Source organism: Streptopelia decaocto (assembly GCF_964273445.1).
Source record: "Streptopelia decaocto genome assembly, chromosome: 15".
NCBI classification, from domain to species: Eukaryota; Metazoa; Chordata; class Aves; order Columbiformes; family Columbidae; genus Streptopelia; species Streptopelia decaocto.
In genome coordinates, this window is record NC_138670.1 from 10679685 (window position 1) to 10957666 (window position 277982).

Sequence of the window (277982 nt, forward strand, 5' to 3'; positions counted from 1 at the left end):
CTTGAACACTGTCAAGCTTGGGGTGGTGACACCTCCCTGGGGAGCCTGTTCCAGTGTCCAGCACCCTCTGGGTGAAGAACCTTTTCCTAATGTGCAACCTAAACCTCCCCTGACACATCTTCCTGACATTCCCTCAGGTCATAGCACTGGTTGCCAGAGAGAAACGATGCAGAGGCCTGGCAGCCAGATTTAACCCAGCTCGCAGAACTGCCTCTCTCCAGGGACCTTCGGGACCTTGAGTCACACTGTCCCCCCAGGCCTGGCCAGCATTAATGCTCATGGGAAAACCTGCGGCAGCTCTGGGCCGTAAGAGGGGACCAGGGACATTCAGGCATCAAGGGATGGCAGCATCAGAACACAGTTCTGGCTTAGTAATGAGTTTTGCATTGTGCTGCATTAAATTATCTTTTACGCTGCTACACTTCAGCTAATAGAAAATAAAACCGACAAGCAGCAGCAGATAATTTCTTTCTTTTGGTACCTGTCAAGGGAAAACAGACTCTTATTTCAGCCCCTCTGCTACTAACGTGAGGGCAGGTTTGCAGGTATGCCAGGTGCCCTGGGAAGAAAGCTCAGCTGCGTTTGTCTGTCAGCAGCACCAGGACATCTGTCCTGGCTGGGTGGGAAGAAACAGCCCCTGCTCCTAATGCAGCTCCTAGCTGGTTAAGGAAAGATAATTCTATTTAAAGAGTCACAGCCTTTCTAACCTACCTGCCTTTGAAAGAAAAAAGCACCCACCTAAATATATCTTACCAGAATTAGAGCTTTTAACCTGTTTGCCTCCTGCAGCCCATTGTCCGGCACGCCAAGAGCTGTTTCTTTGGAAATGGTACGTTAGCTAATTGCTGTTTGAAGTCTTTCCCCCTATGGAGCAGCGCAGCAGCCCAGGAACAAGCGCTCTGCAAACAGGCTTCCCAAGGCATCGGCAGGCACAGGGCTGGATCCTGCTCTCTGCAGCAAAACACAAGGCAGAAGGGAGAGTAGCTGAACTTGCCCTGTCTCTCCCTTTCACTGGAAGGATTCCCTCAGGAGCAGGAGGAGATGCCCAGGGAGGAAGGGATCCATCCACCCCCAGACACAAGTGTCCACCCCAGCGCGGGGCGGCAGAGGAGGCAGCTCCACCGCCAGAGCGACCCCATCCCTCTGTGCTCCAGGGCTGGGGATCCCCTGCCTGAAAACACACGCATCCACGTGTGACAATGTCCTTGCAATTGGACTGAAACCTCTGGATGGGCAATGCTAATTCAGATTTGTTCTGTCCTAGTCTTCAGCTGCAGTCTGGCCAGGCTTTCCAAGGGGGAAAGCCACCCGCCTTCCAGCTACACTTGGATGGAGACTATTTTTGGGCTCTTTGCTGGCACACAACACCGCTGTAAGCAATCACCTCCGAGGTTAATTACACTACATTCTTCAGCGAGGTCTCTGGAGGAGCAGGATTTCCTTTTCTCCACATTAAGCCCTTTTATTAACACTCCGATAGATCTCAACATCACGGTGCCCCCGCAACGCGACCCATCATTCTGCCGGCAATAACAGCGGGTCTATTGCAGGAGATTAGGGGTGAGCTACAGAGAATTGCAAACAGTCAAGAAAGCAATAAGAGCAGAACAAGTTTAGAAATTGTCAGCTATAGCGGCAACCCCAGAAGTCACGGCCGTGCTTGTGCCCACAGCAATCAGCCCAGTGCTGCAAGAGTATCACACGACATTAGAGTCACCCCCGCTCGCAGCATCTCTCTGCCTCATTCAGATGTCTCGGAGGTCTAAGAGGCACCACGAAAAAAAAAGGACAGTGTTCTCAGTTTAATGCAACATGACTATTTGCTTGCAAAAATGACTTGGCTTCTCTGTCCCTGAACCTTGCAGGTGTTTGTTTAACAGCCTGCATAAATTGAGGCTAATCACAGCTCCGCCAGCTGCCGAGGAGTCCGAGAGCCAGGAGGACATGGCCTCGCTTATCTCGAGTGCAAGCTGAGAGAGCTGCTCCCGGGGGCCAGAGCTAATCTATTCAGCCCCAACACAAACAGCCGGTCTCTCGCGCCTGCAGCCTCACTGGGGAGGAGTGGAGGACAGGGTCTGAATGGGATTAGAGCGGAGGAGAGCGGCTGCTGCCAGGGATGCGCCTGGGGAAGGGTCTGCCTGCTCCCCCTGGGTCTGGTGGGGGAGCAAACACGTCTCCAGCCTCTCGTCCTGCCTGATCTCCCAGCACAATGCAGACGGAGATGGGCACCAGACAGCAAAGCCAACATGCTCCCCCCACCTTGATTCCATCTTGCGGTGACGTGCCACAGGAGGGAAGGGACAGGGCACGGCACGAGGGAACCGAGCGCCACTGATGAATAAACCATTCAGCTCTGGCTTTATGGACCCCAACACGCATAAGGACATGAATTATATATTTAACAAGCCAACAAAAGCAATTTATCTATTAAAGCATGTTTCCATCACGAACACAGGCTTCTCCAGTGCGGGAGGCAGTTTCCAGATAGCACCGTTCCCTGAAAGCACAGGAGGTTTCCTGGCTCTACAGCAGCCTCACCGGCCTCCTTCATCCACAGCTCCGTGTCACCAGGCACAAGGAGGGGCCAGGACTCGGCAGCAGCAGGTACCGCTGGACACGGGTGGTTGTGTCTCACCTGGGAGCCCTGGCAGAACAGGACAGAGCAGCAGCCCCGGGGCAGCTCAGATCCCAACCAGCCAGAGCAATGGAGAACGGAGCTATCCATGCACCTTTCCCAGCAGACGGGGGAGAGGGCCTCCTTCATTTCCACCTCCTGTCAAACACGACGCAGAGGTCACCAGGTACCCTCCTTCCAGCCAACAGTGCGTCAGGACACAGCGCTGCACCTGAGGGCAAAGATGCAGCTCCAGCGCCCACCACCTACTACTGCTCCCTGGGACAAAGTGGAGGGGTTGGGGGACTCTGACATCTCCTGAAACCATCCCTGGGTTCCCATCACAGGCTGACAGCAGCCATAGCATCGTTTGTTCTCTCTGTCTCCTGTTAGCCAGCACCTGTGGCTCCTCTGCACTGACCTGTGTCACCCTTGCTTCCCACAAACATCCATCCAGCAGCGACTGCTCATTTGCACACCACGAAGCATGGCCATTAGCCAGCACAATACAGCCTGCACACCTCAGTGAGCTCCGTAGGGACCATCCCTATACATGAAACCTGCTCCCCATGTACCCATATGTCCAAAAGCAGGCCAACAAAAGCCATGGGCTCACCCTCTTGGCATGGCAAGCACTAACAATTTCTGGGCAGTGGTGATAACTTCTGATCACGCTGACATTCACAATGACTAACCCCATAATAAGACCGTGGGCAGGCGGCTGTAAAACACTAATCACCCACTCAACCATTGCTTGTTAGCTGAGCCCAAACCTCCTGCCAGCCCAGTCCCCTGGGACGGGGTCTCACTGTGATGTGGGGGACGGCTCAGCACCGTTGGGAACCAGCCCCCTTGCTCCTCTCATTCATTCCGACCTTGTGCTTTCTTGTTACCGTAAGAGCCCAACTCCATTTCAGGTGATTATTACACACACAGCTTAAGCTGCTGAAGAACACAGTGGTTAGAGGTTTTAAAAGCAACCCTAACAGTGCAGGCACTTATTCCTGCAAAGTCCAAGTCTTCAGAGGAGCTTTTTCTTTAACTACCCATATTTAAAGCTCCTTTCCTTACCACCGTGTTAAGAAGCAGCAAAACTGTGGCCAGCAATGAGCCCTTTGACATGAAAAACTGCCCTTGTTGGAACTGGTAGCAGGACTCTCAGTTCCAGTTGGGAAACCAGGTCCTGCCTGGGGTTACAGCACTTTATGGGTGATTTCAGAGGGTCCTACAGCCCCAGAGCAGCTCTCAGGACTGGCAGATGTGACAGGGACCGTGAACAGGACATGACTGGGCTGAAAGCTGCAGGATCAGGGGCGGCTGGGACTGTGCAGAACAGGGATGGGCAGGAAGGGAGTGCTGAGTTGGTCCCTACCCCAGAAAGGATAAAAACCTCACCCAGCCATCTCTGCAAACTACCTTGCAGCTTGGGAGCGCCCTGCTCTCTGTTCATCTGCTAGACCCTGACATCCAACCCCATCTCCCCACCAACCCATCTGCATCCACAGCTCTTGCTCTTCAGCCGTACACATGGTCCAGGAGGCAGAACAAAAACCAGCACCCTTGGCTCCAGGTCCTCAGCCCCTGCTTCCAAGTGGCTGGGTGACCCTTCCTCACTGCACCTCACCTGCTGAAGGGCCTGGCGGGGTTATCGAGCTGTACTACTCAGCTCCAGAAGGCTTGGGCTGCTCCCTCCTGCATTTTCGCTTTATGGAAATGCATAATAATATCTCAGTGCAAGCCAAGGAAATTGCATGCCTTTATCTTGCCAGTGCATTCCCCAGGCTAACCGGGGAGAAGAACACAAGCAACAGCCAGAACACAATTCTCCTGCAGGCAGCAGAGTTCAGCAGCAAAGAAGTCAGCAGCCCCCTCGCCCCTCAGCTTTCCATTTCATTTGCATTTCATTTTCTGGAGCTGCCCGGCTCAGCGCCTGAACATAAGCCCTGCAAAGGGCAGGAGATGCTCCAGGGCCAGATTCTTGCTCCACAGGTCAACTATGGTGAGAGACAGCATGTTCCCTGCAGCTCCTGCTCACCGCATCACAGGGCATCGCCAAATGCATGAGGAAGAGGTCAGGCTTAAGAAACAAAACCAGAAGCCCCTCCAACAGCATCCTGGCATGCTCAGCCTAGGAAGAAGCAGGTCACACTTCTCCATGGATACCTGGACCAGAGCAATAAATCTCTCCTCTCTCATTCAATAGGAACATCACAGCAGGCAGGCAGTGGTCCAAACTCCCTGTTTTTAGAAGCAGGCAGTGGTCCAAACTCCCTGTTTTTAGGCACCTGAGAAGCCAGAACTCCCCACCACGAGCTCCCAGAAATTAGCTTTACTCTCCAAACAGCACGGAGCTCACTGCAGCATCAGAAGTTCTTCCTGCAAGATCCTCAATAACAAACGGCCCAGCAGCATGCCAGATGGCTAATAAATCCCGACTTCACACACCACCCGCTCCTGGGAGCGCTGAACACTTCCCATGCCTGCAAACAGGCATTATAGATCAAGCTCAGCTGGAGATGATGGCTGATGGCTAAATCCATTGTGTAGAACAATTGCTTCATTAGCCCGCTGAGCTGGCTACACCGTCAGGGAGACAGGGCCTGCCAGAAGATAAGACAGGGCTATTTTGCAATAATTTGTCTAAGTCTGCATGAAACGTCAGGGTTACAGCAGCTTCTCTAGAGCCAAACCAAGCCAAGGAGCTCACCACAGCTCCTGCATTCCCAGCCCTTTGCTGGGGGAAGGGCAGCAGCTCTATTTTGCCCTTTTCAAGCGATCCTTGGGACGCATGACAAGACAAAGCCAGCAGTTTGACTCTGGATGAGGTACTTCGATCAATCTCCAGCTTCTTTCCCCAGAGAACCATGTGGGAGATTGCCCTAAAGATGGTGCCGCTCTAGATGGCTAGAAGCAATCCAGTAGTGCTGTAGCCAGAAAACAGGAGAGCTTCCCCAACCCCAAAACAGAGGTGGCTGCTCCCTCCCACTGCACAACCCAGCCCTGGCAGCCCCAGGTTCTCAGAAACACAGATAAGATGGAATGTGGGACTGAGGCTGTTGAAATGGCCCCGTCTCTGCCTGGACAGTCTCTGAGCACAGGGCTGGAGGGCAGCTCTGCCCCACAGCTCTGCCCCACAGCTCTGCCCCACAGCCCACCTCATCCAGGAGAAGCTGATGTCTCACAGGTAAACAGCACAGCGTGCTCCAAAGGAATTCATCACAGGGCTTCACATCTCAGCAAAGCTTCAATACAGCATCTCCGAGCAATAGCCTATGCCAGAAAGAGAACAAAAAAATAGCCTGGAGCCATCACGCTGCAAAGATGCCACCTCTGGTGCTGGAAGCTTGAAGGACAGGCAGGTGGTACCTCGTTTTCTCACGGCACCATTGATTTCCTGCAGATCTGCCTCCAGATCCACACAGCAGCAGCTCATCCAGCCTTGCAGCAGCACCGGTGCAGGATGGGGACACCTGTGTCACCCTGGGGGCAAACAAACAAAGAGAAGAGCAGAGACAGCAAAAGGCATCGCAGGACGGTTGGGTTAATGCAGCCCTGGGGAGGGGACAGGCATTCCTGCTCCGTGGTCCAGGACAAGGATGGCTTTGAGCAAAAACTAACGTGTCTGGGTCAGTCAGCTCCTCCATGGGCTCCTCGTATCCCCCGAGCCAGCCCTGCCTGCCTGGCAGCCACGTTCACCAGCTTCGAGTCTCTCAAATCCTGGGCTGGGAAGCAAACTACAGCAATTATCAGCACTTGCTGCTGTGAATGGGAACACTCTGTAAATAAATTACATCTCAGAAATTAATAAGTGTTGCCTAATTGAGGTTTATCATGCTAAATTCCTAAAAATTCTCACAAATGAACAGAAAAAGAAGGAGGAAAGACATTTTTTTGGCTGAAGAGCCCTAATCCAGGCCTAGCAGTAGGCAGGACACCTGAGGAGATACCTCTGCCTGTTACCAGGTTGTCCTGCTCCAACACCAGGATTTGCATATCCCGGGGCCAGACTAATTTCTCCTGCCAGCAGAGCAGCAGTATTGCAAATGGCTTTTAAATAACGAGCTTGCGCTTGAGTGCTTCTAAGCCAATGCACAACATGCATCAGGGATGGGAAATAAAATAAAATAGAATCAGATAGCATTAGTCAAGCCTGGGCCTTAGCACATGAGCCAGAGAAAACTTTGGCATTCAGCACTTGCAGAGGATGAAGCTCAGTGTCCCTGTCACCCTCCAGCATTTTGGTGTGTCCCACCATGGGAGACAAGCAGGGATGGAGGTGCTTTGGTCACCTGGGAGCTATTGGAGCCTGTGCTGTGTGGGGAAATCATTTTGCAGCCAAACTCCCACGGCATCCCAGATTCCCAGCAGGCGCCTCCCCGGCCGCCGCGCTGGCAGCTCCTCCTGCCAAGTCTGGGCTCCATCCAGCCCCCGAGCAATCTGTCCCCATTGAGGGACAAACGTATTGTTCCTTGCCTGGAACAAGCGTAGAGTCCTCCCCAATGAGAAGCAAGTCTGAACGCATACTTCCATGTGATGTTTTTATCTCCTTCAGATTACTCCCTTCTGCCTCCCAGACACCCCAGGGCTTCCAAGGGACTCCATCGCCCAGCCTGTTACTGGGAGATCAGGAGACAGGTAACTGGGACAAAAGCATTTTCCACATCTCCAGCTTGCTGGGGCTGTTGTCCCCTGTCCTCACCTGGTGTCGCTGGGTGCAGGCTGGGGGACAGGTGTCCCAGTTTGCTGTTGGTGGCATTGCTGTGGAGTTGGTGTCCTCCTCCTTGCTCCCCACACAAGTACCTTGAAGGTTAAAGCAGTAATTCCCTCTGCCCACACTGTTAGCACATCCAGGTGAGCAGGCAGACGCAGCCCCTGACACAGAGCACTCGTTTGACTCTCCACTAACTCCTGGGGGGCTGATGTGTAGAAACCTCTAATGAATTTGACATAACTCTTCATACAGAGCAGCTCTACTATTTGATGCGAAGTTTAATTTGATTTCTCACTTGAATAGCTGAGACATCCTCGATACACTTCCTTCAGCTCCTTCCAGACAAATCTGCTGCATGTAATCAGCACCAGGACTCACCCACGTCTCCCCTTCGCTCTGCTCTAACACCCACCTGCACCTCCCAGGGCTGCAAAGCAACCCCGGCTTCAATCTTTGGAAAAGGCTTTCAGGTCATTCACCCTCCTAAAGGCGGAGGAAAGCTGAGATTAAACAGCGGCAGCGATCGCCCCATGGTGATGAAGGAAGCAGAGGCCAAGGCAAGAGCTGCAGCCAACGCTCCCAGCTCAGGTCAGCAGCAGCAATCTCTGCAGGAGAGCAGCAGCAATCCGTTCTGCCTCAAGCTGCTCTATTCCTCCACAGAAGCAGCTGCGTTTCAGCCTACATCAGCGATACAGCACCTGAAGAACAGCAGAGTACAATGCTTTGAAAACAGGGAGTGAACATTGCGATTGCTAGGAAAAGATGGGAAGCACAGGTGGGAACGCGATGTGGAAGGTGTTCATGTTTTTCTGACATCTGTGGCCAGGACATACTGCAACTTCAGGAAAAACAAACGAAAAACAAGTCCACAAAGCCTGGGGACCACAGAGCAGCTGAGCCAGGTTCACTGTCGAGGCAGGAGGAAGACCCAGAGCTTCCCCCACAGCCCCTGTAGCACAGCCAGACACAGGCAAAGGTCTCGCCTGGGACCTGGGAGCCCCCATGGGCTCTGCCTGTTTCAAAACCCACCCGTGAGACACACGAACAACATTGGCTTGACTGAATCTGTTCCCTTCCCAAAGCTCTGAAGCACAAGAGCTGATTTAAAAGTCTGAAAGCAAACGGTCGGGGAGCGAGAGATGGATTTTCAGGCATTAAAGTCCCAGACCAAGGAGCAAACAGACACCTTTGATTGAGAAATCAATGCCTGGGTTTTACAGTGTTTCACACCAAGCAGCAGCAGAGCCCTGTGTGCGCCTTGTCCCTGCAGGGCAAGGAAGGAGAAACCGGCAAAAAAGCAGAGAAACGAGACACTCTGACGCTTCCCATATCTTAGCAAAGCCAGAAATGGCTTTGGGGACCTGGAGTCCATAGGGCACGATGTTTTCAAACAAAATCCCTCAGATAATAGGCAGGAAAAGGGTGCACCCCATGGGGTACCACACCACATCAGAAGGGGCTGCCAGGGATGCGCATCCCTTCCCATCAGCTGCAGTGAGGGTGGGCACCCGCTGGCAGGTGAAAAAAGCTTAGCCTAGAAAGGGAGAAAAACAAAACACAACCAAACATAATTCAAAGGCTGGGACTAATGAAGAAGGAAGGAGCAAATCACTTAGGGAAGAGGAGGAAAAGCCCTGCACCAGACACGGGTGTTCCAAGCAAGAGACACGCTGACAAATTAAAACAGACCACGAGGACCCCTGATATTTTGTAAAGCCCTTGCTTTTTCTCAGCTTTCTTCTTCTCCTTTGTATGTTGAAAATTCATCTTCAAAAGCAATCACAATGCTCCCAGAGGGAAAAATACCCAAGCACAAGGCAGCCTTCCCTTTAGGCAATGTGAATCTGTATTACCCAAGTAAAAAAAGGCTTTCATCTCAAAAATAATTCATTTCCAGAGCACTTGACCCAAAAGGAAACCTCCTTTATGTCTATAAAAGTCACTTTCTCTACCAAAACTCCGTGGCCTCAGAAGGGAGATGTCAGGAGCTTTCTGTGCTCACTGATGCATGGGGCGCTGCTGTAAAGCGGGTACAACAGCGTTTTGTCTGCTGCAGACCTGCCATCCCTGGTCCTTCTACAGCAGCACCAGGTGAGATGCTCAGAGGCGATTTCTGAGTCTTCCCAGGGGGTTGCAGGCTGTGTCAGGCTGGGCTGATTTCTGTGTGCCTTTGGCAGCATTTTGTGTGGTTTGAAGCTCTCCATTTCCTTCAGCTGACAATCCCCACATTCCCCCCTTTCTGTACACCCCAAGGCCTTGAAAAATCTTTCAGGAAAATAACTTCCAAAGCTCTGGGAGATGAAAAGGTCCTACTAGACTAAATTTTAGGAGAGCGTGGGATGTACGGAGAAGAAAGCTTAAGCTAGACAAACTGTAGTGGAAAAATGGATCTATTAAAGCAGTGGGTGCTATCGGGGAAGCGAGCAATTCCCTGCAAGCCATCATAGCCAGATGCATTTCTGCTAGAGCAGATCTGTCTTGACTTCTCTGCAGCTTTCGCCGCTACCTGCCTGGCTCTGGCAGCCCGACAGCTCTGATTATGCCATTCACTTTATTGACCTATTAGCTGCCACCTGCTTGGGACGCAGCCACCGCAGATTTGCCATTGTTTAAGCAGCGGCAGCAAACGTAAAACCCTAAATAAATTTTCAGAGGCTGCAGAGCAGTATAATTAATCACAGGGTCTTTCACGAGGCTGTGGCAGGAGCGGGGAGGCAGGTGGGGACATCAGGGGGGACACAGGAGCGGAGTATTCAGAGGCTGGAGATGCAGTCGAGGTTGAACTCCATCTCGCTGACCTGAAACACAACGGTGCTTTGTTTGGGCACGTCCTTGGTCAGCAAACAAGCAGCACTCACAGCCAGTGTTTGCAGAGGTGTAAGCAGACCAGAGTGCTCCTGGTCTGCTCCCCGCAATGCTGAACTGGCATCTTCCTCTTTCCCACATTTCAACCAAACCTGGCCCAGAGCCACGAACCCAGAGCGAGAGCAGAAAAGAGACGTCAAAGGAAGAGACAGAAGGAAAAAAAAAAGCTTTAAACGCCTTGAACTGGTTCCTTCCAGCTCCTCTCTTGGCAAATCCATCCGGGAGAAAGAAGCAGCTCTGCGGATGTCCATCATCTCAGTGCACCCGCTCGGGATGCTGGTTCCTGCTGCCACCCAGCAGCTGAATTCCTGCACAAAGGCACGCCAAGGAGCCTGCTGACTGCTTAGGATAAAAACAGGCCCCATATTGTACTGAGTTTAGGACACAGCACATGTCTATGCCAGCGTGCTTGTTGCCTGCAGCAAGGCTCTCCTCCCTGACAGCCTGGCCCCAGGTTCTTCAGCAGAAGCAAAAGGAATAGCTCAGATCTGGGAGAAACCTCATACCATGACCACTTCAGAGAGTCATTGGGGGACTCTTGGGGACAAGTTGGGCTTACCAGGATACCAGGAACGGCAAGTTAGGAGCCAGCAGGACTTCTCCAGAGGAAGCTGACTGGTGTCTTGGCTGAGCCCTCTGCTCCTCCTGTCATGTCCTCCCTGACATGGGGACAGCCGTCGATGTGAAGGTGACCTCCTGCTTCAGAGAGACACTGCCCTCACCTGCAGAGACAAGAACTAAGTTCATGTTTCCTGCCCTTGAACAGGAGCCAAGCGAGACTAAAACACAAGTCCCAAAGGCTGCGGCGGAGCTGAAGTGCCAGCTCACCCGAGACGTGCCTCTTCTTCCTCCCTGCTCTCCCCCATCACCAGCATCCCTCCTGCTCCGACCGGCTGCTGCCTCTGAGCAACACTGAAGCACTGCAGAGCAGAAGCTCTACTCAGAAAATAAAATAAGAATATATTTTAGTCTTTGAGACATGCTTTTAATATTTCATCTTTCTTTTCCTGACAGAAGAAAGTAAATTCCTCCTGCCAACTGGGCTGCAATCCAAGCACCACATCTCCAGCTTAGCCAGCCCCTGGGGCTGATGGCAACTGCAAGGCCCATGTCCCCTCTGCACAGCCCTTCTGCTCCTTATCCCTCAGCAGTGGCCTCAGAACGAGCAGCAGGTGGGGACAAGGCACCGAGGGGCTGGGCGGGCTGCTGAGGAACACCCACATTCAAAACAGACCCACCACACTGCAGAGGAGCCCTGCACTGGGTCCACCTCGATGGACCCACTCTTGGGGAAGAACTTCTCTGGGGAGGTGACAGGTCAGCAGCCACCACGTCACACTGAGCAGCATCTGTCAATCTCTGCCATCGAGCTCTGTCTCAAAGCCAGCCGCCAACCCACTCGTACACAAACTATCCATCAAGCATCGTCTCTGTCAAGCCAGTTTTTATTTTAAATTTAATGCCTCTAAAGTATTTTGGCTTTAAATTATTCCACAGACTCGCTGGGTTCAGCAGCGCTTCCCCGTCTAGACAGAACAATCTTGTTGTCAGCGAAACAGATTCGCCCTGACATCCCCGTGGCGCACAGTGATGCGGTTGCTATTTTGGAGAAAGGAAAAAGAGCTAAAAAGCTCTTTCTCTTGCAGTTTTGAAACGTGATTCCTGTCCATTCAACTTCAAACAAACACCGCATAAATAATCCTGTTGTGTTTGATTCCATCGCACTCTCTGTTAGGAAGCTGTTTGGATGGAGAAGGGGGAATAGCTCAGCATCCATGGGACCCCAGTGCCGGCTGCTCTCCTGGAAGGGAGGGATTCCCTCCTCTCCTGCTCTGGCTTTTAAACTCACCTGGCTTTTAAACCCGCTGGCAGACCAAGGACTGGAGCATGGTGACCTCCTGGTGCCCCTCGGTGACATCGAGGTCCCTGTGCCCAAGCACAGACCTGACTGATCCTCCGTGGCCACGGGATGAGCCTTGGATGAGTGGCAGGGAGATGCAGGAGAGACATCAGTATCTTGAGAGAGACATCAAACCAAGGCAAAATACATCTGGCATAGCAGCTTTGCCCTCAGGTCTCTGCCAGCGTGCAAGAGACTACAAACAGCTCCTTTATAATTAAACAAGCGCTTCTCCTCTGAAAAACCTGCACAAAGGTAAAGCAGAGAGAGCGCTTGGCAGCGCTTCGTGTCTCCTCAGCCCTGCGGTACTCAGAGAGGGAAACCAGCCTGATCAAACAAAAAAACATCGTTCCCCTTTTGCTCTGTCAGTGACAGATCCTTGATGTCTGCAGTCAGAAGTGACAAATACCAGTTGGGGAGCTTTTCATCTCCTCTCCCGATAACGCGGCCACCTGCCTGTCCAACCTGCAGCACGGCAGCAGGGAGGTGATGTCTGCTCGTGTGCGGCATCCCCAGCACAGGCATCGCCCCGAGGAACGCACGGCCCCCCAAAACCAAACCCGCACGCTGTCGCACAGGAACAGCGGGGCCAGCACAGCACACTGAAGGTCAAGAGCTCAGCCCTGAGGGTGCCTGTGGGAGCTGGGGATGGAGAGGAGTCTGAGTGCCCCAACAGGCACATCCACCTTCTTTACTCAATAGTTTTATTTTACCAGCTCATTAATTCAGCGAGAAGGTTTTGCCCCAGGTCTGGGGGACCAGCAATCGCTCCTTTGATCAAACCTGTACCTTGAGCATCTGCTCTCCTTTGATGGAGAACTGAGACAGGTTTCTGGGAAGGCACCTTCTCTCCTCAACCTCTCAACCTGCACAAGCACAAGCCCTGTTGATGCCCAATAAATGAATTTAAAAAATGAAAGGAAATAATTATATAAATAGAAGCTGCACAGTAAATGGAGTTACAGCACCAGCAGTGGTTACTGTCCTCCTGGGATGGAGAGCGCTAATGCACGGGCTGAAGTGGGGATGGGGGAGCCAAATGCTGAAAAATGATGCTGCAACGCCTCATTATCACATCCTTAATAGCCCTGAAACTGCCAGGAGGGGCTCTGTCGCTCCTCCTCCCCCTGGGTCGCAGGGAGCCCTTCCCGTCTGTCTCACCAGAGCTCCTGGCCAGCCAAGCAGACAGGGCACCTCCACAGTGGAGCCAGCGTCCCTGCGAGGGACCGCAGAGGAGCCACCGCGCTGGCCCGGCTCATCTGCTCCACATCAAGTGACTCCAGGAGGGGACATTGGCATGAGGAATCCAGATTTCACTCCTACACCCTGCTACCGGCTCCCCCAATGAGAGGCAGGCTGTGCCTCAGTTTCCCCACCTATATGAAAGAGGCGTAATGTCTCCCACCCACCTCAGTAAAGATCTTTTACTTTTCATTTGTGCACTCACAGAGCTTCCCTTGTGCATTTCGGGGACTTTTCAGTCAGTTCAGAGGTGCTGACAGCAACCCGGGCTCAACAGCGCAGCTCTGCTCAGGTGTATTGCCAAACAATAAGTCAGTGCACCATCCTGGATGTCCCGATGATCTCTGCAGTGGGAGAGGGGACTGGACACCCCCCCCGGCCAGGTCTCCTCCAACAGACACACAACAGCTCAGTTCTCCATAGATGAAGATACTCAAGGTACAGGTTCAATCAAAGGAGCAGTAGCTGGTTCCCCAGACCTGGGGCAAAACCTTCTCACTGAATTAATGAGCAGGTAAAATACTATTATTGAGTAGTGAAGGAGGCACGGGGACATTTAGCTACCAGGGAGCTGGTGCTTCCACTTTTCATGACGCCTGCACTGAAATGACTTGATGACTCCCATGAAACTCCAAACCAAGAAGCTTTCCAGAACTACCGAGCTGCCTTTTTAAGAGGCAGGGGACGTGCGCACCTAATCCAGTCTTAAAACTAATGATTTAATTTACCTTAGGAGAAGCAAGCCAGCATAAATTAACATCTCCCAGTAGTATAACAGGAGCATGTTTTATCTGGAGATTATGTTGATTAAATCATCAAGTCTCTTTCTACCTCAGTATGATGGGGAAAGAAAAACAACAACAAAACCCAACAAATTCTAAAAATATAGATACAGACTTCTAAACCACAGGAGGGAATGGGACATTCACCTCTGCTCCAGCTGGTGTGCTGCTAAGAGGAAAAATGAAGCCACATGTTCAGAATGGAAGAGATGCCAGGAGACGGAGGCTGGAGGAGCTCAGCACAGGAGTCACACTTACGGGGTTTCACTCTGCAAATGGAACTGAAGAAATTAGATCTGACTTCTCAAGGCTATAAATTTGCTTGCAGGATACGAGCCACCGAGGCCATTAGTCACACCAGCTGCAAATTCAAAGTGGTTTAGATCCACCATGCAGTGAGACGATGCCTTTGCAGAGGGGGAAACACACAAGCCCATTTAAAACACCTCATTTCTCCTTGTTCCTACCTCTTCTGCCCTACACTGAAAGGAAGGAATAAACCACCCACCCTGATGAATCAACAAGACCTACCTTGACTTTTCCCAGCAGAGTTCTCACCTGCCGAGGGTGGTTTTTCAGACAGAGCCTGTTCCTGCGAGTCTCAGCTGCACAGGCTCTCCTGCAGCTTTCTGCCAGGTAATCATCACGCTCGGGCACTCCACATTTAATGGCTTTGTCTGCTGGGATTGCTGTGGAGAGCCCCGGAGCCCTTGGGCAGGGCACTTCACAACATGCCACCTTGTATTGAACACCAATTCAAAACCACAGCGGTTCAAAAGCTTCCCTGGAGAATGACAAAGGATCTTTGTTAAGTTTGTGGCAGAAGAGGTCCAAGGAAAAAAAAAAAATATATATCTATATATCCCTGCAACAACACAAAGCTCCCTCTGAAAAAGCAAACTCTGAAGACTGTACTGACCCTGACACCAACAACAGGTCTCCAGCAAAGCAATCTGTATTTACAAGGCCAAACCTCAAGCCGAGCAACATCGACTCACCCTCCTATCCTGCTGTTACACAACTTGGCGTCGGTGTTTATGAAATAACCACCTTCCTTCACAAAATCCACTTAACAGAGGTAGTTTTTAGTTGCTTATTGGAAAGTCAGGGTGAACAGCAAACTTCTGCCGGCAGTGCTGAGCGGGGGCTGCAGCAAACACCGGCCCTGCCTCAGTTTCCCCATAAATGGAATCATTACTCTATCATGGTAAAAGTCTGGGAGCCTTCAGAAGAGAAACAGCATTATCTGGAAAATTATTTTAATACCAAAATGAAGTTATCAAGAGGAACTCCATGCCCATGCCCTTTCTGCTCACGCAGAAAACACATCTGCGTTCAAATACGCTGCACCTGCAAGGAAAATAAGGTACATGTGGTGTACAGGAACCAGTTTGGGGCTCTGCAAGGAGGCATTTTCCCAGCGAGAGTTTTTCTCAGAGAAGAGGGACAGTGTGTGCTGACCAGCAGCCTTAACAACAATAATTTCCGCGGTCCTGTAACCCTGCGGGATGATTCACAAAGCAGAGGACACTTGTGCTTCTTCCCTTGAACACCTTTCAAATTAAAACTCAGACCCGAGTCCATTCTCACCTAGGAGCAAGCCACCTAGACTTACCACATAAAACTGACTTCCCTAAAATGATTCAGGCGGAAGAATGTGATTTTGGAATGATTTTTCACAGCCTTCTGATGTCATTTCACAGTAGGAATAACCTGTTCTGACCCTCTCCCTCTGCAAGTGTCTCTGCCTTCCCAGCTGTGAGCAGCATCTCCCTTCTGGGCTTTGTAGCTCTTCGGATCCATTAACAGGGCCCCCAAATGCTGAGGACTTCATTACTTCTAAACGAAACATCCTCACACGCTAATGCCACTTATCTTCTGAGAGACCCTTGTTCCAGACAAGCCTGACATTTTGACAGCACCTTCACATTCATTTTCCCCAAGCAAATACACCATTACACCAAGTTTTATTTTTAGGATGGCTAGAAAAACCTTTCCCTCTAGGTAAAAACTAGACAAACGTCTATACGCTGCGTGGAATTGCATGTCAAGCCACTGAATAAGACCAACTTATCTGCCAGGAACAAGCCTGACAAATCCTTGGTACAGATGCCTTTTCTCCCCTCACTTTAAATTGTACACAGACTCCTCAAACTCTAGAGGAAGGGAGAGGTTTCCACCCATCGATCGTCCCCATCCTGCCAGCATCACGTCTGCTCAGGCTCTGCCCTCCCTGCTGCCTTTGGAAAGGAGGATTTTGAGAATGTGTAGAGAGAAAAGCCTTACAAAAAGACACAGGGGTTGCTTTACTTCTACCCTCAGAGCCAGGGAGCGAGTTCCACCTTGGAAGGACAGATGCTCCTTTTCCAGGGGGCTCAGGTCCTCTTTGAGCATCCTTACAGACACCATCCTTCCATACTCAACCTCCCGTATGAGCAAATGATTAATTATCCCCAGTGAGTCACCATCTGTCAGCTGATCACGGACAGATCTGATTAACAGCCCAGTTCTCCACCTACTGCAAAGGAAACCACGCTCCCTTCCAATGGTTTATGCTCACACATTTGTACTGCAGGTTTGCAACCAGCTTCTCACAGTCAACTACCAAACATAGCTGATTAGCAGCTACTCGTTACCCCGAAATCAGAGCCAGCCCCCTGCTCTGGGCTGAGCCTCAGCCTGTCCAGCGGGATGGAGACACAAGGGGAACACGGGAGGAGAGATCGTGTGCTGAGAGGTGCGGAGAAAGTCCTGACATCGCTGAAACCCTAGAGGAAAACTTCAAGGAAGGTTCAGTTGCCTTAAAATCCGGAGTATAAGCTAAGTTAACGAAGGAGAAAGGCATTTCTAGCTGAATGACGGACACAGCTCTCAGTTTTTGGCAGATCATTGCCCTCCTGTGCCTCAGCTTCCCCAGCTGAGTAATCAAGTACATTCTCATTTACTCCTCTCTGTAGAAACCTTCGAGATTTGCATATCAAAACCAGTACAGGGGTAAAATCTCCACCAGGACAGGCAGCAGCAGGCACTGAATGCCCTTCACAGCGCTGGCCATGCGGGGAAGCAGGATGCTCTCACACTGCTGCCAGCATCTCCCCCTCGCTCTGCTCAGCATCAGGCAAGATTGCCACAGCAACAGGAGACAGAGGAGAAAAACATTTCTCTGGAACATTATTGGGCTGCTCTTCGGTGGATTGACATAAGAGAGCTCGTTTGTAAATATGTCAAGGGCATGTCGGTGTGAAATTGGAAGCGAGCGGAAGGCAGCGCTGCGAGCGAAGTCCCTGGGGTGAGGAGATGAAACGCGGGGTTCACGCAGCCAGGGCAGAGCCACAGACCTGCCGGAGAACACCAAACCCCAGCGCTCATCGCCTGCATCACCCGGCAATGGAAACCCTTGGCACCAATGCAAACAGCTCTGCGGTGACTCACTTGCACGCTGTCACGGGCTCCCCAAAACCCCAGCGCAGCGTGCTGGCACCACTGGGCTGAGCTGCAGCCTCCTGGCCCCTCGGGACGGGACAGTTTGTGGTGTTGGTGTCACAGGGGATGCTCTGCTCCCAGCACCACCGGCAGCCCGGTCACCGCACCAGACAGCAAGTGGGGCAAAAACGTCATCCAGGAGGCCGAGGTCTTCCCCACAACAACTGAAGAGGCTCATTAACGCAGTTAACAGCGCAGGAGCAGCACCTGACTGTTTCTTTTGTAACAAGGTCCCAAAAGATTTGAGCATTTAGCTCAAGAGGCACCCCAAGAGCCCAACCAAGTGAGCCCAGTCAGGAGCTGGAGAGGGCAGCTCCTCCCAAAAAAACGGTGACAACGTCGCTCTTGGAAGAGGAGCGAGGTTTTCCCCAAGCTCTACTGATGCCAGCGGGGTTGAGCACCCAGCGAGCGGGCAGGTGTGCACAACCTCACCATCCTCCACAGCACCCTACAAACCTGCTCCATAAAGAACTCGCGGTAAGCAGGACAAGAGCTAAACAAGCACTTTCAGGTAACAATAACTGCATTTTTGTGATTCTCTCGGCAGCCCCTTAGCGCACCCAGCTCACTGGAGCCAATGCTGCAGCAAGGCAGGAGCGACAGACGGGACACGGGACCAGGACACATCCCTGGTCACCAGAGGCATCACCATGTTCTTCATCTGAGACACTGTGCCAATTCAACAAGGTATTTGGCAATATAAAGGTGCAGAAGCAGTGAAAATGCTCACTAAATTAGGGGAAAAAAAGAAAGGGAATGTAGCAATTCCTTGGGATTTAGGAAAATACACAACAACAATATTGAAATATGGTGGTGTAGCAAAGCACAGCCGGCTGAAAGAGCGAGAAGACAACTGACTGCTTCTTCTGGGCTTGTGTCTCTGCTGGGGTGACCGGCCGTACCCATTAATGAGATCCCCATTACACAGGTAGGAAACACACCCAGCAGAAGCACCTCACTGCTCTGTCATTCAGCCCAGGAACACGACAGATCCGACGAGCTGCCAGGAGAGGCTCAGAGGCTCTGCAGGTCAACACCGTTAGTTACACCAGAGGGAACGGGGCCAGCACGCCGGGGAAGGCTGCAGCCGGGGTTCACGGCTGTTCTCACCTGTTACAAGGCGAGTTCACCGACGTGTTCCCAAGGTCTGTAGCGGACGACAGCCCCACACAGATGACACTGTGACAAGCCAGTCCCCAACACGTGCTGCTGCATCCTTCACGCTCCCTACGGACCTCAAGTACTTCAGAGGAACCCGAGCGAGGTGCCAAGCCTTGCTGAACACCCCAGAGCTCCTCAGTACGCCAGCGTCGCTCATTCCCTAAATAACTGTTCAACAACCCGTATTCCCGCAAGCTCCATCTCCCTTGCACAAACACGCCACGGCAGCAAACATAAAGCCCTAAATAAAGCAGAAACAAATCAATAATTAAGTTTTTAGGGAAGAACGAGACCACCAGGCTGGGCCGGTAACTCTCCTGCCAGCTTCACCATGTTATGTCTCTTCCCTGAACTGCTGAACTTTACACCTGGTACAAAATGAGCCCTAAATCGATACTTTAGTGCTGAAATTCTCTTAGCAGGCACAGATCCCAGGTTCCCAAGCATGAAGCTCTTCTGCCATATCTCATGGTCTTCAGGACAGTCTTAAACCAGAGTTCAGCAATTCCTGAATGGATATCTTTTTACTACCACAGAAATCCTTTCCATCAGAACATTTGCCTTCTGCATTTATACTAATTTTGTGCAAGTATATGACATGATTTAGTATCATTAGTATTCAGATTTTTTTTCCCCATAGCCAATGCCTTATGATGCCCGAGGTCTGGAAAACTGCTTCATAACCACACCAGAAAAAGAAAATATTCATGGAACTATTACATACTGTTACTAAAATTCAGTTAATGGGCAAAAGGGTGTTTCTTTCCCAGAATGAATAATTACTCAGTATTGACATGATCAGCTACTACCTTCAATTATTTGTTTCAACAGCTATTAATTGTATAGGAGATGTCCATAACTTCTCTGAGAGAAGAAAAACAACAACAAAAAAGATAAAGGGGAAAAAAACCCACAACCACCACAACAACAGAAAACCCACCAAACCCAAAACTCCACCTACCTGTTTGTTTAATGACACGAGCAGCCTGTTCACTCCGACACCTTCAGTCACCGATTCCAAACAGGATTTGAACCATTGAACACAAACCTCGACTTATGACACTGATTTTAACCTTGATTTGCATTTGTATTTATTTCCTTTAAAGACAATTAGCTGGGATAGCCATTGAATAGCAGAGATCCGCAGGCAATCGTCACTGTCAAAAGAATCCTAACTCAATAAGGAACATCAATGAAGTGAAATGAAAACTGTACATTTCATCACTGTTCATTCTTTTCCCCTCTCAAGATTGGGGGCAGAATATATGGATGCAAATTAGAATTAAATGACAAACGACAAAGCTACCTTACCCATACAGGACCACTGATAGGTTTCAAATTTAAGATTAAATAAATCAGGAGCTGTTTCCAGTGAGTTCGATCTCATGATTGCAAGGCCCTATAAAATGACCCGCTTTGCTCAAAGTGTTGCTACTTCAGATCCAAAGGCTTCAGGAACTCGCCTGTATTGCAGTTCAGCGTCTTGTTTGTATGGAGTTTAGACACCCATCCTGGTTATAGATAAAGCATTGAAAACATTTTGCACTTGTGTCTTTTTTTCACTTAAAAGGATATAAGGCTGCTGAGCTACTCTCCCCCTCCACCTGTTTCTGAACCCCTCAATAAAAAACCCCAAACACAAAAGCAAAACCCAAACAAAACAACAACAAAACCACCCCAGAAAAACTTGCGTGGTTCTGTTTGGGCTTTTTTTGCTCTTGGTGAAGTAATACAAACCTAAACAGCTCTTTATGCGTATTTATTAACTGAAATCACTAAAACCTTACAGAAAAGCATTCTCACATAAAAAGGAGGAATTTAAGTACCAGCATTCACTCCATTGTAAAGATACATATTTAAAGTATTGGAGATATTTTGGCATCCCAAAAGTTTGAGCTGATGTTAAAGGTGTTTCCCAAATTCAGCATCAACATTAAAATAGTGGAATTCTGTAGCTGTATGAAATGTGACAAAGGGTTTTCAATAAATCAGAGAAAAATGGAAACACTTATTCTTTTGTTTTCTAAATACTTCAAATTATAGTAAATTTTTAGTGTTAGAATTGGACAGACTAGAACTGCTGACAGCAAACCTTCGACACCCATTCACATTTTTGTAATTGTTTCACATTTGCTATTTGCTTCTGTGGAAAAAGGACCCAAAAGGTGTTTTAATTTTCCTTTTTCTGAAAGAAGAAGAACCTCAGTTATTCACAAGGGTCACAGCAATTTTTTGCTCTTACAGGCTTTATTTTTGTAAGTTCCCCAGAAACGCACAAAAAATTGCCAACAATCAAGACTGGTGTCGTTAAATCACTTTGTCTCTTCACAAAACTCCAGACAAAGCACGAGCTAAAAAAGATAATTTCCTTTATTAGCATTTGCCCCAGGAAAAAGCCTCTTCTGAAACCTTCTGGGGAGTCTGATGTTAAATCCCACCCATCTGCACAGGCAATGGCTGCTGGGGGAATCTTAGTTTGCACTTGATCAACATCACAGTTCATTTCTCAGGGAAATAAAAAACCTGCTTAATGTGAGTCAACAGCCAACTACAATTTAACCCCCAATAAGTCTGGGTTTGGCAGAAGGTTCAACCTTCTTTAAAATTACTATAACCGGGAGTTAAAACCATTTCTTCAATTTACTTTAAATGCTGTCCACAAGGAGGATTAAATCTTTTCCTAAGTGTAGCAAAGCCATTTCTGTTCACTGAGGGTCTGAGTTCTTCAAAAGACTGATGTTAGCCAGGCAAACAGCAGACAGAAAAGCCAATTTTCTCTCAGAATTTAAGCACGACCTTGTTCATCTCCTTGAGTAACTTGTCTCTCTTTTTCCAACCAGCAGCAGGAAATCTTCATTTCCACAGCTGATGTCTATACTGTTGATCTCCACACGCCTCATTCTCCCCACAACACATTCTGAGCATCCTTCTAGGATTTAAAAATGTCCTGCAGATCTACTTCTTATGGTGATCAGCTAAGGCAAGACACTTTCATTTCATTAAAAATAAGATGAACTAGCCTTAAAATAAAATACCTTTGGTGTAGCAGTTCAATGGCTACACAACCGCACTTTGGACTGTCAAAAGCAGAAATTATGGTTAAAATGTTGATTCGGAGGCACTGGGGAAACTGGGAACAGGCCAGGAACTGAGAGAACAGAGTTGTACAAACCTCACACATCCTTCCAGGAGATCTGAGATCAGCGTGAAAGAGTTTGGGATGAAGCTTTGACACCTTCCGCGCTGAAGCGCTGCCCTCAATCAGGACCAGTTTACAGAACCCATCTCCCCAGTGAATCCCACAGCACCCTGACTGCTCACTGTCCTCCTTCCTCCTTAACTTGTTTTCTCCCCAAATTCTCTTCAAATTCTGATTAAGGTGTGAACTAGAAACGTGTGTCCTGTCCCACAGCCCTCCAACACCTGCCATCTAAGACCAGGCTTGAGAGCAGCTATTCTGTCCCGCCAAGGAACAGGGATGGTGAGCAGATGTTCTTCATTCAGATGAAGATGTGGTGATGAAGCTACAGAATTAAGCTTACACAACATGCACCTTCCACACTTCTAATACCTTTCAAGTTACCCTAAACCAGACAATATCTGAACAGGTTGACAAGATATCTCCCCAAAACTGAACCAAAGTTCCCAGCTATTTCCACAAACATATATATCGATAAAATGATATAGGTAGGAAATAAATCCTGCTGTTTACTTAGCACTTTTTATTGTAAGAACTATGATGTCCGTTTTAAGGCTCAGTGACAAATCCTGCTCGGTACATCATCACCTTATTAAAAACCTGTCACACGTACAGAGAACGCTAAATTATATTAAGTATGCTGTTAACTTGACAAAATACAGCTCTGCTTTCCACCTGGCTAACGCTGCAGCAAGCACAGCACATTTTCAAGGGGTGGGAAACAGGCACCCTCTGCTTTCCTCACCAAAGCTCCAGACTCAGTTGGAAGTCAAAAGACAGTAAAAACAGGTAAGGATGTCTCAGCCACAAAGGCAACACATCAGAAATTCAGCCATAATGCCCCACTCCAGATCCACGTACAGCCACCAGCGACTGAGATGTGACTGCCACCCAACTGCAGGAAGTAAAAGAAACAGAACCAGTCGTTTAAAACACGCCATTTATCCAGATATGAAAGGAAGGCTTGACTGATGCTGAACAAGAAAACAGCTCAAAAGCAAAACCAAAAGATGCCTCAAAGTGACAGATATTGATAAAGGCAGAAATCACAACGTTTTGTCCAGTAATCAAAAGGAGCACAACGTTCTTTTGCACAGAAAGCCAAGATGTGACAGCATTGCCAGCGCAATGTGCACTTCGGTCGTACACGGTACTGGTGGTTTCAGCCACCAGCAAAGGACTGGGAATGATAAAGGAATTGCAAAGTCAGATCTTTAAACATCCTGGAAGGGAGCACATAATATTGTTACTTGAGCATTTTCACTTGTGTAGAAATCCAATGTTCTCTCCAGTAATTAAAACACTCTTCAAAGGGAAACCTTGGTGTGACGTTTTAGGGAACGAAGGTTTCAGCGTACACTAAGAGCGTATCAGCGCCGCTTCCTGCTCTGTACGCAGCTTCTTTGAAAGATACAACAGATCCAGGACCTTCTGTTGGCAGGATTCCAGCATGTTCTGTTCCTCTAACATTGGTAAAGAATGTGAAATTTGCCTTTCACCTCTCTATGTGAGTTGTTATACTCATTATCTTTCCCATAGTCTTGCTGTCTCCAAAGTCCAGTTAATTAATCCTTTGGTTTATACTCATCCACCTATTTCAGGAAATCCACTTCAGCAGCTAGATGTACTCTTTGCTTGTTCATCAAAAGGTTTTTTAATGTGAAGAGAAACAAGCTTCTGATTAACCACATGTGACTGCTTAGCTACACTAAAATCAACTGGATTTTCAGTCTCTAAGCTGTCTACACTTTCCTAAAAAAAGCTTCAGTGCTCAAGTCTTTAAACAGTTTGTCCAGTAAAGCCAATGTTGTGTACCAGGTGCTACAGATGTATGTCCCAGCTGCAGTCGAAAGCTGACAAGGTTAAACTCCTTTTGCCAAACATCCCGAGTCTTGCAGAAAAACAAGAACAAATAACCCCAGGTCTTCACAAGCAAAGCTTCTTCCATTGGTCTGATCCAAAACATAAATGTTACGTCGTTTTCAACATACGAGTCCCATTTATGCACCATGAAACAACGATGAAAAAAGTATGATGCAAAGTAGTCTTAAATAGTCACCCAAAATATAAAGAAAGCGTTACAGAAGCTTGATGCAAAATCCAGAAATAGTCCAGGGCAGTGTTTGGGTATCACTAGAGATTTAAGGACTACCGGGGATTATGTGGCCAGCCACAAACTGTCTCGGAAGAGGTCACGACAGTGTTCTCTGCTGCTAAGATGAGTGAACAGTCTGCCATTCCCCGCTAGAGGTTTGTCTGTCAGTCAAAGAAGAAAAAGAGACCAAGGAAGAACACAAAGTCACGCAGCCGATCGCCGCCGGATCACAAACACACCTCGCTGCAGCTGCCCCAGGTAGATTCTCATCTTTGTGCTGTCACTGGTTTTCCTCACCCAGATCTGCAGGAAAGAAAAGAAGAAAAGGCCAGGTCATGTATTGGGGAAGAAAAGGAAAAACCTACAGTACACAAAACACAAACAAGTCCAAGTGTTCTTACCGTCAGACCTGAACATCTCTGTTACTCAGGGTGCAGAGATGATTCCGCTTAATCCCTCCTCCCTCCCCATATTAGGTATTTGCAGCCTGAATAGGAAAGGAACTAAGGTTTCTACCTTTACCACCTTAACTCCCCGCTCAAAACACTCACCATGAAAAATTACTTGTTCCGAGCATCATCAGGAAAGCAACTTTCCTTCTGATACTGTTCACAATGGAACTCTGGCATTAAGCTTTGCCTAATCAAGAATAAGTCTCTCTAGATCCACAGATCATAAAATTATCTAACCTGGGATTTACCCAGACAAGTTAACTATTAGTCAAATAAAAAGCTGCTTCAGATTTTGTTCAGTGAGGCATTTCTCACAATGTGTTACATGAATTGTATCTGAAGATAAAAAAGCATCTTTCTTTTAAACACCTGCATGGAAGAATTCACATAACTTGCTGACAGTCAGTACGTTCTAAAGGACAAATGGCTTCCATGGAGGCAGCCACTGAGAATTTTTGAAAAATAAAAATCACTTTCAAGAAGTTTGGACCCAAATACTGGAGTATTTTAGGACACAAGTCCAATATTGCCTATTGCAAATGACTAGCGAGTTAGTGTTAGCATGCAATTTATTCAAAGCTTTTCATTTTTAGATACCATGTCAGCTATAGGCCTGGCACAGTAGATTCATTTAACTCAATTAGAGACCTCAAATCCAGGTCCTGCCTTCTCACTTCGCAGTTCAGGCAGGAACCAGCAAAATCATGCTTTGGCAACCACATTTTTAGGTGTGTGACGGAATCTGAGATGTGTACATTGCAATCCTAAGAGAGAACCACCTCATTTCACTATTTGCTCAGTATTTGTCTCCATTGTCTCTAATAAACCATAATGGGATAAACCACTGCTGCGCCTCCTCCCCAGCCTCTCAAAAACCCCCACTAAACCAAAAAAATAAAAGCTATTGTCTCACTTTAAAGCTGAATTCATATAACTATAATTAATGGATTGAATTTCCTCCAGGTTTCAGGTAACATGTTCCCAAAAGACTGAGTTTTAATGTTAGAAATTAACAGTAATAACTTTAATCAAACAGCAGGACTATACTTTTAAGGCATCCGTTAGCACACTACTACTTCTTTATCTAAATAACCAACTGTTGAGCACAACGACTGTTATTGCAAAGAGAACAGTTGTGATACAAAGCATATCCCATATGCAACTCATTTTGTTGAAAATAAAATATTTTCCATTAGCTGCCAAAACAAATCAAAGTGACTTTATTGGCTGACTGAAGAGAAGTGCGTTCAAGTCTGTCATTTCTTTCCTCGGAGTGTCTGGAATCTGCAAGCAAAGAACAAACCGCTCCTATTGCCCAAGTGATGCTCAAGCATCGAGTTTATTTTGCAGCGAGAGTCACTATTTTAGGCACACACCTCTCTTCACCTGCTTCTCCAAGCTTGAATCATCAGCCACAAAGAAATGGTCTCAGACAAGTGACTACAGAAGAGCCAAACGCTGCCAGGTTACTTCATAACACCCAGATCCAGGTGAGCAGGAAGAATTTTCCCCCCTTATAACAACTAAATCTGGTGACAAAAAAATTTCCTCATGCTCTTCTGGATTCCCAATGAGATATATATTTTTTAAAAATAATGCATTAATAATAAGTGTATGTACATGCTTGAAATAATGGAAATGTGCCAATGATGTGTCAGTTCTCATTTTTCCTGCCTGCCAAACTACTACTTAGAAAATGCAGGATCATTCTTTAGAAGCACAGCCAGTCCCTTCCCACCCCAGCTCTGTATCACGAAGAGATCTCTCAACTCGGTCTCATCTTGGATTGAGCTTCTTTAGACACCAACTACATTCTTTCTGAAAGCAATATTAATTTTCTTCTCTGAGTCCTTACATATACCTGCCTACACTGACCCACGGATTTCCCCGCTCCCATGACAAACAAAGCAGCCCCGCTACCTCGTTGGCGCCCACAGAACTGATCACACAGCTGATCTTAGTGTTCTCTTTAGACTCCAGGTAGATAGCTTGGCTCTTGTGGTACCTGCAAAAATAATAACAATAAAAAAATTAAGAAAACACTTTAAACTATTAGCTGTCCAAAGACAGAAACAGAACTAAGACTGATAAAGCTCAGGTTCTACAAGCATTTGGATAGAGTAAATATGAAGTCAGTCTGTCTTTCCACACCACTTTCCCCCTTGTCACCAACATAGCGGGTGGTCTGATCCCACACACTCCCACTTTGCATCTCAATGATGCTCCAGGATGCACAAAGCTCTCAATTCACATTTAATTCTATACGCAGATTACGGAAACAGCTCTCACATGTGAAAGGAGGAAGGGCAGAGCACCAAGGCACGACATCAGAGAACACTGGCTGACAATAAGCCCCTGTCTCCAGAGTTAATCAAAGTGGCCCTTCACATTGCAGACACAGGATGGATTTAGAGGCAACTCCATATTATGCCTGATAAAATGTGACAGAGCAAACCAGATACCGAAGTTAGTTACATTCCTCAACGCAAAGTTACTAGTGTGCCACCGCAGTAAACCACATTTCATCAGTGAAACCCATGTATTGTTAAACAGAGACCTCAAATTTCTAATACTGTGTTATTTAGGGAAAATAACCCCAATGGGAAGTGCTGTGTTACCGACTCTGCATGTACCTGCCACAAGGAAGCTGTACCTAAGCACATCCATTTTTCTCCCCTTTTAGATCATATTTTAGTCATGCTATGTATTTCTCTTAGTGCCTTTTGTATTAAACAAAGTAAAACTTGGAAATTCATAACTCTGAATTGCCTGATTTCAAGGTCTTGCCTTCTTTGCAGACCACGTTTCTGGTACGTGCTGCAAAGTGTGCTAGACAAAACTCACCAGTTTCTGTTCATTCTGAAGGTGGAACTAATTATACCAGCACAGATTATTGGTAAGTAATAATCTTGATCACCAAAATGCTTTATAGTTATAAAAGCATAACTAGACTTCCACCATTATCCTAATCATGATGTGCTTTGTATTTACCTGGGCAACCCAAGCTGCAGAATCCCTGCACAGAGATTCCCTCAGTAGCTACTCAGTATGCAACTCCCTGCAGTCCAATTGCCTGACAGCCATTTGTCCAAATGCAGGGATCTGCATAATCTTTAGCTATTTCTACACTAACCATACTGTAAATACCAAGTCTTCCAATAGTTTATTCCATAATCTCTTCCTACAGGTTCATGTACTCAGAATTTCGACACTGCTTGCCAGTGACAAGAATGATAGTGTTGGCTTGCAGCCTTCCAAACGTACTAATTACCAAAGGGCTGGGGGAGGCACTAAAAAAACAACAAAAAAGCCACCCTCAAATTCTACAACCTTTAGACATCTATGCCCAACCACCATTCTTTCTCCCCCATTTTAAAAGAAAGGATGTCAGTGGGTTCCAGGGCAATGTAATAGCAGCAATTTACTGAGCCAAAAATCTTAGTTGACTCAGCTCAGATGACCATTAATTGAAATATAAGCTACTACAAACCAGACCTCACTAAGACATAAAGGAAATTTAAGTTAGCTTTCAAGAAGAAGAAAGTGCCAAACTACCCTTGCTTTTGCAGTAAGTAAAATACACCACAATACTGACAAGTGACACCAGCAGAAATCATTCCACTCTCTGCTACAAACCATTTTGCTGAAAGGCCAAGACATTTGACTGCATCTCCATCAGAAGATTGAAAGAAATCACTCTGCATTATTGTATGCAGACAAAGCTAAAAGAGGGTTGTTTTACAGTGAACTGTATTTTAGGATCTTACAGGGAAGAAAGGAACAAATTGAACAAGGATAAAAACCTGAAGTCTAATTCCATATCCACCTGAAAGGCCCTACACAGTCTCCACTTTGGAGATATATTTGTGAAATGTCCCCGCAAGACCTTAAGGAGTCCATTAGTAGCCTGAAACATTCACTGTTTTGAGATAATGGTTCTTCACAGCCGCTGTCAGGAAACAGAAAGTAGCGACTCCTGAGCTGTGAGTTTTATGATTTCTGGTGCATGTCAGCAGTTACAGCCTTAATAAACCTTAGAAAAAATTACCCTCCCACTATCAAAAGTTACTTGATTATTTTAAAATACCAGCTACTTTGCACAAGTACTATTGCTATCAATCAAAAAAATCCAAGCACGATTATTACAGCCAAAAAAATGTAAAACACTTATCTTAAAACAGCATAAGAACAAGGAAGACAGGAAAGACAACAGCTGGAATTCTTGACCATGAGACCCCCACGACAATGAATTCAGCAAGATGAAAATATCTGTTAGGGTTCTATGTCCCAACTAGATACCTTTCAGAGGGAGCTTGTGCTTCTGAGAGATTCATCTGGGCTCATAGAAGCTCTCCTAGGTTTAAATGTGGTGGGAGCTTGAGAGCTTTACTGACAGATTACTCCAGATTCCACCTTTTTTCTTTTAACTTATGCAACACTTTACAGTACTCCACATGCTTAAAAATTCTGAAGAACAGTTTATTCATCCAAATATATCCTAGAGGATCATCACTTTACACAAAAAAAAAAATTATGAAAGCAAAAAAAAAAAGAACTTCATGAATCTGTGAAATGACAAGTAACTGGTTCAGATCACGTCTGCTTTACACTTCACACGTCTCAGCTCCAGGCAGCAGCTTTTATCAGTTGCACCCACTGAACCTTCCACGACACTTCGCTGTCAGGAGACTCACAGAAGGAAAAACTGACCAACTGTACAAGGCAGCTGTTGTGTAGCATACAAGCTTCACGCCTATCATTTTCCGTGATAAAATTACAACCTCATCACTTGTTATTTTGAGCCACCAGCACACCAAAGCAGGCTACAAATAAGCATACAACTTGCAAATTGCTTTCTGCTCAAGGAGTACTAGATTGCCATCTCGATTATCCAGTTCTGCATGTCTCACGGATTAAGTTTAAGACCTAAGATTTCTCTGCAGAATTTAATATTTTCTTTGTGTTTTGTGAGGCTTGCACGGCTACATGCCCATAAAACTTAACAGAGCTAAATCCAATCAGCAATTCTGTAGTCGCATCTCCCGTGTGGGTTTGATCTTTAAAGGTTATTGGGATTTGTTATTAGAAACATTTTTCATTCTGCTCATCCCGCTGCACAACGTTCCTTCTGCCACCTCGTGGAACCACGGGCTAGCGCTCTACAAAACACAACAGCAGGGGCGCAAACGCTGCCGACACCAGCGGACCTGCAGCCACGGAGCATCCACATCCTGGCTGAGCAGCTTCACAGCCACATCGCTCTGCAGCTGCTGGCGGTTCTCTCACCTCACATTTGGTTTGACAAAAATGTTTCCCAAGTGGAAAGGATTTCAAGTCTCCTTTTATTTGAGCCACTCCTCAAAGTCTATGAGGTCCAAACACTCCATTATCACTTCTGATGTACCAAAGTTGCAATGCTTAGCCCTTAGGACGTGGCTACTCTCTGCCCAAAACCATTTTGTCCTCAAGTTCTTATATCGAAGCAATTTCTCTCTGCAGCCTTTGTCCCCTCACTACACAACGCTCAGACTCATTCAAACAGAAATTTATCAGGACTTACCATCTCTTGTCATAGTAGAGTTTTCCATCTTCTATCCGGGCTTCAAACCGCTGTGCTGGAGACTCCGCGGGTGTAGCTGGGAGGTGTTCAGGAGAGGAGGGAGATGCTGCAAATAGCAGAGACTGTGCTTAAAGACTAGTGCGTGTTCAGCACACAATAGCACATCTGACTGCAGAACTGCAATTAATAAGGTCACATTATGCAGAAATAATAAGCACAGAAAGCTACAAAGTCAAATTTGCATCAGAAAAATGCTCTATTGGGATGAATAATTCAGCCTCTCCTTGAGTACATAAATGCTAATATTAACCTGAAAAAAATGTTATAGGTAGGTGATGGACAGTATGTCCTTGATTTTGTTTGAATTCTAATTATTATAAAGTAGATAATAGGGCCAGGATTACATAGGCAATTTAGTAGCACCCTGTCTTGAAATAAAGCGTTAAGACACATCTGAAAGCTGAGCACATAAAATTAAGCTCTCAATCCCTCCATCAACCTGACAGGCAAGCAAACTAACCCGATGCATCTGAATATCATGGAAAAACCCCTTTACACAGCTAGATCTACCCGTACTCAAATGTTTCAGCCACCAAAGATGCATCCATCTCCCTTCCCATCCCTGACAAACTTCAGGACAGATGAGGAGACTCCACAAAGTGAAGAACAGCCATTACATAGTCAAAACAATTTATACAGTCAAATTACACAGCAATTATATAGTCAAAAAGTCTACAATATAATTGTCTGTTCAAAATAGTGTGAATGTGAACAAGTTCCAGTGCCACTGTTAACTCACCTGGTCTCTTGGGTGATTTAAGCTGCATGGAAAGAGAGCAAAGAAGGATTAGAGATCTGACATAAGCCACACAGGTCTGCAGTAATCATCTCAGATCGTCTTACTTTCCACACTCTAAATGGTTCTTTTTTATTATTTTCAAATGTACTACTAACTGGCATAAGACATAACCAGAACAGCATGCTATAAACAACCAAAGGTGCAGATAATCAGTATCACCATACGAAAGGTCTACAAACTGAACTTCCACTAAAGCAAGGCAAACTCAAACCCATCTAACACACTGTTTTTTACCATGACCCAACATACCTCAGGGTACATAAAATACAGGAGATAAATCATTAGAAACACCCCAACAGCTGGTACAAAATCATGCTCCACCACCACCCTCAAAGGCTTTAATGAACAGCCTCTATTATAAGAAGTTAGGTAAGTGTTTAGCAAGAAAGCAACAGTGTAATAAAATCTAGACAAGCTATAAACACACACATTGTACCCTATGAGGTTTGCTGAAGTACAGTGACAGTGGGGAGAAAACAAAACCCCAAACAGACCAAAAAAAACCCAACCAAACAACCAAAAAGAACAAAAAAACCCCAAACTAAACCACCCACTGTAAAATGACCAGCCCACACTACGGTTTAAACCAGACGTGTTAACATCTGTTCAACCATGCAGAGGAAGAAAGCAACTCCTTCAGACAGCTCATCACTTGGTACAGACAAAAGGTACCATTTTTAGATGACAGTCATTTTAATGAGGTTAATTAAACCTATAAAAATAAAAGGGACGAGATACCATCTTGCTAAGTCTTTTATTGCGTTATTTCACACTAGGATGAAATAGTCACACATCTCAAAAAGGAACATAAACCAGAGCGCTGTGTTCTCTGCAGGGGAAAGCATTAGCTTCTCTCTACAACAAACACACACAAATCAAGCACTAATCCCTACCTTATTCAGTGTTCTCAGGTCCTCCATTATTTGCTCATCAGTCAACAAATAATTTAGCTGAGGTATCCAGAATTAAGGCTCCCAAAAAATCTAAATAAGAAAGCCTGAAAATTAAAGGTCAATGACATTTCACATGTCTAAACATAAGGCAAAAGGCTTCTGTAAGCTGCACAAGATTTTAAAGTGTCACACTTAAGCGTTTTTGTCATATGAATTAATTTAAGTCCATCTCCACAGAGCCTCATATTTAGCAGCAAATAGCGTGCGAAATCATTTTAACTGATTCAGACATAACCATCAATGGAAAAATCTTTAGTGCACTGACATTTACTTCATGGAGGCATCAAGCATTTGTGTTTTCAGTGTTCTTCATCTTGCATTTCTATAGAGAACAATCTGGGAGCTGAAACACACTCACTTCAGCGTTTGCACAACGAAGCTGCATCCCACCCAAAACTATGAGAAGCAAGTCAGCATTTTGCAAGTTAGTAAGCAGGAATTGAGAGATAGGGACAAGAGAGGGAAAAACAAAACCAAAAACAAAAGCAAGCAAACAAAAAACCCACACCACAACAAAACAACCCCACAAATGCACAGAGAAAGTCAAGAAAAGAACCAGAAAAATCAAGCCAGAGGCAAAAAACACATCCTCATGTAGATGAGGATAAAGAAAAGCCTACTGTTCACCTGAAAGCAAAATCTCAGAACACACAAGTTAGTGTGTCAGAGCCTCATTACAGCTCTGCTGTCATTTGGTGTAGTTTCACGATCCCATCCTCCTACTTCCCTTTCTTACTGCTCCTCTGCCACTTTCCCCGTCTAAATACACAGATGGAAAACAATATCCAGACAAAGCAGTGGACCCGCTCTTGACACTTAATCTCCAGTCTTTCCTCAAAACAGCTGTTAAGTCAAAAGTGCTCAAAGTATTAAACTAAAGTTAACAATTGTTAGGCTGTATTTTAAGGACTTTGGTGCTGATGAACCTCAATCCTCTCCCCAGTGAGGCAAAGCAGTTTCATACTGTGGCTGCCATGTCACGCTCAATTAGTAGGACATGTTCGCTAGGAAACTAATTTACTTTGGATGATATAGGGGCACTAATGAATAGATTTTTTTTTTTTTTTTTTTCCTGAAAGAGTGAATAGGATCTCTAACCAGAAAGACATTAATTAAAACTGGAGATGTTTGTGCCCATCCTGTGTGAACTCTAGTTCGAGGTCTGATATTGCCTGTGTAGACAACTTGAGTTACTTGAAAGTCATAAATAAGTATTTTTAATCTGATCTAAGCCATACAAGTTTGGAATCTAATAATAAGCCTCTGTAAGGAAACATCATTGCCTTCTTTTCTGGGTGAATTTAATATACAAATAGAAAAAGTGCCTATCACCACAGAGGAGCTAAAAGCATATTTCCAGAAGCCAAGGAACATTTTAATTATAAGAAACATGCAACAAAGCAGAAGAGAAAGATTATATACACGTTTTTCTCTCTCTCGTGATATATAAAAACCAGTTAGATTTTCCATCCTTTTCAATTCAAAGAACAACTCTAGCACTCCTCGCTTTTGCTATGCTTCTCTATTGCATTCAGATTAGAGATCTGAAGCCTTTATCAGAAATGGGAAAACTAGTTTGATATGGCAAATATGATCTTTCTGGCAAACGTTTTGTCACATCTTGAAATGAGAAAAGCTTTGCCTCATGTAAAAAAGCCATTTACTATCTATAGAATCAATTACCTCAGCATTTATATATAATGTTCTTTTGAAGTTTTTCCTTTGTGAAAAAAAACTACCTGAAGAATTCAAACTATTCTCACTGACAAAAAAAGACAGTTCTCTCACAACACTGTGAAGTTCAAGTTAGGATACTGAGGTATCTCCAAAGACTGGTTGTGTTATATTAGTTTATTATACGTGATGAATTGTGCTCCAGTATTTCCAAGATTAAAATCTGATTCTAGCACCTCATTTCATCCTCCTTCCCGTACAAAAGCACAGATGCAGGTAGCACACTGGCTGCAAATACACCATCCCGCAATGACTCTGAAAGGATATCAGGGGCAGGTTTCCTCCTCTTGTCTGGGATAGGAACTGGATCGTTCGGTCGCCGCCGCAGTTTCCTTGTCATAATAGGCTTCACTTCCATCGAATCTGTAGAATAATGAGGTTGGAGAGCTGATAAGACCAGAGGCAATGGGGGAAGAAGCAGCAGCTGTCTGCACAAGGCACAAGGAACATAATCTTTCCTCTTTCATACAGAAAATTGGATTTTTTTGTGATGGTTTCCAGCATCCAACCTGCAACTGCTGACAGTGAATACAAGTTCTCTTTCATACTCACTGTTCAGTGACAGTGTTGCAAAGCCACAGTTACAGCTTCCAGGGGCTGGAAGTGACACACTTTGGGGGCATTTTACAGCTCCTTGAGGTACAGATAACGAGCACAACAATGCTACAAGGATTCAGGGCAAATTTCTTTAATGCTAACATGATTTGCTTTTGAAGAGATCATTTAAAAGGCAAAGTTCAGAGTTCTCTGCTAACAAAACTTGGATAGTTAACAGCACATAAAACATCAGCTATAAAGGAATTGCTGCTTTTTCTTGTCTACAAGCTGGAAAAATATCTTTGTCAAAGGAATACAGATAATTACTGCATTCAAGACTGATACAAGTTTGCTGGAATAATTTTAAACACAAATGGTATTTAGACTCATTATCTAAAACTGTTTCAAATTATGATTAATGAAATGAACCTAATTAATAACATGCAGAGCAGCACTTGACAGGAACTAAATTATAGCATATGCACTAGGGAAAAAGAAAAATAATCTGTTTAAAATTGAAACCCAAGTCTCATCACCAAGTAACTACCTGAAATTACAGTTTGTACAAATGTCTATGGACAGTCTTCACTGAACTACTTTACTCAAACTCTCACAAGTCATTCCTTAATTATGAAGATATCTTGAACTGCCAAGCAAAAGGCCACATCTTAAATGCTAAACACATCGTCTCACCTCTTCTGTGTGCTGAGATTTATTTGCTCAGCTTTAAGTGCACCTGAATCACATCCTGGATAGCCCTTAAATCTGTGAAGCCTCTTTGGCTCCCTCTAGATGCTAAAACCTTGAGCAGCTCTGGATGTTCAAAATACATCAAGTTATTTTCCTCCATATCTCAAGGGTGAACAAGGACGACCCCGCTGCACATTAATGGAACAAATAATACGAGAAAAGCTTAAAACGAGAAAGTGCCACCCAGAGAGTGTATGCCAAAGGAAACCTTATCTCTAGGATTCAAAGCTGAACTTGAAAAACACTGAACATTAATAGCCCTGGAGGCCTAAAAACATAAGTTACATTGTTGAATGTGAGCCATTCTTCTCATTTGTTAAGACTGATTTACAAGAGCCTCAGAAGCGGGGTTTGAAGCACCTACTCAAGGTTTACAACCTGGGACCACTGGTTAGGTCAGTGTTGTGGCGTATCTCAACAGTTTTACTGCAGGAACTAATGCAGCCCCTTTCCCTGCCCACAGGAAACCTGACCCACGCTGCAGCACCACTGGCACTGCTTTGATTCACCTGTCAGTAACTCACATCAATAGATTTTATTATTATGAACAGCCTTCTCCAGTAAAACACCACCAATCCATGTTCTACATCTGTTGGCATTTGGAAAGCTTTAAAGCCTTCACACCAGTTGTCTGTATGAACAAGCATTTCTACCTTTATTTCTTTCTTTCTAAGCAGTAGCAGAGTCGTTAGGACAAACGACAGACATCTATCTTGTTTTTACCTCCTGTTAATTCCATGGTCAGCTTTTCATTCTCGATCATCTTCTTTTTCTCTTCCAACTCCGCAATCAAATTCTCCTTAAGCTCAATTTTCTTATCTTCAAACTCCTTTGCTGCTGCCTTCTTTTCCTTGACGTAATTTTTTTCCACCTGATCTGTCTAATGCAAACAACAAAAAGGTGAACTAAGGACCTCAGTGTTACCACAACAGCTTCTTTCAACTGCTGCACTGATTAGCTTTTCAGTTCAGAACTGTAGCCAGTTCTAAAGATTATCAATATTCATAATCGATAGAAACCACCTAAAATTACTAAATAAGCAGTAATATATTGGCAAAAGAATTAATTCTTTTTAAAAACCCCACAACATTTTAATGCTGCATACTGTACCATGTCTCTAGCAGAGGGCTTTTGAGAGTTACAAACAGTATTACTATTTACACACTTAAACGTGCTTTTTAAACATGACAAATGCACAGCCAGCATACAGCAGGCCAAGAGCAAACATTTTTATCATTAAAATAGAATCTTAAAAGTCAGGAAGTTACTCAAAGTAATACCAGCAGTAGGCTGTACTACATCTCAAGTGTAATAATGCTCACTAGATGAAGGAAAATTCTTTAAGTCTTCTGGGAAAACAAGGACAAGTACCAGTCAATGAAACAGAAGGTTTATTACCTCTTCCATCTAGTCAATATATATTTGATAAATTAAGAGTACTTACTTCCAGCTGGAGGAACAGTTCTGAAAGAGAAGACAGACTTAATTTATTACCTTCAAAGATGCACAAAATGACTTCCCTAACATTTTTAGTCATTGAGTTCTGCAGCCAAGAGAGGCAGTGAACTGAACCGTGCATGTACCCATCCGGCCTCTAATCTCACTGCACAGTTTTACACTGAAAATAAAGTAACTGAAAAAAATCCACAAAAATATATTGTTAATGGAAGTCTTCTACAGACTGTCAAGAAGAACTGCAAAGCAGCATTCCATACTATTCAGTGGTCTATCTTCCAGTTTAGTTAAACCAGTTAATACTAGATACAAACTTCACAGAGTGAAGCTTGGACTATATAGCTAAACATGTGCCCGGCAAAAGTTCACAGTTTAAGCCTTCTTCATGAATTTCAGCAATGACTGGTTCAGAAATAATTCCGCAGCTGTTAGAAGACTCATCTACTCAACTTGTGTCCGATCTGAGGCTGTTTATGCCTGAGAAGACAAGGAAATCGTTACGTATCACTGAAGGCTGAGTTCTAACACGTGGCAAGGATTAGTTCCAGTCACACCTAAACATGAGGTGAATGGATTTCTGGGTGTGAAACAGTCCCCTTGCTGTTTGTGCAATTCCTAACAAATTGAAATTAAGTAGGACGGGACTTTTCTTGTGCTTCCTGAAGGACTTAACGCCAAAAATAAAGTTTTAACTCAAGGCAGTGGCAAGAAAAGCCAACTAAGGCACCTGAGCAGTCCTCAGTTCACCATATTTCACCAGCATATTAAGCTTTGGCAATACTCAAAATAGTAAAAACTTCTGTAGAGATCACAGACTCCAAATATGTTTCAGAGAAGACTGTAGTAGCAACACTCAACTACTATGCCTTTAAAAAAAAAAATTAAACCCCCAATAAAATAGAAACCAAAGATGATAACAGCCCAATTAAAATAAGAACAAAACCCTTTTGTTTGCAAAGGACTCTACCAATTGAGCATGGAAGCAGTATTATGGAGGTAATCACATACAGGTGAATCTAAACAGTTGCTTTAGTACCTGTGAATTCTCAAAAAACAACCAAAATGCCACACACACACACCAAAAACCACCAAAAAAAAATCAAAAAAAAAACCCAACCCAAAATCTCAATGTGGGAAGGATAAATGTAAAAGACCGTTCCTCCTGTGGTACTAGGCAGATGAATTTTCTTATATAAAATTGAAAGTTATCACCTTCTGCCCTCCTGTGGAAGAAACATGTTGCTGCAGCATTGGTCGTTGCCAGCCAGAAATACAAGTTCACAGTCTTAATTTTACCAAAACCCTGTATTACAATAACACAGCTCTAACATACACGAAATTCATCTGAGAAGACGGATTCCATTTAACAAGAAGTAGTTTAATTCACTTAAATTCCTCAAGCAAATCCTTTCCTGCCCCAAGCACTTTCAGAAAGACACAATTTACACCACTCCAGGGCTGGAGCACGTTGGCCATCACACAATTGCCACGGCTGCTCTGTCATATTTCCCAGAGTAACAGCCCAGGGGTTAAAGGATTCATCCAGCTTTTTCAAATGAAGAACAGCTACATTTCCAAATGTAGCTCCTATAAAAGGCCCTGGTCCAAGAGAAGAACCTACTGGAAAGAGGGGGGGGAAAAAAAAGAAGAGGGCAAACAATCTGATTCTAAGCAGTTTCTCTGCAGTACCACAATAAAGGCTGCGCAGAAGAGCTGAGGGCTGGGCACTTAAAGTTAATTTGGGCCTTCGCTCCTGAAACGGAGCGCCAGAACGCAACGCACGGGCAGCTCATCCAATGCCACAGCTACACAGAACAGCAGTTTCAGCTGCAATCCGTCTGTATTCACTGTTCCAGGGCACGAAACCAGATCTCTGGGAAAGATGCTTAGTCCTACCTGTCCGTCCCTGCAACAGAAAGGAACCGCGTGCCTGAAGGTTTCAGGCCAGTTGCACAAAGAACAAGGCAAAGGGGAAGACTGTGCCAGTGAGAAATGAAACCATTTTTCACTTGTGCTGTTTCAGACTAAACCCATCTATTAGTGTTTAGTGAAAAAATAAGAAATAAATAAAAATCAAGATAGATCCCATCATGCTTCGTACACTCCCAAAACAACTACACCACACCCTCAGAAGCAGAGGAACCCTTTGCTCCAGCAGGTTCTTTTTCTTTAAAGGACAGAATTATCATTCTTTTTCTTCAGGTGCTATAAAAACCATTAATTTAAGTTGTACGCAGCGTCTTGGAAAAAAGTTCAGCTTACCTGCATTTCGTATCCTTTCTTTGTACTGCTGGTCCAACTTTTTCATTCTTTTCTGATATTCCTGAAGAGTACCTACGAGAAATAAATTGTGGACTCCTGCTCGAACTTTCTTTTTTTCCAAGAATTAAATTTTCTCAAGGAGCCAGACACCATTTGAAACACAAATAATAATAACTGAAATCAGAAAACTACAGCTCTACTTTGCTTATTTTGATAAGCACGTTCCCAGTTTTTTCAGAAAGTCGACTACTCCACTACTCCTTTTAAGAAACACTTTAGTACACAGAGGCTTAACTACGAGTGTTCCGAGGGAAAAAGGATGGAACGTGGCTGATATTTTTCACTCAGCAGCATGACCGAGAGCTGCCATTCAGTGAAGGGTCTTGTTTACATCTTTCAAAATCCTCATCCTTCTATGACCTTTGAAAAGTGCTGAAAATGGTTCAGGAAATAAAAAAGCTACCCTCTTCAACGCTTACCTTCCTGCAATTGCTGTAATTGTCTCTTCAGAGATGCCAGTTTGTCCTGATACATCCTGTAAAGACAGACAGCAGGCAATTTTACTTCGAAAAACAAATGTACATCACTTATTTCACCATCTGTTGAGGTAGGCTACAGAGCATTCACACGGAATTAAAAACTTTTCAGAGGAATTTCAGGAAACAAACAAACAACAACTCAAATATTATTCAAATGAAAGGTTATTGTTCTGTCTAAAAGCTCTGCCACCCCATTGATTTTACAACCCACCCAAGGTTAGAGAGATTTGGGGTTGTTCAGTCTGGAGAAGGTGCCAGGGAGACCTTATTGTAGTCTTTCCATACTTTAAGGGGTTCGATAAGAAAGATGGGGACAGACTTTTTAGCAGAAGATGTCCCTGTTCATGGCAGGGGTTGGACTAGACGAGCTTTGAAGGTCCCTTCCAACCCAAACTATTCTATGATTATTAAAAAACCCCTGAAGTCTATTCCTGGTGCTGTTGCAAACTTGCATTTTTCTCACATATACGTGGTTTAACACAGGCCTTCCTGACACATATAAAAACTGCAAATACACCTAAACATCAAGGGAAACTAATTCAAGTCTCCAAAAAGCCCATCCTGTTGGACAGGACAAGCATTCTGTTGTTTAAAGGATTTTAAGAGGCATCCTGCTTTTTGCTTGGCTTATATAGAGTAGATCTTTCATTTTAAGGATCTGACTGCAGCAGGATTCATTTGCAGAAAAACTCTGCTCCTCCCAGAAATCTGTACCCATTTCTTTGGTCAAAACAGCAGCAGTGCTTAGTTTCCTGAATACATATAGAACAGAGAAAGTAACTGAACAGAGAATACATGACTCATTAGCAATTACATTGGGCTAGGCACTTAAAAACCCCAGTCTTGGCCCAAAATATTGCAAAGTTTTATGTAAAAAAAAAACAAAAAACAAATAAACAGAACTTTATCTTACTTTTGATTAGAATGAATTACTTACTGTTCTTTCATTTCCACAAAGTCCTCTTCCTCATGTTTCGCCAGGTCTGTTTCACTGGCATCCTCAGTGTCTACACGAGGTAAAGAATAACTTGTTACAACTAAAGAAGTATTAGAAAAAACCCCAACAAAGTAGTAAATTATTTAAAAGCAAACAAATCCCCAAACCTCAGGCAATTTCACCTCAAATACACAACCAGACAGGCCTCTAGAGAGGTGAATTCAGAAGTGAAACAAACCGTCTTATCTCTTTCCTGCAACCATGAATTCACCAGTTCACCTGTGTAAATCCTCTGGCAGTTTAACAATGACATTTACATCAAATCTAAACAGCTTCAGTTTAAGATAGCCTGGTAATTTCTTCCCAGTTTAAGACAACAGGTTGTACATTAACACTCACAAAGACGTAAACAGTCTAAAGATTTTGAAAAATATTCCAGACTCATTCCTGTGGTTCCACTCATGACATAACATACTGTATGGAGAACAATGACTGAACCAGCTGTAACTGATTCTGCATCTTGACCTGAAACAGCCCAAAACGAAAATACCACAACTAGATGCAGTTCAGGTTGACCACAGAGGTCTCACTGCAGGAAACAAAGTTTGTCACTGGGATCTGAACTTGGCTTCCCAGCTCCACATCGCACTGAGGTATTTCAAAATCTATGAAGGACTCTGGCTGACAGAGCAACAACTGTTGAAGGGTCATTCTTCACCTGCCTTATTTGTTATTTTATGCATCATACACCCCAGAATACTTTAGGTTTTACTTCCATTTTCTCTTCTCCACTGCTTTCCCAGTCCTTCTACAAAACCCCTCTGTCCTCAACACAGTCTTGCACCCCTTACTTCTTTCCACACTTACTTCTACATTAAACACTCTCTTCCCCCTTGTCCCTTTACCCCACAGAGACATAACCAAGCTTCATACACCGCATTTCTCCACTGTTTTCACCCCGTTGTCTCATACACTCCATCCCAGCTCCCGAGGCTCTTCCCACCTCTTCTTCACCTGCAAAACCACTTCAAGCCCACCTCTCCATCGCTTCGCTTTTCTCCTGTCACACAGGGAACCGCAGCCAGCTAACAGGCCTCGTTTTCCTCCCATTTCCCCGCTGTCCCAGACCCTTCCTCCACCAAACCCCACCTCCTCACCCCCACCTCGCTGAGAGCCTCCCACCACCCCCCATGGGCCGCAGACGCCTCCGCTTCTCCCCCCTGCGCCAGTCCCCGCTCTCCCGGAGCACCAAAGCCCGTCCCGGTCCCGTCCGCCGCGTTACCGACCCTCATCGGAGTCGCGGGCCCGAGCGCTCCTGTCGCCGTCCTCCTCCTCGGCGCTCTCCAGCTCCTCCTCCTCGTAGTACTCGGGCCCGGGGGGCATGGCGGTGGCGGGCGCCCCGGGCGGCGCGGGGGCGGGCGGCGTGGCGGACACCAGCCCGGCCGCGCTCATAGCGACGGGACGGAGCTGCCGCCCCGGGCCCGCGCCTCCGCCCGGTAACGGCGCCAGGACCCGCGCCGCCACTTCCGCTTCCGGCCGCCCGCCCACTGCCGGAGCGCCGCCGCCCGGCGAACGCGGAGGGCACCTAAAGGAGGTCCTTGGGGGGCGGACACTGGCGGCGGGTTGAGGGTTCGAGTCTCCGCTCCTCCAGCAACTTAGACGGAGGTTGCGTCTGCTAGGCTTTACTCTTCACGGAGTTCATGGGGAGAAAGAGGGCTTTGCCTGTACCTCCGGAGACCTGTATTCTTCCTTTTTGCCACCAGGATGAGCCCATCTGCCGTGAAATGCCTGTGCTGCAGGACACGGGTATGCCACGGTGCTGCTGCTTGCCAGGGAGAGCAGGACCTCACACGCTGGAACTGGACTTACTTTGTTTTTAGAAATTAGCAGGTGGGTTGGACTAGATGATCTCCAGAGGTCCCTTTCAAACCCAACCACCCCAACCATTCTGTATTCCATACTCCCAGCAAGGCACCACCATGGTACTGTGATCTTGCCTTTACCTGGGTGGAACAGCTGCATGCCAGTAAACACCAGTTTCCATGGAAAAGGCGCCTAAAGCCATTATGAATACCTCATGTCTGCCAGACATAGGTCGTCCTCTTGATTAGCCCCTGCTACAAAATTAAGGACCAAAATCTAGATCCTGCAGCAAGATTCACATGCAGGAACCACTAAATACAAGATCCCACTCCATATGAAAATGCCTCTCATCAATATTTCAGGCTAAATATCTCATTTAGCCCTTTTCTGCAACTCTAAGTCACCTGTGAGGGATTAATTAGTCTCATTGGTTCCAGCAGAGCCGTACTAAATGCCTACCTTAACCCTTGTGAGGTGTGTTCCTCAAACGTACAACTTAGTGACTCAGTGGGATACTATAAACAACTTATCATGGGAAAGGAAATAAAATAGGTTTTATCTACTCAAACCCACGGCAGCGCTTTTTCAAACTCACTGAACCAGACATTCAGCAGCCGAGAGCAGCACCAGGTCACACTCTTTGTGCTGAAAAGAACTGCAATAACGCAGTGTGCGCACTTTGCCTTCCTGTAGCTCACCCCAAAGATCTGACTGACTGACTGACAATTTTTAACTGGGAACACCCACACGAAGTACACCCGATACCTTTTCACGTAAGTAAATATTACCCTTTACAGGAGATGAGGCTGAGACGCAGCTAAAAATCAACACTAAACGCTAGCAAGAGCAGTTCCCAGAGCTCCATATCCATTTGAGGGCATTTGACTGTGTACATAGGAGACAGAATGGCAGAGCTGTTTGTCACTCCTCCATTGCTGAGTAAAGCCAGGTGCAAGGGGTTATCAGCATTTTGGAAGGCAAACCTTTCCCTTCCTCCCCGCTCGGGCAGCGGTAGCTGGCAGGGCTGCCAGTGGCCACAGGGCAAACAGGAAAGGGTGTGGTGGCAGCTGCCACATCGCGTGAGCCGCCCGGGTGCCCACGCTGCACCCAGCGCCCTCAGGTTTGTCCTTTCCCTACAGACTCACGCCTGGCTTAAATTGTTCAGATAACTTTCCCGAAGTCATACAGTTAAAAATAGAGCTGGGACTGCCCAAAGCCCTTTCCCAGAACTAACCGGCGCCCTCTTAAAGCTTTATAAACACCATTTTCCTCTTTTCTTCCCCATTTCCTATCTGCACCTCTTCTATCTGTCCATTCATCCAGCTCCCCTGCATGCTCGGTTTGTCCTGCTGCGGGCAGCAAAACAGTTGCAAGCATGTCTGCACCGCAGCTGCCCTCCCAAGGTTAATTTATCCCACGTTACGCTGCCTTAGCACTTTCTGCTCATCCTAAGCAGATTTACGCCCAGGAGCAGCCGGTCTCACACATCACAGAGAAGGCAGGTGCGTTTACTAACACTAGGGCACACAGGAACCCTTTGAACAGCAGGAGCTGCAAGCAGCAAATGAGTAAGAAACTGTGCACAGCTGCTGATGCGAAGTTTTTTAGCTCGTTCTGTGGTCAAAACTGGAATCTCGCTGTTGCTCCCTTCACACTAATTCCTCATGTTTAATATTAGCCTCCTGGAGACACCCTCTGCTGTCATCTCTCAGGCATTCAGTGGGAACCCAAGGGAGGAGGTTCAGCTTCCAGGAATGCCATGTTTCCCTGACAAATGTAGAAACTTAACTGTCTCTGCCCCAAAGAGCTATCATGGAAAGTTTAAATTTCTCTCTCAAGCTATTTTTCTTGGCTCATGTTTTCATCAAAGGTGTTTTTCTCATCACAACTCAGTTATTGTTTCATATACATTTGCTCTGTTTGAAGAAAGATTTCTGCCTCTTGCTTCATCAGCTTTTCACAGAGTAGCTGACAAAGAAATCACACTCACTGTCTTTTTCTTTTCATTTGTAAGAAACACAGACAAAAAGGTTACAAAGCCCAACTTACAAACAGAGATCATGGTGGTTCATTTATTGTATGAATTAGATGACTGCAGCAAGAAAACCTGTAATACAGAACTTTGGCCTTTGAAGAACAGAACAAACACCAACACCCTGAGCCTGGAACACATTACTTTCGAGTCTCTGTACCTTTAGTTTCAAAGGGCCACATGCTGATGGTCCTAGAAGAAAGTCCAGGAGGAAAACAACCGTCAGAAATTAGCAGAACGAGGCTGCAGGAGGCAGAAGATAAATCTCTGCTCCTTCAGCTCCGTTTGGCAAAACAGTTCTCAAAAACTCTCAAAGGATAAGCCACTGTGGGGCTCTACAATTATAAAGGAAGGAGTATTTGTCTCTAAATTCAGGGGCTGTAGGGAACCACAAAGCATTACAAGAACAGCATTATATCACCTTACCCTTTCTGCTCTGAGCTCTTCTTAATGCACACCTCCCAACCACCGCTAAAACTCCTTTTTCTCCTTCGAGGCCTCTCCTCATTCAGGCACACCCCTGTTAAGCTGGAATTTTATTTATTTTTGTAACTAGCAATCTCTTAACTCCTGGCACAGGCCACACAGCCGCTGTCAAGGCTCCCCCAGCGCTGACGGCGGGTATTTGAAGATTCAGAGCTGCCTTTTGACCAGACGCCGACCCGGCCCCTCACACCCCTGAACCCCCTCTGGGCCCCGGCCCGGCCCTCACACCCCTGAGCCCGCTCTGGGCCCCGACATCCCTTCCTCACACCCCTGAGGCCGCTCTGGGCCCCGACCCGGCCCTCACACCCCTGAGCCCGCTCCGGGCCCACCCCCAGCGCTGAGGGCCCCACACGGGGTTCGGGAGGGGTCCCGCCCCCCCCAGTACCGGCACCACCGCCCCGGAACCTCCGCTCCCGGCGGCGCCGCCGCGCAGGCGGCCCAATCGAGCGCCGATGCTTCAGGGGAGCGCGATCGATGAGGCGATCCCCCTCCGCCTGGGTAGCCGAGCGCCGATGCTTGTTCCCTTCCTCCTTCCCCTCCCTCCCGCCCCGCGGCGGACAGGCCGTGGAGCCGATCGCCGAGCGGCCGCGCGATTGGCCGCGCCTGGCGGGGGCAGCCGCACCTCGGGCGGCGGCGGGGCCGTGGCAGGAAGCGGCGGGGACGGGGACGGCCCGGCGGACACTCTCCCTCCGTCTCTCCCTCCCGGGCGCCGCGGCCGTGTCCCGCTGCCGCCGGCCGGCACCAGGTGAGCGGCGGGAGCCGCGGCGCTGAGGGGACGCGCGGGGAGGCGGCTGAGGGGGCGCGCGCGGCGGCTTCGCCCCTGACAGGCGCGTCCCGCCAGGGTCGGCAGCGCGTTTGGGGCTAAAAAAAGCACTTTCTGGCTGCCCCGGCGGCGCGGGGTGCTCGGTGCCGGGCCGGGGGGTGCCGGGCGAATGCGGGGCCCCTCACGGTGAAGCTTCCCCAGGGCTGAGTCCGCGGCGGGGCCCGCCCGGAGCTGCCTTGGGGCTGTGTGTCCCGGGGGTGTGCGAGCCCCCGGCCGCTGCCCCCGTCCTGCGGCGGCTCTGGGGGTGTAGGAGGTGGGGGGTAGAGGGGAGACACGAGCAGCTCCCCAGCAGCTCATGGTGTTTTTTTCTGAGCCCCCCGGGATGCAGCTCCCGTGTGTGGGGGCTGTGCCGAGTTTGCTGAGGGAAGTTGGAGCGCCAGGACTGCAGCCCCGCGGCTGCCAGAGGGGAGAAGCCTCGGCGGGCTGGGGGTGTGAGGAGAGGAGGGGAAGCACCGCGTTTCCTTCACCTGCAGGCAAGGGACACCGTCCCAGCTGGATAAATGGCGTTTGTCCATAAAGATCACCCCTCAGACTGGTTTGTGAGCGAGTCATTTGGAAGCATTAGTGCTGGCCTAGTGAAATTCGAGGGAACAGGGGAGCTTGGTTGCTGTCAGCTTTCTTTAAAGTGAATTGGAAGTAATTGCGTAGGTCTGGTTTGAGCAGATGTATCTGTCCTTTTAATGACATCAAGAAATGATTTACTGTAGGTGCTGAATGTCATCTAGCAGTGCTGATATTTGCGTGGGAAGGAGAAAAAAGGAGGACAGTAGGCAAGTACTAAGCCCTTAGAATTTTGTTTTATATGCATCTCTTCATGTTTTTTTTTTTTATGTTGGTTTGTGGTGTGGTTGTGGGGTGGTTTTTGTGTGTGTGTTGTGTGTTGTTTTTTGAATTAATTCTATAACTACGATACCTCTAGAATTCAGTAGCCCCTGAGTTGCCCTGGTAGCATCCAGGTTTTCCCTGATCACTTATGCAGCCTGGGCAGAACTGAGCGGCTCAGTGCTGGATTTGCTGTCCACATACAGGGTGTTCTCCTCAGAGTTCTGCTCCAGCAGCTGAACGCTGATCTCGTAGGTGTGTGGAGCACTTGGGCTCAGCGCACAGTCAAGTGGCAGCTACTGTGTTTGTTTAAAAAGAGCAAAACAGGTGGTGCTGGTGTGGCCTCCCTGCTGTGCAGGACTTAGCCAGGCTGCAGAGGATCTGCGCTCAGTTCTACTTTGTCCAAGAGGATTTCAAATCACGTTGCCCACCTTAGCGGGCCACTGATGTAAATAAGAAGATGAAAACACTTCAGGATTGTGGATTGGTGGGGGATGTTCCCCATCTCTGTGGCAGCTGTTCCGGGGGACACAATGTGATTAAAAGTTAACACGGTAAGTACCCAGGAGGGGTGTTATGCTGTTGAGCACAGTTTATGTTGCTCATGTTTGGGTGAGGATGAGTGGGCTCCAATCTGTTCTCCAAGGTCTGCTTACATATTTCTAACAAATGTTTAGAATGCTACAATGCTATTTTGCTAGTGGTCAGTACGTGTGTTGGCATTTGTACACAGATAGTGGACTGTTTGTGGAGAGAAATAACACCCCATGCTGTTCCTCTCAGTTTTTATCTTTAAAACTGTATTACTTCTGCTAGCTAGCTAATTCTTGAGTTCTCAGGGGGCAATGTAACAATATAGGGAGTGTTGTAAATACGTGTTCACAAACTATTTTAACATAAAAATTAATACAAATATCTGACAACTTAATTATTTTACATGTTGACAGCGAGGCTGCAAACTGTTTATATCTGCATTAATGTATTTTTCTTTCAGGTTTTGTCAAATCAAGATTTTGTATTTATCTAATAACTCATAACTTCCTGTAGAATCTGATTTGAGGAAGACTAGAACTCGCTTATTTCTGTCTTCCCTTTCCAATATAGGGTTTTTCAGATTGCAAACTAATTCCTCTGTATATGTATTGCTTAGAGTGATTCTCTGTATGTACTTCTACTTCGTTCCATTCATTATCACTTAAGAAGGATCCTTGCAAGTCAAAACTTTTAAAGATGAGATATTTCTACTTATGCGCACTCTAAATATGAATCCTGTATCACCTGGCTTTTGCTGCTAAATTTATTTTACATGTTGTGTTGCAGGATGTAGAGGCTTTTCAAGAGAACTGGGCACTGTCCCTTCTGACTTACCAGCTGTCTTGCCTGTAAGAGCAAACCCAGTTTGTACATATCTGGTCTGGAGTTTGCTGGGCTGAGACACGCTGTTCTAGACCCCCGGTACCTGGGCAGCAGAGGGGTAGTATTGCTGGTGAAATTCGTTCCCTGGGCAGCAGAGGGGTAGTAGTGTCAGAGAAGTTTGCTGCACAAAGGGTGGGGTGGGTGAGTTTGGACCAGAAACACAGAGTAGTTGTTTTCTCTGTTTACAGATTTATTTATTTTTGTTCCAGGTTGTTCTGCAGCCTGGTGAAATGCTGCAAGAGTCAGGTTATGGGAAGTGGCAGGGGAGGAGGTGTTCATGAAATGCTTTAAATTTTATGTATTTGTTGATTTTACTGGGCGGGGGTGGAGGGAAACAAAACACAACAAACCAAAAACTTAGTGTCTAAGCTTAATGTTTTTCAATAGAAAGCAGCTCATTTTAAGACAGTTCAGATTCTTTTAACAGAACCTTCGTATGGTTTAGTCACAGCATTTACAGCAAGCTAAGTTTGAATAAGAGTGCAACATTTGTGTCAAAGATATTCAAGAAGTAGAGTTTTATAAAATCATATTTCAGCACATGCTCAGCTTTTTTTAATAGATGTGCTTTTACACAACAGGACAAAAAATCAAAGTAGTAAACCCAAAATAGTGTTTTATGCATATTATTTTTCAAACTACTTCCTTATTTGGAGGCCATTGATTAAACCAGAATGATTTGATTGCCTTTGGCTTAGTGCTGTGTAATAAACATTATGCAATTGCATTGCGTCTGCTTGTTCATTAGTTCTTCCAAGGGTAGCTCATTGAGTTTACCTGGCACTGTCTTGTTATCAGTCTCTGATATCTATATGGTAGGTTTGTTTTACTTCATTGAGTGAAACGTATTTTAGAAGGTATTAATCTGATAAATCCAGGGTTCCTTGGCTATTTTGGGTAAAAAGAAGGAAATCTCTTTTCTATTCTTATACAGGTAGCACATGTTCTGACTTCTCATTGTGATCTGCTGGCTGTATGACAGCACACAAAGCGTGATCATGTAGTACGCTCCACTTAAAATCATCATCGGTATTGCACGCCAGGAACTGTAATGTATGTGAACCTCAGTTCCTAATTAATGAGGAGGAAAGTTGAAATAGAAATTAAAGTAAATTAATGGGGTGGGGTCATCCATCTCCTGAGCTACTGAAGGATGTCGGAAATGCGAGTGCCCTACTAGTTATTTATGATACTGTGGCAGCTTCTGTTGAATCTTTATGAAGCGCCACTTCACAGCATTAAGGAGCAATGCTTCTAATGTGACACGTTTTCCTTATTCTGTAGAATTATACCATGGGTATAATTGGAAATGTGAAATGTTGGAAATGTGAAAAATGTTTCTAAAGGTGAATAGATTTTGCTCTCAGATTGAAGAAACCTGGAGTACTGCTTGTATTATATATATTTTTAAGAAGTTCAAGTGAATTCAAAGAAATTCTTGAAATCAGGTTTTCTAGGTGGCTCAAGTAAGCTTGTTCTTATTGAGGGATGGCAAAGAATGTGTTTGACTTGAGCATTTTGGAAGTGTTCTTGTTTATATACTCGTGTGTGTGTTGTCTTACTGGACTTTCCTTTTGTGTAATAAATTGTTAGTTTAGTTTGTAAGGGCAGGGAAATTTCAAATTTAATATAGGGAGCTTACAAAACAAGTTTGTCTGAGTTGTTAATGAAGTAAGCACTTATGCCCTTGAACAGGTAATAGCTTGATGTTGATGTAATTACTATTTTTTCCCCACCCTAAATATTAAGTCAAAATGGACTCTAGTTTATTTCGAATTTAATGAAACCGATAGTTATATGGGAACGTGCAGTTGCATGCCTTCCTACTTAGCTACAAAAAACTTTCAAATAAGGACATTCTCACAGTTTATTTGGCTTATTAATGTCAGTTTTTCTGAATATTAGTATAATTAGGCATGGTTGGATCATGGGGGTTAATTGGGCAAAGAGAACGTAGCTCCTTCAGGTGACCTAATCTCCATCAGGTTGCCTTGGAAGTTTTGGACTAGTGAATTTCCCCCCATTTGCACCCCTTTTTGTTGTCACTGTTAATGACGATGCCATGTTATCTGAGAGACAAAGTAATTCCTCAAAAGAAGGGCACATGGTGGTGATCTTGGTGTGTCTTGTTTTCGGGCCTTCATGACTTTGCTTTAATAGAAGCATTTGTGCTGCAGGTTGCCCTGTCTTTGGGAAGAGAAGGAAACTGTTTGTACTTCATGAAAGAAATTGTCACTTGAAGTGTGGAGATGTTAACCCCGAATTGCTGGATAAACTTGTGTCTAGGGAGCTATACACTGAATTTCCCTGTAGCCCAAAATGCAAACGTGGCTTTGTTTTGGTTATTTTCTCACAAACTACTCTGCAGAATTGCTGTGATGCAGAATGTGGCAGGTGCCATGTTCCGGAGTAACTGCTTTTCAGCACTGGGAGGAATTAATCTTGTATGTCATCTACGTATTTTCACGCATGTTAAGCAGCTTAGGATGAAAGGTGTTATGACTACCAGATATTATCATCGTTTTATGAGCAGGATGTCTTTATTAGATTGGAATTGATGAATGTGTGCCAAATTTTGTGCATAATGAGTCTGCTTCTGGAGAGATGCAAATAGTGTGCTCACTTACTACATTAAAACTCTTTTTTTCCTTAATTTTTAATAAATGAACTGCTGTTCTAGTGCACAGAATCTGGCATAAAACTGAGCAGATTTATTTAGGGTTGCCCTTGAACGTTGTGAGTGTTTAAGCCAGACTTACAAGAATATAGTCACTGATGATTCATGTTGAGATGATGTTTTTCTTCCTTGTAATGGAACATATGGGAGTACGTAGCATATGGTACCACTGAAAATTGTTAAATGCAGAGTTGTGATTTATTACACAGCAAAAAGAGTTTGGAATTTTAGTCTAACACTGAACAGAAAGCTTTGTAAACAGCTTTGGCTGCTGGTTTGCATTGGATGCAATACTGTGGTATAGTGGTAAATTGTCATATAATTCTTTTAAATGGAAACAGCACTTTTCCAAAAGTTGTATATGTGAATAGATGAACTCACTGGGATGTTTCATTAAAGGAGAGGGGATTGTTAGTGGGTTGTGTATTGTTTTTTTAAAAACTGTCTGAAACAGCTTTTAATGTATTGCCTTACCAGCTCTGCCTCTCAGCTATCCAGAAGGATGCTTATTTTGTTACGGTTCAGTCTCACTCTGTGGGATGACAGCTTAAAAACTAAAATCCTTTCTGTCTTATATGGGAAGTAGAGGTATTAAGAACGTGTAAATATGCAGTTTTATTTCAGTCTTACTAGCCAAAACATCTTTCTTCTGTGTTTTGTTTTGGTTTTTTTTGTCTTCACATGACTTCTGGAAGGGTTTTTTTTGATGAGGCGGGTGGAAGAAGAAAATGTACACCTTCGTCCTTCCAGCGCACAAAGGAAAGCGAGCTAAAGTGCAGTTACAGAGAACATAAATTCCAGCCGTCTCTTTCCTTGTGCTCTCCTGCCTTTCTTATCTCTTCGTGTTTTAGATGATCATAATCTCCTCAGAGCAGGCATCGCTTCTGCTGTGGCTTTGTGGGTCTTACTGCAGTGTCACTGAAGCTCACAGGTGCTGGAATAATATAGATAATAAATATTTGGTCATAAGAATACGTTGACTAAGCTTTTTCAAAAATGTTTTAAGCAATAAGAAGGAACCTTCATTTAAGCCTTAGAATGGTGTTTACATTTGTTGCTCATGAAAAATTTGACTCTAATTTATTTCTAAATGTTAAAGTACTGGTTTAAAAATACTTTATGCCAAATTTGGTACTGCTTTTCTTAGGGCAAAGATACCCAATATCTGTAAGAGGGACTATATGTACTCTCTCAAATTTGTAGGTTTTTTACACAAAAATCAGATGAGTCTTATTTACTTGTTGGTTTTTGACAATCTGCCTTTCAGTTCTGGGTTTCTTGTGTGTTTCTTTCTGCTTCTTTTCACTGGTTCAGGTAAAGTTTAAGTCTGCTGTATCCTTAGGGGAAAAAAAAAAAGATTTGACATCGTTAAAAACTGATGTTATTTAATACAGGAAGTCGTATCTATCGTTGAGGGAATTAACTAATGACCTCTTGTTACCATCGCCTTCAGGATCTTAGATCCTCCCTTCACTTGCCTCATTCTTAGTCATAGATTGGAAAAGGAAAACAGGCTTTTTTCCCCCCCTCCCTACTCTTAAGCAGTTTCTCAACTTCAGATGAACTGATCGTTGACCTAAACCACGTGAATAAACTGAAGGCAAGAAAATACTCCCTTTCCACTTGCAGATTGTACAACTGTTGTTAAAAATTACATGTCAATTAACTCTAGTTCTAAAGATTTAACCTGTACGTAGAATATTTTAGAAAAATAATTAGCCTCAAATTAATTTCAATTTATGACTTTTTAAATCTTAATATTGGTTGTGGTTTCAGTTTTAACTTCGAGCTTCTTTCAAAAGAGGGGGGGGAAATGTTTCTTATCTGGAAAATATGCGAGTGGCAGAGCAGATAAGATAATTGAGACCTAAATGTGAGCTGGGATGGAAACAGTCTATGTTAAGAGTCAGGTCTCATCCGCTTTGCCACAGTCAGGCGGTGCTTTAATGCATACTAATGCACCGAGTTTTGTGGTCCTGGGGAGAATACAGGGAGAATACAGGGCTTTTTGACTCTGCTGCTGCTTTTGCATCGAGAAATGTGAGTCTTTAGCTGAACTGGTAGAGGCTCCTGTTTTCATAGAGTTTTGTGTTCGTTTGGGAAGCAGACAGCCAAAACCAGGCGGATTTTGTGGCTTTCCTACCTGTGACCACATTTTGCTCCTGAACTGAGGAACAGAAATAAAAAATGCTCTGGCTTCTTGTACCACTCAGGCAGTTGTTTTTCAAAATTGCTTGTGTACGTTTCTGCGTGGCGTTTTTTCTCTGTGGAGAATCCCCACAGAAGATAACAACCTTTCCATTTTCAGCTCTTCCCGTAGAGGAAAAGCTTCTGCTACAGTTGTAAAGCTTGTGTTCAGCACTTGGTGCTGGCCCAGGTGGGCAGGAGGTGGTCATGCACGTATCTAAAACCAGAATAAATGAGTAATTACCAGAATTATTTTTTTGCTACACAGAGTCTTATTTTTACTTTAACTCTGCTTTTGCAATTTTTGACTTTGTATTTTAAGGTCTTACCAGAAAGTAGGTAATTTCAAATGAAATTAGACTCTTCGAGAAGCAGCCATTAGAGGCTTTTTTTGTTACAAAATCAGTTTGGGGCTTAGTGTTTTGCTGCAGGAAATGTAGTCCAGGATTTAGACCGGCTGCAGGTGTTGGAAGCTGTAAAGTGGAAAAGGACCTTGTTCTTTGTATGTTCACCATATGAACATGATATAAATCAAAATATACCTAACTTAAGCATTTGAGAGCTGCAGAAATTGTAGTTAAATTTGTTGTACGCAATAGAAGCATTTCAAACCCTACAGGCTGACCAAATAGTCACTTAAACAAGTGCTCCATATTCGGGTGGGTTGGGGATTTTCTTTATTTTCTTTTTGAGCAATCTTCCCATTTCTTGATATTCTGAGCCCGAAGTAGCCAGAGGTGGGCACAGGAGGTTGTGATGTGATCTGTGACATGGTTTGTGTTGGATCCAGGCTCCGTGGACACCTAGAGAGGCAGGGGGACAAGCACTGGGCTCTGATGACATGCAAGCTGTGACTGGAGCCCCAGGCTACCAGTGCAGCCCTGCTGGTGTTTAAGGTCAACTCCTTGCAAATATTTTAGGAAAGCTTATATTCAAATGCTATTTATAAGACCAGACTAATTTCTTTCTTCATAATGATGGCCTTTTGGCTGATGGCAGGTCTGGAATCTGGAAGGGCTGGATTCTGTATGCTACTAGTCAGTGGTGGATCCACAGGGAAGTAGTTTGAGCTTTCTGCCTTGGCTTTTTTATCTGTATTTAAATGATAGAAAAAAAGAAAGGTTGACTAACACCTGCCTCAGAAGGTGATGAGAGCACAGTTAGTAGCCCCATGCTGTGAGATCTTTGGAAAACACTACAGGAATGTTCCAAAGGCTTATTATGGTTAAGGGCCTCGCACTGAGAGAACTGGTTAAGCCTGGGTTATTGTTAGACCATTCATTAAGGAGTCTTAATAACTGCAGCTGTGGTAGAAGCCGTCTCTGGTTTCCCCACCAGTTACCCTGGGCAGATACCGACTGGTACAACACCAGGGAGCTGCAGTGGGCTGGAGCAGAACTGGAGCGTACGCGTTAATGTTCAAGTCCGCCTTGAGCGCTTCGTTTCTGTTTCACGGCTGGTTTTGCATGCAGGTCATGCTGTAGCCTAAGTGGATTTTGGCAGTTTAGCATGGCGATGACTACTTATGCTGCCACTAAGGAGCCCTTAGCACCTCCTTGCCGAAAGAAATAATATATATTCAGCTGAATTTTGCATGTGTATCTGCCTAACTTTTATACATTTTTACTTTGTAAATTGAAAAAAAATCTTAAAACCTCTCATGATCTCCAAGCTCAGGTTGTCTTTTGACAACCTGTGAATCTTCTGTGTGAATTCTCATGTTGTAGCTTTAAAAAAAAATTTCGATAGTATGTTTTTATCCCTTCTGGTTAGCTTTATCGTAAGCAACTATGCAAGAAAAGGAGACAACCTGTTCTGGGAATGACTAGCTATTGGATTTTTTTCCAAAACTAAATCTTGTCAGTCATTAGCAATGGTGTCTTATTAAGCTTTAATAACTTGGTTAAAATTCAGCAGTGCCACACACTCAGGTACTTGAAAATCAAGATACAGCTTTGACAGCTGAGGTCTAAATACAGACAGCTTCATCTCTTCATTATTACATACCTAAGCTGTTTCCTATGTCTTGACAGATTTGAAATGTATTGACTGAAAGAAAAAAAACCACAACAACAACAAGCTCAGATTCCTGTTGAAGCATCAGGCTGGAGGAGGTGGGGATCAGAGGTTTGGGCCCATGAAATTGATGGTGAATTTTAAATCGTGAGTCTGTAAATCAACATGAATGTTAAGCTGATGTTACTGTTAAATTAAAACCAGCTCTTGCTCTAACCTCTCCTTTCTCCCACTGAGTTATGTTGGCACAAACCTTTGTGCTACCAGGACACTGATCCAGCTGCAGAATAACCATGTGCAGCAAAGTCAGTGTTCTGGGGGTAGGAACAGGCAATGGGCAATGAGGATGGGGCTGAAAAACTCCCCCCTACGGTGGTATGGGCAGTGCTGCTAAATTATACTGTGAGTTATTAAAAAAAAAAAAAAAATACACCGAACAAAAAAAACCAACCCACACTACTGTTGAGTTTAAGGTAATGAGTAAATAATCAAGTTTCACTTTCTGTTTCCTGTGCACTGACTGGGTTTGGAGGCATTTGCCTTGTCTTCGGCTGCAAGCTGCAGAGGAAGCCTTGAATCAGAATTAACACGCCCTCCTTTTTATTTTACCTTTTTTTCTTAAGCGCTTTTTTAGGAAACCCACATTCAGTGCTTTATATTACCTGCACCTGCTTTATTTTTTTTGTTGTTTTTTTGTTTGCATATCTAATATGAACAAGGAAGGTCTTTTCAGAAAGGTCGACATATTTGGTGTGTTAGTCATTCAGTGTTTTATAGCCTACATAGAAAACTATCCCCACTTTAAGCAACAGGGGAGAACCCCCAGCAGAATGCTTTTCTGGTAGGCACTGAGAATATTGCCTAGAAGGTGATGACACATAAGCAAGTAGGTACTACCAAATGCAAAGTTTTACTTCCTACGTCAGGTATACAATGACTTTTTAAAATGTCAGGTCCTGGCACCTTACAACAGGAATCATGTGAAGGTGAACAGTTATTTCTGAAGACCTATGTGTTCTTGAAGTCTGCTAAGTACTTCCAGTGCATAACCAGGAGCCTAAAATTAGAAAAGGAAGCACCTATACATATTAATTTTCTTGAGAGAGACTGTTTCATTGAAACAAAAACAAGGAAAGTTTGTTTGCTTTTTGCTTTAGGAAGGTGTTTAGTTTAGGTAAGCAGTGCAGCACAACAGAAATCTTTCCGAGCATTGCTGAGGACACGTGGCTTCCAAAGCTGCCCAGGGAATTCATAGTGAATGTGTAAAGACCCAAACATCTCAGCTGCAGAACATTTGGCTCTGGTGATGGGGCCAAGGAGCAGCTGCTGTCAGTGGAGTTGTGGGTAAGAGTCTCAAGGGTACACAGAGAGGAAGTCAAAAAACTTTTGTATCTGTGATCTCTGTCTTCCCACTTGCCTTAAACAGAAAGGACAGCTTGATCCGTGTCACCATTCATAAATCAAGAACTCTTGCGAAGTTCAGCCGAACGCCAAGTGTCTGGATGAAACTCCCTGTGTGTCCTGTGCTGTTATATTCCTGTTGGCTCAAGAGCTGGGTGGGAGATGAAGTTGTGTGTGTGAGGAGTCATTGCTTTCATCTTGGGTGTCTGGCAGAAGGAACTTCCTAGTGCTGACTGCTAGCGTTGCAGAACCACAAAGGTTTGCTACTACTGTTAGTAGAAGGGGGATGTAGGCTAGAATCTGATTTAAGAATACTGTAGCAAAGCTCAGACTGAGTGAAACGGATGGCTGTCCTTCCAGGTACTGCAGGTCTGTCCTGGTTGGGGCAAGCAACTAGGAGTTGTGGTTGGTTTGTTTTGTTTTTTAAAAATCAGGGCATTTAAAACCAAATATTTGCACTCGGGTGGGTAACTGGTGGCCAGGGAGCTGCATTGATGTGCAATAGGGAATATTTTTGGTTACTGTTTGGGTGTGTGGCACAGCCCGCAGTGCACAACAGGTTCTATTCACTCTGAGGTGGGTTAGGAAGAGGTGTATGACCTGGAGCCATCTCCTGCTCTGAGTGGGGTTTTAATTGGCCTTTTTAGTGTCAAAGTATCAGTAAAGCACAACATATTTTGAATAACTGGCATGTGATTTATTCTGTCTTCTCATGGGCAGAACTGAATACAATGTAGAGTGGCTTGTGTGTTTGTGAATTTGTGTGTGCTGCCTCTTTGGAGAGGGCAGCTCAGCAGAGAACGTGTTGCCTTTTTACTGGAAGTGTGCAAAGATTTTTGGAGGGGTTTTGCTGCTTTAGTATATTACTTTGATGTCTAGCACCACCTTTGGAATGGGACAGCTGCACAACTGACTTTTATATTATCCTACGTTTCTTTTGTTTTTTCTCCCTCACTCCCTATTGCTATCCTCCCTTATATATAAGAAATGAAGATAAAATACACCTAAAATGTTAAGTTCTCCTTAAAAGGCTGCATGTTCAGAGGGGCTTGATCACTGTATTGACATAGCAGCAAGATAAACGAACATGCTCTACAGTGAGATTTAAAAAAAAGACATCTGGGTGGAGTGAGCAAACCTCAGAAATGAAAATTGTTTTTCTATTTTATAGCCAGTTGAAACGTTTTGGAATTAAGATCAAAATTGAAGTCAACCAAATTTATTTATTTATTTATTTAACCATTTGTGCTAAGAGCTTATTTTATGTAATTAGTGGGGCGTGACTTTAAATCCTGGGCAGGACTTTGTGGCTTTTAAGCGTCAAGTTCAGCTTGTGATGTTGCAATGAAGAAGGAAGTGAGCCTGTGTGTGCTTGGGGAGGAGGGGAAGAAAGCACTTCTGCCTGGCCGCAGAAGGTGGGAATTGCAGCTGGCCGGTTATTTTTAGCTTCTAACTATCTCATTGTGAATATGCATTTATTTTTTTTTTAAATCAGAATGTTTGGTAAATTAAGCTGTCAGGTTTTGTTTTGAAGATTTTTTTTCATACCAAAGCACACCAAACATAGATTACTTCTTCACCCCAATTTTATTCTTTACACCTTTAAGTGTTTTTAAACCTCCAGAGCTGCAGGACTGGGTGTGATGCATTTCACAATTATCTCTGGCTGCTGTTGATTTTGCAATTGTGCATCCTTAGCTAAGAAAATAAGTATATTAGGGGTTGGAAGTAAAGATGAGACCTTATAGATCAGCTTCTGTAGCTGGTGAAGCACAAAAGCTTAATTAAAGGAAAAAAGTAGAAATAGTGGATCTGATTTTGCAAAAACATGCAACAATGTGATCAGAAGGACTTTTCATGGGTAGGAGGGAGAAGCAGAAGATGCCATCAGTTTCCATCAGTGTGTTTTCCAGTCATTTGCTCTAGTAGTGACTCATTTTTGTTCAGTTGTTCATCCTCGTCTGAAGAGGGACATATAGAATGTTTCCATTTTAAGCTCTTCAGCATCATGGATGAATAAACTTACCCTCCTATGTTGATTTTTGCCCCAGTGGGTGAGTTTTCCTTCCTGGGATCAGTTGGTTTTGCTGCATGGGCCTAAAATATCCACCCTCTGAAAGCTCTTGATGCGCTATCAGAACATGTTCTAACCATTTTGCTTCAGGGTTGCTGATCTTAAAATGCACGGTTAAAAATAACAAGTTTTCTGAATGCATACAGCTATGTTTTCCTAGCTTTCTGCCTCATCCCCCCATACTAGATGCCATTAAAGGCCACCAAAACTCAGCAATAAGTCAGGCACGTAGCCATGTGCATTTGCTGCAGCATTAATAGTGTTTATTCCAGGATTTCTTAAAGAAAATTAAGGAAGATTTTTTTCGGAACAGCCAGGAAACAGCATTTGGAGTTTAAGTGTTGTCCATACCCACTGACCTGTCACAACAGCTCTTAAAACCAGCAATGATCAGAAGAGCTGAAAAGCTTTTGCTTTTTCCCCACTATAGTTTCGGGAATGAAAGAGCAGAGATGAGTATCACTCATGGTAACCTTTAATAAACAGCGTGGCACTGACATGACAGTGAAGTGCTGCTGTGTTGGGGTACCAGGACATCTGGTTTCTGTCCTCATTTACTCTCATACAGTGTGTTTTGAAATGATTCTCATACTGCTTTAAACTGTCTCATGCTGACTCAGTTGGGCTGTGAAAATCGGAAAACTTCTAATCTAGAGCAAGGTTTCCTCTGTCAGCAGAATGGGTGTATCCTAGATATAATTTTTTCTTCTATTACCACAACATCCCTTTTCATGTTATCTTGAAGGATCTGCTGCTCTCGCTGACTTTCACACAGAATCACAGCCTGGCTGGGGTTGAAGGGACCTCTGGAGATCCCCCAGTCCAACCCCTGCTCACGCAGGGTCACAGAGCAGATCACACAGGTGGGTCCAGGCGGGTTTGAATGTCTCAGAGAAGGAGACTCCACACCCGCTCTGGGCAGCCTGGGCCAGGCTCTGGCACCTCAAAGGAAAGAAGTTTCTCCTCATATTCAGATGGAAGCTCCTGTGTTTCAGTCCCATGTTTTTTCTTTCCCCAAAGACCAGTTTATTCACCAAGCTCGTGTTAGGCTCATTCTACCTTTGCAAATATGCTTGTGATAGCTCTTTCACATTTCCAGCTTAAGAAGCCGCATTGGAATCTTCTGTGTCTGATATTAAGTAAGAAAAACTTGATGGCAAATGCTTTCAATTACTGGTTGCATAAACCAACTCTGGAAGGAAGTACAGGGCCAAGAGGCAGAAGTATATGTAACAGTAGCTAAATTCCTTGTAGCTCTTCCAGAATCTTTATATAGTAATCTGGGCATATTCCACTGTTTTCAGAAGCAGCTTTAAAATTTTATCCTCCCTGCTAAATTACATGCCAAGTGATGCATTTACTGAATTGAATCAAGAAACCTCTGGTGGTTCAAATGAAAATCTTGAACCCGTATGTAAGGCTGCCAAATTTATCTGTTGAAGCGTGTGACTTAGGGCAGGTAGTTAAGAAGCTTTGCTGTCTGTGTTGGGACTAACTTAAACCCGTATCCCAAACTCCAAAAACTTCCAAGGACAAATGCACACCAGAAAACAAACAAAAATTTGCTGTGGAATATGTTTGAATAGCTTATGAGCATTAGAACATTTGCTGACCTGTAATTAATTTTAATTATTATGTATTTTGATTGGCTGTCAAAAATGAGCTTCAGATGAATTCAACACACTTCTCTCTTTGTGCTGATCATCTTGTTCCTTGTCCTTAAAGTGCTTGTGCTCTGTCCGTCCCTGTTTTGGAAGACAGTAGAGCCTTTTGAAGGACACTTTGGTTTCTGTGTAGCCTTTAAAATCTACCAGGCTTGTTTAGCATTTGTTTTGGGTTACCCTTTGAGATTTCCAGGGTGTTTTGTGTTTGTTTTGACTGTTAATTTATCTCACTTTCTCAGTAAGTCCAGTCTCTTCTGGCGGTGGGTGATAGAATGGGAGGATTCAGATGTTCTCGGAGCCTGCCTTTGGGCTGCTGCACTTCAGCATGCACACCTGGATTCTTTTTCTCTTGGATGCAATGATAGAAACGAAATAAATGGTTAAATGTCTTAATCATTCAGACCTGAAATGGCCTTGCTGCTTGTACTTCCCTTAGTGCTTCCAGGGTATTGGCCCATCTTTGGTGACAAAATACCTCCATAGGTCTGCTCTTGCGTAGTGGTGGAGCTTCCTCTGCTTAGCTTGTGTATTAAATTTTAAGCTTGATACTGACATTTCAGTAACAGGTTTGGAAACTATTTTACATTCTGTTGATATAAGTGTCACTGATTGTATTTACAGTGTAGTGGTCATTTAATAAATATGCACATGGCAAGTTGTGGGATGATTGTCTGCTGTGTGATTCTTAACATGCCATGGAAATGGTTCTGTCTTGGTGAGTAACACTCAGATAGCAGTAACGCACGTGAAATATTTTTTAAAACGCTATTTTAAAATGTCAGTACTCTAATTCAGCTGTGGATGGTGCAGTGCTGAAGGTTGCTGGCCTTTATATTGAAGGATTCACGCTGGTGTACTTTCAGGGTGGTATGTGTTGCTTTTTTTAAAGCAGCATTTGGAAGCTGTACGTGTTCTGCATGTAGGGTAGCTGAATCATACTCTGTGGAAAAGGCCTGTCTAAATGTACTTATTGATTCAATGCCAGCATAGGTAAAATCTTGGGATCCTCCCTTCATCCAGACTGATGAATACAGAGCTGCAGCATAAGATTCATGATGGCTGTTAGTGTAATTTAGCCTAGACTTAGGGGTGCACAATGCTGGCTTGAAAATTGTAGTGCTGAGCTCTTTCTGCATCCTGCAAGGGCCCCATGTGGATGCTGTGCTTTGTGAGCACTCCGCTGAAAATTAAATTGGGGCAACCAGATCACTGCATGGATTCTGCAGATGTTCTCCAGGTGGAAGTTCTGGCAATGACTGACATCGTGTCCCCAGCGGTCCTTATGGTTTGGAGACACTCCCGAGTTGTAAACCTCCTGAATTCTGGAAAATCCGTTTGTGAGTGCGGGCAGCAGCCATGGTGTACTGTTCTTCATCAAACGGTTGTTACTTAGAAGCCACAGTTTTATTCTTTATAGAGAGGGAAATAAGGCTGTGTGTTGTAAGTATACCTCTTATAATATACATGGGTGTGCTTACATTATACACACTTCTTGCACTGATACAAACTCTTATGCATAGGGTTGTCACTTTACTAGCACAGTGAAACATGACAAATGTGTGATGGACATTTTGCTGAGCAGGTTTCCTGGAACCTGTGAGCTTTTCTTCAGACTCCCAGAGATCTCTTTGACAAATCTGGTTTGTTTTGTTTTCGGTTTCAATAGTGCTTCCTCTAGCCTAGCATAACTTAGAATGCATCAGGGCAGATTTTTGCCATTGTATGCATAGGCCTCCCCATCTAATGCATTTTCCTGTTGCTGCAGGGAATTTGGATTTGTGTTTTTTTGGACAGCAGAAAGGACTGGGATTTGAATGGATTTACTTATGTAGAAGTTTTGTTTATAATGTTCAGATTTTGTATCTTCATCTCATCTATGTAGCACTGATTGCAGCTTGAAACAAGATACTGGATATATTAATGGGACTGTATTGACATCTTTTGATTCTGCTCTGGGATTGAGTGAATGCTGCTTGGCAATTAAAAGCCACATGACAGCTGAAAAGAGAAGAAATGCTGGTATGATTAATATTCTCCTTTGGAACTAAAACCAGCTATGGATTGCTGCATTCCAGGTCTGTGCCTTATTTTGTTGCTACCAACTATAGTGATCTGATCTTTGTCCTTTCTGACACAGTACTACTATCTTATTACAATAGCATTAATGACTATTCAGATATAGTGCCACATTTAGCTAGGCTGTGTAGAAATATATACTTAAGTTAATGCTTGGATAAATTAATATTTAGTATAAATATTACAGATAATTGAGGTAAGAGTTCCCATTTTACGGGAATGTTTTAAAGAGTTAATGACTGGTCTATGGTTGTACAGAGAACCTGTACGAGTCTGAGAACTAATTTTCAGTACGACCAAACTCCCTCTTATAGACTATTACTGGCATAGCGAATAGTTCTTTGTACTTGAATACTAGGGCTTGTAACTTTCTTTGCAGTCACTATCATGGTGAAAAATAGTGAATCTTATTCTGTGTCAGTGGCCTTATGTACGCAAGTGTCCTTCCAAGCGGTTCAACCTAATGGGAGATAGGATGTTGCTGGTTTGTGGTGGATTTAAGTTCACTCAATTGATAGATGAGGACGTAACTTTCAGGTATTCAAAAGTGAGGTGGAATTTCTCTTTTGTCCTACTGGATTTTTATCAAGAGTCCCGGTAATTCAAGAAGGCCTTCTTGTACTCTCTGAAGGTGAGACTACTGCTGTTCAGTAATTCTAGGAGCCTGAGGGCTTATCTGGAAGTGTTATTAGTTTGCTACTTGCACACAAATGTTTGAGCTCCCGTTATCAGATTAGAAACCAAAACCAAAAATGTATCATAACTTGAAGGACACAACCAATGCTCCAAGACTGTATGAATCTTCACAGAAATCCTGTATCCTCCCAGTTTCCTTGCAGCTGTATTGACCATGGAGTGAAAATGTTGAAATGGGTCAAAAGTGTATAAAATAACTTTGTAAAAGTTTGGCTTGTGTCTTGAATTTGTGCCTAGCAAAAGAGTTGTCTCCTCAATACCTGCTAAAGTAAAAATCAATTCTGTGTTGTCAATGGAGTTGCGTTCCTTCATTAGAAGGCCATCTAGTAATTTGACCCGACTTCTAAAATCCATATGGTTCCTACTGACCAAGCTCAAACCTAGAACCCAGGTAAATTTTCCTCCTTCAAAATGTCCTCAAATTCATTCAGTTTAAATTAGTTTCTCTTTCTGCCAGTCTCTTCTGTCCTTAATGTATCTTGACAAAATTGATATTGCATTCAAATTAAATGGGGGAATGTTTTCCTCAAATAATTTTTCTAATTGTAATCTGATATTTGAAATCTGCAGTCGGTATGTCAAATATAATGTGCATTTATTGATAGCAGTTGTATCTTCTCATTCGTGTGGGTGCACACATAGCCAGATCACTGCTTCAGTCACTGGCTGCCTTACTGGTTCCTAGAAAATATAGGGGAATTTCCTACCGTGACTCATCTTAGAAGTAGCAGATGCTACATGCTCTCAAACTGTTTATGGTAGTTTCTAGAATCTCAAGAAATATAATTCAGCATTCCGGACTCAAAAATATATTGGATGACCCTAATGATTGCACGCTGCTACTATTTCTCTCTTTTTAATGAGGACGCTTAAGTGAAATCTCTATAAAGGGTGCTTTCTTCCATTTCTGATCTTTAACAGTACTGTGAAAATGTGTTTCCACTTTGAAATTTCATTTTCATCCTGCTGTCACCAGGGAATGGGTCTAGTTTTAGTACTTAGTAGACTTTCCACTTTTTTTTTAACACTCCACGGGTTAAAGTGACTCCTGAGCCATATGCCACTCACAAGCAGTTCAAGTACAAGTCCCTTATCAGAAGTGGATCGTGTCCCTGGCAATGGGTCTGTGCTGCTGTGGAGTTTCTGTGCAGCTGCAGGACTCGGATCCAGGAGAAGCAAATCCACAGGTGCCTGCGGACTCACGGCTGCAGCATCGCTGAAGGACACGTTATGGTGTAGCTTCACGTTCAGTGCAGCCTCATTAGCAGCACAAGGAGGATGGGGTTAAGGATGTCATGGACCTGTGCCCAGCTGGGATGTCCACCTGTCACTGACATTTCTCTAACACCTGGGAATAGAAGAGTTGAGGAGCTGCTGGGGCTGGAGATGATGGGGATGCCTGCCCTGGAATGCAGCTTCCCCCGTTTTGCCATCTGAATAGGGAGAGTGGAGGGTGGAGGAGGAGAAGACAGAGACCGTTTGAAAGAATATTTGAAGGGAGTGGCTCTCCTGCCAGCTGAATGTGCAAGATACAGAGCTTTGGCTTGCAGAGTCTAAGAGTCGGTTCTTGTTCCAGCATTGTCCAAATAAAACCAACCTGCTGCTTCAGAAGCTGATGTGCCTGTTTCATCCATTGCGGAGTTCTGGATTCCAATGCAGGTAGATATGGGAGCACAAAGTGCTCCAGAAAAGCCCCAGAGTGTTAGTGGAGTGCTGTCCTGTCCAGCCCCAATTTAAAATCCAGGACAGCCGTAAGGCTTGCCCTGTTCTGTGGTTAAGTGAGGGTTGGCTTGCTGAGAGTAAAATGTAAAGTTTTGGGAAGTAAATGTAAAGCTTCGGGAAGCAGCTGGGCTGTCAGGGTGCAGGGCTCTGGTGATGCCCTTGCCCAGCTCCTTTGTGTAGCAGGAGCTGTAAGACCTGGAGACACGTGGCCAGCTTACGCTTGGGGAATATTCCCTAAATTTTCTCCCTTGGTTGTCTGGGATGTGTGTTATTTGTCTTCCTGCTGTGTCTTATGAATGTAGGTTAATGTGGAGCTTGTTGGGTTAGGAAGGTTGCCCAGCCTTGTGCTGGTAGCTAGTATGGAGATGAACAGAATTCTGGCTGGGCTTTCGCAGTCACTGAGTCAGTGCAGTGTTGTTAGGAGGGCAGTTCTTTTACCCAGAAACACCAAGTGAGCAGCGTGTGCCTTATCTTCTTGGGCACACAGTGAAATATCTAAGGAAGGATGGAATTACATTATTGCTTGAGGTTTTCATGGGGAAAGAGCAAGTCCTTTAAGTGCTTTTCCTACTACCAATCATACCGACTGGTGCCTCCTCTGAATTGCAGAAATGGGCTTTTCCTGTAGTTAGGGCAGAGTTAGGAAGCACCAGCTCTCAGCGGAAAACTGCAATGTCGCATTTGTAACCAGAAGCTAATTTTGCAGAGGTAGACACAAGTGGCGGTTCCTGGGCCATTATTGTGGTGGTAAGTGGAGCGGGGACAGGGCTCGGTCCCTGCGGTGCCGCGGAAAAGGGGAAGCCTGGAGTGAACCTCGCTGCTGCTTGTGCTTCCTGGGCAGGGCAGGACGAGGAGAAGGCAGTTCCTCTGCTCAGCTTCATGCATGTTTAATAGAGAGTTTGAGCACAGGGTAGGTTTGCTTTGTAACCTCGTCAGGTTGTCTCTTATCCTCTCTGAAAGTTGGTTTCTGACCAAGGGAAAACATAGTTGCATTTTTTTCAGCAGTTGTCTACATGCAGCATAATTTCAGATGGTTTGAAGCTTATGTGTTTGTGTTTGCAAGATAAATTCTGTGGGTGTCCGTGGGGTTTTGGCTTTTGTTGTTTTTTTGTTTGTTTTCAAGTGTCAGGATGCTGAAATTTAGCTAGCTTAGGAATGTTCAGCTTTGTATGTTGTTTGTATGCAAACAGTTGGTGGTTTTTCTCCTATACTTTCACTTCCAAAAGTGTTGATTTTCAGTATTGTGAAGAGAAAATCACAAAACTGAATGGTTATTTGATACAAACGGGCTGATCAGAAGAGTTCGGTGCAGCTTCTCCTGAAGGGTTTCCCTCCTTGGAGGCAACTGCTTTAAAATTGTAAGATATGTGTGTAAAATTCATGCTAGCTCTGGTAATCCTTATAAGGCCTTTGTTCTTGTCGTATTAGATTTAGTTACACATTTGCACTACATATAGATTAGTTAAGGAGACCCAGAAAGGAGTTTTTCCCCAGTCTTCGTGCCTAGAGTAGCCTCTTCTAATGGGAGGAGTGACTGGATGTTCCTGTACAGTTGTGACCCTGGTACCATTGACTTTCTGAAGTCCCCTGTGTAACTTTAGGAGTTTGAGCTGATGTGATCATATAGTAAAATACTGAACTGTCATGAATTCATTAGTTGGCGCTGGAATTTGTCATTCTCTCAGTTAGTGGTAATATAACCCCAGTCTGCAGGAAAACCGACTTCATTCATAGTGTCTCTGAAAGCCATGCTTAAAATTAACCAGAACAAAATAATGGGTCTTGCAAGCTAATCCTCAGTTGAGAAGCTGTCCTCGATTAAAACCATTCCTTGCTTAGACACTGTAGTGTGTAAAAGATATATTGCTAAATATATAAGTAAAAATAATAATTTTAAAATACAATCTTCTGGCAAAGGTACAGGATTGTATTCTTTCATAGTTTTGCCACTGGTATCCCCTTCGGTTCATTATATGCCTTAGATGCCGAATCCATAAAATAGGGCTGTTAACATGTACACGAGGCACCAAGAGCTAAAATAGTCCCGGAGACTTTCAAAAACTGATAATTCCTTGATTTATTCATAAAGCAGGGAGCATAACTCTTAAAAATTTGATCAGATGCCAGTTCCTTCAGTAGCGACTCGATTCCGAAACCTTTTTATAGCTGCGCTAACGTCTCTGAAGACTGTTGGGCTTAATTAATGTTTAGGGCTCTTGAACAGAATGTGTCATGAAAAGGGAAGCTCTGCTAAGGGAGCGCAGGGAGTCGGGCAGCAGCATTGCTGCAGGGAATGGGAAGGGAAAGGAAGTACCAGCATTTGAGTTGAGTAAGCTTGTGTCTATCCTCTCACTTAAAAAATACCCTGATTGTGGTTTTTTAGAGATTTACTGTTAGTTGGTGTGTTGAATTGACAGGCACGTGTGTAGAGTCCTTCACACGGACTTTCTTTTAAATATCTAAAGGCAATTCTAGTATTAAAAAATAGAATGGCCTTGTTAGAAGTATGTACCCCTCACAAAAATGTAGTTTATTTTCTGTGTTGTGAGTATGGCTAAGCCTGATAAAATGGTCATTAAAACATTCACGGTCAGGCAAAACATTTAAATTTCTCCCATCTGCAAAACAAAATAATGTTTGTATTTTCTCAAGAGTCAAGTGTGGGGACCATTTTTCTGGGAAAATGAGTGTCTTGTGCATAGACCTGTTTGGATCCTAAAATAAGTATTTTCTCATGAACACTGACATTTTCCTGCACAGATGCCTTCGGTGCGATGCAGAACATTATCAAGCAGCAGGAAACATTTATCCCGTGGGCATGTTCAGTAAGGTCGCGTGATATTCTTTTCCAGTAGAAGATTATTTTCATGTATTCAAAATCTCCTTAACAAATGTATCCCAATAATACCTCAAACATCATTTTCTTGCTTGTCCTCCTCAACACATACTTCCCCAAATTTTGAATTATTAATGCAAAAATATTAAGTGGAAAATAAACTAATCACAAGATAGAAATGGTTGTATAGATGATTGTATAAATTTGCCTGGGCAAAAATGATTGGATTACTTTTGAAGAATTTATCTCAATATTGTGAAGGGTTTGTTTTTATGGGTGTCTCAGATAGCTGTATGTTGCACAGATAGGTTTCTTAGAGGAAATTAAACTGAGTATCCATACTCAAACAGGCGAAGATCTGACTTTGTGAACAGAGAGGACAATGAAATGTGGGAAAACAAGTGTTTTACCCATCAGTCACGAAGGGAAAAATACTCTGGTCTGTCTGAATAGAAAGCAGCACTGGAATAGACTGACACAGATGATGGACTTTTTCTCATTGAAGCCCAAAGTTGCCCACAGGGGAAAATACTCTTGGCAAAGACCTTAGGAGTGAGGAACGCTTGACTGTGGCGGTTAAGCTTAGTTGTTTTTAGATGAAAAGCTCATTATTATTTAATCTCCATTCAGGCTCTTCTCTTTTTTTTTTGGCCTGGTTAAAAAGGGAACAAGTAGGGCATCAAGATCATATCAGTGAATGAACTTGAAATGTTTTATTCAGCAAAAAGACCATTTTGATTTCTGTTAGGAAAGTTTAATGGCTTAATTGCATGAGGTTTAAGATTATTTTATGATACTGAAATTCTACTACAATCTTTGAAGACTGCTTTGGTGCCTGTTGCTGCCAAGGCAAGGTTTGCAGAAAAATGTAGCAGAGGATTTTTTGAACAGAAGATGGGGAGTTCCTGTGAAAAATCAAGCTCTGTAGTGTAGACTTAATTTTAAGGATGCCCGCCTATATCTGGTGGTCTTGCCTTTTTTTCCACCCCCCCCTCAAAGACAGCCTTGCTACAGCAGAGAACATGAACAAGCAATTGTATAACTAAGGCTGCGCAAAGTAATGTTAACTTGTAGCTATTCCAAATAAGCAAAGCTTTAAGTGATCAAGTGATGCCCAAACATCTGTCTGTTGAAATCCCTGGGCCTCAGGCGGCTGTTTTAATCCAGAACAAGGGTCGAGCTGGATCTGTTTGGTTTGTAAACATGGGGAACCTTGCAGTGTGTCCATTCTTAGTGCTGGAATAGAGAATGAGGGTGTAACCATTTGCCAGTTGGGACCAGTAAATAAGGACTGGTCTTGAGCTGCAGCCTTGTAGGTGACGGGATCCCTGGAATGCTGGCTCGTGCATTACGCTTTTGCTTGGTATTTTGATTAGTGTATTATCCATAGCAACCGAGCTTCAAATAATGACTCTTATTCCCAGAACATCCTTGGAATAAGTTTGAGAGCTCTAAGGAGCTTTAGAAAGTGTAACTGGAACTTGTCTGTTAGAAGAAAATAAATCAACAAAAGGAAAAAGTGACTTTTCCTTGAATACGTAAAAGTTGTTGCCCCAGGAATTTGCCACAAAAATAATGAAGACTCTTGATCTATTTGCTATCTTCAGCTCTTATTCCATGTGAACATTATTAAACACAGTGAAGTAACATATCAAATAGAACTATCATATTTGGCAAGGATAATTTCTTATTAGGGACAACAAATGTGGCTTAAACCAGTTTTCATTGCTAGTCAGGTTAACAGGAAGTTTGAAGTCAGTACAAGCAGGTGTATTTTTTTGAGGAAAGAAAAGGATGAACTGAGGAGATGCTATAAGGAGTAAACATGTTGGATTGCAGTGGGAGCCTGGCAGGGATTTATTGTCAGACTCTGGGTCAAGAAAAGATAACTCTGAAGTAAATCTATAGGGAAATGGTTCTGGGTACTATAGGAGCCGGGGGACTGAGTGGGGTGTGATGGACTTGGATCTTATTGTCTTGAACTTGGATCTTCTCAGAGATGGGAACCAAAGGCCATTGAATGGGGAAAAATTAAGTGACCTACTGCAATTGTCTGGGCTTTGAGTTCTGAGCCTTGCATTTAGTATTACAAGTTAGTGAATTCATAATTGAGAAGGTTTTGTTTCTATATTCAATACAGAAACACATGATATTTTTAGATCAGTTTATCTGAATTATCTGAATTAGCTGTTTGTAATTTTAAGCTGAAACTTGTTACCTTTTGGCTGTGTTCCTTGTGCTACCTCTTCGCAGAGGGCAGAAGAAAGGACAGCCCTGGCATGTGCTCTTTATCCCATTTTGTTTAATGCACCGTTACCCCTTCTATTTGTCCCTTGTGTAAGCTGGCTTTATTTTCAGTTTGCCTTCATGTTGACGCCTTCCCCTACATCTAATGCTTTTATTTCTTCTGCATTTTTCATATATCTGATGAGAGTTATCATGTTTGAGTAATGTGGTATCTTTGATCCTGTAATTTCTATAGTGACACTAGTACTTTTCGCATGGCGTTCTCTCATCGTATTTCTGCACCTCAACACTCCATTTGCCTTTTTGCCTGTCTCTGCGCACTGAACAGATGTTTTCAGAGAGCTCTCTACAGCAACCCTCGGGTCTTTTTCCTGTGTGGTTACAATTAATTTAAAATTCAGCAGTGTGTGCAAATAGCAGAAAGTATTATTACTACTGTATGCTACCCTACTTTTGTAACAAATGCATTTCACCAGCCACTAATCTGCTTCTGACTTCACTCAAGGTGGATGTGGCTGTGCTTGTTTTTAACATAATGATTTCATCACCTCTGCTCTGAATGAATGTTATCTATGAGATAAGTGACTGAAACCTATTTGGTGGTGTTCAATTTAATATTTACAAATCTATGCCATTACTTGAGATGCCTTCTCAAAAATAGCAAACAACTAAAGGGCTGTCTTGGTGATGATTCAAAATAGTAAATTATCGATAGAGCAAAAATAAAACTCAATCATGTTTAACAACGGTCTCTTCCTATGCAGTATTTGCCACTAAGCCTGGATTTTGTTGCTTCTCAGTGATCGAACACACACATTCCAACATCAGCTGCCAGTTCCTTGGCTGCTGCTCATAGAGAAATAGTTATTTCTAAATTATTCTTTAGGCTATGGTGGTTTTGCATTTTCTGCGATATCCTTTTTGTTATATTTTCTTGTTTTAGTGATATTTCTGATCTGAATTTCTCTTGTCCCCTGCTGCCCCCCAAATGCCAGTGGCAGTGTCCACCTCTGCCACCCACAGAAGACACCTGGACTGAGAGCCCCTTTGTCCCTGCAGCCACCCTCCCAAATTCTGTCACCTTGTCTATTTTTACACATATGCAATAATCTGGTGTGATTTAGGTACTTTGCACAGAAGCTGGGCAAGTAGCTAATAAGTTTGACCCTCCCCTCATATTAGCTTTCTTTCATTGATTGTAAGTCTTTAAATGTTTTGATCAGGTAGCCCAGTGACCAGAGTCTTTAATTGAAGCTTTGCTAAGAATTTTTGTTACCAATATCCACAGTGTATTTTGCAGCATCAGTTTGTCTTTATTGGAAATTACAGCAGACAGAAGTGCACTCCATGTTTTTGCTAAAAGCTTTTCTATTTGGTTGGAAGAGGACTGCTTCTTGCCTTATCTATTATGTTCACAGCACAGCATATTGCACGACTAAAGTATCTCATAAAATACTCTGTTGCCATGGTGATCTACCTTCCCCTTTTCCTAAAAGGACCCACTAGGTCCTGGGAGACCAAATCTACTTTCTTTGCCTGTGAGAAGACTAGTCCCACCCTGTATTTTACCCTTGTTTCTCTCTTGTTTTCTTGAGGACATCAAGTAGGTTTTGTTTACTGATAATTTTTTTCTCTCCGGGTTTAACATTCTGAAATATTAAATTTTAGTACTTTAAAACTCATCTGAGGATATGCCTGTACATAAGGACACGGCGCTGGAACTTGCATTTTGAATTTCAAGTGGAAAAATGAAATTTAAGCCTAAATTATTTAAAATGAAATTTAATGTCATTTAAAACTGTATGGTGATCCTTCATGGCTGCAGTTCTAATTCAAAAAGAAAAAAAAAAAATAAGAAAAAACCCAAATCACTGTGGGTTTTCTTTGTCTTGACATCCTGCTCGGTGAGTTGGGGAATGCAGGATTTCTGACTTCAGTATTATCTTTGAGACAATTTTAAAATGGAATGTATGTTTTTCCTGTGTTGAACTACATTCAGAAAAGAGCTGATGGAGGTGCCAGGAGAGATATGAAAATGAATTTGTGACCCTAATATAAATGTCCCTCCAAGTGTGTTAGTAATACTTGTGCCCCAGCTCTCTATAATTGCCCAAACCAAGGTGTAAGATAACTGCAGTATCTGCACTTTTCCTTAAGTGAACTTGTGAGAAGATGGAAGAAACAAGTGCCTGGATATTTGTTCCTAAAATAGAAAAAGCTACGAAAAAGCCCCTGGAGAGCTGAACAGCCACGGAACAAACTTAGCAGAGGAAAACCCGTCCAGCAGTAGCGCAGAGAGGTACCCGGGGTTTAGCTGGTAGTGCTGGTTCAGCCCGCGGTGCCGCAGGAGGACGCAGGCATGGCGCAGGAAGAGGAGTCAACACCCGATAAAATACTTTATTTTTCAGTTTCTATAACCAAGCGTTATTACTTTTATTGCTTAGTGATTAGTTTGTAACCCTGTGTGGTAGGAGAGGACTTAGGTAAGCAGTAAAGCTTTTTATTTTGTGCGCAGTCCTTTCCCAAGAGGTCAGTGCAGTGCAAACCCCATTAGAGAGTATCTGAGAGAGCGTTTGCAGGATGAAGTAGTTTCTTGAGCAGTTTCTTGAGTAGTTTCTGACTTGGAGAGTACTCAGCGATGGGGAAATCACCGCTGCTTGTAGTGTTGAGGAACTAATACCTTGGAAAGGCTGCATATATTTATAAATTTCGTACACTTACTTGCTTTTATTCAGATCTTTAGAAGATCTTGGATTATTTATTTTATGAATGTTCAGTTGGCCAGAAAACCAACTTCCTTTGTCAATGCATGTGATAGGTAAATCAGCAAAAAGATTATTTTAAAATGCAGCAGGTGACTATTCAGTGAGGTTGCCACCCCAGCTCTTTCTAATTTGGAAACCTCTGTTTTAGTCATAGTTGCTGTATTCTTTGGGTGACCTTGAACAGGTTTTGTTTCTCAGTTTATCAGCTTCTGTATTTCGTAAAGTGTGGACAGTGCTGGCCTGAAGACCTCTGAGGGACAAAGTACACAGACACTCTGAGAGGGCTCCGGGTAACGACAGAAAAAAGAAAACACCCTTTCCATGTGGTTTTCCCTGATGTCTCCTGTCCTGTGGGTCCTTATCCCTGCCTCGGGATCGGAGTAACCGCTGCCTTCAGTGCCGCTGCCTGGGAAATTATTGTGTAAAACGCCTGTGGTTGTAAAACAGGCTGTTGGACCATGTTATCAGTGCACTGTGCAGGGCTGCATGCTCTCGTGCTGCGTGGTGGTGTTTATGGGTGGTTTGCTGTATTGTGCCACATTAAAATATGTTTGGTACTTCCATGATTCTGTGATAGCTGCTACGTGTAAATAATTCCTCTGATTGTCATAAGGATGTTAAAATGATCCTGAAGAAGAGATTTCCACAAGAGGGCCGTCTCAGAAGCACATATGATGGCTGATAGAGCAAACCTTCAGTTCTTTCTGGGTGTTGAATAAAAGCAGCACACTATCTTCTTTTCTTTCCAGATTTTCAGCGAGCCCATGCTCTTTTTATAGAGGATAAACACTCTTTTCTTGCTCAGGATAATTAGATTATAATAATGGAGTTTTGAGCATTAGACATCCATTAGACTTCCGAGTGTGTCTTATTGCTAGTGATAAAAAAAAAAAATCCATATGCCAGAAAATAATAAACTTAGAAAGCCAGTGGGTAAATTGTGTGATATTAGTGACTGATTCTGTCTTGGCTGGTGCATGCTAGGTTGTCTTCTATTAGTAATAGTATCCCAAACTAAATTGAATTTTTGTGGATTTTTCAAAATAAGCTTTTTCATGTTTAATCCTGAATCAGATTTTGAGCATCTAAATGAAACAGATGTAGCTATTTTTAATGATATGAGCATGGAAAATATTCCTGTGCTATATGTTAATGGTTGCAGTCATGCCTGTAAATAGGTCAGGAAGAGAGCTGGATGTGTTGGGTCAGAGTCACTGGGGGCGGACCGAGCCCGAATGATAAGCCCGAGGGGTCAAAGGGCTGTTTCCTAAAGTGTTATCTGTGCCTGGCACAGGGGAGGCAGGAAGGAAGGAAGGGGATCTATAAAAGGAGAAGCGTGTGGTGGGGAGAGGTTCATGGGGCAGAGAAAGGGGGTGCAACGGGGACGTGTGACCCAGGCAGGATGGGACATCTTGGGGGAAATACCTTGGGATGCTGTGGTTTTCTCTGTGTTTTTTTTTGTTCTGAACCAGCGGCAGCACCAGGTCAGGATTCAGAAACCTTTCTCTCTAAATCTTATCACTGGAGGGGACAACTACTTATGCTGCTCTCTCCAGAAATTCAGAGGTTGGGGGGTATTATTACTGATAAGCTTGTAATGAAGATCTGGATTTTTCTTGGAATAATGAAGAACTTCACACATACTTCACACTTGTCTCATCAAACAGAAGAGGAAAAAAAAATCACAGTTTGTTTTGTTGTGGAAGGTACTGTGGCCCTCTATGACCAGAGAATGTCTTTCTTTTCCCAACCCAAGAGTGCGGTCTGCATCTGTTTTCTTACTTTTTGTACTTTTTGTTGTACTGCATTGCTCTTTTTGGCCAGTTTTACTGTGGTATAGCTTCCAGAAAATAAGTATCTGAGTTACACTTTCTCACAAAAGGAGAATAAACAGTTTTTAAAATAGAAACGTGCTTTTTCAAAGTCAGCTAGTGTTATGACAAAAGCTACGTAGCTCCACTAGCACACTATTGCATTCAAGGATCTCGTTGTCTTTTTGCCCCAGATATCACAGGCTTTAAATATGTAAATACATACACATCCCTTCAATAAAACACACCTTTTCCTTGGGTAGCACCAAGTTACTGTTCAGTGGCATAATTATACAGTTAAATCTAACTGTCCTCTGCAGTTTGTAGCTCACTCTAAGGGGCAAATCAAAGCCATGCCTCTAAGCTAACAAAATGAAAACTGATTTTAAAACTCATAGAGATTTTAGTGATCAGAGTTAATATAACAGTTGCTTCTTACATTTCTGAAAAGCTGAGCTTGAAATGTAGATGGGGATATGTTTGCAGCCTCGTTGTATATTTACTGTTGAAATGATGTGGTGACAGGGAGGTGTGTCTGGTGTCCATGATTCAGGGCCAGTGGTGTCAGTGCTGCAGTTTGGAATTGAAATGCGGGTGAGTAGGAGCAGGTCAGCTCTGCAGGGCTGTGGGAATAGGTTTATCTGCTTGCTGGGATTTTTTTGTTTGATTAGGTGATGGTCAAAATACAAACTCTTCAAAAAGATCTAAAAATAGCTTTAAACCACAAAATGGATCCAGCTCTTTGGAAGCCATTACGTTAATAGGTAGGAAACTCTGAGTGTGCTGGTGTCTCTTCAGGCTTTCAGAAACAAATTCGATGACTTACTTTTGCCTCTGACTAGCACACAACAGAATGCTCATGAATTTATAATTGTCTAGAGTTCACTGTCTTTTAAGCAACATCATTAATGAGGAGCCTGATAAAAATGCTACAGAAAAAATGCGATGAAAATAGGGAGGCAATTTCCTCACTTTCATGACCCATATGTGATGTTTTAGATATGTTTTGATGAGAAGATCTGATGAAATTTATATTTCTCTGTAGGATGCTATTTGAGCTTATATACATTTAGCTTTTAAAATGATTCATGTGTCTTCCCTCCCTTCCAGATGTACTGTTGAATTATTTCAAGGGTGCCGTGGTGAAATACCGTGAAATGCTCAGAGCAAGAAGACTTTTATAATTCACTCTAGATTTTATGATAAAATACAGGTTCTTGTTGAAGAAATGTAATAGTGTTAATGACCCTTAAAATGAAGGCATAAATATTTTCATTGCATCTTTCTAAATTTAACTGGAAAATTATTGGGCAGCATCACCCTGTGTCTCTTGCTGTGAAGTTTTGCTTTTTCATTGCACACCTATGGTGAAGAAGGATGCTGTTGGACCTTTTAAATAAAGCCCAAACTTTTCTTTTGGTTATAGGGGTTTTTTCCTTTATTTTTAATTTGTCATAGATTTTAAAGGTTTGGTTTTTGTTTTGTTTTTCAAATATTCTACCTCATGATCTTAGGTAACCACAATTAAACATATTTAGCAAAACAGACTGTAAAGAACTTGCCTCTTGCCTGAGAGAGACAATTGTCCAGGTACTAAGAAACTCTATTGTACCTTTTATTCCAGTTAATTCTTAAAATGCCACTTGAGACAAGACCTGGGAGATACCAGCTCTGTTTGCTCTGTTTGATGACTCTCCCAGTTGGGCTGATCACCTGAGTTTAACTCATTCACAGTTTCCTCGCAATTATGTCATTAAAATGTCATGTGATTTTTTTTTGACAGCTGCAAAATTTTGAAAACACTGAAACATGTGCACCGTATGTCTTTTAAAGTAAGGTGCTGAATTTTGAGCTGTGTGGGGAAAGGCTGCCTGATATTAACTTCGTTGTTACAGATGTTCCTAAGTCTCTCAAAGAGACATTGGGATTATCCCAGAGTATCTTCACAGCACAAAGCGGAGTAATGTTATGCTAATCCTCTATATTTCTTAAAAGTAATTTTTACCTTGTATATCATGCTTTTCCTGAAGATGTTAATAAACAAGAATATAAATCAAACCTTTTTTTGGTGGATTATAGTTCCTATCTGGCCTTGGGTCAGCATAGATCGGTGCAGTAGGTGCCACTCGGTCCTCCCTTCAGTGCCTCATCATCATTCTGCAATGACTGAAACTTCATACGTCAGCCATAAGATCTTGGAAAGCGAGGAGAAAGACAACGTATAAATATTTCTTGATGCATTTGCATTCCGTCATGTCTTATAATATCCCCAAACCAGTAGCTGGTGTGTCTTTGCCAGGGGCATTTCCAGTGAACGTGGCTGGCGCTGTGTCCTCTGGAAAGCTGCGTGTCGCTTGGCTTCATACTTGGTGAAATGTTCCCTACAACTAAAACTAATTGCTTGTTTCTTGACCTTAAGCCCATCGGTTTATGTTTTAATGTTTTGAAAACAAGTTTGTCTTATCTGTGGCATATAAATACTAGAGGAGTTGCAAATGGAACAATGTTTCCTTAAAACTACTGCTCTTAATCGGGGAAAAGAAGTTGCTTTGATGAAAGCAATGAGACCTGAAAGTTATTGGTTTAATTTCATATCCCAGGGGCACTGTGCGGTGATCAGCTTAGGAAAGTTCTGATTCAGAGGGGTTTGTTAGTGTGAGTAATCTCGTTAACTCGATGTCCCAACGCCCGGGTGAGCGCTGGAGGATGCTGAGTCAAGGCGTGTGTGTTGGGATGACGTCTGGAGTGGATCACGGAGCAGAATCCTTGGCAAAGAAAACTTCTTGCAGTTCTTTTTAGAAGCTGTAGGTAGTGAAGAGCTGTGAGTGCATCCAAATATTCACAAATGTTAATAGAAATGGTGTGTGTGATTGTGTGAATGTTCTGGGAAGTTATTTCTTTGAAAAGCAGAGCAAAAAAAGTGGTGTTTGAGGAACTGGTATGTGAGTCCCAGCTACTGACTATCACTGAGCACCTTTTGTGCTTATGTTCTGGTTACACTGTCAGCAAACTAGCTGGTAGCTTGAATTGATACACCAGATATGTGTGTCAGACTGTTTTAAGCATTAAAATAAACTAAGTGCTAATACGCTAGGAAAAAACACACATGTTGCCTGCAGTTACATAGTGTTAGCTGGAAAAGTAATTCTTAACAATCAAAGAAATGACAGTGAAAAACTTCAGCTATGGAGGTTCAGGAGTCTTTCTCAAAAAGTCAAAGTACCTGCTGCTGCAAAGTAATGGGCTGTTTGTCCTGGATCGTGGTCTGCATGGGAGGGAATCTGCTGCAAAGGCACTGAAGTGTTTGTGTATGGCTTGCTAGCTAAACACATGGAGCCATTAAAGGGAAGGAAAAAAGCTCCTACATCTTCAAACCAAACCAAAACCAAACAAAAATCAAACAAAACAATATAAGTTTATGTACGAGGACTGCAGTGGAAGGTGCGCATGTCCCCGCTTGGAGCTCAAAAGGCTTCTTACTGAAGATGGTTTTTATCAGCTGAATTTATCTGATAATTTCCTTTTAAATCTTGTCTTCCAGATTTTTTTGAGATTTTGTAGAGACTGAAGTGAAGAAAGGCGACTCTTGGAAAAAGAATTCTGGTATAAAATGATTCCCCCCAAAATATTAATCTAAAAATGAACATATGAGCCATGTCCCGTAGCTCCTCCTCTGAGTGGAATCTGCTGCTGTTCCACCCTGTTTCCTGTAGTTTGTTTTTCTGCTTGGAGTGGAAAACTTTGTCTGTCTTTTGGGAAGTACCGCGGTGTAGTTAAGAACTAAAATTAATTTTATATATTCCTGTACACATTTGAAAGGGACTGTAGTGTTGTGAGACACAGTTCAGACTGTGTTTTACAAGCTGCATGCTTGCACTTTATTGGAGTGTTGAAATTTTGATGCTTGTAGGGTGTGGAAACGGTGCGTCGGGTGTGGAATGTGCTGTGAGCCAGGGATGCTGGGCCGCTTGTTTAGAGAACTCCACGAAGAAACAAGTCAATATCTTAATTCTTCAATACCATGCTCTCTGAAGACACCCTGTGACCAGCTACAGAATTGGAGTTCTCACGTATAACTGTCTTCTTATACATGGATGTAGTTTTAACTCAGTAAATATTTGGAAATGTGGGTAGTTTAGCTTTTCTTCAAGTCACTTCCAGTCATATTTTGTTGTTTCCTTTATATTCATGTCAAGGTCTTCTCTGTTGTTATTAATATAGCACCTGGAGGTCAGAGTTGGTAGCAAGAGAATTTTTGTGCGAACATATATAGCAAAAGCAGCAATGTAAGCTTTTCAAATGTGAGGGTTGCTTGTAATTGAGGAAACTTGCTTTTCTTTAAACTATTGGGAGGAAAAACCCCACTTGTTTGCTATAGCAGTGAGACTTGTTAGAGCATTATCCAGGGTCTGCTCTCTGCACAGGCTGCAGGATGTGTCACTAGTTTATCGTTCCTCCTGCTCCCATATTCTCTATAGCACCATTTTCTGATGAAACTCCACGCTGAGACCTGTTGTCATCTCACCCCAGCCACTAAAAGCACCAGGTTATTGTGCTGTTTAGTGTAAGTGAGAAGCAGAGAATCCTTGAAACACTATGGCAGTGGGCAGAACTACAGCAGTAACTACTCACTATATCGAGAGGGGCTCACGTTGGGGGGTTTGTGTTCCTGAGTTGTGGAGTTTTAAGGGTGGGAGAGGCAGGGAGTAGCACAGCAAACTGCTCTTCAGCAAATTGTGTGATTGGTTTGAGCTCAGGATCATCCTGCACTTGTAGTTTTCAGGGCAGTTCTTCAGCATTTCACTCGCTTTGGGCACTTCAGTGCTTGGCAGGTCACAGGCTGCCAGGCGCGTTCCCCATAAAGAACTGCATTTTAAAATAACTACTGGGTTTGCTTTCTTCTGCTTGTGACATTACTGGGAAGCAGACATTGCCATATAGATACGTCCAGCGTAGCACTCGTTTCCCACTTGTACGTGGAATAGTTGTAGGCCTTTAAAAATCACCAATTTTCTTTCTGGTTTTCATACTATGTTCTGTAATTTTCATTAGAGAATTTTTTTCTTAGAGAATCCCTCAAATATTTTTCTTAGTAGTATTTCTGATGCTGAATTTACTCTCAAGAATTCGCTGTATCTTTCTAGCACTTTACAGAATTTCAGAAACGGGGCACAAGCAGTTTGTCCTCCAAGAAAGGGATTTTCATTGGTAACTGTTGATTGAGAGTTTTAATTTCCACGTGGACAGTTTTGAAGGATCTCCAAGTGGCCTTTTCAGAACAAAATGCTGGTCTCACAGACTCTGAAAATCTTGAGTCACTTGTCATTTCTCTAAGTCACCACCAGTGTGATTAATGCTGGTTTCATTTGAGGTCTTCAGAACACGCGGAGTCTCAAATGCTGCTCTAGCTGTGCTTTTTGAAGGATGAGGAGTAGAAATCGGGCTGCTAGTAGAAATTGTTTCTTCATGTGTTAATGGAGTGGTTTGGTAACTGCAGTAACTTGCTTAAATTGGGATTGTATGGAACAATCGGTGATCATGTTCAGATCAACAGGACTGAAATTACTCTGGATACGCTTTCCATCCTAAGGTTTTCTGATAATGATTACTGGAAAGTAATAGTCCCCGTGAAAAGATTTACTTATTATACAGTCTCACTACGCATCTGACTTAATTGGGGAATGACATTATTACTTAGAGCTTAACTTTTAAGTATTGACATTTAGTTTCCCATTTTAAATACTAATTTATCCTTGCATATTGGAGTTGCACAGACTTTGTTTATGGCAGAGAAGTTCATTTGACTAGAGATGGATAAATTGTTTTCTTCATTGGTTTGTTTTTATTGTTCTAAAGCCAAATGGATTTTTCACTTGGCTGAAGAATGCCAGACCTGAAATACTGCATTCTTTGCCCCTGTCTGCAGGCATGTAGTAAATATAGCACCTCTGGGCGAGGCCAATCAGCTGAGAATGAATAATCATTTCATTCATCTGGCTTTGTCATTTATTTATACTTGATTTTTTTTTTAACTAAACATTGCAGAACCTTTTTCTGGAGCTCTTCAAGTAGCTTGTTAACGACTCAATAGTATTGCGATGTGTTGAAAACAGACAAAAATACAATTTTTTTTGTAATGTTAGCTACTAGCAGGAAGATTTCTGCTCATATATTTTTTTCCTAATAAATGAGAAGGTGAGTTATCTTCTTTCTCATTAAGCCAGGTGTATATTAAATCAGATTTGGGCAATAAAACTACCTAGTGTGCTTTACTTGGAAGCGTTTCTACTGTGGATGCAGTTCTGCGATAACCTCTTCCATGAGGACAAGCTAATGCTGAGCTCTGGGGGTATGTGACCCCACGGAGGGGACAGCTCTGGTTGTTTGGGGTGTGTGTCCCCATGGAGGGGATGGCTCTGGCTGTTGGGGGTGTGTGTCCCCACAGAGGGGATGGCTCTGGCTGTTTGGGGAGTGTGTCCCCACGGAGGGGACAGCTCTGGCTGTTTGGGGTGTGTGTCCCCACGGAGGGGACAGCTCTGGCTGTTTGGGGAGTGTGTCCCCACGGAGGGGACAGCTCTGGCTGTTTGGGGTGTGTGTCCCCACGGAGGGGACAGCTCTGGCTGTTTGGGGTGTGTGTCCCCACGGAGGGGACGGCTCTGGCTGTTTGGGGTGTGTGTCCCCACGGAGGGGATGGCTCTGGCTGTTCGGGGTGTGTGACCCCACGGAGGGGACGGCTCTGGCTGTTCAGGGTATTGATGCAGGCAGCTGCATCCCTGGCTCTGAGCAATCTACACCTGATTTCAGCTGATGGGGCTGAGTGCTTGCCCTCCTTTTTCATCCTTCCATTGCTCATTCTCTCCCCTGTGGAATCCAGCAGTGTTTGACTTATTCATACCTAGGACTTTCAAGTCTTGTGTGGCATCAGGTACAACAGACGGAGCTAAATAATAGACTCAGCATTGGGAGCTTTGTCCTTTTCATAGGCAATCTGAAAAAGGTAGTCTGAGTGCAAGCTTCCATGTTTTTCCTATCCCGGCAAGCTTAAGAGTCTTTATAAAAGTCAAAGAATTTGGCATTTAAGCTGTTTTCCTGGTTTCCTATCTTAGAATGATAGGATCTCTTTAGCTTGGAGAAGAGGAGACCGAGGGGTGACCTCATTAATGTCTATAAATTTGTAAAGGGCGAGTGTCAGGAGGAGGGAGCCAGGCTCTTCTCGGTGACAACCACTGATAGGACAAGGGGCAATGGGTACAAACTGGAACACAAGAGGTTCCACTTAAATTTGAGAAGAAACTTGTTCCCGGTGAGGGTGGCAGAGCCTGGCCCAGGCTGCCCAGGGGGGTTGTGGAGTCTCCTTCTGTGCAGACATTCCAACCCGCCTGGACACCTTCCTGTGTAACCTCATCTGGGTGTTCCTGCTCCATGGGGGGATTGCACTGGATGAGCTTTCCAGGTCCCTTCCAACCCCTGACATTCTGGGATTCTGTGATAACAAGACCAAGGGCTGTAGGACAAAGGAAGGGGAATATCTTCATATAAAGAGACACCATTAGCACTTACAGCCAGCTCACCTTTTAACTGCATTTTCAAGTGATGCCTTGATAAGTCCGTGGTCTTTTCTAAATGTAGTGTTTTTGTTTTAGAATAAGGTATAAAACTTAGAATACTTTTTCTAAATACTCTTATTTCTTTTCCTTTGCAGAATAAGAGAGTGCATAGAGTCTGGGAGGACAAGAGCACAGGACGATGCTGCTGAAAGGAATCTGAGCCACAGAGCATGCTTTGTGCCACAGCTACCCAGGTACATTTTGTGCATCTCTGACGAACCACAGTTTGTACATTTTGCTCCATGACGTGCCATGCTGAGCCAAGGGTGCTGTCTCAGCACCAGACCAAAGTTGTGCTCTGCTTTCATCTTTCCATCTGGATTGCTCTCGTAGTCTGAAACCTTCTGAAGCCTTTTATGTGTGGGTTGTTTTTTTTTTTTTTACCCAATTGTGAAATTTCAGCTGGTCTCTCTTTAAATGTTACACTGGTTTATGTCCTGAGGTAGGCTGGACATTTTAGTGTATGTTTTCAGACATCTTTTTCTTTCATGCATAGAGAAGATGTGGTCTCAATAAATGAGGTGCTGAACTATGTATCTGGAAGTAGTTTTGAGCATTGCTCCAGACTGTTGTTGAAAACTGCTCCAGTTGAGTCACCTGCAGATCGTCTGCTGGGTTTCAGAAATCAAAAGCAGTGGGGTTGAGGCATCTGTCATTGCTTTGCACACCAGTGGCTAAGGAACCACTGCAGATTTTTCAGGATGTTTTGATAGGAAATGTGAAACTTTCAAATGTTTCTCTCACCTTTTTTTTTTTTTAAATAAATACAGTTTTGGAGATGAATACTGGAAATCTTCATTTAAATACAGCTAATTTTTGTGCTGACTAGTTATATGCCTATGCTAAAGATGTAAGGAGATAAAGACCTGTCTTACACGATGGAGTCTTAGGAGCTTTCCAAAGCAATTCTGTGACCTGGGAGCCATCACAATCCAGTAGCACTATCTGTCTTGCAGCATTGACTCAATAAATAAATAAAAATCATATGACAGTGAAGTGTTTTTGTGGAATAAAAGCTAACTTTGCTACCAGCTGGCAAGTGGGAGTAGAGAAACAAAGCAAACAAACAGCAGAGAAAAGTAGGAGGAACAATGGTGATGGTCTCAAAAGTGACACATTAGGAGACCGGCATGAAGAATAACAAACTTGTATCACAGGATGTTTTGCATAGCAACAGGACTCATGTCTTCAAGTGGACTTTAGTGTAACTGCAGCACTGGCTTCCTGTATGAGATAAAGAGCTGTTGTACTCTGAATGCATTTTAATCTCTATATCTAAATTGGACTAATAATTAAAAAGAATTAGCTGAAGGAAACGATATTACAGTCTATTGCTCCTGAGAGCGTTTCCTCTTATTTTGTTGTCAGAGAAGCGAGAACAGAAACGTGTGTAATGGAAACAGATTAAAGATGAACCTTTTCACCAGGTGCTGAATGCTGTCTACAAACTACTTTGTCGATGAAGGAAGAAATTGATTGGAAATTGAAAGCACGAACTGGTTCATAATAGTGTTCAACATGCGCAAAGGGGTGCCAAAGGACCCAGAAATAGCTGACCTGTTCTACAAAGATGATCCTGAAGAAATATTTGTGGGTTTGCATGAAATTGGACATGGAAGCTTTGGAGCAGTTTACTTCGTAAGTAGAATTCCTTACCTCCTTTTTGGAAAACGGAACCATTTTACCTTACATTTTGAAGATTTTCACTGTTTGTAAAAGCGAGTGTTCTTCAAGCCCTCAGTGCTTTGTGTGCTTTCTCGTAATGCATCTCAAAAATAAGTGTTTCCAGAGCTCTTTACTGTTAAATCTTTATTTATAGGAGCAGTTGGCTATAGTCTCAATGGTGCCCCCAACCATTCAGGTTAAGTACATGGTATCTTCTTCTGTGTGATGCCAAAAGTTGAATTTAAGCGGTTGGAAATTAATTTGCCAAACAGGAATTTCAAGATACTCTGCTTGGTGCTCATATGCTTGTAAATCATTGCAAATTAATAGATCTAGTGACTTAATGATTCAAAATGCATTTGGAGTTAAAAGCTACTTTGTTAATGAACTGCTATTGTGGCTGCTTGGGTAAAAATGCTGTGGAAGTTGCATCAGATTATATTCAGGCTTTTGAGTGATTTCTCTGCTGCTCTGATAATTTAGGAGTTAAGAGGTATCTTTAAAATATCAGTTTGTTTTGCCATCACCCTTGTCACCATGTGGGGGTTGGAATAGATGACCTTTAAAGGTCCCTTCCAACCTAAACTATTCTATGATTCTATGTTCATCTCGTAACATACTATATTCAGTACCAAATACTTACATGGCAAAAGCAAAGAGAAAGTCTGGAGAGGAATGAGAATTGAAGCTGGAAGGGTGTATTGCATTAATACCGTCAAGATAATTTGATCTGGAAAGTGAGAATAATAGTGCTTTTACATTTAGTATCAAACAAAGCCAAATCCAAAATACTGGATTTGGAAATAATTATAATCCAGTTGCTATCATTGAAACTAAAATAGAATTCAGTATGACAAAAAAAAGACGGATTAAAGCTGCTTGGTAGCGTGGCCTGCCGCTCCAGAAGATCAAGGTCACTAGAACTGAGATTTCCGAACATTGGACATGAAAGTATTTAGATAAGTACCCTTACACCTGTAGCTCTGGATGCTGGCAGCAGCTAAAATTATTTGCAAGCACTTCAATTCACTGTTTAAAGTTGTGTAAAGTGATGGGGGTGTTTGTGGGATTGTTGTTAGGACAGGAGAGGTACCTGTTATTTTGTGTCAGATAAGCAGTGCGTGTCTGTTTTGAGGGATAACGACATAATTCCTCAGTGTATGTTATGGTAGTAATGCAATAGGGAGGTTTCTGCCATGGGGATTGTCGGCAGTGGCACAGGCACTTAGAGATGGTGGAGCAACAGGTCAATGAGGGTATAATGTTAAGCGTACTACACGTGTAAGAGGATGAGACTGTACAACTCAGGATACGTGTTGATCCACTCCAGAAAAGGAGCAAGCGGTTTTTTTGGGTGGGAGTAGCGAGATCCTACCCAGTGGTTTTCAAGACCGAAGGGAAAGGATGCATGGTGTGCTTTAGGGTAAAGTTGAAGTGGTGAAGGTGCCACCTTTATCACTCAGCTCTGGTGCTCAGAATTTCCTCACGCTTCAGGGGAAGAGCATGAGGAGTGTCAGAGGTCTCACCCACTGTGCAGGCTTACAGCTTAAATGTCACCAGGCTTCGGTAAAAGACTCCTGATCCCTCGATGCTTCTCTTCCTCCTTTCCCTGAATGCCTTATTTAACTGGTCTGTGCTTTAAAGACACTGCAGAGTTTAGCCAGCCTGCAGCTTCTTGCAATCTCCGAGGAGCAGCCACATCCTCCAAGCTGGATGGTGATTGCAGTCATGCCTGTAATAATACTGTGGTAGGAACATAGTAATTAGATGCATCACCACTTTTCTGTGATCCATCCATGCTCCTTTGCCACTGTTTGAAACTCAGGCTTTCCTTCCTGGCACATGAAGCACTCGGCATCCAGTAAATTGTTCTTAGGAGTCTTTGCCTTGTGACAAGCAAGTCAGTCACAAGCAGAAACTCACCTGTTTCCAGTTTTCAGTGCCCAGTAGCCTGGGCTCACCTGAGGAACCCCTCCAGCTGTGCCCCCCTCGGATGGGTCATGCTGGAGCTGTTCCCTGCCATGCAGGGGATGCTGTGCATCTTTGTTTTGTTTGGCCTCCTTTTTAAAAGCTTGTGTAGCCTGTCTTATATCTCAATTCTTACACATCTTGGAGTAAGGCAAGGACCAAGAATAAGATCTTGGATCATCATGGCAAGATTTCCAGGGATCCTGACATGCTTGTTATCAAAAAAGAATGCATCACTTCTCTCAAGGTTTTAAAGTTGATGCTAACTTGACTTGAAATGAGTTGATTTTGCAGTTGACTTCAGAATAGTTTTCATCAAAAGCAACCTACTTCTCTCCATATTGGAAATATGGAAAGAAGATAAAGCAGATGAAGGCAATGGAAATGAGGTTTTGCAAGCTAAATGTGCTTGTTTTCTGCCAGGCTTTTCCCTACAGATCTACAAGTATGGCCAGAGCCACTTCAGCAAGTGGATATTTCTGTCAAGTGTGCTCATACAGCCCTTTAAGAACTTCACCCATGACCGAGAGCACGGCCGCGTGCCATTCCGCAAAAAATACAGCTGAAATGAGAGAGAACCACATTCGCATGAAGATACTTGGAATTCACTGAGCAAACACTTGAAGATTTGCTTAGCACACCAGCATTAGCTCATCTATTTGAGTAACATACTCTTGATCTTTTCTGTGCTGAATCAGACTGATGAGTGGTTAGGAAGGGGGTTTGCCTTACCCAAAAGTTACTTGTTTTCAGTTTTCTGTAGCTCATTTGAGGAGAAGCCTGTGCTGAGGGGTCTGGGTGTGTCACCTTCCTTCTGTAATTCCTGCACTCTTGGGGTTTACCTGACAACATTTTCCTTTGAAGTCACTATTTGCATCATGAAATGTCTTTCATTAATATGTTACTTGAAAGTTCAGTGCTCATCCACTCAAGTAGTTGAAAGGAGGATTTACCTCGTTTAGCTTCTATTGTATTCTAAGCTTTTAACTGTCAGTAAATTTTGTCATGAGAATGGTAAACAGTTGGAGGTACTGGGATTTCAACAACTCTTTTTATGACTTAAAACCTTCAAGTTGTTTGTCCTTAACGTGCAGAAATGAGGGCAGTGCCAATCCAGGCAAGTAGAACTTTTTCTAAAACTGAGTTTTCAGCCTTCGGTCTCCATCTGTTGTATCATACAGGCTGTGGAGAAGGAGAATTTTGCTGACTGAGTAATATTCGTTGTACAACTGAGATCTGGCACAGTGAAAGGAAGATTGCTTTTTGAATAGAGAGAAACTCCAGAATGAAGCGTCTTCTTGAAACTGAAAATTGAAATGGCTGTTAGAGAATATCAGCGTTTTATGAGTTTTTTTTATGAAATTAAAGAAATTTTTGTATACCTTTTGATTTATTTCTTTAGAAAACATTTTCCCAGAAGTTTATCTAAGACTGTTTTTACTGCATTTCCAATACAGCTGTATTTTGCGTGTTCTCAGAGAGGGCAATATCAGGCCTTGGTTTGTGTATCAGAGGTAACAAGCACAGTAAGGGCTGAGGGACGGACTGTGACAGATACACTCAGGGAAGAGGTTCATAATATTTGTCTGGTAAATGTTATAATGAGGAAGATCTCTCAAGTGTAGGAGCTCGCATGGATGCAGTATCAGAGGAAAAAGCCCACGTTTGCCAAGGCCCAGCTCACTCCATGGGGAGAAAAAAAGAACCAACACTTTTTTCAATCTGTTTCTTTTTCCCTACTCCAGGCTACAAATTCCCACACTAATGAGGTGGTGGCAGTCAAGAAAATGTCCTATAGTGGAAAGCAAACGAATGAGGTAAGGTGAATAAAGCCAATTCTGCATGCAGAAGCTGTTGCAACTATAATGTAAATCTGAACAGCAAAATTAGCTGCATATTTCATTTGACCCCAGCAGACCAGCTTTTTATTGCGTTAGCTGTTACTCTCTTCCATGGAGCTTTGTGGAGAGGGAAAATGAGTTTATGCAAATTTTGACAAATAGTTCAGTTTAAGGAAGTGAGTGGGAATTCAGAATGCTGGTATGGTGGTTATTTCAGTAATAATTTCATTAATAAGTGAATAAGAGGACACTGGAGCCATAACCACAACTCTTGGAAGTGTCGACTGAAATGTATAGCTGACTTGAAACACTTTTCAGGATCTATAATCTAAAATTGCATAGACCTTGTATTTAGAATATCAGTCTCACTTCAGCTGTTGTTTGTTAGTTGCTTCTCTTATTTTTGTGCTGCGGTGCGTTGATCTTGGCTTGACTCTGTTTGGATTGGGGTGTTGACATGCAGAGGAGAATATGTTTGTGAAGAGCAAACAGGGATGTTTTAAACTTATTTTTCCTTGCTTACCTGTTGCTCTCCCACATGTGCTGAGGTCTTCTAAATGTCTGTGGCTTTGTGCTTCACAAGGAAGTAAACAGCAAACTGCTTCTATCTCTAAAGCATATTATGGGTAGTGGTGTCTCTTGGGACAGGTGGGTTTGTTACTAGGCTTGAGACCACTGGACAGTTCAATATTAAAAAGAGTAGCGATGCTTTAAGTAAAATTCGTTGCAGTTAAAACAAGGAAAAAGTATTTTTGCAATCCTCAAGCTGTTTGAATGTGTCTTGGAGGCGTCTCAGTGCAACAGGGATCCAGATGACTGTATAGTTGTGCTTTTGCACCTTATGATTCTTACTGTCTTCACATTGTAAAATAGTTTTACAGTTGCTTCAGTCTGTACTACAGTGTGTGGTGTATGAGAGTATGTAGGGGATTAAGCAGAGAAATGCGTTTATACCTTTTTGCTTCTTTTTTTTTTTACTTAGAAATGGCAGGATATCATCAAAGAAGTCAAGTTTCTACAACAGCTGAAGCACCCCAACACCATCGAGTATAAGGGCTGTTACTTGAAAGAGCATACGGCCTGGGTGAGTGAGTGGTGTGGCATTTAGAGGTCTTCACGAGCAGAAAATGTGTGGTACAGCAGTCAAATATTCAGTACACGCAGTGTCTTACGTGCAGCAGTATTCATCCCATGCTGCCTGCAGTCCCTTTCATCTGAAGAAGTTCCAGGTAATTTAAAGGGAACAGATATTAAGGATATTGGAACAAACCCCTGCTGCTCTGTGTCAGGCCTCTGCCTTCATGCAGATTAAACAATTATTATGGAACACCCTTTACAATATCTCCCCAAAATTTCTCAGTGCTTAAAGCTTCTTTACAACAACGAAGATGTCTTGGCATTGTTGGAATGTCTGGAGCATTTTGTTTTGTTCATCGTTTTTTGAATTTCTTGCAACTAAAGGTTTTATTTGCTTCTACTGTTTCACAGCCATTCACGTAGTAGCTGTTTGTTGGCGAGTGTTTACCCTATTATTTAAAAGCATGCTTTTTTTTCTTGCAGTTGGTTATGGAGTACTGTTTAGGATCAGCTTCTGATTTGCTAGAGGGTAAGTTTTATGTAGTCTTTTATTTGCTTTTTGCTAGTGCCCCTTCCGAGTGCAGTGGGAGGCTGTTTTCTCACAGGCTGCTATTTTGCAGATGGCAGAGGCTGGCTGTGTGTGCTGCTCCATTCTGGAGCGAGAATGCCTGTGGTTGTGCTACCCAGGCTAAGCTGAGACTTTCCCAGGAGGCCAGTGCTACAGATAGTGGTGCTTCTATGCACACTTATATGTTGTAAAACAAAGGTATAAGATGTAATTTGAGCCTTCTTAGTGACTGAAGCAGACTGCCTGTTTTGTGAATATCCATAACAAAAACCTGCAGAGATTGTCTTTGTCTTGCAGTTTGTAGGAATAAGTATGAATGATTTGATAGAACAAGAGATCGATACGACCTCAAAACTAGAACAGCAGCACTTGCAGAGGAATAGGGAATCGAAGCTGAATTTTGCAAAAACTAGTACTCTGTATGGGCCGTATCTTTTGTATCCCAAGATAGTCAGCCAACGACACGTGCTGGTCATATTTAGGGATACGTGGAAGGTGCTTTGCTGTGTTTCTTTGTAGCTGGTATTCCTTGTTTTGCTGATTTTTATCTCTTGGGGAAAAAAAGTGGGAAGTTCTCCTTGCTAAGGAAATTTATTTCAAATACATTTGGTAAGTTATGCTCAGACGGATCTCCTGTTGTTAGTAGTAACTGTCAGCCCTAGCAGGAACGTGAAGAAAAATGTGTTTTCCCGTGATGTAAAATACATGCACAGACTGCGCAGGGACTCAGAGCTGCTCGTGGCCATCAAGCCCCAGGAAACCAGCACAGTGAAGATGAGCTTCACCCCATAGCTGGCAAAATCGGCGCTGCTTCTCCTCTTTAAAAACACTTTCTCAGGAAAAGATTGCATTTATTTTCTAATGTTTTTTTCTTTATTTTTTCCGTAGTTCATAAGAAGCCACTTCAGGAAGTGGAGATCGCTGCCATCACCCACGGTGCCTTGCAGGGGCTGGCCTACCTGCACTCTCACTCCAAGATTCATAGGTAAGGCCAGAGCTTGGTGCTGCTACATGGGTTTCCATCTTCCACCCTCTGGAGTCTGAAAATGCCAAAGTTCCTTGAACACAGCGGAGGAAAAGGTTATTCTACCAAAATTTTCTTTAATGGACATGTCAGTCCTCCTAATCGCAGGGTTAGGTAGATAAAAGTTGTTTGCTGTTAAGGAGTGTATTTCTTTGGTTGAAATAATTTAACGTGGCTACGTCCTGCACCAAATTCTCTTTCGTGTGAGCAGCGTTTCTCTGCGGAACCTGGTAACAAAGAACACACCTGAATGTTGGCAGTAAAATAGCACCCTAAATTTACCAAATAAAGTGGAGTGGTAGAGCTAGACTACTTTTAAGATTTTATAAGAGGCTGCTCATGGATTTCAGCTCCTAGATCTGTCTTTCATTATGTAGTATTTTTTAGGAGTCTGGATTTTTTCGACTCACTTGTCAAGGGTGTTGCATGTTCTCTTTTTGGTCTAATTTTGGGTACTACTGATAATATCGGGTGAGAACTGTTAATAGATTAGTGTAATGTCAGAAGGAGCAAACTTGAGACTAATTTATGGGGCTAAAAGCGTCTTTGTGGTCTGCTAGCAAACTTAAGACAGAAAATTGGTATATCTGAGACTGAGACAATGAGGCATTTTTTTAGAGAGAGGAATTATTTTTCACTTGTTGCAATAACTACTTAGGGCGTATCTACACATGGTTATTAAATGATATTTAGGTGAAATATGAATTTAAACATTAATGCCAATTTGGGAAATTAAACTAAGATGACTTTTTATCAGTCCTTTGCATGTTTGCCCTTATTCGAGCATAAAAATACCTGTCCTGAAATATTTTATGTGCTTTCGAAGTGCATTGAATTCTTATTTATAGTAAATTATTCCCTGTATGGACACTACTGAGAACTCGTTTTTGTCCGTACTTGTTTAGACTTTCTAAAGTGGTGCAACCGATGTGTTGTAAATTCAGGAGTAGTAGCTGCTATGTGTGAACTTTCCATGAGCGTGCTTATTGCATATCAAGAACAAAGCTGGTTATTCCTCTTTGGAACTGGAAAAGGTTACTTTGCAGTGTGCTGGAAGCACCACGCAGCTCTTGCCTATCTACTGGTTTTCTTCAAAGGACTGTTCTGCCTTTTAACCTCTGAGGTGGGAAGGCAAATAATCTCAGAAAAGAAGGAAATCAAGAGATTTCTCATTTTCTGAGAGATGTTGTGTCTTTAGAAGGAGAGGTGGAGAAGTGCCATTTCCTAGCGCTGAGGAGTCTGTGCTGATGTGCACAGTGACAAGAACCGCAAACCCTTCGCCTCTGCTGTGACAAGTCCCTGTAGTGCTGAGAAAAGTCAAGCAAAGGCTGAAAAGGACCAAAGCTGGTGGGGACAGCTGGGGCATCCCTGCCCCACAGCAAGGACGGCAACGGGACATGGCCTGGAAGGGAGGGACACCTTGTGGAGACACAGGACAAAGCAAGTGTCTGATCTGAGCTCCCTGAGCGCCTCTGCCACCGGTTAGTTCTAATGCCTATGGGATGGCAAAGGATGAGATTATTTTCTGTTTAATTGCAGGCACGAGGCAAACCTAAGTTAGCAAATCTGTTTGCTGATGCCTAAAGCACCTGCTGAGTCCTCTGTTGTTTGCTGGACAGCAAAGGCAGCAGTGGAGGTGACAGCAAAGGGGACAGCCCAGGCTGTTTCTTTTTTATGTTTGAGGTGTCCATTCTTGCACAGACAAGACATCTTTAGCGCTTGTCATCCAGCAGAAGTGACAGAAGCATAGACCCAAAACCTGAAGTCATGTCAGGATGTATTTGAGTAACACATGTGTGCAAAAAAAATCCAAAATATTAGTTTTAAAGCAGTACTGTCCTGGGAATGAGGGGATGGAGGTTCTTACTCTGGCTCTGCTGCTGAAATACTGTAAGTAAACTCTGATTTCTGTGGCCCTCTGTCCCAGTTTGCCTGTCCTGTGTGCTGCCCTTTGGAGACAACAGCATCTCATGGGTGTTTGTGTCATGCTGAGTTTAAAGGGTCTTTGAGCACAGCTGTTCTCTGGTTCTACAATGACACTGGATCTGTATTTGCACAAGTCATTGTGCTTCAGCTGCTGGATGATAATTCAGTGTATGCTCTGCAGCAAATACAAGATGGCTTTATTTCCCTTCCCATTTACCTAATTAGCTCTGTTTTCACAGGGTCAGAGTACAAGTGTGTTTGGGAATACATGGTTACTTGTTCGTGTTGGAGGTCTCCTGCTGCTGCTGAGTGGCTTTGGTGTTTAAGGACATTTAGTTGAACACCAGATAAGAAAAGCTGATATTTTTCTTGATGCATTTTTTGCATAAAGATACATTATATTTTTTGAAGAGATGGCAGAGAGACATTCCAAACCGTCTGGCATATACAGCCTGGCTGACAGGGATCCTTTACACACAATCCATTTATGTTGAGGGTCTGCTTTTGTAAAAGCAAATGGCTTTGCCCATGTAAATGCACTTGTGGCAATACCTAGTGAGCAATTTTCCCTTTGTTTTTGAAGTGATGTATGAGGGTTTTTAGGAACTTTCACTGTATTGTGAATTTCAGCTGGCAATGTGAGTAGACTTGAATTTCCCAAAGCAGTCATCCTCCTTTTATGTCAGATGGATGGAGGAAAAAAGTATTTCAGATGTAACTGACAAGTCTTTCTCAAACTGTGAACAGGGTCATTGCCAAGTGTCTTAGAAGAAATGCAAATTGCATCAACCTTTCTCAGCATTTCATGGGCAGTTAATTTGAGATTATTCCACTTACTGTTGGAATTTAGAAACTTATGGTGTCAAAGGTGTTGAATATATCTTGTGCCTTTTGTATTTCATTAGTGGCATTATCATTAATCTCTTAAATGTGTGAATGATCTGAGAGCTGTAGGAAGGATCGGATAAGGGAGCCTATGATATTCTAAAGATGAAAATAGTGTGTCTGGTGTCATTTAAGGTCTCCCAGCTGGGTATTAGGATACCTCTCTCCTGGATCTCAGTTTGAGGCCTCAACCTTGCAACCATGGCTTGTCTCCTCTTCCCTCACCCCCTGCCCTTCTTGGGTACTGCCAGGTTTCTATTCCCCCAAAAAACACGTGTATCTGATTTCTCTAGTTTTCTGTAATACCAGGCTTCTAAATATTTTCAGGTTTTTATGAATGTTTAACTGAGAAAAAGTTAGTGAACTTCTGTGTATTTTTAAACTTTTGGAAGTTACTCTATTGTAATCAGAAGTATTATTTTCTTTTTTTCGTTTAAAGGGATATTAAAGCTGGAAATATTCTTCTAACAGAACCAGGTCAAGTGAAACTAGCTGATTTTGGGTCAGCATCTATAGTCTCCCCTGCCAATTCTTTCGTGGGAACGCCTTACTGGTGAGTAAAGCCTGCAGTACTTCATGCTTTTATAAGACTCTCTGCCATTTCCAGCGTTTCACAATCTGAAAAATAATGCCCGTCATAAAAACCAAGGAGTTTTCTTAAAATCCCTGCGTCCAGCTCTTCAGAAAATGTTTTTTCTCAGTGTCCATGAACAGAGGTAGGTTGTGCAGCATTTAGAAATGGCACCAGTTAAAATTTTGACTGTTACAATGGCATTTGCTTAAAAATAACTAACACTTGTCATAGGTAAGTACCCTAGAACAACCACATGGAGGAAGGGAATCCTGTTAATCTGCCCATGCAGACTGGCAGTCACACAGCTGCTTAAATTCTGGTTTGAAGAAACTTGCTCAAGGGTCACTCGAGTTGCTTGCTTTTCCTAGCAGAGTGGAGCAGCGTAGCTTTATGCTCCACTTACTTTGTGGCAGGTGCCCCGGGCACTGATGGGAGGTCACCTATCGCCCAACCTCTGATCAAGTCCATTTGGCAGCAGCTTGCTTCATCTTTGAAGAACAAAAGTTAAGAAGCTGAATTTTAGCAGGGTGGGCCTTCTGCTTCTTTTTCCTCCCACTCATCCCTTTATCCCAGACCACCATATTTTTGCACTGTTCCGGATTTCCCTGTTCCTTTCATAGCCACACTCACAGGCTGCATATACCTGCTGGAAAATTCTCCCAGTGTGCCAGTGGGAAAGCCACCATCTCTGGTGAGAGTGCAAGCGGTGGCTTTAGGACATCATGAGATTGGTGGGGTTCTCCCATGTGCCAGCATGTTGTGCTAACAGCAAGATGATCAGGTTGGCCTCTTATTTCCTTTCCTTTCTTAAACTGCCTCTCAGAAGAGTTGCTAGTGCAGGCAAGCAGTGTTTCATTTCAGCACGGCTTGTCTCGGTTCTTTCGGTTCTGGTCAGCTGCGCTGCTGAAGGTAATGAAGCCGTCTCATTATCAGCTCTGTGCTGGGAGTCACGATTTGTATCTCCTAACCTGCCTGTTTTGCACTGTGGTTGGTAGGATGGCACCAGAGGTGATCCTTGCTATGGACGAGGGACAGTACGATGGAAAGGTGGATGTCTGGTCTCTTGGGATCACATGTATTGAGTTAGGTGAGTAAATACTCGGAAGCTGAGATGAATAATGAACTGTCTGCAATATTTACTAGGAAGTCCTGAAAAAATTGAAGATTTTTATCCCTCTTAAGTTGTATTTTGTCATTTGTTGTTTTAGTTTTTGGTGGGTTTTTTGTTTTGTTTTTCTTTTAAAACCTTGACTTGGAAAGCACTGACGGTGCAGTTAAATCTTTTACTCGCTGGCAAATCAAGAGCAAGCCACTAATGTTGCTTTAATGTTAGTCTGGTGCTCTCATTCCCTTAATAACTAGAGGATTCTAGTTTTGTAGGAGAAGAAACTGTGCTTTGTAGTCTACTTTTCAAGCTGGGTTTTGAGAAAGTTGTTCCAGCTATTATGTGAAGGGAGCTGGCATGTCAGAAGGGACCTGCATTTAATTTTCAGTTCTTCCTACTTCCCCACTCCTGAAACAAAAACCTTCAATCTCAGCTGAAAGTTTGTGACACAAATCAACATGGACAGGTCCTTTACATGAGAGGAAAAGGGTTTGCACTGCAAAGGGCTAATGATACGCAGCCACACAACCTGAAGCAGATGTAGATGTGGTAACAGGTACTCAGAGCAGATGTGTGCACTTCAGGTTTGAATATTGACATTGTATGTGCTGAGTAGATAATTGTCAAAGATACTCTTGATATAGATTATACTTAACAGCAGTACACAGAGAACTTATTGTGAGGGGAAGTTCACAGAAAATGTTATTTGTAAATCAGCACAAATATGTGTGAGATAACAAAGAAGGGGACATACAGAATGGGAATAAATGGTGACCCCAATATGGAGATGGTAACGAGGTGAATGACTCATAACTTCCAATGTTGTATTTCATGTGCCAGAGCTAATGCCTTGCTGACACAGTGTGTATTTTGATACAAAGAATGCAAAAATCAGAAGTTCTAGACTTCTGTTCTTCTGCATGGCCACTGATTTATTCATTATTTTTGTCTTTTCATGTGGAGTTTAGATTAGTTACGGCCTCTCAAGGTAATTCACAGTGGTAGCACAGATACTATGATACCCCGTGTAGGCACTGAGTCTTGATACTATGGAGCTTCTCAGTCAAGAACCGCAAAGCCATTTTACATAGTTGATGGGTTTGCTTTTTTAATATTACCCTTTGGAGAGTATTAAAGTTGTGGGGTTTTTTTTTAAACTTTGAGCTGTACCTTTGCATGATTCTGTATCTGAACATGGACTCAGTGGGAGGACATCTTGTGTTGAGCACCACTTGGCTTTCTTTGAATGCCGATGCCTTAATTTCTTGTGGAGCTGAAAGTAAATGGTGTTTAAAGAGAAGAGAATGTGGCGGTTTGCGTGCATGCTGCATGCCAAGGACAAGTGATTGCTCTGACCTGACATGAACTTACAAATCCTGGTATCGTTGCCTGATTGACGTGACTGGCCTTGGATGGTGCCAACCAGCCTTTCTCCATCTCTGTGTGAGATCTGCTGCACTCCTGAGAGCTCAGGGCTGGTAGGGAGGTGTCCTCTCAGTGCAAGGGCTAGGAAGAATTTTAGTTAGGGGCAGTTAATGACACATCTGGCAAGTGAATTTGGCAAACTGGCCCACTTGCAGGTGACCGATGACAGATGAAACAGGCAGCTGCTTTTTTCCCTTAATACAGATGCTACAGCAGCACATTCAAGATCTGCAGGAATTGATACATAAATTTCTGAGCCCTGACATGCTGTGTGTCTAAGTTCTGTTTTAATCAGCTTCTGCTGATTTTACTACAGTAGGTCAGGTGTGAAATGTGACAGTTAAGGTAAAATTTACTGGAATCTTTTCCTGATCATTTGCATCCTGTTCTTTTTGGATGTCGTCACCCCCTCTTCAAGTGAATAGCAGCTTTCCTTGAGTGCTTGTCCTGGTGTAACCTCAAATATTAGAATAATTAGCTTACACGCGATGACAACAGTAATGAGCTATTGAATTGGCAGTGATACCCTGCTCATACTTCTATGTCTTTCTCCTTTTCTTTCCAGACTGCCTTATCACACCTTTCTCTTCTCTTTCTAGCTGAAAGGAAGCCTCCACTTTTCAACATGAATGCAATGAGTGCCTTATATCACATAGCCCAGAATGATTCCCCTACGTTACAGTCAAATGAATGGTAAGAGAGCTATTACCAGATTTATTTTTTCCCCTGAAAATGCTTTGCAACACTGTGCACAGTTCAAGTCTGACAAGAAAAGTGTTTGTTGCAGTGTAGTGATTTGCCTGTGTTCTCCAGTAACGCTCCTGTGTAGGCAGGCTCAATTGTGACCCTCTGTCACTTTGGCTGAGCTGCAATCTAAATGTGTGGAGGTGTTAATTATGGGGCTGTAGATGCTGTAGGAATTAAAATATTCTTGGATGCATTAAACCAAGCGCAGCTCAGCAAAGTTTCCAGCTGCAAAAGGACCCTCAGAGAAGAATTGTTAGTGTTGTAGTGAAGCTGAAATGTGGAGAAATGGAGGGAAGAGGTACACAGAAGGTAATTATTATTATTATTTTTTCAGTGAGTGACTTCAAAAGTCATTAGAGCTCTACGGGCAGTCAATACTCCCTGTGCTACAGGCTTGTTCTGGAACCTGAGCTTTGTTATTAGAATGGTTTGTCACTGTGTGGGAGCAAAGGGGTTACCCTGTTTCCTACTCTTGTACCCGAGGGTGGAATGGAGCTCTGAGTGACACTTGGCAGAGTCTGCACAGGCCTTGAAACAACCGCTCCTGCAGAGATGGGCAGGTCCCATTTACACTGCCAGGCATTGCGGCAGCAGAATTACTTCATTGCTAATCAATTTAGCAAAACCACCTCAGTTTCCTCATTTCATCATCTCTGTTTTGTCCATTTTTCAAGCTTCAAAGAACTTGGTCTCCTATCTACACACCAATACCCATGTTCTGTGCAGAATTTGCAATGCAGATTAGAGACAACTTGTGAATACAGTGTAGGAATTGGTATTCTTGATTGCAGGCAGTTTGTTTATAATCACCTGTTTGCTCTCTGGCTTTGAGAACACAGCAAGTAAGCAAGGTGCCTTTTAGGCTGCTTTTGAGTTCAGTGGCACCTAGAAGATCAGTTTCCTTCCTTCCAGTTGTGATACAGCCTCACAGCCTCGAGTTTTGTTAAACTAAGTGTTGTATCGAGACACTTCACTGAGGCAACGTTACAAATGATGGAATTCTTCCAGAAAATAGAACCATTTCATCAGCTACCGTAACGAGTGCATTTCTGGAGTTACCAAAAATTCATTATCATCTATTGTTAAGTAGGTGAAGTAAAACTGAAAATAGTGACTGGTACACATAGCTGTTGCTTGTTTTTCAGTTTGTAGTTGGGGATAGTTGTGTGTCCGTGTTTGCTTCAGCAGTTTTTACCTGTTGAAAGAACTAATGGGATCAGCTTCCTCAGAATCTGGAAAAGTCCAGTTAATTTCTCTGCCTTAGAACTTAAGAACAAATTAATCAAGGTTTTTCTTTTGCTTTGCACGACTAAGTTTGTGTATATTCCAGAACTTAAGCTCCTTTTTCATTTGGAACCCTTTTTTTTATTTCCAGGTCAGACTCCTTTAGGGGATTCGTTGATTACTGCTTACAGAAAATACCTCAGGAAAGGCCATCATCAACAGATCTGTTACGGGTAATTTTTCCAACCTTTTCCAGAAATTTGGGAAAAATCTATTTGTCTACCAAAGTAATCATAAAGATGGTGAACAAATATTTGCCCTTTCAAATAAAAAAGTTGGGTTTTTTCTCTCATCTGAATCCATAAGAGTTTTGAGGTCTTCTAAAGAGTATTTTAGGCTGTTTAACTTTGTTTCCTGACTTTGCCTGTTATGTCAGGCACAATTCTCTTTTACAACATGATGCTCAAATCAAACTACTGGAGAAAAGTAGAGAGAGGCTGTGCGGTAAAACAGTTATACTGTTGAGTGAAGAGTTATTTGGGGGAGCAGCCCAGCACATTGCTCCTCTTACACCCCAGAGCTCTGCAGAGGCCACATTTGCATTAGAGAAATTGCAAGACTTGTGGGACAGTGGTATGAGTAACAGGGGTTTTCAGCTGAAGGAAGGACCTGTCAGCAGGAGGGGGATACATTAATCTTGATTTTTTTTTCTAATATTTCTTTTTCATGACAGCGCTGTACATACTTTAACTGAAAGTGATATCAAGGACAAGCAGGTCCAGAGCTGGGTGGGTTAAACCTGTGCTGCAGAAGTGAATTCCAGCCAAGTTTTCTGTGTAGTTAGGACTTAAGAGCGCGTTTCCTACTGCTTTGAAGAGGGAAATTTTGCCAGCCTCTCTGCTATACTGTGCTGTCAGTAGGATGCTCCAAGTTATGACCACTGTGTGGTCTCTGAAAGAGGAGACAGGAATGAGGGAGGAAACTGGAGGTAACCCTGTTTGTCCTCTCAAGGGGAGTGGAGGGAAACTATACTTGAGTGCAGATTGTGTGAAAGCAAAGACCTTTTTGGAGCAGATATGTAGTTTTATATAATGTAACTGCTAACTTGCTGATGCTCCCCCCTTGTATTTTTTCTACTTACCTTCTCCAGTAAGGAAAATGTTTGGTGTTTTTTTGTAGTTTGGGTTTTTTTTTCTGTTGTATAACAAGCAATACTTGCCACTAAGCTTATATGCAGTTTCAGTAAGATTTAAGTTTTGTAATTAGCTACAGGCTTTCTCTCTGGAAGTGATAGGAAATCTAAAAAGCCATTTTAATTGCTACTCAAAATCTAGAGTTAACCAGTCTTCCTAAGATGCACAGGCAATAGCAAATCTTATGCAGAGCTGGTAGTACTTTGAGAATTATGCTCCACATGATCAGAGGATTGAGCTCTTAATCAAGATTTACAGATAGTGGCTGATTATTTAAAGGAACCTGGATATTAGAGATGGAAAGGGACTGGATGCCCGATATTTATCTCCTGGGCAGGGCAGGATCATTCTGCATGGGGTGCTCTCAACTGGCCTGTCTTTTTTATTTGACAGACACAGATGAAGTTCAGGAAGGTTATCTTGACCTTTTTTCTCTAGTAATGCTAATATGAGCATGATTAATTATTTGTTCCTACCTTTTGAATATGTATCTTTTAATGATCTTTCTTCCTGATTTCAGTTCTGCTCTTGTTTTTGCTCTGTTCTTGTAAATCATTCATTTGGGCCTTTCTGATCCACATTTTGTTGTTTGGTCTTTTTTTTTGTTTAAAGTTATTCTGCATGGATAAGTCTTTGTCCTAGATGGGCTTTGGGCATTTCCTTTTGATTCGTTAACATCCTGTAATGTGTTTCCTTCTCTTCTATATTCGTGCATCATACTTAGTTGTTAAAAACACCACTAACAGGATTGGCCTAGGTTAACTTCTCCTAGTCAAACCACCAGAAGCAGTTGTTTATATCCCTTTAATAATTTCTATGCTGAACCAAATTAATTAGAACTTTCTTTGGAAATAACCTGTATTGGTTTGGAAAGTGCCTTGTATGGGTTCATAATTGCCAAGAGCTGCTAGGAGGGCACCTGTTCTGGGAGTGACGTATCCAGAATTTGCCAAAGTTTTATCAGTGAATCATAAATCAGTTCCAGTTTAAGTTATTTGGTTGCAGTTTACCTGAGTAGAGGAACTGCTTATAACTCCAAAGGCTTTGTGTTTGGGGAATTCAGGAGCACCCTTCCGTTAGAAGGTAGGAATGTGTGAAATCCTCTCCAGCCCCTTTTCCAGCAGCCTTTATTTTAAAGTATTTCTTTTCTTTAAAATTGATTAGCAGCCCTGCTATTTCTCTGGTTGCCGTATGTGAGAATTGCACGTCATGCTGCTGTTCCACGCCAGGTAAACAGGACTCAGTTTTTACTTAAATATTTGAGCAGAGGAATTGCCACCTCCATCGAGTGTTTTGCTTAATTGCCGCAGTAGGTTAGATTGCTGCTCTGTGTCTACCTGACAGCCTTTTCATGCTGATTTCTGTTCTAAGGCTACCATTCAGCCTTTGTTTTATTGCTTCTCTTGTTGCTCTTTCAGCTCAGTAAAATGCATTTTCATGGATGTTTCTGAGCCTCTTGGTTCTTGAAGAGAGAAATCGAAACCCTGCACTCTTTACTGAGCTTTACACTCGCTTCTGTCCTTGCTTTAAGCCTGGACCGTATAGAATATTTAACTCTCAAGCTTTCACTCTGCAGGTAAAGGCTGATGAACGAGCTTGTTTGTGCTCTCTCTTGGGTGCCTGGTGTATTTTCTTCCTGTGACACATTCGTGCTGTGGCACAAACCCAGCGTTTTGTTCTCTGGTTCTGCGTGCAGCACCCTGACAATCCTTCACCCAGCTAATAGGTTTATGTTGTGGGTTTCCGAATGATTTATTCATGTGGATTGGCAGCCTTTCTGCTCTCTAGGAACAGTGTAAGTTCATTGAAGGATGTGATTTCATGAGTACCTCAGATTGGAGTCTGTGCAAACAGTTGGAGCTGAGATCTTAGTCTGAAATAATGTATATTCAGTCTTTTTATTTGGTTTCATACTTTCAGAACAGTACTCTAGGTGTTCCCTCCTGCAGTTGCTCTCCCTAGAGCTTGCTAGATTATAAGATTGAAGATCATCTTGTCTCCTGAGGGTTTTTCACTTGTGTATGGTCAACAGGGGTAGAGCAAATTGTTTTTATGGTCACACTTTCTTAGAGAACTGAATTTTAAAAGAGGTATTTGAGAGTGAATTCAGTTTCCATTCACAATCCCAGATGACAATACTCAAATGACTGTGGTGATATTTAAATGAAGTTGAAATAAAAAATAAATACCTCCCCCAAACTACCTCATTAATATTTTTAACTTCAAAAATTAAAAGCAATTATAACATTTGTTTTAAACACTTTTAATGTATTTTTAACAGCTTTCATGACATTGCCAGGAGACCTGAGTTCTGTTAGTCACTCTTCCAGCCAACTTGTTACATGTCTTTAGACTCACCTCTTCTTCCCTTTGAGTCTGTTTTGGTTTTGTTGTTTGCTTGCTTGCTTGCTTGTTTGTTTTTCTTGCAGTTTGGAGAAAGTAGACACATTAAGTCCTTTCATCCACCTAGCAGAGGGGCGCCCACATCTTCTATGTGCAACTTAGGCAATTAGGTAGTGCAAGTGAGCAGTCAGAATTGAATTATTGTTATGGAAGAGCCTTTTGGTTTTCACTTCTGTGCATCTGCCCTCGGGTTTCCATGTGGTTGCGTTCTGATATTTGAGTAGTGCTTGAATATGAAGCACATTGTCTTTTGAATGAAATGAGTATTTGCACTACTAAAGCATAAACAAGTAGACGCTGGACATACAGGACAAATTTACGTCCAGGGTTGTTGTTCCAAATGCATTGCTTCTTCCTAAAAATTATCTCCAGCGAGATAAAAATGGTTACTTTTTTTCTAACGATAAGCTACAGATTGTGGCTGTTCACAGAGAAATAAATGGTGGCTATCTGCGCTGAGGAGCAGAAATGATTCATTTTGCTTCTGTGTGAAATGACGTTTAGAACTTTTTGCTATAATTCAAAAATAAACACCATCACTACTTGCAAAAAATTGATAGTGAAATAAATGACTAGCCGTCCCCATTAGCAAAACTCAAGTGCACAACAGTTGGAATTCAGTTAGAGCCAAGAAATAAGCCTGAGGCATGATACTGTCCATATTTATTTACAAATCATTAAAAGATCAGCTCATCCTTTCAAGTCTTTGTACTCAAGACTCCTGCTCTAAGGAGAACTGGATTTCATGTATTGGTTACTCCAGCTACAGTTGGATGAATTAATTATTGAACTTGAGGAATGGCAGCACATCTGGGGTAGAGATGTTGCCAGTTGTGCAGCTCAGGAGAATCTATCTGTTAAGTCAGAGAAGACCTTTTGATCATATACTAAATTCCATCGAAGAATTTATTGTGAATCCTGCGCTTAAAACCTGTGCTACTGCTACCTCCTTAGCAGGAGTTGGTAGGAACATTATTTTACTTTAGCTACACATGTTTTGAGCATAAAAGAAAACCTTGCACTCTTCTTACTGGTTTTATGTATGAATCTGGATAGTTAGGTGCAGGACAAATCTTTGCAGGAGGTCTTGCATAATCAGGATGGATTCTTCTTGGTCCTTCATGCATTTTGTTCATTCTAAAGGCCTCTGCAGCGTTTGAAGCGGCACCATCTTGTACCTTATGTGCTTCAAGTGAATGGGCTCAGGAAGGGACAAATCAGCCGTGGTGCCTGGAGAGCTCAAAAAATCCAACCCTGGTCCAGACTGTTTCATTTCGGACAGAAAAATGAATCACCTGTCGTTGCAGGTGTCTCTTAAAAAAAGTCCTTGTGTTCCTCTTTTTACCTCAAACATCGTGTCTGAAACTGTGTTTTTTCCTTTAATTTAGCATGATTTTGTTCGCCGAGACAGACCACCAAGGGTACTAATAGACCTCATACAAAGGACGAAAGATGCGGTACGTGAATTGGATAACCTGCAGTACCGGAAAATGAAGAAGATCCTTTTCCAAGAGACACGGAATGGCCCACTGACCGAGTCTCAAGAAGAGGAGGAGGTACTTTTATTCTGTAACCCCGTTTATACTGTTATAATTTCAGGGCAAGTGAGATGTTCCTGTACTTAAGGGGACAGAACAAGCACAGCATAGATGAGGATGCACAATCCATGTCGTTGGAATATAGTCTGGATCAGCAGAGAGACAGGATAGATTAGTGACAGTAGCCCTTACTGTTAGATGTGTGTCTATTGGCTTCTTTAAAACTTCAGATTTTCTTCAGTTTAAATCTTGCAATAAACAGCCCACTTAATCAGTGTATGATAATTGACGCTGTGACTTAGAGAAGGAAACCAGTCATTTTTCAATTGATGAGCTTAGATGGAATTTAATGTCATTTGATGCAGGTGCATTTGACAAATAAATCCACCGCTGCTTCTCAATGAAAATAATTGACAGGCAAATTGATGTCTGTGTTATTTTTTGCTGCAGTATAGCCAGATAATACACAGTGAGATGCCCAAGCTCAGCATAAATTCAGGGACTTGGTTTTGAGGTTTGTGTACGTCCAGTGTTCCTGTAAAGCTAAACTAGAGCTCTGGTTTAAGAAGTGGGCAAGCCTGGGTGTCAGGTAGGAGAGCGTGCAGGAGGGGACTGGTCACTTACTGTTGTCCTTCTTGGTGAAGGAGCCACACAAAAGGAGCAAGAACAGCAACCGCTGTGATTAAAGCTACAAAGCGGTTCTGTTCTAATCCTCTGGCCAACTTCTGAACCTCGAGCTTAGTTGGGGAGTGGGGGGATTGTCAGACTTTTGCACTGAAACCTTCAAGCTTTCTCTACCTGTGTGTGAGAAGCTTTTAGAAGAGCGACAGGGTAGGGAAGCACAAGGGAGAGGATTTCCTGCTTGGCTGTTCAGCAGATCCAAGCTCAAGAGCTGAGTGGGATACATGTGGTAGCAGTTGACTCCAAGATGTATCTTCTGTTCCTCTTGTCTCCACTTCTCAAAAGAGAGAGGAAGAAAAGGTGTTATATCTCCAGGAATTAACACTCTAATGCAGCTCACACTGCATGTGCACAGCATGCTCCGCACCGTTGTACCACAGAGCTCGTTTACCACAAACGGAGGTTGTGTTGCTCGTGTGTATCACTAACTTGGCAGTAAAAGGAAAATACAGCACGTGCTTCAGTTACTACTTAACTGGTTAACAGAAGCTGCTCAACTGTAAATGCTCCAAAATGGTTCTTTTTTCTACCTTAGGATTTCTAAGGTGGAAAAGGAGCATTACAAATCTTTAACACTCAAAATATTACTAATACTTTCCTCAGAGCTCTTGCAAGAAAGATAAGGTCACTCGGAAAGTATTCAAGTCAGGAAGACAACATTAAGGTTGCATATGCAATCTCATCTGTCCTTTGTATATATACATTCATTAATTAATAGCCATATCCTCATCTCAGATGCCTCATTATGTTATTTCTTCTCTAATTTTATATAAGCATCTTGGAAATATTTTCATTCTCATCTGCATATGTTCTCTATAGAATAGTAGTAGTTTGGATTTTGAATGCGCTCACACCGGCTCTGAATGATCTGCTGATTCCTTAAAACATAATCACACAATCAAATACAAATCTGTCGAGTTTATCTTTCTGTCGCCTTCCAACCAAGTGGGTACCCTGTTAATTGATTTGTAATGTAATTCTCCCCACGCTCCCTTTGGAGGGCAGACAAACAGTGCAGTGCCAGCCTTTCCTTTTGGTGAATCAAGGCTGTTCTGGACCAGGAGCTGAAGAGTGTTTGGAGTTCTCAGCCCTCACTGTGAGCTCCTTGGAAGCTCCTTCAGTGCCACTAGTTAATTCCAAAGGACTCCATAGATTCTCTAAATCAGCCCAGGTTAAGCACGTACTCTGGGATTACTGTGGTCCTATGAGTATGCAACAAGAGGCTGCTAACTTCTAATATTTGTCTGTAGAATCAAAAATATGTCCTAGATGAGGAATATTTATATTTGTCTGAGTAGATTACAACAGCTTTAATCACTGCAGTAGTGCAGGCTCTCCTGAGTCAGCCGCTTAAAGGTGAATGAAGCATTTATCTTGGCTGAAAACACAAGGTTAAAGGGGTTTTTAGCTTGACAAAATGTAATTGCTGACTGCTTGGGACATGGAGGTTAAAACCTCTACACCTGTTAAGCATTATGTGATATTTATCAAATAATAAACAAAGAGGTTCACTGTCTTACATCTCTTCTGATTCACAAAATGTATTGTAGCATATTGTGACTTGGAACATCGTTTTAATACAAACTCAGATCACTCCTTTTAATTGCAAGACTCCATCCACCAGCCATCCAGTATTCCTGGATGTCTCCTATTCAAGCCAAGAGCTATGCCCAGGCTTACTGCTATGTGGGAGGAAAAGTGGCTTAAAGCCTGAAGTAGTAAGATTGCAGGGGAAAAGGTAAAAGCTGCCTGCCCCAGATGGGGTATTTAATAACTCAAGCAGCCTTCAGAAATGCCCAAACAATGAGCAGAAAACCTTTCGCTCTGCAGAGTCGCCTTTAAGGCAAACTTTGGGCACTGCAGACGCGCTGGGCAGGTGATCTGCAGTATTTGTAACTGACGCCCCTTGTTTTATAGGACAGTGAGCATGGATCAAACCTGAGTAGGAAGATGGACAGTCTGGGCAGCAACCATTCCATCCCCAGCATGTCTGTGAGCACAGGCAGTCAGAGCAGCAGCGTGAGCAGCATGCAGGAGGTCCTGGATGAGAGCAGCCCCGAACTGGTCATGATGCATAGTGACGAGAGCACCATTAATTCCACTTCCTCCGTTGTTCATAAGAAGGTACGTTCTCTGGTGCTCTCCATAGCTCCCCGCAGTCCCTGCTGTTGCTCGTGCCGGCTCACCCAGCGGTCAGTGTGCTGTGAGCTTGTGCTGAGCCATCTGCTGAGAGCAGGAGCTGGTGCCGGGATTGCCACAATCAAGTTCTGTATTGTTGGGTTTTTTTTCTTTAAAAGTTAAGCTGTGTTTAGCTAACCTCTGAAAATAGAGAGGCAGCTAATTAAAGGTAGCGCCGTCAGTGTCCAGGCAGGGTTCACGCTGGCTTTTACTGCACGCTTCCTCACCCAGCCCCGCATGCGCACTTCTTCATGTCTGCTTGGAGTATCAGTCCTTGTTCCCTTGTGAATGACCGTCCTGTGGCATGTGAGATGGTGACAAGTGGTCGTAGCAGCCGAGCTAACCGTTTCCCAGTCACAGTGTGTCATTAAAATCTGCTTGCACTTGGATTTCCCCTCGTGAGAAGTGGAAGTGTGCACAACTTTGGACCCTGCTCATGAGGTATGTTTTGAGTCAAGTTCCACTCAATGCTTTTCTGCTCTTGTGCTGCACGTTGTGATCTGTTGCCTTTTATTTTATTAGCGCTAGATAGCAAGCTAAAGTTGTCTAGCTGTAAGTCAGCATCTCATCTCAGACTGTTTGACTGAAATAGTTTTGGCTTGGCCTTAACAGTGTCATTTGCTGGTGGGCAGTAAAATGTAGGTTGGTAGTGCGATTGCATTTGCAAAGAGCTTCAAAGTGTATGTATGCTTTTTGCCAGAGGAGCTAAAACATTACAGCTGCATGAAAAGTATGAATTCCTTATTTGTAGGGTTATAGCAAAGCCTGGTTCTAACTAACTAAATATTTGTAAGCAGTTCTCCCCCCTGAAATACAGTGTTTGTGTAATTGAATATTGAAGTGCTTATAAAAGGGAGCTCTCAAGAAATTTTGTCTTCAACAAAAGATTGCTTTGCATATATAAAGATACTGGCAAATAAGTCGCATAGATTTCAGGGGTTTACGTCTTTTTCAAATACGTTTGCAGTAGCACCTTTGGAGAGAGACCCTTTTCAAAAAACAGTGTTAGGTACAAAATGCCAGCCCGAGGAACCATCCTGAATGAAGAGCAGCGCAACTGGTTGTGTGTTCTGGTTATAGTTGGAGCTTTCTCTCATTTTATATAGGCTTCAGAAATGTGTATTAATTTTGATTTCACGTTGTTAAGTAGTAATTTATGTACGCATTAAAATAGAAGTTTGAGGAATCGGTTTACCCAAGTCATACATTATAATATTCCTGACTGGTCAGTGTCATTACAGTTGATGAAGACAAAGTGTGAGCCACTGCCATCAGACAGAGATTGCATTTGTGAATTTGTGTCATATGATCACTGTAAAGTGATTTGTGACACTTCTGAAGTACAAACACAGGAAGATTCTTAAGCTGTGAGTTCAGTCCTCTTAGACTTCTGCGTAGCTGTTGTTTTCTTGAGATTCAGTTGAGTAGAATGGATGGCATGAAAGCTTTTGTTATCTGGTTCAGAAAAAAGAAGTCTCTTGCATACTTAAAACTGAAGTATTGTAAAGGAAATCACCCATAGATCACTAAGGAGAGATGTTCTGGGGTCATTTTGGAAGCACAAAACCCAAGTCTGCACTAATGGTATTTATGAAATAGGTAACAATTGGCTGTGGTTACTGATTCTTGCATTGAAGTAGGTACCTTCTCAATTGGGAAATGTTATCTTCCACTGTACGTATGTGTAAGATGAACTTAGACTACGTGTAGCAGAACATATTCCGGTCTGCAAATATATTGTTTTAATTTAGTGCATTTTTTTTTTCATTCCTTGCTACTTTGGGGAAGGTAATTTTAAATGGAAAACTGCTTCATGTGTGTATTTTATATGTATTAATACACATGGAAAGACGAAAATTGAGGCAGGACATTTCCAAGGGTTTATATACATCCATCCCACTCTATTTTCAAGGCAGATTTACTTAGTCTGAAGAAACTTCACTTTGTGCTTGCTTTAGTTGTATTTCAGTGAACTGTGAAGCTGATCCATGCACCTTGGTTTTGTTCTATGAGGTAAGAAGCAGAGAGTGCCCAATTGGGTAACACTCCAGCCTAATCACAAACAAAATGCAAAGAACCTGGGGTTCAAGTTTAAATTAAGCTTTTGTTTTGCATTTAATCAGCCTTTAAAGGCTAAAAAGAAAATACTGATGAACATAATTAGCCAGCTGTCTCCATTATGTGGGCATAGGGTTACATATGAAATTGTTTTCACACAGGTTAAATCAAAGTGGTATGTACAATTATGGTATTCCACAAATGCGTTAATTAACAACCTCCAGATGTACCAGACTGCATAAAGTGACCAGGATGGCAAAACTGCCTCCACCGTTGGTATTTTCTAAAGCTCAAAACTCTAGGTGTCAGGGGCCTTTTGATTTCTTTGGACCACAGCCCCAGAATGTCATGTGCAATTGTAAAATGTAGGATGAAAACATCTGTGGTCATGTGTGAAACACAGTTCCCATCCTTCCGTGCTCCACAGCGCTGCTTGGTGTGACGAGCCTGTCTGGAGTGGCAGCTACTTGGTGTAAATTAGGAGCAGACCTCACGCTCTGGCTACATCACCTGTGTAGCACTGGGCTGGGAGGAGCTTGGAGCATCTCCATCACCACTCCTGGCATCTGAACTGTGATCAGTTACTCTGAGGTGGAGGCAAAGCATAAGAAACAGGCTGATGTAGTAAAAGCACTTGTAAACAACTTTTTTTTTTTAAGAGCTATTAGTTGGCTGGAACTTCCAGAAATATTTTGTGATCACAAGATAATTGAAGCGATCAGCTTCTGATCACGTTAATTTTCGCCAGCTATGTTCATGATAGCCAAGATGTTTGGGTTTTACCTGATGGAGAATAGTGCTTGTGACAAATCCTCCTTGAAAAGCAGGCACAGCCTCACCCCTTCCACAATACAAAAGCTTCGGGACAGCAGTAGAGCTCCATGTTTCTAAAGCTCTGCTTAGAACAAAGGTGATTCCCACCTGTTGGCAGAGTAGAACTTGTAGATTGGAAGAAAAATCACTGCACAGGAATAAAATAGTAATAAAAAGCCATAATTGAATGTTTGGCTTTTTTATATCTCTTAGTTTATAGCTGTGTCCTGAACTCCTGAGAGGGAAAAATGGCAATAATGTCTGCTGCTCCAGCAGGAAGCTGCATCTTCCCTGGCTGGGCTCTCGGTCCATCACTGGGCTCCAGGACTGTTTCCTCAGGGTTATGCCTGAACCACCAGCAAATGCTTTGCAGGAAATTCAGATGTCCAGCCTGGTTGAGCTGTCCTTCTAGGAGCTTTTTCCTTCCCCTTTGCACGTTGTGGATTGGTGACCTCCTCCGCATAAGTCACAATATCATCAGTGAGTTCTGCTTTTCTAATGTGTCTCTTTTGAAAGCAGTTAACATCACTGTGCTTCTCCATCCGAGGATCATCTTACCTATGGATACACATTCTTGTGTCCATCCCCTGTTGGGACCTAATTCAGTTGTTCAGCTGCACAGGTTGGGAGCTGAAGAGTAAATTACAGCTCTAATGCAAACCCAATTGTACCTGAGAGCACCAAACAAAAGGCAAAATGGGACAGGGAGTTAAACTCCAAATACACTGTGCCTCAAAGACATGTAACCCAGATTTTAATAGCAGATAGGCATCAGTTAATTCATTTTAAAATGAGAATGAAGATTTTGGCTTTCTAAGAACAGTTGATGCATCATAGGTAATTTGTCATCTGCTTTGTTCAACTGCTGGTATATGTCAGCATGTGTACACGTGGCTTCCCAGAAATGTTATTTTGTTGTTCTAAATTAATGTGCCAAGTGGTAGGATTTAGAATGCTCCCACATGCTATTGTTTTATTTCCATCAAACTTTATAATAGTAAAAAAGGTTGTTCTCTTTTAATCTAAACAAAAAGCCAGTACAGTATTGTGGTGTTCGACTGCAATACAGAGTTGTTGCTGTTATTTACTTCAACCTTAAAATCATCAGTACTTACGAAGAACAAACTTGGGCGATAAAAATGTCAGGGAAGTCTTCTGATTAAAATCTAGTTTATAACAAAAGGAAGCAAAGACGATGTTTGTAGTTGATCACCACAAATTCTTGCTCAGTATCTGTAATAAACATACATCTGTAATAACTGCTGCAAATTGAGTGACTTTCCAAATCCATTAAATTAACCCGTACGTGTTGCCTGTAACTGCCACGGTTAATATGCAGAATTCACGGATGGAGCTGAGCCAAAGCTGAGAGTGTTTTCCTACATATCAAGATTTATGATTCATACTTGGAAAAGATGTTGTTTTGATGAGATGTAAAGGATATTTAGGTAGTGACTTGCTGAGTGTTGGCTCGCGCGTGCCAGCAGTGGCGACCGCCTCTGGAATCGTGTCAAGCAGGCTGGTGACATGAAGCCTTTCTTGAAAGACTCTTGGTACTTAAACCTCTCTAGATATCAAGGCTCTCAGTGCAGTGTATTAAAATGAATTACGACACACTGTTTTCCTTGCTCTTTAAATTCTTAGAAGGAAGGGGTTTGCTGCAATTCCATTCAGGTCCTTCCTACAGCTCCTGTTCATCTGGGAGACAGGCTGTCCTTTCCAGGTAGTGAATCCTCTTGTGCAAACAGTGCTTGGGAAGGTTTGTGTTTGGTGTGCGTAACCAAAAATGCAGCGTGCAAGTGAGTGTTCCTTTTGAGGTGAAAGTTTGGATGTTTCAGCTTTAGGCTGTTAACTCTTGTGTTTGATGCTTTGTCAGTGCAGGGGTTGGTTTGGCCATTTGACAGTGTCGTATACTGAAAACAATGTAAATATCAAATGCAATTTGTAGATCTGTCTGCCCAGTTTTGCTGTGATTAAAATCTGAGGCAAAATTCTCTTTGATTTCTATAGGAAAAAAATCTACTCCTATCTGCCTACTGAGTAGTTTTCTGTTTGCTTCTGTACTTTGGTTGTTCCAAATGTCTTCTGAGCAGGTATTGTACTCACCTGGGAAGTTTTGTTGTAGCAATGTGTTTCTGTGGGGTGTTTTTCCCATAGCGCTTTTTGGAACAAGCCACATCATTCTCTAAAACCAAAAAAATACCTGATCAGTGTAATTATTAAGTGTTATCAGGAAGGAGTCTAGTCAGAATACCTTGAACATAAAATGAAAGTACTGTTAGTAACGTGCCCTTTCGGTTTTTTCATTGGTTTTGGGACACTTGCTCTTTAGCATCATTTAAGTAACTGGAAGCCCTGGTCAGATAATACTATAGAAATGATGGAGGGTTTTTTTGTCCTGGCAAATCTAATCAGCAAATTCAAAGCCAGCACCAAGCCAAATACCCCCATTTGTTGTGATCAGCCTCAAAACTGTTTATGTAGCAGATAACACGGTCAGAAGAACAAATGATTTCTTGAGTAGGAAACTGAAGATTCTAGATTATTGACCCTAAAAAGGTTTTTTAATGGTTTGATGTCTGAAGTTACATCCATAATGCAGATATTGCAATAAACACAGAAAACAGATGGAAAGTGAAATACGCAGGGAAGTTACATTACTTGAAAAAAACAAACCAATGTTCAAACTGCAGATTTAGGGCTGAGAGATACCCTGACCCAAACTTGATGAGTTTCTGGGGCGCTTTCAATCAGATTTTACTGAGTAACTTGAGCTGAGGTGCCAGTTTTGGATCTTTGTTTCCAACCAATCCAGAGCTGAAAGTTTGAAACAGAATTTCCTGATTTGTGCCAACATCTGCAAGGAGCTGTGATTGCTGATTCTCTGAGCAAGCTTTTGGGAGACGAAAATAGAATAAAAAGAGCAGAAATCTATTTTCTGGGTTTGTAGGTAGATGTTTGGTAGCAGCCATCAGTCACGCTGTTGAGTAAGGTTGGTGGAGATACGGAGACTCTTATTTGTCTTACAGGTCTCTGTTTACTAGCAGTCTCTGTGCTAGATTGGGTAACTCTTCATGTGAAATGATTTTATTTCTGGTAGCGTGACAGCTTTTCTGAGAAATGTTTTGCCTGTTAAGGTTCCAGGGCTTATTTGGGAGTCAAAGGCAGTTGCCCGCCTGATGCAGAAGCCTCAGATGCCAGATTAAGGGGAGCCAAGGACAACCACCCAGTTTTCTGTCCACTTGAAGCTGGTCCTTTTGCAGGCTCAGTTGCAAAGGAATTCTCCCATTTCCTCTATTTGAAATGGTGAATGCAGTTAATTCACATTCCTGTAGGACAATTATATTCTGCTCTGAGCGTCTTATGTGCCCTGAAGTAAGCAGAAGTCCTGTAAAACAAGACCAGAATGACATTCTGCCCTCTAAGAATCCACCTCTTAAATAACAGAAAGTAACCCACAGATTAATTTTTCCATATAAGAAGTAATTATAACTTCAACTTGTCATAGTCATGGCATAGTCATGTAACAGAGAGAGGGGAGGTGGTGCAGGGATTGGGGTGTTGCCAGCAGACCTTCAGAACCTCGTTCATTCACATGTGCTGCTGCAGCCTTTGTGTATGATCATGGGTAATATTTGGCCTGTTTCCACCTTAATTTCATAGCTGCAGTAGAGGAATAGCAGCTCCTGTGTACTTCCAGTTCTCTTCAGTCCTCTGTGGTTCAGATGGGTAAGTTTTGTGTAGGTCTTTACCACAGGACACTTTTATTCGGCTTTATTTTGTATACATGGTTCTCCAGTTTGAACCCGTAAGAAGTTTTTTAATCAAGAGGTTTTTTGGTATGACTCTTCTAGAGCCTAAGACATACCTTTCATGGGAAAGCAAGTCTGAGAGCCTTGCCTGTCACACAAACATGCACAAGTCGAAAACTGGTTATCAGCCCAATGGCCAGTAATCGCCTTTTTGCAACTCTTGCCTTCCCCTGTTAACACACTGCAACAGAAAGTCCTGTGGATGACCAGTGAAAAATGAAACTGCAACTTCTGCTTATGCTCTGTAGTCCTGCTGCTTCTACGAAGGACTGTCCTTGGTGACTGATTGAGCTTGTTCTGCCTCCCATGGGTGGGTACAGAGGAGCCAGTGCAGGTTTGGTTCTGTGATGGTCCTGGCCGTTGTGCTCTCACTGTGCAAAGGCAAGTGAAAGGTGAGCATGGAGTGGAAACACTCAAAATGGAGGGTATGAGAAGATTATCAATGTGTTGTTCAGCTTTTTATATCAAATTTTCTGTACTTGTTTGGCTTTTGCTTGAAATCATTTACAGAATCATATTGAAAGCAGCTGAATGTGCGTGGATCCGAACTAGAAGCAGCTAGAAATAGAGGACATCAGAGAGGGACACAAGTGTCTGCAGAGCAGGAAAGGAGCGTCAGCGCGAGAGCAGCATCATGGTGGAGCTGCTGGTTTCTCACCATGTGGCTTTCAGACCTCACCGGTGTCTGCTCTGGCACGGCAGGGTGCTAGAGCTGCTGCTCTCCTGCAGACACCCGCTGCGCTCTGCAAGGGTTGGCATCTTTTATTTACCTTTTGGGCTAGGTGCAAAGGCTTGCAGCCTTTATTGTGCACCCCGACAGTTAGAGACTTGATTTAATTTAGGAAGAATCTCAGTTTTCCATTGAGTTTTTTAGGAACTGGAGATTGAGGATGGGAGTTGTGGACCTGTGGTGGATGTCAGCGTGGCAGACGTGCCAATGCCACCCACTGTCCCGTGGAGCTGGGCTGGGTGGCAGTGGGACGTGCCTGGTGTCCCAAAGGCTGCGCTGACTTTTGAGAGTCACCATTTCAATTAACAAGATCGCAGTGATGTTTTGTGCCAGCCTTTCTGATTAGGGTCTTTCCTCTATACACTTAACGAGAGCTTTGTTCTGTTGCAAAACTTGCGGGCGCCGTTTCGCAGACGCGAAGCCTTGCCAAGCGAGCAAGAGGGAGGTTGCACCGGGAACCATTTGTGCTAAAACCTGTGAGCTGTTGCTTTAAAAGGAAAAAAAAAAAAAAAAATCCTCTGTGGGCTGTGGAGAGAAAGTGCTAGAACTGTGCGGGATCATGACTGGAAAGCAGGATCCCCGAGCAGCCACAGCTGTCCTGGTCCTCTCCAGCCTGCCCTGCTTTTAGCCAGGATGCTGGTCCCCCGCAGCAGATAGCGAACGACAGACAAAGAAACCCCATCGAGGACGAAGCAAAGGGAACGAGGCAAAATGTTGCTCCTGTGTTAAAAGGGAACAGCATCTTCTCTGCTGCACATGGAAATCACGTTTTTAATGGGATTGCTGGCTTGCAGCGCTTGAACCCGACCTTTCCGAGGAGCCCCATCGCTCAGCTTCGCTTTATGCTTTTGACTCTTTTTATTTTTTTTTTGCACATATATATAATACCGGAGCTTTAAAAGAAAAAAATAAAAAAACCCCAATCCCAGGCAGGATTGAGCAGGCATCCCGCTAGTGATCAGCTGACGTGCCGAACCCCAGCCTGCAATGTGTTGCTTATTCATTTAGTACGGTGGGAGCTGCCGGGGCTGGCAGAGCTGCACTATGCCTCTCCTACAGCCGCGCCTGTGCAGCCAGCGGGGTGAGAGACAGGCAGCCGCCGCGGGGAGAGCGCAGCCGGACTTTCTCCTTCTTTTTATCCGTTTCTGCAGGATCATGTATTTATAAGGGATGAGGTGGGCCACAGGGATCGCAGGCCTGAGGTGCGGCCTACCCAGTCTGTGCAGAATCAGGCCCTCCACTACCGGAACCGAGAGCGCTTTGCCACAATCAAATCAGCATCTTTGGTAAGCGGCCACCCCACCCCACCTCCCCTCTCCACCTCTCCCTCGGCAAAGGGGTCAGGATTTTTATCTCTTTCTCCTCTCCCGTGTTTTATTTTGTATTTGTTGTTGGCATAGCAACTAGATATTGCACTGAAAGATATTTTAGCTCTGTGTGTGAGATGTAAAATGTAGGATAAATTTAATTTCTGCATATATTTCTAGTAGATGGGAAATAAGCCACTTTCCTGGATGAACTTAATATAATCTCAGATTTCCTCCCCTCCCTCCCCCCCCCTTTCCCACCTGTCTCTTTTGTTAATATGTTTATTTGCATGTGCATAAAGTCTATATATGTGCTTATGTGAAATATGCTTTAATGCTATGGAGATGCAGATGGCTTTGGAAACAATAAGGTTGCTGCTCCCCGGCTGAGCCGCTGCCTGTTTTTTCATTCATTCATTCATTTATTTCAAGCAACTGTGCCGTGACTGCATTTTCCAGCTTGATCCCTAGGAAGGATTGCCAGGCTGCGATAACGGAGAGGGTTCACAAAGAGGAGGGGGATGGGGTGAATCCATCAAGATTTGTACTATTGCAAATGTGATTGCTGTGGGTGCCTTTGTAGTAGGGAAAGGGGTGTGTGCCGGAAGAGTTAGTTCTCGTGCCGCCTCCCCCACCTCGCATCCAAACGGGGCTGCGGTCCCTCGCAGCCTTTTGGAGGGAGAGGAATGAAAAATGGCCTTTTAAAGCGAAAATAAATGTCATCTTAAATATTTCAGCCCGACGGTATTAGAGGTCAGACAGATGGGGAGCGCTGGGAAGTACCCACTGTTTGGCCATGGCACTCGCTCAGTGCTATGACATCATCCTAGACCAACCCCGAAATTACACCAGCGAGCCCTCCCCTTGGTGTTTTACCCTGCCTGATCGGTGGGGTCTTTCTACACCACCATTTCTCGATCCCCCGAATCGCTTCCCATTCCTACATGCACCAGACACAGCGTGTGTGTGTGACCATAGCCAGAGGTTGTGAGTAGAGCGAAAAAGCAGCAGCACAGCCCGTAGCCAATTTTTCTTATTCCGAGTGGTGGTTTCCTGCTGCTGTTAAAATCTCAAATGATGCTGTGGCATTCACATCTCTGGCCAGATGCTTCTTCATGGACTGACATTTGAGGGGAGCATCCGAGTTCCATCTTTTGCAGGTTCACTTCTGGGTGGTTGTACCCCGAGTGCTCCCCAAGCCGGTGTCCCCTGCTGGCCCTTCCCTCCCTTCTCTCCCCCCATTTCAAGAGTGACCTAGAAATGTGTGCTCTAGAGGACTTCATGCAGCACACCTGACGCAGGTGGGACCTCTAGTCTGGAGACCCTCTGCCTTGTGGATTTTTCCTGTGTATGTGTGTGCCTGCACCCAGCAGAGCGCCAGTACTATTGCCTGCGCTGAGCAAAGAAAAGTAGGAACCAGTTAGCTTGGCTGGAGGGAAGAAGTGATGAATGACTCAAGTATCATACTCCAAACGTATACAATCTGATTGATAAATATGTGTGGTGAATATATTCATATTCTTTTTCTCCCCATGGGAAGCTGCTGCTCTTTCTGTCCTGCCTTAGGCAGCAGGGTCTGTAACTCCCATCCCTATTGAACATGTCACCTCTGGGCTACCTGGGTGGCTGGAAGGTGTCGCATGGCAAGGGCCCCCTGGGAGCTGAGGATACGGTGTGAGGGTACGGACTGTGAGGTCTTGCCAGCCCTCCGAGCTCCGGAGAACACAACCCATGTCCCAAGGTCACTCCTCAATCCCATGGCAGCCTCCTGTGGGGCTGGGACTCTGCTTTAATTCCTTGGTCACTTGGATTTGCTAAATCTCTCTGCTTCAGTGACCAAACAATGATAAAGATAAAATTCATACTGGCTGAGGAAGATGGTGGGCTTTTTTGAAGAACTTTGTTTATTTTCTGTGGAACATGCTGTGATACAGAGTGTGTCTGGGCTCATGCTGAGAGGCTTAGGCTGCACGCTTCGGGGGAGCAGTACAGTGTCTTTTGGGGGACAGAGGAGCCCCCATGAGCTCACTGTGTTAGCCAGCAGACCTTGGTAGCCAGCACATGGTAGTCTGTGTCATGCAAAAGCTTTGTTGTCCCCATCGTACGCACACGTATGCCATTCCCAGTATAGAGGGAAGTTCCCAAAGCAGCACCCTGGTACTACAGGAGTTGTGACCATGTCCTCAGGTTACATGACGGGGGAGAAGTTTCCCTGTCTTTACAAAAGAAATATTTAATTTCAGTTCACCTTGTGATGAGCTTTCCCTTTAATAACCTTTCATTCCCACTTCTTCATGTTCCAAAATGGAAATCTAGAGGAAAAAAAATATATTGCCCAGAACGTGAAGAACGGGAGCGTGTGTGCCAGGGTGTGAAGGGCCGGCGTGGCTGTCACACACTTTATCACCGCGCCCTCGCTCAGCGGCTGGATGGTGGTAGTGAGTGGTGGTGCCGAATGCTGCTGCTCCTCGGGCCAAGGGAACACATCTCTTGTACACAACCCCTCGTCTCCTGCTTAAATAGCGTGTAGCTGATACGGGGACAATGCCCTAAACATGTCTGATATTGATAGTGTGAAACCAGAAGTTCAGACTCTCTTAATCTCTCATGTTAATTTACTCCTTCAGCGGTACCTTAAAATTGAATCCTGTGTGAATGGATGCTCAAGATGTCACAGTGTTAAAAATGAAGCAAACCAACATGGTTCGATGGTTCCCCCCATTGCTGCTGCCGACCACTGGTTGGTTTCTCAGCACTGGGCATGGAGAGGTTATGCAGTTGAGAGAGCTGGGTGGCCTGTATTGCAGAGAATCGGAAAACAGGAGTTCTGACCCCAGACTCAATGATGTAGGGTGATGCTTTTGGGTGTAAAAACTTCTGCTTGGGGGATTTGCTGAACGCTACCACCTGACAAGAGAGGAGGGCAACTTGATGGAGATGTTCTCAACGTGGAAGTTGGGTCTCTTTGCAAAAACAAGCTCAAGTAGTTCCACTAAGTGCAATGGGTCTCAGCAGAACTGCATTAGACAGCTCTGTGCTCCACGTGTCCTAGGGATTTTAAGAATGATTCCCCTGCCCTGCTGCTCTGTGGGAGCATCACGTGAATGAGAAGGGAACTGAACAGACTTCAAATACAACACTGAAATGGGCTATGCACAAAGAAACAGGCTGTGAATGTACCTTTCTAGTCCTTCAGTGATGCTTTGATATTACTCATGTTTAAAAAAAAAAATAATGAAAAAATGAGCAAATGTGGTTAAGAAAGCTGAAGGAGCTTACCTTTGGTCATCATTCAAGCAACAATTTTGAGTCACTCTTTCCTAGGCCACCTTTCTCCTTGGTCATTGTGTAGACCACATTTTTTTGGTGTGACATTCCTGTGGCAACAGTAACCATCACTCACTTGGAACAGTGGTAGAAAATAGGCTGTATACTTCTGCTGTTGCGGTGAAAGTTAGTACCTGAAATGGAGATCAGGTACCTTCTACATCTCCACATTATTTTGTAGACAGCAGCGATGCAGAAATTAAAAGTTACAACTAGAAATCTATGCCTTGAAGCTCAGAAAGCTGTTGTTTGAAAAGAAGGGTAGAGGTTGTGTGTGCTGATAAGGCTACACCTATCAAGATTTTCAAGTGAAAGGTGTCTTTTAAATATGTGCAGAGATGCATCGATCTGCATTTCTGGATGTCTTTTATGCTTGACCCTTTAACTTCTCACTGTCTTATGCGTTTCCTCAATAGCTGCTTTTACAGTTTCCAAATGAAAAGATCTAATAGTTAAAGCTTCATAGGAGGATGAGGTGATGTGGACTCTACCGAAGGCCTTGGCTTTCTCTTTGAAATCCAAATGCCAGCAAAAAAATTGTGTGATCTCATCTGAAGCCAGATACCTGGGTAGGTGTGAATAGGCTTCTCTGGATGTGGCCGTGAACATGACACCAGGGCAGTCTGGCTCCAAAACCAGGTACGTTTACACAAGGGCTGTTCTCTTGCACCCTCATCTGCCGAAGCAATGACATTTTATTCCAGATGGTTGAGTGTCTCCTAATGGACTCATCTCAAAGTTCTTCTCTTGCTGTGAGAGGCTGCTGGCAGTGTCTTGGTCTCTGTTCTACCTCATCCAGCAAAGAGGAGCTCAATAATTCATCTGGTTATTGAGAGGTGAGAGTAACTGTCCTTGAGGAGAGTCTTCAGTATCTTGGTTAAAAAAAATGTAGAAAAAGGAACTGTAAAGAGCTGCTGGTTTGGAGGAGAAGTTGTGAGCCCAACTTCCTTACGTAAGGCAAGAATCTTGGAGGGGTGAACGAGAGAAAGTTTGGATTTTTATGGCAAGTGAACTGCCTGTGGGAGTAGGTTGGGAAAAGCATCTCTTTTCTCAGTTCTGCGTGTGCCAAAGATACAGAGAGATAAGAAACTGAGAAAATGTCACACCTTAATAAAAGCTGTTCTGGTTTATGCAGGTTTTTTGGTTCTTCTGATGACCTGATTGATTATTGCCTGCTGCAGATGGAGCTTCAGGAAACTGCAGTTTCTTGCTTTAGAGGATCCTGACATTTTCTGGTTATGTGGAGATCAAATTTGGCAGTGACCAATTAGCTTGGCATATTTTTTCCCATCATAATCTGTGGGATTATGTTTGTGCAATACTTTGTAAAGTTCCAAGTGCCTTTGTCTAAGAACACCAGAAAGGTGATTACTGGAACTTCCCCAAATTCTCTTTTTAAAATGGTTGCTCATGCTGTTTGTTCTTTAGGGGCTTCATTTTTAAAACCATAATCCTTCACGCATGTGTTGATATGCTTAGTCTGGAGGACTTCTCTGGTACTGAATGGTCATATTCAGTAACTGAAGTTATTTTCTTCCAATTTTCTTCCATGCTCTGAAATCACCTTTTGGAGACCTTGTCTTCGAAGCCAGAATTCTGAAGAGTGTTGGTTTCAATTAGAGATTACGGTCATAAATCAGTTCTTTAGCATGAGCATGCAGACATTAAATCTACAAAATGTCCACCAAGTCCGCTGCTCTCTCTTCAGGAATGAAATTCTGCTTTTGTTTTCCTCTGACTTTTTAAAGTTTCATCCTCTGCTGTGACTAGAAGGCTTTATCAGCTAGTGGTATAATTAGTAATTACATCCTCTTGTTGCGGATAAATATCGCAGACGTAACGCAAAGTCTTTCAGCGATGGAATTCCTGTCCTGATAGACACAAGCTGAGCAAAACTGGAAATGGGGTGCACAGAAGCAGCAAAAAAAAAAAAAAGTGCAGTGATTTTTGCTGTAAATAAACAATTGCACATTCTAAATCCCATTAGAGATCAGACCAAAGGGGAGACTGACAAAGTTGCTGGTGGATTCTTAAATCCACTTTTTCTTGCGCTCTTGCTGTTTGCCTTGTTCTGCCAACTTCTTGGAACCGAGTGTGCCACGTGGAACATCCTGCTGCCTCAAAAATAGCGCATCAGGAAGATCTTGCGCTGCTGCGTGGTGGTTGCATCTCTCCACAAGCCCCTGACCAAGTCTGTTCTCGGCAAGTCATATGTCATTGAACATAGTAAATGACATATTGGGGTTTTGCCTGTCTACCTGCCATCCGCCTCTCGTAATTCACTTGGATGACTGCTCAGAGGAACCTTCGTTACCTGGAAACTTCTGACAGACATCTTGTTCTTGCTGAACTTGACTGAAATGTGCAGGTTCCTACAACTATTTCCCAACTTCTGCAAAGTACGGCTGTCATTGTTATATTAAAAACCAAGCAAATTCTTTGGACTATAGCAACACACGGGGCTTATACTGTGTGTGTGTTTCTGTAGTCATTTCTACAACCTTGTATATTCCTGCAATCTGGCTTAGGTGTGTTTCATTACCTAGTCCCAAGCACTTGAAGGCTGCTATGTTACACCAATTGATAAGGTGTAAGTATGTATTTAATCCAGTCATCTTCAAAATAACATCCCAGAATTCCGTGTAGAAAGAGGATATGATTTATGCATCATCACTCACCTCGTAGCTGATGTTTGACCTCACTAATGTGATGAACCCACCATCATCACTTCTGGTGATGGAGTCTGACACAGCACCGCAGTCAGGCTAGTTCTTCCTTTTCTTTGCAATTAGATGTTTAGTTTTCTCTCCGGGGTTGTCTTTGGAATGGATTGGGCAAAACAGAGGCTGTCCACTAGCTTCATCCTTCATGGCTTATTTCTACGTTGGGACTTTGGCTATCATTTTCTTGGTGACTGTTTACTGTGAATTGTTGTTAATCTCTTTGAAGGTGATGGCTTTGGAAGGCTCTTCCTAACCTGCTCTTCACAGCCCTCCCAAGCGCTGGCAGCCCTTTGCGCTGAGAGAGGTGGCAGCCTGTCTGCCTCGGGTGACATGTCAGCTGGGGTGCTGAACTTGCCTGTTGAGTTTGGAGCTCACTCTTGGTCGCTGCTTCTCAGGTCTGTAGGTGTGTCCCATCCTATGTCAGAACTTACTTTGAAGATCTCTGGAGAACAGCCTTGGAGTGACAGCAGGGATGTAGCAGGTGCCAGTTCTTTCTCTTGGAGAAATCCAAGAAGGCTGGGCTTTTGCAGGCTGCAGGGAGGCCCGTTGGTTCATAAAGCTTCAATAATCAGCTTCGGAGGACTGTGCTCTTCACTTCGTACATTTTAAGTGTACGAGGTCCCCTTGTACAGAATCAAGGACTGCAGCTCTGCACGTGTACTAAGGGCTCCAGCTTTTGGCTCCCAGAACTATCATATAAAATACCAGCAGATCCTTATACATGAAGTTCTGGGACTGTATAAAAAATATATAAAAATTCAATCTTGGACACTTTTGAAATGGAAGTTACCATTTGCATTTTCTTCTGAAAATTTTTGGCACACCTTACTGGAGTTTTCTCCTCCTTTCACATGGATGCACTTAGGCATGGAAATGAATGTGGAACTTGTGAGTTTGTTTCAGCTGAGCAGGGTTTAAAATCTGCTTAGACCATCTGATCAATCTTGTTAAGAGCACACAGTTCCAGAACAGTGTTCCCTTGTTAGAAAACTTTCAGTTCCGGTAGGGAATGAGCTCAGTCTGACATCCTCTTGAATTTTAAGAAGAAATTTCAAAGGAGGCTGCTTGTTGCAGGACATGGGGATTGAGGGACTGAACTGGAACCATGGTGACTTGAGGAATGAAAGATGGGGTGAGTTGGGGCAGTTCTTAGAATTGATGAGTTGGGGACAGTTTTTGGAGTGGATGCCATCTTGTAAGTCCATGTCACCCTCGGGACTCTGTTTCCAGATCTCCTCTTGTGTTTCCTGGAGTGATTAATAACCTGCTCTTTCCTTCATTCATAACATGACATTTTTCTGCTGTGTTACTGAAAACACACATAAAATTCTTATTAAAGATGGGGGCGTGGAGTGAAAATCAAGAGAGAAACCTTGTGGTTTGGTTTGTGGTATTAAACAATAGCACCCTCCCAAACCTGGATCAGTGTTCCCTGAAGGTCAGTTTCTAAGAGTACGTCAAAGCAGGGTCTGGTTCACAGGTAAGCAGCTAATATGGAGACACCTTGTCTGTGAAGAACACCATGTAGCACGTCTTCCCCTTCCGACACCAGGTTACAAGACAGATCCATGAGCATGAGCAGGAGAACGAGTTGCGGGAACAGATGTCAGGATATAAGCGGATGCGGCGCCAGCACCAGAAGCAGCTGATCGCCCTGGAAAACAAGTTGAAGGCCGAGATGGACGAGCACCGCCTCAAGCTGCAGAAGGAGGTGGAGACGCATGCCAACAACTCGTCCATTGAGCTGGAGAAGCTGGCCAAGAAGCAAGTGGCTGTGATGGAGAAAGAGGTGAGTGGAGTCACGGGCTCCCCAGCTGTACAAGGGGACGGGAGGGAGTGGCGGCATTCCACATCTCCAGGAGAAGGCTGTGGAAATGCTGCTTAAAACCCATGTTCTGAAATGTGTGGTGTGGTAAGGTAGGGGGGTTTTACTCGCTGGGGTGGTTTTGGTGGAGAGGTGCGAAGCATGAGGAAACTCCTCAATGTATGTGGGCATTATGGGGGCTTTGTGCAAGCAGATTTCATTTGGCTGAACACCCATGGCTTTGTCTAGCGCAGTGATGGGAGAGTGACAGCCCAAAAAATGCACAATGGAAGACTAGAAGACTGATTTGTGCTGGGTTCAGTACCTGTTCCCTCACTCTTTTCTTCCTTTTTTTCTCCTCTCTGTGCCTTGCAGGCAAAGGCAGCTGCAGCAGATGAAAAGAAATTCCAGCAACAGATTTTGGCTCAGCAAAAGAAAGACCTGGCGACCTTTTTAGAAAGTCAGAAGAAACAATACAAGCTTTGCAAAGAAAAGATTAAAGAGGCAAGAAACCATCATTTTCAGGGCTGAAGGGGTGTGGAATGAACATGAACTAGACTTTTGTTTTGATAAAGCTGGGCCAGCCCAGGGTTTTAAGGGATACTGAAATGCTTGGGAGCAAATTTAGATTCTCAGCAAGGAAACTGGCATCTGGCAGCATTTCTAGAATGATCTGTAAGGGTGCTAGAGGAGCATTCACAATTTGCTGTAGAGCAGAACCTTTGAATCCATGGGTGGTGAGGGGAAATGGGACTTAACAGAGAATTCTTCTCCTGCCTTCTCCCCCTGTGAACGGAATGGCAGAGGAATAGCCAGGACCGATGGTCCTCCAAGTCCTGCATCACTGTGATCCTCAGGGAGGTCTTGGTTTTGCCCCTGTGTGCATGCAGGAAATGAATGAGGACCACAGCACGCCGAAGAAAGAGAAGCAAGAAAGAATATCCAAACATAAAGAGAACCTGCAGCACACACAGGCTGAAGAGGAGGCCCATCTTCTCAGCCAGCAGAGACTCTACTATGACAAAAACTGCCGTTCCTTCAAGAGAAGAACGATGATCAAGAGGCATGAGATGGAGCAGCAGAACATTCGGGAGGTACGGCACTCTTCACTTCCTTTCCCAAGTGTTTCTTTAATCGTTTTAACTTCATGTCTGTAAGACAGTTGCGCTAACTGACATTAGATCTTCATGTTCTCAGTTGCTAAACACAAGAGAGAAAAATGTAGGAAATGTGTTTTGGGAAATAGTTTTCCACACAGGTGTGGCTGCTTTTATTAAATGAGGAGGGGTGGCACAGTTAACTTGCAGACAGAAACATTGTGAGTGCCACCCACTCTAGGTCAGGCACTTCATCTGGGCTCCAGGGCATTAGATTTTGGGGGATCCTATTGGGCTTCATTTGCCCTTCTATGTGCCATAGAATCACAGAACTAGCTTGAAAAAGACCTTTAAGGTCATAGGGTCTGACCATTAACCCAATGCTGCCAAGTCCATCTCTAAATCATGTCCCTAAGAACCTCATCTCTGTGTCTGTTAAACCCCTCTGGGGATGGTGACTCCATCACTATGTTGAGCACCAGGGCCACCTGTGGGAGAGCTGTGGGGTGGTTGAAAGAGCATCACAGGAGGAGCTCTACTGGTTGGCTAAAGAGAACCTCCACATGTTGAAATATGTGTAATAAATCAGTAATAACCTTAAAAAAACCCTAATATTAAGGCTGCAAAATAAAATGCTACAAATGTAAGAAATATCAAAAATTTAGTCCTCTTTGTGTTCTGGTTGTCTACAAATAAGATGTTGTTTTTCCATTGGGCTCTTCAAATTAGCGCATAGAGCGAGCAATAATTCATTAATGAGAAGTGATGAGTTTGTAAAGCTGAGAGCTGAAACGGAGAGGTACCAGCAGACCATCTGTGAAGGTCACCAGGTAGCAGCAAGGGGTACAGCTGTAGCTGCTGCTTGACTGAGCTGGATTCAGCTCCACGCTCCACAGGTTGTTGCTGATACCTTGAGACAGAAATATTAGCAGTAATCAGAGAGAGAATCCGGTGTTGTCCTGTTCCTTGGCTTGTAACTTGGTGAAGGTTTTCCTGGACTGCAGGGCATCTTGTGTGCATATTGTGAAATTGTGTGAAGCTTGGGCTGGATCCTCATTTTAAACGGTGCTGTGCTGGGGGCTGAAAACCACCTGTACACAGTGGTAGATTAAATTCTTTTCCTTACTTGGAGCTGTTCACCTCTGCTTTGGCCACTCTGGTATTGCTGATATGAGAGAAGTGTCATCTTCCAGTGTCTAGCAGGGGCTCAGGGTAATTTAAACCAAAAAAATAAGAGCCTTCCGATTCCATCAGTCAGCCCAGCACAGGATGTGTTTATTAAATACTCCTGTGGTTCTCAGCAGTTGCACAGGGCTCATGTGTGATCCCAGTGCCACCTGCTGGAGAGTCCCTGGGTGACCCAGGAGCTGCCAGAGGAGCAGGTGACTGATGATGGATGGATGCTGGGTGGACGCTTTGGTAGCATTCTCATGGTGCTGCTGTGTTTGTGTTTCCCGGTGGCACGTGGAAATCCTTGATGCCACCTCAAGGAGTGACCAGGACACCCGGCCTCACAAACACAACTGCTGCATTTTGGGGAGAGAGAATCGTGCCTCAGCTTTTGTCTTGTGATTGTGCAGGAGTTAAACAAGAAGCGGACCCAGAAGGAGATGGAGCATGCCATGCTGATCCGGCACGACGAGTCGACGCGCGAGCTGGAGTACAGGCAGCTGCACACGCTGCAGAAGCTGCGAATGGACCTGATCCGGCTGCAGCACCAGACTGAGCTTGAGAACCAGCTGGAATACAACAAGCGGCGAGAGCGGGAGCTGCACAGGAAGCATTTCATGGAGCTCCGGCAGCAACCAAAGAACCTGAAGGTGCTGGAAGGTTTCCTTCCTCCTCTTCCAACCCCTGTCCTGCCAGGCAGGCTGGTCTGTGTGCTCGCTGCCTCCTTGGTGCAGCATCCATGCTGCAGAACCACCGTTCTCCACCAGTGCTGCGTGCTCTCCCTTGCATCCCTTTCCTTTGCGCAGGACTGCTCTGGTGTAAGAAAGTTGCAGGTTATTGCAACAAAAAGCCCGCTGAGGAGTTTTTTAAGCGCTGTGCTCATTGAGGCTGCTGGGTAAAAATAGGCGGGTCCTTTGCAAAGTGTTACAGAACGTGCTTCTGATGAGCTGTGCTTTCTTCAGGCTCTTGCTGGTGTCAGCCTATAAATCTGGGTATGGAAAAGGGCTGGGTGATGCTTTCTGGCTTTCAAAGTCAACAGTGAGAGAGAACACAGGTGTGCAGAGCGCTGTGCTCTGTCCTGGGTTGATTAGAGACCTCCGAGCTGCTGTGGGAGATTGCTGCTGCTCCTCTGAACGTCCAGAAAGGCACATTGCCTTTATTCACTGTGTCGCACCCTCACTAGTTCTCAGATCTGCACTCTGCGTGTAGCACGTCCTCAAGGTGGGGGAGGCAGCAAAATGGGAGGCCTTGACAAAACAAAGTCTTTTGGAGAGGTAGGAGGCAGGGTGACGGGCTGGGCGTCCCACAGGGAGCGGTGGTGGGACGTGGGGATGCCCTGGGCAAGGAGGGCTTGGCGGGTCCTGTTCCTGGCCCAGGTCTGCGGTCAGTGCTGAAGCAGGGCCCGAGCTGGCGCTGCCGAGTTTGCTGTGTGTGTGGAGCTCAACCGGGCACAGAGCACAGGGGAACTGCGGTTGTCTCCCACCGACCCGCCTGTTTGGACGTGCTATGACCTCTCCATTCCCAAAGCTCTTCGTGCTCTTCACACCGTTCCTTCCTTGGCAGGCTATGGAAATGCAGATCAAAAAGCAGTTCCAGGACACATGCAAAGTGCAAACTAAGCAGTACAAAGCACTGAAGAATCACCAGCTGGAAGTAACTCCAAAGAGTGAGCACAAGACAATTTTGAAGAGTCTGAAGGACGAGCAGACGAGGAAGCTCGCCATCCTGGCAGAGCAGTATGAGCAGAGCATCAACGAGATGATGGCCTCGCAAGCGGTAGGTGCAGCATCCAGCACCTCCTGTCCCTGGGCAGGGGGTCCCTGAGCAGGATGGGGGGCACAGCGGGACTGTCGGTCCTTGCTGTGCTCTGCCTGTCCTACCCGCTGGATGGTGCACGGTGCGGTTTTGTATAGTGCGCCAGGCGGCACTTTCCCTCTTGTAACAAACATCGTGCGGAACGCGCGTCCTTCCCCTGCTGCCCCTCGCGTGCTGGGCTTTTAGAGGCGAATCTTCTCCAAGGCTTCTGCCTCCATATGAGTGTGGAAGCAGCTGTTTACGAAGCCTGTTCTGCTGCAAACACCAGTGGCTTTGAGGAGGCAGAGCGGTGTGACGCTGGTGTCACAGCAGAGGACCTACCGGTGGAGGTTTAAATGTGTTTTTTTTCCTGATGAACTTACAGCTACGGCTGGACGAGGCCCAAGAAGCGGAATGCCAAGCCCTGAGACTGCAACTCCAGCAGGAGATGGAGCTGCTCAACGCCTACCAGAGCAAAATTAAGATGCAGACAGAAGCACAGCATGAAAGGGAACTCCAGAAGCTGGAGCAACGGGTGTCGCTGCGCAGGGCGCATCTGGAGCAGAAGGTACGTTCTGGGCAGGCGCTGAGCGGGGCTGGCGGCGCTGGGTGAAGGGGCTGCTGACTGTGGTTGTTTCAGATCGAAGAGGAGCTGGCCGCCCTGCAGAAGGAACGCAGCGAGAGGATCAAGTTTCTGCTGGAAAGGCAGGAGCGAGAGATTGAAACGTTTGACATGGAGAGCTTGCGCATGGGCTTTGGGAATTTGGTCACGTTAGAATATCCCAAGGAGGACTATAGATGAGGTTAAATTTCTTTTGCCATTTAAAAAACAAACAAAAAAGCAAACAAAATAATGGTAAAACTTGCAAAACCAACATTCCCCATGTTACCGGGCGTGCTCTCTCTCTTTCTGTCTCTCTTACTGACATCGTGTCGGACTAGTGCCTGTATATTCTTACTCCATCAGGGGCCCCCTTTCCCCCTGCGTCACGTCCCGGTGCAGGACCAGCTCCTGGCGGTATTTCCATAGTATGTCACAGTATTGATGTCTCTGTGCAATGATTAAAAATGTTTCAGTGAAAACTTTGGAGACAATTTTAATGGAGAAAAAAAGACAAAAAAAAAAAAAAAGTGGATGTATGTTGCTTTTGAGCAATCACTCATTTTACCACCAATCAATGAAAGTACAAGCAAAAAATATAATAATAATCAATATATACGAACCCAGGGGGAGAGAGACTAAATCCGCAGCCTTACCTTAACTAGCTGCTGCATAATTTTATTTTATTTTTATTTTTTTGGTATTTATTCATCAGGAATAATTAAATAATAAAAAATTTTATTAAAGATTGAAAAATTTGATACATTTTACAGAAAAAAAAAAAAAACTTAATCGTGCTGTACATATCAGTGGTGACATATTATGACTTTTTTGGGGGCGGGGGGGGGCGGGGCGAAGCCGTGGTGATTTTTAGAAGAACCATGCCGGGCCCGGCGGGGATGAGCCCTCGCTCCCCGGCGTATTCTTGATTGTATCATAATCATTTTCTGCTGTCGCAGAGAATGTGAATACACTTAAATGAGCCCACAGGATCCCAGTAGCACAAATTGGGCTTTGTCAAATCGTGTATTTTGTGTATAGAAGGAATTTAAGGAGAGCTTTTACTTATTTTCATATTGTATTTTAACTGTTTCTCTGATCAAAGATTTTTTTACTTCTTTCCCCCCTTCCCTCGTGCTCCCCGCTCCCCCACTCTGGTTCAGTACTTGGAGTCCAGCACTGTCTGTCGGGTCATCCCCAGCCCTTTCTTTCTTCTTTTTCTTGTTTCTTTCTCTTCTTTCTTTTGTTCCTCCCCCAAGTCCACCCCCGACCCCATGATCTTGGTCATAAATATCGCATTATTCACACTTTCAAACTGTGTATTTTCTTACAATAAAAAGATTAAAAAAAAAAGGCTTTACTTCTTTTGCATGCACTTTAAAAAAAAAATATTTAAAAAATATTAAAAAAAATAATAAGGAAAACATTTTTCAGGTTCCAAGGAAGAGCATGAATAACTGTCAGAGCTTTTAATTATATTTGTAAATAAAAGTGTTCATCACAAGGCCTTGCAGTCTCATTGTGGGAAGAGCAAGGGTGGGCAGAGGGGGGCGTTTCCATGAAAAAACATCAATCCTGCTTTAATGTTTAAATGTTTTAATGGGTTGAAAACCACGCACCTTTCTTGGTTATGGAGCCTCTCTGATTTTTACAGGTTGAGGTTTTTGGTCCCTGTTTCTAAGAAGGGAAGTAGTTGATAAAATGGGAAGACTTCTAGTTCCATGAAGTAGAATTACATTGGCTACATATTTTTTTAACCTTTTAAAGGTTTATTTTCTGCCGTAAGCACTTAGGAGACAGCTCCAGGCCTCACCACCAGCTGTTGGAGGAACGGGAGAACAGGGACCCTGCGGCTTGGCTGGGAAGTGGCTTCAGGTCAGTAAAGCCAGTGATGGTGCTTCTCCCAGGGGCCAAAGTCTGCTGTTGCGGTTTTGCTGGGTGAGGGAGGGAGCTTCTGGGGAGCAGCAAGCTTGGGGACATCCCAGGGGACAGGCAGGGACTGGCTGCTCTGCTGGCTGCCAGACCTGGCACAGGGTGAGGGGGAAGGTTCAGGGATAACTATCCAGTTGCTAAGGAGTGATGGCGGCTTCAGAAAAACCCTGGAAAAAGGATTTCTGAATGTCCCAAGCCACCTGCCAGCGCTCCCTCTGCTGTCAACTCTGACTGTGACAACCAGCACCTTGGGGACAGCAGCCTGAGACCTGTGACCGCTCAAAACCGCCTTCCCCAGCATCAGTGCTGCCAGGAGGAAAGGAAGGCGGTGACACCAGCCCGCTCCTGCAAGCGCACCCCTCAGCCCCCAAAAAGACAACACACTGTCCGCCTCGGGAAGTTTTTAATTGCACTGTGAGCAAACAGCACGTTCACATCACATCGTAACAGAAGTTGAACAAAACAAAGTGGTCTCCCAGCTTGGAGCAGCAACAGAGAGCAGAAGGTAGTGCTATAAACCAGCTTCCCTGCCTCCTCCTACCAGCGGCACTGGCCAAATACATCAGCGTAAAAACAAAAGAAATAAGGGGAGTTTCCCTTCAACTGCCCTCTCCTTTCCTACACAGCCAGCACCAACCCCGAAGTGGTTCTGTCCCCTCGCCACTGCCCTCTCAGTACAGCACAGCCACTCTGAAGTGACAGGGATTCACCAATCTTTGGTTTCCCTTCAGCAGGTCAGCCAGGAGCGGTGGCCCTGGCAGGGACACTCAGCAGCAGCTCCTCGAGCTGGCGACAGGGGCAGCTGAAGCACAGCACACGTCTGGACCACGGCAACACAAAGCAGGTTCGGGACAGGGTGACAGTTCCAGCGGTCAGTGCGGGAGCTGTTGGGTTTAACTCACTAATCGAACAGAACTACAGCAATGTGCTCTGGCTGGCCTGGGCTTCAGGGGCACAGGGGGTGCTGCACAGTGCTTCACCTACTTCCCGCACCCTACTTCCCCGACAGCTGCTCGTAGAGCTTGGGCACGTAGTCATCCCACTCCGCCTGGTAGCAAGTGCCCGCCACCGGCACCCCCAGGTCGTACTTGCTGCGGAAAGAAGCCACCTTGAATTTCCCTCGTTTGTCACCGGAGCGATTGGAGAGGATGGGCTCGTTGCAGCTCAGCTGCTTCGGCTGCTCGTACACCAGCCACACGTAGCGGTGCAGCCCTGCAGGGAGGGGACAGCGTTACAAGTGCCACCTGCAATTCCCAGGTTTATGGTTTGCTCTGAAGTGACTCTGGGATCAGAAGGCAAAGTATGATGGGGCTACAGGTCCTCTGAGAAGACGCACAGCACCCCCAAGCTGGCAGCCACCTTCCTGCAGGCCTCCCCGTTTGATCCCCATGCCACCGCCAGGTACCAACCTGTTCCTTTGGGAGGGCCAGAGCCAACGTAATCTGACAGCACAGTCCCACTGCCCACGTTGTTGCCTTTCATGTTGGTCACCAGGAAATGATGCCATTCCCTGCAAGGAGAAGGCAAAAAAAAACAATCAGACCACATCACAGCCCCAGCTAAGACTCTTCATTACTTCCAGCTGCTGCTTATCCATGGGGTAACCAAAGCCAACGCGGTTTGCCAAACCTGAAGAGCACAGGTCCTCGAGCAGGTACTGCCTCCTTTGGGATGCAGAGCCTGACAAAACCAGCTCCGTCATCCTGCCTTGCAGCTCCAGGAGCCTGAGCCCTTGAAGTGGGTACCCCACAGGCTTCTGAACCTGATTTGAGAAAGGTGAGCTGGTACCCAGTTTAATACTCTGTTGCTAGCACAGACAGACCTAATTCCAACTCACACGCATACCAAACTGGAGCAGGAGCAGATGCTGTGCTTCCCCAAGCCACAGCAGGCCTTCCAGCACCCCTGGCAAAGGCAGCTGCTCCCCACGCTGTCCTTGTCTCAAGGAGAGATGCAAGGACAGATCTTCCAACCCAAACCACAGCCTCGCTGCTGCAGCTCAGGCAGAGAACACTCCTGGCCCCATTCTACGTCCCTGCTCAGCCCAAGAGGGATGCTCCATTCTCCCCGGGCAGGACAGAGAGCTGCCCGCCCGTTACCTGAACTTTGGGTCCTTCCTGCTGGGAGCGTCAGGGTCCGTGAGAACCAGGGTGTAGAGCTTCTGGGGGTCGCAGCCATCCCACTCAATGCTGGTGGGGCGATGCTGCACCTGGAGGGACAGCAGCGTCAGCAGGAGCGCGGAGCCCGGCCTGGCCGCAGCAAAGCCGGGCGGCTCCCGCACCCGGGGACGCTCCCGCCATTTTGACACACCCCCCAGCGCGGAGCCGAGCCCCGCTCACCTGGGTGGGCGTGAGCACCTTGCCCAGCTCGTCTATCTCCACGGAGCCATACTTGACCCGCAGCGGCTGCGCCGGCTTCTGCTCCACCTCGGTGAGGCTCAGCGGCCCGCTCCACTGCCCCAGGTCCACCGGCATGGCGGCTGCTGCGCTGCGCTCCGCGCACTGCGCCCGCGCCGCCCAATCACCGCCCCTCGCCGCCCGGCCCCCCCGCTCCCATTGGCGGAGGTGCCGCCGCGCTCCGCTCCTATTGGCAGCGGCGCACCGGAGCCTTCCCGCAGCTCCAGGTGTTATAGCGCCCCCAGGCGGGGGGCCGCGGCACCGAGGCCGAGCGCTGGTAAGGCCGCTGCCTAGAGCGGCCTCGGTCCTGCCGTTGATTAGGTTATAATTAACGTGCCAGGGCCCTGTGGATCTCGGCACCCTGCTCCATGCACGCCTTAGCACAGCGTGTGATGGCTGCTGCGGAGCTGACCATGTTGTGTTTTCCCCAGGTGGAAAGATGTCCTGGAGGAACTTGAGGATGCCTACGGCTCTACAGCCTTTGTTGTGGGGTTATGCAGGAAAGTAATATCTGTATTGCTACATATAACAATCCAGCCTGGAAGCTGCTGTCTGCAGTGGTGGTCAATGTAGGTCCATTGGGTTCACTTGGCACCAGTCAGCAAAACAAAACCTGTTGTTGGGATAATTTCTAATGCATCGGCTCCCGAGATGTAACAGCACCCTGGCTGCGGTGTTACCTTGGCCACGGGGAATCCCAGGGACAGCTCTAAAGAAACTGAAAACATCGGTTCTTTTCCCTCCAGCTGTGCAGCTCATCCCTGACCCTTCTGCCTCATCCTAGAGCCCCTTCATTCCCCTCCAGCTTTGCTTTAAGCTGCTGCCTTTTGGTTTTTCCCCCCATGTGCCAGACCATACAATTTGTGGCACGGCTCATTGCCACTTGCCACTGTCCTTCCCGCTCCCACTGCTTCTGAGGCATCTCTACCGGGTTCAATTATGGAAGATCCTCTGGGTGGGGGGGTTTCACTTAGAACCTTCACTTAGTTTCGCCCTCTGGAAACATCGTCCCCAATGCGTTAAATGTCCTCGATCCTCAGACCGACCCCGGGGGGCTGCCCAAGATGGCGGGGGGGGGGGGCGCCCAAGATGGCGGGCGGGCCCGGGGGCGCCCAACATGGCGGCCGCCCAAGATGGCAGGTCCGCGGCAGCGGGGGCTGACACACGATCCCCTCCACGGGCCCCGGCGCAGCGGGCAGCGGGGAGCGGGCGGGCCCGGCCAGCTCTGCCCGCCCTCCCTCCCTGCCCGCTGGCCGGGGCGGAGGCTGCTCAGCAGCGCCCGTGGCAGCGGCGCCGGCGATGCGGCTCCCCGGCGGGACGCCGGCCCGCGTCCTCCTCGCCCTCTGCGTCTGCAGGCTGGTGCCGCGCCGGGACGCCGCAGGTAGCGGGGGCTGCGGGGCAGGGAGCAGCGAGCGTGCGTGGGAGCTCCCCAGCGCTGCTTCATTTGAGAAAAACACTAACTTTTGAAAACAAGCGGGGCAGACGCTGCAGAAGGGGGATCCTGCGGACCCTCGAGCTGGCTGGGGGGTCCAGGCGCCATTTGGCAGGGAGAGCAGAAAAAGCAGATATCGGGGATATAAAAGGGGATGTCAGCAGTTGTGTCGCCTTCCTTCAATATTGGGGTGGGGTTTTGCCGCCATTTTCGGTACCTGGGTGCTGCAGGGATGAGGCTGCTTGGGCAAGTGCTCCAGCTAAGTGTGGGGTGAGCATGGACATTGTGACCCCACGTAATTAGCGTTTAACATCGCTCTTCTCTGGCTCCTTTGAGTCACTTGTTTGTTGTCGTCTCTCAGGCAGAAATCCCCTGTCCTTGCTTTCCTGTTGAGACTTTCACGCCATGTCCCTCTTCCTTATTGTGTGTCTGCTTTATATGTTGGTAGTTGCCACATGCATCTCGGAGATCCTTTGGCAAGAGCCCCCCTAGTTGATGTATATCAGATATATCAGATATCCAGCTCTTTTCTGATGGAAGGCTTTGTCATCTCCCCGGATCCCTAACACTATCCCTTGTGTTTTGCAGGAACAGAAGAAGTGGTCTTTGGGGAGGTCGGAGGAAGCATCCTCCTGGTATGCCGAAATGTCTCCAAAGAAGCAACCGAGGTGGTCTGGTTTCAAGGGGACCCTCGTTCTTTCCCCCCGCTCTTCTCCTCGCGGGTCTCCTTCCCCCCGGACGTCCGTTTCTCCCTGGTTGACAACAGCTCCCTGCGCATCTCGGAGCTGCGGCTGCAGGACCAGGGCAACTACACCTGCAGAGAGGTGCTGAACCAGACGGACCACGAGCACCGGGTCCAGCTCCTGGTGGCCAGTAAGTCTGTCCCGCCTTGGGAATTTCCTCCCCTGAGTCTCACAGGTCCCCACATTCACCTGGCGCCGGTAGTAAAATAGTGTAAAAGAGAGGAAAATTTGCCTAATCATGCAAAATCTGTGAGCAGGCTGATGGAACTCAGTTACACAAGCTCACAAGCACAAAGACGTGTCTAAACGCTCCGTCGGTGATCACTTGTGTGCAATGCAGAAGACCAAATGCCAGCTGTTAAGCCTTCACTATGTCTCTTCAGTTCCTTCCTCACTGGTGATGATAAACTAGTTTTCGGACAGATCTTTGATAACCTGTCGCTGTTCCGGGGTGGCCCTTTGCCTCACAGTCTGGCTGACTCGAGCATTCATAAGTCTTTGGGTAGGGGCTGCTCCTCGCTGTGTGTTTTCCCCTTGATTGAAGTACATCTGAAATGGATGTGCTGTGCCATCCTTTTGGTGTGTGAACGGAGGGTCCTCAGCTGAGGAGTTGTCTGCAGCCTTCCAGTTTTGACAGAAACACCGCTTTCCTCAGGTTTCCTGCCGGGAGCACCGTCCTGGCAGCGTGCCTGTTGTTGTCAGCACAGGCCATTCTTTCAGCCTTTCTGTCCTGTTTTGATGCTCTCTCCCATTCCCATCTCTCATTTCTTTCGCTCATTCTCTCGGAAACGTTCACAGCCCGGTGGAAGGTGGGGCTGGAGGGCGCTGGGACCGGTTACCTCGCACACCGCTGGTTCAGCTCCTCCCTGCTTTACTGGGAAACCGTTGTCTTGCCCAGATTCCTCGTCTCTTTGGTGGAACAGCCCCCTCCAGCTCGGCAGGGAACGCAGGTCGGATGGCTGGTCCCCTCTTGGCCCCTTCTCCAAGATGTGACGCCGGCTCTGGCCCCTGGGCTGTGACCTGCTGTCCTGTGTGCCAGCAAGCCCGTGTTACAGGTTTGAGAAAAGGGAAGGATTGCTGCCAGTTTGCCTATTTTGGTGACACCGTGTGCTGTTGGTCCCTGCCTTTCTTGCCGGTCTTTCCGTCAACACCTGCCGTGCGTGAGATCTGTTTTCTGTTTGCGTTCAGGGTGTTCCTGCCTTCTTGGTGTTTGGCGAAGGGCGCGTGTCATAAAGGTCGTACCTGTTTTGTACAGATTAAATCTCTGAAAGTTCACGCCAATAAAAATTCCCTTCCTGGGGCAAGGAACCTGCACATGGGGTTTGGAAGGTCACGGAGGGCTGGAGCGGAGGAATGGAGCCCCAGGCTAATTCGGAGAACACATATGTAGGTGTGGGGCTTAGGAGGGGAGAGCCCTAAATCTAGAACATGGGTGGGAAACACGAGCAAAAGTTATCGATGGCATGCCAGGTGTTGGTGCAGCACTCTGAAATTCATTTATTAGTGTGGAATTAATGTGTCAATTAATTTCCAAAGGTTGCAAAAGTGATGTAGGACAGCGGTGTGCCCTTAAACAGGGGAGAGAGGTATTTTGGTGGTGCTGTAGGTCAGCAAAGGCCAGAAGCTGGAGGTTCTGAGCCTCAGACTAGAAGCACAGACCCTGGTTTTTCGTGTTCGGTGTCACTGGAGCAGCGTGGACCCCTCAGACAGACCTGGCACCGCTGGGAAGGAGCCACCCGGGATCTGTTGGCTTCGTGTGGGAATCACCAGTTCACAGTCTTCAACCCATCTCACAGGTGGTACCAGAAAGTTCTCCCTTTGCTTAAAACCGCATTTAAAAACCCTCAAGCAGTAGAGGAGACGTTCTAGCACCCGGACAAAGGTGCAGCCCCGCCTTGAGCTGCTGTTCTGTGTTTGTTTGGGACGGGAAGCACATGGTGTGAAGGAGACGTGCAGCTACACACCTCCGAGGGGTTTATTCTTACGTTTGTGTGCAATCTGATACAAGCTGCTGTTGGCTCTTCTGCGGCACAAGGTTCTTTTTGTGAGGGTTTTTTTTTTTTGCTTGTGGTGGGCACGATGTTTTTAGCTTGTTGGGTTTTTAACGTTTTAGGAACAGATCTCCTGTTAATGTTTGTGCAGAAGAGCAGAGTTGCACTGGGAGAGCCGGGGAATTCAGGCTGTGCAGCCGATGGCTTCGGAGGCCGGTCCTGGAACCGGCACAAAACGTGCGGCTCTGGATGAGCTGGGACTTGGGGTCAGTTGTGAGACCCCCCAGGGCTGGGACAGAAGAGCAGTTGCAGAGAACTTTCTCACCAGAGCTGGATGGATTGAAAGATCATACAAGACGCGTGTATGTAGTTCCTGGAGAGCCAAGCCAAGACAGTATGTTCTTGTAGCTCACATGGGGTTTTGTTGTCATGTTTTGGTTTTCTTTTGGTTTTTTTAACTTGCGTCATTTGGAAGTCACTTAAATACTCTGCAAAATACCCATCAGGCATCCCTCTGGCGTGGGGTTCGCCGTGGCAGCGCCGTCTCCCAGTGGGATCTTGTTCGGTGCTGGATTAGGCAAACCAGCCTAATCCAGGGGCACAGCGTGTTAATTCTGCCTGGATCAGAGTCCAGGATCCCCGTGGCTGTTAAACGCACCCGTGTGTGTGGAACCAGCTGCAGCTCGTGCTGCACGGAGCGCCAGCCCCGCTCCGCTCGAAGGGATCGCTCTGGGCTTTCTATTGGCTTCCGATCCTTTCGTGCCATCGTGGAGTCATTTCTGTATTTAAATAACAAACAGCCGCGGTGGTTTCTGAGCCATGTGCCCTGGCGTGAGGCCAGCGCCGATTTACCCTGCCCACGGTGTGTGCTGGAGTTTGTCCCCATGGCTGCAGCGTGGCGTGGGCATGGAGCGTGGTGCGTGGGTCAGTGACACCTCTGTCCCCCGCGGCAGGGACAGCGGTGCCGGGAAGGAGTGGAGCGGCCCTGGTTTGGCTGCGGTGACACGTGTGGGTGGCCCTGAGCCCACGAGCCATGGACACCCCAACTCCCTGTGGGCAGAGCGGCTCTGAGGGCCGGAGGAGCCACAGGAACGATCCGAGGCTGGAACAGCTCTGCTGGGGGACAGGCTGAGAGAGCTGGGCTGTTCAGCTGGAGAAGAGAAGCTCCGGGGAGACCTTAGTGCAGCCTTTCCAGACTTAAAAGGGGCCCGTAAGAAAGATGGGGTCAGACTTTTAGCAGGGCCTGTTGTGATAGGACAAGGGATGATGGTTTTAAATGAAAGGAGGGAGATTCGGGCTGGACATGAGGAAGAAATTGTTGCCCCTGAGGGTGGTGAGAGCCTGGCCCAGGTTGGCCAGAGAGGTGGTGGCTGAACCATCCCTGGAGACATCCCAGGCCAGGCTGGACGGGACTCTGAGCAACCTGAGCTGGTGCAGATGTCCCTGTCATGGCAGGGGGGGCACTGGGGGAGCTGGGGAGGTCTCTTTAACCCAAACTGTTTGGTGATTCTACACTAGGAACAGCCTCCTCCTCCAACAGTGCCCTGGGTTTGTGGGGACATGCTCCAGCTTTGAACGGGTGGCTCTGAGAAGCTGCTTCACTGTCCCTTGGCCGGAGTCCTGGTGCTTTCTGTGTTCCCTCAGGAAACCCGAGTGCTGGTGTCAGTGACGTGAAGGGGCAGAGCCTTGTCCTCAAGTAGTGCGAATCAATGTCACCCCCTGTATCCGAGGCACGAGGACCTGTGCCGTGACGAATTGCCAAGGGCAGCATGGAGATTTTGTTCTCCTGCTGTGTTTTTAGGTGCTTATCTTGCAAAGCTGTGACAATAATTTTTTTCTTCCCTGTGCATTAGTCCCTCAAGGCTCGGCTGCAGTTGCTCTTGTGGCTTTTGCAGGACGACCTCTTGCTTGGTCCCTGTTGTGCTCCCCGGGGCTGTGGGACACAGGTCACGGAGCAAGACGGGGAATCCAGGACGACTTTCAAGGGATGCGATGGCAAAACCAAGCGCTTGCGGGAGCTCCAGCTCTGAAATGCCATGAGCTGTGACCTGGAAGCATTTCTAACCACGTGCTGTTCTTGCCAATAGATCCACCGCACTCAGCCCCGAAGTGCTGGGCTGAGGCTTCCCCGTCGGGGCTGATGCTGCAGCTGTTTTGCAGCTGGCCCGGGGGGCACCCGCACCCCACCCTGCACTGGAGAGAAGAGGGGCACGATCTGGAGAACTCCAGCTGGGTCATCAGCTCCTCCAGCAACTCGGACACGCACGTGGAAACACTCAACAGCTCCCACCTCTCCCACCGCAAAGTCTTCAAGTGTGTTGGGAGCCACGTTGTCAAGCAGGAGGAGCCCGCATGCACTGTGGAGATAAGTGAGTTGACTCACTTCTCTACCTCATTAACTATTAATTAGCCTGCTAATGGTGGGGCAGACAGGTGCCCTGGTCATTCTGTGCCCTCCAGAGCACTTAGGCAGTGCTCAGGCAAGCCAGGCTTGCGGGCGCTTGCCAGAGGGGGATGCTGAGGAGGCAGCGTGACCGGGTTTGTGCAGAGGGGACTGCAGGACGGACAGACGGCCTGCAGCTGAGATCCATCATGGTGTGGTTACAGGTGGGTTATGTTTTGGGTGCAGCTTCAGGGGCCGACAAATCGCCCCACATCAACCATTTCACCTGTACAAGCACTCGCAACAGAGTGAAAATGAGAGGTGGGTTTAATGCCTTGCTCAGCTTGAGATTGAGTTTGGCAGAGCTGGGTTCATAGAGGAAAGGTTGTGCGCACCCCCAGGCCCCCTTCAGGCATCGAAGCCACTAAAGTGGCTTTTGAAAACCTGAGCTGGATTTATCCTCCGAGGGTTGTCAGGGCACACAAGAGCTCTGCTGATCCCACGGGAAGCTCCTGGGCTGCTGCCCTCCTCTCTGCCACCTTCACTGCTCTGCCCTGGGGGTGTAAAGACAGGTGTCGAAAAAAGGGCTGAGCAACGAAAGGTGCTGGGATCGCTCCTTGGAGGCTGCTGAGGTCTCGTGAGCGAGCTGGATGCCCAACTTACAGCATTCAAGTCGCAGACTCCTGTCTGACTTCACTCTGTTAATGATTGTTAATCAGTCAGATGGCTGATTGCTTGTTAAACTTCCTCCTTTACTCTTTTCCTTTTATTTTTTCCTCCTCGTGGGCTGTTCAGAAATCCCTTCCCTGGAATCGGAGCCCCCGAAGACCTGCTTTGTGGGTGACAACGTGACGCTGAGGTGCCGGGTGACGGAGGGCACGCCGGCGGCGCGGCTCAGCTGGCTGCGCGGTGTCAGCCGGCCCGAGGCGGAGATCCGCCCGGGGGGCAGGTACCTGATCGCCCAGGAGGGCAACGAGTCCCGGCTCACCATCCAGAACTGCTCCCAGGGCACCGACGGCGGCTGCTACGTCTGCAAAGCGCAGAACCCCGTGGGGCTGAGGGAGCTCTTCGTCTGCCTGACGGTGGAGCGTGAGTGGGGCTGCCTGGGGTTGGCGGCAGGGACTGAGGAGCACTCGGGGACACAGGGGCCACTGACCAGTCCCCGTGGGGCTCCGTTTGCCACTAAGAGCGTTCTTTGCCTGCTGGTGCTTTCCATACTCTTGCAGCAAGTGTAATGTGGGTCAGACTCCCTTCATTCCGGGTAAAAAGACCCAGTTCCCCTCACCTTGGTGTAATGGGCCTGGCAGAAGAGCATCCTTGGTCCCTCGTGAGCTTGTGAATTAGTGGAGGGAGTCCAGCAGTGGGCTAGCAAGATGATTAGGGGCCTGGAGCACCTTTCTGATGAGGAGAGACTGAGAGAGCTGGGGCTGTTCAGCCTGGAGAAGCTGAGAGGCATCTCATCAATGTTTATAAGTATCTCCAGGGTGGGTGTCAGAGGATGGACCAGACTCTGTTCAGTGGTGCCCAACGCCAGGGTGAGGGGCAACAGGCACAGACTGAAACACAGGAGGTTCCATCTAAACATGAGGAGAAACTTCTTTCCTTTGAGATGCCAGAGCCTGGCCCAGGCTGCCCAGAGCGGGTGTGGAGTCTCCTTCTCTGAGACATTCAAACCCCCTGGACCGACCTGTGTGATCTGCTCTGTGACCCTGCGTGAGCAGGGGTTGGACTGGGGGATCTCCAGAGGTCTCTTCAACCCCAACCAGCCTGCGATTCTGTGATTGTGAGCACAGAGGAGCAGCTCCAAGGATCAAGCTGCAATGGGCAGCGGTTGATTTGCTTTCACTATATGCACGTGGGCATAAGAATAGGGGCCCTGCTGTGGTGCTTTCAATACCACTGGGGCAGGAGTGCCTGACACCCTCAGCCCTTGTGCTGTCTGGACTGTTGCAACGATGGGAAGCAGGAGCTGAGACAGCACCGGGACCTGCTCTGTCGCTTGCTCTGAGATTTCCTCATCCCTCCATCTCCTGGTGATAAACTGACCTCCTGTCTCCTTTCTGCAGAGCCGGTGAACATCGTTGGGGTCGTGGGCGCAGTGGTGGTCCTGTCCCTGCTGGCCGTTCTCACCGTCACCGGGGTTGTCTTGTACTACAACCCCCTGCTGTGCCTGAGAGGTAGGAGCTCTCTTCTGCAGGAGCCAGGGAGGAGCTTAGTCCTTCCTGGGGTGGCCTGGTATTGTCCCCTGTCCCTCCTGGGGTGCTGTGATGGTCACCCCAGCCCTTGGGCCTTGTCCTGCTCCTGGCCACAACCCTGGAGGCAGGTGGGCTGGAAACACAAGGCCCTTGCCCAGCTGAGCGCTTCAGGCACCGTTCCATCATGTTCTCCAGGGCGCTGTGCCCGTGCCGGGCTGTCCCTGTCCTTGTGACCGCTCTGTGTGTGTGGGCAGGTCACCTTCATGGCCGTGCCTCTACCTGCGGCTGCCAGAGACCGTGCTGGGGCTGGCAGGGGTTGTGCAGTGGAACCAGCCCCGTGCTGCCCCAGGGACCGCTCTGGTGCTGGTTTCTAACACTCTTTTTCCTTCCTTTCCCCCCATTCAGGTGCTGCGTTCAGGTGAGTGCTCATTTCCCTCAGCCTGTCCTGTGTGTTCTCATCCATCTCTTCGCAGAGGTGATGTCCCTGTGGGGCTGGGGATCCCCCTCGGGGCAGGAGCCTCCCCGGGCAAAGCAGTTCCCAGGTGTGAGCTGTGGGTGGGTGTTCGCACCGTGTCCTTCCCCTCAGAGGGGTGTCTGATGGCTGCACATGAACAAATGCCTTCTTGGGGTTCAGGTGCGCCAGATTTCTTCTCCTCTTGCTCGCACCCCTCCGGGCCCTGCTCCCTTCCCTCGCCCTGAGGGTTCTGCTCCTGCAGCTGTGGTGCTGTGGGATGGGAAGACTTTTCTGAGAGCCTTTGCTTCCCCGTTTGTATGAGAGAGGAGAATAACTCCACTCGGGAGTGGCTGGTGATGTCTAATTTAGGACATGAACGTTCATGGAGCGGTTGGAGGATTTGGGAGGCGAACGGGCAGCGGTGTGTGATGCTGGCGGTGGTGCTGTTCTTCGCACGTGGACAGGGTGGGATTGCCAGAATCCATCAAAATGGGTTGTTTGGGGGCAGAGGGATGTCAGCACCAGGGAGGCTCCGGCGGGGGGTCAGACCAGGCTGTCTCAGTCTTTCAGCCCCGCTCCGCCTGCCCTGCTGCTCACAGGAATCAGGACTCGGGCGACGTCTTAGTGCTGGTGGACTCGGAGGACGAGGACGAGGGAAAAGGAGAAGAGGAGGCCACGAGCAGCTCCACCAAACATGAGGCGCTGGCACTGGTCAATGGGAACAGCACCCGGGCTGCTTCCCCCAGCTGCCTGACAGAAGGTGAGCCCTGGTGCCTGCCCGACCCCCGAGATTTGGGGCCAAGCTAAGCCGTGGGCCCTCCAGGAGCCTGTGCGGGAGGGAGGAATTCCCGTTGTCTGGCCCGCTGGCCCTCGCTGAGCTGCCGCTCTGTGCCTGCGCAGGTGGCGATGGGGAGCAGCACGGCGGGGTCTCTCCGCGGGAAAGGAGGGGAGAAGAGCTGCGAGGCACGTAGTTCCGTAGTTCCATCCCCTCGTGGGGACACACAGAGCTGCAGCTGGACACGTGTCCTCGTTCCATGTGGCTGAGCACAGGCCATTTGTGTCCTGCCACGGGCCCGTTCAGTCAGAGCATCCCCACATCCTTCTCCGCTCACCCTTCCTCAGCTCTCACCCCGTCCTTCCACAGCCTTGTTCCCCCATTTCTCCTCTTTTTGTGTTCCTCTTTGTCTCAGGTGTCCCTCTTTAAGAAGGTGGCACCTAGAGCAGGCATAGTGGGGACATGGGTTCCAGTCACCCCCTCATCTCGATGCCTGTGACGGGCTCAAACACCAGGACAGGATTCTGGCTCAATCGCCATGAGCGGTGCTGGGTTGTATGATGGAAAAAGTCGCTGTGGGACCACAACGGTCCTGGGGTAATGGAAGAAACAACTGGTGCACGGGCAGGACATGGGTGATGCTGACTCTAGGGAGGCTTAATTGTTTTTTATTATAAATATTTTTTCTCCTAGTCCTGAAGTGTTCTGTGTTTAAGTCTGGAGTTAATCTGTACCTCGCGGTGTGGTTTTTGGGGGCGGGTCTGGACATGATGGAAAGCACAAAGAGGACTTATATATGGAAGAATGAGGGGAGCAGGATCTGCACGGAGAGGATCAGGGCAGCCGTGGGGGGAACTGTGGGGTGGGTGACAGGAGGGGTTGAAAAAGCACGTTATGGGCAGGGGAGGGGAGCTGTGTGTTCGGGGGGAGCAGGGAGGAGATCAGCACCTATGGATGGGAACAGCCACACAGCAGGATGGGGTGGAACAGGGGTGGACGTGGGGGGCTCTGTGCTGGAGGGGAACAGGAGCAAATGCTTTAAAGCGGGGGTGGAAGAGCGAGTAGAAGGTGATGGAGAGGTGAGTGCACAAGGGATCCAAGTGTGTGTGGAGGGTAATGGGGGATGTGAGCACATGTACAGGGGAATTAAGGGGACCTGGGGGCACGTGGGGGAGCAAAGGGGACATGGGGGAGTGAAGGGAACCTGGGGGCGTGTGGCATGGAAGGGAGGCACCCCGGGCCACACGGAGAGGAGCATTGTTCTGGATAAGAACAGTGTGAGCTGGAGGAGAGCTGAGAAGGTACCGTGGGAACTGAGCACTTGGGGGGCAGTGTTTGGGGTCCGGTTGTGTGCAATGGTCTCCGAAGGGATGTGGAGCCCAAACGGAGGTTTCCGAGGGGCTGCAGGGGGGACTGGAGTGCGGGAGGAGGATGGAGTGTGGTCAGAGAGCTGCCAGCTGTCCCCAAGGAGCCTCGGCAGCCCCGTGCCCAGCATCCCCCGGGGCGATGCTCCAGGCCAGGAAAATCCCCGGGCGCTGCGGGAGCCTCCGGCTGCCCCGGCAACAGCGTCGAGGCGCCGCCATCTCGGCTGTGCCGGGCGAGGAGGAGGCGCCGGCTGAGATGGACTTGAACCTGGAGGAGAGTTTGGGCCGGGCGTTCCAGGACAAGCTGCGGCTGCCGTGAGTGGGACCCCCTGTCCTCCCCAGGGACTGGCAGCTGCTGGCTGGGGGCAAGTGGAATTTGGGAATGGGGCCACATGTCCTGTGTCCCCATGGTCTCATGGTTTGTGTCCCCATGGCTGGGTCCTCAGGGTGCCACTGACAGGGGGCTGTCACTGGGTGGGTGCTGGGTCTGTAGGCAGGGAGCTGTGGTGTGTCCCCAGGCGAGTATCAGGGCTCCATCTCTGCCTGTGCCCCATCCAGAGGAGCTGGGGCACTTGGGTGCCCACGTGCTGCCCAACACGCTTCCGAGTGGCTTTTACACGGATCGCCCTGGCAACAGAGCAGCGGTGGTCCCAGAGGGGATCCTGCTGGTGCCATGGTGGGGGTGCCCCTGGCCAGGCTTCCCCTGGCCATGACAAGCCCCACACAACCCCTGGCAGGACGGTGCTGGTGGGTGACAGTGCCATGGTGCTGCCCTCCGCACGGGTGCTGCTGAAGCGACAGGAGGCGGCGGAGGTGGAGCGGGGGCTGCAGCGCCAGCGGGAGGTAAGAGCAGCCCCCATGTGTGTCCCCCATGTGTGTCCCCCATGTGTGTCCCCCATGTGTGTCCCCCATGTGTGTCCCCCATGTGTCCCCTCCCTGGGGCTGCAGCCCTGGCTGCCATGGGGGACGTACCCAGCCATTCATGGGCTGTCACCCGTGTCCCCCCATGGTGTGGGGTGACGCCCTCACACCCGGTGTTCCCGCAGGAGTTTGGGCAGAGGATGGAGCTCCTGGAGCAGCGCCGGCAGCGGCTCTGCCAGCGCAAAGACCAACTCCAGGACGTCATCCTCAAATTCAACGCCTTCCTGCAGGTGCCAGGGTGGGGGCCGGGGCTGGGCGGGCCGTGGGCCCCCGCTGACCCCGTGTCCTGCCGCAGGCCTCGGCGGTGAGGGGGGAGCGGGCGCTGCGGCGGGCAGACTGGGCGCGGGCGGCCGGGCGGGAGAACGAGGCCGCCCGGCTGCTCCGGGAGCTGGAGGGGCTGCGGCAGCATCGGGAGCGCCTGCTCCAGCAGACACGGAGCCTCCGCCGCTTCGGCGACTGCCTGCAGGACGTGGTGGCCAGGACAGGGCAGGTGAGCGGGGGGGTCCCCGTCCTGCCGTGGCACCCTGCGTGTCCCCGAGCCAGCCCGCTCACCCCTCACGCTGCCCAGTTCCAGGACGTCCCGGCCATGCTGGCCCATTTCGTGGCGCTGGTGGGAGTGCGGGCCGCCCTGGCACAGGAGGTAGCGGCCGGGCAGGAGCGGCTGGCACAGGGCCAGGCTCAGCTCCAGCGGTACCGGGAGGAGACCGACAGCGAGCTCCTGCGCACCAGGGATGAGCTGGCCCGGCTCCGGGCTTACCTCGAGGCCACCCGCGTTGAGGTGCTCCAGGAGGTGAGGAGGGACATGGGGTGCCCAGGGACCCCCCCCAGGCAGAGGGGCAGCAGTTTGGACCCCATGTGCTGCAGGGATGCCCAATGTGTTGATGGTGGGAAGGCGGGTGGCACCTCCTGGGCTGAGCTGGGGGTCCCCATGTGCCCAGAAAGCGTCAGCAGCAGCTGTGCATGGGGGGGGACACACAGTCAGGTCCCCGTCCCAGCTGTGGGGTGCAGGGGACACGGGGCAGTGGCTGGGGTGGCCCAGGGCTGTCACTGTTCCCAGGAGTCCCGCTGGGCGCAGATCCAGAGAGCAGCCACCCGGAGGACACTGCAGCTGGGGCAGATCAAGCTGGCCGTGCTGAACCTCTTTCAGCTCGTCACCGCACAGTTCAAGGTCCCCATGGATGTGGCCCTGGAGAACACCGAGGCCCAGCTGGACGTGGTCAGTGCAGCTGGGTGGTGGGGCTGCGGGGGACATGGGGACACTCATGTCCCCACATCGCTGCAGCATCAGGCTCCTGTCTCCGCAGGTGCTGCTCTGCATGCAGGACCTGGCTGCCATCTGTGCTGAGCTGCACCCCCGGGAGCCGGGGCTGCGTCCCCCACGGGTGCCGGCAGCCACCAGCACACGCCGGCTGCGCCAGGGGGGTGCCAGGGGGGCTCTGAGCCTGAAATAGCCCCCAAGGGACAACTCCTGGGGCTGGGGAGAGTTTACCAGGGCCAGTGTGAAGCCCCAGGAACCCCCGGGGATGGAGGTCGCTCCCCGACAAGTCTGGGCCCCCCACGATGAGCAGTGACATGGGTGGCAGTGGCACAGGGGGGTGGCACCGCACTGGCGGGGGAGCAGGGCTCCCCAGGGCCCCCCAGGCAGCAGGACCTGGTTGTGGGAACAGCAGGATGTGCAGTTCCAGCTAAAGGGCCTTGGGCAGGTTCTACAGAAGTACGTTTTTATGAGTGTAAGCAGCGATAGCCCAGGCCAGTGAGAATGGTATCTTGGGTCGGAAAACCGCCCACGCACATATGATGTGTGAATGAGTGGGTCGTAACGCCGCCCCAAGATACGCACAGGAACGGGACTGGAAACAGTCACAACAGGAGTGCGGTGTGTCTGGAATGGCATTTTTTGATAAAACTGTCGAACCTCTTGGTCCAGCCCTGTATCTGTAAACATACACATTGAGAACTGTTAATAAAAGAGAGCTCGCTCTGCCCGGCTCTGCTCTCGCTGCTGGCAGGAGCTCTGTGCCCGGGTCTCTGTGTGCCCCGCTGGGTGCCCCCTGCGAGCCTCTCCATCCCGCAGCGCGGCGGCGACCGCGCAGTCCCACGGGTGAGTCAATGTTCGCGGCCACATTAATCCCCGCAGATAACAGGGACAAGCAGTCCCTGCAGTGTTATACGGGAACACCGTGCCAGCGAACGCCTCGCTCCCGGCACGGCTCCGGCTCCCGCTCGGCTCTGCCGGGGTCGAGGGCAGCGGGGACCGGGCCGGGGCTGTCGATGCGGTCCCGGGGCTGTCGATGCGGTCCCGGGGGTGTCCCGGAGTACGGTGGGATCGCCCCGAGGGGCGGAGCCACCCCGGCGCCTGCGCAGTGGCGCGCAGCCACCGCCCGGGATGGGTGGGGCTCCCGCGCGAGGTCACGTGGTTACTGTCAAACACGGAGCGCGCGCCAATTGACTCGCGGCGCCGTACCGTTAAGACACGGGTGCCGGTCTCGCTTGTGATTGGTTAGGAGAGCCGAAGGCTTTTAGCTGCTATTGGCTGGCGGCCGGCGTGGGGCGGGGCTGCTGGAGGAGAGCGGCGGTTGTGGGCGGGGCCTGCGGTGACGCTATTGCTCGTGGCAGCCAATGAGCGCGTCCGCGACGCGATTTAAATCGTGGGAGAAAGCGGTGGCGCAGAGCGGAGCGATGGCTACGAGAAAAAGGTGCGGGATCGGGACCGGGTGGGGTGCGGGGGGAGACCCGGGGCGGGGTGCGGGGGGGGCCGTGGCCCCGGGCCGTGCGGCGGCGCTGACGGCCGGTTCCCGCCGCCCGCAGTGAGGTGTTGGCGGCCGAGACCGTGTCGTGCCTGAACCGCGCGATGGCCACGCTGCGGGACATCTGGGAGGAAATCGGCATCCCCGAGGAAATGCGCCTGGAGCGCACCGAGGTGGTGAAGAAGCACATCAAGGTGAGGGGGCCGGGGGCTCAGCCGGGGCCGGCGGGAGGGGCCGGAGCTCCTGCTCGGGGCGGGGCACCCGGGGCTGTCGCTGCCGCTGCGCTCGCCCACAGTGCGGCCCTGCGGGGCGCGCACCCCTGTCCCTTCCCCTGGCGCCCCCTTCGCTTGGCCCCAGCGCTGCTTCTCCAGCCGTTGTCCCGCTCGTCGCCACCCCCCGGCTCGCCCCGTCCCCATCCCGCCTCTACCCACCTTGTGCCGCAGAACCTGCTGGACATGATGGTGGCCGAGGAGGAGAGCCTGAAGGAGCGTCTCCTGAAAAGCATCGCGCTGTGTCGGAAGGAGCTGGACACCCTGTGCAGGGAGCTCCAGCTGGACGCCCTGGAGGTACGACCTGCTCCTCTCTCCGGGAGCAGCAGAGCGGCGCTGCCCGGTGTGCCGGGGAGGCTGGAGCTCGCAAGGCAGGCGCTTGTTCCAAACCACTTTTCCTGATACTTGGTAGAGCCAAAGGCAGGGGCTTGGCAGGTCGGGCCCTCGGGGGTGGCAGTGAGGAGGCCAAGGGTCTCACAGCATCTCATTTTGTGTTGATACCTAAAATCAGCAGTTAGCAATAAGATAAGTTAATAAGAATAAGGGCCATAGATTTTAGGCACTTATTAAATAAGGTTCACGGATGTTAGGTTTTAGGTGCTCATTAGGTGTTAAGTCACAAGATAAGCAGGAGGGAACTCAGAAGAGGAGGTGGTGACACCAGCGCACCAGTTCGTGTTGGTTTTGTTACAAGCTGAGTAACAAAGGAATGCAATGCATTTGCCAAGGATTTATTTGAAATGTAATGAATATGTATGATCTGTGTGGATATAACCTGTGTCTGGGAATTGTTTGGGGCTCCCACTAGGCAGAACAATCACTGTGGGTGCTGATGCATCAATAAACCTTGAACCCTGTTTTAGAAGTTGCATCAATCAGCTGATCTGTATCAGTGTTGCTGCTGCATTGGCCTCTTCCTGAGGAGCGCCTTGCTCAGAACTGGGACTTGTGTCCCAGGTCTTTGTTTAAGAGGTTTCAAATATGCACGCCAGGTCTGTGAGAGTTGCAGAGAAGGGAGCTGATTTCTGGACTCTCCTAGGTGGAGGAAGAAGGTACCATTCTGCAGATGGAGAAGAATTTGCGCACCCACGTGGAGATTTTGTTAAAGCAGAAGAAGGACAGGAAGCAGGAGCTGGAAACCCTGCAAGAAGAAGACCGAGACCTGTGCGACATCCTCTGTACACCCGTGTTCCAGATTGACAGCAACGCTGTGCCCAGCCAGGAGGACCTGGATCGCTACAGGCGGCACTTGGCCTCACTGGTGGCCGAGAAGGTGAGTGAGGGGCCGAGGGTCTCACTGGGGGTGGCACACGAGGTGCTCACTGGTTCCTAATGCTGCTCGTCACTTCCAGGAGAAAAGGCACAAAGAGTTTGTCAGTGCTAAGCGGCAAATCATCCTCCTGATGGAGGAGCTGGACCACGATCCGGAGACCAGCTTTGAGCTCGACGTGGTGTACGAGTCCGAGGAAACTTTCTGCCTGTCCGCAGACAACATCGCTGCCCTGCAGACCCTGCTGCAGCAGGTACGTGGGCACATGGAGCCAGCGCCGCGGGGCTGTTGCTGCGTCCCGGCTGGTGTTGGTATCGTGATGTAAAGAGCAGCTGCTCAGCTCTCAGCAAGTTCCTTTGGGAGCTTGAGAGGAGGTCTGGGGAGCTGAGGCGGTGGCTTTGCTGGGTGCAGCGGAGCCGTCGCCTCCCCGCGCTGGTGCTGACCCCGCGCTCCCTCGGCAGCTGCAGGCCCGGCGCGCGCTGAACGAAGCCGTGTGCGCGGAGCTGCGCGCCAGGATCGCTGCGCTCTGGGACAGGCTGCAGGTCCCGGCCGAGGACAGAGACGCCTTCGCGGTGCACATGATCGGGTGCAGAGCCAAGACCAGGAAAGCTGTAAGGACCCTCCTGTGCTGGGGAGGGGGCTGGGGCGGCAGCGCTGGGTCTCGCCCTCCAGCCGGAGCGGAGAAGTTGCTCCCAGCAGCCAAGCGGGAGGAGAAATGGGCAAATCCTGCTCTCATGGGTGGAGGAGCTGGTGCTGGCTGCCGCCTCGCCTTAGAAAGCGGCTTATGAGAAGATAAATCCTATTCTGCTCGTCACCTCATGCTGCCTCTCTCTGCTCTGGTCTCCCTGGCAGCTGCAGCTGGAGGTGGATCGTCTGGAGGAGCTGAAGCTGCAGAACATGAAGTCTGTGATCCAGGCGATCCGGGCAGAACTGGCCGAGTTCTGGGACAAGTGCTTCTACAGCCAGGAGCAGAGGGAAGCCTTCAGCCCCTACTATGATGGTGGGTGCTGGTTCTTTCTGCTCGTTGCCTCCTTGTGGGAGCTGCTGGGAGTGGGGCTGCCCGAGCTGGTGGGGCGCAGGGATCCCGCTGCCTCCTGACCGTGCTGGTGTCTCCTGCAGAGGACTACACGGAGACCCTTCTTGAGCTGCACGACACTGAGGTGCTGAAGATTAAGAACTACTATGAAACACACAAGGAGCTGTTTGAGGCGGTGCTGAAGTGGGAGGAGAACTGGAGGCTGTTCCTGGAGCTGGAGGTACCATCTGGGCAGGAACCGCCCTGCCGGGTTTGGTGCTGGGTCACAGGGCAGCACACACCCTGCTTCTGCCCGCAATGCGGTTGAAAGGACCCGGGAGGCAATGGGCGCTGCATCTGGAGTGCTGGTGGGATTTGGGACGGGGCTACGCGGGGTTTGGGATGGTGCACCGCAGGGATGGGGTTCTGCAGGCTCTGTGTCCCATGGGTGTGCTGGGCCGTGGGCCGGGCTGGTGTGTTTGGTTCCTTCTGACCCCTCCTGTACCAGAGGAAAGCAACTGACCCCAGTCGCTTCACCAACCGCGGGGGGAACCTGCTGAAAGAGGAGAAGCAGCGGGCGAAGCTGCAGAAGACCCTTTCCAAGGTAGGTCCAGCCCTGCAGCCGCTGCACCCCAGGCAGGCTGGTGCGGTGCCCACAGGGCCGTGTCTGTGCTCACGGGGTGGCCGCTCCACTGTCCCTGTGTCCTCACCAGCTGCAGGAGGAGCTGGATACCCGCGTCCAGGCCTGGGAGCAGGAGCACGAGGGGACCTTCCTGGTGAAGGGGCAACAGTTCATGGAGTACGTGAGGGGGCAGTGGGAGCTCTTCCACCAGGAGAAGGAGAAAGAGAAGCAGGAGCGGGTGAGTGCGGAGCTGAGTGCGCTGCCCCCAGGCCCATGGTGGCCCCACGCGGGTCAGGGAGCTGCTGCTGCCCCAGGTCTGTCCTGTCCCTCTGCCTGGACACGGCTCCACGTGCTGTCACCTCTGACGGCGGGACTGGTGCCCGCTGCGGTCAGTGCCTGCGTGTGCTGAGCTCCTTTCCTGAGCCCCGCTGTGCCAGAGCTGCAGCTCAGCCCTGGAAACCTGTGGCTCTGAGACGGCCGCAGGGCCGGCTCGCGGGCAGCAGCTCTGTGCGGCAGCTCTGCGCCATCCTCCGCCCCGTCCGTAAGCACCGATCTGTTGTGCAGCAACTGAAGAAAAGCCGGCAGATGGAGGCAGAGATGCTGTATGGGAGCACCCCACGGACCCCTGTCAAGCGCCGGGTGCTCAGCCCCCACACACCTCACAAAGTGAGGAAGGTAAAATGTCAGTGCAAGGTAGCGTGGGCAAGATGGGACCTGTGGGAGCTCAGTGCTGTCACCAGGCTGAGGCCACCCTTGTCTGGGGTCACCTGTGTCCCACGCAGAGCTGTGGGGAGGGTTTGGGGTGCTGCAGTAGAGACAGGGCCAGACCCCAGACACCTCTGTCCTCCCTGGGGACATCAGCCCAGTGCTCTGGGGGCAGAGGGCTCAGTGCAGCCCCCCCGGGTGACATGTGCTCTGCTCCTGCAGCTCAATGGCACGGCCCTCTCCAACGCCACCCCCAACAGCACCATGCGCTCAGCCTGTGGGAGAACCATCTACCACCTGCCGACGTCACGGCTGCCGCCCTCCGGGGGGAAGGTGAGAGGCTGCCCGGGGCTCCTGCACGCGGGGCGGGCTGGGGGAGGCCGAGGGGGCTCTGGCTGTATTGCTGCTAGGCTCTGGGATGCAGAAGCCACCGTTTGTGCACGTCCAGCTGGGCTGGGCAGCTGCCACCCTGCCAGGGTGTTTCTGGGACCAAGGGGGAGGAGGAGGGCAGCAGCGTTCAGGAAATCTTCCTCCATCCCCGATTTCCAGTGCACCCATCTCTGCTCCTCCATGCTGGGCCTGTGGCTGGGAGGCCATCAGCTTGCGGGTGGGGGGCTGTGTGTGTGGGCTCAGAATGGGTCCCAGACCCCAGAGGGCTCCTGGGGCTCCGAGCTGCTCCGGCAGCGTGGGGCAGCAGCTCCCCTTGCTCAGCGTGGTTCCTGTGTCCCGTCTGTCATTCTCCCTGCAGTGTGGCCAGGCCCGGACCCCCGGCCCCCCAGCCACGAAGCCCCGGCGTCCTGGACACAACGAGCGCAACAAGGAGAACGTGCAGCTGAACGGAACCGCCCTGAGCGGTGGGTGCATGCCTGTAGCCCCTGCCCAGCGTAACCACAGCATTAATTCTGTTGCCAGCACCTATTCTGAGTTTGCGGTAATTCACCTCTTCTAAACCCACCCCCCCCTCGCTGGAGCAGCGCCCTGTCCCACTGTCACCCTCCTGCCCTGTCCCATTGTCACCCTCCTGCCCTGTCCCTGGGAGGGCAGGAGAAAACTTTTCCTGCAAAGGGCCCTGGCCTCTCCCCAACCTGTGCTGCTCTCTGCAGGCTGGGGGAGCCCCCCAGCTGCTGGGGAAGGGGCTTTGCCGTCCCCCCCTGGCTGGAGGGGCCTTTGCCCTTCCCTCAGGATGGGCTCAGCCCAACAAACACCAACACCCAGCAGCAGCCCCGTGCCCATGCAGGGCCTCGGCACAGAGGGATGCCTGTTTGTGTTGTGCTGACCCCGACACGTTTCCCAGCCTGCGGCTCTTTGGGCAACAAGTACTTGTGTTGCTGGGAGGCTCTGTGTCCTCTCAGCTCCTCTGCTCGCGCTTTCCTGCTCTCTGCAGCGAGCAGGAGACACACAAACAGGAGCATCAGGGCCATGAACCGCTCCTGCTGTCCCTCAAGGCGACTGCATTTTCCCCGCTGCCCCCCCCAGCACCTCCTCATCTCCATCTCCCACTTTTGTTTCCACAGCGCGAACTTTCAAAAGCTTCCAGGTCTGAGAGCAGCCCCTGCGTCCTCAACTCCACCATCGCCTCCTCCGTGGGCGCTGACCCCGGCTCTGGCTGCTCCTCGGCATAGTGAATCTGCGCAGGCACAGTGTCCCGCACCTCCCATGGTGTCCCCTGCTCCGGGGTCACCCGTTACCCTGTCCCCAATGGGACGCAGCCAGCCTGGCTCTCTGTGGGGCGGGGGGGTGGAAGGGACACTTAAAAAAAAAAAATCAAACCACAAATCCTTGCTTTTCTTTGGGGAATTTTTTTTAAAAACTTACTGTTACGCAGGGCAGGGGCGTCAAAGTGACATTTTAAAAAAATAAATAATCTTGCTTGTTTTTGTTAGGGTGGGGGGGCACAGGCTCTGCTGCAGCCTGGCTGGGGCTGAGCTCTGCTGTGCTGAGTGTGCTCGGGACAGACACCCCAATTCGGAGAGCTGCCCTCTGTGCCTTTTCTCCAGGGCTTTTCCCCTCCCTGTTGCTGTAGCTCTTGTCTATCAGGACGTTCGTTTCCAGCTGCCCCTGCAGCAGGTTTGTTTTAGCAGGACTGGCAGCAGCTGCCCGGGCGCAGGGCTGAGGGGCTCGTCTGTGCACAGCTGCGGGGTGGGGGTCCCTGGGGGCAGCAGTTTGGGCTGGTGTCCTGGGCCCCTTGCAGGAGCCCCACGCTGCCCAGTCTGTTCCTGCCCCCTCTGCCCGTCCCTGCCAGGGGAAGCGGGGGTTTGCCCCCCTGGGCCCCGCTCTGCACCCAGCGCTGGGTGAGGACAGCGAGCCCCGTACAACCTGCCTGGGGACCTGTTTGCACCTTTGTTAACAAAGCTCTTGTCTGTGTCTGTCCCTGATCATGACTAATTTGCACCTTGTTATCACTACAGCCCCCCATTTGCTGTTATTTATTCTCCAGGTTTTTTGTACCCTTGCTCTGTAACTCTGTATATACTGTTGATGAAAATAAAAGATGTATGTGTAGATAGTTACTGCTGTTGGTGTGGCTGTGGGGCTGTCGGGGAGGAGGAGGATCAGGGAAGGATTTAGTCCTCCCTCTTGTGTTTTTAGCACTTGTATAGCAGGCACCAGCCCCAGCCTCTGAGCTTGGTTCAGCGTGGGCTGAGCCCCACCAGGCCGGCCCAGGGGCCATATGTCACCTCCTTCATGTGCTGTTCTGCAACCACCAGGGTCTGGGTGGCTGGCCAGAGCTGGTGTTGGCCTTGTGTCCCAGCTGCCCGTATGTTCCTGCAGACACCATGGTCGTGCCATGATGTGGCCCTGGGGCCATGGCCTGTGCAGGGCAATGGGTCCCCAGGTTTGAGGGGGGCCGGGGGGAGGAAATGCGGGTGTACCCATGTGGGAACAGCAGGATGTGCGGTTCCAGCTAAAGGACTTTGGACAGATTATACAGAAGTATGTTTTTTAGAAGTGTAAGAAGCCAGTGAGAATGATATCTTGGGTTGGAAAACCGCCCCCATACATATGATGTGTGAATGTTGGGCCTGGGCCTGTGAATGAGTGGGTCAGAACGTCGCCCCCAAGATGCGTACAGGAACGTGACTGAAAACAGTCACAACATGAGCGTGGTGTGTCTGGAATAGCATTTTTTGATAAAACTGTCCAACCTCTTGGTCCAGCCCTGTATCTGTAAACATATACATTGAGAACTGTTAATAAAAGGGAGCTGTGCTCTGCCTGGCTCTGCTCTCGCTGCTGACAAGAACTGTGCCTGTCCGTCTCTATCTGTGTGAATCGTTCTCATCGCCGCACCGGTTGCCGCAGAGGAAGGGGGAGCTGCCGCTCACATTCCAGCTGTTGGTATCCCCTAAAGTGCCTCCTGTCAAAATATAACCCAGTGTGGCCCCGCAGCACCCACTTGTTTTAGGACTGCGCCTGGGGGCGGCCCAAGGGGGTAAGAATTACCCCCAGCACGACACTTGTAGGAAGGACAAAAAGGAGTCAGGATGAAAAACCAGCCAAATATTTAATATCTCCTTTCCGGGCAGCCGTGGGGGCACGACCCCCTCCCCTACACCCTCTTGCGTAGTTTGCCCTTCTTGGCGCCCCCCACCCTGCGCCCAAACGCCATCTGCCGCAGCTCCTGCACCCGCTGCCGGTTCCTGGCCTTCAGGCGCTTCAGCCCCCCGCTCTGCAGGAACCGCTGCTTGGCCGCCTTCTTGCGCTGCTTCAGGATCTGCTGCTTGTTCTTCAGCTCCGAGCGCACCCTGCCCTGCGCCGGGGGCTGCGCGGACCCTGCGGGGGGACACAGCCAGGCTCAGGTCAGGGGACACAGTGAGGTGTCAGGGGAACAACATGGGGCTCCCGGTACTCACCGTGCCCGCGCCGGTGCTTCCCTCGGAACTGCTCCCTGCCTCGCTGGTCCTCCTCATCCTCGTCCCGCTCGTCAACCTTGTATTTCTGCTTCCACTTCTCATAGCTGGGCCAGGGGGGTTAAGGGAACGTGCAGGACTCCCCATCGCTCGACCCATCACAGATTCAGAGCAGCCTCCCTGCCCTCAGAGCCAGGGACAACGTCCAGCCCCGCTGCCCCTCGCCCCCAGCCCTCGCCATGGCGCAGGCAGGATACAGGTTGTTCTTGTAGGAGCTGCTGATGTAGCGCCCGCTCTCCGTCCGCACTTTCTTCTTGCTCTCCTGGCCCGTCTGCCCCACGAACCGCTTCTTCTTGCGGTCCCTGTGGGAGACATGAGTGTGGTGGGACCCCCAGCTCTGATTTCGCACCACCCAGCCCACGGACAGACCCCACTCACCACTTCAGCAGCTGCTTGCTCTTGTTGAGGTTGTGGTTTTCATCACCCATGAGATCCAGGACGGCTCCAGCTGCCTGCTGCTCGAAGGCGCTGCCCTCGCCACCCACGCTCAGCCTGCAAAGGGAGGTGATGAGAGCAGCCCCCACATGCAGAGCAGAGCAGGCGGCGGGAGGACACCTCCAAACTCACCCCCTCTCGCTCTCAAAGTCCTTGGGCCGGTACGGGATGTAGAAGTCCTCGTCCCGCTGCGCTGGCTGCCGCGTCTTTTTCCTGGCACCATCATCGCCTCCTCGGCCCCGTTTTCGCTTCTGGCCCACGACGGTGGAGAACACGTCCTGGGAGAGGACAGGGGATGTGATGGAGGAGCCATGACCCCCTGGCAGTCACTGCATGAGCCCCCGAAACCTGGCACAGCCAAACTCCTCATCCTCATTACCTGCAGGTTTTCCTCCTCCTCTCCTTCTCCTTCTCCCTCCTGGGGTGCGGGGGGGGCCGGGCACAGCCCCTGCCCTTGCAGAGCCGCTGCCCGCTTCTCCTGCTGCCCGCGCTGGTACTTCTCGATGAGCACATGGTCGTGGCGCCGCTTCGACCGCATCACGGTGCTGGCCGGTGTCCGGGATGTGGCATTGATCTCAAAGATGGTCTGTTCCCGGGGCGGGAGCATTGAACCCCGGTGAGCTGTGCAGCTGAACGCACAGACCTTCCCTCCCACCCCAACCCTGCGCCCGAGGGCAGCTCCCAACTCACCGCCTTGGACTTGTAGGTTTTAATGCTGTCCACGAGCTTCAGCCGCTCCAGCTCGGTGTCTTCGAAGCGAGCGCCTGGGGAAGGCATGGAGAGGGGCACAGCTCAGCCCTTTGGCGAGAGCCAGGCTGTTCTCAGTGACAACCAGTGATAGGACAAGAGGCAATGGGTACAAACTGGAACACAGGAGGTTCCACTTATATATGAGAAGAAACTTCTTCTCAGTGAGGGTGCCAGAGCCTGGCCCAGGCTGCCCAGGGAGGTTGTGGAGTCTCCTTCTGTGCAGACATTCCAACCCGCCTGGACACCTTCCTGTGTAACCTCATCTGGGTGTTCCTGCTCCATGAGGGGATTGCACTGGATGAGCTTTCCAGGTCCCTTCCAACCCCTGACATTCTGGGATTCGGTAACAGCATCCCGCCCCTCGGCATCCCCAGGCACTCACTGAAGAGCGGGTGCATGCCCAGCTGGGACACGTCCAGCTCCTTCGCCCTCTTGATGGACTCGGGCGAGGGGCCGGGCCGGGAGCGCAGGTATTGCTTGTGGGCGTTCTCGGCAACACGGCGCAGGCTGCGCAGCTCCAGCGAGCCCTCCTGGTCCGTCAGCAGCAGGCACTCCTCATCGTCCACCAGGCTCTGGGGGACACGGCCCAGCACCCCGTCAGCATCTGCAGCCCAGAGGACACGGTGTCACCTCGCTGTCACCCACCTGGGACGGTTGCAGCAGGCATGGCAGCAAAGCAGGATTAAACAAAGCAGAGCTTGATGGTGTTAATTCAGCATCCCCAACACCCCATTTCCCCCAACCACAAGACCACAAACACCAGCACTGGCCAAGGATAAAACCCCGGTGGCCACGTGGCCAGTGTCCCAGCTTGGACACATGGCCACCCTGATGCCTACAGCCAGGTCTGCCTCACCAGCCGGCATCTCCTGGGCGCCGGCGAGGACGAGCGGGCGCCCCAGGAAGAGGTGGAGGTCAAAGACGTAGGGCATCTCGTCGGGAGCCACCAGAGAGTAGGCAGTGCCGCTCCGGCCAGCACGGGCCACACGACCTGGTACGGGGAGGAGCAGAGTGGGACACCAGAGCCTGTGACAGTCCAGCCTGTCTTCACGCAGGCAAGGACCTGCTGGTGGCCCTGGGAGCCCATGTAGGTGACATTTACCAGGTGGGCATGGCTGGCAAGGGGCTGTGGGGGCAAAGGGGAGCCCACCATGGTGTCACCCTAAATGGAAGGCACCAGCCTTGTCCCCAGGAGCCACCACAGTTCAGCTGGGAGCTCAGGGACATTCCTGCCCCAGCTCTGTCCCCAGCCTGTCTCCTGATGCAACACTGTGACCTCCTGCCCCAAAGACATCACCGCTAAGTCAGGGGCACCAGCGCCAGCCCAGCAGGGCACAGGGATGGGAAAAACAGGGGACACGGGACAGCCCACTCACCCCCCCCCGTCACCCCGAGGGACTCTCAGCCACAAGGACGTGGCGCAGCGGCACCCACCGACGCGATGCAGGAACAGCTTGGCCTTGGCGGGGAAGCTGTAGTTGATGACGTTGTCCAGCATGGGGATGTCGAGCCCACGCGCGGCCACGTCGGTGACCAGCAGCACCGGGCACTTGCCCTGGGAGAACTTGGCGATGTTGATCTTGCGGGCGGTCTGGTCCAGCGAGCTGTAGATGTGTGTGCAGCGGATGCCCTGCGCCGTCAGCAGCTGGGGAGGAGGCAAGAGAGATCAGAGCCCACCTGGCCATGCACCCTTAGCCACAGGACAGGCCCCCGGGGTCCTGGGACCCCCAAATTCCCCTGCACTCCCCCCTTTTTCTGAGGGGTAGGTAGATGCAGCACCTCCACAATCACATGCTTGGGAACTTCTCCCTCAACGCAGGAAAACAGATGTGGAGAATCCCACAGATGCAGACCCCATGTGGGTCTGGAATGGGGCATCAGGCCCCCCCAGCAGCCTGGGGTACACGCTGGGCACCCCCGAACACTACTTGCCTCCTTGAGATACTCCGTGTGGTGCTTGGTGGCCACGAAGACGACGGTCTGGTCCTGGGGCTTCACCACACTGCGGAGCAGGTGGAGCAGCACGGCTGGTTTGTCGTCCCCACGCAGGTGGAAGAAAGCCAGCTGCACAGAAACCAGAGCTGAGCCTTCGGTGTCCCCACATCAGCCATAGCCACCCCTCATGTCCCCTCCCCGCCAGCCCAGAGCCCCTGCAGGGTGGCTTGCAGGGGGTGGGGGCACAGAGCCTGTCTGGAGCCCCCCAGGCCCATCTCACCTTGAGCTGGTCGCTGAGCTTGGACTCCACATCCAGCCGGATCAGCATCGGCTCCGTGAGACCTGTGGGGTGTGGTGACATGCAGGACCTGGGACCAGCCCCACCCCTCAGCTCGGGGACACTCACTTGGCCCAGCCTGTGCTCAGCTCGGTTTCACCAGCGCCGTGTCCCCGAGCCCCCTGAGGTGTGCCCCACGCTCCGTACCAGCCCGGGCGAACTCGACGAGCAGCTTGGGCAGCGTGGCAGAGAAAAGGACAGTCTGGTGACAGTCTGGGAGCCGGGCGATGATCTCCTGCAGCTGCTCAGCAAAGCCCATCTCAAAGAGCCTGCAGGGGAGGGGACACGGGACATGGCAGCGCCAGTGTGGTCCCTCCATGCCCAGCCCTGCCACCCCCCAGGGGAACCTCGCTCGCGCCCCACGCGTGGGGGCACTGCCAGCCCTGGGGACACCTCTGTGCCCTGCTGACCTGTCGGCCTCGTCAAACACCACATACTCCACGGTGTGCAGCTTCAGCTTCATCTCCACCGCCACATGCACCAGGCGCCCGGGGGTGGCGATGATTCTGTGGGGACAGAGATGGTGATGAGACCAGGTAGGGAGGGGACAGTGTCCCCACACCCTCCTGGGTGCAGGTGCCAAATATGACCCACGGGGAGCAGGGGGATATGCTCCAAGGTGACACCGGGACACGTCCACTAGGCACACTGGCTGTAAGCACCAGTGATGTCCCCAGATGGGGGGTGGCTCTCAGGGACATTTCCCCACCAGGTCCCCTCCCTGTGTCCCTACTCACATGTCGGGGTTCTCATGCAGGGCAGCGAATTGATCCTCCATCCTGCGAGGAGGGGGAGAGGCTGGAGCGCCGCCAGGTGGCACGGGGCAGCTCAGCCCTTGCCAGGTTTTGAGGAGGCTTGAGGGGACTTGGGGACATGGGGACACCTTACTTGTCTCCTCCCAGAATCAGGGCTGTCTTCAAGCCTGTGAACTTGCCCAGCTGCGGAGTGAGAAATGTCGTGTCAGCGGAGGGGAGCAAAACCGACCCCCTTGCCCCGTTGTCCCCACTTGCCCCCGTTGTCCCCGTTGTGTCCCGTACCTCCTTGGTGAACTTGAGGGTCTGCAGGGCCAGCTCGCGGGTGGGCGAGAGGACGAGGGCGCGCGCCCCGGCCTGGCTGGGCGCCTTGAGCCGCTCGAACATGGGGATGAGGAAGCAGGCCGTCTTCCCGCTGCCCGTCCGCGCCATGGCCACCACGTCCCGGCCGCGCAGGATGGCGGGGATGCTCTGCGAGACACCGCCCCAACGTCACCGTCACTGTCACCGTGCCCCGGAGTGGGGGTCCCGCCGCCCCCCGCGCTCACCTTCCTCTGGATGGGGGTGGGCACCTTGTAGCCCTTCTTCATGATGCCTTTGAAGACGGGGTAGCTGAGGCCTGTGGGGATGGGGACAGGTGAGGGCACGGTCCCCAGCCCAGGACAGCTGTCACCCCCCACACGTACCCATGGACTGGAAGCCCCCGGATTTCTTCTTCTTCTGGTTCTGCGCCCGCACCAGCGCCCGCGTGTCCGGTTCGGCCTCGGTGCCATCAGCGTCCTCCTCCTCCTCGGCGGTGGGGAAGGCGGGGAGCGGCGGTGTGGGGACCTGGGGACAGCGGGGGACACGGCTGCGGTCACCGGTGCCCCCACGGTTCCAGGGCACTGCAGCTTGGTGGGAAGGGACACCAGTGCCGGGGACACAGGTACAGGGGATACTGGCACTGGGGACACTGGGACTGAGGACACCAGTACTGAGGACACCGATACCGGAGGCAGTGGCATTAGGGACACTGGACCGGGTACACTGCTACTGGGACAGCAGTACTGGAGACACAGTTACGGGGGCACCGGTACCGGGGGCACTGGCACTGGGGACTGGGGACACTGGCTTAGGGGACAACAACACACAGGAACCGGGGACATCAGTACGGGGGACGCGGGGACACCGGTACCGGGCACAGCAGCACACGGGGAACAGGGACACGGGGCACCGGGGACACCGGTATCGAGGATGCCGGCACCGGGCACAGGGGACACCTGTACGTGGGGATAGGGGTACCGGGCACACCGGCACGTTGGGACCGGGGACACTGGTATCGGGCACAAGGGAGACCGACACCGGGCACGGAGGACACCGGCACATGGGAAACCAGCACACAGGCCCACGGGTACCGGGCACACCGGCACTGGGGACACCGGCACTGGGGACCCCGTTGACTCCGCCCCCGCCCGAGCCCCGCCCCGTTCCTACCGGCGCTCCCCGGGACTGGCGGCGGGCGCGCGGCGGCGCCATGTCGGTAGCGGCGGCGGAAGCACGTGCGGGGGGCGGGCGCGGAAGGGGCGGGTCTGTCCCGGCCCCGCCCCGGGCGGCCATGCGGGCGGCGGGGCCGGCACCGGGAGGCGCCTCCGCGCCCGCCCCGCAGCTGCCGCGGGGGGGCCGGGGCCGGGCCGTCCGCCGGGCCCGGGCGTCCTTCGTGGACGAGTCGCTGTTCGGCAGCCCGGCGTCCCGCCCGGCGCCGCCCGGCTTCGCTCCTCCCTGGGCGGTGTCGGTGCCGGCGGCCCCCGGGGGCGGCCCCCGACCGAGGAGTAGGTGCAGGTGAGCGGCGGCTCGGGGCAGCCGGCCCCGGGGTGGGTGCGCTGGGCCGGCCCGGGCGGGCTGGGGTGAAGCTCAACCTGCCCCACGGACCCGCGCGTGTTTGTCCCCGTGAAGTCCCTGGTCCCCCCCTTTTGTTGTCCCCAAAGCGGGTTCGTTACCCGCTGTGCAGCAGCCGAATACACACACAGAGGCGAGATATTGTTTTATTACGAGGTTGCGCAATGTCGGGTGCTGGGTGATAAAACCACCGAGCCAGTGCACCTTCACAGCACTGACATCATTTGCCCTTTCTGTTCGGGTTGGTACCTCCCCAGGTTCTCCACCCTCCTTTCCAGGACCGCTCAGTGATTTACATGTGGCCACACCATCATTTTCTTGTACTCTGCATGCTCATGGGTTGGGGTTTTGACTTGGGCAGGGGTCTTTGCTCCTGTGGGGGTGATTTTTAGTATTATAATGAGCAAAGTTCATCTAAAGGACACTCTGATTGTCTTAAGATATAAACTCAGCTAGTTGCACAGGTTCCAGGATGTTCAAACTGCAAGGACAGGAGCTCCTGATAAGGTGTTCTTTAAATCACCCTTATCTTTGTTAAAGGAGTGGACCAACCTGAAACTGGCCTGTTGATTTACACATCCTTGGGTTAGCGATTGCTGACAGGGTTCATTCTTTTAAGTGGTACTGACTGTGCTTTCTCCTCACCCCTCCAAGGTTGAGAAGTCACACTCCATCCTTCTGCGACGAGTCCCTGTTCGGTGCCAAGCCCGAGGGTCCGGCCTGGGCAGCTCCGTGGATGAGGAAGGAAGATGTGGCCAAGCTCCACGTGCTGCTCTGGAGCCCCCCGCCCGCCCCCCGACACCAGCCCAGCCCTTCCCCCCGCTCCCGGGAGACACCGGTGAGAGCCGTCCACCCGCGCACCGCGGCGTCCCCGGCACCGGCAGCCTGTGACACGGGCCGTAAGGACAACTCCTGCCTCTGGAAGTGTCCCGAGAGCCATGTGGGCTCTGAAAACCACGGTGCTCCCCGCAGAGGGCGTTCGCAGTCTCTCAGTCGGCTGAACCCCCCCTCAGACGGGCTCTGCCCGGCTTCAAACAATCCCAAGATGGGCAGGTGTAAAAACCAGAGCCCGCTGACAGCCCCCGCCACCCCCCGAGCCCCTCTGGTGAGGGGGCGGTCAAAAAGCGTGTGTGGACCCCCCTTGGCCAGGAGCTCCACGGCAGCGGGTGGCTGCAAACCCAGGCCACCCTGGAAGTGAGGCCAAACGTCCCTCTGGACATAATTCCAGCCTTACTGTCCCCGAGGTGGGGCCTGACCTGTAGGGTGAGTCCTCGCGGACCTTGGGACCTCCCGTGGCTGTGAATGGAGGACGGGGACACTGCTCCATGTGGGAGGATGAGCCGGGAGCCGAGGGTGACCACAGCACCGGAGCGGGACAGCCTTGCTGGTTACAGCAGCTTCCATTGACTGTCCAGTGGCCATCGGATGAGGTGCAGTAATGAGTCAGGTTCCTTCTGCCTGGGAGTTTGGAGCAGCGGGACTCAGGGCTGCCCACCCTGGGGCTCCAGAGCCCACCGGGGAGCGGGACCGGGCACAGGGACATCCGCAGCAGAGCTGGGGGGACAGAGCTCGGGGTTTGCTCCCACAGCAGAAGGTGCCGCTGGGGTGGAGGTTCCGGTGGGACTGGCCAGGGTGGTGAAGGTCTGCGGATGTGAAAGCAATTAGTGCCTTCTCGTAGGAGGTGTTGGGGGTGCTGACGAGAATCTGAGCCTGCTCAGCTCTAATTTGGATGTTGATACAGTGATGTGCAACCTGTTAAGCCTCCTGGTCTTTCAAGTGGTTTAGGATAGAACCCGCAGTGTGATTTGGACACTAGATGGAGACACGAGGGTTGTGGATTGACAGGAAAGCCAGAACTCTGCTCCCTGGCAGATCAGGCAGATCCGGGAGGGTGAGTCACCAGCAAATGGGGATAACTGCCCCGAAATCTGAGCAGCAGAGAGCTACAAAACTCAAAAGCAGGACACAGAGTGCAGTGCTGGAGTGCTTGAAAGATGAAGCCTCTTAAAATGAAGAGAGATTTTATCTGAAAATCAAGTTGACAGTGGCTTGTATGGCCAGGGGTGGCCAGTTTATCCCCACTGCTGTGTTCAGGCTTCAAGGAATTGATGGGGCAAATGAGAGCCCATTGCATCAGCCTCACACTTTCCAGTCCCACGCTGGCCTGGGTTGTCACTGAGGGCTCCCAGGCCATCAGGGGGACAGAACTGGCAGTTCCTTGCTATTTACACCACAAGGACAGCGTTGGTTAAAGGATAAATGGGTAAAAATGGAGTGCTTGGATTTTATACTACAGCTCTCGCTCACATTTGATGCTTTACTGCTGCCCTGTCCTCTCGTTCTACCAGAGCTGTACAGTGCGAGGACAAGAGATGCTCCGTTACTGCTGTGGGAGGCTGGTGCTTGTCTGGAGCAAATGCCAAGTGTGAATAAAATGAGATGGGGGAAATGTTCTGTTGTTTTGTAACTCCAGAGTCACCCTGTGCTTGGCCCAGGTGAGGGTTGATGATGCAAAGGCCTGAATTGCAGCTGGGACTCCTGCCTGCTGCTGCACTTATTTCTCATTTTTCTATCTGCTCAGCGCTGCGATAAATCACACTCTTTCTGCCGTAGACTCAGCCGATCTGGCAGCTGCTCAGCCTCCAAAATGAGCTGCGCCCAGCCCAAGGTGCTACAAGCAGCTCTAAAAGATGGTTTGATGTGTGGGCAGTATCACGTTTGCTCTGCTTAGCCTGTACCAGCTCTGTGGTTTCTCAACACACACCTCACCCGATCTGCGGCAGCCTCGCTCCTCTGCGTCCTGCCCAGCGTTGCAGCCTCTCCAGACCGGCACAGCGCTTGGCAGGGGAGGTTTCGGGGCTGAGTCAGTGGCTGGGGACAAGAGGCGGTTCTGTGAGGAAGCTGCTTGTGTAGTGGTGCAATTGTGCAGCTGCAGGGCTGCTTTCCGCTGAAATCAGTGGAGCGTTGTGATGAGCAGGTACCCTCTGAAAAACACCATATACACCCTGCCAGGAGCCGGCAGGAGCCAGGTGATCACCCGACGCAGCCTGACCCAGCGGCACCGTGACGGGTTTAATCTCTGTCACTACATGAGAGGCAACTGGTTCTTAGTGCTCCGATGCAAGTGTATTAGTTGTGTCCGCAGGTGCTGAGTGTCCCGCTGCAGCTCCACACACTCACTCGGGGAAGTTGTTTTACCACTTCCCGCTTGCTCTGCAGATCCACAGCCTTTTGGGCAGCTCTTGCGAGCTGTTTTTGAGATCTCTCCTTGTCCTCCTTGTAAATCCAGCCCCAGAGGGTGACACAAAGCAAGAAATACCACTGCGAAGGGGAGTGCACAGAGAGACGTCAGGTGGGCAGAAGAAAGGTTTGTTTGCAAATGCGTTGTTAATTTAAGGCAGGACACCTCTGCTTGGGTAGCAAGGGGACTGTTCCAGTTGGACAGGAGCGTTACCTGCCCCTCGGTGACACTGGCAGGAATCCTGCTGGTGGTGACATCGGAGCCCAGTGTCTTTATGGGGCTGCAGCAGGCACAGAGGGACCGTCCTGGGGGGCTGTCTGTGACAGAAATGCACAGCCTGGACAAGTGGAACAGATTTATTCATTACACGCTGGGCCGCTCGCTTCCAGCTTGACAACTCTTCACCTCGTCTGAGACAGATGAGGCCTCGGCGGGTCTTGGGAGCATCGTGTTTCGCAATGGGGCCCTCAGCCCGTCGCGGGGCTGCACCTGCCGCCTTCTGGGGCAGGGCTGGGCTGTCCCTAAGGCCCCATCTCTTCCCTGCAGCCGCCAGAGCCTGGTGGGGCCTGGGCACAGGATCGGCCCGGGGCAGCGGCCCAGCCCAGGGACCTGTGGGCCGGGGGGTCCCCTCGGTGGGCTCCGCCGCTCCCGCGTCCCGCCGTTGCTAGGCAACCGCTCCGCTCACCCCTGACACCAAGGGCAGGGCCTCAACACAGCCAATGGTAGCCCGCGTTCCCCTCCCCGAGAGCCCGCCCATTCCTTCCCGTGGTTGAGGCGTGATGCTGTTAACCCACGGCCGCCCCGGGCCAATCAGCATTCCCATTTTCCCGGAGTGGCAGCGCAGCTACCCAATGAGAAGAGCAAGCGCGGGCGGGAGGTAGAGGAGGAGGCGGGAATAATCTCGATCCTCTCGCAGGGGATGAGCGCCGGCGGTGGGCGCGGCGGAGCGAGCCCGGAGCGCGGATTGGCGGGCGGGAGGGAGGCCCGCGTGGCCGCGGCCAATGAGAGGCGGCGGGGCGGGGCCGCGCGCGCCGGGCGCTGAGGAGGTGTCGCAGCGGCCGTGGGCGCCGGTTCGGCGGGGCCGGGTCGTGTCCGGGGGGCAGCGGCGGGGGGACCCTGGGGGCCGCAGGCATGGAGGGGGGGCTGGCGGGGGGCAGGGTCGCCCGGGGGCTTCGCAGAAGCCGGGGAGGGCCGTGGGGCCGGTTTGCGCGGGCTGGAGCCGGGGGGAGCCGGGGGGGGGCGGGCCGGGGCCTGCACAGCGTGGTGACAGCCCCGTGTCGCTGTCCCTCTCTCCTAGGCCGCGGGACCAGGCTGCTGCCGGCCGCTCTGCTGCCCAGCCCTGAGTGCCCGCCGCCGAGGCTCGCGTCCCGGCCCTCGGCGCAGCCCTGCGGGGCAGCTCAGCCCGGGGCTCAGCAGCGGCTGCGGGAGATGCGGCCTCCGCCGTGACTTGTGCCCTGGCCACGGCCTGCGGGGGAAGAGCCGAGGAGAGCGGCAGCTGCGTGGTGGCACCGGTTGTGGAGCGTCCCTGTAACGCTGCCCAGGGCCTGCGTGATTCGTCTTTTCCTCCATCTCTTGAAGAAATCCACGACTTTTTGACGGTGCTGTAGCAAAAAGCTGACGGGAACTTCATGTGTGCAGACTCAAACTGGCCTCTTTGTCTCCCTCTTTCCCCTCCCCACCCGAAATCGAGGCATTTTGGCATGGCAGGGGAAAGAGCCATGTGTGACGGTGACACTTAGCACCATGCTGGCTCTGGGTGCGTCCCGCCCGGCTGCTTCTTGTGTGGAGTGGTCAGGAGTTTGTCAAGAAGCACTTTCTTTTGCCTCTGTGCTGTCCTACGAGCCCTGCACTGACAAGAGTCAGGAGCCCAGACCTGACCTTCTGAATTTATATTTTGCATCTTGAGTCTGGCATCCTGTGCTGCTTTTCGAAAGCAAATAACTAGATCCTTTTGTGAACTGTGGTCTCTAGAGATGGGCACCCATACCTTTATATTCTTATGTCTAGAAGACACCCCTGATGGAAGACTTTCTAGGGACACTTTTTGACATCAGCGTTTTACAAGTGGAACTGAAAAAGGCGTTATTTAAAGTTCTTGGGGCAGGAGGCTCTGAAGGGGCAGGATGGCTGTGAGCATGGATGATGACGTCCCCCTCATCCTCACCCTGGATGACAGCGGCAGCAGCACCTCAGCCCCTCTAGATGACCTGGATCGGGAGGAGCTGCCTAACGAAAGTAAGATTGCTTTGGTTTTTTTCCTGCCTGCTCTGATGGCCTCGCTTGTTTTTCTCTTTGCAGTTGCCCTTCTTTCTTGCACATGTCAGGACCTGAAACTCTCAGAGCTGTTGTTCAGCATCCCAGCAGTGGCCTGAGACAGTCAGATCCAAAGTTACTTGTGTTGCTTGTTTACGTGGCACCCATGTTACACCGAGAGGGCGGAGGACACCAGATAGACGGGTCCTACCGATGCCCTTTCTAACTCACATTTTTTGTGGTTTCCATGTGACCTCGTTGTCCTTAAGCTCAACTCTCCTTCCCTGGCCCAGAGCATCTCTTTTTCTTGGCAGCGACCTGCCATGCTGTACCCCTGGTGCAGCAGCTGCAGTTATGTCCTGTAGTATTGTCTGAGTGCCACAACGCATCTGTCCTTTGCAACTGTTGTTTTGCCTATTTCTAGTTTACATTCTGATCTTTGCAAAAAGGAAAGTGATACATGTTGATAAATCCCTTTAGCAGCTTTATTGTATTCTTATCAAAGAACTTGGTATGATTTTAGACAATATATTCATACTCCTGTCAACCCTAGGTGTTTAGTGGGATAGAGCCAGCCTGTGAGCATTGGGAGAGGGCAAAACAGAAGCCACTGTCTCTTAGAAGCAGCGCGTTCCCCTCGGTTTATCTTCCTTAAAGCCGTTGTCCTGTGGTCAACGAGATGGGAACAGTAGATGTGTTGGAGCATGTGTAGAGAGTTTTTATTTTGCATTATTCCTCACTGAACGTATTTGAGCAGTTTTGTTCCACGCATCTCTGACTGTCTGCTGACATTGCAGGTGTGCGCCCAGGTCTGTGAGCCCGATCGAGCCCTTTCTGCCACAAGCTTAACTTTGTAACACATAAATCGTTTCCTGGTCTTGCATCCCTTTTTTCTACATTATATCTCTATTCCATACTGACTCTGTGATTTGATTTCTCTCTTGCAATCATATGAGTTCCCTTAATTTTCTCCTTCTGTGACTTTGTGAGTCAGTGGCAAGTTCCTGACAATCAAGATTCCTCCTCCCTCCTCCTCCTCTCACACCCTGCCACACGCATCCCTGGCTAAACTGCCCACTTGACTTTCTCTAAGCTCTGCTGTGTTGTTTCTCCATCACATCTGCTCTATTGCATCTGTCTGTCGAAGTTTAGCTCTTGATTTTTAAGTTAAGTAGAAGAGAGAATGCTTCCTCTGTCCAGTGGTGTATTTATAGGCTTTCTTGTGACTAATTTTAATCATTCTTCTCTCATCTTTTTCTTCCACCTCCTTCCCAGACCTTTAAATAAGTTGTGTGAGGTTTATCATTTGGTTAAAGCCAACATTATTGTGTTAAAGCACAAGTATAAGAATGAACTTAATCATAAATAAAAATATTTCACAATCTGCTTCCCTTGAAATACAGGGAAGTTATTTAGGGACCAATTTTGTGCTTCTTAGAAGATCACTGTTTGCTTTTCGAGAATTCATTTCCTGGAATTCTTTGAATGAAGAACCATTATTTTGGCTATGTGCTTTAATCACTGTTACAGCTGAGTTTGCTGAAAAAATACAAAGCTTATTCGACGCAAGTGATACAGAGTGATACGGAGCCTTCTGAAGTCAGTGGGTACGGCGGGAGTGGGATGAAAGATGAGCAGAGGAAGGCTGGCACCAACAACTTGAAAGGCGGATTTATCTCTGAGAAGCGGGAAGCTTAAATTAGCGAGTGAGCAGACTAACGCCACCGCTTGCGAAAGTAAGCTTGTTTAAAACCCAGAACGTGTAGTCCAGCTTTCCTCTTTGCGTGCAAAGAAAATCTACTGTGAAATGCAGAAAAGTTGTGTCTCACGGAGGCTGTGAGGAATTCAAATGCTTCCTCTCCACTCTGCCTCCCCTTCTCTGCTGAGGGCTGAAATGGCATTAACAGAACTGTATAATGTCATGTTTTTATTCAGAAGCTTGTCTTTTCTGGGGAAAAAGTGTCTGTGAGAAGTGCTTTTCAGGAGGGGGAGAACCTGCCAGGGTGATGATGAGGACGTGGGCACAGGGAAAGTCAGGAGGCTGTTGCCTTCTGGTTTTGGCTTCTTTACGCTTAAACTCTCACAATATTCAGCCAAAATTTGGAGGAACAGCTCACTTGTTACTGTGCCTGACCATCAGCTCCTGAGCATTTGGTGGCAGGTTAAATACAAAGCTGGTTTTTTTAGGATGTCCCCAAGTACCAGCTGGGGCTGTTTGTAATAAAGGACCCATTGTCCTCTCCCCAGGTGACACTGAGGGAAAGACGACACGGGTGTAACCGCCCTTAGGCTGAATCATGCATCAGAGGTTGATCATAATTAAGTTACTAGTTCTGTGTTGCTATGCCATGAACCTCCTCTAAATTGTAATTTATTTTCCAGCCTCACAACATTCTCTCACTGTGTATCTGTGTGGTTTCAGTACATCAGCTCTCGTCATTTTTAAGGAACTTCTTGCGCTTCAAAAAACAAACCCAACTTGATCCGCGGTGTGGCTTTCTTACAGCCAGGTCCTTGGACAAATGAATTTGTGGTTTTGACCTCTTGGTGTTGATTATTGGGAAATGCAGACAAATTACTGAGTTGAAATAAACAGTAGCAGGGTTTTCTGAAAGCAAGCCTGTTGCAGATGTAAAAAGAAAGGACTAAAGTGCAGGAGTATATTCCAAATCTTGCAGGAGAATCCTCTTCTAGGTAAGTGGGTGCCTTGGGGTTAGAAGAAAAGAAAGCTAAATGAGAAAACTGTGTGGAAAATTACATTCTTAAAGAAAATGTCCAGCTGCAAAAATTAATCTCCCAAATCACACAGCTCTTAAGCACTTAATGGGAGCAAATACTTGCATGGGGAGGAATATTAAAACTCTGCCTTCCCTGACTTGTGCTGGGATACATGTCTTCCAGGGAGCTCCGGTTTACAGCCACAGCAAAAGGTCAGAATCCTGCAAACTTGACGGAAATTCAGACCACATCCAGAAAAATGTGGTCCCTGCGGTGCTGGTGGTTTTCTGACTACAACACAAAGGACTGTGGGGCTGGGTAATTTTTCTTTCCAGCTCCAACAGCTGAAGGAGACAGAGAAGCGTGTTTGTTGCTTGAGTCCACACTAATTAATATGATGCTGCCCTTCTACGTACATCTTATCTGAGAATCTCTGAGAGCTGTACACACTCTAATTAAGCTTTCCAGCACCTGTCTGAGGTGAATGACTAATATTAACTGAATTTCTGCAGAAGGCGAAAATGGGGAGCAAACTTGCACAACCTTTCTCAAAATCATGTACTGAAAATGGTGAGAATCGGCTGGGGGTTTAGTGATTTCCAGTCTCTTGCCCAGACTCCTGGGAAGCGTTCAAATGGGGTTTTCAAAATATCTCTAAGTACGAGGTATGTTTTCCGTAGACAAAGGCAGCGTGGATAGCCTTGAAACTCTAGGACAGTGTCTCTCCTTGAGCTGATGGGAACTATAAGCAGTAAATGAGTGCGCATTGATTTATCCCGTATTAGATCAGATACAAGATTCTCCTTTGCCTCCTGCATGGAAATTGCTGGAGCCTCAAGTGGAGTTTCAGTGTGTTCAGAGCAGAAAGTACAGCTCGAAGTGTTGTACTGGGAACAATGTGATATTGTGTGTCTGTTTCTCCCACACAGTGGATTATGGCAAGTGGAAGAAGTCATCTTTAAACTCTGAGGTTTTACAAGAAAGCGACTGCTTCTGCTATTCAGGTTAAAATGAATTATTGTGTGTGTCTGGGGAGGCTGGGGGAGCGACTGCAACAGCAAAGTGCGATGGTTTCTAGAAGGATTGGTGGAAAATAGGAAGTTATAACTTTCAATGTTGGGGTTTCAGGTGAGCCTTCGCAATCTCAGTTTCTGCTGCCTGAAGAGTAAATTGTCAGGGAAGCTCAAGCCAGCCCAGCCTTTTGGGTACAAGGAGAACGGTTGATATATGCCTGTGCACTGCTGTGAAGGGATAAAGTGGCTCAAAGCGTGTCAAGAAAACAACATTTCACTGTTGGTGAGGGTGGAGGGGCTGCCCAAGTCCTGCTCGGTGAGGAATGTGCCTTTGGCCATGGAAAGCGGAGCCTGTTGTGCCCCCAGACCAGTGTCTGTGTGTGCTGGGCCTCCTGGAGCTGCTTCCTCACCTTGCTGCTGCGTGTCAGCCCAGCGCCACAACCAAACACGTGCAGAGGCTTTCAGCAAAGCTGCTCTGTCTATAATTAGCGGATAGACTCTCATTATGTTTCTTTAAAAAAAAAAAATCATTTACTAATCCACAGGTAGACAAATGCCTTAGGGGTGTCCCAGGATTGGGGGCTGTTAATGTTCGTATGAGCTGCCTGGATTTTGATGTGTTCAGTACCCAGTGCAACCCGAAGTGATATAATTCGCCACCTGCAGTGATATAATTCTCTTCTGTGTCAGATCTGGTTCCAGAACGTGTTTGTATCAGCAAGCCTGCCCTTGTAGTCTGCAGCTTCAGCTCGTCTGGTCGATGAGTCCCTGCTCTTCAAACATCCCTGTTTCCTTCCTCGTGCCGCTTCCCGTAGTGCCGTCCATGGATGAAAGAGATTTCCAGGTGTAAAACAAGTGTGTTTTCTGGTGGGCGGAGGGAACGAATGGAGAATAAATGCCTGACCTTTGGGGAAATGCTGTAACCACACATTCTCTTAGTAGTTTTGCTTCTCGAAGAACCACTTTAGTTGCTGTGAAAGCGTTCTGGCTTTGAAGGAAAATAGGTATTTTAAATGTCAGCTGTGTAGTAGACTTAATAACTCATTCAGGATCTCCATTTTTTTGGTCTTTGTGTGAAAGTAAGGGTTTCAAAGATGGTTATTTGGACTTGAGCACTAGCTATGAAATAATGTAGCTAATTGGTGTGAAGAAATAGGGGACGAGGGAACAAGCAAACACTTGTGATGGACCTGGCAGATCCTGAGATCTCTGACAGCCAGGCTCTTAAACAGCCTTTTGGATTATCTGGTGGCTTTCTTGGATGCTACACAGAATATTTTCTTGCGTCGTGGCTTCTAGTTCTACCGATTTGCCTTTAATTAGTTCCAGTAGCAGTGCTGCCGCGTTGGAGGTGAAGCACGGCCGGAGCAGAGGCCTGAGATCTCATTTTCAGAAGCAATCTAGTTCTGCTGGTGAAGCTGCTTGTCCTTGTACCTGTGGTGAGTCAGTTAACGCGGTTAACGAGTCTCATCTGCAAAGTGCACATTACGCCTTTCATGAAAGTGAACATGTAGGACTCATTACATTGCTATGAAGGATTTCACATTGCTGTGTAGGATTTGTTTTTCTTAGCATTACCTGCTGAAAATTTATATAGAGAGGATTTTTTTCTGATGCACAAGTGGTAGCTCGGTGCTGGGTTGTTGTTTATGCCTCTGAAAGTCTCATTTCTCCAAGCTAACAGCCTTGCATTTTGCAACTTCTGCCAGTGCTTCTCTAATCCTTTCCTGGCCTAGATGACTTATAATGAATGTTTTAAGCAAGCAAAGCGAAGCAAAACTGCCTCTGAGATGAGTGAGGGGTGAAAATCTTGGAAAGGGAAATGAACACCCAAAATATAAGGAGATTATTATTTTCTCCTTCAGTACAATTTGTTTCCCTGGGTGATGAGGTCTGTAAATTCAGGGGAAGGAGGTAAATGCTGCTTTTTGGGAGATGTTTGGGAATCTTTTGATATGATGTTAGAAATAGAGGGGAAAAAAAGTGTTTCTGCTCTTACTTCCAAATGCATCAACTCCTGGGATCTCATTTATCCTGACAATTCAGGTTTTGAGCCAGGACCGGCCGTCTGAGCTGTGCTTAAACACTTGCCGTCATGAGAGGGTAAAGCGGTACCTTTAATTCAAGAGGAACAGCCCTATGTCCTCCAGAGCTCACAAAAGCATCTATATCGAGACATTCTCGACGTGACTCTGTAGACGTGGTACCTATAGAAGAAAAGCCACGAGCAGAGTACAGTACCAGGAGGTATTGTGGGCTGCCGTTATCTTGTGTATTTTTTTTCCGAGCCTGCCTTGTTTTCTTAGCCCTGCGGGAGATGGGTTTGCACAATGCACACATTGTGTGTCTCACAGTAGGATGCTTTGTCGAACAGAATCTCTGCACTGTCGATTCTTTCACGCAGTGAAAAAAAAAGTATCCTGGTGATTTCGTCTTGAATGCCCCATGCTGTTGGAATCCGAGCGAGTAAAAGCATATACAAGGTAAAGAAGACTTGGGTTAGTGTTCCATTATCCCGGAGTCAAATGGTTCTTTCTCCTTTGTCATCTTCCGTGCGTGCTCGCCGTGAAGCAGGGATGATGCTGCCGAGGGGGTCGAGTAGTCTGGAACCTTCTTACTCCTTTTGTAAAGATGGGAGTGATGAACTTAATGCTTTGAGGAGCCCGTTCCCTTTGTGCGCCTCGTCCCCAGCGCACAGCTCGCATTTTTTGGTGCGGGAGCAGAAGAATGGGCTGAGCTCAGGGTTTTCTCCCCAAACTCATTGCTGTAGTTGGGAGACGGAGGGTGAGGGCTCGTGCGGTGGGATCGGAGGGCTCCGCTTTTTGAACAGGTGGTCTTGGAGATATAAAAGATGTTAAGGAGTTTGAAAACATCCAAGCCGCAGTTTTAAATCGCCAGCTTTCCAGCTCTAACCGGTCACTCCTCAGCCACCACAGCTGACTTGGGAACATTTGGCTCAGGAAGCGGAACAACAGTTGGAAACAAACAGCGATTAGTTTTTTCACGGCTTCCCAGGGAACGCATCAGTTAGTTGGTTTTTTCCCCTCATTTTTGCGATTCCTGTGGATTTTTAAGGCACTGTAGATGCAGGATGTTCCGTTTAGCCAAGCTCGCTTACTGGCAGATTAAAATGAGCAAAGGCTGAGCACGCTGAGTTCACTCATCATAACCGATATGAGGCTTCTCAGAACATCCTTTGCCCTTGGTATCTTCACCGAGGAATCCTGCCTGCTGCCGTCAGCCCCCCTGCGTTGAAATCCCATTTTACCCATTTGAATGCTGTAAGAAGTGCTGTATAAACTAAACAGGAGCATCTGTGAAGTGGTTAGAGTTGTTGTTGATTGCCTTTTCCTTATTGCCTTCAGGGGATTTAAGCTTGAATTTGCTGGAAGTAGAATTTATGAGCCAGAACGCTCCATTTCTGATCCTTAAGCTGGGAAAAGTGCGGTGAATTCGATATTTCTCTCGCCTCCGATGTCTCTGGCTTTTGATCCGGACCTTGCAGGGCTCTCCCTGTGTCTTTAGCATAATTGCTTTTTGCGTGTTGAGAAGATGCCTGATATTTTCCTTTTTTAGATGACGATTTGCTTTATGGGGAGCTGTAGGAGCAGCTTTAGGATTTCAGTTCAGCGGGAACCTTGTAAGGTGTTTGTGTTGGGGGTGTTGATGAAAGATCCTGGGGATGGCGAGAGGAGACCGCTGTGATTTGAATCAGAGTGGGGGGGTTTGAAGCTTGTATCCAGTGCTGCTTTTATAATCACGATCTGGTGGTGCCTGCTTGGAACAAAAGGCTTTTCTTTTCCTGCAGGGAATAACATTTAGGCTGTATCTGTGCACAGCCATGTTAAACCCACTGGTTCTATAGGGCTGGATGCCTTAGCAACTCGTACGTTTCCTGTATGACTGCCTGGCACACGTGTGTGTGTCTAAACTGTTATCTGGGAGTGTCTGATTGTCTGTACTTTATTCTAACCTTTTGTTATTTTCCAGAGAATACTTTCAGTGCCCTCAACAGATTTGAGAAAGTTTACTGCATGAAAGTAACGTAGCCTGGTAAAGGATTTTACTGGAACGCACAAATACGTTTCTTCTCTTCGTTAACTAAATGAAGAAATGCCTGTAGAATTAAGACTGAGTGATCAATCCTGCAAGTGGGAGCACTAAAAACTCCCCGGGGTCGAATTGCGTTGGTGAGTTGGCTGCATGGTTTCCAGGATAATGGGAGGCGGGAGGAGGAAGGAGAGGATGCCATCCTCCCCAGCTCCGGCTTTCCTGGCTGCTGGCTCCAAAGGAAGAATATAAGGGCAGCAGTTTTCACTAGTACGATATTTCCGCCGTCTGTCCCCTTTTTCCGTGGCACTGTCACCCTGGCTGGTGGGGATCCGTGCCTGGTGAGGGGCACAAGGTGCAATCCCTCCTGCAAATGCGGGTTTCCCGTGACACAAAACAGCCACATCCAGCTGGTTATGGAGTTAGATGGCGGTGAGTCACTGCAGAAATAGGAAAATGCTGCTGGTTGTTGCCCAGTCACTTGTTTTTCATGGGAACATTGTTTCTCCAGGGTGCTGAGCAGACCAGAAAGACTGGAAATGCAATCGCAGAGAGGAACGCTTGCAGGGACTGGTTGGCTCTGTGTCTCTGCTTTGCTACCTGCAAAGACTATTAAATGTTCTGCTTTTCCTGAACTGCTGGCAGGTGCAAACAAGCGACCGCTTTGCTCCTGCTGTATTAAATAAATGCTCACAAGCAACTCAATAAGGAGGATTTTGGCATTGGGGTCGGTGCGGGGGAAGTGACCAAGGCAAAGCCCATTCCTTTTACATACAAGGCTGGTGGCGGTGCCTTATTGCTGGTGGTTGCAAAGGAGAAGACTGCAAAACATTGACAATTATTCGTATACTTTGAGAGAGCACAAATGCATCCGAACCGAGAATGCTAATGGAAGCGTTAGAGCTGTTGGAGAGGCAGCAAAAAGTCACAGTACGGCCGTGTGCTGGTGAACATTAAAGCAGCTGCATTGCTAGATAGCAAACGAAGAAATAGGAACTGGGAGCGGAGGAAAATCACCAAGAGAAATGTGGTCAGCAGAGTTCAAGGTGTTCAAAAGGACTTGAGAAATAAAAAGACACGTTAAGTGATACCGACCTGTTAGGAATTCAAGGGTGAACGCTGGTCAATAACTCTATGGGGAAGCTCAAGAAATACCGTATGTATTCTGTGTTTGTTGAAAAGCCAGGTGACCTGGTCATCCTATGATCTATTCTTCCATTCCCACAGTAAATAAAGTAGAGATTAACCAGCTGATTCTAAAGCTAGGCATTTAAAAATGAGCAGAGGAATTTTATTTTTCCTTAAGGCTGCAGCTGAGGCAGCTGGAATGTCTGAATATTGCCGTGATAGTGACTTTCTTCCAGCCCCAGACGGTATTTTGCACCAGGCAGGAGGTTGCAGGCCAGCCAGCCAAACCAGGTTTCCAGGCAAAATAATGGGAAACCAGCAGCAGCTCTTCTAAAATCTGAACTTAAAGGACAGCGCTTCACGTCAGTCATTGTGGATTTATGAGAAGGGATCATATAAACCTGGAGTCATGCATTGACTTACTTGGTGAGGTTACAAGACTGACTGACAGTGTTTAGGGAAGATATTTGTTTTGGCACTCGTGTGGCATTTTGATTGAGGAAACAAACAATACAAATCAACACCATGTAGCTCACAGCTCTGTCGACTGGCTGATGGACGGGTCTCAAAATCCAACTGGTTATTGGGACTGGTTAGCAAATAGGTACGTTATTAGCAGAGCCTGTCACAGGGGTTCGATTTTGTCCCTGTGCCAGCTGCAGCCTTTCTCTCTGATCTGCAAAGGGGGAAAAAAATAAATTCTGACCAAGTGAGGAGATGTTGTAGGTTGAGTACACAGTAAGAGTGAGGAGGGGAGCAAAGTGATGAGGACTGCTCAGTGAGGTGGATGCAGCAACCGTGTGTGTTATTGAGCTCAGCGGTAGAGTCGTGTGTCTGCAGCGGTGGAGAGGGTTGTCTGGGCTGAGTCTCGCTTCATAGAATCATTTTGGTTGGAAAAGACCTTTAAGATCATCAAGTCCAACCATTAACTGAACACCACCAAGTCCGTCACTGCCCCATGTCCCTGGGAACCTCATCTCTGGTCTGTTCAACCCCTCCAGGGATGGTGACTCCACCACTGCCCTGGGCGGCCTGTTCCAATGCCCCACAGCCCTTTCCATGAATAAATTGTTCCCAATATCCAATCTAAACCTCCCCTGGCACAACTTCAGGCCATTTCTTCTCATCCTATCTTTGTGGGCACCTGAGCTGACACCGAACATGTGGGACACTTGCCCAGTGAGATGGTGAGTGTATTACTTGATCCTTCCGATAAGAATAATCATTAGGGCAGGTAGGTGGTGTTGCCATCTGTGCTGGCTCTAAATGAATCAACGTGTTCATGCTCAGCGTGTTTCTAATGCTCTTGCTCCAGCTCATCCAAGATCGTGAGGCTTGAAGGTGGGTAACAGTGGAATTACGTCTGTTGGTTGGAGCTGGAGAAGTCCAGACAAAGAATAAGGCACATGTTTGACAGTGACATCAACATTTGGAACCACTTTGTAAGAGTTGGAGAGGATTCTGTAGTGCTGGAAGGTTTTTGAAGTAAAAATCGTCTATTTTCTAAACACGCTGCTCTGTGTGAGGACTGTGGGAGTTGAGGTGAGGACCAGCTGAGGAAGGGCCTTTGGCAGCTGGTTTGCAGATGTCAAACTAGTGGTTTAACTCCTTCCTTCCTTCCCAGCCTTTACATGTAACCTCTCCAGTTCCTTCCAGCAGTGGCTTCCACCAAATATGCAGAAGTCTCTTTTTTCTTAATGAAGAACAGTTCCGCAGCACTGGAGGCTGGGGTTTTCCCCATTCATTTAAATGCATTTTCATCTCAAGTTCACAGCTGCTCTTTCCTGGCTGAGACACAGTGATGAGGCAGAGATGTGGCAGTGTTGTATTGCAAAAGAGCTGGTGGAGTCGTCTTCTAACACCACAGAACACAATTACATACCTCTCATTGCTGTACCATTATAAATAACTTTCCTTGGTCTCAGCCCGTTGCAGTAAGACATAGAGTTTTGCCATGCTATCGTTATTTAATTTACCTAATTTTCTTGCTGTTCCTCACGCTTTAGGGCAGAAAGGTCAATGTGGCACGTACCTTATTACTGCCTGCTCCATTCTAGTCCGGCTTTGGTGGCCATGCAGGAGGTTTGTTGCCCAAACTACTACTGGTTTCTCCAAACTAATACTGGTTTCTCACATAAGGGAAGCGCTTCCTCTTTGCTTCCCACCGCTAACTTTGCGACTTCCCCGGAGAGCTGCTGGCGGCTGGAACCGGCAGTCGGACCTGGCAGCGCGCTGCTTTTGTTAAAAAGGCCAGATTGCAGCTTAATCAAACGTCTTTCCAAACTGCAGCAGGAAGATCCAAAGGCTCTGCTTTGGAGAATTGAAATGAGGAACGTGCTCTTAAAACGCTGACATTGTGTTGTTGCTGACACTAAGGCAGATCTTTAGCATGTTAAAACCATGAGGCATTGGTTTCCCTTTTTGGAACAAAAAGAGGAAATTCCTTCATGTAACAGGATGTGTTAAAGAAATGCTCTATCTGAGGGATTCTGATATTGTCTTTTTCCCTTTCTGTTACTTCCTCAAAAATTAGGAATTATGAATGTGTGTGTGTATTTCATGTCTGGCCTCTCATGAGCCATAGCCTTAGGAAGAGCTTGTTTGTTGTTGTTGTTGGGTACAGCAAAATCTTCATTATTTCCAGTTGTTCTTTCCATTCAAAATTAGTTGTTTCACAGGGCCCCTCAATGGCTCAGATATTTAACTCCAGTTACAGAGAAAAATGATCTCTGTGTCTGTAAAGCCTCTGTGGCTGTGATATGATTGGACTGACAAGATTATAGAGCATATGAGTTACTAAAAGGATGAGCAATGTAATGTTGTATATGATCCTTCTGTTGTGGCTTTGACTCCTCCCTTTTTGTGGTGTGGAGGCTCGTTTGTTAAGATCACAAATAAAGGATGTGAAACTGGCAGCAATTTGGCTTAACACAAAAGCAAGATTCTTAATTATATTTTCCTAGCACAGCCTTTCCTTTTATGTGAGTTTTACTGATTAAAAATGCTTTGGATTAGTCTTTGCAGCTACGTTAAAAGAAGCAGGTGCTCCTGTGTTAGGTGGTGGCTGAAGCCTCTCGCTAACGCAGTTGTAGATCCCAAACCTCCCCAAGCGGAGGGATCTGTTCTTCTGCCTCTTGCCGCTGCATATTCAGGAGTGAAAATCACACGTTTTCTGGTCAAAACTTCCCCCATAACATTGCAGGAGGAAAAAGAATCAAGTTCCAGCGTGACTCAGGGTTGATACCAAAGGAAAGCAGGTGCCCTGAAGAGACGAGACAGTGAACTGCACAGCTGAGGATCTCCAGCCAGGGGTAAAATTATCATGGAGTCTTAGATTCATAGAATCATTTGGTTGGAAGAGACCCTCAGGATCATCGAGTCCAACCATAACCAAACTCTAACACTAACCCGTGTCCCTGAGAACCTCGTCTAAACACCTTTCAAACCCCTCCAGGGATGGTGACTCCACCACTGCCCTGGGCAGCCTGTTTTCCCCATCCTTGTTTTCTTAGAAGCCTTTTACTTTTATTTTTTTACCTTCTTCCTCACAAATGTCTCTTTTTGTCCCCAGCAGGGTGGTGCAGGAAGTCAATGTCCATGTCATAGCTCGTCTCTGCTTTCCAAACAGTTAACAAGCCTCAGAGCAAGCGGTTAACTACATACTGGCCCTGACCAATGCTGGCCACAGGCACGACTTCTGCTGAGAAAAAGCAATTTCCTACTGTGCTTTAGCTCTTCTGTCCTTGTGTTTAGCTTGTGCACTGGAGTTTTTACATGTGTGCAGTGCAGATGTTAGCAAGGAGACAGCGGCCCTCTAATTAAACAACGCAGGGCTTAAGTTGTCTTCAATATAAGAAGATAGCGAGCGCATTCGGTAAGAGGCAATAATATATAAAAAAAGTAGCTTACCATGCTGAGGGACATCTGCTCATAGTTCATGTGGATTCAGCTCCCTGCAGCGTGGTAGATGACGGCGTGAAGTGAGCTCATGTTGGTGCCGTAGGAACTCGCTGGATTCTCAAATAACAGCAAGGACGGGAGGCTTCGGTCGCCTTGTGCTGCTAATGGGAAGTGGCAACATCCATATTTAAAAACACCCCAAACAAATGTGTCTGTGTTAAATAGGAAGCTGAAGTGACTTTTTTTGTTGAGCTTCACAGCAAGCAAGTGCTGTGAGAATATAGTAAGACAAAGAGCCCAGAGGCCTTTGCACATGTTTCTGCTGTGCTCTCGTCTCCAAGGAGGAGCATGACTCAGTTACACTGGCTTGAAATATTCAGAAGGATGTTATTTCTCTTGCAGCAGAAGGGCTTGGCACTGTACTCTGTTGGAAATGCCCTGATTTTCCTAGGCAACAAACTGATAGTAAACTGTTTAGAGTTCCTCGCAGCTGTTGAATTCCTTCCCATAACATCCCCTGGAAGCCGGACGGGCGCTGGGATGTTTTTGGGCTGTAAAGACGAGTCCTGCGATGCTCCCGCTGGCACGGCGCTGAACTGGCAGTCAGGCACTAAGGGCCCCGATTTCACACTCCGTCTCTCTCACCTCCGAGATGCGTGGCCAAGTGCCAAACCAGCTGTGCTTTCCAGGCGGCTTCCAGCTTTTTTTCTCCCGGGTAGGTGAGCCTGGCCTTGAAGAGACAAATGCGCACATGTTCGTGCCTCGGCACTCAGAAAGAAAAGGAGCGGTTCCTTATCAACCGCGTTGGAGCGGGGAGGGAAAATAAATCCTCGGGAGGTGAAACTACATGGCATATTAGCCCTTGGAATGGAAAATGCCATCGTTGGTGCTGGTACAACTCCAACGTATTTGACACTTCAGGATCCTGCTGTTTCCTGGCCAGAGCTGCTTCTGGGCTCTGCCTGGACCCTGTTGTAGAACTGCCGTAATCTTGGCTTTGGGCTGAAGGTGCAGCCTGTGCTGGGGAAGGTTTTTTGCATGGAGTGACATTTTCTGTAGTGGGCACTCCATGCGGCTCAGGAGTGCTTCTGGTTGTCTTTAACAGATAGATAAATGCTGTCCTCACTGCAGCCTCCTTCATCCTTAGGTTATGGCGTTGCCAAGGGAGCCGGTGGCTTTAGCCAGATCCTACACTGGGACAGGTCTTGTTTGTATGGTCAGGAGGGCCAGGAAGCCCACAAGCATCTTTGATCCTGCTGGGATCTCCCTTCTTCCATGGGCTCGTGTTTAGTGTTGCTGGATGCCTGATTATGTTTCTTTTAAACTGAAAGCATGAGCTCTGCGACGGGCTGAGCTTGGGTAATTAGATACAAATACAGTCAAGGTGGGTGGTATGAGAAATGGAGGTGGCGTGGAGTAAAGAACACAGCGAAGCCTGAAAAGAACCGGCTCCAGGTGAATGGTGCAGCAGCCATTGCAGTGAGGGACTTGAACCACAGGTGGCTTTGTCCTCTTGTCCCCCTTGCCGAGGGGTTGGGGCCGGCCAGCAAGATCCTCGTGCTGGAAGGGTCAGGCAGCATCTCTGTGGGCTCTTGCAGCAAACCTGTAAAATGTTTCCTCAACTCCACAGGTCACATTTGCCTTGGACAGGATAGAAAAAGGCACTGCTCCCATGAAAAAACGTAGCTGGCAAGTGTGTTCCCTAACAGGGTTCTCACCTCTTTCCAAAGAAGAAATAATGACCCTAAAGGTAAATGCGAGACAGCAGTTCTACAAACAAGGTTGCAGGGAGGATGGAAAGAAAGGACAAATTTGGTACTTGATTAAATATAATTAAGAAGGAATCCCATGGTTAACTCACAATTTGCCCTTCTCTTTCCCTGTCCTCATCCCCCTCTGTAGCGCGGTGGCCGGTGCACTGTGGGGTGTTTTATCAGCTGGCACGTCTCCGGTTGTCCGAGACGGTCCCCGGAGCTGCCCGGAGCTGTGCCCCGCACAGCCCGACCTTTCCCGGCTGCGGGAGGTAACGCCTCGCTTGCTTTTCTCTCTTGCTGCTCTATTTGGCACATCCATTTGCAGGAACCCTCTAGAGCAATGTGAATGAAGATGTGTCCTGTCTCCAAGGTCACGTGTCCTTGACATTTCTTTTTTTGCCCATCAAGAGTTATTACTCGCACGTGCAACTCATTAGACAAATAAGTTATGTATTGCTGTCTTACATTGACTACACATGTGATATGTAAACAGTGTGAGTGTCGGATTGAACTACAAGGATATTTTTGCTGAATTGTGTCACTTGCCCTGCCTTCCACGTCACAGGTACACTTGCTAAAATAGCATCATCTGGACGGGATGGCAACTAGCAGCTCCATCGAGACCGTCCTCAACCTTTTAGGAGAAAGCCCTGGTAAGTCTGGTAAAGGCCCGTGGCTTTGGAGTGAGCCAAGGAGCTAATTCGAGGCATCTTGGGCTGTTTCGGTGTAACGCCGTGAAAAGCGTGTGCTGTCTCGAAAGCAGAACATCTGGCAAACAGGCTAATGAGAGCCAGACTGGGGGAGCTCTGAGGCAAATGGAAGAGCTGCCCCGGAGAGTTTGTTTATAACTCTTTGAATTTGTAGGAGGTTACTAGTTTGTTTGGTTTCTTTTAATTATTGTTATTATTTACTAAAACAAAACCAAACACCAAAGATCAAACAATGGATGTCCAAATTTATTTCTGTTCAACACACAATAGCCTGGCTGGGAAGGGTGTTTTATCCCTGGTTCCTGTGGATATTTTCAGTCCCTTATTCCCTTCTCACCTCTGCCCCTGAGATCCCCCATGGCCACGTGAGCTCCGAATGAGCAGAGTTTGTTTGCTCTCTCAGCCAACGGAGCGTTTTTCCTTCCCTTAAGCAGGGAATTTGTTTTACAAAGGGAGAGGTTTAGGTTCTGGAAAGTTTATGCTGCTTCTCTTCCTTTCTTTTTTGTTTTTTTGGTTTTTATTGTAATGATGACATATGGAAACTATTTACACAGGAGCATGCTCTGCTGCACTGAATGGGAACGGTGGAGTCCCGGCAGTATCGTTCTGGATGCCTTGTGTAAGCAGCCAGCTGCTTTTGCTTTTCCTTTTTTTCCTCTTTTCTTTTCCCCCTCCCTTTCTCCCTTTTCAGGGATCGTCTGGGATACGTTACACAAGCGTGGGAGGAAGCTTTGCCATCTGCGAACAGCTCAGTTCCTTTACTTTGTTACGCCCCTTGTATGTGAACTTCACAAATATCTATTTTATTTTTTGGCTGGGCGGGGAGAAGACTTTGCTGCAAGTAATCAGCACTTCGACTCCTTTCCCATTAGTCGTTCATGAGCAAATTCTGCTATATGCCAAAATAAAAGAGCAGGGCACGCGGAGCCTTGCTTTACCACCATGCTTAAAATCTGCTCTTTATCCCACGTCTAAGCCTTCCAACAACTTGCACTTAACATCCTGCTGCTAAGGCAGCAATAGGGAAACGCTCTAACCAAAGTCTGAGCCACCTTCCTCAGAGGGGAGGGGAGAAAACATCTAGTTCTGCCGAGAGCGGAGGAAAATCTTTAGCGCGTGGCTTTCCCTTGAGGAAGCTGCGAAATCGAGGATCGGCTTTCGGAGGGGAGGGAGGGAGGAACTCGAGATGTGACTCTTGTCCCTCTCCCCAGCTCCGAAGGCAAAGCGGCGGCTGCCATGCGGTGGAGAGAGCCGCCCGCCATCTACTTGGAGGATTACGGGAGTCCTGTGGAGAGATCCTCCTATCTCATTGAGCTCCATACTCATGGTAAACGCCGTCGGGGACGTGCTGCAGCACAAGCTGAGCGGAGCCGAGCTTGCATTAGTCTGTGTCATTGTTATCATGGGAGCAGCTGAGGAAATTAGCTAGCTGGAGGGCTGCCAAACAAACAGTCAGAGGGTTGCTTTTCAAATTTATTATTATTTTTATTATTATTTATTACCCAGATGATGCTGTTGCCTCAGGGATGTTAGATCAACCTTCTGGTACCTGATGGGAAAGGAGCTGAGCCACAAAATGCAGCTCTGCACCGGAGCGCTTCAGCAGGACGTTTTCTGTTGTCTGTGCCTAGAAAGATGATGTCTGGTTTAGGTGGAAGGAAAATATCTTGGTTTCTAGAGTTTTTTGTTTCTGATTTGCATCTTTGAGTGCTGTTTTCTATTCATAACCTTGATCTCTGGGATATCTGTTTCAGCTGCAAGTTCTCTGTGTGAAACGCAGAGGGGTCCTGGCTTTTTATTGTGGTGCGTTGTTTTCAAATAGAGGTTGGTCTTTGTGAAAGAACTATGTCAGGGTTAAAGGTAGTTTTGGCATCTTTTGGTAGGGTACAGTGGTTTGGTGTTTTGTTTAATGCTACAAACCTTTGCTGATTTGACCACGGGATGTTTTGATGTTCTTAAATTTTGAATGCACTGGAACGCTCCAAGAACATGGGGATATTGGAAGCAACCTCCTTAATTATGTCCCTCTTCCCCAAAAGAGCTGGTGCAGCCGAGGTGGTGATTCTGTGCGTTTTTAATATCCCCTGAACTGTGTGAGATGAATCACGCTTGGATTTTGTTCTCAAGGTGAGTTACGGAAAGGCCTGAAACTCCAGCTCCAGGGAATGTGCTGTAGAGCTGCCCAGGTGACATGGTGGATGTCACAGAGAGCCCTGGGCATCCTTGGGCAGCAGGTTACATGCCATAGGATGCTCCAATGTACCAGTCACTTGTGTGCCTCAGCAAAACTTCGTTCCCATCCATTAAGATGGAAATAAGGGCTGGAAAATACTTGTCTTTTGGGCAGGAAGGCTCTTGAGCAATGAGTGCAGGTTCTGGTGGAGATGCGCTCCTTCTGCTACTCTGTTAAGCATTAAATGCAAGAAGGTTTGTGCTGTCAAGCTGCAGTTTGAGGGAATCTGCCTCTTTCAAACATATACAGTAAAAGCTTCATAAATAATAACAATAAAGAACTTTTTAGAGCTCACAATGTAAAGCTACTGAATTTTGCATGTTGTTGTCGTCTTTTAGTTAAAAGACCAGCAAACCCAGAAGACTGCCATTCCAGTTCTGTGGATAAAGAAAATCTCTCTCATTTATTTTTTTCTCAAGAACTGTGCTAATTCAAAGTGTACAAGGGATGCAGGGGAGGAATTGGCCTCATTCAAACATTCATCCAGATTTCGAGTGGTTATTTTAAGGGTATGGGGGAAGCAAGGAAGAGAAATAGACTTAAGTGCTGCAGGATTCTCAGCAATTTGAGTGTGCAATCTGGAAGGTTCTCACAAATCCCAGATAAACGTTACCTTAATTTGATTTGAGGGTGGAAGAGGCAGCTGTGGCTTTGCACTGGCACTGGGGTTTCTGCCATTTCTCCCTATGGGTTCAGTTTTTGGCATGGGTTCTCCCCGCTCCTGAGGGTGTTCTAGAAAGACCGAATCACAAATTCAATACAGATCATTTTGTCGTTGCAAAGAGGTGCAGCAAATGCTCAGCGTGCTGTCATGAGAGAGGGAAAGAACCTCATTGTAATTTTTTCCCCACTCTTGGATAACTTCTCATAAGACAGAGAGAACAAGCTACCGCATCACCAGCTTCTGTGCTCAGAAAAAGGGGGAAATCAGCACTTTTGCACTGGGAAGATCAATTTTACATGTACCCTCTTTGGGAACATGAGGGACTGGAGGAGGGAAGTCTCCCCTGAGAGCAAGAAGAGCCATGTGGTTTGGGTAATGGTTGGAACTCAGTGTGTGGTTCCACGCACAGCCCTGAGCAGGTCTCTGCTCACTATTCTTTGTCAAAGGTGCAAAATAAACATCCCAGTCCCAGAAGAAGAAACCAAGTGACATTCTCTTTATCAACAATAATTGTCTTCATGTGAGATTTTCTTGTCTTAATAGCACTGAGGCTGTAGAATGTAAAAAATGGCAAGTATTCTGGAGTTTATATACATGCCCTGCATAGTTCTCCCATGGGAAGGGCACTATGTGTGTGTAACTGTGCTTGGGAGTTGCGTTTTGCAATAGAATTGTATTTTTTTAATGAAATCTTTAGCTATGAAATCTAGTACAAATGTTCATTGTTTTATAGTGCTCTGCTGATAAGACACACTCTTAGAAATTTCAAAATCAACCTGTGTGATATGAACAGAAGATTAATCTTGCTGTTTGTCTTCATCAGAGGAGTGTCGGTACTTACCTGCACCAAAAAGTGTTGCAGAATTGCGTTGTTTAATGACTTTGTAGAGCTCTGAGAAATGAGGCTTTCTACTAAAAATAGTGCACTATACAACATCTATACTCAGCCTGCTTTCCCTTGCCTATGGCAGTCCTGTACTCCATTCTTCCACGGTCTCTCCTACCACTAAATGCAAAAAGCGGTGTTCCTTTAGCAAGCCCACCTTTATTTTGGGGTTAGACACCCTTGGAGCCTTCTAGCTGTTAGCTGCGAACATGACAGCACAGATATTCTGAACCAGGAGACCTGCTTATTGTCTTAAATCAGATGCTGTCTCTTTTGCTGATCTTCTGGGAGCGTTCCCATGTTCAAGTGCTGAGTTTGAACGTGTCCCTGAAAATCTCCTACATGGGCAGAGCCCATTTGTCTGTGTACGAGCTGCCGGTTTTCTGGGTACTCTGCCACCTCTCGATGCTCGTCTCCGGTCCCATCGCCTGCCTTGTTTGAGTGCCTCCTCATCAATCTCAGCTCGCTTAACTGTAGATCAATTTTTCTCTCGTTCTGCTGCAGATGGAGGTAGCTATGACGTTATTAACGACGCATCCAGCCCTGCTGCGGGGGACGGCTGCGCGCAGCAAAGCTCTGCCCGGCACAACTGGGAGATGAACTACCAGGAGGCAGCGATCTACCTCCAGGTGAGCCCGGCTGGTTTGTGCTGTGTCAAAATGGGCTTCTGAAGCTACGGGGGTTCTCGACAAGAAACAAAGAGCTTCAGTTTGAGGGTAAAGAATTGGTGCTTTGCAAAGGAAACCGCTCGAAGAGTGGGGGAATGCTGGAAGCACCTTCAGATGGGCTCTGGTAAGTCATTTGGGAGCAACTGAACAAGCTGCCCACCCTCTCCCAGCACCAAGGACTCTGTTAGAGGGCTTCAGCACATGTTCAGCTCTGCCACCTTGCCGTGGAGATTTAGGTGACTTGTCACAGGTCGTCGTTTCATCCCTTCAGTTGTTCCAGGAGGAATGGTCAGTGTTCTCCTGAGACACCTCGTGTTCTGGAACTGCAGGTCCTAGTCCTGCCTCAGCCACACATTTGGTGGGTGGCCCTGGGATGTTCGTTTAGCATCAGTCAAGCCTTGCAGGTCATGTAAGACACAAGAGAAGGTAGAGGTCTTGGTTTCTGCAGGCAGAAAGCACGCTGAGATCGGCCCAGGAGTGAAATTTATCCTATTTAAAAAGAAAAAAACCCAGCAAACAAATGAACCAGCCCCACCCTTGCTCCAGTTACATGAAACACCATTGTTAAATCAACAAAGTTGTGATATTTTTAAGATGACTGATGTGATGAATTAGCTTCTCCCAGAGCTGGCCAGTCTGAAATTGCTACTGGTTCCTTTACTGTCCTTCCCTCCCTCTTTGTTCCCTTTCCACAGCTCTGCATTGCAGCCTGAGACGATTTGGACCCTGTTAGATTTTTGTTGTTGTTGTTCAAGTCACTGCAAGGTGATTGAAGCCATTTGTTCCTCCCTGCTCTGACATTTGAAAACCGGCTAGGCTGGCACCTTGGTAATGCTTCGGCTTAGTCCTGCACACTGAGAGCAGCACTGAGGATATAACGGCAGCTCCAGCCCCTCCCGGGCTTTTGTTTAAAGTCCTGATTATCGGAGATGCTCTGCAAAGGGTCATTGAGCTGCTGCGGTGGCTGATGGTGATGTACGCAGCAGGCTCGGCCCTTCGCGTGCGGATTATTCTTGCCGCTGCCTTGACCAATGGTCATGACAACAATGTCCTTGAAATGAAGTAGGCAGAACTTAAAGAGCATGCAGATTGTTTATTTGCACCAGTAGCTGCAGGCGAGAGGGTCTTTTCTGAATAAGAGGACTTTGCTGTCCAGCAACGTTTTGAATCGCTTGGCTACCAAGAGGTGGAATTTAGACTATTTTTCATTCGGCAAGTGTGTTTTGTCAGGCGTGAAGAAGAATGCCCCGCTGATTGAAGCCAGCGCTCTCTCCGAGTTGGGGGGGGATGTGTTTTATGGAGCTGGCTGCTGCGTTTTGTCCTGCTCGCAATCTGGCTCGCTGACCCGGCAGCGTTTGTTTGTTTGTTCTGAAACAGAATGTGAGCTTGTCTGTGAGAGGAGTAAATGAGAAACGTTTGAAACCCTCTTCTGAATTAGTCTCGAGAATGCTTCACTTCTTCAAGGAGATCCCGTTTCCTGACCTTGTTATTGATTTGCAATCACAGTTACGCTGCTTTGATAGGAATAGCTCACTGTCCTTACAGTAATTGCTTACCTGGAAAGATGTTAATTTAAAAAAAAAATAGCAACAACAACCAACTTCTTGTGCATCTGAGTGTCTCAGCTCAGGAAAAATGATCTCATATGACAGTTTCCAAGAGGCTGCAAGTTTCCTGTGGGTGACTAAAGCTCCCTTGCTTAAACCGTTAACTCGAGAAAGAGAAGAAGCTCTTAGGCGGTTCTGCATGAAAAAACCCTAAATTCTCCCCAAACTAAGTTTTGTCCTAGAGGTAAAAATAGTTATGATGAAGCTGTTTAAAAATCAGTCATAGGCAAACTGTTAAGATGGAGTATGTGATCTCTTAATGTTATTTAAGCTTCCTAGTTAAGAGGGAATGACAAATCAGCATGGGGACTTGTTAATTTTTCATGGGATCTGTGTCCTCGCATTCCTGAAGCAGAAAACACGGCGTGTGCTCCAGTGTTTTCTCCCAGACATTTTGCAAGGCCAAGATAAGGAGGAGCGACTGTCAGCGAGGTGCCCTGGAGCTTATCTGCGTGTTTTCATGTTCTGTCCTGGAGAAGTTTAATCAAATAACTCTGTAAACATGTGGAAGTGGTTGCGAGTAAATGAAGCGCTGTGTTCCTGTCGGGATGTTGGCTAAAGTTTCTTTCCCTACCTTTATAAACTCTTTCAGCACTCATTCCTCATTTTGAAAAGGCTCAAGGGTTTCTGAATTGGGGGTTTGCGGATATTAATGAGTTTCATTACTGAAATATGCTTATGAATGGAGGGGGTGTCCCATCTGTGTACAGTTCATTCCTCAATAAACAGACCAATGTCAGGCTGTAAAGTGGGAATAAGCTGTTGGGATTTGTATCTAATCCTTATAAAAATCTGTGTTCTTCACGTGGAAAGCGCTGTCGTAGTACCGAGAGTCACTAGTGCTCTTCTCCTCTTTATTCCTGCTGCCTTAGGAAGGCGAAAATAACGATAAGTTCTTCACTCACCCCAAAAATGCCAAAGCACTCGCTGCCTACCTCTTTGCACACAATCACCTGTTCTACCTGATGGAGCTGAGCACGGCGCTGCTTCTCCTGTTGCTGTCTCTCTGCGAGGCGCCAGCTGTTCCCATGCTCCGTCTTGGCATCTTTGTAAGTACTTTGGGGCAAAATGAAGAAGTTGGCCTGTTTTGCAGGGGCGGGTAAGAGGAAAAAGAAGGCTAAACACAGAGGAAGAAGGTAGCACTAGTAGGAAAATAAATCTACCTGGCTTGTTCTGTAAATTGGTTGTCAGCAGATACACCAGCCAGCAGAACATCCTTTTTTCATCAGATGTGCACAGACCACAATGAAAGTGACACTTATTTCATATTACCCATTTGTGCAGTTCTTAAATTTTGTAGCTGTTCGAGAAGTCTGTGGTTTGTGCTTTTTTGTGAGAACTCGATCTGTGCGCTCTGCCAGGGTGGTTTTAAAGTCATTGTCAGGGTTGGTGCCATTACGGCGGCACCACCTAGAACACAAACAGAGCTCGGTGTGGGGACAGGTTGCTATACCTTCTGTCCTCACCTCCCAGTGCTGTGAGGACTCTTGTTACTCTGTGTGTAAGTTCAAGTTTTTTTGCTTAACCTTCACACAATGCAGGTTGAGAGAAGCGATAGCCAAGCTGGTGTGTACTGCTGTCAGTCCACAACCATTTCACGAGGTACCAGCACAAGGAGCTGCTGGTGGGAGAATCTACATCTGCTTTTCGAGCTGTTAACGGCACCCTAGGACCATACCAGGGGTATAAAACAGCCGTGACAACCTTGGGGTCAAAGTGTTGCTCAAAATGAGCCAAAGCTGCCTAACTCGAATTTGGTTTTGAGCTGAGGCTGTAAGAAAATACCATCATCATCTATGTGGTGCATTTTGCATCTTCCAGTGGAGAAGGGCTCCTTCACCACTGCCAAAAGCTGCCTTCTATTCCAGAGCTTCGTCAGGACCCTGTCCGTGGTTGTCCAGAACACCTATTTCAAGAGAAAACCCTTCTCTATATAAATTTTCCCTGCCTAGCAGCTTTTCTTTCTGTGTTTTACTAAAAAAATAACTGTCTCATACTTTTTAAAAAGGGTTTTGCTTGACTTGTTGCTGTCTTGCCCTTTTGTTTCAAATGTTTCAATACATTTTTTTGATATGTTATTCAAGTCCAAAAGGGACATGGATTTCCAGGAAATTCTGGGCTGATACTGAACAGAGGAAGATTCTATAGGCTTAAATAAAAGCACAAAGCAATAAATACAGAAACTTTGAAAAATGGAGTGCTGTGCTGGCTTTAAGAGCGACCTTGGGGTTTCACAGAGCTGCGCTCAGACTGTTGTCAAACCCGCCTGCTTCTTAAAAAGGCCGAGCAGAAATGCGGCCTCTGTGCTGCTGTTTGTAACCAGAAGCGCAGGTTTGAGCTTTGCTGTGTTGTGACAGGTCCACGCAACCCTGGAGCTGTTTGCGTTAATTGTGGTGGTCTTTGAACTTTCCATGAAGATGAGGTGGCTGGGCTTCCAAACCTTTATCAGGCACAAAAGGACTATGGTGAAGGTAAGTTTTTGATTTGATTGTCAATGTTTTTCCTTCAGTGTCTTTGGGAACCAAAGAACTGGATGAATATAGTAGCAGCAGTGACTTGTATCCCAGCTACCAAATGATTCATGTGAGATCTCTAAGCTCTCGGAGACACCTCCCACCCTTGAAGTGTCCAAATAAACAGGCGGTCAGCGAGAGCTTTGCCTTTCCCAAAAGGAGCCTGCAGCTGTGCCTCTCGTTAAACCCCTTTTTTCGCAGACGTGCGTGCTGTTTGTGCAGTTCATAGAGGCCATCGTGGTGCTGGTGCGCCAAACCTCGCACGTCCGGATCACCAGAGCTCTGCGCTGTATCTTCCTGGTCGACTGCCGGTACTGCGGTGCCGTCCGGAGGTGAGTGGGGTTTTCTGCCGTTGTGCCGGCACTGGGGTGGACAAAAAGCGCTCTGATCCTGCAGGTAGCTCGGGAAAATAAATGTCTTTTGTGGGCATTACAGATCTCTGAGATCTTTTGTGATTCCGACTGAAGTGTACGCAGTGTCTTGCCTGCATAGGGAAAACTCGTAGCTTTAGATGCGCTCACAGTACACGGTGTTTATGTGTCCTGTCCTCAGCTGCATAACTACCTCAGAGACCACAACATGTGGATGTGGCTGTATTGTTTCTGGCTCCGAGGTTTGCCTGTAAACTGCACAATGAATCACGGAGCCAATCTCGAGTCTGGAGAAGGAAAGTTGACAGGGTGACATTAGCATTGTTTGCAGTATCTGAGAGCTGAATGCAAAGAAAAGATTAGGTAACTTGGAAACAATTAACCTAGCTTTCTACTTGTAATCCTTAGTGGGAGTGGGAAGAAGGTCCTCAAGCGTGGTGTGTGTTGTTTAGTTTTTCCTGCTAACCCAAAGGAGAAAACATGCAAGTCTTAGTTTATTAATATTTTCTCATTTTTCAGAAATCTGCGACAGATCTTCCAGTCCCTCCCACCATTTATTGACATTCTTCTCCTCCTGCTTTTCTTCATGGTGATTTTTGCCATCCTGGGTGAGTTGTCTTTATGGAAGGTGATGTGATGCGCTTAACTAGTTGTTGTCCAAAAGCAATAGAAACAACCTGGATGAAAATAAAGCTGATCAGATTCAGAGTCCTGCCGGGATCTTCCCTTTATCCCATTTCATCCGCAGTCATGTGGAAGGCAGAACTAAAGATCCGCAAAATGTAAGAGGTGGGGTTTTGATCTTGAAGCAAAGGTCCTTTTGAGTTCTTCCAGAGGAGAATCTGTGGTGTGTGTGGTTCTAATCTGAACTCCCACAGATGCCTGTGTGTCTGTCGTGTATCTGCTGTCCTCAGGCTGTGTTTGTTTCCCCAAAAGATGGGTGAAATGACACGTATTGGCTAATCTGTGTGAAGAAGGCCTTCCAGATACTCTCTTCTTCCTGCTGTCAGAGAGGCCTTACTCTGAGTGTGACCTTCTCTTGGGATCAGAGAATCACCTCTCTGCTGATTGACATTAAATATTGTTTTAACTCTTCATTTTTGATTGTTCTTTCCCCCTTTCTTCTCTCCTCCTCTACCCTCCCTGCTGCTTCTCCAGGTTTTTACTTGTTTTCTCCTAACCACTCCGATCCGGTGAGTATTGCTGATCATTTGAATTAAAACTCAAGTCCCGTTTTGACCAGTTGAGAATCAAACATTACAGTATGATGTAGTTTGTGTGGTGGCCTGGGAGGCCGGAGGCTGTGGAGCAGCGTTACCCTGATTTACCCCGATGGGAAGGAAGCCGCTGCAGAGAACTTCTTCAAAGACAGGATGTAGCTGTTCCTTGTTCTTGGTGTCTTAATTCAGTCAAACGAGACACCTGCCACTGTCCCCAGGGGAGGAAGGTGTCTGGGTGAGAGGTCGGTCACCTCAAGCTGTGACAGAGTCCAGCAGCCACTAGTTCCTTCTGCTGCCACGCCTGTAGCTACAGGGAGTAACTACTACAAAAGTGTTTAGATGATCTTTAAATGGTTTGAACTCATCATATGTTTTAACTCTCAGGGACCTTTAAAAAGGACTAGTTCTAAAGTACCCTTTCCCTAGGAGGCATTGGGGAATGGTAGAAGTGCCCATATTAAAGTGGGTGGGTGGGTTGTTTGTTTCATTGGGTTTGTTTGTTTGTTTTTAATAGAATGAGGTATCACTATGAAATTCTGCTTGCATTTTTTCACGGGAGATTTTTCCTTTCAGTACTTCAATACCCTAGAGAACAGCCTGGTGAATCTCTTTGTGCTTTTGACCACTTCAAAGTAAGTTCATGGATTTCTAGCTCAGCCTTTGTCACCAGAGAAATGTAGCAGAGCCAAGAGTTTATTTGCAGAACTACTCTCTCCAAATGCGACCCCTTTCCTCTGTATGAGCGTGAGATTTCCTGGGTCAGCTTGCATGGGAAGAACCAGTGCTTGGTTTTGGTTTAGGACACTGTGACCTCAGGTGCAGAGTTACCTCTGAGCGACTCAGACCACTTCATCTCTGTGCGGGCAATGAAGGAGGAAATGGCTTTATTAGGCCTGGCTCCAAGAAGGGAAAGTTTCTATTTGTGCTCCTTTGTCAGCCAACAGTTTGCTATTGTGAATTAACTTCCTATTCCTCTGCTTTACTTCACCTATCTGCTCAGAAAGGGGGATAACAACAGCGAGTAAATATTGATCTGCTGTCAGGGAGGATTAGGAAATTAGCACAGGATGGGATAAATCTCAGGTGGCAGCACTTTTACACCAAGGCTGCATCGCTGTTGTTGCTGAGTGTTAAAGCACAACCCTTAGCCACCTTATGAATCCCCTTTGGTTTTCAGGATGTGAGGAATATGCTTTTCATATTTATTTTTTCATTATACCCCTGTGGTTTTGCTGCTTGTCACTGGGCGCAAACTTCTGTGTGATGACCGACCACGTGTTTTGCAGAAATGTGCAGATCTTTGGATGTGGGTTTACACACAGACCTGAGCCCTGTGCTCTTGCCTTTCTAGTGAGGTCCTTAAACTTGTGTCTTTTTCGGATGCAGTTTCCCCGATGTGATGATGCCATCTTATGCCCGGAACCCCTGGTCCTGTGTCTTCTTTATAGTGTATCTCTCCATCGAGCTGTACTTCATCATGAATTTGGTGAGTCCTCTGGGGGAGCACTTGGCTTCTACCTGCCTGACTTTGGAGTTCATTGCCCAGCAGAACCTTCCCCATTCCCCAGACTGCTCCGCAATAACTCTGAGCGAATACTTCTAGAAATGGCAGCTCTGCTACAGATAGGAGTCTTTTAATGTTTAACCACAAGGAATGGAATTAAATCACAGAAAACAGGGTATGAGTATCTTTCAACTTCTCTCACATTAATATCATGCTTGGAGTGACATACTCAGTTTCATGAGATTTATTGGCCTTTTCTGTCATCATTATTTATCATAAAATGGCATTTTATTATCTGGGCTTGCCTGAAATCCTTTGTAAATCAGTTTGAAGGGGATGGAATTACTGAGTGTGGCAGGACTCGGAGAGTGTGGGTAACTGCAGTGTGAGCACCAGGCTGCTGGGCTGCCTCCTGCTCCTGGCAGCACCGGGGGCCAGAGCAGCTCAGGTGAGGAGGTGAGTGGTGGAAAAGGGGTTGCCAGAGGAGCTGAGGAATTCTGCAGCCCGAGGCGAGTGATTTGATGCTGGTAGTGCGCTTGGGTTTCACTGCTGCTGTCCTAGATGGAGGGTTGGTTTTGATGTGTGTTTGTCAGAGCTCCCTGGAAGTCCAGAGAGCAGCCCTCCAACCCTGCTTTCCAGGAAGAGATCTGGGCATTTTAACAAACATTTAGGTACTGTTTTCTGTTGCCACGTGTGGGGTTTAGCCTTCGCTCTTAAAACCACTAGCGAGTGTTAGGAGGCCAGAAATATCTGGATTGCCTCCTGAGAGTGGATCCGTGTGTGTGCAGTGTGCTCGGTGATCCCTTTGTGGGGATCCCTGATGGCCAAGGGACCCTTGCTGGCTCCATGCTGCCTCAGGGTAGCATGCGGTGAATTCCTCCTGCAGGCAATGCCTCTCCTCGCCTCTTTAGCCTGGATGTTCCTGCCCGTTTGAGAAGCACCAGCTCAGGCAGCTGCCGAGCATATGGATCAAAACGTGACTTCCTCTCCTGTCCTATCTCTGCAGCTTCTCGCTGTGGTGTTCGACACTTTCAATGACATCGAGAAGAGGAAGTTTAAGTCCTTGCTGCTGCACAAGCGCACGGCCATCCAGCACGCGTACCGCTTGCTGATCACCAAACAGGTACGGGGCTCTGCGGGGCTGCCCGGGCTGCGGCAGCGATGTTTGGGGAACACCAGTGCTCTGGGGTGTTTAAAGAACATGTTCCAGAAAAGCTGGTTTATGTCTGTTGACTGTAATCATAGTCACCAGGGGCTATTGGTTTTTTGCATTTGTATAACTTGTTTAGAACTGTTTCTGGAGAAAAAAAACAAACTAGTCCGAGTTTCAGCGCCGTGTAAGATTATGGAAGTGTCTTGATAAAATGAGTGAAATTTGGTCTGGTGTGCATGCAATCGTTGGTTTCTCTCTGATTCAGTGTGGGTCACTTGAGAACTCGCTTCTCAAGCACCGGTATTAGAGGAGGGGTGGGTTATACACGTGAAGGTCCAGAACAGCTGCCAGATACTGTGTGACTAAATGGTGCAGAAACTGAAGTGATTCACCCACAGACAGACGGTGGGGACAGAGCATTTGGGGGAGAGGGTTGAGTTCTTGTTTAAATTGTGGTGCGGCAAGAGAAATAAGGCCCAAAAATAATTAACCTACTTCTAGTAGATGAGTTCATTTTTAGGGCACATAGCTGATAGGCTTAAAAAGTGCCAGTAATGGGATCAGTTTGGCTGCCCACTGATTTCCCAAGAAGTGTGGTTGAATCCTGTTGCTTGGAGTATCTAGTTGGACAATTTTTCACATGATGGGGCAACAGGGAACAGCTCTGCTTTTGCTGGAGGGGCCGATTGCCAGGAGAGCATTCTGATCTCTGTGCCCTGGGACAATCTCAGTATGTGAAAGTAATAGCTTAGGGTACTTTTGGGGCTTAGTTATAATGGCATCTTATGATAATGTAGAAATCCTGCTTAAAACAAATCCAGAGTGGGAATTAAATGCACTAGCCTCTGTGTGCTTCTGCCCGATGTTGCTGCTTACGACAATGTTCCCTTGTTTGTAGAGGCCGTCTGGAATTTCCTTCAAGCACTTCGAAGGGCTGTTGCGGTTTTACAAGCCTCGGATGTGTGCCAGAGAGCGATATCTCACTTTCAAAGCACTGAATCAAAGCCATAATCCTTTGCTCAGGTAGGCCGGTCTCACTGCCGCACCCAGAGCAGGGATGCTGCTTCGCTCGCTGAAGCTAGGCTGTGCTTTGGAGAGGGTGGCTGGGCTTATGGAATAAAACTTGTTTGGCATGTGGGAATAGAGTAACAGGATTGAAAGGGTTTGTCTGGGAAGCAGGGAGCTTGGAGGGGGGTGTACCCTGAGCCGAGGTTTTTCTGTGGAGGTGATGGAGTTCCTGCGTGCCCTCTTGTGGATACAGCGCTGTGCTGGCGCTCAGCAGCCTCCCTTTCCCACCTCCCCACCAGAACAGAGGAGCGAGAAATTGAGGAACAGTGTTAAAACCTGCAAGGAGCATTTCTTCACACAGTGCAGCCTCGCAGCTTAACAAGTTTGTTTGTTCTGTTTTGTTTTTCTCCAGCAGCTGGCTGTGTCCCCCAGGGTTTTGTTAATTAAAATCTGGTTCTGCTGGTGCTTTCAGGACTGTCATCCTCTGTGTTATGAGGCAGAGAATTACCATTCTGCTGGGTGGGTGCAGCTAACTCCAGCCAGCAAGGAAAAATAGGGAATTAGAGCAAGAGACCTTCTCTTCCTTTGTTCTGGCCAGAAACAGGCTCTGAGCGAGTCTCCCATGAAACTGGTGCCAATGCTTCTCCTTAAAGTCAAGTGCCACAGAGAAGTATTGAAAATGACATTGGGAAAAAGATGGAGTTCTTAAATTTAGGCACCTAATGACACCAGTAAGAGTCTGAGAAGTTCAGCATACTTGCTTTCAGACACCTATAAGCTGTTACAGGCCTGACCCTGAGCACCTAGACAGGCACTCGTGTTTTATGAGTTCCTTTGCTTTCATGTCCTTTTTCAAATTTCATTGTTACCTTGAAAAGAAAATGTGCCTTAGAAAAGGACTATACAAGTAATTTAGACAGTCCAGGACCTCTTCCTGAAGAGTAGTACAATCTCTGTCCCTTGAAGATTGCTATCTAAGCCTCAGGTCTTTCCTCCTGATGGTAAAATTCTAGAGTTTAGTAGAGTGAGAGTTTCCTCTGAGGGCTGTAGTGTAGCAGAAAGAAATTAGGCTTTGTACCCTGCTCCAGCTATTGTCAGTCAATAACCTTTAGCCAGGCTGGGGAAAGGTTGGTATTGAGTTATATCAGCTGTGGTTGCAGTTCTAATAAGGAGTTAATAACTTCCAGGGGCTCTCTACTGATGATGCCTGACAAGGACAATTAAGGATCTAATCAACTCCAGGGCTCTGATCAGATGCTTCTTTCTGTTTTGCAGTCTAAAGGATTTTTACAATTTCTATGAAGTTGTTGGCTTAAAATGGAAGGTAAATATTTATTGGGTGGAAAAGAGGGGAAGGGTGTGTGGGTGGGAGAGCAAAGGAGGCCAGTGATTAAAGAGGAGGTGGATAAAGAAACAAAGGGGATCTGAAAGAAAAAGGTGATGGGGATAAGGTGAGTCTCCATCACTGCACATTATTTGTATGGATGTAATTGACTTCTGATTGTGGCTGTTCCACTTCCAGGCAAAACGGAATCGCGAGCACTGGTTTGATGACCTTCCACGGACAGCATTCCTTATTTTTAAAGGTAACAGGCTGGGTTTTCCTGACAGCGTGTGTTCAACTAGCAGGAAAACCATCACTTTACAAAGACAGGGCCCTCTGAAGGGACTTTCCCTTATGTCCCTGGTAAACAGCTGAGGGAAGGCCTACTAACCAACTCTCTGTCTATTCGGAGTCTCCAAGGGAGATTTCTGCCATGTAATTGTTCCCTGTGATCTGACCCAAACCCCAGCTTCCTTAAAATAAGAGACTTCTTGGCAGAAGCTCTGTGAGGAACCAGCCCCTGAGGTCATGGAGGGCTGTATTCCTTTTCAGCACAGAGGTCGTATGGGGATTTGTGATTGCTGAATCTAGCCGAGTTTATAGGTTTGTGTCTCCATATCCCAGGCAGCAACTCACAGCAGTGACTGTAGAGTGGGGTTTGTGTTTGTTCCTCGTCCCACGATGGTGCAGGTGCTAGGGAAAGAGGTCTGAAATACCCATCTGTGTAATCTGTCTTGCAAATGTGATTTATCTCCCTGTTTCCAAGCTTCCTGATTGAATGTACCCATTCAGAAATAAGAACTTACCTGCAATTCTAGTTCAGTGTTGCATGCTGGTAGGTAACAGTATCTTGATCCAAACACACAGCTGCCGTTGGAGTTCTGCATATCTCCGCTGATGCGCTAAACCTTCCCTGCGGGCACCTGTGTTGTTCCAGACACAGGTGGTGCTTCAGCAGCTGCATTGACCTTTGTCCACACCACAAAGCTAGTACATAGAAAAAAAAGGCATCTTGGGGGTTAAGGATAGTGAGTTCATTGCTGCTACAATTCTAGATGAAACTCAAACTTGATCCCAAGAAGTAAAGTTAGTAATCTGCTAATGTGTTTAGCTTCTGTACTGAGGAGATTGGTATGGATAAAGTCGATAAGGAGAAGACAGAGGAAGCTGTGTGTGTGTTATGGGGAGTCATGTAAACATTTGTTTTGTCCTGCTTCCCCTCGTGCAGGCATCAACATCCTGGTGAAGTCCCGCGTGTTCCAGTACACCATGTGTAAGTAGGAGTGACAAGCTGTCTCTGCTGGGCTCCCTCGCTCCCCTGGCTCTGATACGCTGTGTCTGCCGGCCCGCACAAGGACCTGGTGTGGTGGGGCAGGGTCTTTGCTCTGAGCTCGTGTACACATTCGGGAGTTTTGGCAGAGAGGGAGGGAGCTGTGTACTTGTACACAGCTACGGTCAAATGTCTTGGAGGAGCTCCTTGGTTCACATAATGCACTTCTGGGTCTGATTCTTTAGGAATCAGCTGGTTGCGTTTGGGTAGCTTGGTGTGAGCCTTCACAAGCCTTGAGGTTTTTATTGAGCCGCTGGAGGATGCTGGGTAAGGAACTGCCTCACCAGTCAACCCCCTTCTTGTGCGTGCACTTGAGAAGGTGCAAGCAGCATCGTTGCTGGAGGGATTGCTTGGCAACTGTTCTGCCTGTGAGGATGATTCCATGTTCCTCTTCTCTAGAGGAGAGAGCCTGCTTACTCGTGGTGCTACTTGATATGTTCTAAATCTTCTGTTCCTACTCAGTATTATTTTTTTTAAATGTTGCAGGAGATGCTTTTTGTACATTAGGATGCTGAACTAAAGAGAGTGGGATGGGGTGAGGACATGTGAGCGAACAGAAGTCCTGCACCTTCGGTTCTCAGGATTTGAATGTTGGGGATCCAACAGGGCTTTGTCCTGTGCTGCTGGGGACCTAGTGGTTCTTGAGATCTCATTCTAGAACTAGGAGGAAGCTAAAATATACAGATAATAACATGGCAGAGTATAAGATAATGATGAGTAGAATGATTGAGCATGATTCAGACCAGTGTTTTTAGTTTTGTTTCCTTCTGAAGATAAAGATACGGCATCTGTTAAAGGCCTCGGAAAAGTCAGGGTAGAAGTTTTACAACGCTCCCAAGTTATGAGTTCAATTTGTTAGTTGAACTGGAAACACTGACCCTGCTGCTTATCCTATGTTGTAGTCTTTTTGTTAGCCTAGAAAGTGGATGTCCTCTGGTGCAGGACTGTGTTTGCTATGGGTTTTTACTTTCTTTTCCAGATACTGTGGTTGCTGTGAATGGAATTTGGATTCTTGTTGAAACCTTCATGCTGCAAGGTAGGAAACATCACAGCTTGTTTCTTGACTATGGTGCTGGGGACTGAATAAAGAGAAGGCTGGAAAAAGGATCTTCTTGTGTCTTGCAGGAGGGAATTTCTTCTCCAGAAATGTCCCGTGGAGCTACATAGTCTTCCTCACAAGTAAGCTGATGCCTTCCAACAGAGCTGTGTCACTTCATAAGGAGTTGGGAGGGGAACAGACAGCTCTGCCTCCCGAAGATTTTTCAGTTTGAAATGAAAACTTTGCCACAGGTGTACAGACTAGTCCTAGAACAGCCTGGCAGGGACCGTCAGCATCCACACAGGCCCATGTGAGCTCTGCTGCAGTCACACAGCTGCCCTGCGGCCTGGGGAGCCTCCGACCTCCGTGCAGCTCTCTGCAAAAGCCGCTGTGTTGCTCCTAAAGTTGGCTTCAGTCCCCAGAGCAGAATAGCCCTGTTTGTTAGGCACAGCGTGCAAAGCAATAAGCTCCTCCAGACTTGTGAGAGCTCAGTGTGGAGTTGCTTGTCTTGCTCTGTGCTGCACTGACTGTTCCAGGAGGCATTACCAGCTCTGATCTGGCTGCAGCTGGCAGAAATCATCATGAATACAGGAAAATGTGTTGATTTGGAGGGAAAATGTCTCTCTGACATCTCACCAAGAATAGGGAGGATGGATGGGAGTCTGTTATGCCTACGTTCAGCAGTTCTGCACTTGGAGCACCACCCATCTTTGAGTACAAGCCTTTACATGAGCCCTCCATGTGATGCTGCCTCCTAATCTTTGTGTCATCTTGTTTTACAGTCTACGGCGTGGAGCTGCTCCTGAAGACCACTGGACTGGGGCCTATCGAGTACCTGTCCTCGGGCTGGAATCTGTAAGCGTGTGCTGACGTTTTGTGAAAAAGGTGGCAAGTGTTGTTGGGTTAGGCTGACCTTGGAGATGAGTTTTCAGGCCTGTAGACGAGGCCGTCAGCAGGCTGTTGTAACTCTTCTGCCCTTGGCCTTGCACATCTTGTTAGGCTGGAGAAACACCAAGTACCTCTTCTCTGCTGAAACACTAGGGCTAAATCATCGCTCTTATTTTCTATTTTCTTTCTTTCTTTCCAGCTTTGACTTCTCAGTCACCCTGTTTGCATTCTTGGGGCTCATGGCACTGGCGTTTAACATGGAGCCGTTCTACTTCATCGTGGTCTTGCGACCCCTCCAGCTGCTGAGGTGAGACGGGAAGGCTGGGGGAGGAGGGACGAGGTGGGGAAGGGAACAGCCAGGCTTGTTTTCCATCAATCGCTTTGAGCATCGAGCTCCTTACCAGGAGAGGGCAAGGATTGCTCTGTGGGTACGTGACCATGGCAAACAGGAATTGCGTGGGGTAATGAGATTAGCCGGAGTTATCAAAATGAACGATAACAAAAACTTGGGATGGGATACGAAACCCTGTGCTTTGGAGCTTAAGCTGATCTCTAATAGAGATCAAGGGATTTACCAGGGGCAGATTATCCTGTGTCTGCCTTTGCGGGGTTCTTACACCTCCTCTAAATTGTCTGATGCTGTTTGGAGAAAAGCTCTTCTGTCAGGGTGAGTCAGTCTGAGCCAGTTTAATAATTTCCATTGAATTACCAGAAATTACAGTTTTCAAAGGACGCTGCTTTCTAGGGTGAAGTACAACTCTGCTCTAACTGCATCTCACACTTGGAGCAGGACTGCGGCCTGTAACCTCCCTGCAGCTCGGTGAGATGGGGCTGATTAACCCTCTCATTTCGAGGTACACGCACCTTTGCAGAACGCTTTGAGAGCCATAGGGCGAAGGCATTTGAGGAAAAACATTGTTTTGTTAAAAACAAGCTAATGTAATTTAGCCCTTCAGTGAGGATTTCAAGAACACTTTATGACACTCAAGGGGGGGAAACAAAAATATGTTTTCTCCATTGCTCCCCTGCCAAAGCCTGTGTTTGGCAGCTGTGTTTCCCTGTAAAGGCTGATGGAGTTGCCAAATCTTAAATTAACAGGCACAATGTAGTTTTCTTTCATCAATTTTTATTGGGTCATGAGGGAAACACAGAAAAGCCTGTGTCTGAGAAGAGGAGTAATGAATCCTGACCCTATATACACAGCTAGTTTATGTTCTTACAGTGTTTTTTTAAATACCTATTTATGCATCACACTGTGTAAGAAGATGTACACATTTCCTTGAGGTTCCTCAGTCGTGTAAACACTTAGTTGAATGTGTCATAAGCGTTTACATGGGACAACGGGATGTTGTTAGGTGAACAGAAACCGCTTAGGCAAGAGCAGATCCTGCGAGTTTGGTGTCAGGAAACCTCCCATTCCTTCAGCTGGCAGGTACAAAGATCTGTGATCCTCTGTGTAACTCTTCCTAACACCACCAGGAATGTTGCAGTGTGTACATAACTGCTGGCTTCTCCTTTCAGGCTATTTAAATTGAAGAAACGCTACAGAAATGTCCTGGACACGATGTTTGAGTTGTTCCCCCGGATGGCCAGGTACTAACATCTTCTCTTTGGGTGATGGTGGAGAGAGGGGAGCGAAGGTTTAGTGTCTAGGGCTGGGCTCAGGATGGGGACCTGTCACACCTGCTTTATGCTCAGGTGTTAAACCTCTGATTGCTTGGAGCAGGATGTGGTAAGCAACACTCCAGCACCCTGGGCCACCTCCTGGCTTTTGTGTTAGAAGGATAACCAAGAGTTGATGCTTGTTTAATTTTTCTCCCCCATCCCAGCTTTCAGTGAGAGGGGAGGCCCATTTTGGAGGAACATGGGCATGAATATACTCAGCCCCAGATGTTTCCCTGTCCTTAGTACAGCCACTGGAGAGCATTATTGTGAAACGGTGGGGCAGAAGGAGCTTGAGGTTTGAGTGCGGCGTCCTCAGACCTTATTCCCCGAGGAAGGGCTGTGGAGAGCGTGTTAGCTGGGGAACCCAGTTCTTGGCACAGCCCCTGCATGCGAGGACGTGGAGAGGGCAGAAACCAGTGTGTGTTGTTCTTTATTAAAGAAACTGTGGAGAGACATTTGTTTACCAGAAAAAGGCAGACTGGGAGGGAATCCAGGCTGCTCTTTAGTTCCTCTCTTCAGTGAGCAGCAAGCTCCTTGTCCAGGGACTTCTTGAATGAGAGCAGGCAAAGAACTGCCGAGCCCCAGCGGCAGGCAGGGTGGTCTGCGGCTTCCCATGGCTTGGAAATTCCTTCCAGAGAAACTAGCCTGTGACTTTGTGTTTCCCAGCCTTAGCAACTCTTCAGCAGCACAGTACTCTCTCTGTTTTTGCCTCCAGCCTGGGTTTAACCCTGCTGATCTTCTACTATTGCTTTGCCATTGTTGGCATGGAGTTCTTTGCTGGCGTGGTCTACCCGAACTGCTGCAAGTGAGTACTGCAAATCCATCCCCCTCTGCAGTGGGTTTGGTGCAAAGCCAGGAGCAGGGAGGCTCCAGCAGCTCTGTCTCCATGCAGAGAAGGGACCAGAGGATGGGTCTGGACGGGGTTTTGTAGCTGAGGCAACATACTGGGAAAATGTAGGGGCAACACTTCACTTCTCTAGGTCAGATTGGATGAAGTGGCTTTTGTGTTGCATTCAGAAAGGGAGAGAGATTCTGTGGTGGGGTTGGCTGGTTTTAATGAGCTCTGAAACTCGCCTCAGGTACCTGCACTGGGAGGACTTCTTCATGGCACACTACTTCCTAGCAAACTTCTACTCTGGCTGGAAGCTCTTATAACAGCTGCTGTAGAGTGAAGTTGAGATTTTTATCTTGGTGACACCAGAGTTGCTCTGCTGGATGTGATACATATTTAGGCCTCACTTTCTACAAGATAAATTCACCTGGTTTTGGAAGCCAAGCTGGCCTGTGCCCTTTTCATCTTAAATGATGGCAGACCACTTGGAAATGCCAAGCTTTACAGGTGTGAGCCAAGGAGTGTAACTGAAACACTCAGTTTATCTGATATAATATTTGCGGAATGATTAGAAAGACTCCATGTGGTCCCTGGGCTTGTGCTGAGCTGTGAAGGACAGGAGCTTGCTTTCAGAGAAAAAAGCAAGTGCTGGCCAAGAGGTAGAAAGTGCCATCCTGCTCACCACATTCTAAGTGTTTTAGTGTTTATAACCCGTGATACTTTCCTTGCTTTTCCAGTTCTCTTCTCATTCTTTGTCCTGGTTTCTCCAACCAGCACAAGCACAGTTGCAGATTCCTACCGCTGGGTGAATCACACGGTTGGCAACAAGACAGTTGTAGAAGAAGGTTATTACTATCTCAACAACTTTGACAACATTTTGAACAGCTTTGGTAAGGGCAGTTTTGTCCGTAGCAAAGGCTATTCCTGAGTGCATCTGTGTTCCTGCAGAGCTGGATGGCAGGACTGTAGTGCTCCTGTGAGCCTGGGACTCTCCCAGAGAGTCCTCCTAATGCACCTCAGACACTCAGCATCCTGCTTTTTCTGTCTGGAGAACTCCAGCTGACTAATCGCGCCATAAGTGTTCTGCAAGGTAAGCAGACGTCGCTTAAAAGCCAGCGTGAAGCCAGCAGATCTGTTCTGACTGGTGATCAGACCAGATTTCCAGAGATGTTTAAGGAGGCTTTAAGTAACTACCTTCCTAAAGAACCAATAGTGATGCTAATACATTTCTTTAAACCCACTGATGAAGAATAATTTGAATGTGTTGATTACTCTCTCTGATTTTTCTTAATGTGTGAGCAGAGGTGCTTATCTCTTGGAGATTTCAGAGGTCTCCACACTCTCTGATTAAAAGAGTCAGGTCTGTTTCTGATTCTTTTAAGAAATATAGGTTAAACCATGCTCCTGATTCTGTGGGTCTAACCCCCTTTGTCTGAAATAATTGTATTGGTGAGATTTGTTGGCTGTATTGAAACTTCAGTGTCTTGTGTCAGTCATCCCTGTCAAATACTTTGTCTAAGAATCACTAAAGTAGGTTCAGTTGGATAAACTGTCTGTATTTTTTTCTCTCACTTGTACAGTCACGCTGTTTGAGCTGACAGTCGTCAACGACTGGTACATCATCATGGTAAGTAAACCTCAGCTGCCATGCGTGTGTGGGCAGCACACACGTCACTTGAGCTAGATCTTCCATGCCACCACTGCTTTCTTCCCCTAGTGACTGGAGATGGGCCCAACATTGTCACTTCTTGTTGCCAGATGTTTGCTCCCGATCGCTGGGTGATATTTGACATCTAGCATGCTGCTGGGCTTGTTTTCTTGGGAATCTTGACCAGCCTTCAGCCTGGGTTTCACAATGCGGAAAATTGAAGTCATTCTGTATTCCAGCTTGTCACCCTGCTGTCCAAGCTGTGTTCTCACAGCAGCAGGGGTACACGCGGCCACAGGCTTAAAATGTTCTGTGCGTTTGCGTATAGGAACCTCAGTGTTAGCTTGAGAGGCAGGTGAGCTGCGAGGAGCAGCTGGGGCATTGGGCATTGCACAGGCAGCCCCGGGGGCTCACTGTGGAGCTGCGACTCAGATCGTGGTTATGCTGCTTTATGTCTGTTGACAAGTGGTTAACAGCAGAGTCTTCCATCTTTTGTGCACTACTGATTTCTTCCCTCTCTTCTTTAGGAAGGGGTGACATCCCAAACCACTCACTGGAGCCGTCTTTACTTCATGATCTTCTATATTGTGACCATGGTAGGTTTCTGGATGTGCTTCATGCATCAAATAGTGGGGCTGAGGAGGGGAGGCAGCTTTTGCTGTGTTCCAGAGGGAGTTTCCATCCCTAAGTGAGGACAACTTTGCTCTTCTACATAAACACCTTCCAGAAACAGGTGTGAGTCCTCATCACTTGCAGAAAGTTGAATTTGTGGGCACTGATAAAGCTGATGCTGCATAAATCTGGGCCTGGGAAAAGGACTACAGCATCACAGTTTTGCTCTGTCCCCTTTCTGGTTTACTGTCAGAAGTTTGCTCTCAGGTTGAAGTGTGACCTGTGCATCCCCTCTGCTGTGGAGATGCTGGGGAATGTGGAGCTGAAGCACAGACCGAATGCTCAGATTCCTGTTGAAGTGGGCTGGAAGAGTTCCCCAGCAGCAGCTTCCTCATCTCTTCTGCTCTTGTCCTCTCCCAGGTGGTGATGACGATCATCGTGGCTTTTATTCTGGATGCATTTGTCTTCCGCATGAACTACACTCGGAAGAACCAAGATTCAGAAGGTCAGAACTGGGGACTGGTTGACTTACAGCGTTGTGTCTTATGTCTGTAGGAGAGGATGGGCTTGGCCAGCAAAGACCAGATTATTTTTCTTTTTTTACCCTGACTTCCTAAGTCATTATTATGCTTTTGTGTGATATTTCTATCTGGCCTTTCTGCTCTGTCCCAGCACTCCCCAAAAAGTGTGTGTGTATGCGTCTACCTGGATTTATACAAGTGTCTCTGTGTGTCCGCACATGCTTATACATATAAACTTCAACTACTTAAGCCATTTCAACAAAATTATTTGAAGACAGGAAGTTCACATGCATTTCACAAAAGAAATCTAGGAAATATTACTGCACTTCTGTAGCAAAACTCAACCAGAGATCTTACAGGAAGACAATGTGATTTTTCTTTTAAAACCAATTTCCCCTCCTCACTGATATGCTCAGTGGCACCAGAACTTGTCTCCAAGTAGCTTGTCCGGCATTCAGGCACCAAAACGCTGGGTGCAGGTGGTTTGCCAGCACTCTTTGCCATGGCATAGACAGCAACAGACACTGTGTATCCAGTTTTTTCCACATGTCCTGGTTGTACTTAGACTGGTGACTGTGTACTGGTGTTGGACATACCTTTCTGTACCCTTCAGGAACTGACAGTCTCTCCATCTCCACGCTCCTGTTAGTCACTGGTCTTACTCACTGTTCTTCATCTCTCTAAAGCTGCATGTAACTTCATGACCTGCTAATTTAGGCGCCACAAACACATTAATCTCTACAGTCCTTCTATTCCTCCAGGTGATCTACACTCAGACTTTTCTGTTCATTTTCGAGGCAAAGTCATCTGAATAATTACTTACATGTTTCTGCAGGAAGGAGATATAGCTAGTGCACTCTCATACATTTAATGCTGGAGAGTCTGTCTTCCCTGCAAAAACACAGTGAAGGCCCCAGCCAGAAGCAGTTTCATCAGCCCCTCATCGTTTGCAGGGGCCAGGAGATGCAAACGTGTGGCACCTGCCCACAGGAGCCGGGTGCTGTTAGTTACAGGGTGCTCCCTCCTGAACCCAGCTGGATGGGTGCAGTGAAGAATGTTCATCAGCACTGGGCTCCCGAGCTGGTTTAGGCAGTTCACGGTCAAAAGGTGGCAGTTCCTGTGTGATCATTTGCTTTGCTGGTTAATTTACAGGCAAGCAAAAAGCTACAAGATTTATTTGTTGTTTTAAGATACTGACAAGCCCGATGTTTTAAAAAAGCTGAGGTGCTTGCTGGTCCTACACACAAGTTAACTTCTTCCCTGCCTTGTTGAGGGACAAGGACATTTTTGTTCTAATCACAAAAGTAGTTACAGACTGTGCCTGCACCTGGCTTGCTCCTGGGTGCTGTTAAGCTTTGCCTTCCAGGATTATTGTAGTAGATGATGAAGCAACGTTCATCCTTGAGACATTTTATTCCCCTCTTTCTTGCCTCTCCAGAAGATAATGGCATTGTGTTGGAGAAGGAGATCTTCAAGGAGGAAGTGGTTGGCATAATCGAGCTGTACAAACGGAGTTCAGCTGCCACCGAAACCGCTGAGCTGCAGAAGATCGTTTTGCAGATGGACAAATATGGGGTAAGAGGAAAAGCTTTCTGTAAGTTCTCAGTTTTGGGGGAGGGAGGCGTGCCAGGGCCATGGATGACTTTGTGCTGGCTTAAGAGAGGAGCTGCATGTGTCACCTTAGTGTTGAGAGCTGAGCTGCTGCAGGGACCCCGCAGCACTGGCACCAAGTTTTGCTGCTCTAGAAAAGCAGCAACTGAATTTCCTCTGCTCTCTGAATAGACTTAACAGAGGCTCGTTGCTACAACCCACAAACTTCTCGTAGAACAGTCCTGGCCCAGCATCAGCTGGAAAAAGCAGATTGATTTTTCTCTAAGGAAACTACTGTCTTGTAGTTCTCCTGCCTCTCTCATCGTACACCTGGGCTTGGACAGTCCTGAAGCATGATGCAGCAATCCGATGGTATCGATTCAAACCCCAGCCTTCCTTTCTCCATGGCGCTGTGTACGTTTCCATTCCAAAATAGGATGGGCAATTGGAAAAATGAGCTGAGCTGGGTAACTGCTCTTGTCTCAGAACTGTTGTCTCATGCATCTGGGAAGAGCTTAAGTGGTTATTTCAATCATACCCATTATATTCTTGGATCCCACTACAAAGCACAGGTGCTACAGTCTCTTAGGCAACCTTTATTTGCTTTGGTTGGCTTGGTAGTTGAACGCTGAGCTCTTGTTCACACAGACAAAATTCAAAATCGTGACAATGATACTGATCAGAAGCAGTTTTCGAGGCAAACCAAAGGAAGGCGATGTCCTTGGCCTTGCAATGGAGTCCAGAATGATGATGCCAGACCTGATTTTTCTTTTGCTTCTCAACCATGTTCATATAACTCATGTAGTCACAGTGTAATTTAGACTTCAGCTCTTTGCTTACACAATTTAAGAAGTCCAGGCCCACAGAGTAAATGTGTGGTCTAGCCAAGTGGGACCTGAAATTGTTCTTAGACGAGATCTTATTTGGAAGCTTGGGTCTGAGCCTTGTTCCAGGCACTGATGTTGTGTTCATCTCACTACAGTAAGCACTAGACACATCTGTCCAAGCTCCAGCTCCCTCTATTGCCTTTGGGGATCTGCTCAGTGTGACTCAGCCTGTATTTGTTTAGGTGATGTGCACCCTAAAACGCCTTTCCCCTGTGATATAATAAGAGCCCAGGATAGTCCGAGCTCACCAGTGGGTGATGGGTGTCTGCATGCAGGATGCCTGAAGTTCCTGTGAACTGCTCAGTGACTGATGAAAGTATTTTTGTGGGTTTTTTTCCTCCTTCTCCTCCCCGCAACTCTTTAGCAAATGTCAACGCTGTTTCTGGGACGCAGATCAAGGACCAAGAGTGACCTGAGTATGAAGATGTACGAGGAGGAGATCCAGGTATGTGCGCCTGAGTTGGACATTTCAGCAAGTCTGTGGTGAGCAGAACATCACTTAGAATAACAAACCATCCTTTGAAACACCAGAGGCCTTCTTCCTCCAGACCCTGGGCAGGCAGCTCGGTGAAGAGAGTGGGCAGTAGATTAAATGTATTTCAGATTTATCCGTTCTGGCACTTGGGGACATTCTTAAACCACAGAGGAGCGTGTTGGACCCTCCTCAGCAGGCCCAGGTGCCTGGCTGCCAGGTTTGTGTCGGCAGAGCCGCGGTAACGGGGCGCTTGGCGTGCGCGTCGGCATCCAGCCTGGCTGAGCTCCCGAGGGGTTCGCTGGGGCCAGGAGCACATGCGCAGCGTGTTCCTGGGGCTCGGCCGCTGAGCGCTAATTAGTTAAACTAGTGGAATGTGATTGTGCTTGAGCTTGGGTGTGTCTGTCTGACACAGAACCCGAGTGTTTCCCAGGCGGAGCGCTGCTGGGTCGCGAGCAATGCTGCCTGGTTTGCCGTCAGAATTAGACTAACAAGGATGGGAAATGCTTAAATCAACAGATTCTCTGGATTGTTTGGGGCGTTCCTGCTGGTGCCCTTCGTGGTCAGGAGCTTTATGCCGTGGATTTGGTCACTCCTAGTGCCTGCCAGACATTCACCTCCAGGTTGAAGGTCATGGGCTAATGTAATGATTAGTACTGAAAGAATTAATCTCGTAATCTTTTGAATCTGTCCTTTGTCCCTTTGGCAGCTAGCTTGGGGATGAGTCTTCAGCTCCCCTAACAAAAATAAACATGTTATTTACTGTGTAGCTGGATGAAAACCTGCAGAGAAGCTCCTCGCCTGTTCTGCCTGGTCTCTGATTCAGGGATATAACATACTGTAACACCCTGGGCCCTGCCCAGGGCTGGGAGCCACTCTGTAAACCTCAAACACGCCTGTGACACCAGTACTGGAGTCATGGACATTCAGGAGGGACATCCTGAGACAGGGAAGTTTCCTTGCCCGGGTTTCCCAGTTCAGCCAACTGTAGCTGAGCCACAACTGGTGCTTCTTGCTTGGACTGCAGGTGCTGAGGTCTTGGTACATCTGTCACAGTCATGCTGGAATGAACCAGGTTGTTGTAGGTGGTTAGGCTGGGTCCAGGGCTTTGTGCCTGAGCAGACGTGCCCTTGCATGGCACAGCAGCCGAGGGCTCTGCCGTTCGGGGTCCTGGCGTGGGGCAGAGCCTGATCTCGGTGTGTCCGATCTCCTTTTGCAGGAATGGTATGAGGAGCATTCCAGAAAAGAAGAATCTCAGACACCGTTGCAAGAGCCTGCATCTGCTTCCACCAGCTCTCTGAAGCCCCCGAGCCTCCGGCAGCGCTCCCAGACTGTCATTTAGGCCTAGCTCGTGCAAGCCGCCTTCTATGCAATAACCTAGAGTATTACTTCACAGCGTATATATTGGGATGATGTATATAGATCCGTTCAGTGTACTGTTCAGCTTTAGGGTTTAAATCTTTTTCCCTAGCGAGTGGATTACTGAATAAAAAACAGAGGCCCGGGGGACTCTGTGTAAGGCTGCTGCACCCAGCTGGAGCGTGATGCTCAGCACAGAGCGAACATCTCGGACAGAGCAGAGACCTTCTCCCTCCGAGCCGCTTCCCAGGCCCAAGCCTGCTGTTTCATAGCAGTAACAGACCCGGCGGAAAGGGATGTGTAATCCATTAACAGCAGGAAACGCGCTGAAGCCACCTGCTTAATAGTAAAACTGTTGCCGTTTTGGAAGATCTCTTTTGCTTAAAGGGTACCATTAGCCTAGGAATAAAGGATCAGGGAGTAAGTTGTTGTTTTTTCTCCACCCTCCTTATGCAAAGAAACGGGAGGTGGTGTGAACTTTCGGAAGAGCAGTCTGCCTTTCCCCTCCTTTTTGGCACACCTAGATGCTCTCCCTGTAGCAGATCCAGCTCTGATTATTGAATTTAGCCATCTGATGATTGAATTTAGCAGTGTGAGGGCCAGCAGCTGATCGTGTTACCACCGTAAGTGGGACAGGAGTTGGGGGAGATGAACGGTGTGTCTCTGCTGTGACCGTTCAAGTTCTGCCCGGGGTGCTGCCTGGGATTGGGGTCACCTCTGCAAACCCCAAAGCTCCTGTCTCTGGGCAGTGAGGGGGACATTCCACAGGGTGATGGTCGCTTTGACCTCTGTCACTTGGCCACCACCTCTGTAAATGACAAATCTCTAGCTGGTCTTTAGCTCAGATAAATGACTAGGAGGAAGAAATTGAATGTTTTGCAGCTCCAAATCTGGCTTATTTCTGCATGGCTTTGGGTTAAGGAGAGCTTGTGGGCGTCAGTGCTGCTGGTTAGTCCTCAGCCAGGTCGCTGCTGTGGTCACACAGCACAGCAGTGTTCCTCCCTTACTCTCACCCATGCAGAAATGTTCCTCAGGCCAGCAAACACTGACCAAGTAGGCCTTTAGGAATATTCACTAAAGAGCTTGACTGTTCCTTGAATTTTGGATGCAGGAGGAATGTGGAAGATGATTTTTCTCTCCCGTCTGCTTTTCTGCAGCTGGCAAGGAGGCAGCCAGAGCTGGCAGGTGAGGGGTGGGAAGAAAGGGGGGAAAGAGATCCCTTCCCAGCTCTGCCACGTCTGTTCGGTGATCACAGCAGGGTGTGTCATCACTCGTGTTCCATTGCCCGTAAACCGATGAGAACCTGTCCCTGTAAGTCCCTTTTTTCCCCCCGTCAGCACAGAAAGTGCTGAGGGCTGGAAGTTCTCTGTCAGCTGGGAGGTTCCCGTCAACCTCTTGCTGTTGGATCTTTTCTCAGGTTCAGATGAAGAGCAGAGTTTGCTGGGGAGGCTTTTTCCTTCCCCCAGACAGATCAGGCACTGGCAGATCTGTGTGCCCCTTCCCTTTCTCCCATACACCTGTTTTTACCTTGGTAGCCACATGGCACAAGGAGTGATCCTGCATAGCAGCATTTCCTGGGTCAATGAGACTTTCAAAAGTCAGCAGGACAGAGCTGCTTCTGCAAGATCTCTCCCTGCATAGCGTGGAGGGAGTATTTGGGATATCGGAGAGAGCGGGTGAGCAGCGTTGGGGCAGCACACACCAACCTCTGCTCTCAACCCTTGCCAAGTTCCCTGGGGGCGCCTCAGGGCAACTCTTTGTTTCCTTGCTGGGTACTGCAGGTATGAAACTACTTCTGAGCTGGACCGTGAAGGACCTTAAAGGGCTGTTTTCCAAACCATCAGTTCGACCACAAATTAATGAGCAGTGCAGTTGTTGCTCTTGCAGTTGCTCTGCATGGAGTCGCAGCCTGGGAGATTTACCCAGATTAGTCCTGGAGCTGGAGTGGATGTTGCTTATTCTCTTTTTGAGTTGTGGGCAGGATGAACGAGCATTATGATTGTTAGGGAATAAACAGAAAGTAGCTCTGGTTAAATTCATTCCACTACAGCCTATTGCAGGGCTGTCAGTGATTGTTGGGGGGTGTTTTCTGGGTGTGAAAGGAGCTGCAGCTTTAAGCTATATTGGGGGGCACTAACCTGCTTAACATGCAATAACGGGGCTCTCGTGTCACAGGGATGCTCAGACGGGGGTTGGGGGCTCAGGTGCTGTTTCCCTGGTTTTGTGCTGAGGTGTTGATCTCCCCTGCGTACATAACGTATTAATTATTTTTGTAAACCAAGGAGGGTCGCAGAAGTTTTCTTCTTCCACGTGACTTTGGGAAGACACAAAGTTTGAGTACGGGGCATCCCCTTCTATTTATCCTCCTCTCCCCGACCTGACACACAGACTAACAACAGAGACAATCATTTTGTAGGGAGCAAGGGAGGAAGCACTGCAGGATTTTGTATGCTGGTGTTTTGTTTATAAAACGATTTTATGGACATGTCTGTAAAAAATGTTCTCTAGTTTTTTTTCACGCACACTAATAAAAAGCATCCTCGGCTTTGTAAAGGCAGCAGGTTCCTTTCCTCCTTCCTGTGTTATTCCAGACGTGAGGCTGGGCTGCAGCTCAGGCATTTGAAGAGTGTTTGAAGAGGAGCGGTGCCAGTGGCAACCGCTGCCATGGGCACATTTTGCTGCTCCACATTCTTTGTCCTGGACACTGCAAAGCCCAGCTTCCCTCTTGCCCTTTCCCAGTTTTTTCCCTGAACATTATGATAACACTTTCCAACTTATGTTTTTTAAAGCTACCTCAATGCAACGCGTAAGGTTAGAAGGTTTTTTTGACCCTGTTGCTCTCTGTGGGTAAACTGGCTGCAGTTTCAATTGCTTTATCCCCACTGCTCCCCAGATAACTCCAGCAGCTGCTGGTAACTTGTGAGCAGGTTCAGGGCAGAGCTGATACCACAGGGAACGTTACTTTTTGTGAAAGCCTTCATCTGGTTAGAAAAAGGAGAAATGGTGCAGAACCAGGAGGCTGCTGGCACCCCAGCCGGCTCTTGCAAAACAGCCCCTTGCTCCCCAGGTGGCAGAAACGTGGTTGTTTGTCCCTAACGGCACTTTGGTTTCTCGCCGCACCCTGATGACCATCCCACCAGCAGCAGGAGCACCAGCCCAGCCCTGGCTGTCCCTGTCCCCGGCGATGTCCCTGGCAGCCCGTGCTGACCCCGGGGCCGTGACGCTGCAGTTCCCAACCCTGCAATGAAATGGCCGAGTCAGCCGCATGTGACCGCTCTTGGGAAATCACGGCTGCTGGACCCGGAGGAAACCGCAGCGCTGGGAAAACCGCCCTGGGCTGAGAGCACCAGCCCCTGGCCCTTCCCTCGGAGCCAGAGGAGCCCCTGGTGCCCCCTCGTCCCCACAAACCAACCCCCTGCAGCAAACAACAGAAGGCTGCGTTGGGTTTGGCTTTTTATTGCAATATTTTTATCTTGTTTTTTTTGTTTTTTTGTTTTTTTTTTTTTTTTACAGTGCCTAAGGCTAACACTGCACGTGGAAACTCCACGACCTTTCCTACAGCTCTGTCCACACTCAGAAGAGGAGCAAAGTAGGATCTGAAACTCAGGTTCAAAAACAGAGCTTTAAAAAAAGGGGAAACCAGCCTCCCTTTGTTTGCTTTGCTTTTTTTTCCCCTCCAGCTTTGCTTGCACTAAAACCAAGCGCTGCCCTGGAGCTTCATCTCACCTCAACCCCGTCTTGCTTTGCCTTGGCTGCTCTTCCAAACCCGCCCTGTGAACAAATCACATCCTTTACAGTGACAAACATGGCTCAGACCTTTACAGAGTCACCCCTGTGGTGTGACCACACCAGCCTTGTCCCCAAGCAGCCGGGATAGAGATGGGGAGGGGAAAAATAAAGTGGCTGAAGAGGAAAAACCTCGCTGGTTGTGACCCCAGGCTGGAGCTGCCCTCTCTGCCACCGGGACCAGAGGACACCGAGGTCTTCACCTCCGTCCTGCTTAGAGCCACCTTGAGTTAAACAAGATTAGGCAGAGCGAAGACGTGGCTAGTGACTAATGGCTCCTTTTCCTTTCCCAAAGCACAACCAACCAACCCCCCCTCCAGAAAGTGAAGGCTGAGCCGGCACGTGGTGCCTCCAGTGTGTGGTGGCAGCAGCTTGAGGTCAAGGTGCCTCGGTTGCCCTGGCAGGGACAGTGCGAGGGGACAGCGAGGGCCCGATCCGGCAGGGAGGGAAGATGGACACGTGTCTCTCAGGCAGTGGAGAGGTGGATGACCTTGAACTCGGTCAGCAGGGCCACGCAGAGGAAGGCCAGGTAGTAGAGGATGAGGCAGATGCCGTAGGCTTTGCCCAGCTGGAAGCACTGCGCTGGCACCGCCACGAAGGAGAAGACCAAGCTCAGCCCCAGGGCCCCGGCCAGGATCCACACCAGCAGGCTGTCGGGCTCCAGCTGTGACAGATGGGGAGCGATGAGTGACACTGGGGTCCTGCCGCCAGCCTGCCCCGTGTCACCGCAGCCTCACCTTCACCACCAGCTGGCTGCTGGTCATCTGCAGCAGGCAGCCCAGCCCCACGCCGACCAGGATGTCTGGGGCATGTTCAGGATGGGGACACAGCACTGGGGACTTCGGGGGAGTGATGGAGCCAGATGAGTCCCTCCCGCCCCTAGGGATGGGACAGCACCATCCCTTCTCCTCCCTCCCTGCGCCCTGGGGCCCAAAGCGGTGCCTGTTTGTGGCAAACACACCCTGGAGCGCTCAGGGAGGAAAAGCTTCAGTCTGGTATGGGGACCACCCAAAGCCTCTTCCCCTCCTTCCCTATGGCAGATCCCAAATCCACCAGACTTTGGCCCAAACCCCCACCCCGCTGGGACTGGGACAGCAGTGGGGACAGCGGGATGCCGCTGGTTCCATCCGAGGGGTCACAAGTGCCATCTCAGGGACTCTGGGGTGGATCCTGCCCAGCTCCTTCCCAAGGGTCCCCCAGGAGCAGGGGTTCTCCAGGCAGGGAAACTGAGGCAGCCTCTGCCCTAAGTACCACCACCCTCCCCCTGACACCCAAAGGATACTGAAGATGATGCCCCCGAAGCAGGCGGAGAAGGCCATGCGGGGATAGCCCTGCCGTGCCATGGTGAGGTCAGAGAAGGTGTCTGCAGAGGGAGAAGGGGAGACTTTGGGAGATGCCAGGAGGACGGATGCGCCCAGGATCATCGCCAGGCACAGCAGAGCCCGTACCCCCGATGCTGTTGCCCCAGGCCAGCAGTGTCAGGCCCAGCACGGTGTTGCTCAGCTGGAAGATGACACCCAACGTGCGGAGGATGTTCACCAGCTCCGTGGCTGCAGCATTGATCCACATGGCACTGGCCAAAAACCCGAGGAAGGCAAAGACCTGCCGGGCAGAGGGGTGAGCTGGTCCCTGGGTGCATCCTGCATCCCTCAGCCGGCTGTCCCCCTCCTAGGGACACTGCAGACTGGGAAGGAGCTCTTGGCTCCTGCTCTGCCCCCAGGACCCTCAGTCCGGACTGGGCTGGTCCCTGATGGGTGTTGAGGGCTGGGGACACCTTACGCAGTGGTACTTGGGTGGCCGCTCATTGCTTGTTGTGATGAAGATGATGGTAGCCAGGACGGAGCCAACCAATGTGATCAGTGCCCAGACTGGGAAGACGCCCTGGATCTGGTACAGCCCGTCTGCACGTGGTGGAGAGAAGGGGCATCAGTGTGACCCCGCAGGCACCACGTGGGCCGGGGCAGCATCTGACCAGGCTTGCAGTATGAGGTAAACCTGTGTACTTCAAAGCCATCTCCACCCCAAGCCAGCCTGGAGCTGCTCCCCTCTGCGCCTCAGTTTCCCCAGGCCTGCCCCATCAACCTGGATTCTGGGGGGCCCAAACCCCTTATTGCTGGGGGGAGGACAGAGCCATCCAGCTGCAAACCAGGACCCCCAGCTTGGCTCTTCACTGGCCCGTCCTCCCCTCCCCAGACGGACAGCAGCTCCAAAGGGCTCCTGTGGTCCCCAGGGCTCTGGTGGCTATTTCAGTCCCCTCCCATCCTAGATGGGTGTCTGGGGCTGCCCTGGGCTCTTACAGGTGCCGGATTTCAGGGTGAGGACGCAGAGGAGGGGGCTGGTGATGATGTGCAGGCAGTTGAGGGGTCTCTTCCAGTTCAGGTCGTCCTTGTCGGGGTCCACGACAGGGACAGTGAGCAGCAGCAGCAGCTCCACCGGCACCTGGGAGGAGCAGCCATGAGCAGGGATGGGGGACCCCCAAGACAGGACACCCCAGGAGATGCCCCATGACCTTGTCCCACCATCTCCCAGGGGTGACACAGCCCCAGGGGCTGGCAGGGAGGGGGATGCCCCATGCTGGGGGGTGCTCCTCCCAGCTCGCGTCCCCCCCATTCACCTTGAAGACCTTGAAGAGCCGCCAGTACCAGGGCTTCCTCCTCCACTTGCGGTGGTCCAGGGGGCTGAGCGCAGTGGAGAGGATGCGCAAGGAGCTCTCCGGGGAGGGGAGCAGGGGCTGGTACTCCTCACCTGCGAAGGATGGGGGTTCCCATGGGCTCAGCCATGCATGTGGCAGCCGTGGGGTTCCTGGGACCGCCAACCACCCCCTGAGCCCCTCAGGAATGACATACCATAGTCCCCACTGTTGGCACCTAAGGACTCCCGCTCTTCAGCATCCGTTGGCATCTCTGGGGAGGACAGGAGAGGAGGGGGGCAGTGGAGGGACACCCCAGCATGCGGGGGGTCCCATTGGCCATGCAGCCCTTACCTGGTTCCCAGGGGCTGGGGGGGGTCGGTCCTTCCCCCCGCTGCCATCGGTGGATCCAGGTGCAGAGCACCACGGTGAACACGTAGAAGACATAGAGCCCCAGGTACCCTGGGATGGGGGGGAGCACAGGCTGGGTTACGACACCCCAGGCTGCTCCTGCCACCCCCCAAACCCATCCCCGCCGCGGTGCTCACCCAGAGCCTCTCCCAGCGTGATCCTGCCGAAGTAGAGGACCATGAAGGTGAGGAAGACGGCCACCATGTAGAAGATGACATCCCTGAGGAAGGGCCGGGAGGCGGCCGTGAAGGGCTTGACCATGGCGATGCCCCCGGCCACCACCGTGGTCACGAACACACCGGCACCTGCCAACACAACAGGTCCCCCTCAGGAGGAAACACCCCCTGGCCCTTCAGTGTCCCCCCCACCTGCCACCCCCCTGAGCTGGCAGCCCCTGGTGGGGTTCTCTTTACCGAAGACAGCCCCGATGGCCAGCCCTGCCGTCCGCGGGTCGGAAAAGGCCACCACGGCGCTGAAGACATCTGGTGCCCCATTGCCGAAGGCCAGAAAGGTGACACCATGGAGAGGGGACATCAAGGAAAAGACCTGGTGGCCACATCCCTATGGGGACACGTGGTACCTGCCCGCTCCAGTGCCACAGAGCTCCCTGCCGGTGCTGGCACATCACTGCCCACCCCATCACCACCTCCAGCTCATGCTCCAAATCAGCGTCCCCTGGCACAGTGCCGAGGGGATGCAGAAGTGCCCCCAACGTGCCACCTCCCTGCATTCCCCCCTCCCCACCCGAGGTGCCCTGTGACCCGCCAAGGATACTGCCACGTTGTGAGACAGCTTCAGGTTGGTGGAGATAGCCGATAAGTTGGGGCAGAAGCTGGAAGGGCAGAGAAGGAGGCACAGAGGGGTGACAGGGCTGCTTTGGGACCACCAGGCTCCCTGCTCACCCTGGGGACCATCCCGTCCTCCACGGGGCTACTCACAACTTCTCCGCTGTCACACCAAGGATGACAAACAGGTACAGGAGCCAGAGAGCCTGAGGGGTCGGGGATGGCAGAGAGATGGGTTGGTGGGGTCCCCAGCCTGCACCCCCAAACATGAGCATCTCCCAGCAGCATCACCCCCGTTCCCATCCTTACGTAGAGGGTGACGGCCAGGGGGAGCAGCCGAGGGGGGAAGACACAGAAGACCCCATCCAGGTAGTCTAGGAAGCCGCCCTCCAGCCGGCAGTCGGGGTTGCTCCGGACGAAGTGGCACCACTCGGAGCTGTTGCGTTTCCGCACCTCCCAGCACTGCGGGGCACAGCGTGGGGTGCTCAGCTGGACACCCCAAGTCCTGTCCCTACCCCAAGTCCTGTCCCCATGCTGAGCACCCACCACCGTCCAGCCAGGGCTGCCATCAGTGGCACTGTCCCTCTGCTGGGCTGCTTTTGGGGCAGGGGTGGGGGGTCACTGTCATCCCTGCCTCAGTTTCCCTATCTGTGCTACACGTGTGCAGGTCAAGGGTTGCGTCATGGCCAGTGGGGGTGCGAGCCATTGTCCCCATCGCTGTCCCCAACCCCAGCAGCACAGGGCCCTGTACCACCCCCCCACCCAACCCCAGCCATGGAAGGTGCCAGCCTGGCAAGCAGCAACGTTTTTGAAGGAGAAAAACATCATCAGAGGAAATCCTGGTGAGATCCCCCGCTGCAATAGCAGGGACACGCGGAAACAGGGACAGGATGGGCCCCCACCACCCCACCAGCACCCACATCCCTCCCGCCACCCCCCAAGCCCCACCGCAGCCCCCACACTCACATCCAGGCCCCGGCCGTGGCTCAGAGCATCCCCCCCGGGAGGGGCCGTGTGCCCCAGGTCCAGTGGCAGTGGGGTCCTGGCTGGCTGCACCCCGCTGTCCCCCGCCAGTGTCCCCGCCAGGCTGAGCACCCCGGCCAGGCTGAGCGTCCCGGCCGGCCCCACGGCACCCTGCCCCATGGCGGGGGGCAGCCCCAGGGGGCACCTACCGCTGGCAGCGGCCCCCGGGGAGGGGAAACAGGGGCAGGTCCGGGTCCCCCATCCCGCAGCTCCCCGGGCAGGCCGGAGGAGGGGGAATTAAAAATAAGTAATTAAAAATAAAAAGAATAATAATGCTAAAAGGCACAGCAACCCGCGGGCAGGCTGACAAACACGCTGCCGCGCCACGTCCGCGCCGGGGGGGCTCAACCCCGGGGCCACCCCAGCCCCGAGCGCCTGCGGAGCAAAGCGGGGGCGGCACCGACCCCCCCACGTAGTACCGGGGGACACGCAGGGAACCCCCAAGCCAGGGAGCGGACGGGGAGACCCCGATGCGGGTGGCGATAGGGACCCCGGGATGAGTGGGGGTCGCGGGGCGGGGGATGCTCAGGGGGATGCTCAGAGGGACCCCTCCCGCCCCGCGGACCCACCGTGGCGGCTGCGGCCCCGCTGTTGTGCGCGGGCAGCTGATTCCCCCCCACTCCCCCCCCGCGTCTTAAAGGGGCCGCCACCCTCCGCTGTTAAAGCGACAGCGCCGCTTTTTTACACGTGGCCGCCGCGGTGTGTGTGGGGTCTCTGCCCCCTCTCCCCGCACCATCCCCGCTCTCTGCCCGGTGCCTCCGCCTCCCGGTGCGCTGCGGGAGGGCAGAGGCTGAACACCCACCCTGGGTGCTGCACCCACCCAGCTCCTCTTTGGGGTGACCCTCTGAGACCTGGCGAGCTCACCGCACCCACAGCAAGGGATGCTGTCCTGGAGAGAGCAACATTCCATGCCCTGTGGCAGGGCAGCTACACCAGCGTGTAGCACCAGACCCCCCCATGCCGGTGACCCCGCGACCCCGCAGAGGGACCTTCGCTGCCGCCAATGTCCCCTTCTGCATGGTCGGTGTACCCTGCTCCAGGACACCCTGCTCCAGGGCACCTTGCTGCCCCCAGCCCTGGCCCTGCCGCTGCACCCCTGTGCTGGGCTTTTTGGGGGAAGAAGGTGACTCTCAGAGCGGCCCTAAGAGCCTTACAGAACTAATGGGTCCGTTTCCCACCCTGGCTGGTTTCTCACCAAAGTCACACGCTGCACTTCCTGCGACATGGCCAGGGAGGGGAGATAGGAAGAAAAATAAAGACCCGAAGGCAGCGCCCAGCTCGGAGGGGCTCATACGGGGGCTCAGGTCCAGCCTGGCACCCCCAGGCCAGCGGCACCCCCGGGGTGCAAGCGCTGGCCCTGCAGAACCCAGCTCTGCCCTGGGCATCGCCCCCAGCCCCCAGCAGGACACTGCTGCTTTCTGCTCAACTGGTTTTCCTGGTTTTAGGCCAAATAATCAGCGCTTGCCCCATGGGTTGGGTCCCTGTTTGTGCTCCCACCTTGAATTCTGTGCCCATGTCTCGGTGCACAGCTGGGTCCCGGCGGCTGGCGCGGTGTCACCGTGTGCAGCACCGAAGCGGGGACATACTGGGAAATGAACCGGCAGCAACTGGGAGCTGGTGGGGCATGCTGGGCCACGCCACGTGCCCGCCTGAGCGGTGCGTTTGGGGCGCTGCCCTGCCCAGAATAGCCCCAGGCGTGTGGCACCTTTCCCGGCTGGGTGGCTGATCCAATAAAGGGCATTACCGGTCCCCCCCGCTGGGCGCGGGGATGGTGGCCCAGCAGCACCCCCACCCCGGGGGCTCCCAGCCGAGCCCCCAGCGCTCACTGGGCGTCCCAGCTCAGCGCAGGCTGCGGAGCTCTGGAGCAAAGCTGTGTCCCTTCTGCCGGCTGCCCGGCGCTCTGCTGTGACATGGCGTGAGTGTGCCAGGCCCCAGGGAGTGGTGCTTGGGTAAAGCCAAGAACGGGGGCTATGTAGAGCCAGGCCATGGGGACTTTATGCACCCCATGGGGTTTTTGCCATCGCGGGTGGAGGTCTGCGAGCCCTCAGCCCCCGCCCCACCAGGACACCCCACGCCTCGGGGGACTTTGCCTGCTGGAGAGCGGGAAGGGTAGTAAACAGGAGCCGACGAGATTGCACAAGGCAGGGGCTGCGGCGGTGCCGGGGCCCGCGGGCCGGGCACCAACGCCTCACGCGTCACCCCCCACCCAAAACCCCAGCGGGGCCCAGCCCCCGCCCCGACGCTGTCAGGCTTTCCCCGAGCCGCTCCCCATGGGCCGCACTGGCTGGGGTTGCACCCCACGGAGGACATGCCCGGGGCCGGGTTCCCCACAGCAAGGGGGCCCACGTGTGCCTCCATGGGGTGATGCGAGGCGGGGAACAGGGGGAGTTGGCTGCGGGCCCCCCACACCCCTAGCGCAGGCGGGCACTGCCCGGGGCGTGACCATGCTATCGCCCCGCCCCAAATCCGCTCCTAGCCCCGCCCCCTGCCGCACGCCCCGCCCCGTCCCCGCCATGGCGGCGCTGCGGGCGCTGCTGGGGGCTGCGCTGGTGGTCGCACTGCCCGGGACCCCCCCGGCCGGGGCAGCTCCCGGCCCGCCGCCCCGAAACGTCTCCGTGCTGCTGGAGCCCGGCGCGGGGCGGCTCCGCGTCCTGCCCGGCCGCCACCCCGCCGCCGTCGCCTGGGCCAGCCTGGACGACCGCATCCCCACCGTCGGGTAGGGACGGGACGGGGGGAACGGGACGGGATGGGCCGGGGGCTCGCACGGAGCCGAGCGGGAACGGAGCGCTGGGGACGCCCTCGGGGGAGCCACCATGGGTGGGGCGGCCGGACCCCGTCATATCCATGTTCCCCACACCGTGTCTGACCCGTTGGTGTCCATGTCCTCCCGTGTCCGTGACCCCGCCGTGTCTGTGATCCTTCCGTGGCCATGACACCCCCGTGTCCCCTCAGCTGGGCCTTCCTGGAGGTCACCACCAACGCCTCGTACAATGACAGCCTGCAGGCTTACGCCGCCGGGCTGGCTGAAGCCGCCGTCTCCGAGCAGGTAACAGGGTGACCCCTGCAAAATCGGGGTCCCGAGGGGTGTGATGTGGTCCCTCCCATCTCCCCTGGCTGACCACTGCCGTGTCCCCCCCAGCTGATGTACATGCACTGGATGAACACCATGGTGGGCTACTGCGGGCCCTTCAAGTACGAGAGTGAGTACTGCGAGAAGCTGCGGGGGTACCTGGAGGCCAACCTGGACTGGATGGAGGAGCAGATGGCGAAGGGGGAGGACCCCGAGTACTGGCACCAGGTGAGGAAGGGGCACCCCCACCCAGGTAAACCCCCACTGCAGCCCCTGGTGCTAATTGGGGCTCTAATCGAGCGGAGGAGACAGGGCAGCGAGGGGTGCCTTGGGGTCCTGACCGGGCTCTAGGTGGGATGATCAGGATCCTCCTCCCCTGGGTGAGCAGGTGCAATTTGTGACGTTCTGTCCCTCTGGAGCCTCATATGTCTCTGTTGGGGTGCACAGGGGCTGGCTCGGTCTCCCCTGGCCACCAGTGCTGAGTCACAGCCCCGCTGACAGCAGCACTTGTCCCCGTGTCTCCTCCTGCATCTGAGGCAGCCCTGGGATCTGCTGCATCCCCCGGGAGAAGGTGGAAGCCCATCCCCCTGAAACCCCTCACCCTCGTTCCCTGTGGGAGCCGTGTGCCAGCCTGTCCCCTGTCCCCGCAGGTGCGGCTGGCCCTGCTGCAGCTGAAGGGGCTGGAGGACAACTACAACGGGCGCCTGGACTTCCCCCGGGGCCGGTTCACCCTGACGCCCTTCGGCTTCCTGTAAGCTCCTGCTCAGAGGTGACAGGGGGATGGTCACCCCAGAGGTTGGGGTGCTGCTGGGGGGACTGTGAGCACAATTCCTGGATGACCAGGGACACCCAGTTCTGCTCCAAGTCCCCTTCACCCACCTTCTCTAGCCACTTGTCTTCTGCTGCTGGGGCGGGATGCAGCCAAGGCAGGTTCCGGGTGCCCCCCAGGCCCACTGCAGCCCCCTGCCTCAGTTTCCCCACTGCTATGCTCACCTTTCCCTCCCTGCTCAGACTGCTGGGTTGCCAGGATGGGATGGAGAAACACCCCCTAGCCCAGACAGACGGACAGAGAGCTCTGAGCCAGTGCGGTTTCTGGGTGTCCTCACCTGATACCCCATGTCTTGCATCCCCCCAGCCTGCTGCAGTTGGGGGGTGACCTGGAGGACCTGGAGTCCGCCCTGAACCGCTCCTCCCCACGGCGCGTCCTGGGCTCGGGCTCCTGCTCTGCCCTCCTCAAGCTGCTGCCGGGCCAGCGGGACCTGCTGGTGGCCCACGACACCTGGACCTCCTACCAGTCCATGCTGCGCATCATGAAGAAGTACACGCTGCCCTTCCGCACCTCGGCCACTGGTGTGTGGGCTGGGCTGGGGGGGCTGCAGCTGACACCCCACTTCTAATGCTCCCTGATTTTGTATCCTCTCCCCCAGGCAATTCTCAGATCCCTGGCAACATCCAGGTGTTTTCCTCCTACCCTGGTACCATCTTCTCCGGGGATGACTTCTACATCCTCAGCAGCGGGTTGGTGAGTGGGGGCTGGTCCTGGGGGACCCCTCCCCAGCCCTGCTGCCCCTTCCCCATCACTCCCCTCCCCACAGGTAGCGCTGGAAACCACCATCGGGAACAACAACCCGGCACGGTGGAAGTACCTGGACCCACGGGGCAGCGTCCTGGAGTGGCTGAGGAACATCGTGGCCAACCGCCTGGCCCGCAGTGGTCCCGAGTGGGCCACCGTCTTCCGGCGGTTCAACAGCGGCACGTGAGTGGGGTGGGACGGGGTGCGGGAACCCCCTGGCTGTCACGGGAAGGGGGGATCAGATGGAGGGATGCTTGCCCAGCAGCGGGGATGTCCCCAAGATGCCGTCCCCCTTCTCCGCGCCAGGTACAACAACCAGTGGATGGTGGTGGACTATAACGCCTTCACGCCAGGGAGAGCCAGCCCGCCGCCGGGCGTGCTGACCGTGCTGGAGCAGATCCCGTGAGTGTCCCCTTCCTCCCTGAGCTCCAGATCACGTCTCCTCTCCGATCCCCATGGGTTTGGGAAAGCCCTGAGGGTCCCATCTGCCCCAGCCCAATGGGTGGGAGTTGGGTGATGGGGACGAGTTGGTTGAGGGGAGACCTTCTCGCTCTCTGAACTGCCTGGAAGGAGGTTGGAGCCAGGGGGGTCAGGCTCTACTCCCAAATAACAAGCGACAGGACAAGAGGAAATGACCTCAAGTTGCGCCAAGGGAGGTTGAGGTTGGATCTGGGGAGCAATTTCTTCCCCAAAGGGCTGTGGGGCATTGGAACAGGCTGCCCAGGGCAGTGCTGGAGTCACCGTCCCTGGAGGGGTTGGACATACATGGAGATTAAGTTCTCAGGGACATGGGGTAGGGCTAGAGTTTGGTTAATGGTTGGACTTGGTGATCTTGAGGGTCTTTTCCAGTCAAAATGGGTCTATGATTCTATAAGGGCTCTCTGTGGATGCTTGTATGGAGGTGATGGGTGCCCAGCACCCCTTTCTGGGGTGAGAACCCAGCAGCAGGGACCCCAGCAGGGCTGCCCCCCTTCCCAGCATATTTCCCCCTCATCCCCACTGGATTTTTGCTCTGACCAATGCTCTTCTCCCGGTGCAGGGGCCTGGTGATGGCGGCCGATCGCACGGAGCTGCTGTACCAACAGGGCTACTGGGCCAGCTACAACCTGCCGTGAGCTCCGTCCAGCCTTGTCTCACCCCACTGGTGCTCCAAAAAGGGGGGGCAGCAGACACTGGCCTTGCCCCCTGCCTTTGGGTGCTGATTCACTGGGTTTCCCCCTGCTGTCACTCCAGGTACTTCGAGGAGATCTTCAATGCCAGCGGGACCCCAGAGCTGGTGAAGAAATACGGTGACTGGTTCACCTACGACAAGAACCCACGCGCCCAGATCTTCCGCCGGAACCAGACGCTGGTCCGTGATCTGGACTCCATGGTCCGCCTGATGAGGTGGGTGCTGGGGAACCCCCAAACCTGGGTGTCCCCCAAACACCCTTAAGGATCTGTAACCCTCAGGGGTGACTTCTTTGTCATTATAAATTTTGTATGTATTTTTTTTTCCGCACTTTCACCACTCTTTTGGCCACTTTGCAGGTCCAACAACTACCTGCAGGACCCGCTGTCGCGGTGCAAGGGCTGCAACCCCCCCCAGAACGCCGAGAACGCCATCTCTGCCCGCTCCGACCTCAACCCCCCCAACGGCACCTACCCCTTCCCCGCCCTGCGCCAGCGCTGCCATGGCGGCACCGACATGAAGGTGGGGGCTCGGGGGAGCTGGGGGTCCCCTCTTTGCGGGGGCTGTGTCACCTGTTCCCCATGTTGACTCCCCCCCTGTTTTTTCTGTCCCCCCACAATCTCAGGTCACCTCCTGGGGCATGGCCCCCACCTTCGGGCTGGTGGCCGCCAGCGGCCCCGCCTGGGACGACGTCCCCCCCTTCCGCTGGAGCACGTCCCCATGCAGCGCCCTGCTGCACATGGGACACCCCGACCTCTGGACCTTTCCCCCCGTCAAGGTCCACTGGGACTGAGCAGGCTGAACCTGTCTATCCGTCCGTCTGCTGGCGTCTGTCCTGCGTGGGGTTCCCTTCTGGAGGGGCAGCGCTACCTGGTCTCCCCAGGGGCCTGGCTTGGGGTGCAAGGGGGTGTCCCCTGCCCCCCGGGCTCGCTCTGCTTCTGCCACATCCCCGTGGTGCCGGCTGTGCTGTGCAAGGGGCTGTGTGTCCCCCCGGCTTGGGGCTGGAGCCTGGTTTGGGGGGGCTCTTCCCAGAAAAGTGAGGGGTCCTGGGAGGCTGGGGCTCACCCACAGGCAGAGGAGGGGAGTGCGCTGGCTTGGTTGGGACAAATAAAGCGGTTCGTGTGCTGTGCTTTGCCTTCTGCTGAGATACTTGGAGGCCTTGTGTAAGGGATCGCTCACGCAGCGATCTGCCCCCCCAAATTAAGGGGTGCCCCAGTGGGAGGGTGTGCAGCCAGGCTGGGTTTTTGAGGTGCAGGCTGCTGAGGTTTCTCTGCTGCTGCATCAGGCTGGGTACCCAGCGTGGGGCAGAGCTGCTGCAATGGGGGCACCTGGCTGGAGTGGGGGGGTCCCACTGTTCATCCCCCAGGATGGAGTGACCATCCTCATCCCTTTTGTCTTCCCCTCTCCTGCCACCTGTGTCTCCCCCAGCGCCAAAACCCCTGTTGCAAAATCCTCTTAGAGCAGCTCCCTTGATCCGCTCTGCCTCGTTAGGAATAACGAGGTCATTACTGGGGGATTAATGAGCTGGTGCTCGGCAGTGCTTTGAAGGCACCAGGTTCCCACCAGGGCTGGGGGGCTGCTGGGGGCCCCGGGGGCTGCATGGGGCCGGGTTGCAGCAGAGGCTGGGCTATTGGGGTGCTGACACCCCTAAAGCTGGGAAGGGTGCTCCACAGATGGCAGGGTGGCCCAAACCAGCTGGGATGGGTGCTGGGGGGATGAGGGGCTCATGGGTGGGTGGCAGAGTCTGTGTCCATGTCCCCCGGTGTTCCCATGGTGCGGGGGCTCCTAGGGCAGGGTGTGCTGCTCAGGTGGTCCCTGTGCCTCAGTTTCCCCAGGTAGGAGGAGGTCACTGCCACCAAGTGACAGGGCAGTGAGGCAGGGCAAGCACATTGATGCCGAGGACAGGCCACACTGGAAATGCAGCAGCGGCTGCGTTGCTTCTTCCTTTCTGTTTTTTAAATCTTCTTAAAAGTGAAACAGCACACAGAAGTGGTTAAATGTCACCCCAACTGCTGTGGCTGAGGCTGTGTCACCCAGGGACCCTGGCCAGGGGATGTCACCCAGTGACAGCCTGGCGCCACCTCTCCCAGGGCAGGGACAGAGCCAAAGGGGGCACCCTTGAGCCCCCCAGGGCAGAGCTGAGATGTGGTGTCCCCACTGAGGGGTTCCCAAGCCTCCTCCCTGTGAGCAGTGCAGGGGTCCTTGCACCCCTTCCCCAGCACCTGCTACTAAGAGTCCCCAGGATCCATCCCCAGGGAAGCTCTTGGAGCCCCCTGCCCCCTGTGCAATGTGGGGGTCTCTGCGTGGGCCCCCCGGGGAGCTGGAGCTCATGTCCTCCCCCTGAGTTGATGCCCTCTGCTTCATCATCCCTCACATTTCCAGCCCAAGATGTCCCAAAAGCAATGTGGCCCAGTGCAACCACTGTCTGGATGCAGCATTTACTCTGCCGATGCTGTGTGCTGTTCACTCTGAACCCTAATGATGGCGCAAGCAGCAGGGGGTTAGTTATTTCCTTGCCACTGAGGGCCAGCTCCATCAGGGACAGGGCTGCCCTGGAGCCCCCTCCCTGCTCGGTGCCTGTCACCAGAGTTGCTCTTGGGGGGCTTTGCAGCACCCATTGGGTCAGGGAACTGAAATCCGGTCTTCTGGTGTCAGTTTCGCTGCTGTCCGCCTGTCAGCGGGGCAGAGCTGGGCAGACCGGGGGGTTCCCAGGGCAGCCCGCTTGGCTGTGTCCTGCATGTGCCAGCTCGTGTGCAGTGACCCCCCTCTTGGGACCCCCATGGCGCCACCATGGCGGGGGACGGAACTAAACTTTGTCCCTGGGTCCAGCCTCTGAAAGCAGAGGTGGCTTTGGCACAGAGAAACCCACTGTGGTTGCAGGATGAGGAGCCAGCCTTGGACCCGACAATGCCAGCCCCTCTGTGCAGAGGTAGGGCACGTATGGAGGGGACCCTTACCCTGGGGGGTGTCACTAGTGCTGGGGTGACAAGAAGGGGTCCCAGGCTGTTCCTGGAGGAAAGTGGAGGGCTCTGCCTGCTTTGCTTGGGGACCCCTGGGTGCTGCTGGACCTTGGGGCTCAGCCGGGCTCTGGTTGGGTCCCAATGGGGATTTGGGATGCCCAGGCTGCCCTCGCTACACTGACGGGTCAGGTCCTTAAAGTCCTAAAATCCGCTGGGACATGTTTCTGGCTGGAACTGAAAAGAGCTGGTGCTTGTGCCCAGCTGGCTGGGACAAACCATTGGGGACCCCCAAAGTCCCTTGGGAGCTGCCCCTCCTCATCCTCTCTCCTGGGTACCCACATCCCGTCTCCTGGGCACGCAAAGGCCGCTGGGGTGTTTGGCTGCAGGGGACACATGTGACTGTCCCTGCCCAGAACACCAGGCATCGTGCCTGGGCTGCACTGGGCGCTTTCGGCACCAATCCAGCCCCACGGCTGGAAAAACCTGCTCGGCGCTGAGTAAACAGTCAGGGCCAAAGCAAAGTTTAACCCCTGGGGACATGGGGACTGTGGCACAGCCCCTCCAACGTCACCTGTCCCTCCGCCCTTCTGCAAACTCGGCTGTGGGCAAGGAGTTGGGACACGCAGTGACACTCCGTGGGACACCAGGTAAATCCCACCACGGGCTGGCCTTGGGACAGAGTCTGAAGGAGACACTTGGGGACACTGGGAGCTTGGGAACCAGGAGGAGGGGGTGGCCCAGCTTGTCCTGGTGCTCTGGCAGGGGGGGCCCATCACTGCACCCCAGGGTTCAGTGCTGCTACATCTCAGAGCCAGGAGGGGACACTGGAGACAGCCCTGTCCCTCCAGAGAGGCTCCTGCACCCCATACGGAGCCTGGGGTGGCAGTAGGGCTGCAGGGGAGCAGCTGGTGGCTCCCCAACCTCTCCCTGGCAGAGCACCCATCACTAGAGCCATGGACAAGAAGCCCTTCCACATCGTGTCACCCCTCCTGGAGAGCCTGTCCCTGTCCAGGGCAGCGGGCACCAGAGTCTGCATGAAGCTGGAGAATGTCCAGCCCGCGGGCTCCTTCAAGATCCGGGGCATCGGCCACCTCTGCCAGGAGGTGAGCGTGGGCGCAGTATGGGCAGTGGTGGGGACATGGCGGGGGGACACGGCAGGGGGACACAGCTGTCCCCATCCCTCCTTCCCTCCTGCATTTCAGGCTGCCAGGAAGGGCTGCCATGGCTTCGTTTGCTCCTCAGGTAATTGGGTCCCAAGCTGGGTTGGGGGGATGCTCATGAGTAATGTGGGGGGGACAAGCCCCACCTGATCCCCCGCTTTCCACAGGGGGCAATGCGGGTCTGGCGGCCGCATACGCGGCCAGGAAGCTGGGGCTGCCGATCACCGTCGTGGTCCCCAGCACAACCGGCCCTGGCACCGTGCGCAAGCTGGAGGAGCTGGGGGCAAAGGTGGAGGTGTCTGGCCAGGTACCCTCGTGGCAGGCCCCTAAAAATGGGGTCTAGGGGTGGGAGCAGAGGGGATTGACCCTGATCTCAGCCTGCTGAGTGATGCCAGGGATGCACATGACAAACCCCATCCCGAAATGTCCCCCTCCTGGGTCACCTGCACCCCAGCATCACAGTGGGGTCACCCTGGGGATCCCAAACTTCATCCCAGTGCCCTGTGTGGGTTTTTGGTGTCAATCAGCCCCATGGTGATGAGGGGCCCATTTCTGGGCTGTGAGGGCTGGATGTGGCTCACGCTGAGCCCCCATTGTCCCCCCCAGGTGTGGGATGAAGCCAACAGGAGAGCCCTGGAGCTGGCAGAGACGGAGGGCTGGGTCAGCATCCACCCCTTCGACCACCCACTGGTGTGGTGAGTGCTGCCAGGGCTCAGCTCCTGCCCCCAGTCCCCCCTGACTGGGGTCCAGGTTGGCTCAGAGTGTCCCCAGTTGCATCCTCCCACCCCCCTCACCCCCAGGCAGGGTCACGCCAGCCTGGTCCAGGAGCTGAAGGACTCGCTGGACACCAAGCCGGACGCCATCGTGCTGGCAGTGGGCGGGGGGGGGCTGCTGGCAGGAGTGGTGGCCGGTCTGCGCCAGGTGGGCTGGCAGGATGTCCCCATCATTGCCGCCGAGACGTGGGGGGCTCACAGCTTCCATGCGGCGCTGGCGGCCGGCCGGCTCATCACCCTGCCCGACATCACCAGGTGAGCCGGGCTCTGCGGGAACGGCCACACGTGCAACGAGCTGGCGGGTCTCAGCCCAGCTCACCCAAGGGTCCCAGGACCACCCTGCCCATCTTCCTCCCCTCCTGTCCCAGCGTGGCCAAGTGCCTGGGAGCCAAGACGGTGGCAGCGAGGGCGCTGGAGTGTGCCCAGGAGTGCCAGGTCATCTCCCAGGTGGTGGAGGACACAGAGGCTGTGCGAGCCGTGGAGCAGTTCCTGGGTGAGCAGGGACCATGGGGTGTGACAGGGACACCACCGGGGCTGGGACAGGCCTGGGAGTCAGGGTGCTGGGGGGACCCTGGCTCTGCAGGTGGCTCAGCCTGTCCCCCCCCCATCTTGTCCCCGCAGATGACGAGCGGATGCTGGTGCAACCGGCGTGCGGGGCCGCCCTGGCCCTGCTCTACACGGGGCGACTGCAGCGGCTGCAGCACGAGGGGCGGCTGCGGCCCCCCCTGGGCTCCGTGGTGGTGGTGGTCTGCGGGGGGGGCGGCATCCAGGTGGCCCAGCTGCGGGCCCTGAAGAACCAGCTGGGGCTGGAGTGATGCCCACCCTGAGGAAGGGGATGCGACGGAGCCCTGACAGCACCCTCAGCTTGTTTTCCTTCCAAAATAACCCAAATAAAGCCCTGCTGCCTGCTGGATGTGGGGCCGCACTCCTCCCCTAGCCTTCGCCTCAGCATCCACGTAGGGATGGGGAAACTGAGGCACGCAGGGTGGACAATACCAGTGTTCGCTGCAGGCAGGGATGGAGCTGAGACGGACGGCAGGACCTGGGTACACACACCCAGCACCCTCCTCCACGTCCCCCAGCCCTCGGTGTCCCCCCTGCTCCCATGCTCCTCCCCAGGCTGTCTGAACTGCAGCTCCCCATCTCAATTAGCAAGCGCTCCCTCTCTAATTACTTTGCTACTGTCTTTATGCATTATTATTCTAATGATTATTAATTATTACAATCGTCTCCCGTTCCTGTCGTGCTGGCTGCGGTCAGAAGAGAACAACGCACACGTGGACCCGTTTGTTACGGTGATTTATTGGCGAAACTCCCCAGCGTGTTTGACACCGGCCAGCTCCAAGGTGCATGGATATGTGTGTGATTTTGTGTGCACCCCATCCTGGAGCCCCCAAGACCCCCTTTTTTTTGCCCCCATCCTACTCTTTTCCCCATTCCCCCTTTTCCCCCAGGCTCTCCTGTTTTCCCCCATTCCCACTCCCTAGTGTTGCATTCATTTTTAGCCCTTTGCTATTGCACCTCCCAGGGTTTTTTGTGTTCCCCCAACATTTCTCCCCTTTCCTTCCTCCCACCCCCAAGCAACGTGGGTTCTTGCTCCTGTTGGGGGTCCCTGGCCCGAGCATCACCTGGTGATGTTGAGCAGGGTGTCAAACCTTCTCCTGCCCCAAAACCCTTCTCAGCCTCCTCCCCTTTGGAGCAGAGGGGGCTCAGCCCCCGATCACAGATATTCCCCCCAAAGCCCTGTCCCCTGGCCAGCCGGGGACCCACACAAACCTCCTCCCTGCCTTCAGCCCTTTTCCCCTCTCCCCCCCAAAAAACCCCACTGGCCAGACCAGCCCCCCAGATGCTTCTTGGAGGCCAAAACCCCCATAAATCAAAACTCGGCTGCTCCATCGTGAGCAATATCTTATGTAAAAAAGTGTTTCCAGGGAGCACCGAAGGCTGGAGAATCCTATTACGAGGCACACTATTAATTATCAGGAGTCAGCCCAACCTACTCCAGCCATTTTTTATCCCAGGTCCAAAACCTGATTACTTTCCACCTTCTGCAGACCTTCCTCTTCTGGAAAAAAAGGAAAAAGGTCAGAAAAAAAAAAATAGCATTGATATTTGCCCAACAGCTTTTGCAAAGAAGTTTATTCCCAGGACTGATGTTGCTCTGTAGCTGGAGATGGGCTGAGTCCTGGGTGCTGTTGCTTTCCTGGGACTGTTGGGGTGATGGGGACCCTGAGTCATTTGGGTTGTGATGCTGGACCCTGACCCTGGTGGTCATGGGGACCCCAAGCCTGGTTGCAGTTACGGGCTGGGATCACTAATGGACTGAACCCTGTATATAGAATAATAACAACAATAACAATTATATATAAATTTTATTATTATATAGTAATAAAAATTATAATAATGAATAATAGCCAGTCTTCACCCACTGAATAACCTTGTGCTCCATTTTATAACACTCAAAATGATGCTGGGAGGGAGTTATTTAATGACACGTTGCCCTGTCCTTATAAGAAGCCTCCGTTACCTGATAACACCAACAGCCTGGAATGGATGGAGCAGAAGGGAGCAGCTGGCTTCCTTCCTGCCTCAGTTTCCCCACCCGTTAAAAGGGGAGAAGGAGCTTTTCTTTGTGGATGGTGAGAGCTCCGTGTCTTTGTGATGGTCCCAGCTTCTGGCGGAGGGATCCCTTGGGGCTTGGCTCGTTTGCCACCCTGTTATTAATACCGGTAATGGTATAGGAAGGATAAATTCCACCACTTGGCTGAGCAGAGAAAATATGCAGAGAAGTGGTTGGCTTTTCATAAATCATCAGTGCTCCATGCTACAGCCAAGCCAGGACTTAAAATTCAGGTCAGGAGAGAGGGACTCTCGTAAGCCAGTGAGGGAAGGTAATTTATTCTGTTTATATCTTTTTACTGCAAGACAAGGGGAGAGGGGGGGAAAACTCTGCCATGATTTTGCATTTTAAATATTAGTTCAGAGCTGCAGCCTGCCCTGGACTTTATTTATTTCTGTATCCCAGAAAACAAGAGAGGGAAAGCAGGAGGGGGGTGCTTGGGGGTGCTAGGGGGGACACCCCTCCTGCCTGCCCTCAGTGCCCCTCTGGGGCAAAAGGGGCAAAAGCTGCTGGTGTTTTTCATGGATCCCCCCCACCTTGGTATGTCCCCCCCCAGCATCCCTGCTGACCCCCCACACTCTGAGGGGCCTCTGGGCTGCCCTGGGAGGGGGTCTTGGGGGTTTCACACAATTCCCCCCCCCACCAGGAGAAAGAAATGGTGCACTGGCCTGGTTGCTGTGGAGGCAGATGCTGAGCTGGGGAATGTGTCCCCCCCAGCACCAAAGAGCTGGGGTGATGGGGGGCTCTGAGGTACCAGGTGGGTGATGCAGCAGCATCACCTTGCCCAGGGGCTGTGACACCCATTGCACCCATGGGGTGACAGGGGCTGCGCCCCCAAAGCCCACACAGAGGTGGGGGGCAGTGGGCGAGCAGGGCAGCCCCGCCAGCATCTCATGGTCTTGTCTTAAAAAAATAAATAAAATAAAATAAAATGAAAGGGACCAGGTGACCGAACAGTAGGCAACTAAAAGGTTTTTTATTCACATTGAACAACAAGAGCCATTCACACTAACAGCCTCTGCAAGAGGCAGCGGGGACGGGAAACCCACGACGCTTTCAGAAAACAACTATTTTTTTCTTTGCTTTTCCATTCTCCTTCCCTTTATTTTCCCTCTCTATGCTCTCGCCCCCCTCCCCTGCACCACCCCCTTCTCACCTTCAAAATAGAAAAATTCGGAGCCTCCGATGACTAAAGTACAATAAATAATCAGTAAACACAAAAACATACTTTATTTGTTTCTCCTTTATACAAAATAAAGAAACTAGAAGCAAAAACTATAATACATCCTTAAATTGGCGGAGTCTCCGGGAAACGTTGGGGTGGGACTCGGCGTCGAGGCTCCGGTTTTATTTCTGCTGCTGTGGTGGTTGGGTTTGTTCTGGTTTTTTATTATTATTATTATTTTTAATGTATTTTTTTTTCCTGTTTCTGCCTCTTTCTGGTGTCTTTTCTGCCACATGGGAGCCCAATCTCAGCCAGTCACTGGAGTAGCCCTGGGCCTGGCCCCTTCAACCCCCCCTGCTACCCATCACCAAAAACTGGGTCCAAAGCCACCTTCTCCTTGGGGATAAAATGGGAACAACAAAACCAAGGGCAGAGGAGGGGCCACGGGGGGGGTTATTTCTGCTATTCCCCACTCCCCCCCGCCCCGCCCTGACGTGTAAGGAATAATTAAAAAGGATGCTAATTAGCAGAGGGGAGCCCTGCCCCAGCGCCCCCCTCCCCAGGCGCCATGGGGGCGGTGGGACCCGTGTCCAGGCGAGTTCAGCTTTGGTCCAAGGTGGTGGTCCCGACGCCGGTGGGGGGGTTCTTCGGGGCTGGGCACTGTTTATTGTCCCCCCCATCATATTGGGGTGAAGGTGCCGGGAGAGGGAGGTAGCGGGGTGGCCCCAAGGTCCTGGGGGGGAGTTGTGCAGTGATGGGGAGGGATGCAGGGATGTGTTTTGGCATCAGAGGGGGGTCTTTATCCGGTGATGGTGATGTGATACGCCCTGCTCCAGGGTGGGGGGGGACACGCGTGGGCTGGGGGAATGTGGGGGTGTTTCCCCCCACAGGCTCACGCGTGCCCGTGCCAGACCTACCAAACTGCCGCCTCGCTGAGCTCCGGGTTGGGGTGCGAGAGAGCCCCGCTGTAGCCGCTATTGCTGGACATGGAGAAGGGGGGACTGGGCCCCCCGCTGAAAACCTCCCCCGGAATGGGGTGTAGCGAACCGGTCATCCCCGGCTCGGGGCTGGGGGTGTCGGGATGCGAGATCATATCCGTGTACCTTTGGTTTTCTGAGGAGTGGTGTCCGCTTAGGGGGGGCTCCAAGGGTCCCAGGGGTGTGGAGCCGGGTCCTGAGTTCTGAAGGTAGCTGGAGTCGGCCGGGGACTGGGCTTGGGAGGGCGGCCCATGGGGGAAAAAGTCATAGTTGCCTCCCGGTCCATAGTAGTCACCTTGGTAATCTGGAGGAGAAAAGGATGGAGCTGGTCCCTCGGAGACAAAAACCTTCCAAAAATCCCACTGTGCCCCCCACCCAGCCCTGTCCTTCCCCCTGGAGCAGCGTGGCTGCCTCCTCTGAAATACTCTGCTGGCTCCTGGGGTGCAGGGCCCAAAGTGTCGCCTGCAAATTTGAGGCCAGAGAGAGAAATAAGCCTGTCCTAAGGGCTGGAGTGCTCACCCCTTTCTCCTCGCATGGCCTGGAGGGAGAGAAGGGATAGAAGGGGGCAAGGAGCCTGGGGCTGGGGGAACGAGGGACAGAATTTAATTCTTAGTTAACAGGGGTGAGGAAAAAACAAACAAACAAACGAATATATATATATATATATATACACACACACATATAAAGGGGATTGGGAAAGTGTATATAAAGGAAATGGGGGAAATTGTGTATAAAGGGAATGGGAAATATATATATATATATATATATATATAAAGGGAATGGGGAAAAAAATATGAAATGGGGAAAATATATACAATGAATAAATAAATAAATAAATAAATAAATATATATAAAAAGGGGAAATTATATTTATATTTAGCAGCCCAGAAGGTATCCAGAAACTGACTGCGGGGCAGCAAGGTGTGCATAGAAAGCCCCTTTTTGGAGGGAAGGTTTTGAAAAGGCAGTTTATGGGGGGGCTCAGTACGGAGCGGCGGGAGAGGGGAGGCGACGGGGCCGCCCCGCTGCGCCCATCCCGGCCCGTCGGGGCGGCGCGGGGGGTGGCCCGGCGGCGCTGACCTTCCATATGCTGCGGGCCCGGGCGGTAATTGGAACAAACGCCGCTTGAAAGGGGCACAAAAGCCCCGCAGCTGGGGCTTTGTTGGCGGGAGAGGGGCCGCCGCCACCCCCCCCGAGTGCCCGGCGGGGGAGTGTGTGTGTGTGTGTGCGTGGACGCGTCTGCGTTTGCAAATGGTGCCGCGTGTCTGCGGGGGGGAGTGAGCACACGCGTGTGCGTGGGGATGCGCATCTGTGCGTTGCGCAGTTGTGGGTACACACGCGTGGGGGTGTTTGCGGGTAGTGTCTCTCCGGGGGCGCGCACACGCGTAGGGGTGTGGACGCAGATGCTTCGGTGTGAGTGGGGTGGGCCGGGATGCTGCGACAGCCGCGGGCACTGTCCCCTCACCGTCCCCTCGGGGCCCGAGCAAGGGGGAAGGCGGAGGAAGGAAAAAACAGGGAGGGGAACAAAGGGAAAGGCGAAGATGGGTTGCAGGGGGGGTGGACGGGACAGGGCCCCCGCGGCCGGTCCCTCACCTCCGTAGTAGGTGTAGGGCGTGGAGCCGAGCATCTCGGAGTCATCGAGGCGGCCGCCGAGGGGCCGCATCCTGCGGGGGCTGCGGAAGAAGGCGTGCCGGCGGGCCCCCAGCGCGCTCAGCTGCTTCATCCGCCGCTCCTTGGACCGACGGTTCTGGAACCAAACCTGCGGGCGAGCTGGGGTCAGCACCCACCGGGGACACAGGGACCTCCCTCCCTCAAAGTGTGGCTAGGGAAAGGGATGGAAATATTGCGCCTGCTTGCAGGGGGGAGGATTCTCTCACTCCTGCTGCCAATAGCTCCAAAAGGTGCATGAGAGGATGTGGGGGGATGCAGATCAAATAATGTGGCTTATTAAAATCCTGGTGCCCTGGCTGCATCCCCCTGTGCTCATCCTCAGCCTATTTGTCCCTGTGAGGCAGCCAGAAAATACAGGAGGGAGAATTTTCCCCTGAATGGGGGAAGAAGGGAAGAAAAGAGGGAAGGGAAAGGAGGGGTAAACTCTGTATCATGGCAGAAATAGGTGGAAAGCGGGGAGCAGAGAGATGAGCACCTGCTGTGGCGGGCAGGGAGTCAGAAGAAAAGCCGGACAGTGGGGACGGAGATAAAAGGGAAGGGGAAGACACGGCCACTTCTCTATGGAGCATCGCCTCGTTCAAACCACACAGCCTCAGCCCACGCACGCCTTTCCCTTGGCTTGGTGGGGCATCTGGATTATTGCCCCACTCCCCCCTGTACCTCCCAGAGTTGGGGCAGCTCGGGGGAATGAGAATATCACGCTGCTCCAGGGACTTCTGCTCCCCTCTGCCGGGAGCCGGGATGCTCGCAGCTCCGCTAGCAGCAAAGCTGGAGAGTCCTCCCCTATTAATGCTTCTATTAGAGCACATTAATCCCTACATTTCCGCAGGGATTTTCTTCATGGGGGCAGTGTGGTAAGAAATTCCGGGCTGCCTGCAGAGTGCAATGGTTTCTCCTTGTTTTCACAGGGCTGGAGCATCCATCTCCCGGCGCAGTGAGGATCCGGCTGCAGCCCAGGTGAGGCAGCCGCGGAGCGTGGCCAGCTCACATTTTGACTCTGGGTTTCATGTCTTCTCATGGGGTCAGTATATTAAAGCACAGGGTGGGAGGTCCCCACTAACCCTCAGGAGCATGGGGTGGGTGCAGGGCTGGGTCTGGGGTGCCGCTGGCAGGGGACAGATGGCGTTTGCATGTCCCCATTTCCCCAGCTTGTGGGACCAGCCTCTATGTCCCAGCCCCTCCCTAGCACCTGGAGGAGACTGTCAAAGCCTTGAACCATCTGTGCTGCCACCAGCACTCCTTCTCCTCCCCAACCCACGTGAGTCCTTTCCCTGTCTCTGCTATCTGCCAGAGGAAATCGCCTCATGACGTTCTGACATCACAGGAACCGCAGTCTGCAGCGGGAATGACGTCACTGGCTAACACCGTGACATCATGCTGTCAGGTGGGGAGGGCTGCGACGGGATGGGAGGTGAGCTGGGGTTGTCCTACCTGGATGACTCTCATGTTGAGGCCCGTCTCCTGGGCCAGCTGCTCTCGGATGTGGCGGGTGGGTTTGGGAGTGGCGGCAAAGGCAGCTTTGAGGGTCTCCAGCTGCTTGGCTTTAATGGTGGTGCGGGGCCCCCTCCGCTTGGTGCCCGAGTTCTGCTCTTCGTTCTCGTTGTTGGTGGTCTCCTTGTCCGAGGAGGTCGAGTTGTCCGTCTCCTTGGTGTCGTCCTGCATGGGGTCCTGGAGATCCGGGGACAAACTCCTGTCTGTACATGAGGACACTGTAAAGGAGACCCAGAGAGGAAAGGGGGGGTGGATGACTCAGGGGAGAGATCAGCCCCCCATTCCTCTGCCCTCTGCAGCCCACCCGGCCTGGCTGCTCTCCAGGAGAGGGGTTGGAGGGTGTTGGGGAGCAGCAAGGGACGCAGATCATCTCTGCCCCCCCGCTACCCCTAAAACATCATTCCCCCAGCATCACGCAGAAGTCCAGGCAAGCATCACCCAATCCGCCCCCCCGCACATCGTGTCATGCTGGCTGGAGAGGAGCTGGAGAGGAGGCGATCGCCCATGCCCACCGCAGCTCCCGGTGCTCCCCCTCTCCCCCGCCGCGCCTTTCACACCAGCAAGTGGGATGCGCCACTGGGAAAAAATCAACCGGTCCCTGTCGGGGTTTGGGGCGGGAGTCTCCATCACTGCCTTGAGCCTGGCTCACCCCCCCGCCCCAGCCACCCTCCCCTCGGGGACCCTAATGCCAGCACCCCCCCCAAGGCCAAGCTCTACTCGCCTCGCTCACAGCAGCGGCCCCACTGACTGGCGTGGCAGGATCCGGCCCCGGGTGCTGGACGGAGAGAGAGCCCACGGAAGGGGGTGAGCACGGGCGCCCGGCATGGCGGGGGCAGCAGGAGTGGGCCTGATCCTGCTGTCCTGACGCAGAGACAGCTTCCAAGGAAGTCAAATGGGAGCTTTGCCTCTGGGTGAAAGGAGGCGAAGGATCAGGCCCGTGGCGCGGGCGGACCGGATGTACTCGCAGGGGTTGCTCCGAGGCGTGGGGGCTTCGCGGGTGGGGGTCCTGGTTCCACACCACCCTGTATCCCCGCTGCCGTAGGGGCTGCGGTCGGGGCAGGAGCCGGGGGGGTGCAGAAGGATGCTGCGGGGCTGCGCTTGGGCCGCCGCTCGTCCTACGCGTGTCCGCGTCCCGTGTGGGGGGTGTGCGTGTGTCACAGAGGCTTCCACCCAATTCGAAGGCTTTCACCCCAAATCCCTCCCTCTCCCCGCGGATTAACGGGGGGCCGAGCTGGCTGTGGGGTACAACCCCTCACCTCGCAAAGCAAAACCTCCTTCCCGGCCCGGCGGGAGGTACCGGCAGCATCACGGCAGCTGCCTGCTCCTGCCTGCTCCTGCCTGCTCCTGCCCGCACCAGCAGGGAGCCGGCCCCACGGGGGGTGCGGCGGGCTGAGCCGCTCGTACCTGAGTTGAGGCTGCCTTCCTTCAAACTGGGAGAGTTCAAATAATCCTCTTTGCAAACAAATTTGTTTTCGTCGATGATATAGAGTTCCTCTCCCGTGGAGAGCTGCTTGTTGCAGACCATGCAGGTGAAACAGTTCAGGTGAAAGACTTTATTCCGGGCTTTGCGGACGAGGTCGCTGGGGGAAATGCCTTGGGAGCAGCCGGCGCATTTGGTACCAAACCTCCTGGAGAGGGGGAGAAAGGCGAGAGCTGGGAGCTCCGGCGGCCATGGGCCCGTTTGTACCGTTTCCCCCTCCCCAAAATCCCACCGCGGGAGCTCGATCTTGCAGCAACTCTCTCTGGGAGATTTAGGGGAAGCAGGAGATTCGCAACCTTTACCGCTTTGGGGCGAGGAGGAGGAGAGCCTTCTTCCCCTCGCAGCCCTGCTCGCAGGCGTAGGGCGGGCGGCAGAGAGAGCTCGGTTTTGGGGTGTCCCCACGCGGGACACACACACACGAGCATCCTCGACTGGATTTGGCTCCAGAAGGGTCGGAGGAGAGGGAAGGGCGGCGGGGGTTCCCCTCCGCGCTCCACGGGGGAGCAATTCGTTTCAGTCGCTGTCTCCCGGGCGGGGAACGGGGACTCGGCTCCACCGACAATCCCGGGGTAAAAAACGGGGCTAATTGTGGCCGGAGCGACGGAAAAAGGGAGCGGCGGGTGCGGGGAGCATCGCGCACCCCGAACAACAACGGGCGGCGGAGGAGGGAGCTCCGCTCCCCTGAGCATCCCGGGGTCCCCAGCCCGGAGCCGCCACCGTCCAGCTCTCCCAGAGGGGGTTTTCCTGGTTGGAAGCGGCGCTTTGGAAATCTCCCATTTTACTTCCCTTCGCTGGAGGCAGAACGTTGATTATTTTTGTTTGGGTTTTTTTTTTTTTTTTGTTGCTGTTTTTTTTTGTTTGTGTTTTGTTTTTGTGTGTGTGTTGTTTGTTTTTTTTTTTTTTTATTTCCCCAGGAGACGTGCGCTTATTTTTGTTTTAAATTCCCTTTAAAAATAATAAAGAATCCAGGGAATCCGAATCGGCTGGAAACCATCTCCTCAAGGAAAAAAAAACAAACAAAAAACCCAACAAACAAAACCCCACCCAAACCAAACAAAAAAAAACCCACCAAAACCAAAACAACAAAACCCACAAAAAAAAACTAACAAAAAAACACACCACACACACAAAAAACCAAAACCCCAAAACAAACAAAAAACCCCAACCCAAACAAAAAACCACAAAACCCCAAACACATTTAAACCCCCAAACAAACAAAAAACCTTATCACACCAAAAGATGTCCCCGAAACTCGGAAGCCGGGGCTGCTGCTGCCGGGTCCCCGAGGGGTCCGGGGGCTGCCAGGCCCTGGGGTGCCCACGCAGCGTCCCCACTTTTTCTCCTCTGGTCGCGGCAAAACTTCTACCTCCCTCTCTGCTCCCGGTGACGTTGATGTAGTGAGGGCATTAGGAGTCATAAGTCATCGCCCCCCCTTCCCATCCCGGCCCCTAATTTCCTCATCGGCCCCTTATCGCAATCATTAGGGGCGTTTAAGGAGCTGCGGAGCGCGGGGCCCCGCCGGTTTGGGGCCGGGGGGAAGGTTTTGGCCACTGTGTTCACCGGGGCCTGTTGTCCCAGGAGGGGGGTGAGGAGGCTGGCACCGCGATGCCCACCGGGGCCTGCCGCGACGGGGCGGGAGGCGGCACCGGCGGAGCGGGGCCCGGTGCCGGTGGAGGCAAGGTCATGGGGAGACCTGGGGGGCGGGCACGGCCTCGCCGCCCCCTTCTCGGGCTGTAACAGCGGCCGTAGCGCAGCCGCCGGGCTCCCCTCGGGCTCTCCCGGCCCGGGGAACCGGTTCCCCGCCGGAGCGGTGGGGCAGAGTCGGTGCGGATCTCCGGCAGAGAGAGATGGGTGGGAAAGCGGGGAGTCCCCCAGGCTCCCCCCAAAAGCTCCGGGAGAGCCCTCGGGGGCCGGGCGCGGTGTGAACCTCCGCACCCCCTCGTCTCTGTTGTCTGGGAGTTGACCGGGGGGGCACTTACCTGAAAAAGTCATTTTTGCAGTAGAGTTTGCCTTCCCTGGAGAAGCATTTCTCGGTCAGGTTGCACTTGCACTCGCAGCACTGGACGCATTTGATGTGCCATGCCCTGTCCAAGACGTTCAGCAGGAACCGGTCCAAAATCGGCCTCTCGCAGCCCGCACAATGCACCATCATAACCTCCGCCGGGGGATGGAGACGCGCACAGGAGAAGTCAGCCCCGCGCCGGCACACGGCGGCGGCTCAGAAACGCAGGGAAAAAATGAAAATAATAAAATAAAAATGTTTAAAAAATATAAAAGGTAATAAGGAAAAAATCAGGGGAGTGAAACGGAGCGGCTGTCAAGTTCTTCCCCCTCTTCTCTCCGGAGCCTCGGCGGCGGGAGGGAAAAAACGATGCCGAAGAAAAAGAAAAAGAAAAAAAGAAATCCAAAACACCCTCGAGAAATAATAATAAAAATAACAATTAAAAAACCCCAATCCCCCCCCCGGGTCCCTCCGGAGCGCTCCGGGAGCCGGCGGAGCGGCGGCCGCGCTTCTGGCGGGCTCTGCGGCAGCGGGCGCGGCGGGAGGGGTGCATGAACCCCCCCCCTGCAGCCGGCAGCCCCGGTGCCTCGCTGTGCTCCGCCGCCGCCGCGCCGCCACTCTCATGCTGTCCCCATCGCCAGCTTTGTCCCCCGCCTTAGTAATTCGCGCATCCTTATTCAGATTTAGTGACGTGAAGGCCCGCGTCGCCCGGGCTGCGGCCAATGGGAGGCGGGTAACCATGGCAACCTCTTAATTTATAGCATATCTAAATTGGCTCCAGCCTTGTGCTTGGCACAGAGGGAAAAAAACAACGCGCCTCTATTGTTGAGGGTGGCTTGTACCTGTGCCGCCAAGTGAGTATGCACCTGGCTGGGGGGCCGGAGTGGGGGGACACGCTGCAAAAAAACTGTGTTCCCACCCATTCTCCTTTTATTTTTACTGATTTCTTTTAAAGGGATGCTCAGGGAGGGTTTGGGGACGTCCCGAGTTGCGCTGGGGGAGAACATCACCTGTTTTGTGGGTTGGTTTATTTAATTTATATATATATACATACATATATATATATATATATAGGCACAAGGAGGAGAAATGTTTTTGTCTGGGAGAGCAACAAGCAGGAAAAGGGGGGGGGTGGATTTTGGGGGGGGGCGGGGAGGAGGAGGGGGCCGCGGGGAGGACCGGCTACTCCGCACAGCGCGGCGGGATGAAAAGTTCCCCCGGCAGCGCTGCCCCGAGGTATGCGGCCCCCCCGCCACCCCCGGCCTTTGTCCCACGGACCCGCCGCCTTCCCGCCCCTTCCCCACTCCGCGCAACTCGCTGGCAGCCCCCGGGGGGAACGGGGGCGGCCTGGGGCGGGGGGGCCCCGAGCGCTGCCCCCTCGGACACTATTTTTTCTCCTTAATTCCAGGTGCGGCGGAGCTGGAAATCGCCGGCTGTTCGTGCGGGAGGGGACGCAGTGCAGGACTGGACCCGGCGCTTGGGGGTTATGAGGGGAACACGTTATTCTGTCTGGGGACGGGGGTCGCTGCCCCAGCCCTGGAGGTCCCCGCCACAGCGGCCGGGTCGGTGCGTGGGGCGGCCCCGCCGCTTCTCCCTTCTTTTCCCCGGGATTTGGGGAGGGGATGGGGAGGCCCTGGGGTCCGGCCGTGCGGGGAGGAGGAGGAGGAAGGCGGCAGGGCAGGTAAAGGCCGGCCCTCCCTTCCCCTCCCCTGCTCGTTTCTCCAGCCAAAATCTCTACATTTATAATTAGTATTTTTTTTCTTTCCCGGGGTAGAAGGGCTCGGCCAAAGCCCCCTCCGGCCCGGCAGCAGCGGAACGGTCAGATCCCACTGCTGGCTCCGCACCGGATCGCAGAAACGCTCCTCGTAGTAGCAAAACCAATAACAACAACAAAACCAAACCCGCTATAGTACAAGGGCATCGGCGAGGAAGTGGAGGCGGTTTTGTGTGTGCCTTTGGGTAGGGGTTTGTGCAAAGAGCGAGAATTGAAATAAGAAAATACAGAGAGAAAAGGGGAAAAGAAAAGGGAAATTAGGAGAGAAGGAACACAGAAGGAAAGAGAGAAAGTGTGTGAGAAAAGTAAACAGAAAAAAGAAAGGAAAGGGGAGAGAAGGGGTGCGAGTGAGGAAAAATAAATTAAAGGAAACAAAAAAAAGGAATGAAAGAACGAGAAATAGAAGGAAAAACGGAAGAAAACTGAAGAAAAAATAAGAGAAGGAAAAAGAAAAGGAGAAAGGGTGCGAGTGAGAAAAAATAAATTAAAGGAAACAAAAAAAAGGAAGGAAAGAACTAGAGATAGAAGGAAAAACGGAAGAAAAACGAAGAAAAAATAAGAGAAGGAAAAAGGAAGAAAGAGGCAATAAATGAACGAAAGAAAAAATAAACAGAAGGCAATAAAAAAAAGAAAAATAAAAGAAGGAAAAAAGGAAGAGGAAAAATGAACGAGGAAATAAATAAAAAGAAAGGACGGCGAGAACGGAAAAGAAAGGAAACGAAAAAGAAAGCGCGAAAGAAAAGCGTTAGAGAGAGCCAGCAAGGAAGAGGAGGGAGAAGAAAGGAAACAAAGAGAGAAGGAAAAAAGAAATGGAAGAGAGATGGAAGGGAAGAAATAAAAAAGCAATAAATTAAAAAGTACAGAAACGGGCAAGAAAGGCGAAGGCGAAGGAAGGAAAGGAGAGCGGACCACCAGCCGATCGCGGCCGCGCTCACCCGCGGCTCTGCCCAAGTTTGCTGGCGGCTCCTTTGGCTTTTCTGGGGAATTTTGGAGCCGCGGAGCGGGGCGGAGAAGTGCGGAGCGGGGCCCTGCCCGTCTGCCAAGTGGCTCCCGCCCGCAGACCCTGGGGTACCGCTGCCTGGGGTGGGGGGAATTTCGGTGAAAGGTCCGAAGGAAGTGCCTCGGCAGCGGGGACAGGGCCGGGCGGACCGGGGGCGCCGGGGCTGACCGGGCTCCCGGCTCCGCTCCCGGCGACCGCGGAAATGTCCCACCGCTCCCGACCGAGGGGAAAAGCGACGCGGCGTAAATCCATTCCTACCGCTGTATTTAGGGAGGTACGTGTATATACATCCACGGCTGTACAGAAATATGTACGCACACGCCTGTACACGGACATCTACACACGCACACGCGTGTCCGGGTGCCCGCGGCACTGCCCACCGCCCCGTCGCTGCAACCCCGTTCGCAGACACCGAAGGATTTTCCTTCCCACGAAGAAACGCGGGTGGGCGGCTCGGGCGGCCCCGCAAAACCCCAACATCGGCGTGCGGCTGCGTGGGGGGACACGGATGGCGAGTGCGTGTGCCACGGTCCCACAACGAACGGGGCCTTGCACACCCCCGTGTCCCATCGTACCGGCCGGTGCTTCCCCAGCCTGGTCTCCACCGCCGGGCCGGTTCCCCCGCCATTCTGCAGCCGGTACCCGCAACCGGGGACCCCCCGCTGTCCCCTGCGGGCCCGGCCGCGGCGGGGCAGGGGCGGGGAGGCGATGCCGGGGGGTCCCGCTCCCCGCTGCCGGGCTCGGCTCTTTTTTTCGTTTGAAAGTAAGAGAATAAATAAAGCTAAGGGGAAAGGGAGGAAAAAAATAAAACAAAAAACAAATCCCAATCAAACTTCCCCCCCCAGCCCGCCCCATCAGACACCCTATGGTAACAGATGGTAATTCAGGCCCCATAATATCCACCTATATGTAACTAATAAACCTATTGTGTTTTAACAGGGTAATGCATGGAGAAGCAGCGCCGCTTACACAAGATGTTGATGGAATTTACTATATATATATAAAAAATCCGCCTTTCAAGAATAAAGTGTATCAACTTACAACACAACAGACGGCAGAGGGATAAGCGAAACAGACAAAAGACAAACAAGATAATAATCTGTTTCCAATCAGTTAAGCCCTGTAGAATTTGTAATACGCGGTTTGCATATTCCCCCTGTGTTTTGTAATTAATTATCTATCTGTTAGGATGCTCCGCCGCCGATTTCGTTGATATTTTCCAACTATTTTTGTTTGGAGGCGGCGGTCGCGCCGGGAAGCGCGGAGAAGCGCGGAGAAGCGCGGAGCGGGGCCGGGCTCCGCGGCTCTGCCCGGCCCGGGGAAACCGATCCCGGGCGCGGTGGGAGGTGGCGGTTCCGCGCCTCTCCGCGCTCCTCCGCGGGGCTTCTGCTGGCGGGACCGCGTTTGGGGGCGGACGAGGCTTCTCCCCGCGTTCCCCTCCTTTCGCCTGGTAAGAGGGGGGACGGTGCAGGTTTTAACATTAAACAAACCCAGCAAGCATCTCCTCGCCGGGCCATAGGCGTTTCTGAGTGACTGCGTTACAAATTGTAAATTTAAATAGCTCACAGGATTCATTACCTCCCGCGTCTGATTTCACCCAGCCGTGAAAAATTGTCCTGGTGTACCACTGAGAAAGGGTTTGCTGCAAAGAGCCAGAGTCTAATCACCAGCTTTCTCTCTCCAACAAAAGTGTAATTATTTTGTTTTGGGTGTAAATATAACCCACGGTACAAAAAAAAAAAAAAAGAAAAAAAAAAGAAAAAAAAAGAAGATAAACCTCCAGCAGCGTTTGAATGCATTACAGGGCCGTTTAAAAAGATCCGTCCTAAATTAATACCAAGGTTAAAAGGGGAAGGCAGCTGGGACATGGAAATTTCCGTGTTATGGGGGGGGGAGCGAGGTGCGTGTGAGTGTGTGTATGCGAGTGTGTGTTCACACCGCCGGCAAACAATGCGACACGCCCCGCACAAAGCCCCATGCAACCCCTCTGGTGCCACCCGGGCCACCCCCCCCCCCATCCGACCCACTGCTTCTTCTCTTTCCCCCACACAAATGAGGCACCGAGGAAGGGCTGGGGTCTTGTTTCCCCCAGTCCCAGGTGCTAAGGAGAGGGGCTACCCCAGCCTGTCCCGGGGGGGCTCTTTGCTCCCCGCGGGTGTTTCAGTGAACAGAGGAGGGGGGATTGTTGAAAAGAAAACAAACAAAACCCCCCAGTCCCACCGCAGCCCAAACACAAACGAAGAACCGAGGGGGTTTTTGTTGTTGTTGTTCACCCCTCTTTTCTTATTTTTAACGAATTTATTGTTCTCTCCGAGCTCCAGCCCGGGGTTTTGGGGGAAGAAACGGCACAAAACGAAAGGCGATACCGGCGTCAGGGTGAAGCCCCGGGAGAGGAGGAACGGCTGCGGGATCCGGCTCGGTCGGGGCGGTTTAAAGGAAAAGACAACAAAAGAACACACAGAAAAAAAAGGGGGGGGGGGAGGAGGAGAGAAACTCCCCCCCCACCAAATTAAACTAAAACGAAAGCACAAAAAAGATCAGGCGAGGGGCAGCGGGGTAGGTGCCGGCCGGCGGCCGCAGAGCTCGGCGGCCCATCGGTACGAGCCCGGGCACCGAGCGCGGCCCCGCCGAGCGCTCCGGCTCCCCCGCGGTACCGCAGCCCCGGAACCCTGGAGCTTGGCCCTCCTGGTTATGAGGGCAGCCAGTGCTGACCAAGCCGCCCCTTCTCCCACTTTCCCGCTCCCCTCACTCTTTCCCCAGCCGTGACTTCCCGGTACCGCTTCCCTGCGCTCGCCACGGCCGTTTTAATCAGGTTTTCTTTGGTAGTGTTTTTTGGTTTTTTTTTTGTTTTTTTTTTTTTTTTCTCGTGGGCGGTGGTAATTGGCGAAGCTTTAATTGCGCGCCCCCCCTCCCGAGCCCCTCCTAGCTCCGGCAAGATCCCGGAACCCCGTTCTCATGGCCCCGACGGTTCCCCAGGGCTAAGTCGGCCCCGGCTCTCCCTTCCCGGGCTGGGCTCCGCACTCTGCGCACAGTCGGTCCCGGAGCCCCTTGGCCACGGCTCCCCGCGATACCGAATCGCGGGTGGGCAAAGCCTGACTGTGAGCAGCATGTGTTGCCGATGACCGAACCGGAGACAGCCAAGCTCAGAGCTTCGGAAACTTATTGACTTGAGACAGGTGCGGTGAAGAACTCTTTCCAAATTTCCTCGGGTAATCCCCGGCCCGCTACAACCTCCCGTCGATGCCACCGCCCCCCCGGAGGGGCTGCTCGGGCCGTTCCCACCCGCTCCCCCCACCGCTTTCCCGCTAATGAGCGTGTGTGTTGACACGGCGAGGCGATGCCCCCGTTTGCCTTTGTTTGGGAGGTGTGAAAGAGGGAATCTGCATGAGAAAAGCCGGCGGCAACCGCGGAGCTCCGCATAGCAGCGGCGGGACGGAGCGAGCCGGTGCGTGGGGAGTCCGCCTTGGCGGGGCAGAAGCCCCCGGAGCCGGGAGGGCGGGGGGCGCGGACGGGGATGGGGGGGCAGGGCTGAAGCTGGGGGTTGTGGTGCTGTTTTACAAGCCAGAGAGGGGAAGGGAGCTCGCCCCACAGCTCCCGTCTGAGGGGCTGAGCCGGGCGTTGGCAGTGATTTTACCTCCCGGACACACCACACACACGGAATCCCCGAAGCCGGCGGGGTGCTGGGTGTTCACACCGGGGTGTGTCCCCCCACCTCCCCGGTCCTTCCACCTCCCTTGGGTTTTGTTGGGAAAGAGGGAGGGGGGAGCACAGAGCCCGCACCTGTGGGTGGGATGAGCGGGCTGGGTTCCAAGGCTCCCACCTTCCTGCTAATGGGGTGGCCTGGGAGGAGACACACAGGGGTGGGCTGAGAGCGCTCCAAAGCCACGCGTGTCGCGTGCAGGAAGCAGTGAGGGCGGCGGGGGGCAGCTCCGGTGGGGTGGGCGGTTTGCTGGGGCTGGCGGCAGCGGAAACCGGAGCCGGGTCGCTGCTTTCTCCCTCCCACGCCGCGGGTGGGCGAAGAGCCCCGCTCCGGGACGGCTCTGACACAGATGCCTTTCGCAGGGCTGAGACCCGGGACGGAGGAACCCTGCCGGGATCCCGGCCCTGAGGGATCCCACCGGGACACCCGAGCCCTGCCTGGCCCTGGCACCACCGTGTCTCCGCCGTGTCCCCCCCATGTCCCCACCGTATCCCCCCGTGTCCCGCCCGCCCAGCCAGAGGCGCGGCGCTCTCCAGGGTGCTGAACTGCGCGGGCTTGGCCCCGTCCTGCCACCCCCGCGGGTCCCGGGCACGGCTGCCCCTCTGCCCTCCCTCCTTCTCTGTTCCCTCTGTTCTCTCTCCATCGCTCTTCCCCTCTCTGTTTTTATAATTTTCTTTCTTTCTTTCTTTCTTTTTCTTTTTTTTTTTTGGTCGTTTCCCCCCATTTTTCTACTTCTTCCCAGTTTTCTCCTTTTCTTGTGTTTTACCTCTTTTTTTTTTTTCCCCTCAGCTTTTTTACTTTTTTCCTCGTTTTTCTCCTTTTGTTTTTTTTCTCCCTCTTTCCCTCTTCCCCTCTTTCCCTTTCCTCTGTTTCTCTGCTTCCTTCTCTATGTCTCTACCACTTGTCATTCCCCCTTCTCATTTCACACACATTCAATACTGATCTCTCTGTCTCTTTCTGTTTTTCTCTCCTTTCCCGTGTCTCTCCCTCCTTCCACAGAAAGCCGCTTTTGCCAGAAATACAGGGAATTTTGCAAACACGACTATATCGTTAGCAGACAGTCATCGGAGCCCCCACCGGCAAGACATTAACTACTTCATCCCGACGGGAGCCGGGCTGCGCTGCCTGGGGACATCGCCAGCCCCAGGCACCCTCCCTGCCTCGGCGGTAGGGACGGGTGGGATCTCAGTGTGATTTTCTTACTCTTACAGCGGCTGCGATTAAAACAGGACCCCAACCTGCCAGTGCCTGCCTGCGCCGAGCCGTGTCAGCGCGGGGGGAGGCCCCGTGGCTCGGCCCCACGCCCGCGGGGAGAGCTGGGTGGCAGAGAAAAAGAAGTGGCGAACCCCAAGTGTCACGGAGAGGCGACACTCGGACACGTCTCACACTTTCTCTCGCACAAACACTCCTGCCCTTGTGCACACACCAAAACCCGCATTTCCCCCACCCCAGAATAGCAAACCGTCCTGGGTGGGGTCCCGGACAGGGGCTCGCCTGGTTCCCACCAGCCCTGATGCCCTGGTGAGGGGCCCAGGCTCTGTCCCTGCCCGCCTGCACGGCTCTTTGTCTGCCTCGTTCTCTCCTGCATACGCACACACAGCACCCAACCTGCACGGACAAACAGCCTCCCCGTCCCTTCCTGCATGTCCATGCGTGTGCACATCCCCTGCTCGCACACACACGCGCTCCCCTGCACACACCCAAACCTTCCCCTGCACCTCCATGGCTCAGAAACACCCTCCTTCCACACATTCCGTGCACACACTGGTCAGTCTTAACCCGCACACAAGCACATACACCAAACCAGCCACACGCACACACCTTCCCCCTGCAACACCCATCTCAGTGTCCCTAATGTATCTGGGGGGAGCTGACACCATCCCTCAGCCCCATTTTTTCATACCAGATGAGGTTTTTCTCTTGTTGTAGGCCAGAGGACAGAGCCCCTTCTGGGGTTGCCTTGGGCCAGGAGCTGAGTGTTCAGCCTCAACCACTCCAATGTCCATCGCACAGCCTGGGTGAGAAGCATCTCATGCTGGGCAGGGGTGTGGAAACACCTCCATTGCCTCAGGGAAGGGGGAGGCTGCGCATGGGAGCTCTCTGACCTTATCAGCTGCCCAAGGTGTGGTTCTGGTTGAGTGTGCTTGGACTGTCACCTGGGCACATGGCCACAGTGCTTGCTTTCTTTCTCCTGCCTTCCCGTTTCCTCCAGCTCCACTAGAAATACACACCTGCCTCTTCTAACCATGATGAGGACCACAAAAGCAGCATCACCTGCTCTGATCAGGTGTCTCATCAATATCTGGGTATTTTGGGCTTCCCAAGGTGCCTAAGAGTGAAGATCTAGTAGCAGGGCTTTGTGTGGGGTTGTGAAGTGAGGTGGAAGGTTTATAGGGGAGCAGGGTACCTGCGAAGCTGTTGGTTTCTTTGTGTTTTACTTTAAATGCTTCTGGTTTGTTTGGGGGTGTGTGAGTGTGTGTTTGTTTTGTTTTTTGTTTGTTTGGGGTTTTTTTGTTTGTTTTTGTATTTTTTTGAGCAAGGTGAAAACCAGCATGGGGGAACATAGGTTTTGCTTTTCCTGTGGAGGTGACTTCTCACAGCCAGAGGTGGGGATGGACAAGGGTTCCTCACCTCAGCCAGTGTGTGGGTTGGAGCCCTGAAGATGCAGAGGTGCTCCCCAGAAGACCTCCGACCACCCAGGCCTTGCTGTAGGTGAGTCCCCAAACAGGGGAAGGGACCCCGTGTGCAGGGATGGCTTTAACCCTTGCAGTGCCTGGGTGGTGACAAAACTCCCTTGTCCCCAGCACTGGGGCTGATTCATCAGCTTAGCAAAGGGAATAATGAGCGTTCAGACAAATGAAGACTTGCTGGGTGATGTGCTGCGTTATTGTGCTTCTGCTAACAAATGATGTTTTGGGCAGCTTCTCATGTGGGCTCATGTAGCTTGACAAGTGGATTTGGGAACGCAGATGAGGCTGATGTGGTCTTGTTTATTTTGAAAAGATGAGATATCTCTGTGTGCATATATAAATGTGAAGGTATTGCACATGTACGCACACATATCCACACTCTTACAAAATATACAGGGCAAGCCTGGGGTGCAAACCTTTCCCTGGCACCCCACAGCCTGCTCATGCAGCCATGGGTGCTTCTACCCACTTGCACACTCATGCACACTCACGTGTGGCTTGTGGGTGCAGGGGAGCGGGGGTGTGAGCGTGTTCCTCCTGTGCCCCCACAATCCCAGCCCAAGGCAGCAATTCAAGAGGCCATTTTCTCTTTGCAGAATCTGAACCTGATTCTGCACTTGAAAGCCGGGGGGATTAGAGCCGGCAGAGGCAGGCTCAGGTCTTTGGCTCGCAAATGCTTTGTGTGACTTCTCTGGACTTCAGCAGGGACTGCATGTACGGGGATGAGAGCAGCCCCTGGCCTTGGCTCTGAATTTCTTTGCACTGGTGCACGAGAGGAGATTAACGGAGAGAGCAGACGGCTGCACCTCTGAACTCTTTGGTCACTCTTCAGACAGCATCTTTCTTTGTTTCCCGTCGCATCCCCGTCTCCGACCCTGCAGAAACCAGGTTTTGGCTGGCTGCAAACTGTGGACACCAGTCCTGAGGTGGGCCTGGTTACATTTATTTATTTATTTATTTTTCCCCTCCAGAAAGGTGAGGGATAAACACAATAATTTCAAAGAACCGAAAGCTTCCTGCTGGAGAAGCCAACAGGGACCTGCCGCAAAGTCCTAGTACGGTGTGTCACTGACACTGATTCAATCTGACACCTGGGTGTCTCCAAAGCCATCACATTGTGTGCTGCAAATGTATATTAACATTAGTATGCATTGGCACAATATGGATCCATTATTCCAAATGCTTATGAGAACTAGGTGCTGCATAGGAGCAGCTGCTGCTTTTTAAGCCTCAGAGCATCAATAGATTCATAGATTTTAGGGCCAGAAGGGACCCCGACAATCGTGTAGTCTGACCTCCCACAGAGCGTGAGCCGTAGAGACTCGACGTGTAATTTTTGCATCCCACCCTGCGACTTGTGGGGAAGCAGCAGCCTCCCCTGTGAACGGCAGCCGGCTTAGGGATCACTGGTGATGGAGAAGTCACTGTCTCCCTCCATCAGTTTCTTCCCTTGCTTTATCACTCTCCTCTTTAATCATAAAAGGGCAATTTTGAATTTCAAGGGTCAGCTTGTGTGTACATCCAGCTTCCCACCAATCGGTCCTCCTGGGTGTTCCCACTTCTCATGTCCCAGAAAAATGTTTCTCCCCTTTTGTTAAAGTAGCTGCTACATAGAAGTGCAAAAAATTTCAATGTCCTGGAATGTAATCTGAAAAAGGATTGAAGCTTCTTATGGGTGGAAACAGTATCTGGCAAATGTTCACATTTTGGGTTATTCCCTGACTATAACCATTCAACAAACCTTTAGTCTTTGTTTAAAATGAAAATCTGTATAAATGCATTTTGCAGCAAAGGGGTGATGCTGTAGAAAGTCTTTGGTTTGTATTACATCTCTTGCTCCCAGAAAATGAAAGAAAAAGAGAATGAAAATTCACCAGATCTATGAAATAAAAAGACCTGAAAGTCCTATATTATGGTCACAAAAATTCTTCAAATAAACACCTCCTGGGTGACAGCTGAAGATGGGTAATTATCATTCAAAGCACCTCTGATCCCCAAACCACTGACAAAAACTCATTGGTAAATGCCCTGGGATTAGATGCAGAGTTTGCCTTCCTACAGGGATTTGTCCTTTCGGTTCCCCCCATCCCATTTCTCCTTCATTTTGGGGACAGCAGCTCTGTCCCCTGTTGCTGTCCTGTCCTAAGGCTTTGGACCAGTAGGGAGTGGAGGGACACAGTGGCAGCCACAGAGCCTGTGGGATTGGTGACTTTAATGTTGTTGTACAGGGCAGGGGGAGCAGCTTGGGGACAGGGAGCAGGAGTGGGGAGCTGGGGAGCCCACTGGTGCCTACAAGCCAAGGGACCTCTTCTGTGCCCTGGTTTGGGGTAACTCCCAGTCCCTCCCCATGCCGGGCAGCTCCAAGATGGACAGATGCTCTGCATACCCAGCGGGATGGCTTGGCTGACCTCAGGAGGTTTGTGACTCCATTCTGAGATTATGCGATGCCTTTGATAGCATTTCCTACATGCAGCAGCTAGTAGGAGACCAGCATGAGACTAAAAACCCTTTAATACCCTCAGGTGAAGGTGGTAGAAGCAAGACAAGACAAATTGTATTTCTTGTGATGAGTTACCTGTGAAACTCCCTGCTGCAGGGACTTAATGAATTAAGACGAAACAGGACAAGCTCACAGGAGAGAAATTCCTTGCAGGATGTTAAGAACATTGAACTCACAGCTGGGTCTGGTGGTCCCCAAGAGCATCTCAGAGACCTTCTATATTCTTGCCCTGCTCTGCTGCTCTCCCCCTGATGATGGCTTCTTGTCCCTCCTGGAGACAGCAGTCTGAGAGAGGTCTTTTCCTTGGTCAGGATGTGGCCACTCCTCTGTTCTCCAAGATGTTTGTTTTTCTCCAGCTCAGTATTTTCTCAAGATCTGAGAACTGTGTTCCTGAAAAGGATGTCTCCAGCACATCTTCTCCTATCCCACCTTGAGTGAATAGCTTCTTTCTTGGATGCTAAACTGAATCCTGGTTTGCCTTTTCTGTTCCATTGCTTGGCTAATGTCACAGCAGATATATCCCTTACCTCTCATAATCTCTGACAATGATGAGAGGAAATGAAGAAAGATTATTTAGTATCATTTTTTCCCTTCTACCAGACGTTTAATGTAGGAAACACTTTCAAAGAAGTGGGATGAATCACACAACCACAGAAATTAGAGATGGAAAAGACCTTTTAGGTCAGGCAGTCCATTTCCCTGTGAATGCAGAAGAGCTTCTGAGTACAGTTTGGTTTTTCAAGGACTTTGTCCAGTCTAAACCAACTTTAGCAAGAAAGCTTCAACTGACGGCCCTTCCAAGATGGCTGTAGCTGGAAGAGGGCTGGTTTTCAGCTGAGTGTGATTTCAGTGCTCCTGAACTTTCTTCCAAGGGAGCCATGGACCACTGCTGGGGTTCCCTGGAGATGGGTGTGTGGAGAAGCTGGGAGGTCTTTGAAGAGATGGTACTTTCCCCATCCCAACAGCAAAGCCATGGGTAACGGCATGGGGTAGTGTTGCAATGGGGTGATGGACAGCAGATCTGCTGTGGCTTCCATGGGTTGGAAGCTCTGGGCACAAGCTGGATGGCACCTGGGCACTTCTCAGCAGCTCTGTTCCTCAGTTTCCCTTTGCCTTTTTGGCTGGATGGACTCTCAGCTCCTCAGGGCTCTGGGCATTAGACTGGCATAATTCACGCTGTGAACACCAAATAAACCTTTCCCACCCCAGGCTCTGAATTCAGCATCCTAGGCCACCTTCCCAGGAGTGGAAAACCTTCCTGAAGGTCAGGCTACAATTAACTAACAATACAGCTGGAATAAAAAAGAATAATAATCTAAAAAAATATGCTCAGATGTTTTATCTCCAAGTGGAGTCACTTTACACAAAGCCCTGGGGCTGAGGTGCTCTCAGCCCAGCTCCGTGGGTTCCAAATCCCCCCACAATGTGTGAGCAATGGGGGACCCCTGTACCCAAATATGTGCAAAGAGCTATTCAGGTCCTACAGAAAACCATTTCCCTCTTCCCAGGGAAGGAAGGGAGGAACAGAAAAAGTAGGGAAGGAAAAGGGAGATAAACTCATAATAATGTTAATGTTCAGAGAAAACTCTGGTCCAGGGATTTGCTGTTGAATACAGACTTTTAGCTGAGTGAACTTTCCCCCAGTGACACTGCAAATCCTTATACTTACTGTTTTTGGGGGCATTTTCAAAAGACATAATGTCTCTGAGCATAGGATGCAGGCGAGAAAGGCCTTTCTAATTAACCCAGGAGAGAGAGCATCCCTCTCGCCTGCTCTGACCCTGCGCCGATAGGGATGGAGCAGGATTGCCAGAGCTCACCTAGAAACGGCGCCTTAATCCTGCTCCCCAAAATCCCCGACCCCTGATCCGTGCAGAGACAAACGTTTTAAAGACACAGTGTCACCATGTGCCATCTCCTTCTCATAAGTGGTCACCTGCCAGCTTCAACTGGAGGCGTAATTACCATCCTCGAGGCCTGATCCATCTTATTCCCCTTGAAGTCGATGAGGAAACCTCCCAGACTCTGCTGGAAGCAGGTATTAAGATCCCCCCCTCACCTCATCTCTTTTCCTAGGATTTATCTCCTTGCGAGGATCCAGCCAGCGCTGGGGCTGCCCTGGCCGGGGATGGGGGGTCTGGAGGGAGGCATCGCCTTGGGGAGCCGGTGAGAGGGAGAGAGAGAAAGAAGAGCAAACACAGGTCCATTAATCTGCAGTTAGTCTGCCTTTTTTGTTAGGAAGATGAACTTGATGAGTTAATTAAGCCACAGCCTGTAAAACCAGTTTATTTGCATAGCAAACTCCTGGGCCAGTGTGCTGTGCGCGGGCATAGACGTGCAGACAATTCCGGGGAAATTACAGCCTCATTAATATGCTAATCTGGTTGCAGGCCTGGAACGAGTTTTGGGTTTGCGGTGCTTGGGGGGGGTCGGGGGGGGTTGTTGCTTAGCAACCCTTTCCTCCAGGTAACCCTTCTCTTGCTTGCCCTTGATATCCCCCAAGGATTGCCAGGGAAGGAGGGGGCTCCGCTGTCACGCAAGAGTGAGCAAAGTGAAAGGCAAACACAGGGTGGGGGTGGGCAGGGGCACATCGCTCCCCTCACACAGCATCCGGGCACGCACCCCCAAACAGCAGCGGGCAGCTGCCCCTCTCCCCAAATCAGGGTATGGAGGCGATGGTTGCAGATGCGCAGTCATGGGCGAGCGCGTTGCGCGCAGGATGCATGTGAGTACATAGGTGGGCACAGTGTGGGGGTGAGGAGTGCTTGCAGCCTCCCAGTGTCCAATCTGCTGGCCACCAGTGCTCCCAGTTGTGCATTGGCATGGGCTGTCCCTGCTGAGGGTCCCATGGACCTGCAGTGGTCACCCCTTGGCCCATGATACCCAGCCCTGGGCATGCAGCTCCCCATTGAGCACCCCTCCCCATTATAGAATAATTTTTGTTGGAAAAGACCCTCAAGATCATAGAGTCCAACCGTTAACCCAATCCTGGCACTAACCCATGTCCCTGAGAACCTCATCTCCGTCTGTTCAACTCCTCCAGGGATGGTGGCTCCACCACTGCCCTTGGCAGCCTGTTCCAATGCCTGACAGCCCTTTACAGGATAAATTCTTCCTAATATCTTAATATGGACCAGTGCTTCTCCAGCCTGTCCTTCCTGTATCCCAACAGGCCCACAGTTGTTCCCTAACAGCGCCATCTCCCTGACTGTCCTCCCGGAGTGGCACAAGCCCAGTACTTCCTGACTGTCCCAGTTTCCTGCAGCACTGGTCAGGATGGAAGCATTGGGCATCTGTGGGGGGAATGCAGTATCTCTGCCCCCACCAGCCCCTGCAGCTCCTGGGCCACCCCATCAGGGGCAGGATGGGGACATGCTCTGGGTGTCCCAGTGTCCCACAGTGATGGTGTTCACCAGTGTTGGACAACAGAGGAGAGTGGCAGTCCAGCTTCTGCTGGATTCTGCTGTGATATTTCAGGCTAGACACGAGGAAGAAGTTTCTTATGCTGCAGGTGGTGAGAGCCTGGCCCAGGTTGACCAGAGAGGTGCTGGATGAACCATCCCTGGAGACATCCCAGGCCAGGCTGGATGGGGCTCTGAGCAACCTGAGCTGGTGCAGATGTCCCTGCTCATGGCAGGGGGGGCACTGGGGGAGCTGGGAAGGTCTCTTCCAACCCAAACTGTGATTCTATATGGGGGATTTATTTTCACTGCTTATCAGAATGGGAATGGATGGGAAATCATGTGCTGTGGTACCTGCTCTCCCAGCACAGGCTTCAAATCCTTTCCTGGGTCACCAGACCTACCCTTTCTCTCCCGGCATAGTTCAGGGTCTGGATTCCTGCCTTGCTGTGGAGGAATAGGCTGGATTAGAAGTTTCTCACAACCCTTCTAAACTAGAACCTGGCTCTTGTTAAACAGAGACCGAGACCTCATGCTGGGATGGAGGAAGCTCTCAGCTCCCCATAGCTTTGCCCTGTGATGCTCAGAAACATCAACCTCTACTCATCCGTCAGCCCAAACGCTCTTATTTGAAGTGTGAACAAGTGTGCCAGGCAACAAGTTTTTGCATCAGATGTTTCCCTGCCAAGAAGCAACTCTGACTTCTCTAGAGGAGCCCGAGCCCCTGGATCGCTGCTGGAGACACCGATCTGCAGAAGGGAGCTGCTGCCTTCCTACCTGGGGAGTGCCAGACTCCAGGGCTATCCATCCGTTAACCTTCAGGAGCTCAAATATTTATTATTCATATTACCCTGAAATGTGCTAAAAAGATGAAAAAAGGAATTAATGTGCTAGATCTTGCATCCACCTTTTAGCTCATTACAGTGCTAAAGCAGTATTAACATTTACAGTATATGAGCTCTGCTTTGCTTGTGCCTCAGGCCAAAGGGTTTAAGCCAGTGCTGGAGTTAATAGCAAGCGCTGGTTAGAAAAAGCCCATTATGTCATAAAGTTGGAATTTCACTTGGGCAGTGGCCACTGGCTCTTTCCAATTGGGATGCGATGCCATCCTCTCAAGCCGTTTCTGCTCCAGCTCACTCTCCCTCTCACATTCAAACAAAAACAGAATGGGGGAAAATTGTGTTTTTCTTCTGAGTGCTGGTGAATCAAAGAGCATCACATTTGCCAGAAGATAATTAGTTCAGACTCTGGCCAAGAAGTCTCGTCCCCTCCCGGAGCGATGTGAGGAGGTGCCATGCAGTCAGAGATGTTCCTGGGCTCCATTCCATCTGTTGCGCTGGAGCTGCTAGTTCCTGGACATCTCCTTTACAGCTTGAACATATTGATTCATCCAACATACATGTGTTCTGCTTAAGGTTGGCTTTATGAGCATCTTCTGTGTGAGGAGTCCCGCGGTGCGGTGGCCGAGGCGTGCCAGCCTCTGCGCTGGGGACAGCAGAAGGAAGCTCTGCAAGACACGTACGTGTCCATGGCTGCTCCTCACAGCTCTGCCTGGAGGAGACACTGTGCCCTCCTTGAACCCTGACAGTCCCATCTCTAGGTAGGGTCTGTTGGGGTGACTATTGGGGAGCATTGTGTTCCATGGTGGTGGTGACTGGGCAGATGTGTCCCCACCTGACTGATACCACTCTACCGTCTCCCCATATGCATTGTAAACCTGCAGGCACCTGGGTCTTGCAACTGGTCCATGCCCTCCACACAGAGAGGGCACCTTGGCCAGTCCTGTGGCTATCAAGAGTCACTTGTCTCTGCCCCTGCCAGAAGCTGCCATGGACAACTTGCCCAGATTTCAATCTAACCAAAAGGGTCAAAGCCCACTGGAATTCTAGTGTCTTTAGTCACACCAAACACCACCTCTTAATTGCATGAGGATGCTGGGGAAACACTCAGCCCAAGGAGTAAGAATGTCTCTGGACTTGACCTTACTTATGGTTTCCAGCTTGACTTCAGACCTGCCTCTGGACCTCAAACTGTGGAGCAGCTGCTGAGAGGGACTCCTGGCTGACCCCAACTGCCATCCCTGGGCTCACCTTGCCCAGAGAGGATAGGATGGAGCTTTCTTCATCCTGGTAATGGGGCACCCTCGGCTCAGACACCAGCGAGGATGCTACATAGAGCCTTTGCCAGGAGGAACCTTTTGCCAACATGAACGTGAGTTTTACACAATTGAGTTTAACTTTACTGTATTTGAAGCTTAGATGGTTTTCTTCCAAGCACGAGGAGTGTTAAGGTTATTGCTGCTTTTACAGTTCAGTGCTTCCCCTGTGCTCCTGTGCATGGGGCAGCTGTTTAAGTGAACCTGTTGAGGAAGGGTTTGTATAGAAGAGAATGTTTCACCCTTTAGGAAATCAAATATTACTTCTGGCTCCTCATCCTCGATGCATCAACTCAGCAGTCACAAGCTGGGGGGACTTAGCGTCCAGAAGGATAAGTGACAAATTCCAACATCATGTACTGTAGATTTTTGGGGGGATTTGCTAGCAAAGGACATGGGTGATTGCTGGAGACCTGAGGGTCCCTTCCCAAATGAAGAAATTTGGCCTCAGCTTTTCTGGCTCGTTCCTCTCTGTCTGTTTTCTAGCAGAGCCACTCAGACTATCAAAAGAGAGCTGAGTCCTATTTGAAATTCAGAGGGCAACATCAGCCCATGTCATTGGCAGGGAATAAATAAATATCTCCTTTGAAGGAGTCAGGAGTGATGTGTTGCTGGGCTCATTCAAGGTCACACCCATAAACATGTGATGGAGGAAGGAAGCAAATCCTAACTGGATCAAATCTCAGCCCTCGCTGTCCTGCAGGACAAACATCCCCCTCTGCTGTAGGAATACCTGGCAAACGTGGTCAGAGCCCAGGGAAACATCAGTGATGGGTGCTCTCTGCTCATGTCCCTGGTCGGGGGTGAATGTCTCCAGGGATGGTTCATCCACTGCCTCTCTGGGCAACCTGGGCCATGCTCTCAGAACATTCAGGGGCAACAGTTTCTTCCTCATGTCTGGCCTGATTCTCCCTCCTTTAGTTTAAAACCATCACCCCTGGTCCTATTGCAACAGGCCCTGCTCAAAAGTATGTCCCCATCTTTCTTAATGGCCTCTTTTAAGTATGGAAAGGCTGCAATAAGGTCTCCCTGGAGCCTTCTCCAGGCTGAACAACCACAACTTTCTCAGCCTGTCCTCCCAGAAGAGCTGTTGCAGCCCTCTGAGCATTTCTGTGGCTCCTCTGGACCCTCTCCAACAGGAGAGGCAACCAAAGAGGGAGAATCCAACAAAAAACCCACCCTGGCTCTGGCAAGAGCCCTGTCCTCCCATGCTGAGGCTCAGACCCCAAGTCCAAGGCTGCTCAGCTCTGTCTCTGCAGCGCTCCTCACTCTTTGACGAATCCTGGCATTTGCAAAGTTATTATACCTCATTATGAATTGGATTTTAATCTACTGTAAATAGTCCTACCATTATAGTGTCATAAGAAGCAATTAGCCCCCCTGCTTGCTTCTATGCATGAGGGAAAAGCTTTAATATCACGGAACTGTGAGGGCTTGATGGGGCTTCAGCCTACATACGTACATGCAGGCAGAGGCTTTGCTCTCGTGGCGTTAACCTGTTCGGTGCAGGCCAAAGATGTCCCTTCTGTGTCCCGAGGAGGTTTCCAAAGTGAACATCTCCTGAGCTCCTGGTTTAATCTCAGCCTGGAATCTCTGCCTCTCCTTGGGTGTGCTCTGCGGCACAGCTGGGAATCTTCTTCCCAAGGATGGATGACGTTCCAGCAGATGATAAATCGCGGTTTCCTCGCCTTGCCCTTAACCCAGCCACAAAGGGGATTATTACCCACAGGGGTGAGAGGCGTCCAGAGCCTGGTCCCTGCCTTGCCTCGGGGTGATTATTTCCAATCTCAGTGAAGCTTTTCCTTCTTTGTGTCACAGAGGAAATCAGTTATCTGGAGCTGGTGTGTTTGCATGCTTATAAAGGAATCTCACCTCCTTGGTGCCTGTGTCACCTGGAGCCGGGCCTGGGGAGCTGTCGGGAGCCGGGGCACTCGAGTGTTAGGGCTGTCCCCACTGGGCAATATTGCATGATTAATAACAACCCCAGGTTAATGGGGTTTTAATGTTCCTCCAGCAGTGGAGAGAGGGGGTGGTATCCTCAGCTCTCAGCTGGCATGGTGCAGAGCAGGGGCTCTCATCTTTGTTTTGGGGAGGAATTGAGGTGTATTGGTGCTGTATGGGTGTCTGTGGACAACCGTGGTGTGTGTGGGTTGAACAACACAGAGGCAGGTGTGCTTTGGGCTTGGGAATCATGCTTGAGTGATCGTGGCATGGTGCATGATGGACACAAGCATTAAACATGGGTGTTTCAAAAAGATGGACCCAATTTGAAATCACTATCTCTTTGAAATTGAGCCCATCTTCTGGAAACACTCTGTACTGTCCCCAGTGATATTACAGGGGGTTGTGCAGAGCTGGGGGTGCGAGCATTGCCCAGGTTCTGCATCAGGCTGCTCAGCGCAAGGAGCAGCAAGATCCATCCTTGTGCCATTTCCAGCAACCTGCAGTGTGGGTTTAGCTAGGAAAAGGCTTTTCTTTCCTCTCCCCAGGGATGGGAAGGGGCCCAGGTTGCACATGGAGGGGTCAGTATTCTGTCCCTCCTTGCCCTTGGGTCCCGGTCACAGGCTGCATTGTGGTCCCCACTCCTGTGAGCAGTCCCACAGAAATCCGCTTGCAGGGGACAGGTCCAAAAAAATACTCCCCCTACACTCCGCAATCCTTTCTTTGCCACATGAAAGAAAAGCCGTCTGCCTGTTAATTACATGAACCTTCTCATGGGCAATTGAGCTGGCTGTGTGTGTGTGTGCTCCTGCTGCCTGCAAGTTCTTGTCTGATTCATGCTCACAGGTGACTGAAATGAAGCCAAATCTTGCAACAAAGCAGGATGCTGCTGGCTGTGTCCAGCTGCATCCAGGCCTTATCCACCTGATGAGGCACCATCGCCTTCTTCGGGAGCAGGAACAGTGGTCACGTCCATCCCAAACTCAGTTTTTGAGTCTGTGATGACTTGTCCCCATGGCCAAGATGTGACAAAGCCCCAGAGGGGTGGGCATCCCTTTACATGTTATCTTCCCAAGGAAGGTCCTTCAGGCTTGGGCAGAGCAACTTGCTCCTTTCCTGGAGCATGGTCCAGGTGAGGATGCACCCTCTTCCCCTTGCTGGAGGTGGAGGAGACTGGTGTTTTGGGGAGGAGATGGGTTATAAGGTCAAGGGGGGCTAGGGCTGCTTGGTTTGGGGATGAGCATTGCTCCTTCATGTGTCCTGGGTGTACAGGAGGAGCCTGACAACAAGCCACCATGCTGGCTGGGGACCGTCCCTGTCCTCTGGCCACAATGCCAGCCCATGGCCAGCCTGGGACACGAGTACCCATCGCTATCCTCTGTCTTGTGTGCACAGAGGAGGTGCTGGTAGCCCAGGAAGATGCTGGTCTCTGCCTCTGTGTGGTTTGCAGCTGACATGCTCCCCAAAGACCCTTCTCTCCCTCCGGAGTTGGCTGGAGTTGTTGGCCAACAGGGCTCACCATGTCCTCCTGTATTTTCCATATAGATAAGAGCACAGGTTACCTCTGTGCATGTATCCTGGCACAGTTTTGGTCCATGCCAATCAGTACCCTCCCAGTCAGTGTCTGGGACCAGATGAGTGTCTGAGCACAGGACACATGAGGGGACATGCCATAGACCTCCATGGCTCTGCAGCTCCTCTCCTTCTGGCCAGATCCACTCCAATCTTTTCAACACTGAGTTTCCAGGCTGTAATTTCCAGTGCTCATTGCTATTCATCAGTGTATCTGAATATTGTAATCCTTGGGGAGGGGGGGCTGGAGAACAGCATGCCCCCCTTCCCCTTTCCCGGCCATCTTCTCTTGCTTATCCGCTGAAACCAGGACCAAACCATTCCCAGACTCAGTGGGTGAGACAAATCATAGAAGAAGCTTAAAGCAAGACCAGAATCTCCCACCTTGTGTTTGGAGGGGGCTGGGGAAGAAGAAGAGGGGGGAGTGAGAGAAGCAGCTTGTAATTACAGAGTAAGAGGCAGCGATAAAATGATAATGGAAGAGTTCTGACCCGGCCGAGCCAGTTCTGCAAAGCTGTGAAATAAATTTAGCAGAAGACTGAGGGCACAGGGCTCCTGTGCTGGGTTACAGCTGAAATGCTGGTTTCACAAACAAGACATAAATTGGATTGCAAACATCTAATTAACCTCTTTGCTTTTCTTTTTCTTTTTTTGTATTTTTTGTTGGGAAAGGTGACAGATTCCAGCCAAAGGCAGCACAGCAGCTTGGGTTCCCCTTGCAGGAGAGGGTGCAGAGGAGAGAGAAGGAAAGTGATTTGGTACTTTCACCTGCCGGCTCCTTCTTTGCTGTCCAGATACCAGGGAGTGGAGAATTCCAAGCTCTTCTAGCCCCTCTGCGTTGTGGTGGAAACTGTCCATGATGTCTGTGATGACCTCACCGTGGGAGGAGAAGGTGGTGGTGGGGCTTCTCCCCATGTTTCTTTGTTCTTTTTGTTGGGGAGTTTCCCACTTTCCAGGAGGATGGGGATGTCCTGTGGCCTCCCCAGCCAGGCTGGCTCTGCCAACACTTCTGGACTTGACCCAACCGCTTTGGAGAGCAGAGTAGGAGCAGGAAAAGCACCCTCTGCTCCCTTCCCAAAGCTCCAAGGGTTGCTGTTTATCTTGCTGGAGGCCAAATGTTCCACATTGGTTTCAGAAGCAACATAGCTCTGTGATCCCCTCCTCCCCGCAACTCCCTCCCCATCCCCTCACTGCCTCCTGCCTCCCCCTGCCCCAACCTCTTCTCTTTTTCACCCCACCTTCCCCCAGGGGCATCCAGCCAGTGCAAATGGTCCCTTGGCAGCAATGATGAAGATGGATGTCTGATTGATTCTCTCTCCTCTGTGCAACCCCCTCTCCAGCCCCCCCTTCTTCCCTCTCCCCCCCCCCCTCCTTTCCATGCCCTTCTGGCAGAAAATTAAAAGGCTATTTGTTAAAGGGTGAAAGCCCTCAGGTGCAGCCCCCGGCTGGACAATTTGTCTCCATGAAAAGGATGCTATTATGAGATCGGCTGGATCCAGGAGGAGGGGGGGAGAATTTGCCAGGAAGAGAAGGGGAGATGTGGGGAGGGGGAAGGAGGCATCTCCCGGGGACAATGGGGTTGGGCTGGGAGGGGGGACGGGAGATTGTTGGGGCTTGCCGGCTGGGCTGGGGAGCACGGAGGGGAGGGAGAGCCATGTGCTGGAGGGAGGGAAGCCAATCCTCTCGTTATGAGGCCTGCCGCAGAGCAGAAGTGCCGTGTCCTGCCAAATCCTCTCCGGCGTCTCTGCGAGTCACTGGCTTCAAAGGGAACAAACGCTCGGGCCGGCCGGGTGCCCCGCTGAGCAGTGGTACCCTGGCAGCCCCCCGATGCTTGGGCAGGGGGGCAGAGCCATGCTGCCGCCTGGCCCTGGTGTCCCCAGGGCTGGCCATCCTCTTCCTCTGCTCCAGGGAGGAGGAAGAGGAGAAAGAAATGTACTGATGTGCCTATTCTTGTCTATTGAATCCAGCAGCCAAGTGTCTGCCCGCACAGCCCATGGTACCCACCCCCCCATCCGTCCATCCCTCTCTGTATCTGTTTGCTATTCCCCCCACACAGCACTTCATCCTTCTGTTTATCTTCTTTCTACCATCTAACACCCATTTGTCCATCTATTTGTCTCTCTGATTTTAGGGCTTAATGTGAACACCCAGTTGTGTGTGGTCCCTGAGGATCTGCAGTACTAAACTAGAGGAAGGTCCCCAAAGGAGCTTGTGGAGCCTCCAGCCCTTTCCATCTCCAAAACACAGCAAAAACTCTTCAAGAATTAGGCTCAGTCAGTGAAAAGCCACTGCTGTGAGGAAACTTCTGCAGGAGTGAGGTGTCCTTATCCAGGTTTGAGGTTGGCTTTGGAGTGGAAGAGGCTGAAAATCACTGAGTTCCCCTGAGAGGGACCAGGGCAGGACTGAGACTGTTTTTCACCGTTGACCCCTTGTAGCAGCAAACAGCTCTGTGCAGCTCCTCAAAGCAACAGCACTGCAAAAGTGACTGGGCAGAATATCCTGTGGAAGCTGGGGAGATGTGTTGGTTGTGCTGCTATGCCCAGCAGGATCTGGCCACCCCAAGGGTGAGGTTGGTCGCACACGCTTTGTGTCCAGGGAGGTTCTGCCCTTTGCTCTTCTACTCTGCTGATTGCAAGGAAGAGGAAAAACAAGGGAAGCAAATGGTCACTTCACTTGGGAGCAAGCAGAAAAACACTCATGAAGGGCAAGAAACAGCCCAGTCTGGGATAAAAGTGGGTCTGCTGGAGCAGTGTTTCCACATGGGATGCAGCTTTCCAATGGCTGGATGGGAAGCTAGTGAGATAATGACCACCCAGCAGATCGTGAGGTTGGTTTGGAAAGAAGCATGGGATGGGAAAGACAAGTGCTGTAGGAAGGCACCGTGCCCGGTCCAGGCATCCCACCTGTTGGCAAAGCAGGATTACACTAAGTGGTGGCTCATGCTCAGACCTGCTTGACCTTAAGATGTAGCCAGGGCTCAGAAAGCAGCTCTGAATTATTTGCATTATTCCCACCAGAGCTGGACCTGGCTTAGAAATCCCCATTAGAGGGAATAAAAAAAAAAAAAAAAGAGAGTTCTTTTTTTTAGTCTTAACTCAGGACAAAGTCAAAATATGTAGATCTGCACAGCGGAAAGGATCCTTCCCTTTGGGTAGGGACTGAAACGGGCTGGAGCCACTTTGGCCGCAACCAGGAAAATCAGGTCTCGCTCTGCTCTGGCTTCAGTGATTTATTTTGCCTTTGCCTTTTAAGCCCCTTGACTGCATCCAGGATCCTGGATACACATTGATGGACATGCTAAGGTACTTGAACTCCTGTGGGACACGCCAGCCTTGCAAGGCTGGAGCTGGTTTCAGCCTTTCACAAGCTTCGGCGGGCAGCGGCCCCCTGGCCAGCCCCAGCTGCTGGAGTGATGATTTTAAGGTCTTTTTCTATCTTGGGAAGGAATAAGGCAGTGGTTCAGAAGAGCTGATGGAGGGTGGGCAGCCCTTCTGCTGCTCTGGGGTCTCAGACTACCTCTATGACTTGGGCAGTCCTGGAGCACAAGCAGAAATATGTCCCCAAATGAGACCCAAGCCACCAACCCAGATGTGGGGTCAGATGGGGGATGCCCTGAGGTGTACAGCCCTGCAGCAACATCCATTTTGTTCAGTTTGAATGTGAATTTAGCCAAAGCCTGCAAAAAATGGGTGGAGGGAGGAGAGAAGAGGATATTTGGATTCTCCAGAGATCCTGCCCACTTCCTGTGGGCATCCCTGTTTCAATACCGAAGGCAGCATGTGTATGTCTGCTCTCCAAGCAACTTGCTCCTAAACTCAGCTAAAATAGATTACGGCATCGTATTTAATGATTCAGCACTTCTGTTTGCCCTGATTTACTGACTGATGCTCAACTTTTTTTTTTTATCAGCTGAAGAACTGCTTGGCCATCAGGAGATGCGGGCAGCTGCGAAGGGAATGAAATAATCATCTTTTGGAGGTAAAAATGGATGAATCGAATGCAGCAGCACCAGCATCCCGACAGCAAAGGAAAGGTCAAGATAGGACCTCAAATATGAAAGAGGCTCCTTGTACTTCTGTCACCCAATGACCATAACACAGACTTAAACAACATATATGCCAAGGTCTTCTGTGAATTTATTTTATATTTCTTTGACAGAACCACTAATTATTTTATTTGGGGATGCAAAGTGATGCTTTGATTCTGTCTGAGGTTTGTGTGGTGGGTAACCAAGGCCCTGCCTGGCACCCAAGAGCCCCAGTGACGGTGAACTGAGAAGGGCAGAGCCCCTAGGTGAGTTTTCTAAGCCCTGGGGTGCTCCATATCAGCTTTGCCAGTGGGGGCTCTGTTGGACACCCCACAGTTTGTCGGTGAGCCCACCCAAGGACAATTCGCAGCACAGGCTGCCTTGGGTAGCGGCGTCCCTGGGACCCCACACCCTTGGGTGGGATGGAGGGACCCAGTTGTGCCCCCAAAGTCCCACCAGCACTGACATCAGCATCTCTTTTTTTCCCCATCTAGCTCCAGGTTCTGCCACCCAAACTCAGACAGGGTTGCCCGGAACACGAAAGCAGGACCCTTAATGCAGTCCTAAACCCATACCACCTGCATTATCCCATCAGCCATGTGCGGTGTGGTTTTTTTTTTTTCTGTTCGTTTGTTTGTTTTTTGTTTTGTTTTGTTTTGGTTTTCCCCTAAAAGTCAAAGAAACAGACACCCCTTCAAGCTCAGAGGCAAAAGTTTTCCCTCTCAAGCTCATGCTGCTGAAGCAGTGTTAGAAATATCTGAACTTCAACCCTTCTCCTTACCATGGCCCCTCTAAGCTCTCTTGGCTCTGGGTCTCTTCTCCTGTCTCATGCTCACCAGTGTTGTCCCCTCAGCCCTGCTGCCCTGGATTCAAACAGAGATGTTTGCACAGCCCAGAGCATCCAGTTTCTTCTGGCCAGAAGGATGGATGGATGGATGACTTCAGTGAGCTGTGAGGAATCAGCTCCATCACCCTGATGGTCCATGTGGCTGTGACACCAGCCCTGTGCCCGGGCAAGGAGCTGCTCCACGTGCTCTGCAGCGAAAATCCCTGTCCACAGGTGAGCACTGTCTGAACGAGCCCGGGGGGGTGAAAAAAAACACAAGAAAAAATAAAAAAAAGGGGAAAAAAATGGCCTGAGTCCAAAGGCAAGAGCTCTCTGGAGACGGCACAGAGCTGGTCTGTGATGGTGTCTGAAAACCACGAGGAACGTGAAGCGGAAACCAATGAACCACAGTGAGCACGCTGGAAATGAGGCCTAATTGATGGACAAAAGCAGGAGCAGATGGGCAATCCTGCCCACCGCCCCTTTCCAGGGGTCTAATTTGCCACCGAAGCCAGGAGAACAGCCATCCCTGAATAACCCAGCGTCACTGCTGCGGGTGGGGGGTGGCCTTGTCCTGGCATGCTGCTGGAGGAGACCCCGGGGGTGTCTGTGTGGAGGGGGAGCCGGCAGCACCCCACATCCACCGTCCCCATGGGGTGGTCAGGTGTGTCCCCGCTCCCTGCACCTGGCACAGCCACCACTGACACCCAGCAAAGCCCCTTGGGGTGGGGATGCTCTAGTGCTTTGTTCTTGGGGCCAGACTGGGAGGTGAGGCTCAGGGACAGGCAGGTGGGGCAGTTACTAGCAAGTTACTGCATCTCTGTAAGTGAAACTTGTTCTTTGCTGAGAGCCTGGAGGTTTGGACTTGTTCTTTGCTGCCATAGAACATGTGAGTCAGGAGGGTTGGTTAAACAAGGCTGTCTGTCCTGCTTCATAGAGCTGGCTAAGACCCTATGAGACCCTATATTTTCCCTTAGGACAGGTAGCAAGCAGATGGAACGCCCATCCCATGGTCCAGGCGATGCAGCCCCAGCACCTCTTTGGGGATGCTGAGAGTCTGTGTGAGGTGCTTTTCCTTTGATCCCTGACAGATGCTGCTGCTCCACCTGCCAGAGAAACCTTAAAACGTGCAGAATTCCCTACGGCAACACTTGTGGAGCTGGCGACCAAGCGATGCCCATGGCTCTGACCACAGCTATATCCCCCACCGCCCTCGAGCATGGGGCTGCTCTGGAAGCACCAAGCCCTCCCTCCTCCTGCTGTGGCCATGGGGAAGCTTAATGAGTTAATGCTGATTAAGTGCTTTCAGATAATCAGATAAAGATGTCATAAAAGTGCTTTACAGTGATGATGATGATGATATGTTTTATGATGAGGAGAAACTGATGATTCCAAATAAAAATCCAAATTAAACTGGGGAGAAAGTACAAAGGTATGTTCAGATCTGGGATGAACTTCACGTTAAGGGCAAAAAACCATTCAAGCATTTGCAGTGTTCCCATCTCTTCTCAAACAGTGCCCTGTTTTGACCTCCCCCCTCCTCTCCAAGAGCTTTTCTGCTCGAGACCAAGATTAATTACCTCTCTCGCAGCCCTTTGGGTTTCCCCCATCTGATAACGTGTGAATAAGGCTGACAGGACCTGCTAAGGGTCTCACAGCTTTCTCCACTCTCTCGTCTCTCAGAACAACCTGGCTCCAGTGGCACGTCCGCAGGGTCATCACCGCATCCCTGCGCCTCCTCGCTGGTCCCCAGCCTCCTGCCTTGGTCAGCACTTGACTTGTCACTCAGCTTTTGGTATTCACAGAGGAGGAAGCCATAGGGATGCTCTCCATGCTCCAAAGCCCGAATCTGCTCACACCAACGGCACCGACACCGGGTACAGAGCATGTCAGTGAGATGCTAAATAAACCAGGTAGCAACGTTTTCCCTACTTCAAAAACTGGCTTTTTCCAGGCTGTCAGAGACACTGAAGCTGAGGGACACGTGTCAAGATCTCCAGCAATTAAAAGGGGCACCAGCCTTAATGTGCTCAGCTGAAAGCCCAAGTCCCCAGGTTGTGTGCGGGAAATTGGCTGGTAATTTAGCGGCTGGTGCCAACCAGCTGCATCTGTCCAGCCTTGGATCCCCATTTCTTTCTTGCTCTTTTCCAACCGCTTCTCCTGGCACACGTACAGCCTGGGGAGGAGGCAGAGATTGCTCGGACAACCTGCTCGCTTGACATGCTGGCTTGGGTTTATGGCCATGGCTGGGCTGTCCCCCCCCACCGAGGGTGACACAGGCAGGGCTGTCACCCCTATACCTCTCCCCATGCTCCCTTGGGAGTGATGGGACCTGGCATGAGGGATTCCCAGATCCTAGCTCATTTTGGGTGGTTTACTGGGGAGGTGACTTTCATTTTGCTTTTATTCAAGCAACTAAACCAATTTTCCTTTTCCTCTTGAGCCAAGAGAAATGTTTGGTTAAAAATAAAATACTTCATACTATTTTTTTAGAGTTTTTTTTTTCTCCTTCATCAAAGCAAATGAAAGATCCAAATTTGTTTCGCTTCAGTTAAAACCATCAAGATAAAATGTTCCAACTTTTCCAGTGTGATATCTTTGTTAGCAACACATTTATTTAGGCACACTGATTTGCCAAATTTGACAGGATTTTGTAGCTTTGAGCTGAATTTCCCAGCCATCCCGAGATGATGTTTGGAAGAATGATGGATTTGTCTAACAATTTTTTCCAGGCTGGAGTCCTCTGGATCTTCAACCCAAAGGATGGGACAACATCCCAGAGGGATTATCTTCCATCCTACACACATGGCGCTACAGAGTAAGCCAAGGGAGAGGCTGAAGGCTTCAGTGAGGTTTACCTTGGAGAAGCTGAAGGTAGGTGATCCACAGATGTCTCTCCCATGCTCACCTCCCTATGAGCTGGTGATAAATCGTTTCCCGATGACATCCGTTGACTCCACATGGCCAAGCTCAGTGCAGTCCTCTGTGACAGTCCGGCAGGTCCAGGTTCCCAGGGGTCAGCAAACTTGCTACAGCCAGAGGGTTTAGCAGATGCTCCTGGGACACCTCAGCTTGGTGGAGGTGTCAGGGAGGGACTTCAGGTCTGAGATGCTGAGAAGGGATGCAGATGATGGAAGAGCATTTCATCACCATCAGCTCTGGGTTCTGCCTCGTGCTTGCAAAGCTCTGCTGTGTAAAGTCCCATCACTGCTTTGGGGCTAATGCAAATCCACCTGGAATGAGGAAGGATTTGGGATGTCGGCACTAGCAGCACCTTGTCATGTCTCCAGGGCTCCCTTGGGAACATTGGTACAGGAGGCAGCAGATTTGGGCTGAGTTTTTGCTGGTCTCATTGGCAGAAAATGAGAAACTTGGCATTGAGAAAAACATTGCTGGGAAGTCACCTGCTTTAAAATGCCATTGAGATGCTCCAGGGTGCTGGCAGGAGCATGGACAAAAGAGACTATTTTCCTTCCTGCTCCCCCCCCAAATCTAACTGCTGTGCCCTTCAAACGTCCTTGACCCCTTGGCAGAGGAGGTCAGTCCCTCATCTGTACTGCTCACGACAAGCACTGAGTGACGGCTCCCCATGCATCACCCCGGCAGTCACGCTGGAGCTCGCGTGTCATTTCAATTCGTCTTCCTCCGAGCGCTCCCTGTCACCGGCGGCACTGCGGGAGACGTGGGGGGAGACGGGAGGCAGAGTCGGGAGCAGGCAGAGAAAGACAGGCTGCTGACGGGAAGGAGGAGAGAGATGGGGTGAGGGAGGTAGAGCCATCCAGGCTCTGCTGAGAATTTCTTCTTCCTTGCCTGGAAAATTCCACCAGTCATGTCCCAGCAGCAGCTGCTGGCCAGGGTGGGATGGAGGTGCCCATCCCTCATCCCGAAGCGCGGAGCAGCAGGGCAGCAAGCAGGCAGAGCATCTCAGGAGTATCTTTTGCCATCCCTCCAAACACCATAAAGCTCAGGATTAATTTTCCTTTGAGGCAGTGCAGCCCACCAGCATGGGCTCTGCTCGGTGGGTCAGAGAGCTGCAGCACAGAGGGGGAACCCAACTTTGCACCTTTTATTCTTGATTTGAATTGAGAGTCACAGCTTGATTTCTGCCTCCTGGCATCCAACCACAGCAAATGGGGTGAGAGCGGAGCAGATCCTGGTGAGCCCATGGTGGCATCAGACCTAACACTATCTCTGGGAAATGCCCAGGGAGGAACAGTCAGCTCCTGCTTCTCAGATGCTCTTTGTGACCAAGAAGCCAAAGGTACCTGGGGTGCATGAGGAAGAGTGTGGCCAGCAGGTTGAGGGTGGCAATTCTCCTGCTCTGCTCTGGTGAGGCCCCATGTGAAGTTCTGTGTCCAGTTCAAGGCTCCTCAGTTTAAGAAGGACATGGAATTACTCGAGGGAGTTCAGTGGAGGGACACAAAGATGCTGAGGGGTCTGGAGCATCTTTCTGATGAGGAGAGACTGAGGGAGCTGGGGCAGTTCAGTCTGAAGAAAAGAAGCTGAAAGGGGACCTTATCAATGCTGATAAATATCTCCAGGGTGGTTGTCAAGAGGATGGACCAGACTCTGCTCAGTGGTGCCCAATGACAGGGTGAGAGGCAACAGGCACAGGCTGAAACACAGGAGGTTCCATCTGAATATGAGGAGAAACTTGTTTGCTGGGAGGTGCCGGAGCCTGGCCCAGGCTGCCCAGAGCGGGTGTGGAGTCTCCTTCTCTGAGACATTCAAACCCCCTGGACCCACCTGTGTGATCTGCTCTGTGACCCTGCGTGAGCAGGTGGTTTGGACTGGGGGATCTACAGAGATCCCTTCAACCCAGCCAGTCTGTAATTCTGTGAACAGGCAGGATGGGAGGATGCGGTGCTGAGCCAGAAGATCCCTGTCCCTCAGGTAAGGGCCACTTGTGTGACAAATGGACTCAGTCACCGCCAGCTTCGGTCTTCTCCAAGGGAACTTGGCCGATGTGCCGCCGGGGCCGGGCTGCCTTTGTGCCGCGCTGAGCTTGGCCCCGCGTTTCATCTCCCGCCTGGCCGGGCTGCCTATGTGGGCTGGGGGAACGCTCCTCCTCGGGGTCATGTTTGTTATGTTTCCAGGAAGCCCCTCCAGAAAAAACATCCTTGAAAACACAGAGGTTTCCCTTCTGCCAGCATACAAATGAACCCCAAACAGAGCCCACTTCAAAGCGGCCAGCTAATGAGCCGGGCTCCCCCCCTCCCCGCCCCGGTTTCAGGAGGGCCCTAACGATGCTGCGGTATTACAAAGGCATCAGCTTTGCTTTTTTGAGCCTGCTCAGCAGAAAAAAAATAGAAGGCAGAGGGGGCAGGGAGCAGTGGGAAGCAGGGACGCACATGCCAGCACAGCCGGCTCCCTGGTACCCGGACCCATGCGGGGCAGCAGGGCAGGTTGGCACAGGGAGGCTGAGCACAAAATGGGGCTGACACGGCCCTTCGGTGCTTCCTCACAGCTTCAGGGGTGCACACCCCCACCCCTGCATGGGGAGCAAGGTGGTTTGGTTTTTTCCTAGGGACAAGGTGGGGTGATGGGGGTAGGGAAGCAGATGAGGTGAGGGACTAATGCTTGGACCATGCCCAGTGGGATTTTATTCCCCTGAGCCAGACTTTTCAGCTTTGTGTGGAGGTGCTGCGGTGGAGGCAGGGCTTTGGAACAACCCCCATCTCCTTAACCCCTACCTGGGATTCCCCATCCTCCTCTGTCCTCCTGGGATTCAAATCTCAGTTCAACCTAAACCCCCCATAGTGTTCCCAGGACCAGCATCGCCCCCCACTTCTCTCCTGGCCCTCATGGCGGGTACCCCAGGGGAGACGGGGCTGCACATACCACCCTGAATCCTCAGCATGAATCATCCAGCAAAAGGCAGTAGCGGCTGTGGGGATCAGTCACGAGAACACAAGAACCACGGTAAGCGCTAGCTGCAAAGCCAAAATGAAGCCAGAAATGCTCTTTTGCTTTGTTCAGAAGTTTCCTTTTGAGCAATGAAAAGTAGTGCTTTTCTGATTTTGATCACCAAAAAGAAAAAAAAGTTTTCTTTCATTTTATCCACAAAACTATTTTTGTCTGGCTGAGAAAGCATTTTCTGCCACAGAAGTGTAAAACAAAACTAAAAATAACTGCTTTCTGCTCATGAGCCATAAATATTCACCATGCTCTGTGGTTCCCTGTTGCAGGACGAAGTTTTTCCCATCCAGCAAGCAGAGAGGACTTTCTTCTCAGGACCAGCTTCCTGCATGCACCCAGGATCCTCACCACCACTGGAGAAAGGTTTGTGGTTTAATCTCTTCATTTCAGAGGGTGCCTGCACCCAAGTTAAGTCTTTTTTTCAGGGGAACACCCAGCTCCCTGGTACAAAGCTGACCTGTTATTTTAGGGCTGCCTTATCCCTAGCAAGTCTCATTAGCCAGAGCAAAAATAAAATCCTATTTATAAGAACCTTGATGATTTTACCTCCTCCACACAGGAGCCTTTTGGATACTTCCACAGGAGAGAATTGCATGGATAATTTTGAATCAAGAGGTTTCTCTGGACCCCCTCTCCAAGAGTCTTGCATCTCAAGGGCTTTCCTTGCAAACCTGCCCATGCACACAGCTGGACAAACCGTGGCACAAACCGCTGGTGTTGAGAGCTTCACCTCCACATTTTCCAGTAAGTCTCAACACTTCCCTCTGTTCTTTAGCCAGAGGATGCTCCAAAGCCCAGGGTCTCGTTTTGCTGTAAATCAGTGCCTGGTGCTCAGCCCTCGGATAGGTGGGTGTCGAGCAGTGGTGCATGCAGAGGAGTAACCTCCTTCCCCTGCACTGCCAGCACCCCCCAGCTCCCCAATATAAATAAATAATCTGCAATCTCAACATATTTCCACCCCCGAGGGCTGGAGAGATGATGAATATACCCAGCCAGGCTATTGTTCCACCACTGGATAATAACAAATCTTCGATTTCTGGCTGGCCGTTAATGCCTACGCTGACGCTCGGATGTGTTGAGCTGGGCTGGGGGGGTCCCTCCGGCAGCCCCCTGTGGTGGGGACAGCCCCTGCGGGCACAGGGACGATGAATGGGAGCCGTCAGCCCCTTAGCGAAGTTGTCAATACTGCTGATCAGCTCCAGCATTGATTTCCAGCCCTTCCCTCCTTCTCCCTGCCCTCGCACCCGCCACTGCTCGCTCCCCTCTCTATTTTTCTCTCTTGATCGGCGAATAAATAAATCCAAGCAGGCTCTATGTGCCCAGAGGTGCCCTGGTTCCTGCTGCGTGTTGGCTTGGGCAATTGCTGTGGCTCTTGCAGCGTGACGTCAGTTCCAACACTGGCTAGAGTTCAGCCCAAACCATCACCTCTACTATTGACCATGGCCAGGAGAAGAGCATCGCCCAGCCCTGCGCCCCACGTCTCCCCCCAGCAGGCACCACCACAGCTCCTGGCATGGGACCAGCAGTGAACTGGGCTGGACGGGGACAGTGAAGGCTTTTCTCTGGCTGATGCATCCCCGGGCTCAGTCTCTGGTCACTGGGATGAGGTTTAACTTGAAGCAGAGCCCCAGAGCGTGCCCAGGCTTGAAGGGCTGCTGGAAAGTGAGTTTGGTGGCCCTGTAGCTGTTGTCTCCATTGGGTGACAAAATTCAGGAGCTGGGGTTGGAGACAAGCCTGTCTCCCATCACATCCCATCCCTGGGGTGAAGGCAGAGGGAAGCGGGGAGCCATCCCCCCTCACCCACACCGGATCCGGGACGGATATTCAGCAGCTACGAAGAGGAAAAAAACAACCAAACATCCAGATTCCCCCTCCTTGTCACCAACTGCCACCGGAGGAACAAAATGCTGCAGCAAAGGGCCCTCAAGTGAGTAATCTCTCCTTCAGATGTGTCCCAGCATCCCTCCGCCATGCGCCGGCCCGGTAGCCACCACTTGAATTAGCACCAAAGGATTATGGGAGCCGGAGTCATTAATCTAGGTGACAAACAGGACTCTGAAGGAATATTTGCACCCCGAAATTGAAAAGATTAGGCCATATTTGTCAAGGATTGGTAGGCTTTATCGCCTCCAGAGCAGATGCTGTTAAATATTCATGAGCTGCATAAGTGGGAGAAGACCTCGCTAGGCCTGATGACTTTCAGAGAGAGGAGGGAAGAGGGCGGGGGGGGACACGGTGGCATTGACACGCGGTGGGGAAGGGGGGTGCAGGGATGCTCTGTGGAGTGGGGATGTGGCTGGCACCCATGGGGAGGTGGTTGGGAAGGGTGGTGGGACTCCATCGGTCCTCTGGACACGGGGCATTGGGTGCAGCTAGGAACCCTCAGCTCCCTTTCCTTCTGTAACAGGGAGTGGAGCTGCATGGGTGGATTAAAGGCAGCCACAAACTTGGGTGGGGGGGTCACTGTTGCCCCCCTGCCAGCACGGAGATGGGGAATGAAGGGTTCCACAATGGACTGGGCTATGAAGCGAGCTGGGCTTGGTGCCACCAGCCTGGGACATTGGATATCTCCATATATGTCCACCCCCCCAAGACAGAATCAGGTTGTGAGACACCCTTGGAGATGGAGAGATGTGCAGAGGGTGGGGAGGGAGGACTTCAGTGGGGAGATGGAACTGGATGGGGAAACAGGTGGAAGAACAGGGAGAGGGGTAGAGGAAAACATCCCGGGGAAGGGAAATGTGAGATAAAGCAAGATGATGAAGAAGAGATGGAGGGATGGTCAGAATAAAAAATAAAGGAGGAGGAGGAATAAGTAGGAAAGAATAGAACAAGTAGAAAAAATGTGTACAGACATGATCTTCTCCTTCACGTCCTAATCTTTAATTTCCCTCAAGCTTAAAAATGACCTTCCTGAGAGGCGGTGGCTCCTGTTGTAGACCCCAGCCTGGCTTACCCCGCGTGGAGTACGCAGGTCTGGGGTCCCTTGGGCAGGAGCCCATGGGTCGGCAGTTCCCACAGCACAACCCCAAGCCCTCCTATGTGAGCTGGTGTTTTCCAAAATGCGTAACAGCCTCATGGGGGAAAAAAAGTGGAGTTTCAGGGTTTCCTGAAGAGGCTGGAGACATCTGGGTCTTTCCCCCCGCTTTTGGTTGGAGGGAGGCAGGAACACCAGAGCCATGTGGGGGGCCTGGGGGCTGAGATCACCTCGTCCTCCCGAAGTATCTTACACACACACATGGTTGGGTCGGATCCAATTTGAACCCAAAACTCCAAATCTCCAAAAACCAGGGAGAATTTCTGCAAACCAGAAAGCTTGGTTTCCAGCCAGCTGGTTCCCCTCGTGTCAGTCAACTGATAAAGGGAAAAGCCAGGGCTGGCATTAGGAAAACATCGAGTAAGCTGCAAAACCAGCAGAAAAAGCCTCCATTGCCAGGCTGGTGGGGCAACAGACGCTTAATTTAGTGCAGTCCAGAGATTTTTTTTTTAAATGTCAGTGGAAAATCCTGATTCATCAAAACCTCAATTCTTTGAAAGAACAGGGCAGTCCAAGCAACGTCTTCTCTCAATTTGAAGGAAACCCAAAGTAATACAAGTGAATCAAATGAAATTCTTTACCCCATCTCTTCCAAAAGGGAAAATTGTTTGCTGACGGGTGAATATGGATTTAAATTGTTTGCCGTTCAGGAGGTGATGGCTGACCACGACTGGGTGGTTGAGCACCCACTGTGAGCCCCATTTCCCAGGATGCTGAGAACAGGCAGGGGAAAAAAAGAAAGAGAGCACTTGAAGATGCTGCATGATCCACTCCCCCAAACTCTCGTTCCATCTCAACCTTCAAGAGATCTTCCTCAAGTTCTGGCTTTAATCCGTGCGCAGGAGCCCGGCTGCCCGGCTCTCCTCCTTCCCTCCCGCGCTCCCCAGGCCCCCGCCAGCCTTCGCACAATTTAATGTCTTCCAGCTCTGTCCCTATTTGACAAACAGGTGATTTTGCTAATGAGGAATAAATGAGATTCACAGGATGAGAGAAAGGGAACAGCAGCTGTCGTGAGCGCAGGATGTGCCGGCTTTATTAAAATAATATACGGCCACATGCTTAGTATTAGGACTCGCAGTTTGAGAACTCCCAGCTCATCTCTCCCGGCTCCCCCCTGCCTTGGCTCCCCCCTCCCACCTCTCAGTCCTCAGCCCCTTCCCTGGAACATTTTCCAATCAGTGAATTACTGGCTGGAGAGCCTGGACCATCCCAGGCCATGCATAGCAAATACATCTTCTGCAGCACAGCACTGGTGGGGCTGGAGGGGCTGCGGGGGGGTACGTGTGTGTGCAGGTGTTTGTAGAGGAGGGGAAGAGAAGGGAAGGGGAAAGGGAATCGGAAGGGAAGAAGGAGAAAGAGGGGAGATGAAGACGAAGGGGAAAGGGAAGAAGAAAAAAAGGGGAATGGGAGGGGAAGGAGAAGGGAAAAGGAAGGATTTTGGTGCTCTGAAGGGGGCTGTGCTGAATGCTGGCAGTTCTTCCTAGAAGGGCAGCCAGTGTCCAGACCCTGATGGACAGAAGGTGTAAAGGCTTGTTCAGACATGGTGATGTGGCTGGTGGCCACACTCGGGAGCAGCAATCCCTGGGAAGGGAGGGTGGCGAGGAGTGGGAGGAAGGTTAGAGGAGGAAAACATCAGAACAGAGGGTGAAAGCAAAGAAATCTCACAGCAAGGTAGGAAAAATGGGTGAGATGGATGGAGGGAGGGAAGTGGAGGAGAGGGATGTCTCCCCAGATGGGGCACGGTGGGACACGGAGCCCACCACACTCCTGCAATACCACCCTGGTACCCAGGGAAGCTGCATGTTTCTGATAGTCCAGTTGTTACCCCAAACTTGGCAGAGTAGGGATTATTTCTCTGCAGGTTTTTCCGAGGCTGGGGTTTGGTTAATGGCTCTTCACTTAAACTTTTAACAGCTGGGAGGAAGGTGTGTCCTTGGCTTAGCAGGAGTACCTGGCAAGGTTTAACTAGAAACCAAAACCCAGTCTACGAGAGACACTTCTGCTGCTGGTGTATCGGGGTAAGATGTAATCTTTGAACAATAATTCAGTGTTCCCAGAAGCCCAAGAAAAAAAAAAAAAGAAACAGAGATGTACTGGCAAAAAAACCCACAATCAAGCAAAAATCCTATGGTCCACCACTCCTTCTATTTTTAAGTAGTTGAAATGAAAACAGAAACTTTTTGAAACGAAAATGGTTTTACAATTGTTCATTTACAAACCCAACTGCTGTCTGATTTAACCAGTGCCGGAGCTGTTTGCCCAGCATGGAGTGGTTTAGCACAGACTTGAGCTCCAGCCCGCAGACAGCACCCCTTCCCTCCAGGGTAGGTGAACAGGGACACGTCTCAGAAGCAGAGGGGTATGGTGAAGAGGAGAAAAAAGGAGAAAAGGAAGTGGATGGTAATATTTAGTTGAATGATCTACCCAGGGTTTACAGCCCAGTGGAGTTTTGTCCCAGATCTGGACATGTTTTCCAGCAGCTCCTCCCCATCCCCAGCCCTAAGGAAGCACAGACCCTCAGTTAGTCTTGAGGGGCTTGGGCAGATCTGCACCCCCTTGTCTGTTTGCTCAGGTGCCCTCCTGCTCCTGCCTGCAGGGCAGTGGCCGGGGGAACAGGCGGGGAGCACCAGCACCGGGTAAACAAGTGCTCAGTGAATAATTGACTCCGTGAGTGACAGAAGAATTGTCGTTTAACAATTTGCTGGGCAAATATTATTTGACCATTTCTCGAGCTGCTTGAAGAGTACAAATATAACCTCCCTCTACATGGGGAATAATTCATTCAACAAAAGCAGGCTGCAGCTCATCAGATAAATTATTAGCAGGGGATAATGCAGCCCCGTTTAGGGGTGTCACAGCAGTCACCCAAGTGCTCTTGCTATGGAGGCACAGGGCTACACTCTGGTCCTGCTTGGCCACAGGGTCTCCAGAAGGGTCTGTGTGGGATGGTGGCCACATCTCTGCCTTGGCAGCCCAATTGCTCAGAGGAGAGATGGGCCCCATCTCTCCAGGTCAAGCCAGTAATCCCCGTGTCCCCAAATCTCTGGAGGATTAAGCTCCCATATGAATTGCTGCTGGGGAGAGGAAGCATCTGAGCTTCTGCATGGGGCAGTGACAGGGGTGGAGGAGGGGACAGGCTTCAGCAGGGAGGTGGGCAGGATTCCTACCCCCCTGGCTCAGGTTTTGGAACAAAAAGCCCGAGTTCCATGAAGAGCATCCCCTGCTGAGGCCCTGGGGCCAGCGCTCCTGTCTCTATTGAGGCGGGCTCTGGCATGCATGGCTCCAGGTGTTCCCACAGTGCAGACACGGCCCCCAAATCCTCTCCCCTCCATCCTCGCCTGGGGCACCTGAAGCTCACCGAGGTACCTGGGAGGTCTCTGTGATGTAGAGGAGACTGGGAAGGGGGATCTCCCTCTCCTTCAAGCCCCTGGAGTTGTCCCTCTGGTTTGATGTAGTTTTCAAGAGGAGACAAGAGCGTTGGGATGTAAAACTGCTCGGGACCGCCCAGGAGCCCCTGCAAGCCCAGTGTGCAGTTCTTGGGGGCCTTCCCGCTCCCTCCCCTGCAACACCCTGGGCCCTGCTGGGAGATGTCACCTCTGCTCGGAAAACCCAAGATTCACAGAATCATTTTGGTTGGAAGAGACCCTTAAGATCATCGAGTCCAGCCATAACCCAGCTGGTGACCCCTGAGCTGGGGGCTGGCTATGAGCAGGGCTGGGGGCTGAGGCCATTGAGAAGCTCTGCTTTTGCCCAGCCCGTGCCTCAGTTTCCCCAGCAGTTTCCAAGTGCAGTGCTACTTGTTGGTTAACTGCTTTGAAACATTTCCCATCCTCTCTTTAGCCATGCACAGCAGCCAGGATGCACAGAGACCCAGAAGAAACTTCTCTTCTGTGGAGATCAAGAAAACAAATTTGTCAGGTACCATTAAATGAATTAATGACAGAAAATAGAACAACAATTATAAAGGGTATTTTTTTTAAGCTAAGCGTTTTTTTAATTTTTAATTTAAAAAATCAGAACTTGAGGAAACTTGGTGGCACTGGCTAAGTTTGAATGCTCACAGAAGTGAAATTAAATCAATCCTTGCTTTCAATCAGCAGCACCGGAGGGGTCACTGCACCTCTGCCTGCCAGCTCTGTGTAGACCCCACTTCG

General features: G+C 49.5%; 13 protein-coding genes and 1 long non-coding RNA gene across 28 annotated transcripts; 8 read left to right on the forward strand and 6 right to left on the reverse strand.

Moving 5' to 3' along the window:
* Positions 1–20500: 20500 nt before the first annotated feature.
* Positions 20501–41628, reverse strand: SUDS3 (SDS3 homolog, SIN3A corepressor complex component). Its single transcript, XM_082066122.1, has 12 exons — positions 41377–41628; positions 40091–40160; positions 39094–39149; positions 38615–38686; positions 36342–36361; positions 35621–35777; positions 33878–33973; positions 31817–31878; positions 30864–30885; positions 30065–30170; positions 26425–26509; positions 20501–24355 (listed from the first exon to the last, which is right to left on the reverse strand). Exons 1-12 carry the CDS (start codon positions 41540–41542, stop codon positions 24257–24259), a joined length of 1011 nt encoding a protein of 336 aa, XP_081922248.1. The 5' UTR covers positions 41543–41628; the 3' UTR covers positions 20501–24256.
* A 14-nt stretch (positions 41629–41642) lies between these two features.
* Positions 41643–44980, reverse strand: LOC309446399. Its single transcript, XR_014185453.1, has 3 exons — positions 44857–44980; positions 44412–44505; positions 41643–44177 (listed from the first exon to the last, which is right to left on the reverse strand). It is a non-coding gene; the product is annotated as an uncharacterized lncRNA (long non-coding RNA).
* Positions 44981–45055: 75 nt separating this feature from the next.
* On the forward strand, positions 45056–128073 carry TAOK3 (TAO kinase 3). 10 transcript variants are annotated; one of them, XM_082066131.1, is made up of 22 exons: positions 45056–45216; positions 46002–46064; positions 81407–81505; positions 82680–82949; positions 86690–86761; positions 87768–87869; positions 88346–88391; positions 89319–89415; positions 92705–92818; positions 93835–93926; positions 95969–96062; positions 97492–97573; positions 102325–102492; positions 105073–105279; positions 113898–114032; positions 121656–121892; positions 122283–122411; positions 122798–123001; positions 124585–124824; positions 125738–125950; positions 126354–126536; positions 126609–128073. In XM_082066131.1, the coding sequence occupies exons 4-22, from the start codon at positions 82830–82832 to the stop codon at positions 126768–126770; spliced, it is 2697 nt and encodes an 898-aa protein (XP_081922257.1). In that variant the 5' UTR covers positions 45056–45216; positions 46002–46064; positions 81407–81505; positions 82680–82829; the 3' UTR covers positions 126771–128073. The 10 variants fall into 10 exon arrangements, with proteins under 10 accessions (XP_081922257.1, XP_081922249.1, XP_081922250.1 ...); XM_082066123.1 differs by having other exon boundaries at positions 82739–82949; XM_082066124.1 differs by lacking the exon at positions 105073–105279 and having other exon boundaries at positions 82739–82949.
* Positions 128074–128887: 814 nt separating this feature from the next.
* PEBP1 (phosphatidylethanolamine binding protein 1) lies at positions 128888–131022 on the reverse strand. The gene is made up of 4 exons (XM_082066133.1): positions 130841–131022; positions 130601–130710; positions 129911–130011; positions 128888–129713 (listed from the first exon to the last, which is right to left on the reverse strand). Exons 1-4 carry the CDS (start codon positions 130973–130975, stop codon positions 129496–129498), a joined length of 564 nt encoding a protein of 187 aa, XP_081922259.1. The 5' UTR covers positions 130976–131022; the 3' UTR covers positions 128888–129495.
* A 964-nt stretch (positions 131023–131986) lies between these two features.
* Positions 131987–141555, forward strand: VSIG10 (V-set and immunoglobulin domain containing 10; the record flags this gene model as incomplete). The annotated part of the gene is given in 10 exon segments (XM_082065861.1): positions 131987–132033; positions 132035–132189; positions 132192–132278; positions 132918–133202; positions 137151–137432; positions 138242–138535; positions 139513–139623; positions 140047–140059; positions 140695–140855; positions 140996–141555. Coding segments are annotated over 10 exon segments (1506 nt in total). The 3' UTR covers positions 141067–141555.
* Positions 141556–142490: 935 nt separating this feature from the next.
* CFAP73 (cilia and flagella associated protein 73) lies at positions 142491–144606 on the forward strand (the record flags this gene model as incomplete). Its single annotated transcript, XM_082066474.1, has 7 exons — positions 142491–142549; positions 142972–143077; positions 143281–143385; positions 143451–143645; positions 143724–143945; positions 144213–144371; positions 144460–144606. 7 exons carry the CDS (start codon positions 142491–142493, stop codon positions 144604–144606), a joined length of 993 nt encoding a protein of 330 aa, XP_081922600.1.
* Positions 144607–145759: 1153 nt separating this feature from the next.
* PRC1 (protein regulator of cytokinesis 1) lies at positions 145760–152293 on the forward strand. Of its 3 annotated transcripts, none has more exons than XM_082066155.1 (14): positions 145760–145851; positions 145964–146096; positions 146346–146468; positions 147211–147444; positions 147524–147694; positions 147903–148052; positions 148294–148441; positions 148561–148697; positions 148965–149060; positions 149170–149316; positions 149643–149753; positions 150006–150116; positions 150532–150714; positions 151298–152293. In XM_082066155.1, the coding sequence occupies exons 1-14, from the start codon at positions 145775–145777 to the stop codon at positions 151403–151405; spliced, it is 1929 nt and encodes a 642-aa protein (XP_081922281.1). In that variant the 5' UTR covers positions 145760–145774; the 3' UTR covers positions 151406–152293. The 3 variants fall into 3 exon arrangements, with proteins under 3 accessions (XP_081922281.1, XP_081922283.1, XP_081922282.1); XM_082066157.1 differs by having other exon boundaries at positions 150532–150637; XM_082066156.1 differs by having other exon boundaries at positions 149643–149744.
* A 1005-nt stretch (positions 152294–153298) lies between these two features.
* On the reverse strand, positions 153299–159438 carry DDX54 (DEAD-box helicase 54). The gene is made up of 20 exons (XM_082066243.1): positions 159377–159438; positions 158590–158731; positions 158452–158522; positions 158189–158374; positions 158040–158089; positions 157889–157930; positions 157562–157657; positions 157299–157420; positions 157095–157156; positions 156812–156943; positions 156314–156524; positions 155736–155870; positions 155262–155483; positions 154820–154893; positions 154509–154715; positions 154262–154407; positions 154073–154186; positions 153892–153996; positions 153638–153741; positions 153299–153557 (listed from the first exon to the last, which is right to left on the reverse strand). Exons 1-20 carry the CDS (start codon positions 159416–159418, stop codon positions 153334–153336), a joined length of 2487 nt encoding a protein of 828 aa, XP_081922369.1. The 5' UTR covers positions 159419–159438; the 3' UTR covers positions 153299–153333.
* A 44-nt stretch (positions 159439–159482) lies between these two features.
* On the forward strand, positions 159483–162245 carry RITA1 (RBPJ interacting and tubulin associated 1). The gene is made up of 2 exons (XM_082066250.1): positions 159483–159721; positions 160433–162245. Exons 1-2 carry the CDS (start codon positions 159498–159500, stop codon positions 160974–160976), a joined length of 768 nt encoding a protein of 255 aa, XP_081922376.1. The 5' UTR covers positions 159483–159497; the 3' UTR covers positions 160977–162245.
* A 1784-nt stretch (positions 162246–164029) lies between these two features.
* Positions 164030–211096, forward strand: TPCN1 (two pore segment channel 1). Of its 3 annotated transcripts, none has more exons than XM_082066694.1 (28): positions 164030–164065; positions 164317–165254; positions 184833–184957; positions 187476–187652; positions 188961–189074; positions 189318–189448; positions 190007–190095; positions 190646–190680; positions 191281–191339; positions 192094–192193; positions 193218–193334; positions 194263–194387; positions 195648–195696; positions 195895–195958; positions 196925–196969; positions 198006–198062; positions 198152–198205; positions 198848–198920; positions 199153–199260; positions 200475–200546; positions 201334–201423; positions 202225–202340; positions 203031–203077; positions 203626–203694; positions 204131–204215; positions 205670–205806; positions 207073–207153; positions 208400–211096. In XM_082066694.1, exons 2-28 carry the CDS (start codon positions 165143–165145, stop codon positions 208520–208522), a joined length of 2454 nt encoding a protein of 817 aa, XP_081922820.1. In that variant the 5' UTR covers positions 164030–164065; positions 164317–165142; the 3' UTR covers positions 208523–211096. The 3 variants fall into 3 exon arrangements, with proteins under 3 accessions (XP_081922820.1, XP_081922819.1, XP_081922821.1); XM_082066693.1 differs by having other exon boundaries at positions 164033–164089; XM_082066695.1 differs by lacking the exons at positions 164030–164065; positions 164317–165254 and adding an exon at positions 181724–181872.
* An 891-nt stretch (positions 211097–211987) lies between these two features.
* Positions 211988–218786, reverse strand: SLC8B1 (solute carrier family 8 member B1). Of its 2 annotated transcripts, none has more exons than XM_082066449.1 (15): positions 218671–218786; positions 216460–216612; positions 216304–216356; positions 216139–216197; positions 215779–215883; positions 215503–215670; positions 215309–215416; positions 215172–215228; positions 214940–215070; positions 214623–214764; positions 214105–214226; positions 213774–213927; positions 213608–213688; positions 213063–213127; positions 211988–212989 (listed from the first exon to the last, which is right to left on the reverse strand). In XM_082066449.1, the coding sequence occupies exons 1-15, from the start codon at positions 218686–218688 to the stop codon at positions 212792–212794; spliced, it is 1614 nt and encodes a 537-aa protein (XP_081922575.1). In that variant the 5' UTR covers positions 218689–218786; the 3' UTR covers positions 211988–212791. The 2 variants fall into 2 exon arrangements, with proteins under 2 accessions (XP_081922575.1, XP_081922574.1); XM_082066448.1 differs by lacking the exon at positions 218671–218786 and adding an exon at positions 217117–217792.
* Positions 218787–219669: 883 nt separating this feature from the next.
* Positions 219670–224116, forward strand: PLBD2 (phospholipase B domain containing 2). Its single transcript, XM_082066036.1, has 12 exons — positions 219670–219889; positions 220126–220219; positions 220313–220471; positions 220894–220994; positions 221379–221593; positions 221671–221765; positions 221839–221999; positions 222123–222218; positions 222856–222927; positions 223050–223202; positions 223347–223509; positions 223613–224116. The coding sequence occupies exons 1-12, from the start codon at positions 219687–219689 to the stop codon at positions 223778–223780; spliced, it is 1680 nt and encodes a 559-aa protein (XP_081922162.1). The 5' UTR covers positions 219670–219686; the 3' UTR covers positions 223781–224116.
* Positions 224117–226900: 2784 nt separating this feature from the next.
* On the forward strand, positions 226901–228695 carry SDSL (serine dehydratase like; the record flags this gene model as incomplete). Its single annotated transcript, XM_082066476.1, has 7 exons — positions 226901–227050; positions 227150–227189; positions 227275–227414; positions 227714–227802; positions 227908–228135; positions 228249–228373; positions 228502–228695. 7 exons carry the CDS (start codon positions 226901–226903, stop codon positions 228693–228695), a joined length of 966 nt encoding a protein of 321 aa, XP_081922602.1.
* Positions 228696–232578: 3883 nt separating this feature from the next.
* Positions 232579–239436, reverse strand: LHX5 (LIM homeobox 5; the record flags this gene model as incomplete). The annotated part of the gene is made up of 5 exons (XM_082066160.1): positions 232579–232946; positions 234236–234401; positions 235745–236022; positions 237209–237432; positions 239264–239436. The coding sequence occupies 5 exons, from the start codon at positions 239434–239436 to the stop codon at positions 232579–232581; spliced, it is 1209 nt and encodes a 402-aa protein (XP_081922286.1).
* Between the last annotated feature and the right edge of the window lie 38546 nt (positions 239437–277982).

Excerpts from the sequence above, each read along its gene's own strand:
- PEBP1 (XM_082066133.1), bottom strand. The coding sequence starts at position 130,975 with ATGCCGGTGGACCTGGGGCAGTGGAGCGGGCCGCTGAGCCTCACCGAG. Across the intron at positions 130,711-130,840 it reads AGGTGCTCACGCCCACCCAG|GTGCAGCATCGCCCCACCAG; the intron begins GTGAGCGGGGCT and ends CTGTCCCTCCAG. Across the intron at positions 129,714-129,910 it reads TGGCCCTCCCAAAGGAACAG|GGCTGCACCGCTACGTGTGG; the intron begins GTTGGTACCTGG and ends CCCTCCCTGCAG.
- SLC8B1 (XM_082066448.1), bottom strand. The coding sequence starts at position 217,293 with ATGGGGCAGGGTGCCGTGGGGCCGGCCGGGACGCTCAGCCTGGCCGGG. Across the intron at positions 215,071-215,171 it reads TGCCAACAGTGGGGACTATG|GTGAGGAGTACCAGCCCCTG; the intron begins GTATGTCATTCC and ends CATCCTTCGCAG. Across the intron at positions 213,689-213,773 it reads CTGGGGCAACAGCATCGGGG|ACACCTTCTCTGACCTCACC; the intron begins GTACGGGCTCTG and ends CTCCCTCTGCAG.
- PLBD2 (XM_082066036.1), top strand. The coding sequence starts at position 219,687 with ATGGCGGCGCTGCGGGCGCTGCTGGGGGCTGCGCTGGTGGTCGCACTG. Across the intron at positions 220,220-220,312 it reads AAGCCGCCGTCTCCGAGCAG|CTGATGTACATGCACTGGAT; the intron begins GTAACAGGGTGA and ends TGTCCCCCCCAG. Across the intron at positions 222,928-223,049 it reads TGGGCCAGCTACAACCTGCC|GTACTTCGAGGAGATCTTCA; the intron begins GTGAGCTCCGTC and ends CTGTCACTCCAG.
- TAOK3 (XM_082066131.1), top strand. The coding sequence starts at position 82,830 with ATGCGCAAAGGGGTGCCAAAGGACCCAGAAATAGCTGACCTGTTCTAC. Across the intron at positions 96,063-97,491 it reads ACGTTACAGTCAAATGAATG|GTCAGACTCCTTTAGGGGAT; the intron begins GTAAGAGAGCTA and ends TTTTATTTCCAG. Across the intron at positions 123,002-124,584 it reads AGCAGCAGAACATTCGGGAG|GAGTTAAACAAGAAGCGGAC; the intron begins GTACGGCACTCT and ends GTGATTGTGCAG.
- SUDS3 (XM_082066122.1), bottom strand. The coding sequence starts at position 41,542 with ATGAGCGCGGCCGGGCTGGTGTCCGCCACGCCGCCCGCCCCCGCGCCG. Across the intron at positions 40,161-41,376 it reads GGCCCGCGACTCCGATGAGG|ACACTGAGGATGCCAGTGAA; the intron begins GTCGGTAACGCG and ends TACCTCGTGTAG. Across the intron at positions 31,879-33,877 it reads GAGGAGGAAACCTGCCCCTG|CTCAGCTAAATTATTTGTTG; the intron begins ATATCCTTTCAG and ends AATTCTGGATAC.
- PRC1 (XM_082066155.1), top strand. The coding sequence starts at position 145,775 with ATGAGCGCGTCCGCGACGCGATTTAAATCGTGGGAGAAAGCGGTGGCG. Across the intron at positions 146,469-147,210 it reads TCCAGCTGGACGCCCTGGAG|GTGGAGGAAGAAGGTACCAT; the intron begins GTACGACCTGCT and ends GGACTCTCCTAG. Across the intron at positions 149,061-149,169 it reads TGCAGAAGACCCTTTCCAAG|CTGCAGGAGGAGCTGGATAC; the intron begins GTAGGTCCAGCC and ends TGTCCTCACCAG.
- RITA1 (XM_082066250.1), top strand. The coding sequence starts at position 159,498 with ATGCGGGCGGCGGGGCCGGCACCGGGAGGCGCCTCCGCGCCCGCCCCG. Across the intron at positions 159,722-160,432 it reads CGACCGAGGAGTAGGTGCAG|GTTGAGAAGTCACACTCCAT; the intron begins GTGAGCGGCGGC and ends CACCCCTCCAAG.
- TPCN1 (XM_082066694.1), top strand. The coding sequence starts at position 165,143 with ATGGCTGTGAGCATGGATGATGACGTCCCCCTCATCCTCACCCTGGAT. Across the intron at positions 193,335-194,262 it reads GCTTGCTGATCACCAAACAG|AGGCCGTCTGGAATTTCCTT; the intron begins GTACGGGGCTCT and ends CCTTGTTTGTAG. Across the intron at positions 203,695-204,130 it reads TCTTCTATATTGTGACCATG|GTGGTGATGACGATCATCGT; the intron begins GTAGGTTTCTGG and ends GTCCTCTCCCAG.
- DDX54 (XM_082066243.1), bottom strand. The coding sequence starts at position 159,418 with ATGGCGCCGCCGCGCGCCCGCCGCCAGTCCCGGGGAGCGCCG. Across the intron at positions 156,525-156,811 it reads ACACGGAGTATCTCAAGGAG|CTGCTGACGGCGCAGGGCAT; the intron begins GCAAGTAGTGTT and ends CCTCCTCCCCAG. Across the intron at positions 153,997-154,072 it reads AGCAAGCAGCTGCTGAAGTG|GGACCGCAAGAAGAAGCGGT; the intron begins GTGAGTGGGGTC and ends TGTCTCCCACAG.